Here is a 284,797-nt window from a genome sequence, read left to right on the forward strand (position 1 = left end):
GTTCTGCCCCAGGCTTTGCCTTGCACCCACTTCCCCGGGTCTGGCTCAGCCCAGCACGGGACACGAGTGCCCATCACCGTGGCGCCAGGCCTCCCGGCAGCACCCCAACGCAGCCCAGGGAGAGCAAGCGCAGCGCCGGGCAGCGGCACGAGCGGCTTCGGAGGGAGGAGGACGGTGCTGCCAGGGGCAGAGGTGCCTCCTCCCACCCCACCAGCCGCCAAGAAAGATCTGCCGAAAACCGCCAACGTATGTAGATTGTTTATTGATTCCAACATATTAATAGATTGGATAATAAACAGTACTTTTAAACATTCTCTTAACCAAAATATAACAAATATTTACAATCACTCAGTAAAAATACAAAAAGCATACAGAGGCACTGTCTTTCTAAAAGACATAAGTGTAAGAGGTATCAAAAAATAGGAGACAAACATTGCTTGTTACAGAATACTTTACAATCACTGACTTGTGCAGTACAATTGCTATTGGAATATCATTACATCTGTGCAGTTTCGCCAATATGCTCACACATTTAGAATTTAATTAATACCAAGCTAAACTGCATTCCAGGGATATCAAAAATAAAGATAAAACGATAAAAAGCACAACAAAAGCAAAAGCTGAACTGGGAACCCCAGGTAGATTACCCTCTGTACAAGCGCTCTAAAATATAATGTGTAAAGCTTTTCTGGAGAGAGAGTATCCCTTTTTTCTTCTGTTTTGGGGGAAGGCTGTGGTAAGTATATCTTTTAAAAAAAGACAACGTCTTTCGTCTCCTACTTCAGCGCTGCTGACCGCGACGGCACCGCTTATGCCAAGAAGGACAAAACTAATGAGCCAAAGGCAGCATCGCGTTGGCAGCCACGAGCAGGCATCCAGCCCTTCTCACACGTACACATCTCAAAGAAAGCAGAAGTTTCCTTTCCTTTATATTGTACATACGGGCAGCGAAACCAGTGCTCAGACTCCGTTTTCCCTTCTCTGCAACTGGAGAGGCCAATTAAGCTCAGAGGATGGCACTCCTTCTCTGCGAATTACTCGGAAGATTAAGATTTAAATAGCACGGTGAAATACTGTATGCTTAAATCACGAATAGCTTAAACAGCTCTTTCACCCACAACGAGGCATGAGCAAACGAACAGTAGAAAAACAAGCAAATTAAGGTACGGCAGTGGAAGAACATCCCATTAGGCATTTTAATTGTTCATCAGAAGTCAGATGAGGAAAGGGGAGGGAAATTAAAGAAACCCGGCGCAGATACTAATTAAGGAAACCGTGATCCAGAAGACATCACTTCAATAAAGCGGTGTATAACAAGTACTAACCACAGTCTCACTCCCCTTGTAATTACTGAAAAAAGGGATAATGTCTCTTCAAATCCATACCAGACACACTACATTTGGCTACGGGCCCCGATCAATGTGATCGGTTGATTTAAAAAATAAAACAAACAAAAAACCCCAGCGAGGACGAGCAGAGGCAAGCCACACCGCGCGGGTCCGGAGAAGCAGAAGTCGCAGCTCGGCTGTCACTAGTTGATGCATGATTTATTTACACTAGCTGTATTGGATATTAGGAAAATATGATTAGCAGGACTTTCACTCACTTTAAAAGACTTTTCAGTGTCCTGAAAAGCACTGCGGGACAGACCGATGCTGTTGACGTGCAAACACCAGGGCAGGAACGGCTCCCAGGCTCGCGGCAGGAGAGGCAGCCGCTCCAGCAAGAGCCCTGCATCCTTCTGCTTTTGTTCAAGAGGCTGAAATCAACTGCGATTCGATATCCAAGGGCACGGAAAGGTTATGGTTTAATTTACCTGGCACGAAACACATGATTTTCGGATGAAACGTGAAGCACGTTGTGCACCGCACTTCCAAGTTAAGCAGCAGCGTACCGTGGGATTGCTCGAGCTTCTGATTTACATCCCACAAAATATCAGTTTAACAGTTATAATATCAACATTACATGTGCTGAAAACAATTGCTCTGCCCTGCATTGTTTTGACACTTATATTAATCTTTATTCATTAAGGCCTGTGCAAGTTCATTATATTCATTAAGGCCTTAAGAAAGCAAAACACCTTTATTATGAAATACCTCAACTGCTTTTTAACATGATTTTTAACCATTTGCTCCTCAGATGCTTGTGCCAAAAATTAACACAGCCAACTCATTAATGATGAATTAGGCACCCCTCTCTCAGCGTTGCAGTTCACAGCCGATTCAGGACTTCAGAGCAACAATCTCTACAGGGCAAGTTCGGCTTCAAGGTAGTATCGAACCCGGCACAGTCACGAACGCAAACGCAGGCTTGGTCACACACAGTCACCTGTTAGTATCGGTCCCAAGTCGATATGGGGAAAGCACATCAAAGGCCTTGGGTTGTTTTTGGTACTTGTGGCATTTGCAGAAAACGCTGCATTCACCTTGCACCCCACGCACACATACAAAAAGAAATCTTAAAGCTCTTCACAACTTAGGATGTAGAAATAATTTTTGAGGCACTGTAAAAAGGACAAACATCTTCTTTCTAGCTTAGGCTGTAAACATCACAACAAAGATTTACAATTAAATGTTTAAATACATATTCACACATTCATGTCCAATTTTAACACCAGAATGGGGCATCATGTGCTAGAAGAAAGAAAGAAAACGCAGGTATTTCCAGTTCTACCCCTGTGCACTCTGGTTGGCTAGGGAAAATCAAAGAAGCAACTTACTTGACGCTATCAGACTACACTATCGCATGTTAATACTGACTCTAAGTCGAAACTTCCATTGACATCAGCAACACCAGGATTTTAACCTAAGATTTGAAACTAAAATGCCTTGAGGCCATCTGTGTTCTCCAGATGAGCACAACTGGTTTGGGGACTTGCTCATACACTGTATTATATACATGAATATTATGTCATTCAATGCTCAGTTTCATAAAGTCTCCTGTGCAAAGGAGGCGATGACTTTAAATTTTAGTTAAGCTTTGCACCTAAATCCTGGGTTAACTCTGGTGAAAGGCCAGATTGCGTGGGATGATCTTAAAACCCACAACGCGCAATTTAGTTTTGGTTTCTAGCAACATGCTTTGCACGCTGAACTCCGCGGAGAAAATTTGGTTGAAGCTCTTTGGAGGCAGCTTCAAACTGAGCCAGCAGCTCCTGCTGCACCCAGCTTCCCGGACCCGAGGCTCCCTCGGTGCGGGGGGCAAGGGCCAGCGTCGCCGGGAAGGGTCGTGCGGTCCGGTTTTGCTCTCTGGAGAGAGGACCGGCCGGTGGCAGTGCCTCCGCGCCCAATGCGGACGCGCTGTGCAAGACTTCTTCCTCTGTTCAGTATTTAACCCCCCAGAATGCCCTAAACTCCAAGCATTTCTGCACCCGATAACATCCCATTGCATGGGCCCCCAGCTCTCCGCGGTTATTTTGAGCACAATGGTTCACATGTAGCTAACTCTCACATGGATTAAATGCACATTAGCCAACCAGAGCACTCCCGACACAAATAAAGGAAATTCCCATCAAAAACATTTTTAAATTAATAAATTACTTTTAGATACTGCAGCAGTGTCCTTCAGTTTTGCTGACGTTTTGAATTATTTTTTTTTTGAGTTCATAAAATAACACTCTTAGATTTATAATGTAGAAAATAACGATGATGGAAAACTACCAAAGGATTATATGGTATCATACAGAAGAAAGCTTCCAAGCTTCAAGTGGTCTTGACGACTGGCCCTCCCAAAAGCATGAAGACTGGTCCATCTTGTGATACTGGTTTCAGTACCCACCTAGTCCGTCCGCTCCTTGAAAACGGCTGCCCATTTCACAGGCAAGGGACACTTTCCTTCGGCTGTGGCAGGCTGAAGCAAGGTAGAGCTGTATGATCCAACCAGTTGCATCCTGTCCATGGCAGAGGCAAACCCAACGTCTGAGGTTAGTAGCAGCAAGTTGTTAGCGTTAGCTAACAGAATCATGTGGTCCTTCTTCCCACGTCCCGTGGGTTTGGAAGTGGTTTACACGGAGAGCCCAACGGTTACACTGCTGATACTTGTTCATCTTCTGCAAAACAAGAAGAAACTGTAGATTAATTACTCCATTAGTCACCTGCCTTCAATACTGCTGGCACAGAAGAGCACCAAGCCCCACTACTTGGTCACAGCGCTCTTGTGAAGACTACTACTTCACGGGGATGTTTCAGTGTCTTAACAACTGACCACAACATATTACACATAACCATTCAAGAAGTCCTCAGGTCATCTGAGGTATTATATAATAAGGATACATTGCAAAACAGATAAAATCCTATATCCTCCAAATATTACTTAGCATGCAACTCCCAGCACCCCAAAACCTAGTGACTTGGGAGAAAAGCCAGTAAGTTACTTCCCGACATGCAGTGATCTTTTCAAAGGAACTCCAGATAAATTTAATCAGACACTTTAAAAATAGTAAGAGAGATATATCTAAAAGTATACGGTTAAGTTCAGTTTTGAAAAAATCTGGATTATAGTGTTTGAAGCAATTACTTCCTTATTTTACATCAGAACCATTTAATATCATAACTGAATTAATGCTGGGCAATTTTAAGTTTTACCACATAAGCTTGAATTGCAATACTAATACATACGTTAAATACTGTTTTAGTATTATAAAGGCCAAGATAGGATCACTTTGATTCAGAAATTGTTTTAATCAAAGTTCACGTTCATTTTAAGGCAGACAAATTCAAGCAGACAATCACAATATTCTATTAAAAAATTAGTTCACTGGCAAAGGGTACAAAGAGATCACATCAGTGCACAAGTATTAAAAGCAGATCAGCAGATAAATAATTAGGTGGCAATTCCCCTAGCTTGAAGTTAGTTTTGACACACAGTAAGAGAGGTCTTTTTCAGAAAAATCACTTGCATTTGGATCACATGATATATTCTGTGCTTGGCAGCATTGGCTGTTGCTTCAAACAAGGTCAAGAAGAACTTAACAGGAAGAGACACTGTCAGGTCAGTTTAGGCTGAGAAGTCACATTTTATTAAAGGCATTTTTCACAAGAACAGAAGTTTACTGCTTTATTTTGTTCAATGCTTTTTAAATCCATGCTCCCGAAGTGTCTGTTCAGGAATACTGCAGCGCAGTGCTAGTACGGGAGAACAGGAACATGAAACAAATCAAGAGTTGAACACAATCCCACCAAATCTGCATTCAAAAAAAATTGTTTTAGGTCATTATCCCAATGCCATCTTAAACAGTGGGACATAAATTAATCAAGCCAAAAAGACTTGGAGTTTTTTGGCATATAGTTCATAGCCTGAGAGTGTCCTTTAAGCTGTCATCACCACTCAAAGGGGACAGAATTTATGGAAAAATAGCATCTACATGCTCTTAAGTGTCTCAGGTATACTTTGGGAGGTCTACTATTTCACTTTAAGGTCTGGTTGGTGTCAGCATGCTTCTTCTAAATGGAAGGCATTCTTTCTAATATATGTGTGTATATACATATGTGTGTATGTGTGTGCGTATATACACACACATGCACACAGACACAAACACATACTTGTATATTTAAAGATTAAGCAAGTTGCAATCGCGCCGGATGACTAAGAGGAACTCAAGCACACCGTCGTGAAGGAAACACTGCACAGACCAGAGTTACACAGCAGTTCACTTAACATCTACCAAGTTAGATGTTGCACGTACCATCCTCTTCACTATCTGCGTCAGTCATATCTGCTAGCTTGGGGCCGGACGGCTGCCGACTATGCCACTGAGGCATCTTCGAGGAAATACAGGCCATCGAGTCACTACCGAGAGAAGCTGATGAAAGTCTAGAGAGGTCACTGTGCAGCATCTTTGACCTCTGCACTGCCACACTATAGTCTGGAGGTTTTAGGTGTGGGTGATGGGGCGATCCTTCCTTTATGTCCGCTAAAGAAATCCCCATATATCCCGGAGGGGTGGGCGGTGGCTCCCTATACCTATCGTCCTTCTTAGGTGAGGTGACACAGTACACTGGCACGAGAAATAAGCCATGGAAATGTTAAAAGAAGAAAACAAAGAAAACAAAACGTTAAAAAATCATGAAATGTTACAATGGCAAAACAGAAACTGATAACAAAATGCAAATGCAGAAACACTGGTTATCACGACAGCAGCAGATATTTACGCTTTCATTTATGCTTTGTGCTTATTTCGAGAAGTCAAGAGCAGCAACAGAACCAGTGAACTCGTTAGGCAAAGTGCCAATCAAGCAGAAACAGAGCTATAACTATAATCGGTGGGCGCTGGTGCCCATGCTGGTGCCACAGGGCATCATGGCCATGCTGGTGGCCGAGGACGCGCTGGTGGCCGAGGACACACCAGCTCCACTTCACAGCCTGGCAAATGGAAGCCAAGGAAATGGGGCAACTTGCCCACAGGCTGAGCGTTAGGATTGCTTGTTGACTTGCTTGTCAACAGCAGCCACTTCCATCAAAAGAGAGGTCTGTGGCTTAACACAGTCATTATAATAGAATATCGCCGTATCAGTTGATATGTAATATGACATTAAACCATCCACTCATCTGTGCTATAGCAAAAAAAATTACTATCATATGGAACTGCTCCGGTGAGGCAAACTGTCTCCAGAGCCTGCATTCACTATCTTGCATTTTCTCATATTAAACACTGGCTTACGGTATCTGTATTGCACACTTCAGGATGCTGGTTAAAAAAATTTAAGTTCTCTATTTACAAGTGAGGAATAAGCATGAATAGTCATGGCAACACAAGCCTTTGGAAAGGCTCCATTACACCTTTTACAGTCATAAAAAAAGATTACACACAATATTTATTTGCAATGTCCATCCACACAATTAATCTTCTACACTCCTCCCCATTCACTTGCAGGTCAGCTCACATAGGCTACCCAAACTTTTTTTTTTGTAAATCCCCTCTCCCTCCCACTCCCTCCCAATTTTAGGACTAATATGCATGTTAAATTGGGCTTTTCCCATATACATGTTGCAACAGGATAATTTCAAAGCTAGGATAATTTTTAAACTCTATTAGCTGAGTGAATTTACATTCATGTTGCAGATGCATTTAAAATACTTTATGTTCATTGCACTTTCATTAATTTCAACAATTGTGGTATTTTCTGGTCTTACAAGAATACAAAAATCAAAATAAAGCAGTATTTTCTTACTTTGTGTTCTGGACTTGTGGGATTCTGGGTGTTGGTTAAAGCAAGGAGAGTCGGTTTGTACTCAAACTCAGATATCTTGGGCTTATGGTAAAATAAAAAAAGCCTAAATTCATGCAGTCTGGGTTTTAACAGCTATATGTGTATACATGCAGAGATTTACACTACTGATTTAAAGATATCATTTTCATTTAAATAGCACTGGGCCTCTATGAGGTAAAAGGAAGCTTTGCTCTCCCTGACGAACCGGGGAATGCCTGGTCCTCCCTCATCTTCGGTCTTTATGGGTTTTGAAGCAATAGATACAAGGGTGGATGCAATTCTACGGAAAAATGTTACAGGCTTCCTAGAGCTAATAATTAGTCTTCTGTAGTCATGGAAGTACAAATAATTTGCACTTTTATGAAGTTCTAATTCATACTGTTTTATAAATGTTATCAAAATAAAGCATTTTAACAGTACTTAATATCCACAGCAGTCTGCCTCCGTAATTTGTGTCATCTACCCACAATCTCAGGAGGTTACAAAACCCTTCAGGAGGAACTGAGCACCGGTCCTGCTGAACCAGTCCCTTTCTGGGAGGCTCCTTTAGCCTCTCCTGTGCCCACCGAGGTGCTCTCCCCTTTTAAAAACCACATCCGACTCTTTCTTCTGAAAACAAAACCGATCCTCAGATATTCCCTTGCTCCCTTCCTACTGACGACCAGAAGTAAAACTGCTCTCTCCCTCTCTCCCTCCATGTCGTGGTGACCCCAGATGAAACGCTGGAGTGCAAAACGTCATCATCTGAGATTTAGATCATTACTTGGGAACTCTCTTACAACCACTGCTAACCTGTTAAAAATTTTTTATCTAATAATTAAAATTTGAACTTTATTCAGGAACAAAGAGGCTACTCAGTTATTTACATAGCACTAAAATTAGAACAATAATGTTACAACCCATGTTTCTTGCCTTTTAAATAGAACAACCTACTGCAGATGTAAAGGCAAGTATACCACAGCTCCTGCCTCCAAAGCTGCTGTTCATCTATTCAAATACAGTGAAATTCCTCGCCGTGGTTAAGGGAAACATAACTAGGTGGTAGCAATACAAATTTTGGCAATTAAAAAAAAAAAAAAAAAACAGAAGAGCTAAGATACAATAGACAGCTACAGAAGTCTATTGTAGGTAAAAGTTATAAAAAAGCTTTCTCATTTTGATGTCCCATAACAGCACGTCACCATCCCACACTGCTCCTGAAAAGCAGAGGCTGCAGTGAGAAACATTCGACGCTGCAGAATGTAGAAATGCCCAGGAAACCATGAAGTCACCACATTTACTGACTCTGCCAAGGCCACATTCTTCCATCAGTACGTGGGCAGTGGTTTTCCAGCTCTGTTCGAAAGGTTTCAGGCAGCACAGCTCGTGCCAGTTCTTTCGGGGGACTATTCAACAGCAGCACTCATTAAGCAAACGAGCTGAAGAGTCTCATTTTGTTTACAATATTATGAATTCATGCAGTCGTTACAGACTGTGGCAACAAGCTGTTCGTAGAGAATAAGCAAATGGTGAAATAAAGCTAAATTATCTTTGGTATACTGCACGATGCCTAACTAGCAGATTTGCAGTTGCAAACCAGAAGTCATATCCACCTATATTAGATCTGTATTTAAAGGGGATATATATGTGCTTTATTGGATTATGGTGATGAGTGTTTCTTACCAGTGTGCTATGACCACATAAGGAAGAAAAGCTATGTGGTGCAGTATGTAAACAGAACTAAAAAACAAGGGAAAAAGTTGCAAGAGAAGATAGAATATATTGAATAGCTAATGCCGTATCCTAAAGGCTCATAAGCCGTTTTGAAAGGATACAAGGGCAAAAACATGCACAAGAGTGAGCTGTGAGCAAGTTTTCTGCCAGGCTCCACTGTGCTCCCTTTCTTCTATAAAGCCGAGAAGGAGGAATGCAGTCTAGAGACCTCCACCCTGCGTGTGATGTTTATTCAGGCAATTACCTTTGATAACACAAACCCCTCTAGCAAACTGCTCAGTAATTAAACTGCATTTCAGCTGCACCCTTGCCTTAAAGTTTAGCGAGCTTTGCACTCCATGTTTTATCTTGTTCATAACCCAGTTCCTTTAGTTTTGGCAGTTTGGCAGCTGAACTCACTAGGACAGCGAGAGAGCGTGTTGCTCAGTAAAACAGTGTCTCTGAAGAGACATTTTACAAATTTCTCTCCTTTTACATGTAGCCAAGCTGCAGTTGTATAACTAAATGGCAGCGCAACATAGCAAAGATGGGAAGGGAACCTGCTTCATCCCTGAGCTTCTCGAGAGTGGGGCACTGTGGATGAAACGTGCCGCAGCACTGGAGAGGTGGGAATGCTTTGCACAACTCCGTAATCGTGCTCTTCCCTTTCTAGTTCATGCAACATCTGTACTACACGGATGCTTAAAGGAGCCATGCTCATTGCTCCCTGCCAGAGGAAAGCCTGCAGCGATAAGGGTTTCCAAATAATCCAAAAAAAAGTCGTACTAGAGAGAGGAACAGCCTGACATTTCCATGAACACATTCTCCTGCACACCCGCAAAGTGATTAGGAAGTGTACTGTTTTATTATTTCAATTTTCCTAATCCAGAAGGTGGTGGTTTAAAAACCACATTGTCTGAGGACTGTTCTGATTAAAGCCACATGATAAAGCTGAATTTAACATGCAATCCAGTCCCCCGATCTGCTGACGTCATTTCTTTACAACTTCATATCAAAATGCAAAGCAGATGTGGAAGCTTCCATAAACCGTTGGTTTGGCTTACCTATCAGGCCTTTTTCTGTACTCGAAGTAACAGTTTTGTAAGTTGTATCGGTGCCTGGTTTAGAGTCCAAAACCTCAGTCTGCTCCGCTGTAGAGTTCTCCAGCCCCCTCCGCTTAATCGTCCCATAGTTTGTCTCGTACGTGTCTGAGAGGGAGCTCGAGGAGGCCCAGCTCTGCCGAGACTGATCCACTTCCAGGCTGGCTTTCGACTGCCTGTTATTTTTGGAAAAGGGTTCAGAATATAAATAAGCCTCCTCAGAGCAACAATTTGTGGGATCAACTTCAGCTATAGGTCCGTCCAGCTGGGTGTGACGGTAAGAATTGAGGAGATCCCAGCTCTTCTGGTTTGGGATATTCTGGAAGTTATCGTGAGAACTACTTGAGCACGAAGTCCAGCTTCCCCGGCCGCTGTCTGCCGCCTCGACCATGATGTGTTCGTGGGAGATCTCCTCGCTGCTCATGGACGATGTGAAAGCCATCCCTCTGATGAGAGCAGGCCTACTGAGCGACCAGCTACGTTTGAAAACAACAGAAATCAGAAAAAACTCACTAGGTTTTAAAACAGCAGCGATGCACTCGGAGACAATCATTTGGCTTTAAAGGCCAATCTCTGGGTTTCAAACATGAATGCAGCAAGGTCAAACGTATAGGAGCACTGAAAAGAAACACCGTTATTCCCGACTGCAGCAGGGCCGTTACCCCAAAGGGATTAAGTCTGCAACTAGCATTTCGGGGCCTGATGGCAGATCCAGAAAAACCCAGTCCTTGGAGGCTTTCCTCTGCCAACTGCAGTTTACTGACACATTACAAAATCTAGGCGCATTTCTCAGATACGTGCAAGTAACTTTATTATTCCTTTGCTTTTCTATTTTATGAATTCTAGCACAGGAACTCTTTTGTACCCACCAAAACTCACTGAAATTAAGGCATAATAAGGCAGCCATAGACTTTGAACAATCTGCTTCTAATTTCTAAAAAAAATACTGAGTTCAGAATGCAGCAAGGTCCTTGGTGCAATTCAGTGTACTTCATTACTAAGGCTGGCTTTTTACAGCCAGTATTGAAGGTGCCACAATAACGCAGCACAAAGGGGTATTTAATTCATTACACTGCATCTTTGCTAACTAAAGTCTCAGTATCTGCATTCTGCCTTTTAGAAAAGGGAACTATTTTAGTTCATTAAGTACGCCTTTCAATTCCCATTTTAGCACAAAGAAATAAGATGAATTACTAATTACTTAAAAGCTGTATTACCTTAGCAAAGGATACGCTACTAATCCTTCTTACAGCGAAGGGAACACCAGAGAATGCTGGTGCATTAAAATCGAGTATACAGAAAAAAAGTATAGCTGTTTGTAGTGTTTGATCATGAAAAATAATTATGTTATTCTACAGATGATCTGTAGAGATTAGAAATGTAAGGAGAATCTCTCATTGACTAAAATCTACTACATTTGAAGGGAGAATATGCTATCCCAGAAAGATTCCCACGTCTCGGATTCGGTGGGTCAAGGCTGACAGTCTAGTGAAACCAAAACAAGAGCGGCATCTCGGGACAAGCTCTGATGGTGCGAAGATGACAGCAGTGTTTCCTCTACAGAAACTCGCAGCAAGAAAGCGGCAGCTAGCTTCCCGTCTACCTCAGTAACAATTAAAAAAAAGTCCTTTAGAAAAAAAAAAAAACAAAAAAAAAACCCCCCACACATTGAAGTATTTTAAGTGACTGGTACTGCTGACTCTCGGGGATAACTGATACCGTTCTGTTCTTCCTGTGCTGCCTCTCTCAGTACTGCACAGCAAGTCATTTGCTAAATACTGTACTAGCTATTAACACATTTGCAATCCCTTGCAAGAGTCGTCTATCTGAACCCTGCTGACGTGAACAAGCTGTTTTCCATCGAAAAGATACCATGAGTTTCTTGGGAAAATATGCTCTTCCCCTGTATTTTAGAGCAGCCAGCTCCCCAGCGTCTATCAATAGCTTAATAACCACTGTGCAGTTTATAACCGTCTTCCTTACGCCAAGTGCAACCCAAACGAGCCGCTGCTTACCCTGGGCAAGGCTGGGCGTAATCGGCTAATGGCTGCGGATGCTCCTTCCTCTCTGCCCCCAGCGAGTCCACGACGATGAGGGACTGGGGCAAGCTCCGCTCATCCTGCAGCGCCGCGGACATGGAGTCTGCCGAGCAGTTGCTCACTATGCTGGAGCGGGAGGAAATCTCGCTGTGACTCGAATCCGAGAAGTTGTCGGATTTAGTGGAAGGTATGAGGGCATAGCCTGAGGGAAAAAGAGAAGCTTTTAGTCAAAGAGCAATTTTAGTTTACTAGGTACAATGAATTACTAACGCACATATTTCAGCAACGATATTTAAAACAAAAAAGTAACAAAACCAAACCCCCATCGTTCTTAAACGGATCAGTCTGCTCAAGTTTTTAATGGTACTAACGCTTTTAGCATCAGTCAGCATCTAGCACTGATTTATTAAGGCAATCATGTGACACCGATAACCTAGATGGACCTCCACAACTATCCAAACCATAACGCTAAACCAACACGAACAGGATCAGCGGTGGGTGGATAAATTAGGTCCAGGCTTCCAAGCGCCGAGTCCCACAATATAAGCGCAATGCATTTCCCACAATTTCCTCTGCCCCGCTGGTGTGCGAGAGTCAATAAAAGCCCTTGGCAGTGGATGCGGAGATGCTGACTAAGGTAGAAGTGAGCTGTTAGCGCGCGGGGACAAGCCATATGGTCCAGTTCAGTTTTATGGTTTGTTCCAAAATTAACAGATCAGGAAGCAAAAGCGGGAGGAACTTTGGCAGGAGCTGGACCGCACTACGGCATCACTTCCACAGAAGGAGAACGGCTAAAGACCTCACCAAAATACATAAGCACTTTTTGTTTGGCTTACCCTTGCCCTCAAATAACTTCTTTCAGACTCAAGTAGCATATAAAGTCCCATACATCCGACACATAAAAGACTACTGTAGCAGAGATTTCCAGAGGCTCAGGCTAGGTGTGTCCTACCTCGACTTTTGCATCCTGAATCAAAGTAGCTGTGCCAGCAGAAGTACCTGTCCCTAGATGTGTCTTTAATATGGACAATATTATATCAATAACTAGCTTTAGCCCTTTATTTTGCTCACCTTAGAGAAGCAGGGAAAGAACTGAAGTGAATTAAGCTTGGCAAAGTGCCTCTTTGCTGCTACGAGGGTGCCCACCCTCTGAAGCCCTTGTGGGTTTACTTACTGGTCTCCTTCCAGTGGGGAGGAGGAGGAGGGACCTTTCTTGTCATGGCAATAAAGGTTGTCTGATGGGATGTTACAGGGTGAATAAACCTGAGCTCTCTCTTTGCTCTTTGTACAAAATAAGGCTTGAAAAATGGTTTTGAGCACAGAAATGATCCACTTTACTCTGGGAGAGCTCCTGCCACGCATCCCTCCCAGACTGGCTTGCAGGGGTCGTCTTCACCAGGACGTGGCATTAAGGACATCGGCTGCCAGCGTACAAGCGGAGCAAGGGCAGCCCGTTGGATGACCATGACGGTTGCTGTTGCCCTGCAATGTGCATCAGCCGTTCACGTCACAGCCCGAGACTCGCCAAGCCCCACTTGTGTCTGAGGTCAATGGACTTCTGCAAATTCCCATTAGGTCACTGGGAAACTCTTTCACAAGGGGATGCCAGGCACAGATGAGCACTATCAAGCACTATCCTTGAGCACAAAGCTGCCTGCTGCTGTTTCCTTTTACTTTAAGTAAAGATATGGTTGAACTAGCCCAAAGAGGTGCACTACAAAAGATCATGATCTAATTTTAAGTGCATTACACCATCTCTTGTTTTTTGTCCTATTTATTTTGTCCTAATTTATTTAAATGAAAGAGTATCATCAGACACCAATAGGTCTCTGTTAAATCTGCTTTTGTTAACATTTTGCCTAAAACAACTATCTGGCCTATTAATTGTGGGTTGTTCCTATTAAGCAGACTGAGGGCAATAAATCTGGGATTAATTTTTTTTTTCTTTGAATTTAATTTTTTTCTTTTTCCTTAAAGTTCCCACTGGGTTTCTCTATCACAAATGCACTGCGCCTCAGGAAAAATATATCCCTGCCTTCAGTGCGAGATAACAGACTGATATATCTTACATTATGTGCATAAACATACCAAATTAGAACTTTTATTTGAAAACACTGGATCAAGAGCTGCTTCACTTATAGTAGAACAAGAGTCTGGAATTAGTCAAAGCCTTGTCGTCTTCCTTTACAGGAGACCATATCAATATATAATGGATGCACAGTCCTCAGATAAGCATTTTTTCCTAAATTCCTGCCAATCACTCTACTTCTCACTTCATTTCTACCTATATGTGCCTTTGAGTTGGACTGTGATATATTTACTTCAACATTAGGTGAAAATGTGAAATGACTAGGCTTTATAAAAACAATTTTAGTGATACACACAAATCACTACAAAAACTGATGCCATTAAGTCCATGAAAAAATACAAAGACCATATAATATGGCATATGGAGCCATGGTATCCACGCCTCTGAGCATATACAACTCATAACTTGAGAGACTTCACTGTTTTTTAAGCCTGATTATGGCTATAAGATTTTTGGCACCAAAAAGTGTTAAAAATTATAAATTTTATCAAACTAAAGAACTGACAACCCTTAATTAAAAACTTTAATACCTCATATTCCTTATTTTGTCTAACAGACTCCTAAAAATTAAAACAATCATACTACAGTAAGAAATGTTCTCACAGTGCATCTTTTAAGATGCTCTTCATCAACAACCTCAAAGACATTCAGACCAAAAAACCTGATCTTTGTTAAAGAGATCAGCACTATCTGAAAACTGGACTTATTAAATCATGGCAAAGGTATATAAACAGACTAAATGTTAACCTTAGCTTGGCTGAAGGGCAGAATAGACGTGGCTAATAGAGGGGAAAGTGCAAACATGCACACAAAACCCACCAATGCTGGCAGTGAACATTTGATTTACATCACACTGCAAATTCTTTGGATGATGAAAAATAGCACCATCATTAAGGCATACGAAAGGATGCTTGAAGTTACTGCGGTACCATCCTAAGGCTGTTTCATTAGCATTTGCAAAGCACTACGTAACAGAACTTTCACTGTACCTATCCCTTTATTTTCTAATCTTGACATTGGAAGTATTTTCCTTACTGCGTTGTAAGGGTGATTTATTATGACCACCTGACACAAATATCTCCTACTTTTGAAAATGTGAATGGAAGGGAGGTATATCAAACAGCTTAAAACATGTTTTAATGAATCTGTATGCAAATGTATAATGCTAATATAACTTAGATTATACCAGTACAACCAATATAAAATGGATATCAGTCTTTCTTCTAAAAATATATCAAATAGTCTTCCTCCTTCTTCTAGGCCTCCTCTGTAGACAGTAAAATATCAGTAGACTGCTGTTGCCATAGAGACTTGCTGTACTCAGAGTATCACTGTCTATGTCCTGTTGTTCTTCACTCCTCTCTGAGGCTTGAATGTGCTCTGCTTCCCTTTTTGCTGAAAAAGCTGTTCTTTCCCTGGAGAAACTTCTCTCCCTAAGTCTTCCAAACAGGGATCCCTTCTTTCTCCTGTGCTCATGCTCAAGTTCTGCCTTTTCACTCAAATCCTTGCTTTCTCCCTTTTCACTTATGTCAGAACTGGCTCTTGTTTTGACAGTCATCTCCCGAATTTTCTTTTGCAAATAAGCCCCACCTATTCCATAGCTGCGTTGTCCACTGTTCTTGTTGCTGGCTTCACTGGCAAGTGATGAGGAAGACCCAGACAGATTCATCTGACTGCAGTTATCAGACCTCTGGATGTTACCAACTGCAACAAAGTATACACATGCAGATCTTGATAAATAACACAAGACAAACAGCAGTAAAAATAATGTGTTGATTTTAAAACTTTTTTCTTCAACCATATTTGCATACAGATTTAGTAAAATGTGTTCATGCCTAAAACTATATATTTCAGCTGTCTGTGAAGCACCTAACTTTAGTTCAATGAGTTGTTAGCACTACACAACAACAGGATACCGATTACCTTAATGACATTAGATCAGTGCTAAAATATGCTAAAAGCAAGTTGAATTCATGAAATAATCCACAAAGAAACAAAATATTATTTTCTTAGAACCAGATGAAAGTCAACAAAAATAACATGTTTGTAGAAAAACACAAAACACAGCAGCAGTGACTCTCAAAAATCTCAGTGGAACTAGTTCTGGCAATCCGAGTAATCAAATTCTCTATACACATACTGTGTCTAAGTAAAATAAGTGACATTCTCCTAAAGAAAAGAGCATCTTGTGACAGCAGAAGTGGATTCCCATGGAACCTGACAAGCTTGATCTCCCCCTGAAAAAGGTGAGAAATGCAGTAAGTGGCCATGCCATGCCATGCCAATCCAGTGGCTTTGGGTCCTCAGTGAGTCAGAAAGCAGCACAGAGGGAGGGAGAAATGCCTTACGCTGTTCACCACTGACCACACTGGCTGACTATATCGTGGTGTTAGGAGATTTCAAATGAACTCCCATCCAAGCTTGGCTAATGATGAAATGATGCTGGTCTTTCAAGATGAAGGTATCAAAAATAAAGGGATTCTCAGGGCATCATGATAGACAGGGATGTATACAAAGCCCTGTACGCAAGAACAGAAAATATGAATAGTGACTCCAGGATTTGGAAGGATGCATTACTTCTGTACCTATCAAAACTCTTCTGTAGAACTATGACAGTATTTTCTCTTCAGCTCCAATCACAGCAGATTCGCGCGTAGACTTCAAAAACCCAGTGTGATTAAAATTATTTTTGGTAAGTGAGGGAAAGGGGTTATTCAAAGCATCGTGCTAAGTCCATAGTAATGATAAAATATATTAAAGCATTAAAAACAGAAGTGTAACATAAAACTATAATAGGATTAGGAATGGAAGTAGCAGATTTCCAGAATGATGAATTTAATGACAGACTTCTGATTTGCTTTGACTTGTGTATGCTAAACATTTGCAAAACCAAGCGAGTGAAGGAGAGCACCTAAGCTGGACTGATGTTCAGTGAGAAAGAGGTAAGAGTGACAAGATTCACAAACAGACTTGCATCTGCAGCTAACACCTAAGTGAATCAAAAAGACTATCTAATCAGCTGATATTTCAGCAACCTTCGGCAAAAAGGTAAGTTGTCTTAACAGCCGCAATTTCTTCACAACACTGCTATCTTCAGGAAAGCTCCAGATTTGCAATTCCCACTTACCTAAGTGGCCACCTAAATCTGAACTGATATGCTGGTGGGCAGCAAAGCACTTAAGACCTATCAGGAATTCTGCCCGAAGCACTTACACAATTTTTATTTTTTTTCTTTTCTTTTTACTTTTTACAGAACAAGTAACTGTTAAGGCTGAAAAACAAATACATTGGAAAACAATGTCTACCAGCAATTCATAGAAAGTTATGATGCTTCTTGACATGAAGGTTCTAAAGTATTATTTCTCAGAGTACGTTCAATTACCAACAAATATTTCTGCCCCTGTACACCCTGTTTTTGGCTCAGCGAAGACAGACGGTCCGTCAGATGGATTCTTACACAGAGGTTTGTAACCATTCACCGCAGCACACATACCTTTGCGGGGAGAGCCCTGAGGAGAAGCAGGTGGGCTGGAGTGCAAAGAAGATGCCATAGACATAGTGTCATCTGTTTGTTTCTTAGTACTTACTTCCTCAGACAAACTTAATGACTTCTGTGGGGAGCCTGTACCTGTGAAAACAGCAGATCATTTAGTACGTATTATTCTTCTTCCAAGCTAGTGGCCACTGATACTGCTACTGTTGGTTGCTCAGTGATATCTGAAATGTGTTGAAACATCCAGGTCATAACTGGAACCATTACAACAGAAACACTAGCCAGTGTTTTGGCAAAGGGCTAAAAACTGTATGAAGTATGAAGCTTGGAAGAACTCCTTGCCCACGACACTGTTAGGGCAGTGTTAAAAAACTAGTTGCATCACAGCAAATAAAAGTTCAAGAGAAGAATATCTTCTGAATCAGCAGTGGTCAGGTCAGTACTTCAGAGCACTATATAGCACTCAGCAAATTTAGCAAAACCAGTACACCCCACCGTACTTGGCAAACCTGTTAATTCGGTATTTCTTGTTCACTGTTGACCATGTTGCATATGCATAGTAAAGAATTGACTTGAGTTCCTCATAGGTTGGTTAGATTAACACTTAACACATAGGAAAGAACAAATACCTCTCAGCAGTAGCATCACAAACAAAACTTCTGGAACGTATCAAGTTGTAGAGACTTTTGAGAGGAGACTTGAACTAAATTGTAAGACTTTTTCAACTTCAAACATTATGATAATGTATATGCTGCAATACAGTGTTTTCTCAAACTATTTTAGTGGATATTGATGCTCAATGTATCATAGAATCATTTCGTACCATTTATTAACTGCAACTAACCTTTTAACATTTAAAATTATTGTATATTTCAAATGATATAGCAGTTATGCAAAAAGGTCAAAATATTTTAATACTAAATACTGCTTTGCAACTGGTAAATGTGATTCATTTCAAGGATTTTGCCATAACATATTATACTTCATTTTGTCATGAAAATATATAAGCAATATTATTCTGCTCAGTTCATGCAAGATCCAATTAGAATGCAGAAATACACAGCAAAGGCTTAACACTGTACCTCTGACCTGTTCAAAACGCAGATAATAGGATCACTTAAATAGACTCATTCAGGATAAAGAGATATCTGTACACTTTCCAGGTATATACCAGAAAACAATCACTGTCACAGAAAGTGACAAGTTACAATTAATGGCCTATGAAACTAAAGCAAGAGAGCGTATTTACAGCACCTTGCAATTAGCTGTTTTCAGAAAATGTATTAAATACTTAGTTGTGCAAACAGCAGAGTAAATTACACACTCTCTTGAAACACAGAGTAGTGCAATTCAGCTATTTTTAAGTGAGAACGTAAATGAAGCCTTGAACTGTAAAGCTAACTTTGATGCCTGCATAACAATATCTCCAATAACCCATCGAGCTCCTCTCTAATCTACTGAGCTCTCCTTGGCTGAACTGCAGGTACTCACTGAATGTGACATGCTCCTTCGTCAGTCCCTTTTTCCTGCTGGGGTATAAATTTACAGACGGAACCTGAAGAACTTGACTCATTCTGTTTTGTTGATGCTGATGGGCTTTAGTGGCTTGGCCAATTGATCTCATAGGTACCGGAGACATTTCTGAGGATTTCGTCCCTCTTCTCTCACTTAAATTCTTTGTCACTGTTATGGAAAAACTGGATATAAATATCTTGTACTAAAACTTACAGTATTATCACAATCATTCGAAGCACAATCATCCAGACAAAAGCAGCCATGATATCAAGTAGATAAAACATTCAAAATGTCTTCTATTCCAAGCATTCCTATCTTGTTACATTGAAGAGGCAGTTACATGAAGTGACATAAAAACCCACACCTAAGTGCTTTTAAGTGTCATAGAAGTACTTTATCCAAAGACAGAAACCACATGATGCATTTCCACCACAATTCAATTCCATACTTTGCACCCTATGTACAAACATCTAAAGACGTAACAGCATCCTTTCAAAAATACGTAATGCCACATAAGGGACAAGAAATGCTTGCTTTGCAGCTGGCAAACCTTTCACTAGATGGCACAATTTACTTGCAACACAGGACACTGTCTGAACTTCTACTTTAATTACAGAGTAATTAATAAACTGTTTGTGGAGTTAAGGCCATCTGACTTCTCCTTAAATTACCGTGGAAATACCTGGATTGCAGAATACCTGCTGCTTGCTCTTTCTGCAAGCAAAGCTAGGAGAATCTTGGTACTGAGAGAAGAGATGAGGAAGCTGTACCTCCTACTTTTCTGAATATGAGCAAAAAAATTATCTACACATAAAGTCTACAAAACCATGTACCACCTTCCTGATTCAAAAGGTACTTGGTCAAAATTTAAATATCAGACTGTAGACAAACCCACCGAGTGCAAAGGAGCTGCCCCCAGGGTGGTTCTAGGCTCTACCTCCACCAGAGCGGATTTCTTTTTTCTTTTTCTTTTCTTTTTCTTTTTTTTTTTTTTTTTTTTTTTTTTTAAGTCTTTAAAACATTGGTATTTTAATCTTATACCACTCTACTATATTTATTTGTGTGTCCACTTAACCCTCAGTCTCCTTTTTTAATGTTAAAAAAAAGTACTTCATTTGCTTAAATACATGGAGTTAAAGTTGGTCTACATTCCTGATTTTTACACCCAAATATCTATGGCTAGCACTGTACAAACAATATTTATAATTTGGAGACATGATTCACTTAAAAGAATTGAGAAACTGCCTCAAAACATTTACGTTTCTCTCATGGGCATAGTACGACCATCTGTCATGTCTGCACATAAATCGTCTACCGGGAAGTCATCTTTACATGCTTTAATTTATTGTTTCTACAGGATAAAAAAAAAACCAACAAAAATAAAACACAATGGTGGTACCTTTAAGTGGAAGCATTTTCTGCTCTTACGTATCCAGCTGAGCACAGCACAAGCAGAGCACACGTAACAGCGTACGCTCTGCTCTGTCCCGTGCAGGGCTACCCGTGATTTCTCACCACCTCAGATGCACAGTCAATGTGAACACACAGACTGTAGTATTTTTAAAAAGGAAGTCAAAAGTATGGCTATTTCCAGGAGTCTTATATCACTATTTAAAAAGTTTTAAAAATTTTTGCATGAAAAGCCACCTTGGGAAATAATAGGAATTCAACAGTCTTAATAATGAATAATAGAAAAGACTTAAAAATGTATCTTCAATTGTCACCTCCTACTTGTACTTTTAACTCACCTCCTTAACAGACAAAATGGTCTTTGAGAACAGCAACAACAAAAAAATGCAGTATGCTGTGTCTGGACAACAGACAAACATGAAATGTTGTTTTGCTAGCAAGATTATCACTCTTCTCTTTTGAAATAGTCCTAACTACTTTTCAAACACTTGAAAATTTCTGATTATCAACATCACATGCAATTACAGTTTTTTATTTTTAAGTAAGAATTTACTGAACTGTGTGAGACAGAAGACACAGATCATATAATAGCGTGTTTAGTTAGGCAGTTTCACAGGAGCTCAATTTAAGAAAAACTGTCCTGTTGCAGCTCTCAGTTTTTGACTGTCAAGCCACATCAATCCCATTCGTCAGTACTGGCCTGACTTCTTCTCCTTCTCAACAATCTTCTTTTATTCCAAGCTGTACTGCATCACACTTTCTATATTGATTTTGTCTCTTTTCATTTTCTTGCTGTTCATATGGTAAACGTTACTTTTATCCTTCCTAATTCCGTACAAGGACAGCGGGGCAAGAAGAGATCTAATGTACTATTGAATTTCCTTCCAGACTGATGAAAAGACACACAGTTTAAGAACTAAAGGTCAAAATAAAATAAAACCTCACTCCAAAGTTTTGTGAGCTCAGCCAAGGTCAGAGGATAAATGCTGGCTTGCTGAAAGTGCATTAGTTAGTCTGTTAGTACATGAATCGACGAACAAGCTGCTTACTACAGTAATTTTTGTTGGAGAAGAGAAAGACCTTAAATACATGTTTCAAAGGAAGGAACAAGATTTTTAGGAACTGTGCAGATTATGCCACCCTAACAGATCACTGTACTCACAAGTGCTATATGCAGGCTCGCACTGAAGTGACAGTATTTGGATCTTTTCTTCATCTGTTTCCACATTCAGGTTGGACAAGTACTGCTTCACCTTCCTGGCCATCTGGGCATCCTCATACAGTTTCTTGGCATTCAGAAGCGAGCTGCGTCGGGCACGTTTCTTGTGGGCGCCTCCCTGTACATCGAGCATGTTTGAGTTCGTACTGCCCTGGCTCAGAGACCTATAAAAGAAAAGAGCAAATCAGTAAATTTTTGGTTCTCATCAGCAATGAGGAGCAAAAGTAGCATATGCTGAAGCAGATTAATACCAAAACTCTTCAGTTAGGGCTAGTACATGCTGATGCAAATGAGTTAAGAAGATGAACAGCATTAAAACAACACTGGTCTTAAAATATTCTGGTAAAATTGATAGCAGCATTTTGAGTCTAGGAAAGAATTGCTCATGAAAGTGTGGAACTAGCAAGAATGAGGCACAATGCTACGCAAACTGCCCCCCGTCTAGCTCTGCTAATGGATGTTAGTCTTGCTCTGCAAAACCCATACTATTCCCACTGCAGACTGCAACAGCAGACCAACTCGCTAACCTTGGGTCAGTCAGTTTAAGCAATTCCCTACCCGCTCTGTGTTTCAGGCTTACAGCAGAAACTTCTCGCAGTTCAACTGACCACGGAAGAGAGTGACTAGTGTAATCCTCTTAGGATACTGAGCTTCTCATAGTGCTTAAGTAAGAGAAAAACCTATGTTCAATATGCAAAGTACATTTTATTATGCGCTTAATTCCTTTCTCCAATTAAGTAAAAACATCTATGAAAGATTAATTACTTGTGAAGTATCCCAAACACAGGTCAGGGAGACAGTGATAACACACATATGCTCAGACTTGTACACACTTGCATCTATGAAAGAACATGACCAACACTTTCAAACGCTCCTATTTTAAGCTGTCAGTTCTATCAGCAACTGAACCAAAAATAGATAACTCAAATTGTTTATCTAATACTAATTACTATCCATGATGGTCATTGTTATTCTCACTGATTTTACTGCTCAATTAGTGACCAAAGGACTGATCTTGATGTAGTTCAAATGTACCCATCACCTCTGTTTCGACTGTCAATTTACTACAGACACACCGGTCCTAACCAATTTTTTTTTCTTTTGATCAATGAAGGTCATGGCATATATTACAAGCAAATTCTGATGGAAAATTTCAGGAAAATTGTTTTAAGTTTTTTGTAAACATTCAAAGGAATAAATTTTAAAAGGCTAAATTCTGCATAAAGATGTTTATCAAGATCTTGGATGTGTTTACAGAATTGCAAGTGGCACATAAACAATTTCCAACAGGAGAGTCATAATAGCTAGGAGTCGGAATTAAACTTATTGTTTGAGGAAGTTTATGGAATTGAGTACACCGAGCTTAAAAACTAAGGCGTGGAAATCAGCTACCTGCCATATTTATAAAGAAGTTTAATAAATTAAAACAAACTCAGAAATATACACTTAGAAAGTGTGGCAGAATTGCATAGCTTGCTTAAATAAAAAACTAACACTATTATAGGCAAAGAGCAGCACACGGCATGATGGACTGTTCACAGCCCCTCAAACAAGGGGGCCCCTGTATCTACCATGGATAAGAACAAAGCTAATATCTATTATGTAAGGAAATAGGATATTACGCTACATTTATTTTTACTGATATAAAAATTTTACTTTTTATGTACATGCCATTTCTTTTCAAGTCTTGACTTAAATCAAGTCAATTTATGTCAATTGTTTTTAAAGATAGTTTTTCCTCATTCGACTGTGCTCCCAGGAACCCAAAGGCTAGAAAGTGCTAGGCACAGCACTGCCTTCCACCGTGCTCAGAGGGCAGGAAGTGCGAGCCCCGGAGAAGGCGGCTCTGGCGGGGTCCTGTGCACGTCTCTAGGGAAGCTACAGCACGAGTGGCCCATAAAGGACCACGTCGTGCTGCTAATCAAGCTCTCAGCCACCAAAGGCACAGCCGTGTTGAGGAGTTCGCTCCAGGACCAGCATCCACACGTGTTCGCTCCAGGCTGTCTAGCACAAATACTAACATTTTTCTCCCTACATTTCTGTCCTCGCTGTTTGCGGGGATAAATGCGTTCTTTGGGCTGAGATGCCTGGAGAGTCTTTGCCGGTGAATCACTTTGCATCAAAGCACAAGTGCTCCTGCCTCCATCGCGCTGACGCTGCAGACACACTACGGCAGGGCTGGCTTGCGACCAGATGCCCGTAGCATCCAAACAAGCACAGTTTGGAAGCGCAAGGGCACACGGGCTCAGGTACACACGACAGAGCGTTTGGGCAAAAACACACATAAAAATGCATTAAATACAGCTACACTGTCATCTAATCACTGTCATTTGAAAGCATCAGTTAACAATTTCATTAGCCAATCTTATTTATTTGTGGTCATTCTGCTCTTCAGTCCTTGCACAATCACAGCTCCCAGGGAAGTCAATGAGGATTTTGGTGTATGCATACTGGCTTCAACTTTTCAGACACACATTAAAAAGCAAATTCTTTGTTTCCCAACATAGTCTGTCATCCAATATAACTGGACATCACTTTATTTTATTAAGCCAAAATGGAAATAACTTATCTAACAAACAAAAGCAACTCAAAATCTTTATAGCTGCAGTATGAAGCTGACTGTAAAACTCCCTATTCCTGTTTTCCAAAAAATATGTATTGCAGGGTTAATAAAATGCATGCTGTATTTCAGATGCATGCACTAACAAGGAGGATGCAGTATGTTAAGAGTTGCATAATCTTTATTTATCTTAGTTGCATTCATCTCTACACTTACCCCAAACTTCTCCACCTCTTCTTCCTGTAAGCAAGAGCCATATACATTGAAGCATGTATTTGAACAGAAAAGCACAGGAAAAAAAATAAAACAGTTGAGAGTCAGGAAGAAAGATGTAGACAGGAAAGAACAGAAAAGAAAAATTTTCTATACAGCAAAATTCTTCTCAAACAATAACACAATGTTTTAATGGAATGCAAGGGCAGGACTTGCTACAACACTCCAATATGGAAGAACATCTATCAGTTTTTTTATTTATTTCATTTTTAAGTTCAACCTACAAATTTAAAAACCAAACTTGTTTTGAATTTTCTTGTTAATTATTCTGCATAAGTCAAATTTAACTTTGATGGAGTGAGTGAAAGCCTTTTAACTTATTCATATTTCAAAAAAATGTAATTAAATTAATTTATTCTGTGCCTTAGGATCACAGTACATGTATGAGAAAACAACATCATAAACTTGAATACTGATGATGATTTCTCTTGATTGCTTGCTGGAAAACAAGCTGTTTGCTAAAAATACACTGAAAAACTAGATGCCCTATATTAATTGGTAATGAACTTGTTAGCAAGTCTCATGTTACCACTAAAACGTCTTTTCTTGTTCATTTTTAGTCTTCTTCAAAAAAGATTTTATTGGTAGTTCGTCGCACACAAACTGATAGATCAAACACCAGAGGCAACGAAAATGAATATAAATGATGTGAAAACACGGAATGATTTTCTTTTAATCTTTGGCACTATCTCTAATATTAGATGGCTAAGTATTTTATGTCAGCATGCACGCTTTAAACTGATGTGGTCATTAAAATGTGTTCTGTAATTCTGAAAAACATACTAAAGGCAAGCTATTTATATAGTATTAAATTCCTTTAACGATTAGAGCTCATTAGGTCTTAAAGTGCAGAGGTTATCAGGGAAATGTATTTACAGAAAGATTTCACCTGAAAACGCCACAATTTCTGAAAAGCAATTAGAACTTACCAAATAATTAGCTTTATAATTTTATATTAAACAGGGAATTTTGCTAGGTCAAATACAACAATATGAAGGCTGATCTCTGCTTTGAAAGCCGTTCTTCTATAGACAACGTTATTTCTGACTCGGAGGAGAGACTTTGTGGTGATTCGGTGCAGGACGTGGCCTCGGGCCTCCTGCCACCAGCTCGGGGCCAGCTCGCCCCGGCCAGCTACCAGGGCAGGGAAAGGGAGGCCAACGCAACCCGTGCCGGCAGGGACCTAGAGGCATCGGGACCCTCCACGGATACAACGGAGGAGCTGACGCTCTTACTTCAGCCACCGGGAAGCAAACAGATGTGGGAAATTATTTAGTTGCATTAAGCACAGTCTGGAGCACCAGATTTGGAGTAACGGCGCTTTTATTCTGCAGTCTGCAAACACAGAGCCTGATGATACTATACATGAGGGAAGACAAAAAAGCCACAGCCACAGCCCTCCAGCCTGAACATACCACACAGTATGTAGGTGGACTGAGCTGTGCTGGTCATCAATTAAAAAAAATGTATTTTTTGCAACTTTTTTTCATGTTACCAGAGGTTGCGTAAAAAGCAACATTTCAGATTTATACCAGGGTGATTAAGGTTTTTTATGTATGGATTATCCTCCAGCACTCACATGCTTCCTGAAACTCTACTGACACTAACATTTTATTTAGCAAAAATATGAAGCATTAAAGTTAGAGCCTATCTTTCTTGGATTTTTAAACCAACAAAGTGGTTTAGTAGTCATTAAAAGCAACTCCTAGAAGCATTGATGGTATTTCCATAATTTGATGGAGATTTCAGTTCCGATGGCAAACGTTAATGGTTAAGTTACACGATGAAATATCACATAAATACATTAGTATTTATGCACACACAAACCCAGGTCCCTACCCACTGTTGGGCACCTTCCGTCCTACCGGCTTTCTAAATTGCGCACCTTTGTCTGAACATCACAGCCGGATCCATGTTCGCCGAGGTCATCCTGATGACTTGCCGGATTTCCTTGGCAATCATTCGGAGTTTCTCAAAATTTACCAGGCCGTCCACTTTTGAATCATTCCCTGTAAAGTTTAAACGTACCAGAAAGAAATAAGAAATACTTTAACACTTAAGCCCCGCACAGTAGCTCCCCCACTACACACACAGACAGTCCGCCCTCCCGGGGCCGTTTTGATTAAAAACGGCAGGAAAACAGGAAAAGGCATCGTGACAAAATACAAGCGCCAGTCAGGCCCACTCAAACTATCTAGCTTTGCCCTTGCTAATCTAATTCTAAAGCAGCGAGTATTCGTAGGAAGAAAAAGAAATAAGTGAACTATGCCCAAATTCATTGTCACAGATGTTAAAATAAGATAAATATAGAACAGACATCAACAGCAGTCATATTCTGAAATTAGTTCAAGTAGTTCTGAAACATCGTAACCAAGAATTTGGCATATTTAGAAATCCATAACCAATTGTGAACAGAACTTTGTGTAACAGAAAAAAATGGAAATTTTTTTTAAAAAAAGAAAAGGCTGAAAGCAAGAGTAGGAGGTGTTGTATCATTGTAGCTCTCTGTAAGCCACAACAGAGAACTAAGCCTAGAAACACTGCAGCTACAAGTTTTTGTAATAGAAATAAATTTGAAGAAGTCTAATTTCTAGTTAGCACACTCACCAACTCTACCATCCTCACCTTCGGACAGCTGATGAAGATTAAACGCGGCTTGTAAAATATTTAAAACAGGCACTTAATTTTTTATTTTTGTCTAGGGTCAGTCTCTTCTATTATGCATTCAGAATTATATTTCAATTTACTCCTACAAAGGACATATCAAAAGCATCATACTGGTGGCAGCTTCCTTTTAGTCATTTGCTGGATCATGGAGTGCTAAGGCAAGGGCTTAAATATACTCGACGCTTAGTTTATTATTTCTCCATGACATTACCTTCATGTAGAAATGTAATATCCTTCTTGACAACAGGAAAGAGTGGAATAATTGGAGGCTGCATGCTCTGACTGCTAAGGATGTTGCGGTACTTTGCCATGTTTCTAGATGGATCAAAAAGATCTTGAAGGTCTCTGAGGTGTTTTTCATACTTGTTTGGTAGCTTTTCCCAAGTACCTCTGAGACGTGCTACTGGCGCTAGATTTAACCCACTGCAAAACAGATGCATTTCATTATTAGCTGTTAAAGGGATCACTACGTTTCATAAAGAAGTAAAGAACTGTTTTCTGTTTTAAGGAATAAAAATAGTTTTCACAAGGTTAACTGTAAAGCTGGGTGAATGCCCAGCTGCAAGCGAGCTCATCACAGTAAACCACTGCTCTTCACTCATGAGCAAGCAAAAATGAGAAACCTAAAGAGCATGACTGTTCCCTATTCACAACGCACAAATTAAGTCAGGCTGCCAACACTACCTACCTGTAACAAAGTACTAATGCCCATCTAACTTAAGTCCCATTTCATTCCTGTAAAAGCCTATACCATAGTAAGGACAAAAAGGGTGAAAAATCAATGAGCTGATTATACAATTATAGCAGCAAGTGAGAACAGTAAACAGAACTTATCACAAACAAAAGGGAAAAGACTTAAGAACAACATGTTTAGAGTATTTGTAAAGAAATACCAGTAGACTGAAAATTAAAAGTAATAGATGGGCTAAAACTTATTATTCTGCCATTATTCTCATTAAGTCACTGTAAAAATATATCCAGATTTAGCTGGATGTAAATTAGAAATTTAATTAAATATATCTCTACCATAATTTTTCACCAAGTTAGCTCCATGAGGTTTGCAAGGATTGCAAAGCTTTGGAGCTGCAGAATTGCAAAGTGCATTCTACCCTCCAGCATGCATTAACAAGCTGCGAGGTCAAACCTAATTCTCCAAAATCTTAATGGATTCACAACTGAGAACACTTTCAGCTTGATTTTGCATAGCTGTTTCTATTTGCCTTTCTTACAGTTAAGGAAATCTGATTTTGATTGACCATCTCTGGGAAGATAGATGAGTTATTTCACGTAAAGAGCAGAAAAACAAAACAATTGCCATGAAAACCAAAAAGGGTGTTCCTTATCTTTCTCTCCTTACTCACACATCCTTTCTTCTATGAGAAATTCTTTCCAGTAGATATTCAAATGAATTTTTAAGTTGAATGATTTTACTCTTGGTGGAAGTATACCTTGATAAGTGGTATCTAGAAAGTTCAACTTGACTTGCACATTTTCCTTTCAGGACAAGAACCGCACTGACGCCTCCAAATTCCAGAAAGGAATAGAAAGGTCCAGTATTAGCTTAAGTTTTATGAGGTATAAAAGACAAGGGCAAAAAGCTTGAGTAAAGTGCCTAGCACTAAAGCAATCTCAAAGATTTTCTTTAAAACAGTGAACTTAATAGCGAATACCAAGAGCAGCACTAAGGGCCTCTGCTGTGAATTCTTTAACATGTGGTTAAAGAGAAGCAAAAATCGTTTGCTAAATCAGCTAGACACACAAGAAGATATATAAAAATGGTGTTTTCAGAGACATTACTGATGTTGGGATACAGCATCAATCCAGATCTTTATCTGATGAATCATGGAGCTTTTTATTATTATTATTAATATTATTAAATAAAACCTGGGTATTACATAATTGTGAATAAAGGAAAACTGAACTCAGCCTGCTAAAGTCAAAGAAGCAGTATCTAGTATAAATCAAAAGAGAAAGAGTCTAAATGTGCAAACAAAGATAAAAAAAATAGAGAAGCACACAGATGACCAGCAAGAATAGAAAGGAAAATTAAACAAGAACAAGACCGGTTCTGGGAAGCCCATACAATGACAGAAAGAAAGAAGTATCATCACTTCAGATATGACTCAGTGCACACTCAAAAAGTAGCAATGACTGAAAAAGGGAGGGAAATTTGATACCAGGATCATAGAAAAAGGCAGCAACATTCAAGCAAGTTTCTGAAGTCCATCAGTCAAGCAGTGCTTTTGTGCAAATCACCTCTTTCCCTGCTAGGTAATAGTTGAAGATGAGGCAGTCACATGAACCACTGTAATAACACTGAGGGAGGAAAAGAAGCAATGAAAAATCATCTTTTGTGCAGTCTAGTATGTGAAAAGCCTGGTAACTCCCTTAAAACTATCCAGCACCATGAGTAACTTGTTTGGAAAACACCTTTTATTTTTCGTTCAGTTTAACAGAATTGCTTTTGACACCATAAATCAGATCTGACAAATGGAAAGGACTTTACCTTATAACCGCAAACATGGAATTGAAATTCTTGCATTCTCGACAGTGGAGGGCAATTTTAATGAAATGCTTAATAATCTTCATTCTTTTGAGTTGGTTGGGCTCTGCTAAAATTTCCATGGCAACCCAGAACGTCTCTTGATTTATGACATCCTCAAACTGTTTTAGGCGAGCGTTTCCTGTTTTGGAGTCCAGCTTATAAAGGTCGTCAATGTATTCTGTAGGCTCAATATTCCGAAATAATTCAAAGTCCCTCATGGAGAGCTGCGTGGCAACCTCAATGGTGCTCAGCTGCAGGAGGGAAATTTGGCTCTCTCTCAGTAACTCTTGAGCATCCTCATCTGAGCATAGCGTCTCCGTCTCCATATTGTTTTTCAGGTAATACCTAAAGAACAATTGAATTATAACAAAGCATTAGAGACTCTCTTCTGAGGGTCTGAGAGCACAGAGATGTTGAACTACTCCAGTCAACTTAGTTGCCCTTGGCACTGTAGAAGTGCATACACAAGGGTACTTCTGGGTGACTGGTGACAACCCGGAGCGAGAGGCAAAGACAGAGGTAAGAACAGACAGCATAACCTTGTACTTCAGCATAAAATGCCATCGATACCTAAGGAAAAACTAGTTCTCCAGCATTTCAAAGCCATTTTGATCTTTTCTACCTCTCTGCTAATAATATTTTCTATATAGTGCTCTGTAACATGCAGTAGCTTTCACCTTCAGAAAAAGGTCAGTTACTTTTCCATTTGTAAATTCAGCAGTGAAATAACATTTTAAGCACACATTAGTTCTGAGAAGTATTTGAAATCTGTCATTAATGTATTTCTCCATTTCTTACATAAATTCAGCATGGCATATTAATATATACATGAAGTACACAATATTCAGGAAATGAAAAGGTATCTGGAAAATTCATTTTCATGGTCTAAAGCAGATCACTTAAACACAGCAAAGTCTATTCCTCATAAATTCTCTTTGTTGTCTAGAAAAGAGGACTAAAGAATTTTTTACTTATTAAACCTTCTTCCAGTATGGATCAGGTCATCAGATAAAATGGAAGCACTTAAATTTTCAGAAAACATTCATAACAGCTCACATAAAAATAGAATAATTTATCTCAGGTTAGTATCAGTTCATTGCAGTATTGTATCATAGAGAAACAAATTACTTGTGTCCTTTAATCAGGAAGTACATATGGATACTGTCAATTCCCGCCCCCCCCAAGGGGGAGCTACTATATACACTATCCCGGTCTGCTAAATTTAGTTGTCATCAGGTGAGCTTGGGGTGGATTTGGAAAGGTTGGGGGTTTTTTGTTTGTTTTGGGGGGTTTTGGGGGGGGGGGTGTTTTTGAGTGGAAGGAGAACATGAAACAGCGGAAAGAAAAGAGAAGAAGCGGGAGAAATAAGTTACTGGCATGTATTTGCCTGTTCTTCTAACAGACAGCTGTCCTAGCACCTTCTCTCTGGAGCAACGTGTAATGCCATAATTCTTAGTAAATGCATCTTTAAGGAAATAAATGCAAACTGAAATTAAAATAAGGGTGCGTTTACCGTCCATTGAGTTGAATCCTGTCTGCGAGTTTTGAGAACTGATCGGGAAGCCTCCTCTGCTTTATGACCCCCTCGGGGCTGACGGACACTTCACAGAGCGAGTAGGTGTCCGGGGCTCCCGTCAGGTTGAACTCATGCACAGCGTGACTCACAACTTCCTTGGCTGTAGTGTCTTTGCTGATGATAATGTAACAACTCTGTTGATCTGCTTTGAAAACTCTGATTACTTGATCTGGAATATCTAGAACAACAGAAGAACAGCTTTAAAGTACAAAGCTACTTTTCAAGGGAAAAGACAAAAGGTCACTTACTGCATTATTTGATAGCCAGAAAACAAAAAAAACAGCAAGAAAAACACATGCTGGACTTGATAAACGCCTATAAATATTCATTAAAATACTCAGTCTTCTCCCTCAGCTGTGAATGAAAAAGAGGATTCTTTTCTTCTCTCTGCATTTCCACAACAGGATGAATCTGTGTTACACATCATGGCCATAATCAAAGCACAAGACATCCATACTACGGTCACGTTACTATGATACCATCGTATTACTATTTCGTACACGGTCCTTCGCAGCACATCTCAGGATTTTTGGAAGCATGACTCTCTTTTGGCCGTTTGTGAGATCCAGAGTGGGCATGGGTTGCTTTACCCAGGGCCGGGCGGCGCGGGAGCATCCGACGCTGCCTGCAAATACTGGCACTCGCTTTCTTAGCCCGGGGGAGCTGAGCTGCTGCCAGCACGCAACTCTTCTGCTGGTGTCCTCATTTATAACACATTGTGTGTTAAAAATATGTTTTAACTCAGAAAACAGCTTTATCTGAGGCAGATTAGAGCAGGTAATAAATTCTCACACATCAAAAACATCTAGTTTGCAGCTTGATGCTTGCTGATAATTCACTCCGTTACTATTACATAATGCTTGATTTTCAAAGTAAAGGTGACTGGAAAAAAAAAAAAAAAAGGCCCAAAGTGCCCTGTTAATTAAAATTCCAGCGAGCACAGGGGGGTTTTGTTTGTTTTTTTTCCCCCCTCCCCAAACTCTGTGGACCAAGCTTTAGCAGGTTTGGGAAGAATTCGCGGAGGAATAACGCTGGATGTCGGCGCTGGCAGAGCCTTCAGCCCTAACAGCTCCAGAGCCTGCAATTATTGAAAAGACTGCAGGTCGTTCATGATCCAACACCAAAAGTTTCACTCCATTGGAGAAAAAGCAGCCTTGACAGCAGGCATAAGGAAGAGTGAGGATGGGAGGAAACATGGTGTTAAGAAAACAGCAGTCAAAAAAAAGTTGACTGAAAACTAATTCTACCAACCATTTCATTACTGCGACTGCCACATTACCAGTAGGGTCATATTAACCAGTGGGGACCAGGCGAATTTGAAGTGCTCTACACATACACAAAAGAGGACAACATGAAGGAGCAATATATATTATGTACTCATTTCAGAGTGAAATGGTGAGAACAATGCATTGAATATGTTGGGAAAAGCCTGTACTGACGAAAATAGTTATAAATTGACACATGAGCCGAACAGCCACCACTCTGTCATGATCACATAACCCTACAACCTGTGTTGAAGATCTGATTGAAGAAATCAGATTCTAACACTATAATGATATTAACATACCTAAAAATAAGAACGCATTTGAGATCTAACACCAAAATTGAAATGTAATTTGAAATGTAATTTGAAATGTAAACAAAAAAATCACTTTGCAACCAAAACTTAGAGCAACTTGTGAGTGACAGATGATAGAAACTTGTATTACAAGCACATGTCTGCATTTACAGTCTTTTTCTTTTATGCAGGTAAACATTAATAAAAATTACTTCCTTACTCATTATCCTGTATGTGGCTACAACACAAAGGTGGACATTTCAAGTTAAGCATGCACAAAATTTTAGTTATGCAGAGTCCAACAGAACAAGCTGAATCTTAAACTATGCTATTGTCTAAAACTTCGGTTTCTATAAAAGTGATACAAGCAACTTCATTCCTTTACAGCAAGGTCACTGAGAAATAAAGTAACCTGCTGAAGGATATTCAGTATGTCAGTGGCAGAAGTGAGAATAAAACACAGGTCTTCTGAACCTCCGTGCAGCACTCTGCCATAAGATTACAACAGTCAAAGAAAGCCTACGGATTTGTTTTACTGAAGGGAAGTTTACAGGGCACTCACTTGCTAATGCCCTAACAGTAATAACTGTACCAATACAATGTGTGAAAACACGTTAAGTTTAACAGGCAAGCCATGCAATATTAAGGTCTTCAGGATGCTATACATTGAGATACTTACAGTAAAACCCAACAGCTGCAGGCAGGAAAAAAAGGAAAAAAAAAAAAGAAAAAAGAAAAAACACTGTGTCAACACCAAATCAAGATTCAGATGTTTAAAAAACTTAACAAGAGTATGTAACACGCTGTCATGTCGAAAAGATATTTTGTTGTTTTTCTGCCAAAAATGACTGCACATTTGTTACAGGGAACTTAACTGAGAGCAGAGGTAAGAAAGACTAATTGTCCACAGCTCGTAATTATGCAGTAACCTGCAGAAATATTCAGTGAAGATTCTTAGAGAACATGTGTGTAGCTCTCATGCAGACAACAAGAAAAAGTACCTGCAGCAAAAAGGGAACTCTTTTGCCATGAACGTTTATGCATAAAACAAGATATATTTGTGCACATCCCTTTTCAGGGGGAAATAGGCAAGTTTACCCAAAGATAAGTCTTAGCCACAAGGCAGTTTACAGAATATATAATTATGCCTAGAACTTGGGATAGAGAAACATGATTCTGACTTGACATGTTTACAGGCAGCTGCATATAACAACAAATACCTCCTGCAGCCACTCCATTAATGTTATTCCTACAGCAGCAGCAATGGAAGCACAGACCATATATCTCAAAACAGTTATTTTTTCAGAAATATAATTGAACAAGCTTTATGTTTGTAATACAGGAGGCATTAATATTGTTACCTGGGTAGCAACAGTAGTCCTATGCTACCCACAATGCTGCTTGAAATGTATATTCAAAGATGATGGGTGGACAAGTCAAGTCATCAGGAGTACTGACATCGGGAAGAGACGATACAATGAGAAAGGTGCAGACAAGGCCAACCCGCATCCACTGGAGCTCTGGTAAACTCCAGTAAATAGACAACAGTAAAAGACACTTTAGGTGGCAAGATACGTTTCTTTGTAAGAAGCAGCTAAGTCTCACATTACAGAAAAAGATGCCAAAATAGCAGGCAAAAGAGTTTGGGAAGTTTATGCTTTTGGTGAATCTCCAGTTTGGACCTGTTAAGGTCACAAGATAAACAGGTAACTGCATTCAGCATGTTTGCAGCTGGTAAAAGATGCAATTTCCCTCCTGAATCAGCTGCCTTGTAATTACAGTCATCGTATAAAATCAAGCTAATGCTGCTGTTTTACCTGAAGGATTAGAGAAATCCAGAATGCTAGTTGTAGGCTGCAACAGGTCAGGGCTACTGGATGAGAGCGTCCCAGGAATGGGCATGATAGCCAGGCTGTGCCTGCACTGCCGCGTCCCAACGATGCTGTCGTCCTGCGACTGGCTCACGCTACCGTCACTGCAAAACAGGTTTGTTGCTATTACGTGCATCAAGCTCCTTACATTCACCTCAGGATGAGTGAAACTGGGAAATGCAGTCGTACTCAGGTGTTTCAGAGCGCAGACAGAGAAAAGCACATTTGAAAGTGTTCACTGGTAGGGAAAAGATATTTTGGTCTTGTTCTACAGTTATGGTAGAATTTGCTGCATTTGTGTTTTTTTGGGGAAAAAAAAAAAAAAAGAAAAAAAACCCACAAGCAACGTGCACATAACGACCAAAGATACTAAGCAGCAATATAACAGTTTAAGAGGAAAAAAAATTACTGTTTTACCAGAAGAGTCTGACATACCTAAACAGTTTTGGAGGCAAGATGCTGAACCGTGTCTTGTCTAAAATTTTCCTGATTCTGTTTCTCCCACCAGATACAGTGTTTGCTTTGATTTTCCTGTTTCCCTTTTCACGTGGAAACATCTGCTCCACATCTCCAGGCATATCTGGGATGGAATAACGGTTGTTTTTCTTCTCTGCGATTTTGGGAATATGTGGAATTCCATTCTTTTCTTGTCCTATCCTGCAAAGCAGCTCTTTGAACACTGTAAGAGAAGATACACTGTGATTTCCCTCCACAGCCTCAAAACTTCACACTGTATTTTTCTCTCCCCGACAACTCTTCCGCTTCCCACATACCTCCAGAAAAAGTGAGCCAGAAAGTTGCAAACTAGGCAGTGCGTTATGTTGTAATTCTGAGTCTATGGGTGGGGGTCTTTTCCCATTTAAGGGTTTTGCTGTTAGGTTCAACAGCAGAAAGAGAAGTCCTACGTGTTTAACAAAAACACTCTGCATGGTTGGGCTCTCCCAGCTACTTTTGAAATTAATAAATTTTACAGCAAATTTAATAGAGCTATGCTACTGTTCACTAAAGACGGTCAGCATTACATTCACAATCAGCAAAATGTGTTCATTAACTTTTTTTCTTTTTTTTTTCTTTCTTTTTTTTTTGTTTTTAAATCTTTTAGGTAGTAGAATACAGAGGCTTCCTCAAGAATAACTGCAAGACAGATTGACATTTTCCACGACCACCTTTCTTTGCTTTTAGCAATACTATTAAGCATAAACGACATCAAATTTTCTGTTGCGTTTACCAATCTGCACTAGTCTACTACTGATATTTCCAGAAGATGTCATTCCATGGAAAAAGTAATATTTATGTTATTTGAGTTTCTTTCTACATATAAATGGTAAAAACATTGTTCAAATTGGTACATCAAGTCATGGAAATTTTCTTTTCTTTAAAAAAAATCTTTGAGGTCACTTAAATCAAAAATATGGTATTTTCTGTTGAAAACAAGTGGTGATGCTAGGAAAACAAAGAACTGTACAGAGCTGATTTTTTCAGACTGTCCCTATGAACAAGACAACCTGTGCTTTCTGTACAGAAATCTCCTGTCAAATCATGTATTTCTACTACGTTACAAAATTTAAGACTACAAGTCTTCACAGCATAAATTCAAATACAAGAACAGTGATTGTTCATTGTCAGCATCAGGTACTTAGCACTCAGTTAAAAAGACATAATAGTAAATACCGCTGTTGAAAAAAAAAACAGGACTGAATTCATTAAAATATATCAGAGAAATCACCTTGAAATTATAACAATGAGCAGGAAGAAGAGAGCTCACAATCCACTCATAAAAGTGCATTGCCTACATTTATTAAGCAAAATGAGCAAACCATCACTGCCTCTGTTACAATTATGATTTATGTCCTTTCACAACAGTCTAGATCACTGACTACCACTGTTGTTTTAAACTTATTTGAAATTATGGTATTAGGTTGTGATAATAAACAGCTGCTGAGATCTTGAAACATCTTGTATTTGCCTAGCAATAAGCAGAAAATTGTAATTAAACAAAGAAAATCAATAGCGAACAAGGGCAGGTAACTGAAAGAAGAAAATAAAAACACGAGACCATCAGAAGGTCTCAGACACAACTGTAAAGAAAGAATCTATCTTGTACGCACAGCCTTGTTCTTTCTGTAGCTATGGTTATCTTCTTGCCTGAACAGGATTATGGAAAAAGAGCAGATGGTTTGACTGAGATTTTAAAGAGGTATTTATGTGTTTATATTCACATTGACAATTAAAAGCCAACATTTATATATCATACCGCTTTTTATATCCCATTTTCTATTTTAGATGTAAAGGCAATTTATCCTATCATTCTCGCAGCCATTATAAAAAGTTTTACGAAAGCCAGATTTTACATTTTTGCTGTTTCTTGGCAAAAATATTTTGGCCCAGATCCCTTGGCTCCGTTTCAGCCATATCGCATGAAGGGACACTAAAGCTGCTTAAACAGTCATTTGAGGATTTCTCAGGGAGTAAAGAGCTGGTTATGCTGGCTTTGTGCCACCCAATGTGCAGTCCTTGGCACACAAGAATATATCCAAGCACACGGAGGCACAACTAGGGGACTTCCGTACAATCTTTCACTCCTACAGTAAGTTAAAAGAAAGATGGTATCCTAATGCAGTTCTAAGGTTAGAAAGACTGGGGTCTTTTACTTCACACATACAAAAAAAAAACCAAAAAAACCCCCCACAATCTATACACACATACACACACACAAATAATATAAAGTCTACTCACCAAAAATGTTTGTTTTTACAGTAATGGAGAGATGTGTATTGTTCCTTAAAATTTCCAGAGCTTTTACAAATGTAATGTTCTCAAAATTCTGTCCATTTACTTCCATTATCTTTTAGAAGAAATAAAAATTGAACTCTTAGGAGGACAGCTATTTATGATAGAGTTACAAATACAAATGTGATAACACAGGTACAGTAAGAACATTTCCAGAAGTTATATCATCTTTATAAGACCTGCAGCATGAAAACATTCCTTGCAAATGATCACTTCCATGAATTTATATCCTGTAAATAAGGGAAGAACTGCATTTCTACCTGTCAAATGTTTTAGCCAAATTTATCTTCTGCAATAGCATTACGTTGTTGTAATTAGAAATTACATCTTAATCAAAAATGGTGCATCAGGAGCTGTAGAACTGATGCTAGAATCAAAGGCCAGATCTTCAGCTGGCGTGAAGTGTCACCGCTCCACCAGCATCAGCAAACTGGGATGATTTACACTTGATGAGAATCACTGCCTCTACTAAGCAAAAATACAAAACAGTTCAATGGCTTCAACTTGCCATATCTCCTTTAAGAAAGTTTCCTAAATTAACCACAGTTTGGTTTCTTATCCCATTCTATTGTTTGAACTGTTGAAGTATTTTGAATATTTTGAAATATTTAAATATTCAATAGAAAAGAAGAGTTAATACTTATGTAAATTTAAAGCTGAACTATAGTATTCAAAATAAAATTAGTCAGATGTTTACTGCTACGTAAACAGTCTAATCTTCTTGTTAGAAACACTGCAGTTGGTGAGCCAGAATTTTTTATTAAAATAAGAGATCGATATTTTAATTTTTTTTCTTTTTACCTGATCACCACGCTTAAGTCCAGCTTCTGCTGCTTTACTGCCCATTTCTACAGTCTCTACAAAAATACCAAAACCTTTGTCACTTCCCCCAAGGAGGCTGAAAAAGAGCGGCGAGTCTCTAGAAGGTTTTTGCAGGGTAATTTGTCTCCATTTTGCCTTGGCAGCACAAGCAATATTCAGCAATCTGAGATGTCCTTTCATTTTCTGTAACCCAGAAGACAGGCAAAATGAATGTAATGTTTCTTCTACTAGAAATGGAAAAATAGTTGGGAAGAAAAAAAAAGAAAAGTGACAGAAAAAGAACTTATGATCCTAAGTATCCAAATCTTACTAAATAAACCTTGTCCTCTTCTGCAGTAATGCCAAGACACATAAATGAGTCCCATATGTGCCATTTTATGTGGGCTTTGTATCTAAATGTCTATTTAAGAAAAAATACATCCGTGTTAAAAGTCACCTGCAGACAGCTTTCTTATAGACTACAATGCTTTAGTAACTTGCTACACACAGCAAAACAAAAATGCTTAGCAGTAGAAAGCATGACAGTCATTCCTTCCTGGTCTTACCGTATTCTCTAAGTTTTTTTCAAATTCTTCCAGAAATCGAGTCATAGCAGGATCTCCTTCAAAGTCATTAAAATGGTTGTTCACCCACAGTAAGACTACTCTGGTAACCTGTGAAAAAGGATTTATGTAAAGGTAACTGTGTTTTTTCTTCTTTATGTTTTAATCTATAAGTAAATAAAAATACAAGAACATGACAAAATGCTGTTTGACATAGATTAATCTCTTTAACGAGGAATAACTGTCATTCTCTTCTTTTTCTGGATTAATGCCCCAGCCTTTCAAATTTAACAAACGGAAGAAGTCATTTATACTTGAAATTGTCTTTCGTTAAACTCCAATTAAAGTGAAAGGCAATCAAAAAAATACAACAGTAACAACAACAATGACAAATTGGTCACATCACCGGGTACCTACAGGTGCACAAATCTATCTTCAGTTATCTTTTCTTCATGTCATTCATTAAATACATCTTTTTAAAGCCTCTCAAAGATATAAAGAATATCTCCTTAAGGAAAACTCTAGGAAATATATTGCAATAATAAAAAATTATCTTGTAAGATTTTTCAGTTAAATTTTCTGGCTGCTTTTGTATGTGCTACAGAATTACTTTACCATTCATAATAAAGGCAGTCTGCCAACTCTTCTATCCATCCATATTCTACAAAAATGCTTATCTATAGCAGTTTCTCTCTTCTAAATATAACTTCCAGTTTTATTTGCTGAGACAGATTTATTTTATTTTCCTTCCCTTTTTCCCCCCTGCATGCAAAAGCGCCAAACTTCAACTTGTTAAAAATATTATCCAATAAACCACTAATTATCTGGGTGGAAATCAAGGTGTCTCATACCTAAGGTGCTAAAACCAATGCTAAGCAGCAGCCAATTTTACGCAAAGAAAGAAAAACAGCTCCAAAGCACTTTAGTTCTGAGATTTCCCTACTGGTAAATTATCCATTTAAATCATGTAGACATTAAGCAGAAATGCTTTACTGAGAACTACACCATCTAACTTAAGAATATGAGAAATTAAAATATTAAAAGAAAACAGCAGTTGCCAAAATGAACAGCATGGAAAAAAGGAATAAGAGAAACAGTAACCATAAGAAAAGACCCCAGACAAATTTTCAATGCAGTAACTGTTCCGATAGTCTGTTGAGTTTCCTTCAGCTCAAAGCTAGAACGTATAAAACTGCTGGCTAAGAGCTTTACTGCTGAAATTTTCAACAAATTGAATGTGGAGAAAAGTTCCAAACCATGAAAGCTTTCCATGTGTATGTGCACACACTTACATAGAGCTGAACCTAGTCCTATTTACAGGAGCATTTTTATCAACTGCACCTACCTTGACCATAATTTACTTCAAGTATATAGTTTGCAAAATGCTGCTCAAATAAAGTGTGCTCAATACACTGAAAAGCCCTACTGAAGAAAATTATGCAAGACGAGCACAATGCTGCTGTAAGAACAAAGTGATATGCCCAAGAAATCACAAATACTTAATTCCCCTGAATTTCTGGCAGGAAAGGATTTCAGAGACTAGCATTTACATTTTAAAATTAAATAGAAAAAAAACATTTTGGAGAGAAGGAGCAGTGACATACTGAATTTAGAACAATGCACTATATGCATACAACAACATGGAGGAGCATTTCTTGATACTACAGAAAAATATTTTGCTTTAAATTATTTTAAAACAGTTGCAGTATAATTCTAGTTTATTTTATATGTGTGTGTGTATACACACACACACACACACACACACGGAGACATTGTCACTACAAAGACTAATTTCTTAGTTCAAAACAAACCTTATCCCTGAGGCTGTCCACTTTGAACCACTCCAGGAGTTTATTCCCAACTTCTAAGGGGCTTGTTAGAAATGTTCTGTACGTTAAAAGGAAATCTTCTATGTACGTTGGATCCACAATAGAATGCTCTTCTATTAAATGCATGATGAGTCGCTCAGGTGTTGCCTTAAAAATTAAATACAAGAAGTGATTGATATTTCCTACTACACACTCGCTAGCACTAAACCATGAACAGCACACTCTTTGCATATTTCAGTCATGGTAAATTCAGAAAAAAAACACTAAGGTATTTAAACTACGCTTTCATACTTCTTCCATCCCATGTTGTGCATGGGTAATATCTGGCTACAAAAATCCGTAAAGTTCCATAACTTCATTTTAATTAACCGTTTAAGTTCCTATTCCAGATTAAAGAGGCACAAGAGGTGATCCCTAAACAAAACCTAAATACGTGTGCTGAACAGATCCTGCTTGATTAAAGGGGTGATAAAAGTATATTTGTATAGTAATATAAATTCCTTCTAATCAAATCTATTGTGCTAAGACAGACGAAGCCAAACATGTTCTAGATTCAAACCAAAAAAAAATTTTTTTTTTATTAATAAAGATTTAATAGCTTAACGGAAAAATAAGCAAAGAAAGAAAGTCACCTTGATGACTATGTGCCCTTTCCTGGTCCCACTGCGATCCAGCTCTCTGTGTTCCTTTACCATAACAATTTCTCCTTCTTCCTCCACTTTATGAGTGTTTTTTTCCACATGATTCAGAATCCTCCAGTAGTCTTGCTGGGCTATACACACAAACTGCCCCCCAACAACACAGGATCATTAATAAATATCCAAAACATGAACGCATCCCTCCACCCCATCTGTGGGCTGCTTCAACACCATCGCAGTAGCACAGCATTTGCTATCAACTGCTGTATCTGCCCAACTACAAAAGAGATAAGTTATAAACAGAAGACAAATAGAACTCACCACCACACTCAGCCTCCAAAAGTTTGCTCTAAATGAGCTAAACATATGGAGAACAAAGTCTGTAAAAAGTGGAAATGGATATTTTCTATTTAACTACTCTTGCTGCATGTCAAGCGCGTGTACATAGCATCACTAGGGTGGACTGTGAGCTTACACCACTGCACAAAACAGAAGTTCCTGTTTGTCAGGAACAGCGGTGTGAAATAAATCACAGCTACTAAGAGTAATTCAACAACTAATTCAGTGTCAACAGAACCTCCTGCCCACCAAATACCAACTTCCTTTTTTCTTCTCCTGGAATAAAGATCATGCCTTAAGATGACAGCATTCTGTTTGCTTTTATTAGAGGCCTAAAAATACGCGATAGTTGTATAAAACTGTAAACTTACCTGACAATCGTCTACTTTGGTTCTAACCACGCCATTCATGTACTGTTTGTCCAGAGAGGGAGTGATCCCAAAACTATTACCCATACAGAGACTCTCGCTTTTCCCGTCAGGATAGCTGATTTCCACTGTGCCATTTAAAATAACATACCAAGAATCAAGCTGGAGGGAATAAAAATAAATTTAAGAGTGAAGCTCATTCAACAACTTTTATATGATCTCTGCTTTTCAACACTCTTCTCTCAGAGAGGCTTATCCTTGCAGTCTTGGGTTTGTTGTCATCACAGCATGTAAATATTTTGCAATATCTAATTCATTAAAGGGTGCACTGTAAGGCAAGCAATAAAGATGACTAACAAGAATGCATTTCAACCTCAAAAGTTCCCAGTACTTATTTGTAGGGAGTAATGCTGATAAATGGATTTGTTTTGAAGTAGTTGGAATAATCACTACAAAATATTTACACCATTTAGTGAGAATGAAGATATAAAGCCATTAAAACAGGACAACAGAATAGTCAACATTAGAGAAAAGATTAAAATCCTACAATCAAAATGAAAGTTGTAGAAAAGATATTCACACCATCTGACCCTCCATACCAATCATACTGCTCATGAACAAGACTGAAAGAGTTAAAACCATGCCCCTGTCCTGTTCTTATACTCTTTCCCAGGCCATCCACCTGGTCACCATCAGAGACGAGAGGCTGGGCTACACAGCCCTCTTGCAGCAGAATGACTGGCCATTCCCCTGTTGGGTCGGTGTGGTTTTTTTTGTTTGTTTGTTTTCTAAATCAAAGGACATAGAGGGGTATCTTGAGATAGCAGTTCAAAGCACCTAATATAGGAGCCTGACCAACTGCAGCATAAACTACGAAACATTATTTTACGTCTATATTTGATCACATTGAAGTCTTGAAGAAAGTCAATAGGATAGGCAGAATCCTTCGAATGGATGGGCTCCAGTCTGCGGATTTTGGATATGGGTCAGCGTAAGAGAAGATTTCTCTGCTTTTCAGGTGTGGGAGAGGTTCAGAGATGGCAAGTAGCTTTATCCAGAGTCCCCTGCCCCCAGATGTCCTTGCTAACCTACTGCCTGTGGTGCTCAAATTATGTTGTGTGCAGTGACTTACTTCTTGCCCATCTTCCAGTATGGTGGCTCCTGCTTGTTCTACCACTTCAAATATCATCACAGAACAAAGTTCTCTTCTTACAGACATGGTCATGTTTGCAAAGGCAGGAAGTTGATGCATAAATTCCAGTAATTGCTCTATTAGACAAAAGGAACATTGATAAGAATACTGCAAGGCCCAGGGCCTCCTCATGCCCTTACCCTGACAAGTATATTAAATATACATGACATTCCAAACTACCTTATTCTCAACAGGTATATTAAACCTCACAGTTAAATTCACAGAAGGAATTGCTCGGTGGCAACACAATTGGTATTAGTGCCTGTGGCTAAATGAGCGCAGCAGGCAGGTTATCATCAACAAAGCGAACTTCGCTCTACTGTCTTGATCGTGCTGGGACTGACTATCACGGCAGCAATTTAGCTAAGTGTAAAAGCACTTCGGCTTCAAACATTTGGAAGAATTAAAAACATCCTTACTACCTGGCAATTATAAGCTTATTAATAGTATGAAATGATTTCATGATGTTTAGAGAAGTAATCAGAGGAAAAGGTACAGCATAACTCAAATTTTATTGTTAAACTAATACCAATTTCTGGTTAGACTTTGCAGTAAATTATTTTCATCTTAAATCTTTTGCAGTTTAAAATCAAGCATGCCTGAACTGCAGTATAAGTATGTTCTCTTTGATATTCCATGACAAATTCAACAGTTCTGGGCAGTCAAAATTACCTTGCTACTAATTCCAACCCTACCTCAACAAATAGGATCACTGCAATACGCAGTATCTCGAGAGTCTCAAAGGCTGTTTTTTTAAAATATTTAGTTTCTCCAAACAAAACTTCTCTCAGGTATTAGAAGAAAATCATTCAATTAACAACACTACCAGAGCGAAATGTTCTCTGGAAGCAATCATTGATAATTATGAGGATATATATTTAGTGCTATGCATTAAACAAATTTCAGATACACTTCTCTTATTGGTGTTACCATATACAGTTTCACACAAAGATTTTTTTTTTCCTCACCAATATCATCATCTGTTTTATCTGCAGGCTCTTTCTCAAGGCACTCTCGTACAACATCTCGCCCTAGAAGTGGATCTGAAGTTCTGTCAATATCCTCATCTTCTTCTTCTTCTTCATCTTCAGAGTCTACAGGTGCTTCTGGAAGACCTGTTAAATCAACATCTCCCATCTCACTTTCTGTAGCCTATAGAGAAGACATCCATCAGACAAAGAGTTCAATGCCTCCAGGTTCATGATTTCTGGTCTTATCTTAGGTAGCTAATACCACAAAAATTAAATTCTGTGACCAACAATTTAAACTAGAAATTATATTAGCTACATACGCTCCCTTAATGAATACTTTAAAAAAATGTTATACTAAAGTCCATAGTTAAAGGAAGGTTGGTATAAATATACACTATTGGCATCAAGTAATACCATGCTACATGAATTATGATCATGACTTCTGAAGACAGAATTAGCATATTGGACCGCTTGTTCTCTGTCTTTATTTATTTTTATATCTCACTCCCTTCCCCCCCCCTCAGCTCCACTGAACTAGAAGCAACATAATCCCATTAATATTAACTGTGCGACACTGAGGAAAAATAACCAGACTGAATAACTAAAATTAAAGGGACGTGATCTTGCTTTTAATTCTGGCTGTAACAGCACTGAAATTAAAATCCATGTTACAGGTATGTCAGGTTGAGTAGATACATCTGAAAAAAGGAGATGAGGACTATTTTTTCCTCTATTGGCCAACTCTCAGTTCATAGGATTTAGTCTTTCTTGTGAATTCATATGAACAAAACAGTTTTTCACAATTCAAGAGTCAATAATATTATTAATCAAAAGATAATATAGTTCAGTAACAACACTGGTTACCCAACGTTTGTAGAAATATTTCCACTGTCATCAATAGATGGCAATAGAGACATCGCACTGGGAGGACACATGAAGCAACAACGAAAGAGAAAGCAACGCTGGCAACAGAAAACACAATCACACGAGAATCACGTAAAGTTTAAATGGTTTAACTGCAAGAAAATGACTTTCCAAACAGATAGAAGGCAAGAAGAAAAAAGTACTTTCAATTTTTTAGTTTCTACAAAATATTTCCTTAATCATTTCTTTTTAATTCAAGCCAGCATGCAAACCATTTTTCTGTTTGGCTTACATTTTTTGGATTTGAACAGTATGTGCCAGGGTAGAGTATAAGGCAATTATGGAGACATGCAGAAAAATGCATGCTTTTTAAAAGGGGGGGGGGGGGGGGGGGAAAACTTACAATATTTGCTTTTGCTTTAAAAGAAAACAAGACAAATCCTCAGGATGCACTGAAGATAAACTAATGCATCACTCTACATGCCCACAAGACCTCACAAAAGAAGGACTGGGAAGGCACAATAACAGGGGCAATCATAAAATTTCCATTACTAGATCGCCAGATATTTCTCTAACTTGCTTGTCACTGTGGCAGTTCTGATGTGCTTCCAGCAACAAGGGCTAAACCTCTGTACTTTAATGGATAGTGAGAATAAATAATGAAATTTATTTAATTTTTATTCTGTTAAAAAGTAATTCCTTCAACTAAACATCCAAAATATCCGTTTTACTGAATAACAAAAACCCATACGAGGTCAGGCAAAGCAATACATGAACAGTAGCAAATACAATGACTTGAGCAGACGTGACAAAGTGTTAGATGTTAACACAGTAGTATTTCTAGCAACTGTATTTTTGCACTAAATTAATAGAAACCTATTCTAATTTTCTATACACGAATTCCCACTGGCATTGGCATAAATCGTGACGTTGTGCACAAATTCTTTTCTACACAGTAACTTACATAATTTTATTTTTAAAAAAAGCACCATTAGTACAGCCATGTATCCTGATACACAGTCAGGTTTGGTGTAAGTTTAGAGGCACAAATGTGAAATACGCCTAAATACTGCATTTTCAGACATCTGAGCAAGAGTCGCACTCCGTCTCCCATGGGGGTTCGAATGTTGGCCATTAACGCCGACTCCCTGACGGACCTGCAGCGTTTCACTTCCAAATGCTTCTCGAGCACAACCGGAGAGCGAACACGGGTGAGAAAGCGAGGATGCCGTGGAGCAGAGCTGCTCTAGTCCAGGCTCCATTAGGTACAAACAAATAGTCACTGCAAACCTACTTCAATGGTCGAACATTAAGTAGTAAATAAAATTCAGAAGCGCTATTTGACTCATTTTAAGCTACAAATGTTTCAAACTAGGTCATTAACTCAATGACATTTATTAAGCTTATATCCTGCCTGCCATTTTAAGTGATCTGATTGCAAGCTTGTAACTGTTCTGGAGGACAGAGTTACATCATAAAAAACACAGATTTCCAGTGATTTAATCACAACAGACTGTGCTGTCTCCATATTCCCACACACTTCGTGTTGATCTGTTAATGCGACTCTCAATACTTTGAGAGATTAAGCAGCGTTTTTCTTTCTTTCACCAGACAGAAAGATACTGGTTTTTAAATAAAACCTTGGCCCTCTCAGCTTGTCTTCATTTTAATAATTATCCATTAAATCTGAGAAAGAAGGCTTGAATGATTTAACAAGTATATTCTTCAAAGGAGGGTAACAACATATAGGGTTAAATCCTTTCCATATTACATCACTTCGCTGGCTTATGCAGCTCACATTAACAGCGCTGGAATTAAGCCCAAGTGCAAATTGTGCTCGGAGAGTCTCGGCAGCACATGATCAGCACAGCATTTTATTCAAGGACTTTTCTAGCATTTCTCCATCTAAATAGCCACGATTCATATTAGCTTTTCCAGGCAGAGCAAGCCCGAGTGCAGCATTAATTCCCCCTTTGATAACCTCAAGCAAAGATAACACAATTCAGGCGTAGAGGTTCCACAGAAAAGGGATTTTAAGGAATTTCCCTGTGTGTCTTACACAGGATGATAAACCAATCTTCTCTTTTCCTCCTTTTCAAGCTGCTTCAAGGACATAAGATCACAGGAAAGCAGCACTTTCCTGCCCGCTAGCAGGGCACGGCTAAAACAGCCGGTTCCACGCGGACGTGGCAGAGGGGCCGGGCAAGACACGGCGATGCCGTCCACGCCGGCGCGGCAAGAGGTCCCCATCACACTGATGTTCTCCCACGGAAAGCAAGAGCAGGTTCCCTCCTTTTTACCGTGCCCTATCGGTATCTATAAACACGCAAACCCGGCTGAACTCGCAGGCGGTCCCCGAACCGCGTCTCGGGGATGACGCACCGATGAGCCACAGCACAGCAGCAGGTCGCCAGCGCCGGGAGAGGCTCCTCCCGAGCACGATGCTCCAGCCGCTGCCATTACCAAACATCAACATTATTCTTAATGGAGAAACTCCTGAACCACTAGTCTGCAAAATGCAACCGAAGGCTCCGATCCTCAGGTCTCACAAAAATAGGGATTGGGTCTATAGGACAAAAATATCTATTAGCAAGTCAGCAGGAACAGACTTAAATGATATGCATCATATGATATGCAAATTAGCATGTTTACCAGACCAAAAAAACCACGTTTGCCGAGGTCTGATCATGCAGAGGTCCTGTAGACTGGCCTACGCTTTGGAACTCAAAGCCCTAAAAGTAAAGTAGACACGTTAAATTTTTCATTATAATGATACCTACTCCAGTATAAAACGTTTTCTTCTGCCAGTGTATGGTTCTGACACATCAGCTACATAAACTTCATGAGAAGTTGCTGTTTGGTATCTGGTAGGACCGCTTAACCAGCAAAGAGGTAGGTACACAGCTACAGGCTATGCCAGTCACAAGAAGGTCCTCGGCTGCCGCGGTGCTTCCTCTCCTGGAAGCGACTCAGCACCACCGGATCAATCATGAGAAATTAAAGCTAAGCATAAGTCAGTTGCAAAAGATATGGGTTTTTATTCAAAACTAGACAAATTCCAGAAAAGCCAAACTCAAAAGTAGTAACGAAATCACCTTAAAGCTCTGTATGAACTGTATGACAACATGCCTTAAAAAACCTAAAGAGATATAAATTTTAATTATTGCAGACCTAATAAGGAATTGCATAACTGAAACTTAGGCATCCTAATTCTGTTCTTCAATAACTCTGTGTGATAAATACACGATTTTGATCATGTATTTAGTGCTCATGATTCCTGATGAGCGCTGCTATTAAAAGCATTTTTCCTTCCCTCATGCCAATTCTATCAGGGGGAAAAATGCCTGAACTTTTTTTCAGAATTGACAGAAAAATCCTTAGTAAGGTCCACTCCCTGATGCGTGTTTTATAGATAATCCATTTTAGTATCAAAATCTTAACCGCAATTGGAATTATTGCTGGGCAATAATGTTGCTGCCCACAAATAGCATCTACTACCAAAGTGATAAATGAAAGACGATGAAAAAGAGAAAAACATCAAGCAGAGCACTGACAAAACTAAACTGGTAGGAAAAATAAATGAGAACTTGTCAATCCGTAAGAGAACGGCAGCACAGAAAGGCATTGCAACGTGTTGATACAGACAGCTAATTCACTAGACTATGAAGGAGCAGAGACAGGTGTTTTCTCTATGTAATGCTTGTTGAATTATTTTCCCCTGAAGATACCCACTACACATCATGGGGGCAGTCTGCAGAAGATATAATCCCCCATTTCAACCATTACATGTAACCACATAGCTTCCCCAATTTCTGTCTAAACACTATAGTTCTGAAACTAAGCATATTTTAAGAAATGGGTTGCTTGCAACCTACAGTGATCGAATCTAAAAAAAAATCCACCATATGCAAATTAAATTGTTTCTTTTAAATTAAAGCATACATATTATATTTATTTTTAAAAAGTCTTTTAACAAAAAAAACAAATAAATCACTGCTCTGCAGTTTTCCAAGCAAGTTGGAATTTGCAGTGAGTATGTTTGGAAATTTTATTGCAGACAGACTGAAAGCTCCACCAGGCAGCAGCAACGATGGGGGAGAAGGGAGAAGATACCTTCAGCCATTTGTTTTCCTTGGTTTGTTCAATTAAGTCAGGGTTTAATACAGTGTGTTCACAGCAGTGCTTAAGGCAGTCCTCAATTTCTGCTGATCTCACCTTGCACGTTATGGTCATTTCCCACTTAACATCTCAGACTGTGAAGCAGCTGGAACAACTGAAACCGCATTTCAACGCTATCAATGAATGCAGTGTATACGGACGAACAGAAACTCTTCAAATCTGAATCAAAAAAATTGTTTCATTTTTTATTCTACCATTCTAATCATATTTCCTAATTTCTGAAATCACATTTGCACTACTTACTGCATAAATTAATGTTAAGATACTATTAATTCAAAAAGTCATTTGAAGTGTACATTAATCATAAAATTATTCAAAAATACTTTTCCTTTGCTAACATTAATGATACATCTACAGAATTTGGCATGCAATAGATAGGAAGCTGACTGCAAAAGCAAAGCATCGTTTTCCAAATGCTTTATGAAAAGCTGTATTTTAAGGTACCAAAAACGTTTTCCCCTACTGAGCCAATGCACCATACTTAAAACATGCTCTTATTGACTACCAGAGAGTTTCTCTATCGTCTTAATATAATTACGAATTTTGGGGAAAACATCCCTTTTTATTCTTTGAGATTTCAAAATTTGTCTATAGTGATGAATCATTACACATAATGCTATCTGAAATACCATGCCATGACATTATTAAACCATACGTATCAACGTGCTTAAAATTGGATGGCTTCTCCCAAAGCTTTGTAACTGTTATAATTAAGGCAATAAACCCCATAAAGAACCCAGCATCTTTTCGTGAGTTAGTATTTGCACATTAAGCATACGAGGGCTAGACATGAAAAATACACTGAAAAATTAAAGGGGAAAAAAATCAGGGCTTATTTATTTATTTATTTGGTGGTATGCCTCTTAGACCTGTTTCTTCATCCACAGAGTTCAGCGAATGCTTGACTCTTCAAAACATCACATACTGCTGCACCAACACATCACCACCTTTGAAGGTCTCCCATGAGACCACCAGCACTTAACCGGCCTCGGGCACCACTCTGGCTGCCGCAGTGTCGGCACAGCTCCGGGGGCCGGGACCCCCCCAGGATGCCGAGCAGGGGGGGCTGGTGTCACCGCCAAGCAGGTTCCTACCTTAAAGTCCTCCCACCGCACGGTTAATAGAAGTCCGCACTCATTTTTACGCTAATAAATTATTAATTCCTCTAAGTATACAAAACACATTGCACCACTGTTTATAGGGCCACTCAGTTGTTTAATACGCTACTCCATTATTCCTCCTATTAACGTAATTCTTATTTAACAGCTATGCTTTTTTGGCATTTTCTGAAGAGTAGGCACATAACATTCCAAATATGCTAATTAACTACAGAGGATAGAGCATTCACTTATTACTGCAATGATATTTTCTTTATCCACACTAGATTTTAAGCACTTTGTCCACTTAGAACAACCTCTCCAAACCACAGCAAAAGACGGTCACAGAGAACCGTCCATCAGCTCCCATATAGGAGATGTGAAGGAACAGTACCCAGGCTAGTTCTGGTGGTTCTGATTCATTATTTTCTGAGTCAACAAAACTATTCAAAAAAAAAAAATCACGATACCGCAGAGTCTCCCAACACTGCCGCTCAGAAATCGGAGCGCTCAGGGAGCGTTTTAAAAGGACTCTCGCGGGGATGCAAGTTATTCCAGGCCTCTCCAGCAGCAAACAAATCTAAAGAATCAAGACCTACGCTGGCATAATACCATACATTAAACTGGACAAAAAAGCATACAGACGGTTAACATGCTAAAAGCTTTTTGTTTTTGATGCTTTATCTTTAAAACTGAATAGCAATACTTTGCTGTAAATAAGAAGCATCGCTAACCTCTGTTTCTGATACAGAAGTGGTACCCAGACAGTACACAAAGAAAGGGAACAGGTGTCTAAAATCCGGTCACACCTACATGATACTAAACAGTTGCTATATATTCAATATCAGAGCCAAATCCCAATTTAAAAGTGGAAAAGCAGCATAAATACTGATCAAACCAAGCCCAAGACGAGCACCTTTCTCAACCAGAAAGAGCACAACCACAGGACTCGCCCTGCACAGGCGGGTTTTGTTCCTTTACAGATGACCGAGGCTCAGAAAATCAGGAATCTGTATGCTTAGTAAGCTGACCCTGGATTTTACTCAACTTCTATTCACAAGAAGCAACACTAGAATCTCTATAGTCAGTCACTGCAGAAAGTGCACTTATTACCCTGCTTTTGTTTTCAGAACAGAGCATTTTATCAAGAATAAAAGCAAACAATCAAGCAATGTATTTGACTGAAAAGTGAGAATTTCATGGACTTTGTTCCATCTCAGAAGGAAAGCTCCCTTCCCTGCGCAGAGAGATGTGAAGAGCGAACATGCACATCTCCCTGAAAACAGCTTTACAAGTTTGTTTCACTTCTTTCTAGCTCCGGAGGTGTTAAATCAGCCAAGCAACACTGAGACATATGCAGAAGCGTCAAGGAGACAGTCTTGGTTAAACAGCCACCGTTTTTATTTAGAATGTTTAAAATCAATTTTCTTGCTTCCAGCCAAAATTTAATGGAAACAAGATATTCTCGATATTATCAGGACTAGGGAAAAAAAAACACAAGTTGCAAAGCAAAAATAAGTCTTCACTGTGCGCAGTATGGCAGTGAATAAACTAGAAATAAATTCTTTCCATATGCAAGTCTGACGCTGAACGGCATAGAGATTTGCTAGGCATACATTTATTTTACTGTATGCTGTATCGTATTCCACTCATTTGTCATGAGAATGTATTTTTCATCAATACAAATGACAATTTATCAGCACGTAGTAAGACTATAAGGAAGCGAAACACTAACACTAATCTTAACCTCCAATCCTTTCATCACTACATTCTGGTCACTCCCACCTAACCCACTACTAAAGAAATCTGTGGTAAAGAAGAAAAAAAAAAAAAGTACCAGTTGCCATCAGAAGAACACACAAGTACCATTACAGAAACAGCTTTAAGGGTTCTGAGCAAAAGCATACAAACTTCAACAGAACTCCGGCAGACAGCAGCAAAACACAGGCTTATGAAGGGGAGGTTTGACCTTGCTTTTCCCGATAAACGCCCGGCACTACAGCAACGCAGAATGTCACCCATAGCAATGAGGAACAGCAAAACGCGTTTTCCAACTGGGAGGGAAAAAAAAAAAAGAAAAAGAAAAAAAAAGGAAAGAAATAAACGCAGTTTTACCTGATAAATATCCGAGAGGCTGCTGCTCCCCGAATCACTGGCGATGCTGCACCCGGACTGGCTCGAAGGGACGTGAGTCACCTGAGGGTGAGGATTGTCTGTAAGATGCATCTTGGTAAGATCAGCTGGAAGCTGTAAATAAAACAGATTTGGGGAAAGGGAGGAAAAAGAAATGTTATGTATAAATCCAATTTGAAGACACAGTTTTATGAATAACTTCTGTTACACATTGGAATACCCACCTACAACTTGAGGTATATTTTGAGGAAACATCAATTTAGATGAAGCTTGCCCAAACACATTTCATAATATGACAGACAGAAAAGTATGCATCTTTAGTACGCATCTAAAACAGAGGTCGAGGCTCTTTACAGCCAAATGGCGCACACCACCACTATTAAGAGTGCATAAAATGGCAAATACACGATGGCAGCCAAATAGCTCCTGACCTGGAAAAATGTTAGTTCCAACAAGAAATAGGATTGATTTCTACAAATAAAAATTCATGCCTTGAATTGAAGAATAGTCTTAAGAAAACATCAACCCAAACCAAAATGTAGTGTAATTTAAACAAAAGCTTTTAATTGCCTTTAAGAAAGTGAGTACACAGGAGGAATGTTACATATTTCTGGTATGCACCATAGTACTTCTATTTTCTATAGCTATCCATAAGTGAGCACGTGTATACAAATTAATAAATAAGTTTTAGTGTATGACTGAAGCTCACAAACATGTCCCTTTTAACAAAAAAGTAAAAGTCAGTAGTATGCTTTTGAAGAATCAGCGCCGCAGGGAATACAAGAAAATAACTGGGCCTCTAATCCAGCTGTTCGTTTATTTTCTGCCATGCATTTTTCCAGTATTGTTTAAATTTACACTCAATTGCATGGAAAAGACATTTTATTATTTTACATAGTTTTCCTTTCAGAAGCGTTGTAACACAGGAGAAAAAAAATCCCAAGTCACTATGACAGCACCAAGTTATGATCAAAACGAGAAGAAGGTTTGTTCTTCTGCAAAACAAGCAAAACTCCATACAAAAGTGTCAACCACTAGATAAAGTATCCAATCCTTCGAATTAAAAGATAGCATTGTACAAATGTTATTACTCCAACATCAACTTTGTAAATATTGACTTAGGAGAAATGGAAAGCAGACCTTGGAATCGCCCTTTTGATGCCCATTTTTCAGAGAGCACACAAACACTAGATACTTGTTCACCTATTTTCTGAAGTCGTAAGTGGTGCTACTGGTGCCTCCCGCCCCCAAATAAGGTTGAGAGCAACCTCCAACACATTAAACATAATTTTGATTTCCAAAGTTGTTACGAAGAGCAGGGGTGATGCCGTGACACCCGTAGCACCCACTCGAACACGACCAGCCCACGGGCACTAAAGCAAAGACAACTACTTCCAAAGTAACTACGAGAAACAAAAGACTCCACACCTACGTCTTCATATGAGAATAGCGACATTATTCCAGTTTTATATATGCTTTACTTACAAAATAATAAAGTATAAAATACCTGACCTGTAAATGAATATCTTTCTATTCACATGTATTTGGAAAAGCAGATTGTTTTTAATTCGAAAAGAAAAATAAAAGATTGCAAAAGTTTTCTGAAACTCCCATAAGCCCCGCGCAAACAATAGATAAAAAACAGTGAACTTGCTCCAAATGGAAAGGAAACACTGCACTGAAGACTATGTTTAGACACCAAAAAGTTTTGCAGCCTGAAAGATCTATTTTCAGTCTTTGAGAACAGCAAGAAGGTCGAATCGCTCAGCTGACAAGATGCAGCACGCTGGCCAGAAGGTCCGCCGGTCGCCTGCCAGCACGTGAGACGGGAGCTGACGTACGCCGTGACACGACCTCTTACAGCAACCAAGAGTCGAGAAAGCGGAGCAGGAAAGGAGAGGTTGAGTTTTATTATAGAGCACTAGACAGTCACTTTTCATATCCAAATGAATACTACTTGCAGTGCATTTTTGTGCACCATATACAGAAAAATACCATCAAAATTCAATTTACTGCTTCTCACGGGCACACGGGATAAAGCCCTGCATGGACCGTGGGCAGCCACGTGCTCCCCAGGCAGGGTGAAATCCCGTAGTGACCTGGTAACTGTGAGCAAATATCAGACAAGGCTGCTGACGGCCACTGATACACCAGAGCTTAGCAAAACAGGAAAAAAAACTCAAAAACCACAGAAGCATTAGTAAATCATGGAACAAATCAGCCAGCTAAACAGGAGCGTGCTACTGCAGCAAGCTCCTCCAAGCGTCTCCATCTCCATAGTCCTCCTATTCCAACACCTTGCCCAGAATCCAGCTTCAGCCACGTCTCCCTCCATGCATGCAGAGGTCTCGCACGGACTGCGGCCATAGCTAGATGCTGGGAAGTCTCACCGAGATCCACAGTGGTTCAGAGGCTTCCAGAGAGGCTCCAACGGCTCCGGGTACAGAGCGGGCAGGACCAAGGGGAGCGCCGGTGCCCCGGGGCCTTTGCAGCCTCGGCCCCGCACTGCACCTGCCCCGGGACCCTTGCGGCCCCGCACTGTCCTGGGGGGACGCACACTTCCCCGGGGACCACCTTCCCAAAAGAGCCTTTCCAACAAAGCCGTTACCGCATTACAACAGGGGCACTCCTCCGGCCAGCATCCACATTAATCTCCACTGCTCACAAAGCACACGGGCATTCGCAATGTTCATGCTGCACTTCGCTGTATGTCATTGAAAAAGACATTTAATGCAGGTTATATGCAAGGAAAGAGTGCAATCTCGCTCTAAATTTGAGAGAGATATAAGCTTTATTTGAGACAAGTGACCTTTAAAGTGCTGCTTGCCACTCTACCCAATCTCCCCCAATAAATCACGGCTTCCGTCTCCTGCGTGTCATTTTTATTACCCAAACTGATTGCTCCTGCCTTCAGAGCTCACTAAGCAGCAACCCACGGACATGGGGTTTTGTAACAACACGAAAGGGGAAGCAGGAATGACTTGCTGGATGTGGTAATGAAGCTGCTGAAAGTGCTTTAAAATTGTCCAAGCTACTGGTGAAAAATATTAACTCATTATCCAGCCAGGATTTTTTGTGAAGAAACTTAGAAACACATCAGTATCTTGAAAAGTGATACATTAAGGAACCAAGTTCAAAATAGTAACGTTCACCTACATGTCCACACCGCAAGCTTTTAGAAGCAGATGTAAATAACTGCATCATGTCCCGATGAGCTGCGTGCCCCAGCAGCCAGATAGGAAAACCCTGAATATCCATGAAATTCTGATAAGGAGTCACAAAAAAATGGACTATTTATATGTCACTTTAAACAATGATACTGTTTTTCAGAACAAGTTACAATCTGGAATAAAAATACGAATGCATCTGACTTCCCAGAACACCCAGTCCTTAATTTGCCAGTACGCACGTTATTGTTCCTGACCTTTTCTAACGGATATTTAACACAACCCCCCCCTACAAAAATGCCATATTGTGGTTCAGAGTTGTATGCAAAAGGAAGAAAATACAAGTTACAGTCTACCCAGCCACCTACTTCTGCCCTCCCACAGGGCTGGGAAAACACAGTCAGCGATTGCTCTCTGCAAAAACCGCGTCGACGCTGCGACTTGCAATACCTTTTTAAAAATCCCTTCTGTGAGCTGGGGAGAGAAGGCAAGGAGGAACACCGCATCGCAGAAGCCTGTCCTAATGGTAATGTCACTGTGCTTTGCCACGCGAGCCCCGAAGTGACAGCAGCCTGGACTTCTCTCCGCTAAGCATATGCACGTGAGCTTCCCGGAGCCGGCGCACATGGTGCTCGGAGCCGCGGAGCCGCAGGGCAGCCCCTGCGCGGGGACCCTGGCCGAGGCCTGCTGCCGGGAGCACGGGCACGGGCGGCTGCAGGGGAAACCACTTCTGAGTAACAGGCAATAAAAACAACACACAAATACTAAACTCTACCCAGAGCCACCTGGAAAACGCCCACAAGCTGGAGACGCCCCATGGTCCCCCAGGAGCCCAGCTTCTGCTAGCAGCTTGACGGAGGCAGCGAGAGCAGCCCCTGCTCCCCAGCGACGGGCAGCGAAACCGGAGGCGCGTGAGAAACCCCGAGAAGCCCCAAACCTGGCCTGTCTCCCACTGCCAAACAGGGTCCCGCGGGCAGGAGGTGGCAGGACCAGCCCGCTCGCAGACACCAGCGGAGGCAGGATGGGCAGAGGGAGCAGGGGAAAGGAGCCCCGCAACCAGGACACATGCAGCAGTGGGACGGTGCAAGAGCAACAAGCCACGGGAGGGAAGCCGCCCTGCTCCCGTTTTCCCTGGACACCTCATGCGGCTTTCACTGCTATTGCCACCAGCAACCTTGATTTCCCCCATTAGAGCAGTGAATCAGCCTAACCCTAACAAAACAAACCACCACAGACCTCCTTCTGCCAGCGAGAGCTTTTATCATCAATAAAAGTGGTTAAAAAGGAAAGAATAACCAAAGAATAGGAGAAAGCGGAGTAATACAGCACAAGCGCTATAAACAGGGCTCTTTAAACACAAGCAATTTATAGTTAACAGCAAATAATTTTGTCAAATTCATACATCCAATATTCTGTTCCAAAATTACTGATTTCCTTATTAACCATTCAAAACATGTTGCATTTCAATTGATTACTTTATTTATTGTAAATAGTCTGAATGAAAAAAAAAAATCAAGGAATGTCATGGAGCAAGTGAGCAGCAGTAATGTGGGATTACTCGTGAAAGTGCAAGGTTTGGTGAGCTGAACTGCTCCCCTGAGCCTATCTACCTTTCACTTTTCGACAAGATACACTTGCCAAGGAGATTTGATTTTTCCCTCCCCCTCTAAACAGGCAATCAGGACATCTTGGTCTAATATAGAATTACAGCTTTCTAAAACTAGTTTGCTAACAAGGGCAGACCAATGACGGGAGGATTTCTCCCAGAGACTGCTGACAAGTTTTTGGGTTCCCAGCCAAAAAACTAATGCGCTAGTGCACCAGATGGGCCCAGAGATGTTCTTCGGGTGCAAACAGAGTCCCCCTGTACTTCACACAACATAGAAACATGCCTACACACCGTGTCCAGACACCAAAAGTTGTCTTTTCCATTCTGTGTAACAGGCATCCACCAACACAGTTTCACTGGCTATGCTTTTACCAAGAGGCATTTGCAATATTATGGGGGTAAAACAAAGCAAAGAGAAGGAGGAGGAAAAAGAAAAAGAGAAGAAAAGAAAATACACACACACACAACTCACTACTACTAAAACTCTTACAAAGTGTTGCTGCTCATCCCCAAATAAAAAAAAAAAACCTTGGATTTATCCTCAAAAATCTAACAGGCACTTACAAATATCTACATCGAGAGAGAGAGCAAGCCAGCGAGGCTGTCAGTCCACAGGAAGGACTAATCTATTCAATAGACTTGGTTTTCTTCAGCTTCGTGATGGCTTTTTGCATAATCAACAACATCGAACATGTTTTTCATGTCATAGCAAAGTGGGTGTTTCTGGTATTACCACTGAAAGAACTAATTTCCATCTCATCGCAAAGTGGAGACATTTCATGGCACTGTGGCATTTGCTGGGTATACAAAGGGAGCCCCTGGTCTAAATTATTCATTTAGCCATATGTGCTCCTCGGTTACAATGCTTAACATAAAGGCAAACATTTGTCATCACTGAAAGAAGAAAAGCCATTAGGAGTACATACATACATGTACATATTCTAAAAATTACTGTATCATTCTAAAAGTATACTTAAAAGGCAAAGACATTCATTAAAAATGTAATGGCAACTCAGGAACACCCTATCTTCACACTGTACCCTTTAATGTCTCTTCCCAGCACAAACTCCTTGACAGAAAGGCTGAATCACATGGAAATGTCCCCAAAAGATACAAGGTCTTCCTATCGTTCTCAGTCCCTTATTAATACCCCTTCACGTGGGTGTGTGTGCAAGACAAACACGCAAGAGCATACATATTTTCATCAAAAATGTTTTTTGGAAGTAATTCTGCTTACAGATTTTACTACAGCAACAAGGCAGCCAGCTACACTAACTATTTTTCATTAAAGATTAGGCACATTTTCACATTTAAAGCATTGCTCTGTGCATCTTTCTGAAAAGTTTATTAAACTTACTTTGGCAAAGTAAAACAATAAGGATAATTCCAACAATTCCAAAAAAATATAAAGAAACAGCAAGTAAAGCACATGTTTGCTTAGTATGTAGCAAAATGTTGCTTCTCTTCTTCTAGTTCAACTTTCGTGAATGGTGAAGAACTGCACTAAAATGAACTGTAACCTAGAAAAAAAAAATACGGTTAAACTGAAGTCCACATAACGATTTAATTTCAGATTTTCCAAAACTAGGGAGTCATCATAATCCTGCCTTGCAAAGAGACAGCAGTAATTAATTCTGACAGAAGTAATACTCCCAAAATTATACTAAGGATTTGATTTCTTCTAAGCGTACTTGGTAGGCAAGAAGTAGCACAGTGCTGCCTCTGCCGACCACCGGCTGCGGTACCTGACCCCACCACGCAGTTACCAGAAACTCTGGGGTTATTCAGGTTTGTGTGTGACTGATGAATATCAGAAGCGAACAAACTGTGTGTGAAAGCGTCCAGTTAGTTTCCTTTTTGGTAAGGAGAATGCAGCACTCATCTCCATCACCACCGCGCAGAGTCACCGCGGCGGCACTTGCCCTCCAGCCACAAGACGCTGTGCAACCTCTGGGACTACACTGACCTTGCAAAAGTAAGAATTGCCACCTCATTTCCAAGCTCTCCAGTTTGATAGATTGGACTGCATCTCTCTCTCATTTGAAAGCATCTAATTTTCTTCAAGACGCCTGGCTTAGTGGGGGGAGGTCTGATAATCAAAGATGCTGGCAAGATATCCAAAACTGTCATGCTATTAAGGACATACATGTCTGAATGGAGACTTCCCAACTAGCATTCATTTTCTAGAGTTAATTAATAATTAAAAGTTATCTAATAATTAATTTAGCTCTGCATTTATATTCATATCTATACCTACGGCTACACACGCTCTACAAGAAGTGATCTGCCGACTTTAAGCGCTATGCTTCGACTCCTGAAGTTAACTGGAGCAGCAATGCCTCCATGCTCAGGCTCCGCAAGCCGCCAGCCGCTCCGCGGGCAGGGCCCAGCGCCCGCAGCAGCGGTCACGGCTCCTGTTAGCCGGGAAGCCACGCACACCACTTGGGAATAAACTTAAAACCTAATTTTGTGCAATAGATTTAAGATCACACGTGCCCGTGTAACGGAGCAGATCATGGGAGCTTTGACAAGATGGCAACCAACCCATTCTTAAGCATGTTAAAAACAGAAAAAATGATTATTAGCCTAAGAAAGAGCTTTTCTTTATGTGCTCCCCAGGAAGATTTTGGATTTCACCCCCAGGAAAGATTACGGCTATATAAAAAAAGCTGTTGTGAAGTTTGTACATAGAGAAAGCAACCATCTAAATCATAAGCAAAGGGCAGAAGCTGTGATGTCCGAGGGCCCGTCCAAGAGCTCTGTCCTTCTGCTGCCTGTTCTGTACAGCAAGAGAAACCGTAAGGATTTCCTCCAGAGCAGAGCGCTCTGCCCTTCTCGTTGCCGTGCTACGTTTTCTTTGACTGACTTCAAATTTCACTGGCTTTTTTTTTTTAATTTATTATTTTCATTAATGGAAAAGCTTCACTTGTAACTTTGCTCCACAAGTTTTGAAAGGAGGGGAGGGAAGGGAATGTTTCCTACTGCAGTTTGGATAACCTTAAAATACCATTGGAAGATAGGAAAAGCATACACAGTATCAATTAGCAAAACAGCCTTGAAAAGAGGGAAGATGGATCTGTAAGTTATCTTTTGCGATGCGTGAGGGAGCCTCGCGCCCGTTGCGTTTCACCCGGGGTAGGTGTCGCGTTTATTAAACCTGGTCAGAAACGTATTGGACCAAAGCACTTATAATCAGAAATAAAGTTACTAAAGGAAACCGCGTGTACAATTTAGCCAGTGTGCAGCATCTTTTCAAAATTCAAGTTAACCGGAAAAAGAAGAACGGACAATAAGGGAGTAAAAGCCTCGCTCTTTGGCCAACATTCCTGGATAGCGAAAATTTGCATCACTTCTCCCTGTGCGAAGGGATGTGGCCAAGGGCTCGGCAGCGGGCACGCCGGCAGCACCGGCCTCGGACACGATTTATTACGTTAATTGTAATTATTAAAAATAATATATATAGTAATACAATAATATATTGTATTTATTATTTAATATTTAGATGTTTATTAGCTGAAGTTTTCCATTAAGAGGTTTTCACCATTTTAAGCCAGAATCCCATTAACATCCCATCTGGAACATCAACTGTGATCGTATCTGGTAACCTCCAAGATTTAGAAAATGCTATCACTCAGCCTCCATCACACTCAGATGTTTTACTGGTACCAGTTTGCCTTTCTCAGCTCACACAAAGTTTAGAGTGTTATGAACAGCCAGTTAAAGGATATTTGCCTTCATTTTTAAAACTGAAGTTAAATAAAGCTGCCAAGCTAAAAAGATCAAACAACTGACTTGAACCATGTGCTTTTAACGTTTGTGTCTCAGCTTCCATCTCTCCTTTCTGGTCATTATATCTGTCCTTCCATCCCTTTGTACCTCCCACCTCCCCAATTCCCTTGATTCAAAGTCTTTCACACATTTGCCATTAGAGTGGTGGTAGCTCCCCGCTGCTCTCCCGCAGCCTCTCGCTCTGGCTCCTGCCAGCTTTGCAACCAGCGCTGGTTCACTTTGCCTCCAACTTGAGCAAACTCTGAACGCCAGCATTTTATTGCCAGTTATTTTGATGGTCTTATTATATCCTTGATATTCCATCTTCAGTCTGTTTATTTTCACACCTAATGTCTGCAAGAGAGCTAACTAATTTCCTTAGCTAGTTCTATTTTTTTCTTTCTACAACCTACCAAAAAAAGAACAGTGGTGTTTACTCTCCTACATATGCACTCAGTCTCTTACCAAGCAAATTTTTCTGTTTTCCACTTTTTGTTCTCATCCCATTCGTTCCATATAAGACAAAAAACCCAAAGCTCTTTTCTTGGCATCAGTAAGTCAAGTATTCTACTCCTCTCATATATCCTGCCATGTGAAACCATAACTGAAGTTCTCCAAAGTTATTTTCCAGTATTTTCATTAGCATTTTCTTTTTTTTTTCCTTTTTCTTTTAAGAAAATTAAGGTTTTACATAAGTTAGCCCTGGTTAATGTTCACCTTTTACATACAAGCCACAATTCTGCCCCAGTTTAGAAATGTGCACATTTAAAATACACTTAAGAGTTGGGTTAATGGGAGAGGAGAAAGTTGCTCAGCTGAGATGCACAGACAGGGCACTTCTTTATCCACGCCGACGCACGAGGAGCCCAGCTGAGTAACACGTGCTGACATCAGTCACCAACCAACCGCATGCAAACAAAAACATTTCGTCCTTCAGGAACACAGATGTTCTTGGCACAAAAGAAAATTTCTTCCCCTTTTTAAACAGCAGCATTTTTTTTTGTTTTCTTTTTGTGTTTTTTTTTTTTTTTTTTTTTTTTTTTGACTCCGTGAAGATAAAAAGCCCCACATTAAATTCCCAGTGCATGTAGCCTTCTTACTAACTGAGAGCAGCCACGCAGGTGAATTCAGCTCAGGGAATAACATCAGTCAAGTGATGGATCAAATATTTGCCTAAGAGGTTCAGATACAATTCGGTAATCAGCAATAGCAAGACGCAAAGAAAAACAGTACCAGTCCAGCCACACAAGCTTCAGATAACTGCCCAGTTAACGTACCAAAGATGTGTTTGCTGATGGTGCCTTTCGATTTCAAAGCCTGTTTCAGCTCACTGGCTGCAGCACACGCTCATTCCAAGCACGGCGGGGCCGGGAGGCGTGCACCTCCGAGGAGCCGAGCCAGCGCCACCCACCCCGGCTCGCAGCACCCTCAAGGGTATCCTCGTAGCCTTCCGACAAGGCTTATATTTAAAAATATATATATATTGACTTTTTTTTTTCCAACACAGAAATCAAAAGACAGAAACAGCTAAAAAAAACAAAACAAAATTTAAAATCTGTAAAGGCTGTTCTATGCCCCCAGTAGTCAAGAGCTTTTTGGTCTTCATGGCTCATAAAATGTGTAGCATATAAAATCCTCAGAAGTATTATGTTTCCTTAGTTACAATAAGGTGACATAAGGACAGAATTTCAAACTAGCTTCTGGTGTTGGCTTAAACCACATACGTAATGCAATTTTAACTTGGTTTTCATATGTCTAAATTATAGATTACTGCTGTGCTTTAACTCACGATAGTGCTGAGCATCTGACACAAATATCTCAGCTTTGGAGAAGGCAAGACTTCAGCTGTGAAAATTCACCTTCAGTATGAAAAAAAGCTATCTGCATCAATGAAAACTCAATTACACCGAGAAACTCTGACATGAAAGCATAACTTCCATTTTTATATGGAGGCAACCATCAACTAATACACACAGCTTCTCTGGTCTATTCAGAATAAAACAAACAAAAAAGACAAAAGTTGTATTTTGTTATTATCAAAACATAACAGAAATGTTCAAAAAGACTTATTTTCAATGCCAGGTTTCAAATCTTTCTGGCTGCTCTCACCACTGAAAACCAGCACATTACAAGGCTAACACAACCCTTGTCTGAGCAGTTACAGCAGAAGACCTGTGGCCAAGGTGGTCAATGCTTGGAGCTTTACATGGAAACCCAGTTTTACAAATGATTAGAAATCCGACAGCCAAGGAGGAGACTGCAGTTGTGATGTTTGGGGAGCTCTCCTCCTGATCGCAAAACTTCAGGGCACATTAAACTCCAAATTCACGTTTTTTTAAAGTTTCATTTTCGCTGAATGATTTATAAACCCTTATACACACCGATTGGTAAAATACTGTGGTGATGATAGTCACTCTTCACACATCCTCAGGCTGCTACAACTTCACTCCTCTGTAATAACACGCAAGTGACAATCAGCTACAGGGATGCACGTCCCCAGCTACGAACTTTCACGTACTGTAATGCGAATATCTTGATTCTTCAAGGACAGATTGCCTTCAGCACATCACATCTCCATTAGGGACCTACTCCCCAGCATAATGAGGCTCTCAGACCATGCATATGCAAAAAACAAAGGAAGTACAAATCCTACATCTACCTTTTCTTTCTGTATTCATAAAAAAAAATGCATGCATGTAAGCAAGAGGAGGAAAACAGGATGGTCCTGAACTAGCACATAGCTCTAAGCAGAATTATAGGAAAGTAGGTTTAAAATAAAGTCTAGGAGGGAGGAAAAAAAAGAAAATATAGATGTTTATTTGCATATCAAGAGCTAGTTTCCGATAAAGAGTATTCAGGAAAAGGCTTTTTCCTATTGAAAAGTAGTGAGATTTGTAGTTGCATTTAACCTCAGCTTATTGTAAGCTGGAGCACAAGGATGATTCAAGCTTTCTAGAGTAAATGGGCACACAGCTGATATTAAGCTCTTTATATCTTAATAAACTATTGAGCAAAAAGTGCATGAAGAAAAGTTTTATAGTAAGTATCATACAAGTTGTTTTAAAAAACAAAGTTAAATGCTAATGAAGTGTAACAGAAATCAGCACACAGCAGTCCAAGCACTTGAAGGTCACTCTCAGACTGCTTAGAGATCAAAGAGTATTGAGCAGCTAAGAGGCTGTGCTTCTATAAATCAATTAAAATAGAGAAACAGGGCAATTCTCCTATTGCAGAGGATGGAGGGAGAAAAAGATCAGAAAATATAAAAGAAGGAAATCCCCTAAATGTTCTGAAGTGCTGGCTGAAACTCCAAAGACTCAGCAGAGTGCTAAGACATGCCAAAGGAAAGCTACAGGAGCGAAGAGAATCATTAGGAATTGTGGTAGAGGAGCCCGCAGGGCAAACGCTTGCTGTGTCTGCCCATCCACACAAGAACTCGTGTGCTCAGGTGATGGGCATCCACAGCTCCTATCAGCTTTTCCTTATGCCAGGGCTGCTCAGCACTTCTGGAAGTTGGACTGGAAGTTGTAGACCCACACAGACACCCCCCTCCCTGACGTTGGGGGCAAGAGGTGAGGCCAAGAGGAACAGAGACACACTCAAAAGAGACCGAAGTAAATAAATTGAAGGGTCAGCTACTCTATTTGCGCTGAAAACATTAAAAATTCATACCACCAGGGCTACCTTCCATGTAACTAACCAAGTGCATTAGCTGAGACAAGGATGACATCGAATCAAATCAAGGACTTGCTATCCGAGCTCTGTTTTCCTTTTGATGAGCTGAAAATAATCTGTAATTGCATGAAGGTTTCAACTCAAGATCTCAGAGATCGAATTTACAGCCTTTGGAATAGGTAGATGATGATGTACTTATTTTGCTGACGAATAACTAAGACACAGAAGTTAAGTGAACTTGCATCAGGTCCCTGTGAGACAACAGCAGAAATAGGAATGGGACCAAAAAGTGACTCCAAGTCTTCCACTCCAAACACAAGACAAATTTCTCTACACAGCAACTAGATCTTGTTGTTAACCTTAGTATTATTATATTTTTATTTAAATAACAAAGAGGGAAAAGAACACAGAAGGCTATAAAAAGGAGAAAAAGAAATTATCTAATTTACAAGTTTAGTATGCATCTGAATCTTAAATGAAACTTTTCCTTCATGACCAAACATTTTAGAAGTTTGGCTGTTAAGTCCAAAACCTTTACTTTCTATAAAAAGTGTATTATCTCAAGAAGCATCCCTTTTAAAATATCCTCTATAGATACATTACCCATTTAGTTGTGGAGGAGATCTCCCCAAGATCCATACAACAGTCTCCTAACTTCCTTCCTATTTCTCCTAGGAACTCTCCTGTGTCCTAATTCCTACAAAGTCACCGTGGTTTGGCAGCTGGTACTGCTTTGATCACTCATTACCAGACCCTCACTGCTTATCACATCCACCACGTTTGCTTAAGGATGCCTGCGTCTGTTTATTTTATCTTCTACAGCCCATCATTCTAGAAAGCATACAGTCCCCAGGGCAGCGACCATTTCAAATGTACTTCTGATGACGGGTTCTCATGCTTTATTGGTACTTCTAGACACAACAGATGCAAACAACAGGCACCATCATCCTGCACAGAAGCCAATGATCTCTGCTGGATACCCTTCCAAGTATCAGCACAGGCCTGAGAAATACTGGTGACATCTACAAGAACTTCCATGAAGAGCTGAACGGCTCATATCTTCAGGTGAATGGCAGATAGACGCACAATGCTCAAAGTTTTCTCTCTCATTTTATTCTCCTTTGAGCAGCTCTTTATGCAGTAAAATAGTTTGCACCAATTATTTTACAGATGTCTACTCCATCCCTTTTACTTTCAGAAATCAAAAGCAACGGACTCGCTGGGAGATGAGGCGTACGTGCAAATGCCAACCCAGGCAGACATCCCTCATACTCCCAGGGCCTCCTCCAGGAGGCAATTCAGAGCTCCTAAAGCTGCCTTCTCCTGTGGGTCACTAGAAAACCATAAAAATTAATCTCCTTAGGTTAAGGTTAACCTTTAGAAATGTTCTCCTTCATGTATCTTCATGAAAGCTTACCTTTCTGATTAGTCATACAAAATATGACTTCATTTTTCTCCAATTAAATAGATGTAACACTACACTGTCACATTCAGCACAACTATAATTACAATTGAGTCAGCAGTCCATTTACAGACGTACCTACACCTTACTTTAAAAACAACTAATAAAAAGAACTGTAGATATCTATATAAATCTAAGAAATTTTTAAATTTAATCACTGAGAAAGTTAATGAAAAATCAGATGTTCACTACTCAACGGCAAGAAATGGTTCTGGTTTCAAAACAGTATTATTAAATACTTGACTTTTTCAAGTTAAAAGGTAAAAATTTGTACATTTAAAATTTGGAAGTCAGCTAGCCTGCTATAATATGTATTGTTGTAACACCTGTAGTCTAACTGTGATGGGGGGTTGCAGGAAGGGGCTGTAGGCTAAAGGCAAACACCTTTTAGCTGTGGACTGGAATGCAAAAGCAGTTAGAAAGGTGGCATCATAAAAAAAAATGAAAACAAGAAAAACCTTTCCCCCTTCCTCCCCAGCCTTTTACACTATTTCTTTTTGGACCAGTAAATGAGTAAATAAAGGCTCAACCGCAACAGCCCTCTGGGCTCCATCCGCAGGGCTGATACAGGGCACCAGCAGCCCTTCTGTCTTCTTTCTGAACCCTTATTCAACCACAAGGGTTTTTTCCCCCCGCGGTTTCTCACCTCGGTCCAAATTCTACTGAAAGACTAATCTCAGTTGAAGTACAAAATGTGACTAAGCATTCCCATTTTTAAGCAGTATCGTGTGTTCAGACCTTCTTAATGTGGGTGATGCAGGTCAGCCAAGCTTAAGTAACTGGATCCTTCCATATCTAATGACTGCAAACTAGGAAGGGAGGAAAGCAAAGGAGGATACATGTACCCAGAGACAAGGATGGTGATACCAACAGGCCAAAATCTGCCAGTGTGAGCAGATTAGGTTAGGAACCCTAATTACCTACGCCAGCACATGAAGCTGATCCATCTCTCAAAGGTAACGGGTACCTGCAGCTCCTAAAGCTTGAACCCATGACAGGGGTGCTCAGCACCCCTGAAAGTGCCAAAGTTGGGCCACAAGTACACACGTATTTATGTGCTCACATCACAGGTGACATATGGAAACCCTAAACCCCAGCATTTCTCTCCCCTACCCCCCATTTTAAACACAAGGATCTTTCATTTTTACTTTGTCAGATGGAAAAACAAACGGAAAACCATGATGCACATTAGCACTGTCTACAACTCTCTGTTTCTCTCTCCTGCTCCTCCATGCTCCAATGTCACCGGGATTCTGAACCTTGGGGACACAAGTCAAGAGCAATTGCTTGCTCCAAAGTCACTGCCATATCTCAGGCTTTCAATGGCACACAGATTTCCCTGGCCGCCTTCAAACACTGGGTGCTTCACCAGGCAAGAAAGTTCATAACCCTTATCCTAGCCTGTATGAGCTTGTGCATTGCAAATACAAAATTGTAATAAATAATAATAAATATATATGCCTGGCCTCAGGTTTATAGGGCAATTCCTGTGTCTAGGATGATTACTTCCATCGTACAGGCAGTCACATTAATAAAACACCAGTAACTCAAGTAATTTTCTGAAAGAGCATGCCAAATTATAAGAGCCTGACAAATAGTATGTATATATATATATATAATTTTTTAACTTTAAAGGCTTTTATCTCAGTAGGTTAGTTTGCTCGAATGTTCTAGATTTCATTACCTCCTTTAAAAGGAGCACCCTTGCCTCCCCAGTTTCACACAAATACTGCATCCTCCAAACACAAAATAATTTACGCCATTTAAAGTTGCAATTGCAATTACATAGTTCAGCTAAATAATTAACCAGTTCCACAATTCTGCACAAAGGAAATAAGCAGCAGAGCTTAAGATACCTTGAAAATTAAGAACATCAGTAGGTTCGTACAACAGTATTTTCAAGTTAGCAATATGTACAAGCAGTCATAAAAATGTTAAATAATATTTGCTTTCTATATTTATAGGCTAAAAAGGAAGCTTTACAGATTTCATAAGCAAGTGAGCTTTTTTTTTTTTTAAATACTTCCTGTTAATTTGTAGGCTATCAGTATATAAAACAATTTCAAGATTTCAACATCTCCCTTTCCTGTTCAGAAATTATTCCACAAGAATAGTCTATGCACTGTCAGGAGTCCAGCATTTCATCCAAACAGCATTTAGGGCTTTTGAGAAGCAAACATCTAAATAGCAGCACGGTTGTCAATACATTTCAGAGAAATGCATTACAGACAAAATCTTACTTACTTTGGAGGCCCACGGTTGCAGACAGTTGGCATAACATCGAACAAGAAAAGCCATTTCTTAGGCTGGGAAGAAAAGTTTCCTTTCTCAATTAAAAGCCACAGAAGAAAAATATTCAGTAAAATCCTTTCTGAATTCTCTTTAAAAATCATAAATCAAAGCAGCAAACGTACATGTATGCAACTTCTCTGGCTTGATTTTCACACTGAATTCGATTATAGCTTCTACTATATCTGATTAGTTTTCAGTGTTGCAGTGAGTTAGCAGCAGCAGCAATTCCTATAGAAATGTTCCAGTTTTAACAAGCACATGAATTCAAAGCCGAATGTCTCCTAGCTTTTCAAATACAAATATCCATAGGTTCCCCCAGGCAAGAGGCATGTACCTGAAAAGTGCTGCTAAAATCAAATCAATTCTGAAACATATCAGAATTACAGGTTAAAGCAACAGTACATTAAAAAGGTGAGATATGAATTCTTCCAATTCCTTTTTTCTCTTCACTAAAATGCAGTTAAGAGTGGCTTATCTTCAGGTCCACTTTTCAGAAACTTCACATTCATATTGTAGATCAAATTCTGCAAAGGTTCTTCAGCATATTAAGCAATTCAGGAATCCCACACCCAGGATATTAAAGTTTCTTCTTTATACTCTTGTCCATCATAACTGCAAAAATTGAATTACTGTCCAGATTGTAGCTCCAGGATATATGCTCTAACAGGTTTGCACTATGGAATGTATTAAAATCCTCTGCAATACAAACCCTTTTCTCTTTTGCCCTCCTCCTCTTTTTATGCAGTTTACAACTCTGCAGTGTTGCTTAGTATTCTAATGCATCAGTCAGATACCACGGTTAATCCACGCCTAGCTTTCCCAATTAAAACATTTCTGTAATGCACAACAAAACAGCACGTCCATGGCTACAGCAAGACTGACTGCTGGAGTCCTAATTCCTACTATCTTTGCTTGCTTCTCAGCAGCTCCCTCAGGAGAAGCTCCCATCGATTGGATGCTCCGCAGCAAGATGAAATATCTAATAAGGAGGAAAGAGAGTGGGAGGGGAACTGAGCTAAAAGGATGACATCACCTGTATAGAAAGCCTTTAGAAACTGCATTAGATCAATTGGCTACTGTATCTGCAGATGCAGCCAACAGAGCATCTTTATTGACCTAATATAAACACACATATCAGTACAGCAACTGCTCAGCAAAACACCCCTCTTCTGCATTATATTTTGTATCATTTTATGATCTACTAATGCATATACTGTAGCTCTGAATGTTTCTCTTTTCTGAATCATTTTTTAAAAAATGAAGCTCATATATATCTATTAACACTTTTAACAGTATTTAGGCGAGTCATTTCTCATCTTTCTATTCAAATTTAGAAGTAAGGAAAGGCAAAATATACATCTGCAAACACTCACACGCTTGTACATAAATACATCAATAATCAATTCACGATAAAATAATTTCTGCATTTATATATGTATGTGATACAAGAATCATCCTCTGCACTCATTAGGAGATTTTTGCCTAGAATAAAATAAATTTCTTACTGAAAAGTGATGTTTCAGAACCACTAAAAATAATAAGAATGATAAGCATGTTGAAAGTTGTTTTATTTTCTTCCCCAATCAAGACTGATTCTGTTTATAACCAAAATTGCCTTAATTCTGCAGTAGTCATCTCAGTACACTAATTTCTTTCTGCAACTAAAAACTGAAATATTTGTCAGCAGCTCGGTATCTTGGATGGCAGCCCAGGCTGCTGGAGAGCTGCTCCGAGGAAGCACCTACGAGAACCCACACCTTTGCGCTGGGACTGCTGGGACGCTTCCCGTTCCTAGAAGGCAGATGACTCCTGCTAAGGTGCAAGGGAGAAAGCAGGGAGGAGAAAGGGAGAAGAACGGGAGAGGGAGCAGAAGGGTCCTCCCTCTGCTAAAGCCATTATTTAGCACTCCGGGTTATTTGACTTCATCGGCAAGAAGGGGCACTCATCGTTTCCGTTTTGCTCTCTTTGGAAAGAATTTTCCTTTCCACGTCTCGTTATTCCCAGTTTTCATCAGACTTGAGGTTAGTCCTCCTACGCTGGACTACGACTTGAAGGCCATACCTTCCGCAGAGGAGAAGCGCTTCAGAGAGGAGCCTGGTGGCAGCGAGGGCCCAAATCCCTCCCTTGCTCTCGCTGTCCTCGAACTCTGAAGCGGGCTCTTGGAGGCATCCAAGGAAAGCTCTTCTCCATCCACTGTGCCAGCGGGCCCATGGAAGAAGACTCTTGCATCTTAGAAGCCAAGTTAATCTAATCTCCATCACCAGGATACGTCCCCCCAACTCAAACCAAACGCTTCTTTTTGTAGACATCTAGAAGTAGTCTTCTTCCACGTAGCATAACCCATGGTCTGACTGGAGTCTGACCTTAAGTAAGGGGAAAAAAAATTCCCGCACCACCTTCCAAAACTGTCTTAGCGGTCGGCATAGATACCTGAGTTTACTTAACTGCTGCATGACAGGGGAAATAACAATTTTATGAAGCTTGGTTGCATCTGTTATTAATTCATGTTTAAAGATAAGAGGAAAAATTAAATTTCATTCCTGCGCTTACAGCACTTACGCAGACCTAAAGTCTATTTGATTTTTAAATGCTGAATTTTAAATAATTACTTCAGTTTTTAAAAATGTATTATACTTAGACTACATAAATACCACTTTCGTTTACTGTTCTTTCAATATGATCCAATAGGCTGAACGTCAGCTTCACCTTCCATGCAACTGCATTACAGCGTTCCAGGTGAAATGCTTCTGAGGAAAATTTTGTGCATTAAATGTCAAATATAAAGCCAAACACAGAATTCAGTAGTAACTAGTGTCCAGCTACTTTTAGGGGGTGTTACCTGTTTTATTATAGTTATCACCATCACAATTTAAATCAAAAAAAAAAAAAAAAAAAGAAAAAAAAGAAAAAAAGAAGAAAGCAACCCCCCACACAGCTAAAGGAAGCCTCTCCCCGCCTGCACGCACGCCGATAGCACACCGGGCAGATCGGCATCGCCCGGCTGCATTTCAGAACCGCTGCATTGTGCATGAAACCCGACCCACTCCGGCTTTTGGCGTGGATGCCGTATTTTCCAACTCCTGTAAACACCGGCTCAATAATGGGAACAAAATTCTATTTCCTCCGAGTTTTGCCTTTAAGTGAGGATGACATCATCCCTTCCGCCGCCCGCCAATGGGGCCGCGGCTGCCGCGCTTCCCGGGGGCCGGGGGCACACCGGCCCTGCACAGCCCCGCACACCGCCCGACCGGGGAAACCTGACCCAATTCCCCCCCCCCCCCCCCCAAAATCCCCGGGCTTCAGGCACACGTTCAGCTGCAGCTCCCCACAGTGCAGTGCTGCACGCTTCCATAAATAATTGGTGGTAGCTCAACATCAGACCCCAAAACTAAAGCAATCTAGAGACGAAAAAAATCTGATATCGAGACAGCTCCGCAGGGCTCACGGTCCAAATAAGCATGGTACCAGGCAGGAACAGCGAACTGCTATTCTCTTTTTAAGCTGGATTTTAAGTTTTCACGGAATCTTGGGGAAAAAACCTTTGATCTACAATCTGAAGAAAAAATTACCTTTGTTTCTTAATACCGCTTTCTTTCTACGCCTGAAGGACCACTCCTAACGTTGCTATGCATCATCTTCTCTTTATCCTCCCATAATACTATCCAAAGCCTCCTGACTGTTAAATAAATCCGCATGTCCTAATTGCCTAACAAGGCTAAGACACTGAAAAATGGATTTTTTATTTTTTTAATTTTTTTTTTAGGACAGTAAGGCCTTTCATAATTTAAATGCGTGTTCGGTTAAACAGGGTTAGAGACTTCTCTTAAAGAGCCACAAACTGAAGTTCTGCAAAATCCCAGAGCATCCGTAACTGACAGCAGACACCTGATCGGACAGCACTACTTTTTCCCTGATCGATCAAAAAAAGCCCTTTGTGCAAATACTGCAGCGAAGACAAGCGATCGATCCGCAAAGCGGCCACGCACCGACCACGAGGGCACAAAGTTGCCGACACGCCAGCGAAGCGAGGGCCGGGCTGCGGGGCACGAGGGGGCTGCAACAGAGCCCAGCCCCAAACGGGTACCTGCTCTGTGCCCCCCCCCCTTTTATTTATTTCTTTTTTTGAGGGCAGCAGCTAATGCAGCGCTGTGACTCCGAGCCCAGGGTGGGGGCTGGGGAGGAGCGCAGCTGCCTGGGAAGCAATCTGTCATTTCACACACACTGAAGCAGAGATGCTGCAGGTTAAAATAACACATTTTGATCCAAGTTTGCAAGTGGGAATTTCCCAGTGCAGCACCCTAACACCGAAATACTCCAGCACTAACAGGAGCTGCACTGAGAGGTCACTTGAACACGTTTGAGTACTTCCAGCCTTTTTGGGAAGGGGGGCAATGCCAGCCGGAGCGCTGCACGCGGTGCCAGCTGCAAGGCGAGCCGCAGGCATCCCCACGCCACCCCGGCAGAGCCTGCTGATTTAGCACCGCTGGCATGCTCCTCCGATTTCTCCTCGCCATTTAGCTCAAGCATCTTAAATGAATCGCTGTACTTCTGCGGCAAGGTTACCCCTCATTAGGGCTTCTCAGGAATTCCTGTTTTTTTAAAAAAGAGGAAAAAACCAAAAAACACCTCTCCACCCTGTTCCTGACCGCTTTAAACAAACGGAGGGAGTGGAAGCAGTGCTGCGAGCTCCCCTCGGTTCCTCCTTCAGGGTGCCGTTAGGTGCTACAGCTGCTTACTGAGGCACGCCGCTTTCCACAGCAGCACGAACACGCTGTAGCAAAATCCTGCTGAAAGATCTGCAGGATTCGTAAGTCGTATGAAAATATGATCCATCCTGGGGGAAGGAGCGAGGGAGACGGGGAGGGAGCGGGCGAGGGAGGGAGGGAGGGAGACTGTCATCATAACTAAAGTGATGTAAGCTTCTAAATTTAGAACCAGCAATACAGAAGGAACAATAAAAAGGCACCATGGATTCAATTTCTCCATTGCTCTGGTACTACCCTAACCATCCTTTTTCAGCTGTTGTGCTGAGCACGGAAAGGTCATCTCCTATTTGCAGCATTTTGGATTTATGTATTTTATAATACTTACATATGCTGGTGAGTCATGGCTCTCCTGCAGCCCCACGGCGTGGCACACACATGCTCTGCCCGCGCGGCCCAGCGCGGCATGATCAGCACAACAAACGCCAACAACGCCGGCCCCCACCCGGGAAGCCCCCTCTGCTATGGGGTCCAATAAAAAGTTCACTTACACAGTTTGAACAGGGATGATTCATCTCGCTCCTCCCTTCCTTCCTGACATCTCGTTTCAGTGGGGTGGGGAAGTTCGGGAAGGTACACAACCAAAAAAATCCCTTCTGGTGAGAAGGGTATAGGCATGAGCGGATACCAGGCCAAACCCAGAAAGCAGAAGGGCTGGTCTGTGCAACTGAATCCCCTCCGGAGACACTGAAAATATGAAAACTCAGATATCCCACATGAAAATCCCAAACACATTTACGGTCTTGCTCATCTAAAGCATTACCTTAATGTAGTCTCAAAGCTGAAGCCACAGCCCAAACCTAATACGGAGCCGAACATAACTTCCTCAGCTCCCATCTAACTGGTAGGGCAGCTACAGCCTCAGAACTGGAAACAGCAGAAACCACTGCTGTACATATTCATTTGTTTTTAAAGTTGATAGCAAATACAAAATACCACTTCTTCTGCCTCGTTTATCAAAACTACGTCTCAAGATAAAATGAGCAGATTCAGAATATTTAGAACATAAGGTACCAGCACATCCCTTGGAAGAAAAAGCCTCCCGACTAAATGACCTTGAGAGCAATACATTAACTCCACAGATGAGGTTAAAATCATTAAAATGCCACTTCAAATATTTTCTCTATCATTTTTCTTAAGGCTTAACACCAAACTGAAAGCCTGAAAGTAGAAGAGGGAGGGAGAGATTTGATTGCTTCTACCACTATCAGCAACGTTTCAAAATTTCTAAGCATGGGTGATTATTTTAAACAGTCAACTTTCATTTTTAATGGACAGGTTATCCACGTTGAAGATTATATGCGACTATGTTAAGATTATACATGCGAGTATTATATATGTGAGTACTACCTCAAGCATGACATCTTATGGACATGTTTTTTCCAGGAACAGATCCATGTCTGGAAGCAACACACCCTTTTTTTAAAACAGGGTCTAAATCAGACTTGTTTGGGCTCAAGCTTGCTCCATGTACGAGAATCTCAACCCAGCTTCAGGTTGGGATCAGCCAGGCCTACAACCTTGAGTGGTAAAAACAGTAGAAAAAAGGGTGGATGAGAAAAAGAGTGGGAGAAAAAGCACTGACAAGAGTGTCCTCAAGACCAGGAGGGGAGCAGAAAGCTCCACCATACCCACTGACCTTCTCCAACAGCTGCGCTAGCTGGGTGACCACAGCACGAAGCATGGATCAGGCTGGAGTCCAGCCCTCCCTCCCCAAATCCATAAGGTAGCACAGCACAGACCTGAGATAGGGCTTGCTGCCTCAGGTCACCCGTTTCAGCACAGCAGCTCCCAAGCTTGTCCATTAGCTGCTATCACCCAGCCCCTGTTGCCTTCAAAAACAGAAAGATGACTACACTCAGAAATGCTCCAGCATGGTTCAGTTTCCCTCCCTCCACCGAAAACAAACAACAGTTATTCATATCAAATTTAAAAAACTGATCATAACAGATAAAGCAAAAGACTGGCGAGACAATTTAGCTACCCTTCAATTTGGTAAACCATTGCAGATATTTCATCACAACTGTTTACAAAACACTAAAAGAAATAAAGTGAAAATTGTAACAGCAATACAAGTTTCTAGTTTGTTGAGGCTACAGTATCTCAAACAAAGCCTAAATCAAACATACAAAACCAAAAGCTTTAATACAAATAATTGGCAATAAGCAACTCTGACTTGCGAAAAAAACAAGTATCAACAAGGAATTAAGCTACGCTGATTGTCCCATTTACTGTCAAAGAGTTCCTTTAATCAAATACTTCAAGTATTTCATCTGTCAAATATTTCCCCATTAACAGAGTTTCTACATATCAAATATAAAATTAGGTTTGCTATTAAACTTCACTGGAAACACCGGTCAGTTCTATGCAAAAACGAAGACATTCTTCTAGCTGTTCACCATTACACGTAGTGGTTTTCACGCCAAGTTTTTCAAGCAAAACAGGGCATCCAAATGCTTGCATATAGACTGACTTACTTTCTGAATGGTGATTTTAAGTGAAAATTGCACAGGATAACCTCAGTCCCAAGTTTGGTCCAGAAGGTCTCAGAAGGGCATTACTGGGATAAATTTTAATATAACATTTTCAAATTCTAAGTTAGAAAAAAATTCTGATTTAAAGATAAAATTGAAGACGACAACATCAGTCCTTTAACGAAGCCCTTCAATGTCAGGTAACGCTCAACCCAACAACCCAAATTTACAATTCCTTAGGCTAAAATACAAAATCACTTCTCACAAGATTACTTCCCTCTAAGGTATGCTAAGCCTATACGTAAGTGAAAGGCTGAGCTGGCTATAAATGAGAATATAGTTGGGCTGGTGTACTTCAGTGCAGTATATTGAACAGAAACAGCCCAGGCAGAAGATAAGAAACAAAAACCAGATACATGCTCCCTCTCTGCATACAGGCTACCAGCTTGACGGCTGCTACCCCATCACAGCCTTCTACAAAAAGCCACTCAGATGCCATAAAAAAAAAAAAAAAAAAAAAAAGAAGGAGGAGGATCTGACAAAAATAGCAACAAATACATGAAAGGTTTTAAAGTCCCATAAAAGACTGACAACACATTTATCAGGTGTACAGCACTGCTTTTCACCATTAACAACCTGAATGACATAATACCATTACGCTCAGTGGGGACAACACTTAAAAAAAACAGTCTCAATATATTCTGCATAAGAGGCTGCTTATAAAGAATTAATGATTTTGGAACTGCCACCCAACCCCTCAGGGTCCATCAAAACAGAGATTAACTTTCTGGACCTGCTACATAAAATATCTTCTCAGGGATTTTCCAAGGAAGTAAGTTAATTCCTATGACGGTGTAAATTTATCTGTTTGGTGAAAGGAGGAGGAAGAAACCAATAACTAATTATTGTGTGGACAGTGCATTAGTAATGACATGAATTTATTTCTTGGGCACTTTAATTTACAAGGATAGCTAGCATTTTTGCAAGGTAGCTCGGCCACAAGCTGCCACAGAAGATGAGGCACGAGAGTCAATCCTGCCGCAGCAATGCGAGCCCTAGTTTAGGTCAAGGTCTGAGCAGTTCTCTAGTCCAGCCCCAAACACCCGAGTGCAAGGTCTCCCTGCGAAGGACCAGGTGCTCACAACCGATTTCCAAACAATTCCAGACCTCCTGGTGAAAGTGCGCAGCTGTGAAAACGCTACCGCGTTTGGGGTGCAGGGAGGAAATCCGTGCAGAAACATCCACCACTTCTGCTTGCGTTACCACACAGGCAACCCCAGTTCTGCCGGCTGCTGCTCCCCGCGCAGCCGAGGGAAACGCTGCTCCCGACCGCCTGCAAGGGGCACGCCGGCACCCCGGGCCCTCCCGCTCCCACCAGCGCCTGGGCAGGGAGCAGCTGCACCAGTAGTTAGGGGCTTGACTTATCCAAGGAGATGGCTTAAATAAATAAATAAATAAGATAAATTACGGTATAAACACTGTAAAAAGAAAAAGCTGCTGTTCCTTAATGCAGTTGGCAGAATACAAGTCCATGTGGCAAAAATTAGCTTTTTCTCCAGCTACATAAAAGGTTATTTTCCACACACACTGCAGACGAAGCCCCAAGGTAAGAGTGGTGAAGCTGGCCCTGTTAGCAGTTTCAGAACGTAGCTCCTTTTCCTAACAGCAACCCGATATATTTCTCAAGAACTGAAGCTGGTAATCTGGCAAACCATAAAGACCGTCAGTCTGCCCCGCCGGGGAACGATGCCTCCACCATGACACGTGGCAAACTGTGCCATCCCTCCCCGCCACGTGCTTTCGCACAGGCAAAAAAGAGAGAGAGATGCTGCACAAAACCATCAGCAGCCTGACCAAACCTGAGTAGATACAGGTGCCTACCTAAAATAAATCCTCCACAGTTTCAGGTAATAAGTTTCACTTATGCACCATTCTTAAATGCTGCTGAACAGCTGCACACTTCACCTCAAAATTGAGGCGATTTCTGTAATTCACCATTTATATATAGTCTGCCTGTCAAGTCTGCAAAGTCTTGAGGGGAAACTCCTGAACAGAAGTTTTTAATAACTACAGCCACTTTCATTATGGATAAATCAGAGCTACAAATTGCATATATAGTTGGGTTTTTTTTAAGAAATTTTAATCTGAGATCACAGATTTTTAGCAGAATGGTAACACACATTTTTAGTACATGTTTTCTGATTTCATACATAACATATCGAAGTTACTACCCTTTGGAAACTGCAGACGCTCACTCATTGGTTTGGGAAGCACCAGTGGGCTGCAGGAATTCCCAGGAAGAATGGTAATGCACCGTTCACGGTGAACATCGGAGTTTTAGTTGATGATCATCACAAGGAGTGACAGACCACCTCATGAAGAAGTCCCTGGCAGTAACGTGGCCGACAGAGCTAGCATACAGAACCAGCACAAACAGCGAAATGGGAGCAGAGACGCTTTTGGTGGTTTTCCCCTTGCTTACAAAAGCAAACAAAAGCGCATCGAAGACGCCACCTCAGCAAATTCGCCGTGAACGCCAGACGCCGAGCCCGGTTTCTCGCGCTGGGTGCCATTTTAGATCCGAGTTCACCTCCCCGCTTAACCCGCGGGCTGGCGGGGAGCCAGAGGAGCAGTCTCCTCCAGCACCTGACACCAGTAGTTAGGAGAACTGCTTAAGTGATACGAGGATCACCCATCCTCTCCCCCGTCCCTGCGGACAAGCAGGTCAGGTGACAATAATTTCAGTTCTGAGACAGCGCAGAGGCTCCAGCTGCCCGCGCTCCCTTCCTTTCCTCGGCATTTCTGGCGGTGTGGATGCAGGGCGCTTGGCAGAGCAGCCGCTCTCCTCCAAGCACTAACCCCGCGTGCAGTGCTATAGGCTGTGCTTAGATGTCGGGCTCAACCACCGGAAGCAGTCTGTTCCTTCCAGGCTGCTCCGGAGACGAACGCGCTGCAGACATTGCTGCTTTGGGATCACAAAGAGAGGAGAAACCTGTAAAATGGCCAGAGCAGGGCACGACGCCCAACAAGCACGGGCACGCGCGAGCCTTGCCGCGGGTCCTCCCGGATAACCGGCGAGGGAGGCACGCGTGCGCTGCTGCTCGCCGGCGTGTTCAGCCTGTGAATTGGGGTCTGAGCCGTGTCACACACAGCCGAAGGCAGAACTGAGACACAGCCTAGACTGTTTTTACAACAGGGGAATTTTAAAGGCAGAATCAGAAAAAAGGAACTTGCAGTAATTTCTTTGCATCACACAGTGCCTCTAAGGAAGCTAACAACAAAGTCTTGGTATCGCCAAGCAAACAGCAAGGCTCAGGCTTCAACGGGACCCAAATTTCATTCAGACTCTTCACATTAATTTAAGATTCTGTCAAACTCGATAAGTATCAAAAAGAGGAACTGAGAGCATAAAAACACATGGAAGAGATGTAAGAAGAGTCGTGCAGCTCTAGAAGAGCTCAAGAACAAGTGATCTAGCCACTCAGATTAGCCACAGCCTCATTAAAACTAACTGATATTCCAAATAAACAGATGCCAGCAGATGCTGCATCAAAGTTTAAGAAAATTTGTCTAGAGGCATGCTGTAAATCAGTTTTAGTTGTTTTAGATCAATAAGAGGTACCATTTCTGCAAATTTACCTGGTAGTTAAAAGTAGATTATAAAACACCCATAGTGTTTTATAGCATTTAAAAGGGAAAGAATTAGTGATGGGAAGGAACTTAATGGGTTTGATCCAGTATATTAAAACATGCCTTAGCTCCTTTCAATTGCGAGATACCCTATACCAGCTCCAGCCTCTGACAGGATTACATTAAGTAATGATCAAAGAACAAGAAACTTGCCACTCAAGCAGTCTTCAGTGACAGACTCCTCTGAAGATAAATGTTTCTACAAGGCTCCAGGAAGATTTTTACATGATGCAAGTACTAAGATACTGTCCTCAAAACTTAATTTTATTATAAATCTCTTAAACTTCATCATCCTCTTCTAAGAGTTGAAAAAAATAGGTAACTTTGCATCTCAGAGGAAGAGAATTACTATTAAAAGGTCGGGGGGGGGTTCTGTTCTATAATTTTAAAAAATTCAGAGAAGAGAAACTGTCAAAAATGTATGTAGGTGACAAACTGGAAAAATATCTTACTAAAAAAGTAACAAGAGATTTGAGCTTACAAGCTTAACTGTCATATCAGAACTTACATCATACTTAAACCCCAGTTGTTTTTGTTTGTTGCAAGAAAAGATGTGTGAAACTTGCTAGCTCACGTTTTTATTTTTTTAATTGTGAAGATAAATATCTGAACTGCCAACTTGCTTAATACTTGATCCAAGAATGACATAGCAATTTAACTTCTATAATGCACCAAAGTTACCATTGAACATTTTTTCCTTAAAAGTGTTGGTATAACAAATAGCTACCTGTTTCCAGACTGGCTTTGGCATTGTAAATACCTGTTACATGTTTATAACAGTTATTGTTATGAGGCTGTAAATCAAAAAAACTACACAGTTTGGAGCATAGCTGAATAAAGATGATCACACCAGACTCACTCTCTTCTTCTGTAATTAAAAAAAAAACAGTTGCATTATTTATTGGCTTGAGCACAAGACTAAGAAATGGAAATGACTAAAGATTCATCCAAGTTCTGATAACAACCTGCTGCCTGGCCCTAGCTCCTGTCTGGATTCTTACCTACGTGAGAAAGAGCTATACTGCCAATCCTGCCCCAAAGCCAAACACTAGCAAGCAGGCTCTTGAAAGCAAGGGCAAGAGCAACGAATACCAGCGGCACAGGCCCTTCCGAGGCAGTAAGCCTGAGCAAGAGCTTCCACCAAGTGCTGGAGCCTCATGCTTCCCGCAGCCAGGGCCCTCTGCAGTGTGCACGAGGATGCAGATACTATTGAGTGACAAAACAGAAGACCGAAAACGCACAGGGGATACAGAGATACCATGCAGATACTATTGAGTGACAAAACAGAAGACCGAAAACGCACAGGGGATACAGAGATACCATGTAATTATGGCAGATGCTCTAAACTGCAACCATGACCTTCCCCGGCACGTGACCCAGCATGTCAGAGGCATCCCCCATCTCTTACTTATCTCTTACTTGATGGGCAGCAGTGCAGAGTTCAGATTTTTTTTTTTCTTAATACTAAACACACATCTACTCCCAGGATTTTGCTGGGCTTGCTATGCTGCAGAAGGAGAAAACCCACCACCAGCAGAAGCCTGAGGGAGGGACGGGGAAGTCCCGGGAACCCTTTCAAGGGCCAGCCAGGCCTCAGACTATTCACTTGCCTAATGAGAGCAAGTCTGACATACTTTGCATATGTATTGCGAGAACAAATGCATGTCATTAAGCACTTTGAAGACATAAGCAGTAACATAAACCTGTTCAGTCTGAGTGAGGGGAAAGAAAGAAAAACATTGTCAGCATATGTTCACTGTATTTTTCTGCAAAAAAAAAAAAAAAATTAATACTTATACTGCAGGAAGCCAATGTTCTTATGGATCCACAAAAGACAGCACAGGAATTTAAACAATAACTCCTTCACCAATCAAGGAAACCAACCAGATGGTGTGCTTTCGCTTTTAACATTACTGAATTAGCCTTCATTTGGGGCGGGGAATACCAACAATAATTTGAATGTCAGTTATTCTAAAGATAAACTAACTATTAAGGCTCTTTTCCTAAGTAGAGAAAGGAAGAGCTTCAAATATTGTAATAACTATTTAAAAATATTATTTGAAGCATCAGCACACAACTCTATTTCATGGCCAAGCAAAGGGATTATTACAGAATCTGTTCCAACAAGAACAAGCATGGAGCTCCATGCAAGAAGTAGATGCAAGCTGACATCACAACTTAATTAGTAACATTTTATAAAAATAAAGATTAAGGTTAATCAAACATGAATCTCACTGTATTTAATGTGCAGACACTTAAGGAGTTAATGGAGATTGCACAGATAATTCCCTCTAAAAGCAAACACAGGAAAGCCTCCATTTAACCATGTAAGGAAGAATTCTAAGCTGGGATAAAGGGACATTGTATCTCAATACCCCCATGACTTCAGTTTTCTTCAGAAAGCAAAAAACTACCTGTGTCAGAGAGACCGTGTATTAAAAGCTCAGATAATGTTTGCTGTGAACTCTATAGCATCATATCGCTGGCACCCGCAGGACTCATTACAGACCAGCCATACTGCAGCAACCCACGCGGAGCAAAGGGGCCGCACAAAAGGTCTATCAAGCCACATTCAGCATCTGTCAGCAGCGTTTAGCAACAGGCCGGAGAGCGAAATACAACACTGCATTTATTCATTAGCATTATACCAAGGAGGAAATCTGCTGGCGAGTTTGTAAACAGTTTTCCCACTCTGCCAGAAACGTTATTTCGAGATCTCGTCAAATAGAAGTTTCATTGAGTCCCTCCTCCTCCTCCCCGTGCTCTCGTGGGCTGAAATGAAGGGCTACAGTATAAAGCCTGAGTTCTTCAAAACCGCTGGGAACCAACGATCACGTATCAGCAGCCCAACATAGCTAAGAGTTAAACCCAGACACAGCAAACAAACCATGCCTCTGACAAATTGATTATTTTACCAGATTACGATGGAATATGGAAAAATACATGCACCCATTTTTGTTTACTTGTCAAATAGGCAGCTGGTTATCTTGTTTTGATTTCTTAGTCATCTGTTGAGTTACAAATTACTTTTCACTACACAAAGTGCTGCGAGTATGACGCTTTCCAATTAGGAGCTTACACAGTCTGCAAAGAAAGGACTGGTATTGCAATTCAGACAGCTGAGAGCCAAACAGCTTGCAGATTTGTCATCAGAAATGGGGTTGTTTACTCCTCGCCACTTAGCATTCGCTCGCCTAGGAAAATGCCTAGCATTGTTAATAGGATGCTTTTTATATATCCCTGATATAAAAACAGATTTAGGAACACACTGTTGATTTACAAAGTTTATATCACTTCCCATCAAATGCTGATCAAATTATATATACTCATAAACCTGAGCAGAGTGTCCTATTCGTAACAAGAAACTATACACGCAGAAACAGGCACACGCTCCCGGTGGTGGTTAACACGTAGAAATAAATTAACATGAAGAAAAATCCTAACAAGGACATAATCTGTTGACTAATCACAATCGGCAAGTGTACCCCACTGACACCTTGCGTCGATAACTGACAATCTCCGAAATCAGTAAAAAGCCACGCGACGTGCTAGTTCTCAGAGCGAAGCTTCCAAAGACGAGAGGCGCAGCTAACATCAGCCTCAGCCGCTCCCGAGACTCTCCTCCCCTATCAATTGCTCCAAAGACCTGAAGGCTACGAATTACTCTGAGTGTTTATTCAATGCTACAGAAATACCAAGGCTGGGGTGGAGGGGTGGAGAAGAGATAAGAGATTTTGTCATACAGAGGTTGGAATTTAATTCCCAATGAAGTCTGATGCATGACTGCCCAAAGCTTGAGGATATAGTATCTCATTTCTTCAGTAACTAATTCAGATTACACACTAATGATAAAACACCAACACATGTGACAGCTCTTGAAATGAGATGGCAGAGGATGTTAAACTTCAAGAAGCATATTCATGTCCTGTTACAGCACTGAGAGCCTTTCTGCTTAGGACGACAAATGCCTATAACCTTTACTGCCAGAAATGCTAATGTTGTGGGAGGTCTAAAATCGCCTCCTGCATTCCATCAATTAACAACATGCAAAAAAATAACAGTTTATTCTGAAACAGAGGAAAATTTTAAGCCTTGAACTAACTGCACGCTTCAGATATTTTGAAGTATAGCAACTAGGAGAGGTTTTGTAGCTCTTGGGGAGATGAAGGGGACAGAGGGGAAATAAAGGGGGGAAATTAAGTTTTGGGGGGGTAGGGGTTGCTCTTCTGGGTATGAAGGCTACTCAAGGTTTATATATTTCAAAGTTAATATCATGTTTTAGCCTTTGATTTTCAAGGCAAATACCTGTAACAATTATTTTCATTGAAATAATTTGTCTAAAGCACATATGTATCCTGCTACTAACAGGAAGTTTATGTGCAAAAAATAATTAACGGCAAAAAGAAACCTTCATAAAAGCACTGTGGCCTGAAAACCACAGCTATACGTGCCTTTGCGCAGTACAGACTGTGGAGCTTGTGATGTTATTTAAGAGCAGCAAATGAGTTGCCATTACTCCTTTGAATGCTTGAATTAACATTCTGCTATTTTTAAGTAAACATGAGGTAAAGTATCAAGATAGTGTTAATACTGCACTGAACCAAATCTGTGATTGACTCAATTTCAACACAGCCTAACCTTACTAAGGGGGGAAAAAGAAAAAAAACGCTACATCTTAAGAGAATTTCAGATAAAACTGTAACAAAAACACTAACCAAGAATGAAAGTTTCTGACCAGCAAACATGGAAGTTTCATCACTGCAATGCTCAACTGAAAAACCATAAGCCAAACACCTCTTTTTCAGCATAGTGCTTGGTTCTTCACTACCTCCAAAGGTGTTCAAAGCCATAGCACTCTCTTGCTCCCCAAGAAGAAGAAAATATTTACCAATACAGCAAACCAACTGGTTCAGCCCATCAGCTTTTCTTTTATACTCAAAGCAGCCAGCAGCACAGACCTGAGACGCTGAAGACGCCCACCAGCGCCCGCACTCACCGAGAGGTAACTGCTGGCATCGACGTTGTCGGTGATGGTCTGCCGTTCCCCCCGCTGGTTGATCTTCCTGAACCTTCGGCGCGACTGCCGCAGGGGCACCTCTCTCTGCAGGATGCTTTCCTCATTGTCTTTGGAGTTCTCAACCTGAAACACATGTTCAGGCTCCTGGTTAAACATCCAGTTCTTCCATATCACCGAAAGCCGATGGAGTCTTATTAAGCTCATGAGGAAGGAGCTAACATAAGTTCACAACAGTTGAGTTTTTCTTGAGAAACAGACTACAAAAGCTTCAGAAAACCAGTGCTACATGTCTCAGAACTATGCTATTACAATGAGCTAGAGGCCACAGTTTCCTTCCAGGAAACGGGTTTTTTTTTTTTTTGTTTTTTTTTTTTTTTTAAATAAAAAAGCGCACACGTATCCTCTGAACAATGTCACTTACCAGCAGAAACCCTTTTGCACCCACACCGACTCTACAGCAAGAGATGCATATGCTGCTCATTTCAAGGATATCTTCAACTCAAAAATTACATTTTTTTGAATACTTACAATCTGGTAAAGCCTCTGAATTACATTGTACTTTTTGTGTAATATATTTTTTTTAAACATAAGATGTTCCTAGTACCAGTCACAGCCAAACAACTTTAAATGTCCTAGCTATTTATAGATAACTCTCAGTCCTACTTCATCTATGCCATACTTATTTCCAATCACTTCCAACAGATTATAAAGAAATGACTGGAATTTGTCATGTTGATGTTCAGTTTTATTCATGACTAAACATTAAAAGTGAGGTAAGTTTATCTTGTTAGTAAAAGTCAACATGAAACACTTATCTGGCTAGTTCCAATTCCTTTTTTCTATAAAAAGCAGTCCCATCCTTCCACATTTCCTTCTGATGTGTTGGAAAAATATATCCTAGCAGGAAACAGAGCAGACGTGCATACAAACAGGCTGCAGCCAGGCAAGAAGCTTCTCTGCAATATGTTTACTGTACAGGGGTTTCTACCATCCTAAGAGATTTTTTTTTTTCATCTCAGTTAAAAACCATAAACATAAGATATTTGTACTGAAATAGGAAAAGAACCTCTGTTCTGTATTGTCTCATGTAGCCCTAATCTAAGATACTTGGATAAGCTGGCTCAAAACTCAAATTCAAAAGGTATAAAAGCACAAAAACCAGAAAGAATTAACAGAGAGTAACAAGCATAATGACAAATACCTAAACCATTCACAGAAGCAGCAATCACACTACTTTCTATATTGCCTTCTCCAAACAGATAGGTCTATCTGAGGTCAGAGGAAGATGCAGAGCTTTCTTGGTTATTTTCAATTCCATAGAGAAGAACATAGGGTGACAACACAGCTTAAAAATACACTAGTTAAGAAAGAAAAGCTAACCTCCCATCACTGCTTCATCAAAAGGAAAGCAGCAAAGCCGAGTCCCACTAGCAAGCAAGAACCACGCTTCACTACAATTTTACGATATATTTGCAAAGGCCCAGGACAACGAGCAGCAGACACTATCTAGCAGCAGTATTGCAGCACGCATGATGGTGTAAAGATGTGGAAAATGCAAGGCACGTGGGTGGACAAAATAAAATAGTATACATTTAGTATCATCATAAAAAGTAATCAGACTTTGGGCACTGAAGCCCTTCTTCGCCTACCATAAAATATGGATTAGTTAGCAGTAATGTTGCTCTTGAATTATACAGAACATTTCCTTCAAGTAGTTAAGTCTGGTTTCTTAGAGCTACTCAAATAACAGAAATCATGGCGATTTCCTTTTTACTTTTCTGTATGTGTGCGCTACAGTAAGGAGAACTACTTAAAAAAAATGCATTACTTCCTTTTTCTTTGGGACAAGTGCTGAGCTCCTCCAACAGAACAAACTAACCTGGAAACCGGAGGCTCTCTGGAAAGGCAAGACGTTTACTATTTCAATGCTGAAGACCCTCATATTTTTAAGACAATGGTGAAACAAACATTTACTATAAGATGAAGCTATTTTTCTTCCACAATTCTAACTGAAAACTAAGAAGTGAACATAAATATATTATTTGTTAGCACAAAGGCAAAACAACCAACTGCTAGTGGAAACTAAGAAACTGAGACCACCTGCTTCCTTCAGTTAATACCACTACTGTATAACTGACAAAAAAAGAAAAACACACACACACAGAAAAAGACCTTTATGCTACACAATTTGAAGCGTACTATTAAAACATGTAAGTGGTGTTATTTCCTACTGAATCCATTCCAATATCAGCAAAAGCTGCAGAGGTCTCAAAATCCGTACTTGTCCCCTGTTATATGAGCTTTCATTTGTGGTCTGCTAACTAATTTTTTGAAAGCATTTAATCAGCATTTTGAGTCCAGCTGACCATCAGATCATTTAAACTCATGACTTACACCAGCAGTACAGGCAGCGACATCGACAGTCCAGGGCTCCGTGGCATCTCTCGTTATTCAGCCACGTTTTTGGTTGGTTTTAACCAACAAACAGTGCTACCATTCTCCATAAAGGTGTCAGCTCTGGCTGCATTTACTCTTGAACTTTTCACAAAAACATATCTTCAGCCTCTGAAAAAGCAGAAAAGAGAAACACCAGCGTCCCGTGCTGCCGAGCGTGCTGGCTGTACTGGACGGGCAGAGCAGCCGTGGGCGTCAGGAGCGTGCCTGCTGTCAACGTAGATGCTCCTGTAACACACCAGCTCGTACACACTTGCCAGAGACTGCTGACTATCTACAAGCTCACTCTCTTGAAAATCCTGTTGGTAGAGATCATACTCGGTCTCCTCAACACCCTGGGCAGGACAGACGCTGCCACAGTGAAGTTAAGCCTCTCCGTGGATGCCGACTGGAGGCCCCAGGCTTTGGAGCCAGGGGAGACCTCTTCTAGGGCCCCAGGCATGGGGAGCATCTGGCTGGAGAGGAAAAAACATGCTGCCAGGTCAGATGGAAGAGGCAAGTGGAGAAGATTACGGGCAGATGAAAAAGGAGGAAAAAAGAAGAAAAAAGCAGGAGTAGAGGAGAAAGGAGAAAAAGGGTAGGAGCATGGTAAGTAGACGACAAATACAGACGAGCACCAAGATAACGTACACAAGCATGGACAAGGGAGGTAAGGAGAGAAAAAGAGAACAAGTAGGCCTGGGAAATCAGGCAAGCTAAAGAAAGAGAGGAAGAGAGAAGTGGAAGGAAGACTAGGAGGCCCCAACTTTTACTGCAAAACAACACTGACCTTTTGTAATTAAAGATTTGTTAATTCGGTACACTCAGACAGGTCAACCCTGAGTAAGATAACTTGAACTCTGGAAATGAAATTTCATTCAGGTATTGGAAATGCAATAGTCTATATATGATCTACAACTCAACTGTGCAATATTCTTAATGTTTTGGGGGTTTATGAGGTAAAGTTTTAACGCTATGGGTCAGTAACTGCTTAAAAATTAGAGACTGGAGAATGTCTAATACTTTCAAAACACAAGAAAAAATGTTTTGACCTCCCAAGCTCTACAGCTGAATTGCTACCACAGGATTAGAACATGGATACTGCAGACTAACAAACAATGCTTGTGAGTAGCAAGAGATCCATCACGTAGAAAAACTAAATTTAGTATCTGGTAAAGCAGAAATGCAATCCGGCTTTTCATACTTAGACAAGATCTGAGAAGGCATGGAAAGCAAAAAGATGCCTTAGTTCTTATTCAGTAATGTGCAATCCTGCCTTCACCATGATAGAGTGATCATAAACATATGCAAAAATGAGTAAGAGTCACCACAAGCATATATCAAAATAGCACAGTTAACAGACAGCAAGCAATGCTGAAAGGCCTCACTTTTAAACTGGCCTGTTTTGCTTTGTGCATCCTGCTCTGGCAGGGCCCTAAGTTAAAGTGGAGGGGATGCCAAAACGCAGGTGCAACAGCGAGGAACTGCGCTGGACCTCCTAGGCCACCCACAGCCTTGCATCCCTACAGGACACACCTTTTCCCCATCCTGGTGAACTGCTGCCCCAACAGGCTTCTCAGTACTTCAGTATGTAACAAAAAGCCTGGAATGACATATTAACTGGCTAGTTCCTTATCAAGGGTGTTTTATTAATCGTGAATATTGGCATCTGCAGAATCCTTCTGTACGAACAGCTTCAGCCACAACACACGCTGCCATGTAAAAGCGAGGAGGATCATACGATTCTCCTCAATTTCACTCTATGCTCAACATTGGCAATGAAATATTTTCATCTCCAAACATTATGCTGCTCTTCGGAAATCTTCTGCTTGAATCTACAGAAGAAAATAAAAGCAGCAAGGAAAAACAGAAGAGAGACTTCAATACATTGAAATATGCTGCAATTTTGGGCTATGGACTTAAATGATAAACAGGCCTACTAATTCAATATATTGTTCAGCCTCCAAAATATGAGCTACAAGGCCTGTTCACATACTGTCATCCTCATTAACTTAAGCTGACCACATTTTATGGCTTTCAAAATGGGTCAGTTCCCAGGGGATTCCCATTATGAAACTGATTTACATTCTAAAAGCAAAGGGAGAAAGAGAATGAAAAAAAATCCTATTTTCCATATATATATGCAGTGAAATCAGTAAACTATTGTGCATTATGTTAAAGTGGCTAATTCTTTTGCTTGAAGATAAATATTCATCATATATTACACCTCAATCAGTATGCTGCAAATTAAAAAACTTATCTCCTGGTGGGGGGGGCACAGAAATTAAAGAAATTAAAAGAAATTAATAAGAATTAACCAGGGAAATGAAACTTATACACTTGGTGTCAGAGCAAGCCATTGGCAATATGCATGCCACCAGACTAATGCCCTTTTCTCTCCCCATTTGAAGCCCTACAAAGAAAAATGACAGTAAGTAGTTGCTTTAGCCACATTTACCTGTAAAATATGAATTTCAAAATAATGAAGAAACAACTCTCCAACTTCTGGTTTTGACTTTCCTGGAGAAAAATACACTGAAGGTCCAGAAAAGAACTGAAAATATTTTCAAGTGTCTCTATACTCTTAAGTGGAATTTAGTTACAGAAAACTCAAGAAAGAGGTTTGAAGCACAGAAGACAGTTCGTCAAGCTGCATGTTTGTTTCCAGCAACAACTACTAGGTTTAAAAGTGTTTCATTCAAATGACACACAAGTCAATGGAAAGTTTTTTTGGTTTTTTTTAATCTCATTGTGTTAAGGCTTAACTCATGACTTCTGAGATCTTGACACTGAAAACACTGGCTTCTCCTTCTGACTCTGACAGTGCATTGCTCTCCAAAAATCCTCAGTGTTTTAGCTGCTCAAGTTGCACACACACACCCCTCTAGGTTCTTCATAAAATATTTTGATAAGGTCATAGCACATTCTGCAGAGAAGCTACTCCTACATGTATCTTTATGTATTTTTTACAATAGTGGCAATAAAATCTAACAAGAACTTTGGTATTTCCCAAGAATTTTTACAATTTTACATAGCTTTTGCCCATGGAATATATTTCATATAAACTTGCAAAACAACTTGTAGCGAGTGAGTCACCAGCTCGCACTGTAAGGAAGTTCACATACTTTCCACGTGCACTTCAGGCTGGTCCCACTTCAAACAGCAGCATCACAGCTCTATCACATTTTCGTAGAAAACAACATACCAGGTCCATTAGTGATTATAATACTAATTGTATAAATATTATTTAAGAGTCGTATAGCTGGTTTCTAAGTGAAGTTAGTCTATAGCTGTTACTTGTTTAGAAACAGGCCAAATTTTCCTTTTGGTTACTTGAACTTTAAAGGATTACAGAGACACAAAAGCTCTAAGTGATCAGGTAAATTAACGTTTGTCATTATGTGACATGAGGTCCCCGGAGCATCGGAAGCGCGAGGCTCAGCTCACCTGCGGCAGTGGACATTCCCGCACGCAGCACACCAAGTCCTAGGTAGCGGCCGTCATCAGGCAAGAGTGTGAAGAAGCAGTGACAGCCAGGAGTGCCCGGGGCATTCGCATGCTTGTGGCATGTGCATGGGGCATAGCTGCACCTATCGCTGCCAGAGCAGTCCTGTGGCATCCCTCAAGGCAGAAGATGGGGATAGGCTTCTCGCACTCTTACTAACGGCCTGCCAGGCTCTTCTTTTCTTTTCGCCCATACTAATGCAGTAGCAGGCAATGACATGAGCTGCTATCCTGAAAGTCGCTCATGTATCTAAAGACCTTTTCATCTATTTTTGTCTGCAGCATTTAATACTGACAAAAGTAAAAAGATAACTTGATCTAGAAGCTGGTACTGGATGCTGCCTGAAAATATAATGGTCCTCATGATGAAATCACCATCACAGCCCAAATTAAATCTCGCTTTTATCTTATAAAATCTGTCTTTTCATAATTGCATCCATTCCGTGATGTAATACCTGAATTGGACTGTGAGCTCTCTATGCAAAGCTTACTTCCACTAGCATTGTGCAACACCTAATATACATCTGATTGCTGTAGACTAAGCACCCATTCAACAACATTCAGACAGATATGTCATACTTCCACATTTTGTAAACTGAGAAGAGGGGAAGTATTTATAAAGTAATTCTATATAAAGTAATTCTATAAAATTTAATTTAAATTTAACAATCACCCCAGTGTATGGGATAGTGTTCTCGTAATCTGGTGCTCGCAGGAGGGAAAGCTTAGCGACCTGCACATAGGAGCTGTGCCCTCAGCAGACTCCCTCCTCCAGGCACGCTTGGTTCAACGGCAGCTGGGGATTTTAGTGCACGTGACCCCGAAGGGACTTTGACCAGAAGGCTTGCAGTACTGTTTCATATCTCTGGACAGAAGCTTTCACTAGGTTTTGAGGTCTTTAAAGCCTATTTCTCTATTTGACTAGCTTCATGACAGCCACTTCAGAATATTAGTTTCTTCCACATCACTATAAATAACTGAAGTCAGGAGAGATCCTAACATTTGAGGTGAAATATAATGGAAAGACCTAGAAAACTCCTTACTTCAGCTCTCGGGGAAAAAGATTATACCTGAAATATCTGGACTAATGCAGAGCAAGGAAAAGAAAATATCAAGTCAAGTGAAACATGACTGTGAGGCTGGTTTTTGTTTCTGTCTAAAATCCAGGCCTTCCAGACAAAGCCCTTCCAATAAAGCTGCTAGGTGGTCACCATCCTTATTGTCACGTTTGATGAAAATTACAGCTCCGACCAAATCACTCTTCAGCCCATAACTGTATTGCAAAATGCTCGAATAAGAGTTGCACACAAAATTGACAGCCAAAAAGCTGCTTACCATAGCTAGGCAGGAAGCCCAAGGAAAGCTTCATGCCATGAAAGAATAATGGTGGGCAGGAAAAACAGAAGTGTTCCAGGAGCCTGCAAACAGGAAAGCCTCCAAGCACTCTGCAAGAGCTTAAACACAAGTCTATTGCACTGAAATCAATAGTTGCACCATTCTCAGTGAAACCAAACTGTTTCAAAATGCGGTCAATTGTTTGAAAAGAAATCCTAGGTAACTCATGAACATTTCAGCTGTTTATTAATCTGTTCATCACCTCTGACTGCATCTATATTAGCAGTTTAGTTTGGAGTGTGCATTTGAAGCAAAACTCTTGATTTTCTCAGCTTGCAATGCTATGATTCACACTGCAAAGCAGTATCTGAGAGCACAAACTGGATTCCCCTTTGGATAAAATTAAGCTGGAAGATACACCCCAGAAGCACATTTACCTTGCTCCCAGCCATTAACAGGCATTCAATACATGGGGCTAGATTAGACTAGTCCGAGGCAAAACGTCCTGAAACAAAAGGGACATGGACACTGGATCCTCAGCACCAACGGTTTCACTCTATGAATCCGCCCCGTTATGCAGCACTGCTTGTTAAAGGCCATGTCTGCATCAGCAGAGAGCACTGAAGTCCCATAGCTGTCTGCTTCACAGGAGCCAGCATCAACTGCAACGTAGTCTCAAAGCTCTCAAGCTGGTGCTGCAGGAGGCAGACAGATCTATTTGTACCTAAACACATAACTGTCAAAAACCAGCTCATGACAACACAGGTAAGAGACCTCCCCGATAGTCCCGCAAGTGGTTCCTCACGGTATGGTAACTATTGCAGCATGCTGCCCAAACCCATTTTCTACGCCTAGTTTAAAATGGGGCGAATAGTTGAGGTGGACTAACAAAACGCTACATGATATGGTATGCTTAAGGTACATTTTTGATTTTATGGTATTAGCTTCACAACATGGCAGACTGTAGCTTAAAACTATCTGCTGCAGCGAAGAATATTACTGATGCTATCAAAGCCAGTGAGCAGAATCAGACTGGCACTGCACAAAAAGGCAGGCACACAGGACTGCAAATGTACTAAATACTGGACATCTGTGATGGCCGCTGCTGTTACTATACCGTGAGAACCAAATTAACTTCTCATAGAAGCGGAATATTCACATACTCAGTAAGAGACACCATCAAATACTAGTTTTAATAGTACCATATCCAGATATAAGGAAGCTAAATCAATAGCAGTTTGGAGAGCTGAGCCAACTTAGTAGGCATGCTGCTTCTCACTACAATGAACATTTTTGTCCCAGCTTTGTCAGCAGCAGCATATAAGGTCCAAGCTGATAGAGACCTTCCTGAGTCACAAGTACGACCAGTCGCACTCTGCTAGAATACAACGTAGGCATGCACTATGGAAAAAGCAATCCTAATATTCCAGCTGCTCATAGTATATGTACATCAAGCTAGGGAGAACTGAATTATAATCTGTAAGCACATAGGAACTTGGCAATATTAGCATGTATTCTAAAGAATTTCCATAGAAATTTCCCACAGAATTTCCTTTAAAGTAGAAGGAACCTTCTCTCACCTAAAAGTCTTCACGCTAGGTGGAACTGCAAAAGCTAAGAGTGCCTTTCCCACCAGCCCCAGCACTGCTGGCATGTCTAGCAAAAAACAATGCAATGGAGTGTGTGGACGTGTGTGTGCATGTAAATATTGAAGACAGCACACTACTGTTGCCTGACTCAGGAATACTTAAGTCAGCTGTAGCTGATATGTCTCTGAAACTCGAGAAGTAAACATTATTTTAGAAAGAATGACAATCGTCCTCATCATCATTACCCATCTAGATTAAATTTACATAACTATTGTTGTTACAAAAGTAGCCCTAAGTATAATTGAAGTCAAGGCAATTTTGCTGCAGTTTTTATAAAATACTTTACAATAAGCTTTCTGCTACAAGACACCGAAAGAATCTGCTGAAACTTGCAATAGATTTAAATACATTCGAAAAAAAATCTGTCTTACCACAATCATTTCTGAAGGCTCCAGTATGATACATTCGCATCCCCGTTTTCCTCCAGACTGCTTGCCAAAACTAGAGTGGCATAGAAGAAAAAACACACAAAAAGAATGAGACAAACAGTCCCTTTTATCTTTTCAGTAATAAAAATAATTCACAGTGGTGCATATTACAATATCTACCCCTCCCCTCCAAAAAGAGGGAGAAACTAATGAAAGCTATTGTGTTAAAAACTCTAACACTATAGTAGCGTCGTGATTTTTAATTTACTCTGCACCTCTTATCACAGCCTATTATAGAAAGCTTAAACATAAAGCATACTCTTCTGTAAGATTATTATTATTTGCAGATATTCAAAAACATTCACAATGGATTTCACTGTTGACAAGAACACATTAGTAAGTGTTAATTAGGCACAATACATGCTTTGTAAAAACAAATAGACAGAAATTTCAAGAACTCTGAACTATTTCTTTGTGCACAGCATTTTTATCAGAATTCCCTTAACTCCACATCCACCCTTCATTCTCCCAGCAAGCTCTTCTCTAAAATTTAGCCTTAAACTTGACTTCTGTCTATGTTGGTTCTTGTACTGTCATTGTGAGCATACCATGAGTTGTTTAAAAATATGAAAAAAAATCCTCTAAAGAATATATTACAAAAAGCAATAAAATGAGAGGAAGAAAGGCTAAAGTCAAGCAGATGTGCTTCAGCTGATTCACTTCAAAAAGCTACTACCTTCAGGACACCTAAAAACACCTAAAGGCACTTACACTAAACAACTGATTGCTAAAACTTTCAGGTCTTCTTTCCTGCTTTCTCCATACAGCATGTGATCCAGGCATCACAGTTTTCACTATTCACAATAGATTTAAAAACAGGAAACTTTGATTGTTGCAGATATTTATTCAAAATTATTTTTACAGGGTCTTAGATTTGACATAGTTATTCTACAGTTTCTCACTCTCTGAAGCCCAGAAGAGTCAGTACCGTAAACCTGACTGCATTTTTAATTTTATAATTTTATCATGTGTGCCTGTCACTTAATATCCATCTATTACATCTGCATCATTAATTTGCAGACACTTAGTCACTGGCTTGCAACACTGTCACAGGAAAAATGCCTTCCATATATTAAAGAAGGCTTTGTTTTTCCTTGATTTATGTATGCCTCATTTGTAAGAAACCTTGTTTTCCTCCAGATTCACTGCTATTTGCAATTAAAAATGCTTAAGCAAACATTTCATATGAGAAAGGAATGCAAGTTAAACCAGCATTATAACATACATCAACCACTAATGGGCGTCCAGCCCACGGGATCAGACTAGAGCTACTGAAAAGTAAAACCCCAGAACTACACGTAACGTGGTTATTAGTATCAACTGTTTCGCTTTGTACATATGCTCCTTTTCCACTGCATGATTTGCTAATACAGATACAACCATTCACGACTAGAACCAGAACCCTAAAATCTCAAAGCTGCAAGCAGTTACACAGAGGCTTGACTTAACTGAGAACTTCACTGACCAAAATTACTCTGGATAGAGCCTTTGATATTTGAGAATACTTCAGTTTCAAACTCCTGCCCACTCCCCAAAGTGCTGGCATTTTAACATAACCTTAGGTTTCACGAGAAAAAGCTTTACAACTTCCATAACGTAAGGCACAGACTGTTACAGCAAACCTTGCTTTTACAAAGTAAGCTGCCTTCAAAGTCCTCCAAAAAAAATACTTTGAACATAATAATTTATTTCTTTAAAACAGAGCGTACACAAACATTTAGTTTTCTATACACAGATGTTCACAAATGCTTAATACTGAGCTGTTAAATTACTTAGGTATTTGGTCCTAAAATACATCAGGAATTTCAAGAATTATGAGTTTAAGGAATGGCAGCCATATTACCACTGACATCTGTCAATACCAGGGTGTTGAAGTTCTTCATCACTAACTATTTTTCATATGCAATTCTCAAAACATAGTAGATACTTCAAAGATTAAAAAAAGAAAGAAAGAAAAACCATACAGAGCTTGTCCTGAGGAACTTTGAGCCTATAAACACAGATGGAGATTTAGACTGAAGACCATGTTAACTGCTTGAACACTCTGTAGCTGGCAAAGTTTACAATATCCTGTTACATCCTGAAAGAGTATTTTCAGATATTTGGTGCATCAAATCCTTCAACGAAGAGATGCCAGGCACTTTAAAAATTTCTTCTCTATTGTCCAGGAACTACAAAATCGTAAAATTATACTGGCTGTGTAAGTGGGCATCAATATTGCCAATAGCTTATCAACAATCACTGAAAACTATCCGCAGTGCTACTCTGCATTGCATTCGACACAGGACTGGGGTAGGACACTGATATACCAGTACATCAGTCTAACAAACAGGGCTTATAATTTTCTGCAACTGTTTTGTTTTTATGAATATACTTTTGCCTCTCAAACTGCCTGTTTGCCTGTCAAACAGCTTTCAAAAAGAAAAAAAACACACAAAAATGAGGACGAACTGTACTTTTTGCTGTTGCAAAGGGAACGCAGTGACCCCATACGTTCAATCATCTCAGCCCGTAACCCGAATGGATTTCTCAAATGCAAAAGCATTTCTCACACAAGTGCACGCTTTGCCCTGGAAGATACAAGCTGCATATGAGATGGAAGTGTTCTTTGCTGTTAGGTTCTTAAATAAAAGTAGTTTTTCTCCACAAGTCAGAGCTCAACCTTCATTTGAAAAGCATTTCATTTTTATTCTCCTCAAAAGCGTGCCTCTTGCACAAAACAGCCGTTCCCGTACCCACCCAGGACATTACTGCAATGCAGCCACTCTCAGATCCAAGACAAAACCCTCCATCACCTTCTCAAGTTAGCACCAGATATCCTATACATTATGAATGTCTTGGAACAGCCACTTGTATTATTAAACACCAACTTAAATAGTCTAAAACAAAGTAACTTTAAGCTTAATTTCCTTGCCACTAGCCAGGGAATAAAGTGGGGCGGGGGGACCCTGTCTCTGGGCATCTGCATGGAGGTCTTAATTTTTCCAGATTTTTCTCAGCTCTACAATCGCCTGAGAAACTGAGTTGCTGTGAAATCTCTAACTCGACTTTGAAAGCACACAGAACGAGAGGCTGTGCTCTGCTACGTCAGAAACCCTCGCAGAGATAGCAGGCAATGAAAGATTAGCGTTTCCCACTGCATTTCCAGCTACCGCAGAGCCCCGTCAGCACTCTGCCTGCAAAACAGCACAACTAGACGGAGGAAAGCTGCAGGACTCCAGAGCAAAAGTTTCAAAGAATCCAACTTGCTCTCTTGTATCCCTTCCAAAGGAAAAAATGGAGTGACAAATAAGGATCTAAATACTTCATTTTTAATGGATAATCCAACAGATGAGCAAGGGTTAATAAAGGCCAAAGTGGTTTTTCTTCATGTGTGTGTTATTTTCAAAAGTTGGCAAATGAAGGTGGCAGGTTTTTCTAGATACTATACACTAAGTCCTGAGCATTTCAGAGTAATTTAATTATAAAATATTAGAATGCTTAACTCCCTCAGAAAAGTGTTTAAGGGAATCCTGAAACTGCACGATTTAAGGCTGAATGTAAAATACCAATTTCATTTAATGCTCAGTCATCAAAACAATTTTTGCATTAGCTCTCAAAAACAGTAAAATTTAGCAAGTTTCTCTCAAGCTTGCTGAAAGTTTTAATTGGGGCTGAAGTTGGAGGCTGCATACACGACACATTATTTGCAGACTGCAGACTCAAGATACCTATAGTAATTACTTTTTCCTCGAAAAAGATGCCACTTTGAGGCAGTCTGTATCTTACCTACTATTTTCTGTGAAGCTATGCAACTTTATTCTAGCCCATGTGACTTTGCCTTAATAAAATTACACTTTAGATGTAGACAAACTGCACATTACCTTTGGCTTCCAATTTCACCTCTCTCACATTTGTTTTGTTTAGCTCATAAAAAGCTACTTCTGTGTCCCAAACTGTACCCCTGCACTCTATAAAAGCACTAAAGGACAGCTGTTATACGAAACGACGAACAGAGCAAAAGGAAATTGCTAAGGGAGGAACTGTGGACAGGACTATTTGATCACGTAGTTGTGACAGGTCTATCTAAACATAGTCTTCTTTCCTCACTACTAACTCCTTTGGCTTTCTTACAGCATTATTCCATGTCCAAAAAGATGCACCACATGCTGCTCTTAGTTTTTAACACCTTCCTAGTCTTTAAAATCAACAGCAGTACTTCTAATAAGAAGTCCTGCGCTTCGGCAAACCAGGCCATACACTCTGCCACTGGTACGTTGCCTTTTTTCGGCCACGTTCGTTTCTCAGTGGATATTTCCTTTATAGTATAAGCACTGCCTGAAGAATATAAGCAAACACATATGAATGAATTAATTTTACAAAATACATTCATTAGTAGCATTTTCAGCTTGTATTTTAGTTTTAATTTACTCATTGGATACCAGGCAATGCTAAATTTACAGCAACCACTTACAGAAGTTTTCAGAGAAACAGCATCTCATCTAGAACCACAGATGCATTGAATTATCTCTTTTTCCCTAATGGTGAGCAGAAAATCTATCTAGTCTTGATAAGCACTGGGACATAAGCCTTAAGCTGTCTTTCTGAAAGCAGAAAAATAATTCTAGGACAGTTAGTTGCAAAGAGCTTTCAAGTGAGAAGTGAACACATATTGATGTAGTTTCTTTCCCAAAACCTTTGCAACAGTCACAAAAGCTTAAGAGATTTAAATTACAACTGTTTCAATGAGCGTCACAATTCTGAAACTTAGCAGCAACTGCAGATCTGTCAAAAATTAAGTTCAGCGTATGCCAGCAGTGCACAAAGCATGCATATTTATCTAAACCTTGGGGCCTGATGGAGAAAGAGAATATATTCCGCACTATGGCTATCAGGGGACTCTCACGCAGCAGAGACTGCGACTGGAATGTGAAAGAAAAGAAAGCACAAACTAAGCAACTCTAGGACAAAGCAGGTACAATCTAACAGAAAGCAGTATTTAAGAAAGTTAAATTGGAAGAGAAGATCAGTGGCAGGAAACGTCTGTACAGATTTCACTCTCAGAGGCTGGGAATGGAACAGGTCTGAGGTTCTGACTTACTTTTTCACTGAACTGCACAAATTCAGGAGAGTTTTCAGAAAAAAAGTAATACAGAAGTAGAACTGAATATATCATGTAAAACCAGACCAAGGTATATTTGGAAACAAAATTAAATACATGAAAATTTTAAGATTTCTAAAAATATAGGAAATTTAAATAGTGTAAATTGCGAGTCTCTAATCCTGTATTTTTATTTACCAACACTGATAGTCCTGTGAACGCACAGGACTTCCTGCACTTCCCATATTGTCACGCAGAATAGACTGAAACACTATCCACAATCACAGCGAATTACACAACATCTTTGTGGACAATCTTTTAATATTAATATAAATTAAGCTAAAATAATTTCATCCCAAGCCACTGTTTAAAATGCAAAAATGGAGTTGTTCTTATAATGACAATTTTCTTGAACCAAGAATTTCGGTCTAATTTTACCCAAGACGACAGAAAGACACGGCCAGTCGAGCCACCAACATGTTTTTAGCTCTCGTGAAAGACACCACAACACAAACCAGACCGTTGGGCCAGCCGTGCACACTACCTGACTCTGCAGCAATGCTAAATGCTCCACCGGGCAGTTCTGAGTTTCTCCGATGCCACCAGTGTCACCCCAGCACAGTAAGTCAGACACATCCAGAGCCATCTACTCACTGTTTGTGGCCTGATTAGCTGCCAATCCTACCCACTTCTCCATGCCATTAAAAGTCACTGTCTGCTTTATCTTCCTTTTCTTCCTGCCAGACGTCCTTGAACAATCATATTTCCAAAACAATCCCGTTTTCAGTTACAGGTTTCTGGCCCAAAAAATGTTTTTAGCCAACAAATGCACTATGTGGGTAGGAGAGTGATTCCCGTTTTCTCCACTTGGGAGATTTTGGAAGGGCTGCTCGTGAATTTCTTGGAGGGGATAGGAAAAGGGAAGTATTTGTTTTCAATGAAACGACATCTTGAATGTTTCAAGACTTCGTATTTTTCCCATCAAGGTTCAATTCTCACATCTGTAGGAGGCTATCATCCACATAATTGGCTTCAAAAGTTTCTCCAGGCCCTTGATATATTTCCTAGGGCTAATCTTGCTGTGAGTAATCTCCTCCAAATATCCTGTTCACATGAATTATCTTGATTAACAAGCAAGGTTAATACAAAAAACCCTCTAACTTCCTGAAATGGTTTTCTTTACACAAAACCCTCCATTCCTGTTCTTTTGTTATGGTCATCACTTTCACATTAGAGGTATATTCTTTTCCTACTACACCAACTCTGTTGATAAATCCAGACAATAGGGTAATTAAGGTTGTATCATCTTTTCACCAGCTGTTACTTACTCATCTGCTGCTTACCTTAAAAAATAATATCTTACAGGGCTTTCCTCACCAGTGTCAAAATATTGACTAGGTAAGACTCAACATTATCCTACCTGAATGCAAGTCTTGCTCCTTCAATTTTAAGCCAATTTCTGAATTACAGCTTGCTTACTTCCATTTAAGTTCAACAGAAAACCCTTCTAAAGCACAAGCAGCCATAACTCATGCCCCAACTCATTCAAATATCTATAAGGAAATCAATGAAGCAACGACCACCCACGTTCTTGTGTGTCAGTGGGGCTACACCTCTGTCAGGTTGGAATCTACAGAATGTTTTACTTTATTATTAAAAAAAAAAAAAGCCCACAGTACAGCATGAAAGGAAGCTTTTCCTGAGCTCTGATGCTGAAACTGCTGTATGTTGGGTAATGGATGAAACAAGGAATGCAAGAGAAGAAGAGCTTAAGCAGTATCTTAACAAGGTTAAGTTTACAGTTGTCTAAAGTCTCATATCTGTCAAGGTAGCTGCTAGGGCAGATGAGAAAAGGACAGGTATTGTGAGGAGGTACCAGGAAACAGTCAATAACCCCCACCTTCTAGTCTTACTTATAGAGACTGAAAGCATCTCACTAATAACCAACTGTAACAGCAGTGTCGCATATAATTATTAAACAATAGTTGCTAGGCAGTTAGTTGACAATACAATCCTGAACTGTGAAGGAATCTTTAGAATGAATGCCAAATAAAACAGACAAAAACAACAATTTCACAAGAAAAGGGGACTTAAATTCCCTATTGCGCAGGAAAACAGCTTCCACTTTAACTGAAAAATGCTAATACCTTGTTTCTTCCAGCATGCACAAACACATACATACATATAAAATATATATAACAGTTTAATGAAGTATATGCAAGGATGGAGTTTCAAGCTAGAATCCACTTGCTAACTACTATCAGTCTTAGAAAATGTCTCCATCTACCCAGTTCTTCCAGAAGGACTTACTCCAAATTTGGCTCTTGACCATTCCAAAGCACTAGGCTATCTCCTGATTAAAACCCAAATTCTCACCCTTAGTACTTATAATCTTCCTCCCATTAAGGATTCTAGTTTGGTTCTCATCCACTTTCTTCCTGGGATGTCTCAAAACCATCATCAGTCTCCTACATCACTTTTGCGCAGATGACACCTATCTCTAACCTCTCCCACCTCTGCGTGTGTTGACGCACTTACACCACACATTTGACAAATCAAATAACTAGCTTTATCTGATGCCAGCGTCCGGACAGAAAGCAAACGAGTAAGCCTGCCACAAATGCAGCTGGCTGAAAGAACATCCCCATTCCCCTCAGCAATCCTGGAATATTTTCAAGTATGACTTTAATTCCCTACATCTAACCTCCCCGTTCCTCTATGGAAATAAAAAAGCACAGATAAATCGGTACTCTGAACACAGTAGTCTTTCATACAGTTTATTACACTAATAATGAACAAGTAAAACATCACATGTTCATCAGGCATACAGAGCATGGCATCAAGCTCTTTATCAAAGATGAATTCTTTGAGTGGACAAGTGTCCTTCATATCCTACTTTAAACTCTTACCATTTTTTTCCGTTACAGTAACTCATACTGCTTAAAGTGATCAAGTGTTATTTCCTAAATCATGAAAGCACAGAGAAATACCAAAATGCAATAAGAGGTTTTGTAATAAATAAATAAATAATGATAATGACTTTTTAAAAGCAATCATTGCAGGCAACTATTTTCATTATGTTATCAACTTTGAATAGAAACTTTTCAAGAAAGGATATAAAAAGTTGCATTTCAAAGATGATTTACACCTAATGTTACACTATAGGTCATTTCCACTGTTACTACTTAAACAAAAGAAAAAACAAAACCATGTTCTTGTGCAAAATTCTGTCAAAAGAAGACTAGTTCTGTAGTATCTGAGGCAACAAGAATGAAGGCAGATGCTGATTTAAACCTCCTCTGAGGATGACTCATACCACCAAACTTGGTTGGGGATAAGGAATAATGCAGAACATTAAGTATTACTTCAAATGTAATTAAAATGCTGCTAATTACAATTATGAAAGAATACTACTTTATCCTTTTATACATAGGCACCACCTCATACAAAAATACCCTGTAAAGGACTGATGACTGTGCAGCTTCATGTCATGCTTTTTCAGCTGAGGGAGGATTCAGACCAGCAAAAGTAACCTAGGTGCATCACATGACTGTAGGACACTAAAATCACAAATAGCATTTCATTTTGATTATAAAATGAGGTTCAACAACACAAGTACATAATCAGAACAAAGGGGGAAGCTGGCTGTGTTCTTCCACCCCGTATTCGCTTGTCCAAGCAGCACCTCTCTCCCTCCGTACACGGGTACGACGTGAGAGTCCCGGGGGGGAAGTGAGCGCGAGGGGAGTAGTGCAGGTGGCCCAGGTCAGAAGTAAGGGTGAAAAACAGAGAGGTTCAAAGAATTCCAACATCCTTATGCACACCTTAACTCTTCACTAATTACCAATAAATTTAGTTTATCTAATTGTAGGTGCGTGCATTTCTCCTCCAAATATTCAGCACATCAAAACTCCTCTCACATTGGAGTTTTTCCTCCCCCCCGCCAATAATGAAAACGCAGTCAGAGAAGAATTTGGTTATCCAAAAGTGAAGCGTGCTTACTTCCTTTCCACGTGATCTCACTACGGAAGTGAATGATAAACCCCAGGAACCACACCGGTTTTCATTTAACTGAACTTTGGGATCCTTATCATCATCTTACAGCTATTTTTGCTCATTATCCACTATACAGCCAGGTGCAATCTTGTAAACTAGCAACAACAGGTTTACCTCCCCACGCACTTTCTTTTTTTAAAAAATTAAGCTTAATGATGCATTTAAATCCTATGCTTCTCAAGTTTAGGTAAACAAAGATTTTAACTAGGCTTTATGCAAAAATCGACTTGCCACATCCTCACTTCTGGCACTGCTGAGCTTCAGTCTCTCTATGAGGGTTAAGAGTATAACATCTGGCCTACAGCTAATCAAGAATCGTGCTAAAAAATTCAGTCCTGTTTTCTTATTGGTATTCAAGTATATGGATATATATTTGAACCACAGTAACCTTTTTTTAAGCCTATCAAATCACGGTCAATTCATGCTCAGTAAAGTGCTGCTGATAACTTAATCCAAGTTTCGTAAGTACCCGGCTACACTTGCATTTGCGAAGAAAGGAAAGACACGTACATTGGATCGGTATCCATGGTTTATTCGTCTCAGTGTACTGTTGTACAGTTACAAGTGAAGCACTCATTCCAGACCGAGCACCAGCACAGCACGGCAGGGAGCAAGAAATGAGACAAAACCGGAGAGCAGGAAAGGCAGCAATCGCTGCCGATCAGGTTAGCCAACGCCCAACTGACCATAGGAGATGAGGAGCCCATCACGGAGCGAGCACACCGTAAAGAAAGTCTTTCTTCCGTTTGCACTCTTTATGAGAGGCAGCAGCAGCACTTCCCTTATTAATCTTACCAAAAACCACCCAAATTGGGTACCCAGACAAGTCTACATCTGTCAGGGTTTGACATGCTAGCATTTCTCTCGTGGGGAAAAAAGTAGAGAAAACTAACTAAATCACAAGTTTAAACAGTAATTGTTATAATTAGTAAACTTTTTCCACCAAAAGAAATACTAGCATCGTAACTACCAGAGCAATTCACTAGAACCTGTAATAACAAAATACGTCATTTTTGAGATAACCATAACCATTTTTAATAAACACATTCTATTGTGATCAACTCAGCAGCTCAAAGTTGACAAACCAACTATAACACTCAAATGTTTTTTTAGCGTTGCATATTTTTACTTTTTATAGTCTCAAAAGGTCAGTGGGACGATACATACCTTTAACATATGCTTTCTTCAAGTGAACCATCAGTAACAGAGCTTGGCCAAAATCAGAAATTCTTTTATATTGAAGCGCATACTTATGGTTTGCTAGAGTAGGGCCCAGTATCTTTACTGCCGATGGATATTAGCGGTCACAAAATAGATCATGCCAACACTGAACAACTTTTTAAAATGAGTAAAACCTCAAGATATTTTCCATTTGTTTCAGTAAACATGCCTTCTTAAAAATAAAGAAACAAACAAGCAATAAAAGTTAAGAAGGTCTAAGAGACCTTGCACTGATATAATTTTTATCCTTTACCAGCATGGCCTTCCGGGACTTATTCTGACATTTTGCCACAGCAGCAATAATATCTACAGCTTGTCCCATTTCCTGCTGGCAGTATGTCATTTCTGAATGAACTCCGAGATCTTTGATCTACAAAAGCATCTTATCAGTAGAACAAGTATTTACTCTTTCCAAAAACCTAGATTCCAAATACACGCAGAAATGAATGACTGTGTACAAAGCATCTCGCACAGAGGAATCGCTGGGGGGGTGGGGGGGGATTTGTTTGTTTGTTTTGTGGGTTGGGTTTTTTTGTTTTGTTTTAAACAGAAGTGATTACTCTAAGTCTACCTCCTCCTTCAAATAGAATTTTTTTTTGGTTAAACTACAAAGCCTAGAAGTGCAACTTGAATACAAATACACAACATGTAGCTTCAAAATACAGTAAAGTAAAAATTCTGAGTGACATACAGGGTCAAGCAGAGTGCTACAGTGCAGCAAGGTCCATCTCAAGTCAAATACTGTGCCTCAATTAAAGCATGTCACAATATTCACTGTTTTTCAACTATGAAATGCAAAATCTTGTCATACAGTCTCTGTAACCGATACCACTGGCATCTATCCTCTTGCTTTGTATAAAAATCACATATGCTATTAAATATAGACTCAAACCAAATGGTATAAAGCTATATGATCTAAAGTCATTTGTAGAGACAAGGAACTCTATATTGAATGGTTCCACAACAAGGATTACCCATAACATCCTTAAATTAACAAGCCAAATACAAATTTTCTCAAACTTAATCTAGACTTTTTTTTTTTTTTTTTTTTTTTTTTTTAAATCAAAATGCATGCAATGCAGTATTTCAGATGGGAATTCCAACATGCAAGGAAAACAAAAAGGAATTTAAATGAAGTTAACAGTATTTCCCCCACACACTATCCAAACTCAGAAAAATAAAATAATGCAAAACTGATCTTAAAATTGTGGAAAAGTTACAGTAATGCATAAGAAAACATTTATTTTAAATATGAAATATGATCATGATGCACAAAAAAGCCACACACACACACAACAGAAGTCCTTTACATACCTGCAAGGTGGTAAAAACATGGAATCCTTCATCAGCACAGATCCTGAAAGCAGTATATACCAGCATCTTGCAATAGTTTCTGAGCTGTAAGAAAGGGTGCCAAAACTCTTAGAAATAGACTCTTTTTACAGCAACTCAAAAACACATTAGCCAAACATTAGTGTAGTAAAATACTGATCTACCAGGCTGCCAACTCGACTTGTGGCCTGCAAACCTGAGACTTTTAATGGAACACTACCAAAAATTTTTCAACATCTACATCCAAGAATGTTTCTTATACTTCACAATGATATTTAAGTCAAATTTAAGACATTTAACAAAATAAAATTATCAGTTTTCAGTGAAAAGTTTTCATTCCAATGAAAACACATCAAACTAAAAAATATAGGAATGCTTTTATCAAGTGCTCAAGTTGATTATCATTTCAACACACACGGTAATACTACACAGACCTGTCAAGTCTTATGGATAAAATACAAGACTCGTACATTTGGCTGCTGCATTGCACTCCTCCACTGCTGCACTTTATCTCGTGCAGATGCGGTATTGTCTCCCACGTGAGAGGCAATCCTAGATGGCCCGGGAGGTGACCTGACAGCCATCTGGATCTACAGCCTGGAGCTGCAGACCAGGACGACGCTACCATGTTTTACTGCGGTTGATCGTCTGCCGCTCCACAGAGCGCTGTATTCACGCGTCCCAGCTACAGCCTAACATCACCTCCGTTTCCCAGCACGCAACCCCACACACGGACATGGGGCTGTTAGTGGAACAGGTTCACGTCAGACCACCTGTCACATGAACTAACATGTGCATCTCCAATTTAAACATAACTGTATTGGAAGACATGCCGTATACAGAAGGCTAGGATTTGCTGAGGGGAAAAACACACTATAAGCAATGCTAAAATATGAGGGAAAAGGTGCATTTGTCACCCAACAGGAACCTAAACAGTCCTCAAAACTAAAATACTAGTTCTGGCAATTTGAGACAAATTTGAGCTCCATCCCTCTTCCAAGGAGGGACACTCCTACAAGTAATTAAATCCCGGGCAATACAGTCAGCAGCAACTCCAGGGGAAGAGTGCCACTACTGAGTCATCAGGACCCGCTCCATGAACATCCCGGGCGCTTCGAGGTGTCACTGCACGCCTCGGTTATCTTGCACACGCACTGGGAGCTCTGTGGTTAATTCTGCAGCCACCTCGAAACCTCAGCACCATGCTACTGTTACAGCCACCACTCGTCAAAGCTTTTAGTCAGTCTGGTCAACTCTAAGGGTTCTAAAGTCTTATATGTACGAGCACTGAAAGACTAAAAGATACATTACTGGCATGCAGAATAGGGGGGTTTGTTTACAGTTCTGCTGGAGAATTCTAATAAGCTACATGTACTTACCAAAAGAGAACTTGGTTGCCCTTGTACCTCTCATAGCGGGCACTTGATGACATTATTCTGAGGGAGAAGGAGGAGAAGTTTAATTTCAACGTGAATCCCCAAAGATCATAAGCCATTAATCACCACATTTCAGCAGAATCACTTTAAGGCCTCAAATTCAACTATTTTTTGATTTAAACAAAGGACATGCTTAACTATCAAATTCAAATTATTACAGCGTTCTTCATTATCCAGATAGAGAACATGCTGTATATTATCTAAGTCTTTAAATCACTCCTACGCATTGGAATTACCCATAGCAACAGAACTGAAGGAACTAAAATACTTCCAATGCTCTTTTCGCGCTTTGCTGGCCTTCCATTTTATGTATTCTGAGATCATCTGAATGTCTTAATTATTAAAAAGCATTTGCAGTGCCCTTGCACTAACCTGGCTCAGCAACTGGACTTGGTTAACACTTTGCCACCTCAAAGTGTGGGCAAAGAAAAGCTCTGCTCATCTTCACAAGAAGACATTCACAGGCACCAGTTGTACTATGCAACACTAGCTAGCTTCATCCTACTTTACCTTAGTTGATGTTCCCTGAAATGCGAGAGTATGTCCAGTCCATGAAGGAAAGAATAGATAGTATTTAAGTCCTTTAAAAAAAAAGGGGGGGGGGGGAGAGAAAAAAAGACATGAGCAACTTCATCACTTTGCAGTACTTCCTCAAATTCTGCAATGCAGTTCTACACACTTAAAAGATACAACTCAAGACAAACAAGTTATGGCTTAGTAACCAGGTCAGGACAGACACAGACTTGAAGAACCCTGTCCACAGTTAACTCAAGTGATAACAGTGAATTCCAGCTGATGCATAAGCACTTACCTGGGCAAGATTTTGAAGTAGGTTATTAAAAGTACCTGTGAATAGTTTATTTACACGGACAGGCTGCACCAAATGTCATGTGAAATACACCAGATAAGACAGTTCTATTTATCCAACATCAAAAATTACTGAAACCTCGTAATATCTCTTTAAAAAGAAAAAGGTTAGGGGATTTTGCAAAATCAGTTTGCTAGCAGCAGGGAACCCATGAGAAAACCTAAGCCACATAGTCTAGCCACTATATATAGCGCAGAGGACTACAGTCCCTTTTTAGAGTAAGTGTTACGTGTGGGGAGAAAAAAAAACTACTGCAGGTCTGAGACGCAGCTGGCAGCGCCGTAAGGAACTGCTCCGTGCTGCTTCCCCTCCGCCTCGGCCCGGCCCTCGCCGGAGAGGAGCACCAGAAGCCACCGAAACGGTCTCCAGCGAAGGCCAAGCGACGCAGCGTCAGCGTCTCCTCCCGCTACAACCCAGCATCACACCAGCCCCAGTCCTGAGCAACTGCTGAAGCAAACAACCTTCTCCCGGATCGAGCTTGGGCCAAATACAGTTCAAAATAACACTCTTGCTTTTAAATTCAGTTCTCCTGGAAAATTACTACTTTCTCAGTGCTCTTCACTGAGGACTCTCATATCTTTAATTAAAAAAAACCCCTATGTCTGAAGCAGATTTCTTTTTTTGAAGCAACAGTATTAAAACATGTAGATTGTTTCACTTTAAAGGCTGGATTTTATACAGAAACGGTAGTTAGGAGATGAAACTGTTTAAACTTCTCACTATACAGAATCCTCTTTAGTCACACAGATATCTGTGCTGATCGTGGAGACCACATGCTAAGAGAAGAGCTCACTAGAGCTATTCATCATTTAATTTACTGTCCCGAACAGGTGGGCTGTTAGCATTAAACCCAGGCACAACAAAGCCATTACACATCACACAGCAGTCTCTCCAGCCCGGCACTGGAAAATATGCTCTGGACTTTCCAGTCCTGCACTTATGTAACGTTTACGAGAGAGAAAGCAATACGAGTGCTAGCCTCCGAATTTACAATAGAAAAGTTCTTTGGCTCAATAGTCAATATTCAGAAATATAATGAATATACACTGTTATTCCAAATGAAAGGTCATACATAATTGCAGGACATCAAAACCAATAAAACTCAGATTTTTTTTTTTTGTTTAAATGTCATTACCAAGACCCACAGAAATTAAACAGAAGGTCTGATGGCTTAACACTTATACACTTAAAGATAAAATATCCATTTCAATCTTAATCCTCCAGCTGTGAATTACTTGATTTTCTTACTGTAATGCCCAAGAATCCTAGTTATGAATCAGAATCCAAAACACAACACCAACTTGTGGTGATCAAACATGAATGCCAAAGCCTGTGAGGGACAGGACTTGGTGGCCACAGGGTCATTCAAGGCCTTTGCAAGTTAAGGAACTCCAGAGAGGTTATTTAGGTCTCCCACATTGTGGGCAGAGAACTGTCTGGGCTTAACCATCATAAAACGCTGGGCACAGGAATGAACCGGGGGCTGGGAAGGAGGAGGAGAAGTGTTAGTTCCCACGCCTCTTTGGAGTTTCACCAACCAGCACCGACATACCCCTTAAGGAATTGCAATCAACATGTGCATTTCCTAGAAGCATGTCGATTCACGAAGACTAGTTGAGTAGTTTCAATGTTTCTTAAAACACAAGGTGGGTAAGTGGCAACAATATCCACCTGCTGCTCTATATAACTTGCTAGTTAAAGATTTCATGCAACTGAAAAACCTGCGTTCAGTTCTCTCTTCACCATCTCAAGGTCTGCATCTCCCAGGCCAGAAGAGTGCTCAGACAAGATGACTAAAGGAAAGAAGAAGTGTGGATGCTCTCAACTCCTGTTGAGGCTGGGCTACTAGGCAACCAGGGTGGTATTAGCGTTAGGTGTTACAATTAAATAAGTAAAGCTAAATCTTTTTCACTCTTCATTGCTCATTGCATGTATACACCATTTCCCAAGTTTGATTTTTTTCTAAATTTTGCTGACACTAAGATATAACAGAATATGTCTTTAAAATATGTTTTACACTAACAGTCTTACTGGCATCAGTTATGGAAAATCTTAACCTGATTAAAAGCTTATATTCATGACAAAGTTTAAGTGATACATATGAGAGAGCTCTCTGGAATGCTACAGAGCTGCAGCCTCCTGGCAGCTTAATTTAGCCTCTTCCAAGGCACAAAGAGTATCTGAACTCTGTAGAATCTCTGTCCTCGCTGCCCCTTCCTCCTGCTACCTTCACTGCTTCCCTCTGTCCCACGTGCTGAAAGTCGGGCTGGTTCCCTCATTCCACGTCCACCCAGTCGACTTCGGCCCCCAAACACACGCTGCCGCTGCTCAGCCTCAGCCAGATGCTCAGAGACCAACGGGGCGCCAAGACAGAGCTACCGAGCCTCTGTGAAAGCCATCCTACCTTGCTAATTTAGGAGCTTGATAAATAAACAGCTGGCAAATTAATGAGAAACAACTGCTTGAAAGGCCAGAAGCCTGGAAAACATCCCTCACCTCAGATGCGTCCCAGTCCAAGTTTAAGAGCTCGGATGTTGAGCTGCACGGCTGCAGAGAGGCGGACAGCTGTGCCGGAGCGCAGCAGCAAGCAAAGCTGCTGCCTCTCTCAGCATCATTGCAGCAGAAGGAATCTAAATTAAGCTGGCCAGAATTACTACTTAAACGAAGAAACATACTGTTTACTACAAAGCTAAGTAACATTTCAGCAGGCTATACATATGAGCTCATAAATTTCTATAAGCTGATTTTTAAATCAGCATCTATCACACTCTCCCTTAAAATTAACTTATTTTTAAAAGAATCATCTCTCCTAATTGCACATAACCGGCAATTTCGTGGGATGCCACAGAGCACGACAGCTAACCTACAGAGCTCATCGCCCGTGGAATTAGGTGATTTGCTTCTCTTTTGCTAAGGTAGGAGCATGCTGGGTCGGTACGTGCAGCCAAGTGTTGTCTTAGTGAAATACTGCTTTAAATAATAATAATAATAATAATATTCTTTATCGATATTCAGGGGAAAGTTTCTCCTTCCCCTTGCACATCCACATTAAAGTCTTATAAGTGAGGTTTACATGCATCTTGCCAGCCTAATTTTTCCTGATAAAACAAAATATTACTTCAGCCAGGTTTTGCAAACTTTCTTCTGTTACTGCCATCTCATTTAAGAATAGGCACTTACAATAGCACTCAAACTGTGTTTGAGACCACACTTAAAGGTTCATTTTATATTCCTGTAAGTGAAGAACACAGTTTTAATTACACTTTGATTCGAGGAACTAAACTGCAGATTAATTACAGGTTATGTGGCCACCTAGTGGAGATGAGCTGCCCGGCTGCGTGCCGAGTTTCTTAACAGCACACCCAAAAAACGCACAAAAGAAAAATTTATTCAGATATGAAAATACTTGCTTCATCTTGTCAATCCTTATAAAACTGAAAACAAGATTAGAAGCTGTTATTTAATAAAAAGTGACTTTTGCACATTGGAACATCAGTTATGGAAGCCAGGTGATCATATAACCATAGTACAAAGGGTAGAGATTATATTAACGAGACACCCATCCCGAAACGGGATTGCTATAAACATGAGTATACCAAAGGGCAGCAATAAGTGTCACAAAGGTGGGACTCAAAGTACTCACTCAAAAGTCAAGTCTCTCCATAGCCTTCTCTATAATCCTCTTACATATGGAACAACTGAATCTCTTTACATTCAGAGCAACTGAAACAATTATTGATGAAAAACCTCCTCCACATACACAAAACCATGGGAGAAGGTTAAAGTTCTTGTATTTTTCAGTCTATTTCCTGAGCTCTTAGTCACTCAAACTAGAGCACAATGTCTGCTATCTACCTTTAAAGACTGTGCCCACACATAATCCCAACCTGCAGCAGAAAGCTACCTGTCCAGGTTACTAATGGATAAATTAGCGCACGTTTTCTATCCAGCTAGATCAAGAAACAGCAGAATTACAGTTCCAGGGAGCTAACAAAATGAAGGGAATTGGTCAAGGAGCAGAGGGAAGTAGCACCGTTAGGCTCGTCAGGGAGGTTTTCCAGACTTGAGAGCCGAACTTTGAGTGCTGCAACGGCAGCGGATCTGCTCCAAGCCGCTCGGCACGGCTCACTCGCCGCCTTCGCTCCTCGCGCACTGAGCTCGCTAGCTGAGGTGCTCACCCCAGCCGAGACAGGCCACGGGCTGCCGACCCGGGCGGCAGGGAGCAAACGCAACCAGGAGTCGCGAAGCTGCAGAGCACCTGCTACGTTCCAGCAGTGCAGGACACCCGCTGCCTCGTGCTGCTCCCGGGAAGCTAGTCTTTCAGCTTCATTCAACAGCAGCTTTACCTTAAACACACACACACACACACACACACACACACACACACACACACACACACACACACACACACACCCCTTGCAGAAAAGCGTAATCAGCTGCTAAAGCAGGGATGGTGAAAAACATGAGATTATAGTAACAATATAACGTTAGATAAATCGGATCTCTCTTATGAGAACTTCCTCATCCCAAGAGGCTATGAAGCAGGCAACTCAACAAGACCACTTCCCATTTGGTCTATTTTTCCTGCCAGACATGAGCTCACATAACTACTACAAGATACCACAACTGAAGAGTTAAGAAAAATAAAAGCATCACCAGTGGCATTAACTGAAAACCCATCACAGGAAACCAGATAACTACTACAGTCACCTAGAGTGGAAAGTTTTGTCTATTTACCCCAAAACACTTCATCTGAAAATAATTTGCTACTTTTAATTTTTTTACAAGGATGGTGAAACAGGTTAATTTCTTAGTTGCCAAGCTGTAACTTTAGAAAACAGCCAAAAGTCATCAAGAGAATAAAATCAAACCTCAAAACTGCTGGGAAAGTGGTGATCTAAGAGCCATCCTTGTTTAAATATCGGCGTCTTGTTTAAACTGTGCGACCAGGATTCACCAGAGCAGGTACAGCAACGCATAAGCGGCAAGCGCTGCTGAGAGCGATGCTTTCACAGTACGGTCACCTCGGCTTCAGCGGCACGCCAAGCCGTACAAAACAGCATGCGCACATTTTTATTAATCCAGGAAACTTGTTGAAGCATAGATTACTAGTGTCCTAAGGCTAAAGTGATTTAGGCAGCCTTCTTTGAAGTTTAGTCAAGTTAGAAGTTAACACTTTAATGTCTCCCCCTCAATAGCAAGGAGCGTATCCATCCCTGCCTCGCTGTCACCTAACCCAGTGAGCATGCCCAACATTTGTGACCTTATATCATTTCCTTCCACTTCGCCCTTTTCTCTCCCCATCTTTCACTTTCAATCTAGTGAGTAACTACAAAGTTTGGAATTAAGAATCTATATAAGACCTACCCCCCTTTCCACTAGATCTGAACACAAAATTTTCCAAGCCGGGGGGGGGGGGGAAACAGCCAGCACAACTGTAAATCACATGAGTCATATTCACATGCTATAAGTTAGCAATAATGTTTCCAAAACAAATACACATGCAGTGTTAAAAGCGGGCAAGAGAAGTATGATACTTTGGAATGAGGATGAAGTTAATGCATTAAGAATACCTTGGCAGTCTATCGAAGCTAAACATAAAACGCAGTCCTGCTGCTTTATACAAAGTGTCCCTGTCCAGGTGTTCCAGGAACTCAGGATTATTTTGCTTAGAAATATAACAGACTTCCTGCTCAGTATTTTTAAACAGAGCAAATTGTTCCAAAATGACCTCATAGTTGCAAGCTCTGATAAATCTCAAAAAGAGTTTTCCTGAGCAATTGCAAAGAGGTATGGAGAAAGCTGAGGAAACTATAAATCCCTTGACAGTCCTCTCAGCATCAGCAGTATGTTATGTGCTTCATGTCACATGCAAGCGGGGAGGCAGCACAGTCCCCGACGCAGCTGCCTCCAGCCGTAACTACAAACACCGACTGCGCAGCACTTGCTTGCAACAGTGTGGGGCTGGACTCGGCGATCCAGTAGATCCCTTCCAACTAGCTAGGTCCCTGTGGGTTTGGGCTTCAGGCATTGCTCAGATCCACACTAAGCAATAAATGAGGGGTCTCAAAAATGAACACGAGAATACTGGCATGTATTATTAAGACTGGCATGTATTATTAAGTCGGTTGAGTTTTGCACAGGGAATGAGAAAGCAGCAGAAACTTGCCGGGCAGTAAGAGCACTTCAAAGCCCCACTCGAGAAACAGCTGGGTCAGCAAGTTCCAGGCAGATTGCTCCCGCATGCAAACCTGTCCCAGGCAGCTATGCAAAACCTGTCTCTCGATTCCACCCCAAACACAGTAAATTCCTGTTGCAAGAACATATGCTTGGCTCATTTAGGGCTCCCCACACCCAACGCAAGTGAGGCTGCCAAGCCACCCAGGATTCCCTAGTTCATATATAACCTGCTTTTTAAAGCAGCACAAGGAATGTCTGACAGGATTTTGCACCCGCACTTTTTCCAAGGTAAGAAAAGACTGCTGCCAAGATGCATGATTTTATATGCTTAAAGAGCAAAGAGAAATACTTGCTTTTTCTAAAATCTGTTACAGCTGCAGCTGTATTACAGCTTACATACTTCAAAGAACAAAACAAAACAAGCCATGCATTTCTGCCTTTAAAAACAAGGGTTGAGCCATACAGTAACAACTTCACCAAGTCCACTGGCGTTCGAGACAGAGCGGTAGGAAGGTAGGAAACCCCCCTGGGAAGGAAGCTACACGGCTGAAAGCGGCTGCAGCCTCCCTATCTCGCTAGTTACAAAGAGCTGGTTCTTTCCCTTCCATGCTTTCATCAGAAAGCGCCGAGCAGGAAACAAGGCTGGAAACAAGCTTCAGCAGAATCAAACACTCACTTGATATCAAGATAAGAATTTTAACATGTTCTTAGACAGTGGCTGAATTTCTCTGTATTAAATTCTTTATTTTAATGCTAAGATTTCGGTAAAGCAAACAAAAATAGCTCTTGCAACACAGACAGTAGGTTGTATAAATTGTAAATAGCAAACTTTCCTCCAGTCTGGTCACATTACTTGCTTTACAGTGATTCAGCAGGCTCGTATAGCTTGAATGCAGCTTTCATCGGGAATCCTGTCGGCCTCAATAAAGACTTTGTCACCCTTCGGGGGGTGCAGCAGCGGAGAGGAAACGTTACTCAGCGTGGTTTATGGCTCTCATCGCTTCCCTTCCTGTTACTTCACCGAAGGGTGGAATCTGCCCCGTTTCCTTTACTCCCCTTATAAGGCCAATTGTAAAAATAGTCCTCCCAAATTCTTTCCCGATAACGTAATACCAGAAATAAAAATATAGGAACATGCTCATTTAAATTCTCTGATCCACACTTTAGATATTCAGGTATCTGTACAGCAAGCTAACGAGCCTCAGCGACGCTAGCTCAAGCCACCTAACCTACGCGCCTCGAGCCCGATAGCACACGCCGTCCTCGGCTCCTTAGGTTTAGCAGAGGAGCAGTCAGCTGTGTTTAACACATGCAGCAGATAACACTATCTCTCGACCAAAAGGAAGATGATGAGATGAACCAGAAACTAACTCCTTCACCCTACATCTTAGTCATTTGCTCTCCCTGTTCAGTGGCATCAACAGAAAAAGCGTGAGAGGTGCCATGGCGTTAGTATTTGACATTAATAAAAGCGTAAGAAGCGCAGAAGAACAGCTCAGGACTCTTCTCTCAGAGCTGGACAGCAGACAGAGTAACAATTTCCTTAAAGATATCCTCCTATTTACCTGGAAGCCTTTTTTTTTTTCCTAAAGCATATTTAAATACAAACATTGAGGCTCTGTTAGGAAGAGGAATAGATGGATTAACAGATCAGATGAACAAAAATACTCTCAAGAGTATCTTGCAGAGAATGACACAGCTTAAATAGCGCTAAAAAGGAATGAAGTGCCATTGTGCCATACAACTCAAAAATAAGAAATAATTTGGCTTTTTGAAATTGTGGTATTAAAGTAGCTCTCATAAAACATACTAGCAGTAAACTCCAGCATGGTCTTAAATCACTGCCTGAGACTCCACCCAGTACCATTTGTGTAAAATAAATTGGTTCAGCCACTTCAAAGACATATTCCATTACTGAGGAAAAAAACCAGGAACATTAACCTCTATAGCAGATATCTTAAAAGAAATATATCCCATGATTATAAGTTATCAGCACAAAGAACAAGATTCCAGAAAGCAGTATTGCATCCCTTACATTTTTCTCCCCCAATTAAATGCCTGCCTCTGTTCATTTCTATGAGTCAAAAGTAAACTACATCACAAAAATAATGCAGTCTCTATCTAGACTATCAAGCCTCTGAAAGGCAGGGGAGGAAAAAGCCACACACACACTTATTTATGAACCGTACAACTGCTGGCGATCCATGAAATGCAAGTGTGGCATTGCACAAGCTCTCCCTGCTTCCACCCCTTTCTATCGGGCAGAGGGGAGAGAGCAGTGGAAGACAGGAGCTAGGGATCCACACCGCTGCTGCTGCCCACCTATGGCACTAAAATGAATATTACTCAGGAATATTTTCATCACATACTTCCACTTTCCTTCACATGTGACTGTGATATTCACATGTTATTTGGAGAACATTCGAGTTCTCACATCATATGAAGATAGCTGCTTTCTGCGCTATACTTTTGGACGATCTAGTGATTTGGGCACACAAAGTGTAAGCATAGACATGGTGTAAGTCCTGTAGATGACTTTTAAAAAGCTCTGAAAGCAGAAATTAAGAAAACAAGATGGCAATGTGAAGGTTAGCTAGTGTGAATTTGCTAGTAAAGCAAAGTAAGCAAGCTAGTAAGCTAGTAAAGCCAGTAAGTACTAACAACAACCTGTTATAGGGGCAAACCGTTCTAGCCTGAATATGCAGGCATTATTTGTTGTTCTCAACTTTGCATTTATCCATATAGATGACAGATGTTTTTTCAAATGAGGAAACATCAGCCTAGATAAGACAGTATCTTAATACAGGAGAAAAACAAACAAGAAGGGATTTCATTTTACTCTATCATAAATTGAGGAAGCAATTACAATTGACAACATCAATTAATAACTGTATAGCCACAGATAGGAAGCCTAAATCTGGCTTTTGTTTCTCAGACTGCTGAAAATTACATTTACAGGCTTGGAAATTTTTTTTTTCCCCTGCAGAAGTACCACACCTCTAAATGGGGCTAATACGCTGTCCCTGTGTCTTCAGTGTAGCTCCTTACAACATGCACACATGGTTACAGGCACAGACCTACGAATTCCATTTCACCCCAAGGAATACAAGTCTCTATAATAAAAGTAGGAGAAACAAAAAAACCCACAGATCTGGTTTAAGAACAGAGGCCCTAGACCCACTATTACAGTTTATTTATAGACTAAAAGTACCACCATTCAGCAAAGTACTTCTGAAAATAAAAAAGCAAAATACTTTTATACATGAAAATAAAACAAAAGTTTTCTCTACTCACCAATAGCTCCCCACACCCAATACAGATAAACACCTTCCACCCAAGGACCCTGGACTATGTTGATATAAGACTTTGGTAGAAAGAAAAACGTTCGGAGGAATGAGGGAGGGAAACTTTTAAATTATTTTTACTGCTGTTTCATCACACTGAGTCAGCATTTCTGGAACCCTGTCTCGGTCAGAGAAAGAACTTCCTTCGGAAAAGCTGATTTTGCAAACCGAATACCAAGGGCCCTGAACTGGAGAGCCAAGAACATTAAATCTCAAGTCTTCAAAATGAGCAGCTTATAGGGAGTGCTGAATATCTGAAGCACAGTTCAGCCTTTATCCTGGTTCAGCACAGAAGTTCAGTTATGGAAAAGCACCTTTAGGTAAATCATTACCATAAAGTTCCACACACTCATTACTTAATGTTTAAGGCTGGAATATATCTTAAAACTTAACACTAGAAAATTAAAAACAAGCAGTCTTGAAAACAGTGAGATCCTAGACTTCAACAGGATGGGAAGCTCAGAATATCCAGAAGTGATCACACAGATAACATCTGTCAAAGAGCAGACTTTATATGAAAGGTCTTTCACTCTGAGATCAGAGACCATAACAGCAGCACACTTAATTGAAGCTCTTGAAAAGCCACCGACACCAACAAGCAAAGCTTGCAGTTTCATGCTTTGAGTTCAATATATGCTCTGCTAGTTGAGGAACTGACCACTTGCCAACAGTTTCTCTTGTAGAGGACCAGCATCCCCCAAATAGCAATATTTGGGTTAAACTCTTTCAGATGCATCTCCAAAGACAGCAGCTTACATGATTCGCAAAGAAAGAAACTGCCTGCTCTTCTAAAAGCAGTAGGAAAGAAAGTACCAACATCTGAATTTGTTTTTTTCCTCTCCTTTAAAAGGAAAAAGCAAGTTACCATAGGGAGGTCAGAACACCGAAACACTAAGAAAAGTCAGTTCTTATTTTAACACATACTTGGGCCAGAAGCATGGGGATGGGTTAAAAAGGAGATGGAGGATGAAACCTAAAAGGTCAAATGTATGCTTGAGGGCTTGGGAGTGTATCTATGTGCAACTTGATGTTAAATATTTGAGTTTGTTACAGAAAAATGAGCTAGACTGATGAGCACAGGATTCCCGTGTGGATCTGTGCTCTCTTGTGCACCTTGTAAAATTTCTGTATGTGTGCGCAAGTGAGATGTGCTGTACCTATCACAGACTCCTCTGAAGCTAAACGCTTATCTTTGGTGGTATTGGCAAGAAGATGCTGAAGAACAAGGCTAGAAGTTGAAGACACCTGGAACAGCACACTACCAGCAGAGACAGAGACCAAACGTACAGTTAGGTCACGTGCATAGAGACCAAAGGTTATAGGTAGTACCTTAACACTCCTTTCTATAAAGCAGGGAGGACTCCTCCTTTCGTAGCAGCGTGGCAAGTGTGGTATTGACCAGATGAGGTACAAAAATCACTAGGAAGCCTTGTAATGCACACAAAGGCAGGAAGACATGCTATTCTAACAGCCACCACTATTTGCTTTATTTCACAAATAAAACACTAACCAACTGTTACGTCATGTTTAATACACACAAATACACTCTGTTGCACGCATTTTAGTCAATGTACATGTGCTTTATCCAATATACATTTGCAGGCAGTGAACGCTACTACCAAGGTTCCAGAACAGCAACAGCTACGGTTCGACAGACACCTCCGATGCAGAGAAAGACTAAGGGGGAGAAGAAGAATACTTGACTGTTCCTTTAGGCAAAACGTTACAAAAGAAATAACCCTGCTAAAGCAAATTAGCAGCTTCAACTTCAGAAAAAGCAAGAGACCTGTACTTTTAGAAACTGACTCAACAAGCTCGTATCGGCACTCAGGAATTTCTAGCTCCAAACCCTGCAGCCTGCCCACTACACAACCTGCTCCCCGATAAGAGACATACCTGAGGCATAGCGTGCACAGCACTACAAACGAGATGCAAAGCCACTGCCCACCCCACCTACAGTACTGCGTTACAAGCACACGCTAACTGATTACATGCGAGACACCGGCTATCAGCTGAGTTATAGCATACTAGATAACACGGAAACCTTCTCCAATCAACCATTCCATCCTCACCAAGGAGACCAGAAACCTCCGAGGCTGTAATTACTTACAAACACAAGCCCAAAACAAGCCATGTTCAACTCTGTCATTCCTCTGAAACCATAATCAACACTAATCTGTACTGCGATACCCCAGAGATTTCTCCAACACCTCACTCTTTCAGTGTTACTCAACCATATTCTACATGGAGTTAAAATAAGTCAAAAAAAAAAAAAAAAAAAAAAGCGTTTGAACACAGTGTTAAAAACATGATTTCTGCTTTTAGATAACAAAACTGTCATTATCACTGAAGATGGGGGGAAAAAAAGCCTAAAACTAACTTAATGCGAGTACCAAGTTTCTAAGAAACAATGCAATGTATTAATTTAAGAAACAGACTTTTGACTCATCAGCTCACATGAAAGGAAAAGATACATACATGGTGATGAAAGCAAAGCCTGGAACCAGAGCAGAATGCTGCAATAAAGAGATTACAACATAACGATCTCTGGACAGTAACGCGTGCGCCTACAGAAATGGAGAACATACACATACTAGACCCTTCTCCTTTTTTTTTTCCCCCAGAAGGAGCAGGAAGATTCAATATTGCAATTCAAATACTTTACATAACAACACTGAAGATTACGTGGCTCTGCTGTCTGTTTTCCTGAAAAGCTGTACATTTATAGTGTACGAGTGTCTCATTCAAATACTTAAGTGGTCTTCAGGTGACCAGGCATCTTCTAGGTGCATTCTGAACAAATGCAAGAATGACTGGAAGACCTATTATCTAAAGTTCTTCTGTTTTGCCCAAGCATTCATTACTGTTAAAGCTATATAATTATTTCAGATAAAAATACATAAAGACTTGTTTGACTAGAGCTTAGGAAACGAAGTAGTATTACCACTGGCAGTATTAAGAGCTGAACTCTGACCTCCGAATTCTACATAGGCAGATTTGCAAGATGAGACCTAAGCTAGGTACAAAGGAATTTCTCAGCTTTTCTTAAAAATATGGTTGGTGACTGGCTCTGTGACTGGCTATGCAGTATCACACTGCCCAGACTGTTACCTATGGGTCTACTCTACCACGTAATCCCCTTTTAGCTAATGCATGCAGAAAAAACACAGCTCCTCTCTTGAGCTGGGAGCTCCACCCAGAAGGGTAACCCACAGTACTCGAGGCAGTCCAACCGAGTAGACAAGCGCAGACATGCAAGCTAACACGTTTTTCCCAATGATCACACTAGCTGGATTATGCCTCTTAATTCCTGTACTAAGACTGCCCATTAGTTAGGAAGGGTCATTGTGTCTTTAATTCAGATATATACGTACCTGAAACAAAAACTAACTGAAATTTCTAAAAAGTCTCAGCACTAAGATTCAGAAATTGAGCACAGCCTCATTTTTGTCAGGTAATACTCACTGACACAGCGGTGCATGGTTTTATAAAGGGAGGGGGGTGAGAGGCACAACTAGAGTTTACTGGATACATGGTGCCATCTAATTATACTGCTGTTCTCACTGTTTCAGAGGCCCTAATTTTATAGGGAGAGCAGTGATATGAAAATATACCTTTTCCTAAAACAAAGCTTTAAGTTTTATGCTTACCGAGGCTTTCTTGCAGCTAGGCTCTAATTTTTTTTAAGACTAGAAAAAATATACTGCTAAAAATGCTATTTTAGGGAAATGGAGTATGATGCCATAAATTCACATACTGCTATAAGGCAGGGAAAAAAAAAAAATCTCACACTGAAAAAGGTTCAGGTAGCAGACAGACAAAAGAGTGCATTCTTTCAAAATCCTGATATAGCTGCATGAGGATATAGATATCTAAGAAAAATAGTAACAACCGACCTCTGGCTGGCAGACAAAATTGGTATTAGCCAAGTACTTGATACTACAGCAACACATAGGAATATGATGCCCGAGTATGAAGATTCAAGAGTCTGAATAAGCCTCTGAATTGTCCCATCATGAGAATGTGTTTCCAAGTAGCTCTTATTCTTTGCTAACAAACCAAATTACGATAGATAGATATGAAGACTTCATCTCTTCAGGGAAGCTGCTATCAAAGAGACATCAGGGAAATCTACTACTTAGAGCAACTAGAAGATTGGACTCTTGAATTAATACCAAAATTTTGACCATGGAAGAGATCTCTCTCATGTGACAAATCAATTCATTGCCACAAAGAAATAAGGCCAAGATTTCACAGCATAGTTGAAATGGTCTGACAACTCACTGCCATGCTAGAGGGCCAGCCCACTACATCCTATCCTCAATGTCATGTTTTGTTGCCTCCTCCACAACACCAGCACTGTTGATGACCTGGTTAGCTGGGTAAACAGGCAGAAAACCCACTCAGCAAAAAAAGTGACTAGTTCTCAACTGTGTTGAGCAATAGACTGAGGCTACCAAAGAGCCAGCAGACAGAAGGACTCTTTGAGGCAACAGACCATCGGATCTGGTCAGCACATTTTGAAGCCTCCGCCAGCCATCTTGTAAGTCACATATAATGGTGTCCACAGAAGAGTTTTCTGAAGGAAGCACTACCACCTGACATAAATGGAAGCAACAGATTTGTTTGACAGAAGGTCAGAAGTCTAACACAGGACAGCCAATTTCCTTCCCAATTCAAATGCGAAACAGGAACAGAAACCTCCTTCTACAAGAGTCTGGAAAGGCCACTTCTACTTTATCCAGCCTACAGTAGGAGTAGTGGCTTGCTCAGTTTGGCAATGTTACATGGAGCCCTGAAAACACAGGCTAGATGAAATCAGACTTAAGAATATCCTCATTACATAAGCCACAATATCTAGTGGTCACTGGCAAGTACAACTCTGACAAAATGGTGAAAAACCTCCCAGCATCAGCGTTCAGCAACAGAAGCAAATCCATGACCTTCTAATGCTAAGTTCACAACACAGTTTAAAAAGGCGGTCATCATTCTCCAGCTCTTTCAAACACAAATTGTCACGGTGAAAAATATTAAGACAGTCCTGGAACTATGTGTGAATCAAACTTTATCTCTGTAGGAATTCTATTCGGCCAGAAGACCCTCATTGGCTGTTGTACCTTCAATACAACGCAGCAATTCTTTTTGTCCAGACCAGAACCACCAACACTGGAGGCTCATTATTAATCAGTCTTTGGAAAACTGTACTGCTTAAATGTCAATGCTTTAAACAGGCACAGAAAAATTAAAAAGAGAGAATCCATTAAGGCAGTTTATCTTTTTAGCATGTTAAGAGACTCTAGCAAGTTCTTCCAGAATGGAAGAAAAATTACCAATAATTAGCAGAGCTAAGGAACCTAGAGAAGCCAGATGCAGAATGCTAAATAATTTGAGCATGCTTCCCTGAACTAAGGGTATTTCCAAAATACTGTCTTGAAATCATCAAAAGGGGAAGAAGGGTGTATCATAGTTTCAAACAAAGGAAAACCCTCTATATTTTTAAGCCTGAGGACATTGGAACAAGAAGACCTCCTAGTTTTAGGAATAGCTTGTCTGGCAATCTTCTAGTAGCAAAACTGATTTTTATGGCAACAGCACCCCTCTTACAAGAAAGAGCAGAGTTCCTGACACCTCTTACAGATCTGTCTTCAATTTACTTCTCAATGAAAGCACAAATTTTTGCATGTGCTTTGGGGGGGGGGGGGGGAAGTCTGCAAACTAGAATTCACCCAGGAAGCACATTCCTCAGAGATGATCAGTTTCCTCGCCATTTACAAGACCACTGCAAGACCAAGAGCCTGGTTTCCACCTTAACATTCCCAGCCCTTTACACCTGGGATGGGAGTGTAAGTACACTTGCATACAAAGTCTTACCAGACAGTGCCATCCAATGGGACAATACCAGCAGTATGTCACGTATGGACAACTGCTTGAAGATACAGGGCTTCCTTCCTTCCCATCCTCAGAAACAGTGCCTAGAGGCGTAAGTGGGCAATAGCTGGGCATTTGCTCCCCAGCTTTCTCCAACAGCGGACATGGAAGCTCATTAAGATTGAGCATTATTTTCATAGTCTTTATTTGTGCTACAAACAGACAGCCAGTTGTCCTTATTCAAAGTGATAACAGAATTAGTTTTGTCAGAATAAATGTTATGGAAAGACTGCTCTGTAAAGCTCACACAGAGTTTTCATACATTACTTGAAAAGTTCTCCTTTTAAGAGTATTTACAACTTTACTATGACTTTTATTCAGTGAATTATTTTAGGGCTTTAATACTATTCCTATGAGGAATTAAACACCTACACATCTTGACTGCTTGCCCTCCACCTTCAAATCCCTTTGCAGTTTTGGAGAACTAAAGCACAACAGAACTGTTTTTGCTTCTATTTAGCAACTTTGCTGAATGCCAACAGTACTTGAAGTTCTCCCCCACCTCCTTCCACACCCTTTTCTCGCCCTTCTTTACTATTCTAGTATCTCCAAGGAGTTCTTATTCTAAGGTTATTAATGAGGCACTGGACTCGTCTTTTAGCTCAAATGAACAGTTCTGTAAAACACACCCTTACACAGTAAAAAGTCCCTGAAATTCATTGTTTAAATTTGGATAATACAACAGGAAATAAGTGGGGGGGTTTTTAATGTTACATTACACAGTTGATTTTTATTCATCACAGAAAACTTTTAGTTAAATTATTACTCCACAGATGTAACTAAGTGCACGACCCTACGGCATGGAGAAAGACGTATATTAAGGGAAATAAGTTCCAATAAAGAATTCCAGGGCTCACTGATAATTTCTGGTTTGACTCTCAGAGCTGTCATTTACAGCTGCCATTAAAATGAAAAACCATTTTTTCCAGGAACAGTTATGTGGAAACATGGATAGGAAAAGTAATCTTAGAGTAACAATACTTTATGTGCTCCCTGGAAGATCTTCAAGAAACAGAGCCATCTTGAGTCTCTCCTAACTCAATTTGCTCCTTTAACAATGTTTAAGGTTCACAAGTAGAAACTGTGGTATCTTCTAGGAAGAATCAAACAGAGCTGCATACTTGAAAGTTCCAGGTACTGGATCATCTGGTCACCAGTTTGACTTTAGACTGGAATACAAGTAGGAGTGACACTGCAGTCACTAGCCTCCTGCTGAAGATTTTGGTATTACCACACTCAGTGCGCAGGATGCCCATAATTGTTCTGTAGCATCAAAGGTCTTCAGAAAACACAATCCACTTTCCAACCTTCTACAGACTAAACTTACAGACACCCTGTCATTATATAGTTTGTGGAACTGGGCCTTGAAATATTTGATGAACGATAACTTAGGATCTAGGCCCTTTCCAGATGCACTGAGTATGCAAAATCATGACTGTTGAGCCCTAAATCCCACATTTACTCCGAAGATCATCATCATCCAAGATGTTGTGATCTCTGTTCTTTACAGTTTTAGGGGATCAAATTGCAACTTTAGCCACTATCATGGAATAAAAAAAGAAAAGTTAATACAATTTGTGTGAGAGTCTAGTAGACTGCAACACAGTCCCATAGTGAAAATGACAAGTTGCTGTCAAGGCCCAGTCTGATCTGAACTAGCTATGCAGTTAGGCCAAGAAACTCCAGAACCACCGAGTGGATCTTTTAAAGCCAGCTCTTGGAACAACAACAAAAGTGGGAAGACTGTGCCTCACTAAGAGCATCCTGACAGCCTCCTAGAAGCTTGTTACTACAGAGAAAGTGGCTTCACATGGAGACATCTGAAGGCAGGAGCACAATAATGTTGTCACAGCCTCCAAGTCAAAGGACACAGCCAAAGCAGAGACCACTGGGAAGACCAAGCAAAGAGAGCAGGATACCACATGGATCACCAGAAGTTCCCCTGCCCAGCCACAGCGCGGGTGCTGCTGCTGAGCACTGCTACGGGAACAGACCAAACGCACAAAGCGGTGGAAGTTCTCTGCGCGTTGTGCCATCCCGGCAGCAACACCTCACCAGCCTGCCTTTCGGACAGCGACGGACAGGCGAGAAAGTTCTCGCAATGAAGAACTTCCTTTGTCAGAAGTCGGGTTGCAACATTAAACCTTACAGTGATACTTTCTGAAGCAAAGTGACTAATACATGGTAAACTTAGGGAAAATTTAGTATTTTGACATATGAGAGTAATTTCATTGAAGGACTAAGAACTTCTAATTAAATATTCTCACCCACACCCATGCCTATTCCTCAGATTCCTCTAACAACCAACCAACACCAAATAAATAGCCACAACACAAGTAAAACTGGAGCTAGTGTATCTCCCTGCATTCAGAGTGTAAGTGTGGGTGAAGTTTAGGGAGGAAAAATAAAGTGCACTTGATAAGAGTTTCAAAACAGACCATAGTCTTTCCACATGCATCAGTTTCCAAACACAGTAAAGCATGATACAACAACTCAGCAGTATTTCTTTTAGAGTGTGGGCAGGCATCCTCCAGAATGAGAGGACCTGAATGAAGATACTGCTGCCTGTTGCCTTTGCCTAGCTTGAAGTTACTGCCCCACGGATCTGGGAGAAGAGATGCCGCGAGCACTCCCCGCTCCAGGTCCCCAGGCAGACCCATGAGTTCCAGCAGCACAAGTGGCAACGCAGGGAGACCAGGACCATCTCCTGCCAGCACTGCCAGTGCCAGTGCATGCCTGTCCTCAGACAGCCCAAAATTGAACATATTTTTACTACACACACTATCCAGTCTGGAACTATTTTATGGAAATACTGAAGTTCACTCTACGCATGCAAGCAAAGGGAACATTATTCTCAATGTATACTATGATTTTTTTTTTTGTAAAATTCATATATATATATATATATTTACATTAGAAAATAGTCTCATTCATTTTCAGGAAATACAGTATGTGTCTAAACTCTAGATAAAATCCACCTAGGGTCCATCATTGCTCAGATACTTCAAAAGCAGAGATGAAATACAACATTTGTTTTGAGAATACTTTTATAAGCTAATCACAACTTAAATGCAAGAAAATACAAGCTTATTTCTAACAACTGTTAGCAGGAAGCAATTTACAAATTCAACTTTTTGTATGCTTATGTACAACATTTTCCACCAAATACAACATAACACATCTTAAGAAACAAGATAATCACACCAGCATTTTTTTCTTCCATATAAGATTCTTCCACAGAAAAATGTCTTAGAGTAGAATTCCCTTTAAAATCCATGTTTCATATATACCTTTCAGGAAAGGTACTTGAAAAGTTATGCATATAAGGCACCTAACAGATACCTGTATGTACACACAGCAATCAAAGAAAGCAAATGATATTGCCACACAAATTATAAAGCCAAAGTGATTTTGCTACTGCATTTGTTATAGCCATATTTCCTTCAAGTGAATCTCAATAAGCAGGAGTAGAGAAAGAACAGGCAATAGCCTCCGATATTTCTGTGCAAGTATACACACAAGAGAAATACCGTATTTTCATTATACTTGATTAGGATGTTCAGATTCCAGAATTTCATCATATTTTAAATGCAAGAAGTGCCTGAAGCCATGAGATCGGCCAGCATGCAGCAGTATGCATTAATAGTTTTTATTAGCATCATTCCTCAAGCTCGCTGACACTCAGAACTGTAATTCTATCTAAGCTAGATTTAACACAACATTCTTCTCTTCAGGTAAGACAGACTAGCATTTTGAGATAGAAGCAATGCAAGTTTCAAAAGATGTAAGAAAATGCTTGAAGATACTCATTCACTTGCATCCCATAACAGAACCATATTCTCACTCACCACTTCATTTCAGTGAATCACAATTGGAAATTGCATCAAGGAGACAAACAAGCATGGTCAAAAGGCTTTTCACCTTGTCACGTGTGACTTAGTGACTCACTAATTATAAAGCCTGAACTTTCTGCAAAGAATGCCATTGTCCAGAGAGCTATTAGTGCACTGTAATTTGATCTCCTCCTAAAATACATATATTCTCTATAGCAGACTTCACATTACTTGAAGGAATTGGCATTAGTCACAACAGAAGAGCAGCAGCTGCGAATTGAACACTAGGAAGCAAAACTTAGCAACTGATTCGGGCTGCCTAAGTGCAGAGACTGAAACAGTTTGGAGGGCAGGGGTGGGGGGAACTAGAGAGAAATTTAAAGTAAAAGAAAAAAGGGGGGGGGGGGAAGAAAACCTACAACTCCCTGTAAGCCAGGGAGAGCAGCAGCAAAGCAATTCCAATGACGCCTAACAGAACTGTACTTAAAGGAAGTTATTTTAGAGATCAGTGTCAGTCATACAGTCATAGGTAGTTCTAACACATCATACCAGAGCAATCACTGTGACAGTTCAGCTTCATGTAATCAACAACACGCCTGGAAGCGAGCGCTGAATCTCTCTCTAGCCAATGAAAAAGTCTGGATAGGACCCCAGCTGCCAGGAGCATCAGAAACCGTAACAGCCACAGCTATTGCACAGAAGAACTCCAAGCGTGTTCCCAAATCCCTAGTACTTCTTTAGGTGATGAATAAAGAATTTTCACTCTAATCTACTTTTCTGAGTTTATATTGCAAGTTTACTTTCTTTGGCATTTCACTCAAACTGAAAGGTGAAAATAAAATGGGCAGTTTTATTCTGGTTTTTACAACTTTGATTTGTAACACTGTTTATAAAAATATATATAAATAAAAATGAGAACTCACACCCCTACTTCAGGGAACTTTAAGAGCCACAATGTCTCTGAGTTTGTTTTTTCCTTCTTTGTGATTGCCCATAATACAAGTTAATATGGAATCTCATACTAAAAACAAAACTCGGTCACCTAGCAACATGCACATTATTTACTTGTTTAATAGCAAATTCCTTGCATAAGGAAACTTTGTTAGACAAATTGTAAATTTAAGAAATATCTATTTATCCAAGACACTTCAGTAAAGCCAGGATATGTACTCACAGCTAAAACAGTACCCTGAAATCCAACTTGTTTGGATAGAACCTTGAATCTATATTTGACTGAGCTCAACAGGCCTTAACTGTTAAGAAAACTGGAAAATATTTATTTCTGTGAACCACTAGCAAAGTTTCCTAGCAGGTATCCCAGACAGACAACAGCTGCAGAACAGCCATGAGGCTTCCTCTATGAACACTGTACCTTGTCCGAGACTCAACATAACATTATTTGTGTCTCTGAGACATAAATAATCAGAAGACTAATATGAGGAACACTTTCAGTCTCGCTACTGAAAAAACAACGAAAACAAGCTCAAAAAAAACTGGTCAAAGAAAAGTCAAAGCAAGACACTCAAACCCTTACAGCTGAACATTTACATATATTAATATTGGGTTAAAAACTGGTAGGTATTCAAATACTGTATTTTGGTTCATTTGAAACAACAGGCAGGATTTTTTTTTTTAAACTAATTAATGATTTATTTCAGCTTCAGAACATGTATTATACTTAAGGTTGCAAACAGTTATAATCTGAACTATTTGGGTATTGAAACATATGCTAGATTGCTAAGAGTACTTCCGACCAAGAAATAGGCAAATACGTTGTAGGACACAAGTAAGAAGGCAAGTCTAGGTATGAATGAGAGGCTGAAGAAAAATAGCAGAATTACACTGACTTTGCACTCTATCCTTGTGAATTCAAAGTTGGAAGTATATCAACCACAACAGACTAATAAAGCAAAAGAAGGTTAATTTTAATTATCCAGAATAGAAATTTGTCCCTACCCAATCTTGCAGGGGTGGTGGTGGGCATTATGCAACACCTTCACCGGTTTCCAAGGGATGCTAAGCAAGACTCATTAGCAGCAACCATGCACTGATTAGTCTCCGTTTAAATATTTGGAATAAAAGATTGAGAAGTATTATCAAAGAATATCATTTTTGATCATCTCAGGAAAACAAGATGAAAAATAGCTTATCAAAACTGAATTACCAAGAAGGAGTTAATGAGGCAGTACAAGAGTTTGCATACTTAGCTTTTCTTATTACAGGAAAACCACAGATCTAATTGAGATGAAGACTCACAAAACTAAGCAGTATTTAAAAAAAAAAAAAAAAAAAAAAAAAAAAAAAGGAGGAGGGGAAACAGTAAGAGACACCTACTTACCTAACAAAAGATACAAGAAAATGTGGACATAAAAAAACCTTCCTAATAAATCAAGCTGCCAAAGAGACACAGGTTTCCCAAAGCTCCAATCCAGTGTTTTATTGAACTGTGCTCAGTCTCCAAGACTGTTAATGCAGTATTTATCATAAGCTTAACTACATTAATGAACCGCAGGATAAGTGTGGAAGGGAAAGAGAAGATTTATTAATATTTCATTAAAGTTATGAAGAATTTCAAGACCATTCACTGGGAAACTACATTATTCTTGTGAATAGCTCATGAAATCTTAATAGCTGTCAGCCACCAATATGGTATGTATCTAGAGCGTCCCTTTGCACATATTTCCATTCTGAACTTCAAATTTACAAGAATGTTGTAAAAAGAAAAAATAAAATGTGTTTTAAAGCTTAAGGGACTAATCTGATATTAAAAAACCACACAAACCTAGATGTTCGCTTATGCCTTGGAAAGATACTGAGAGACTACAGCATCTATTGTACGGAGCATCCTACTACGGAGGACAAGATTGGAGCACATGCACTGTCTTTCACTAAAATTGCAGCTACCCAACAGTTTTGCTAATAAAACAAACTTATTTTTCTGTGTTTGGTCTTCTAATCATACAGAATAAAATTCAAGTTGTATCTGTCACCTTCACAAGACTGCTTGTAAAGTATTCATTATTATAGTACAAGGTTTTATGTTCTTGTAACTGTAAGTAATAATTGTTGTCATACAAATAAAGGCAATACGCATATGGTACAGAGCAACCCTGCCAGGAATTTATTAGTAGTAAGTTGCAGGCATATCAGTATGCGTTAGCAATCACTTTCTTAACCCACTGATGACCAACACAATCTGAAAGGTTTCTTCCAAGTCCCAAGTACTTAAATGTTGCCAAATACATTTGAACGAACACAATCAAAGTAACCCCCGGACTTCAAGCCATATTGGTTACAAAACGCTTCGCACCATAGTGACCAACTGGCTCACAGATTAATATCAAACATAGGATGTTTTGAAATCATACACTCCCCAGTTATAGACTGCATGGGGAGGGGAACGGGGCATTCCACAAAATTCTCACACCTTAAAAAAGCCTCCTTTAAGCCAAACAGATTGAGCACACACACGTACAGGAGCAAGCCAAGCACTACACACACCCTTTTCACAGATTTGGAGCTTACCTGCAACAAAACATTGACCAAAGGACTCAGAATAGAGTTACTTCCATGGGCAGGTTCTCCATTTGACTTGACGTCATTCCAAAATATAACACAGTAGTACATTCCCAGCGAGAAACTCATACCTTCAGCTACACGTACACACAGACAAGGCTGCTCCGGCACATGCAAAGATAAACGCTGACCTAAGTCTTTGCAAGGTAAGGATTAAAGGTTAAGCAGCACTGGTCAGTTCTTTGCAATTGGGGCTCCCCCACCTACACAGCAAAGATCCATAAACACACAGCTACAGAAAAAAATTGCTAGTGTTTTACACTAGATAACCGCCTCTCCTCTTCAGTTTGAGCTCCAAAGTTGTAGCTTGCATGACAAAGTTTTAGAAAGAGTCAGCTATAAAAGAACGTATCACTAACCAAAAAATGGGAAGGAAACCATAAGACAGAGAGTAGGCAGCAGAAAATTATGGCAGGAGTCAGGTTTCCATCATTACTCTTTCCCTGTTTTGGAGGCCCACATACTAACAGTAAGGAATTTTTATTAAATACGAACCAGCATCTGCTATTTCATTTAAAACCAAACTGAAATTTGTATTAAGATAATTGCAAGCATCTAGTTTTTGTAAGGATTCTACAATTATGATTATGTTACGTGGCTATTCAACAACAACATGTTACATTAACACCGCTAAGAGCTCAGTGTGAACTGCAGAAACATTTTAACAAAGGCTAATCCCGTTTCACCTACTGAGTCTACAGAAAATTATTAAAAGGATGAAAAAAACCACTTCAAAATACCAGTTATTTCTGGAAACAAGAAGCAGATGTTCTCTTCTGTTTGGCTCAGCTGTGCTACAGTACAAGAGTGCCTTTGTTATACTGTCAGCAATAATTTATTTTATTTATTACAGACATTTTATAATGCCCATCACTGCAGTATCTGTGCACGATTTAGATTAATGCAGATATATTCCTCTATACATAAGCCATCAAGAAGCATCACAGACACACTCCAAACAGCAGACTCTGTTATGACACAGTTGTGCAAATTAGGTTTTTTCCATTTCCACTGTCATAGAAAAAAGGGAACAGGAAGAGTAGGAGGGGTTATTATTGCCAAAATAAGTTGAATTAACATTAATTGAGAATTACTGAAACAAGACATACTACAAAGTTAGGAAAATACAAGAGCTTCCAGTATAAAAATAAACTCTAAGTCTTTGAAGTCCAATATAGGCAAAGTTCCCCTCCCCGCCTTCACCATGGAAGGAAATGCTGTCTAGAACAAAGTCATGAAGAACTGAGAAGAAACTACAGTGGGAAAAGGATCCATTAAAAATGGAAGAGTTCACGCTCACAGAAAGAATTGAATACATGAAGTAGCATAATCATTTGCTATTTTGCCCCATCAGGCACTAAGACATTATCTGTTGTAGCCATTAAACCACTCCCCACCAGACTAACATCACAGGCTTTGTGTGGATCAGATAAGGAACCTTCGGCCTCAAAAATCAAACCTTCAATGAGTGCGCACACATGGTGCCATAAACATTTGTCCTCCCTTCCTACTACTTTGAACAAGTGATTTCCTTCTATTAAAATATTCTCAAATTACTAATTTAATAGCCCCACTTCTGACATGAGAAATATGCATGATACTGTATAAGACCAGAAGCTAAAAACACTACATGGAAGTACAAAAATGCCATATTCTCAACTTGCAAGAATTAGAGTATCCACATGTATAAATACTCCCATATTCCAAACCAGACAGATATCAGTGTAACCCTGCAGTACGCATTCAGATATTTAAGATTTCATATACTGGTTTAATATTTTAGTTTGAATATAGATATGATTTATAAGCAAATAAGCATCCAGATTTGATGAGACAGCACATGGTTTCAACAACAGATTATTCCAACAAATGATCTCTTTAACATCTGACAGAACACTAACAAACTCTGCACCTTAAGTGCAGCCTTAAGGCTGAACCTTAAGTAAACATACACCCCTACATAGACACACACACATCAGTATATATACTATATGTAATCTGATACTATATACACATGCACACTATATATATATATATATAAAAATATACACACACAGAGTATGGGGAGGTATATATGTGTGCATGTATACGTGGGGCGATGTATATTTACTTAATGTTCAGCCTGAGAGTGAATTTATTAGAGTTGACAGATGTTAAAAGAGATCATTTGTTGGGATAATCAAAACACACACATGCGCAGACATACACAACACCTAAATCCCCCCATGCACAAACAGATTTTTTGTGTATATATGTATTTAATATATGCACACGTAATACTTCTATAGCATACTGATACTATACAGTATCAGACATAGTACAGTTTAGTAGCTGTGTAGTATAGCAGATATTAGATATAATATAGTTTGTGACACAAACATGCACACAGTCAATCCTTTGTAATCTTGGGATCGTAAATTCTACTGAAGTGGGAGACGCATGCTAGAGTGGTAATCTTCCACATATACTGGTATCAGTCTATGATTAAACATTTAAAGAGACCTTCCACAAGACAGGCTGGCTTGCATCACGTATCTATATAATTTTACGATGCACTAGGGGAAGGGAGAGCAACCCAAAGGTTTTCCAGATTTGGGTAGTACCGAAAGAGTTTCTAAACAGAGTAGCAGAACAGCCATTACATAAAAATGTGTATCATCAAGTGTTAGCATTAATCTCCAGGAGTTCATCAAAATAATCCCCCCCCCCCCCGCAACGAAATGAAAGATTATCATACATGAAGTAGCTGAGCTACAACAACAACAAAAATCAAGTGTCTACATGTCTAATATGCATAACTTATACACTTCAGCAATTAACAAACATTGGAATGTTACCACAGCACTGAAAACTTGCTCTAGCAGATTCTTCCAAAGATATTTGTAGCATCAATAATTAACATTTTTATTTGAACAAGCCATTGAGAAAATTAAAACATTTCATCAAGAAAGAGTCAAAAAAAAGCAAATAATCATACCACTCATAAGCTAAAACTGACATGGGGATTATTTATGCAGATTATTATTTGTCTGCGAGTTTTTTCCAGAGACTGCTGTACAGATGATGGTTAAAGCACAAGACCATGCTACTAACCAGTGTGGTCCCAACCTTGTAATTTGTAATACCTAGGTAAACTGCTCATGTAAACTGCAGGGACAAAAACGGAGGGGGAAGGGCAGAAAGGGACTAAAAGTGATTGAAACGAATCAGTACAGAGATCTTAGGGTCATCATAATATCACAATCATGGTTTCTAGACTTTTGGGGAATGGGAGAGGGAAAAGAAGTTTGTTTAAAAAGTTCTTATAAAAAGCATAGTCAAAAGACATGACCAGCCACATGCAGCTGACTTCATCCGGGAGGAGCTGATGATACCTTTCTACAGGAGCAGAAGGGAAGAAAGAAGTCACGTTTTTTGCCTGTGCAGAACCTGATACTTCAAGAGAGGAGTCACCAGCTCATATACCCTGTGCAGAGACACCTGAAACTGGGATCTGACAATCATGGCTACAATAAGCAAGTTTTTACTTCTCTGGCCTAGGTCTCGATTCCTACAGAAAAAAAAGAAAGTTGACACGTCAGGATATATTGTATATTTGGGGGGGGGGGGGGGGGGGGAAGAAAAAAAATCACTTTTGCAATTGTTTCCTCCGGTTCCCTCATGAGCGTGTATCCATCTGTCATCTCATTTTAGAGCATATGCTTGGGAAATCTGGCAGAGTGGGGCAGGCGGTGGGTACAGGTTTTTTGCTTTGTGCATGAACAGGTAGTATAGATCCATAAAGGGGACTACTGGTTGCACTGTACTATTAAAAAAGGGAAGCACTTTCTGGGAAATTAGGTCAGTTTCTAAAAAAACTGATGCACCCTAAGAAAACAAAACCAATTTGGCTGTAATTATCCACGCTGCAACAAGCAATAAGATCAGAGGCCCCAATCCTGCCAAGTTGCAAGTACCTGTTTAACTTTAACCACGAACAGTCTCACTGTTAAGTGCCCCAAGCACTTGCCAAAAAAGGGCCAGAGTAAGAAGAAAATTAAGATTTTTAAAATCATTTTTAAAGTTGCTATTAGTCTGATCAGCAAAGGGTTGGGGTTTTTCCACTATTTAGACACCATGGCAAATTCAAATTTGCACACAACCCTGATGTCAGATCAATGGACATCTACACAACACCACGTGAACCCACGAGCACAGTGTAATCTAGCTGTAGACTATGATTCCTGACAGTTTACTTTAATGTTAAAATACAGATTTTTTTTCTAACCTTGAAAGACAGCATTGGCCAAAATGATGTGACAACACTAAAAAAATCCGTAAAAATTGTCAGGGGGAAAAAAATCAGGGATAGGGCAGGGAGGAACACAGACATTAGACTTCAATTTTGGAAGAAATAAAAACAAGTCTTTAGATGTTGCAGCCCATGGCAAGCTACCTATTCCCAAAGGTAAAACACATGACGCAGGGCACGCCGGCTCATGAATGACACTTCTGTGATCAGCTAAGTTGCCCAACACTGCAAACCATACCAGCAAAGTAATGCTGGAAGTGTAGACTAGCACTGAACAGAAAAAAGTCCGAAGCAAGAGAGGAGTGAAAAAAAAATAAGATAAAAAGAACAGAGTTTTCTTAGAGGCTGCCTCATCATTTATTTAAGGAAGCAGAGGCAGAAACACGAATATATCAGATATCCCAATACAGGCAAACACTGGAGCCAAAGCTGTGTGCATCAGTCACTTAAAACAGTGCCTTGGAGGGGCAACGGGGTCTTTGCCCCACTACAAAATATTCCCAGTCAATCTCACTTCTTGAGTAGCCTTTTGATAATTAGCTTACGGGGAAGACCAGGCAGGACATTTTGCTCTCCATTAAGTATCAAGGGAGAACAGATGTTTTCCTGTCTCAAAGGGACAGACTCAAGAGCCTATCATTTCTTGCCACTAATTCCTGAGCACGTAAAAAAAAAAAAAATCACAGTAAGGAAAACAAACAACAAAAAAAGCAAATGCAAACAATCTCACTCCTTTCCAGACTTTCAGTGACGTCCAAAGGCTATCAAACATAGCTTGCTATTAAGTTAACGCATTAGCTCCATGACACTGCCATTTCCAAAATACACGGTTGATTATGGGACTAGTTTGCAGGGAGGGGACAGAGGAAGGAGTTAATTGGAAAATGTGTTTTATTGTAGCTACCCAGCCTTGCGCATTTCTACACTCCCACTCACTGGGGAAACAGCCCTTTATGCAGTCTGTAAAACATAATCAGTTTGGTTTTGTATAAATTTGCATCACGGTACAGGTAAGCAAAGTTTTTCAGCTAACTTTTCCCAGAAGTTTTGCATCTCTGGAATATGGATGTTTTTACTTCTCAGTGATACACATCTACTTCTTCCTACACTTGCCTGAACTATTCCACACAGCGTTTTATGTCTACTGCACGTTTAAAATGGAAGGTCCAACTTTGCAAAAATGTAAATAATCACTGGAAAAGAAAGTGGTCGGGGGGAGCGTTCCCTGCTTAAAAGAAAGCGCCTGCGAGCGCCAGCACCGTCCTATGCAGCACCGAGCAGCAAGTCTGCACACAGATTCGTGCGGGGGGGGAGAAGTTGCGTTACCTCTTGGGTCCTCTCCGCAGGCTTCTTCCGCAACGCCTGTTTAATCCTGGGGTCCACAGGAGAGGTCATCCTACTCCTCGGCTCCTCCGGCTCTGTAACTCCTCGGAAACGGCCGCGGCGTGCGATCCCTCCGGGCGCGAAGCGGGAGGCAAAGCTTCAGGTCGCGGCCGGCGGCGGGTGCGGAGCCGCCGCGCCCGACAACCCCCCCCACCCCCACCCCGCCCGCGCTCCGCGGCCGCCCCCCCCACCCCCCCCCACCCCCCGCCGTGCCCCGGCCCGGAGGAGCGGGAGGCCGCGCACGCCGCCGCGGGGGGGAGGTGGGGGGGAAGGGGGCCCGGCGCGGCGCCCCCCGCCCCGCGCTGGCTCCTCACCAGGCGGGCGGCTCCTGCGGGCGGCTCCGGCTCCCGGCTCGGCTCAGCAGCGGCACGCGGGGCAGGTGGCGCCGGCGCCCGCCGCCGCATTCCCGCCGGCGCCGCCGCTCCCCATCCCGCGGGCCCTGGCGGCGCCGCGGCCCTGCCGCCGAGGAGAGTCCCGCGCGGGCTGCGCCAAGTTACCGGCCGGAGCGGGACTCCAGGGCGGTCGGCCCCTCCGCCGAGCGGCTCCTCCCACCCCGCCCGCTCAAAGCCACGCGGGCGGGCGAAGAGTTTCGCGCAGCGGCCGCGGCGGCTCTCCCGCCCCGCTCCGCGCCCCGAACCTGACGCAGTCGCCGCCCTAGGGCGCCAGCTAGCCGCCGCCGCGGCTCCAGCCCCGCGCCCGCGCTCGCCCCCCGCAAAGCCCACCCGAGCAGAAAAGGCCGAGAGCGGGCTCTTTAACCCAGAGTATCAGCCAGAAGGGTGGGGGAGCGGGGAGGGGGCGTGGCAAGCCACGCCCCGCGGCTCGGCAGGGCGGGGAGGGGGCTGGCTCGCGCAGCCGCGCGGAGGGAAGGCTCGCGAGGGTTGGGGAGAGGCTCTGCGCATGCGCGGGGGAGGGAGGGGGCGCGGCGGTGCTGCGGGGAGACCCGCCTCTCGCGGGGCTGGGGGGCGGCAGCAGCCGTTAACGGGTCGCGCGCGGCGCCGCCCGTCAGCGCGCGCCTTCTCCTCAGGCGGCGGTTCGGCGGGCGGGACCCCCGGACACGCTCTGTGTGTCCCGGCTCCGGGGGGACGTGCTCCTCCCTGTACCTCGGCTTGCTGGGGCAGGGAATCTGTTTCTCATGACACCATACATGGGCACATAGTTCCTTAGCAGTCACACCTATATTTTGAGTGAGTTCCCATCTCTTTTCCTCACAGTTTATAAAATACTTGTCGTCTTCGAGATTTTTAAGAGCCCACGACTTCCAGATCGGAGGCGTCGAGGTGTTCCCATTTCAGCATGTCACTGCATTACCCGCTGAGGACTCATAGGCACAAGTATCTACTATCAGCCATATCAAGATAAGTTCAGGCCCTTGCAGAAATACGCCTGCCTCTTCGGAGGAACAGGCTGTGCAGCAGTGCGCTGCTCAGCTCGAGTGTGCAGAACATTCTTCAGGGTGAAAATTTGGAGTTTAACCTTATATAAAAAGCAGCTATGTCGCTCCAAAGTTTTGCGAGGTTTCTGCAAAGCAGACTTGGATTATGCTTTAAGTTCTGAAGACCTGCATCTCCGGTGACTGCTGCTCCCTAGGGACAGCAGGAAACAGCAGTATATCAAACACTCCTGAGAAAATTTCCTTCCTTGCACTAAGTCCAATTTTGTAAATTTATGAGATCAAAGCTGTGCAGGCATACAACTTGTGTTTGTCCTTTGCCATCTTTTTTTTTTTTCTCTTTCCTTCCTAATAAACAAGAGTGTTTTTGTTTCTTCCCTTTCTCCTGCTATTCCTTCCAGTTCTTTTTATCACTTGCCCTTTATGGCACAATTGTCTTTGTTATACTGAAGGACTTTACTGGTCATCCCAAGTTATAATATTTCTAGTGTTTCCTCTAAGAAAAATCTGAGGAAATTTGACATTTCCTTAACTGTAGCCTTCTTTGGTATTGTGCCTCGTATCACTGCAAGCACAGCAACGGTTGAATTGATAGCCCTGATCTTAAAAGCAACTATTCATAACATCACAAAGTCATTACACTGTTCCTACTAGAGAAAGGCAGTATGAGACACTCTCAAAATGACAATCAGGTAAGGACACAGTTTCCCTGCTGTAAAGCCTAAGACTATTTTTTACTTATTTTTGTACTGCAGTGGCGAAATTAACATTTCCAGCTACCATGTCTATTATTGTTCCAAAGGTCAGAAGTTTGTACAAGTTACTTGGCAGAACATACTATCCTTTTTCAAGTTTAATACATAAAACATTATTTCCAGTACTGTGGGATTCATCTAAGATTCCATGCCAGAAGCTCAAATCTAAAAGCTGTAGATAAAAAAAAATTCTCCGAAGTAATTGAGGAGAAGCAAGTAGAAAAGAGCTGAAGCATGACTCCTCCTTCATGAAGTGATCAGTTCTTTCCTGTTTTTCCCCCTCATGCTTTCTCTTTTTTTTTAACCAGAGATGTAATAATGAATCAAGTAATTCTTCTTCATCAGTTTAATTTATAGTTAAAGTATCATATAAAAAAGTAGCTAACATTCCCCAAGTGCAAGTGACCAGAAAAATCTTAATGGAAGACTAGAATAAGGGATAATTGAAATCTATGCTCTGGAAGTTCCCATGAATCTATAATAATTTAAATCCTAATCCTGAGTTTTAGAACTTAATTCTTTTTACCACCTATTCTAGCTGTTTGGCATTCCTGCAATCAAAATATCATGGAAATGGGCACTCAACATCATGGGAATAAAATGAATAGCCTAAGAATTCCTTTTCTCTTTTGCACACAAATTATGTTACTTCGTGTACATCAGCCAGCAGATGCATCGTGGAGTGGGTATATAAAAGTACTCAATAGGAGGAAAAGCTTCTGTTTCAATTTATTTCCTTGCTTCAACTGACCTGTGAAACAAGACTTTCATCACTGCAAAAATACCTGAATTTGGATAGGTAATGGCTCTAATAGCTGCAATTATCCCAGGGGCTATTTTAACTGTCAAGGTTATTTTTCCAAATATCTTGAGAACAATGGAAATGAGTGTCATGGTCTTTCATTGCTTACTGGTATACGGCGTATGTGTCCACATAGTAAAGCCTAGATATTTAAATACAATTAAGATGCTTTCACAAGTGAGTAATTTCAGGGCTGGAATTAAAGGATGTGGCCAAGCAGGATGCCTGTTGTTTGTGTAGAAGGGAAAATTACTTCCCTTTTTCTGGATCGTATCAATCTACCCTAATAACACATCATTACTTATCATTTTAATCTTTATTTATTGAAAAATAAAGAATAATATCTGTAGTCTTCTTACATACAAGGATCAGAGATGTCTTGCCATGTATACATGGATGGGTTGCAATCTCAAGAGATTAAATTTTTCTGCTTCAAAAGTCTGCGAGTTCAAAAAGATCAGCTAAATTGTGAAGTACATGTCCTTGTCCTGGTAGACATCTGACAGAAAAGGATTTGTGTTCCTTCAATTGTTCGGTTTCACCGACACTCCCAGTGATGTCTTTTAAATCTCATGCCTTTCAGCGTCAAGCACACATCCCAGGTTCTTCAGGGTAAGACACAACTTCCTCACCTCTCCCAGTGGGAAAAATACACATTCATCATACCAAAATATTTTTACATGTATTTTTAGGTATTCCATGTATTTCTTGCTCCCATGAGTTTTGTTATAGTCTGGCAATTTCCTTCCTTTCTCCAATTAGGCTGTTATGCTATTCTTCTTGATTTCTTAGCTTTGAACAAAAATTCTCCTTCAAAGATGCGTTCAGTTACAACTAGTTAAGCATAAAATGTGTTTAACACACTGCAAGGAAGATGTACAAGCTAATTCTCTGCCTGACTAGAAGAAAACAAATTGTTCTGCGATCTCCAAATGGGAAAAGTCTCTTTAGCCACTGTTTTATCATATATGCTTATTCTGATTATTACCTTCCTGAGTAAAATACAGTTGTTACTGTTTGGTAAAAGTGTATGAAATCAGGGATGCAAAGGGATAATTAGTAATTTTGTGCAAGTGCACTCTTTGCAGGAAAGTTAGATTTTGCAAATATCACAACACAGTTTGATAACATTCCTAGATAAGAAAATTGATCTCTTGTCCAAAATAGTATTTTGCATAAATTCTGAAATTACAGGACAAATTCTGAAATTACATCCCAGAAAATGTAAAAGACGACATTTTTGCAAAACAAAAAGCAAATGTGAAATGCTCACTTCATATTCTGCCACTAGTTTTACACCTTCTGAGGCAAAGTTTGCCACTCCAGTAGTAGTACTCACAACTTCAGTTCACAATGATAATTTTGCCAGATATATGCAGCTCCTGCAGTGACTTTTGTGCCAGCAGACGCCCACACCCGGATTCAGACCCATCATAAGCAATTAGACTTTAGCTCAATTTCCAAAAGAAACAGGTTCATACCATCACACGGTCTGCCAGGCAGTCTTCTTCCTGCAGCTTTTGATCCTGTTGTCCATTTTCGACTAGACTGGGTAGAGGAGGAAAGATTGTTAAGATATGTTTGTGCATTTTTAATTTAAATTGGCAGCTGGATAGAGGAGAGATGCAAAATTACTGTCTCGCTTCGGGAAGGGCTCTTGCCTGTGCTCCCTAGCTATCTGCCCAGTTTTGCCCAGCTGCTGCCCCACTGGCGCGAGCGTAACTCTGAGCCAGGCAGTGAGCGTGTTCCCTCCCGCCTGTCACTAGTTAGGGATGTGGGAAGGGCACAGGACACTTGGGCATGCGGTGGCCTCACAAGGACGAGAGGACAGGGGAGCTGCAGTCGTATGGTCATGGAGGAGAAGGGGTGTGCAGATGGAGGGCAAAAATCTTTAAGGAAGGAGTCTTCATGAGTTCTGCTCACATCCCTTTTTTTTCTTTATTTTTCTTTTATTCATGGACATATGAGCTCACATACGTGATGGTCAGTGTAGGCATCACACTCAAGAGGCAAGACTCTTAAAAATGAAACACACAGCAGTCAGTGCAGAAACCAAAATCAGGCAAGTAACTGCATACAAGCATTCTTCCACACCCCATTTAGGTATGATTTGATCTCACATAAAAAAGTAATTCTCCTGCATGTGTTCCTTGAGCTTCAGTGCAAAGGATAACAATAAAATGTAGAAAAGAAGCATTAGAATTATGAGACCTTTAACATCATCTTTCAGCCATATCATAGCATTAGAATTATGAGACCTTTAACATCATCTTTCAGCCATATCATAGTAAACAAAAACTAAAAATCCCTCTCTTTTCTTCTGTTTACCTGAACAGCACAGGGTTTTCCTTTCAGGTGCAGATTTTTCCTGAAGAGTAGAACTAGAAAGCCACTTACATCTAAGCAATTACAGAAGTCATCATTACAGTCAAACCCTTATTCTTTAGCCTTAATCAGTAAGTCTGAAACAAATGAGAGGCCTAACAACTTTTAAATATGGGGCATACAATGCTTTCTGTACTTACGCTTTACCTTCCGTGGTGATTTTGCTTGCTTTTCATGTTCCCTTTCACACATCCTTAAGGCTCTCTCAAGTGCTGACTGCTGGTGTGAATGTACTGCGAGTGCTCTAAGCCTGAAGATTGAAAGGTCTCAAGACCATATTAACGTGCAAAGAGACAGGGATGACAAGCTGCAGCTGCTCACTGAAAGGAGAATGAGCCACGTCTCCGGCACGGAGTGATTAACCATTTCACATGTCGTAGTTCCTGACAGAAGGAAACGTATCCTCTGGGCTGAGGGCCGTGTGTGGCATGTCCGTGGCTTCCTGAGGACAGGTGGAAATTAGGAAATAACAAATGGTTGTGCTTGAGAATGCGTAGCAGATCAGCACTATAACACTCTGGTCATTGTTTAAGGAAATAGTTATTCAATCATGTAGCGAACTGCTTTTTGAATCATAGTTTTGAAGTCAGGAGCAATCTGTTAAAGCAAACAGTGAATTAGGTTATATGTTACTCACTTACTAATGTTTCCATGAAATCAAAGATGCCCAATGGCACAGACTCGCTGAAAACTGCCAGTGAGGACAGCAAAAACTATTCGTATTGAAACAGTACTGACTATGTCATGACCGATACTGCTTGCTTACATGTGTATTCCCATCTACTTCTACTGTTTTCCTTCCATGTCCAAATGTGAAAAGACAAGTATCCAGGAGTGTATTAATCTCTCCTGTCCTCTGGTGAGTCGTTCAAAAGGTACAATTGCAACTGTAACTGGAAAATGGCCATCTGCCCATTACGTGCTTCCCACCACCTTGCCGCTGAATTACCAATCTGTGTCATATTTAAATGAGTGCGATAACTAGTGAAAGGACTACTGCCAATTCTCCAAATCATCCAATCTGCCCCAGGCATGTTATAGTATACAGCATCATCTAAAGTGTCTGATAAAACAGAATAAGAACTGACAAAAACATTTAAAGATGTTGTAAAGTACTGTCTAAAATAAAACTAGCTGATTTGCTCAAATCCAGAAGTTCTTGCCCTAACAGCGATATACACACCATAATGGAACAGCTCTGTTTCTTTGGTCTGAAACAGGCTTTTTTATCAAATGGTTTGTCCTTCTTCTGCCATTTACTACACGAAACCTACAAATATTTGATTCCAGCCTCAGCACTTTGTTGGCAAAACCTGAAAGAGCATATGGACCTGTCTAGATATTTGAGGTATCCAGCAACAGTATACAGATGTCCAATCTCGAGCCTGAAAAAATTAAAGATGGGGAGGAGGGGGGGGGGAAACCTGCACTGACAGGAAGCAATCTGGAGTCTAGTGACTGTATCATTTGCATTTTCTTTACTGTTAAAATCAAGTTTAACCTTAACCTTTTCAATTGCCCATAGGCAATTTCATGCCAAAAACATTAGAAAAGGAAGGCTGGGTAAAAGAATGGGCTTGGCATAGCTAAATATGCATAATAAAAAAACAAAGGAAAGGACATTTTTTCCATGGATAACTCTCCACCAGTAATCTGGCATCCAGTAGCCAATTTAACACATCTTACTGCAGAAATGTAATGTCTCTTTCATGAATTTCTGGCGTCCCCTTAAAATAGTATGATTATAAATTGCAAGATAATTTCCCAGACACATTGGTTTTTGTGACTGTGACCTGCTATAACCCGGAGAGAACATGCAGTGTTACTTGTATCCTTCTACCAAGTGGTTGTTTACAGATGCAGAAAGCCAAACACTTGCATAACACAATGTTATCATTCTGTGTCTCTCTGGCGATTTTAAGTGGACGACACTTTAGCTGGCGATGTCGAACTAGCAAAAGAACAGGGTATGCCTGCAGAGAGGAGCCAGTTTAAATATGACCGAGATTAGAGTAAACAGAATTTCAGTCCTCCTCCTTTTTTTTTAAGTAAATGGAATAATTCTTTGAGCATGTGGAAAAATAATAAACAACCTCTCTATCACCAAGTAATAGGCCAGCAGTCTAGACTTCTTCTTAACTTGCAATCAACTGCCTTAAGAAATTGCTAATAAATGCCTGACATACTATTTTTCTGCTTTATGCAATAGACTACCTGCTACTTCCTTGTGAAATCCTGTGAAGAGCCATTACAACATTTGAGTAAAGACCAGGGCGAGGGAATACTTCTAGCGCTGGCCTTGCTGCTGCCGTCAGCGTCACAGGGTGCTTCGTGACAGTGGTCGCTGCTGTCACGTTGGACACCAGTGCAGCAATTCAGCCAGCATCACATCAGCTTTCCGCTGTACGTATGTATTTTGTGTGTTTCCAGGAAGATACGTGCATGTGTGTTTGTGTTTCTGTGTGTGTTTGTGTGTATGAACCATAACGTGGTTGCAAAGAAATGTTTCATAGTTTAGTAGACTCAGGACGGGCCTGGGAGCCAGGAATGCACTGTGAACTCATTGCAAAGTTATGTAGGCCAGAACTCCCTGTATCATCCTCCGCTTTCAGTCACATTCAGATGCGGTGGGCCTGACTTTTCTGAGGAGCGGGGCATAAACAGCTCCCACTGCCATTAGAGAGGCAGCAAGTGCTCAGTTCCTCCAAGCGGCAGCTCCACGCTTTCAGATCGGGTACCCAGCGCTGACACATGCACTGGGAGAGACACTTGCTTGTATCATCTCTCTTTACGGGATGACATACATCCCTGTTATTCTTTATGATCTGTTCTCCAGCTTTTAATGACCTTACAGAGCTGACAAGCTGTTTAGTTCCCCCACCCAGGCACAACCATATGGATAAGATAATATCAGGCAGCTCAGTGAAACCATTAAATCTCAGGCATGCAGAATATCCAGAAAGTTCCTGTTTTCAGTGTGTTCCTTTAGTCTCCAAATGCAGAAGCATACTGTGCGCTCACATGATGTCAGCAGCGTGAAGGAACAAACTGTCCGCATGCAAAATTCTGTTTATTTTTAACTCTAAAAAGATCTGCAAGGCTCTTTTTCCTCTCTGTGTGGTTTTTCTCCCTTCCTGCACTCCCTGCAGATGCCCTGGCTTTGTTGAAGTCGCACAGTAATTCTATATCGCAGTAGATGTAATAGTAGTGGAAAATAATCCCTGCGATTCACAGCAGTATCCCAGAGTCCGTGGTGGCCTCTTCCCACAGTCCAGAGCCTCTCCTGTGGCAGAGAGCTGAAATTGTCCTGCTGAGAGACTAACAGACTCTCTTTTACCTTCCATAAATCCATCAAAAAGCCGAGACAGCCAGGCACTCCTGCCGCCTTTTCCCAGTTCCAGGGGAGGGACACGACTGGGACCCCCAGGATCGGATCAAGGGAGCTGAAGGTACCGCAGCAGCCAGCGTGTAGCGTTACAGCCGCCTCCTGGTAGACCGTCTCGCTTCCTTCAGCACGCAGCGTTTGGCATGATCCTCGTTGCAAACCCGGTCATCCCACCCCGAGAGTCCGTAGCGGGAACAGCATCTCCCTCGGGAATTTCACCCCGGAGGAGACGCGCTGACTAACACAGAGCAGCTCCCGGGGCTCGTATGGTGCGTGGGCAGAGGAGGATGCGAGGCGGAGGGAAGTGCTACTCCATACCCTGCTTTTCAAGCAGACGATTGTGTCGCTTGGGTTTTTAAATACTGGAAGTGCAGCCGTTTGTGCTCTTCCTCGAGTGAAAGGCAGCATTGTGTGCGAAACGCAGGAAGGATTTCCATTCCCGTAACTCGTGAGGAACAAGGGAAACGAAGCAGAAGAGAAGCTAGATGGAGGTCAGATGACTATGAATCACGCGCTGATGCAAGTTACCCAACGTGCGGCTCGGTGCACCGCCCAGTAAAACCAGATGCCACCTAAGCACACGGATATGCTCCCACTGCCGCTTGCCTTAGATGCCAGTAATGTCTCTTGCTCAGAAGGGAATGGGCTGCTTTTGCTTTTTGTTTCTTACTGTGACACCGGGAATTTAAAAAATCAGAAACGATCTACCGGGTGGGATGGCAGCAATGGTACTGAGCCAGAAGGCATTTCTTTAGGCTTTTTAGGCACTTTATTCCACCTAGGTGAAAGCTGAGATTCAAGCGTTCCCAAATTTGAGATATTCAAGAGGTGATGGAGGCTGGTACTCGGCTCTCGGTGGAACTGTGTCTGGGAAGGGGTTTACTCGTTCCCTTAGAGGGGGGAACCCGATGCGAGTCACACAGAGATCCTGTCTGGCCTGAAGGAATTACGCTGAATTCCAGAAACACGGTGACACCAGGAACAATATGGTGAAGGAGAGAGAATTTTTAGTAACTGCTTGTGAAGTGATTGTGCACCTTGAACCAGCAAACTATGGCGTTTTCTGGAAGGCTGAATCAGACTCACTGTATCGACACATCACAAGTAAGTTGGCTTCCAGGTGCTCCACTGAAAGCCATTACGAACGCTCTGAGTGGCAAACCAACATGCTAAAGGCCATGGATGTTCCAGCACATCTTCCAGCACATCTGAATTTTTCAAACAACTGTTTTAGTGACTAACGTTTCTTAGAGCTTTGGCTAGCGAGCAGATTCTTTCCATGGAAATCTGCATCGTGTTTAAACAATGCTTCCTCCAAGGCAAAATTGCCTTTGCAATAAGTGTTTTTTTTATATAAACAGTTGCTGTAGTAGTTGCTATTTTATGACCTACTAATTGAGTCTGTCTCCAGGAGGATATTATAAATGTATTGCGCTTTTTAAGAAGGTACCGAGATAAATGGAAACAATTTCTGGGCTTGTAGTTAAGGAGACCTTGAGGTAGCAGGAGCCAGGCAGCGATTTTTCCAGTTGCGGTTGAAAAGTAAGAGGGGCACACAAATGGGTGAAGAATCCTGCCGCCAAAAATGGCAGTAAGTCTGTTACAGTACGAGAACGGGGAAAATAGAGTTGCCCAGAAGCCTGCGCCCAGGGGTGCAGGGCAGAGAAGGTGGGAATCACCGGCAAAGGCATCTGCTGGGAGCTGGCACCCAGTTGTGACCGGAGATGAGCACCGGTGACAACGCAGCAGTGAAGGTGTGGTGGCTCCTGCCCAGGCTGCCAGTGAAGGTGGTACAGGAGATGAAACCATCAGCAATATCACAAACGTTTCTAGCAAGGAGGGGCTGCAGCTCTGCTTGGAGAGAGTATTTTCATCAGTCAGATACCAAGACCACCACATACGAGACCACCTCAAGTAATGACGCTCGGCTGCCTGTTGTTGACAGTCTGCACAGGAAATAGCCAGAGCACAAATTAATTGCAAACACTTAATGAGCTCTCATGCTTTGCCCGCTTGCTCTCCTGTGGCGTGTTGTTGGAGCGAGTGATCCTGCCCCAGACGAAGGGGGAACCTGCCCCGGGAAGCTGTGGCCTGCCGGTCAGCAGGTCCCCGGCAGCAAGCCTGGGAAAAAACGGACGAGGAGATGGCAATCAAATACAGCATGTTTCAAAAGTTGTATTTAGGTTAAGGACTATTTCCCCCCTGCACCTGGGGGTCTGAATTCGTAGCTGTACAGAGATGTCATTACCAGAAGCAACATGGGCTCGCAGCGCTGAGTACAGGGCCCTTGATTTTAATACGAAATTAGTTCGCGCCTACAGTTCTTTAAAAAGATACAAAAATATCTGTTACCATGGGAAGAGCCTGTTTTTCACTAACCTATAATTTAAGCAATGCTTAACAGATTTAAACTGTATTTTGAGAAATTTATTTGCCTCCAGGCTGGTGGCTTTTACAGCCTAACCAGCTTCAGCACTGTGGCATTTGAAATGACAGAGATCAAGACCTTTCATTTAAACCATTGGAGCTGTTAAAGAAAAACAAGCCTTTAGAATAAATTGCATGATCATTAATTACTGCAGCACAAGCAACACAGCTGTAATTATCTTGTTCTTGTCTCCCTCAAATTTTATCAGTCACATTGCTAATACATGCAAACGGAGCCCTTCTGCTTTCTCGGCTCTTTTGGTAGCGATCAAAATTATCCAAGATTTCCAGTTACAGCCTCTACTAATAAATCTGCTCCTTGCAAATGCGGCAGTTAATTTCTTCGCATTCGGCGCACTTAGTAAGCTGGTGAAAAATATATTTGCCCATGGCTGTAATTTTGAAGCAATTAGAGAAGAATCGCTGAATGTATTATTTTCAGATGAATCTAAATTCTCCAAGGTGAGAAGTATCTCTGCTAAGAAAATCAAGTGCATGAACTGATTTGTGCCCTCTTCCCCAAAGTCAGTGTCTATAAATGCCTTAATTAGCTGATGACGTTTCTGAACCCCCACACCTGGATACTGTTTTAAACGAGGATCCCGTTCAGTAAGAAGCGGTCCCATGCATCCGAAGTTCGGCTGCAAATCGCAGTGGTTCGGCACGAGCGTCGCGAGCCGACCGGGTGGCTTTGCTGTGGGCGCCTCGCTCAGGCTTTTCCTCCGGGGATCCCGCCGCTGCTTCTTGTGCTCCCTCGGGGCAGTTTCTAAAACCGCTTTCTGGCATCGCTGGCAACACAGCACGCGACCACTGCGAACCTTCGGTAGATTCGGTCTATTTGTCAAGAAAACGCGAATAACTTTCCTTTAGCAAATAAGACGCTCGTTTTAAAATAACTATTCTCACTCCACCTTTCTCAGCCTGACCACGTGCACCTCCGTAAGAAACACCACTTCCATTTTCCGCGGTGTTTAAGGAAAATCTTTGTTTTCTATTCGTGGCCTTGAACAACCTCCCTTGCCCGGTGCTGGGAGAAGGCGTGGGTGATGCTCCTCTTTGCTCAGGTGCCGGGGTCACGTCGCAGCAGGAGCAGTGCTAGCAGCGACGGGCGGCTCCTCCGCTCCCTCTTCCCCTTCGCAGCCGAGACCGGAGCGACGGAGCCCAGACCGCGGCGCGGGAGGGCGACGGCTCACGCCAGGCTTCCTCCAGCGGCAGCGGTGCAGAGGCCACGACTGGAGGAATTACACACACTTAAACTAAGGCTTTTCTGCTACACGTAGCATGAAGTAGGGCCTGTGAAATGCCCCTAGCATCACCAGGCAGGAGATCCAAACTCTGTTCGTGTTCCTACTCTTTTTTCCTCCAAAGCACTAGATGGGGTTTGCTAACCCTACCGGGATTTCGACTTGGGGTCTTTGACTGTCGAAGCCGAGGAGCGCCAGTTCCACCAAGCCACCGGCTCTGAGGAGCTCTAGCAACACTTTCCAAAAATGCAGCAAGAGCAGCGATGACTTTATTCTACACAGGCACAACAGGAAAAGCACAGTTGGTCTGAAGAGCCCGTAACTTACTGCAGAATATGAAAAAAACAGGAGATGACTGAGGTACGAGAAAAACCAGGAACAGAGGCATCGCTTGCAACACAAACCAACCGGAGAAGACGTGCGATCGCCAGGGCACACGCTCGTTTTTAACTCTAGGTACAAAGCCACTGGTTTTCAGTGGCAAGTCGTTAAGTTTGCACACGACGTTTGCAGAGGGGCAGGACGGAGCAGCGGGGCAGCGACCAGCCCCTCCGCGGGGCTTTGCGTTCGGGGAGAACAGGCTCCTGCGACAAGCCGCTCCGCAGGCCCCGAATTAACAGGCCCCAAATTAACGGTTGCAGCATCCCTGGCGTGACGAGGCGTCCCCGGAAAGGCGCCCGCATCTCGCCCGCAGGACCGTCACGGTTTGTGCATCCACCAACGTCCCCTAGTGCAAGTGGAAAAACGGGACACGAGCGAAATGCAGCAGAAGTAAACTGACATACTGTATTTATTGCACAAATTTCCCCTAAAATTGGGAATGGTTATTATAATACAAGTGCACATCTTGGGAAATATATACAAAAACAGAAGAGATAACAAGTATGTACATTTTACCCAGCATTTTACAAGTACCACCATCTAAATAATTTAGAGAAAGCAAAAAATTGTCATAAAATATCTATAACTAATAGGGAAAACATATGCAAGGTGTAAAATCCTTTCTTTTAAATATATTTTTTTGTTCTTAGCAGCCCAGTGTTTGCCAATTGCAACAAAATTTTTTTTTTCTAATTTGTGTGACTAGTACGCTTAGTTTTCAGCCAGAAAATTAAGACATATTAATGGAGATCGGGAATAGTGGAAAACAGAAATCAAACCCATTAACTTCCTATTCACATAAAACGATCGTGATATACTTTTTAAAAGTCAATGCTACAGTCCTGTAAAAGATTCCTTTTCGTATTATTTAACGCACAGACCTACGTACCACGTTGTTCGTGTACCCTGGAAATTGACTTAGGGAAAACCTTCCCGTCGCGCTCCGCTTCTGCTCGCGATCCCACCACGACGGCCACCCTGAGCCCGCGGGAACCCCTCGCCGGGTCCATCCCCGCGCAACACCCGCAGTTCACTTAAGGATGGTTAAATGGAGGAGACCAGAGCGTCTCCCCGTAGCCCCGCAGTACGAGCACAGCGCTGCGAGGGGCCAGGACCGCGGTGCAGAGCTCCCGAACCCTTTGGTTTTTGGCCCGACGCCACCGCGCCTGGGAGCCCTGGTGCAATCAGGCTGCAGCTGCAAATATACGTACAGCGTTCAGAGCGGTAACCACTGGCTGGATAACGTGTTATAGCAAAGAGTTAAACCTTCCTATTCGGAGCTCAATCCCCTATTTCATATAATACGCGTTTGCAGAACTGGCCCCTACGTTTCGTGCTCACTCCCAAGTCGGACGTAGCACAATCGCGCTGTAAAGGGGGGACAGGCGAAGGACAGGGCACAAACGTACCTTCAATCACGTTATCAAACACAAGTTTCTTCCCCGCAGCAGTCAGCAATAGTTTTATATACAAAAGAGTTTCGAATGGCACTGCCTGTATTATAGTTTGGTTTACTTGCCAACATAGACTCGGTCCTACACGGCAAATGGTGCGGGTTTGCCCATGCCGATCTTTCCTGGGACAGAGCCTTAAGTCCTGGCTTTTAGATATCACCGAAAAAGACACCGGGTGAAACCCTGGCCAAGCGAAGGAAGGGAGGAGTTTTGTCACCGACAGCAGTGGCACAGGGATCTCTCCTATTGTTTTCAAGTTTATCAAAGGACTAAAATAGGCTTGTATTTAAAATAACTCTGCAAACAAGAATAGAAGGCGGGCTATAGTACTGAAAAGATGATTACAGAATGAGATATCTATAGAACTGTTTATATAGGATAGTGACCAAGTATCTCCTACCTTTACTGTGGATAATCCATGAATTTCAATATATTGAATGCGATCGATGAAAACAGAACCTAAAATTAGCAACATTAATTGGCTGCTAGGACAAGTAAGCAAAGAAAAGCCTATAATGAAGTGTCCAGTTAAACTGAGGTAGTAGAGCCTTTGAAAACATAATCCACCTACCACTGTATATTTACATTACGTACACCAGACTGGGTCCATCAGCTATTCTTACAGCTATTGTATATACAATGACAAAACAGCGATGGCTGAGTAAAGGAGAAATGCTGAGAATAAAATAAACAACATTTCCTGCTGGTAATTACACAAGTGAGTAGAAAAGGGATTAGAGTCTTCTGCATCAAGGGTATATTTTGTCAAAAAATAATTTTGATATTACTATCCTATGGTGTAATCAGTGTTCATTTTTCGTAGAATGGTTTTAAAAAATATATCAATTAGTTACCTGAGCAATTAAGGGTCATATTCAATGTGTTTTTTCCCCAATGCTTTGGTACAATTACTTCTAGCTCATTATTTCAATAGCTGACTGACTGCTGTAAAAAGAGTATGATGTTGCAAGAACACTAGAGGCCATACAAAAGTCAGAGGTAATAGTCATGCCATCGGGGAGCCCTTGGGGAAACGGCAGCCAACGGTCTCGCTTTGGGGTTTTTTTTTTTTTTTTTTTACATTTTGATTAAGTTGTGAAAGAAAAGCCTCACTTAGTATAAAGCAACATTTAAACATTATAAACATTTAATACTGGTTACAACATCAGGCCAAGAAAGGGAAAGAGAATCTCATTTGCTAGTTTGTCCGCTGGCCTCTTCCTCCACCCTCCCCGTCCCCCACCCCTCCGCTATCCCCTCTCCCCGGGAGAAAGATTATAAATAAACTTCGGAGCTGAGTGTCATTAAGAAGCTTTTTACAAAACAAAACAAAAAAATCCCCAAACCCCTGTTCTTCCTCTGGGAAGCGTCCAGAATTTGACTATTACATGAAAAAGTAGAAGTTGTTTACAAATCATTGCAGCTCGAGAACTGAAGATCTTAACAGGATCCTAATCAGGACAAGCCAGTCTGAAGACAGCTGCTGCCTTCTCCTGCTAAGTTTATAATTGGCGATAGCATGATATATTTCCCAAAGTAGTTTTTCCTTGCGTTCCCAAATATAAATTACAGTTAGCCATTGTGGCAGAAACCAATAAAAAACACAGGTCTTCAGCTTTTGCTAAAATCTTGGATTTTCTGTGCTTGGAATCTCAGGCTTATCCATTTTCCTTTTTTCCTTTCTTTACCATTTTTTATAAACGGCCACGTGGGAGAGGAAAAGTCTCCAAACGTTTGCATGATGTGCAGTCATACATGGAGATGCTGCAGCTCAGCGAGCCGTTTGCTTCAGTTGCTTCCAAGAGAAAGGAGCCAGACCAAGTTGCCTTCCGTTTCGTTTCCAGGGAAAAAAAGTTGACGCCCGTGCCCTCCGGCATCTCAGAGCAGTATCTGGGCGACATACGGGGAGTGAGTGCTTGCCACAGCTGCCAGCAAAGGGAGGTCACTGGATTCAATCCTAAAAGGAAGCAGAAGAGTCACACTTAATCGATCCCAAAATGTGGCAGGGCCGAACACGTGCGCTAGTGGCTGTGGACGGGGACCGTGGGCAGCCTGGAGCGGCAGCACGTTCTCCAGGGAAAACTGAAGCCAACTGTATTTCTCTGCTCACGCAGTGCTGCCAGCTGGGCTGCACGCTCCAGCCATCACTGTTTTTAACATTTGCTCCAGGCACGCCTGCTCGGACGGGCGCGGGACGGGTCTGCACGGTCAACACCGCGCTCCGCTCCTACCTGCCTGCCTTTTTTTTCCTTTTTCCTCTCCACAGGGCCAACAAACTGCTGAGACAACAGCGGGAGGGAGAAAAGGCAGCAGATTCCCTCCTCTCCCCCCCGCAACGGGAGCGCTCGCTGGGGAACAGGGCGCAGGAGCGCAGAGGACGAGGCCACACCGCTTTGCAGCCACCAAGGAGGCACCGGGGTGGCACAGCCTCCAGCTCCGCACGGCCTCCGGGTGCCTCCCGGCCCATCCGCGCACGGCACGGTATCCAGAGCCTTCCCGAAAACACCCCGGGAGAGCTGCCCCGCTTGTGCCCCGCAGCCGGAGAGGTGTTAGGTGCCTTACACGACCCAGAGGGTGTTTTGTGCCACGCGGGGAAAAGCCAGCCTGGAGGAACCAGGAGTCCCCTCCTGGCAGGAGGGGAGGGAGAACGGCCGGGGCATCCTCAGGATCAAGTAATGGCCACGGAGCAGCCCGCGGCCACGGGCGATTTAGGCCCCCGAGGCTCCAGCCCCGCTCAGGAACCGGCTTTGCCGGGCTCGGGGCTGCCCCAGGGCCCGGGTCGTGAGCGTACGTACCCCAGCACCACGCCCAGCTCTTTGACGTGAACTCTCATCTGGCCCTTGAGATATTCAGACAGCATCTTGCTTTTGAAGTACAGCTCCTGCAGCCGATCTTCCAGGTGCATAACGCACTAGAAAGCAGAGAAAGACATCGCGTCAGGGACGAGACACAGCGCTGGACCCGAAGCGCAGCCGGTGTCAAAGCGAAGCAGAACAGACCCACACACCTAGCGCCTTTTCCTCGGCTGGCTCTAGGGGAACAGTTATTTAGCTATTAGCAATTTGTTCTTCGCTGGCAAGATTCCCACTTTTAAGCAGTTTTTGATTGCATGTGAAATCAGAATTAATGAGAAAGCTGTCTTGATTACAGAGCAGCGCTTGAAAGGGCCGCTCCAACAGCTATGGCAGGGCTGCACCGGCTACCGACGCCGTGCCTAAGGGTGAATAAACTAGGCCAAAGCTCGCAAAATTTTCACCTACAAAGTGAAAGGATGCTTTAAGGACATAGCTCTTTCCATTTTCATTCATACTCACAAAGTTTGGAGATAAGTTATGCTTGTAAAGCTGAAGAGTGGAATGAAGGAGGTTGGAGATGAGACTGGAGACGAGCACTTCTTTTCCCAGCTTGTTATCGATCATTCGTCTCTGGCTACTGGCCACTTGCACCGTCCATTTATCCGTGTCTGCAATAATGCAGACAGCTTCTGCAATGGGCTCATCCAGAACAGGATGCTGGAAACAAAAAATTAATAGCATAAGCCTGAGAATGACAGATGACAACGGTCTGTTTACAAAACGCTGCCAGCCTGGATGGCCAGGACAGCGTCCCAGACGCTGCCTCATTTCAGCTATGGGGACATTTGCTAGGAATTGCGTTCAATCTCTTAAAAGCTGAGCTTCGCTTTAAACGAGGCAGAGTCTTACAAGGATAGTCGCTATTTCACATTTTCTTCCAAGCTTGAAAGTGTGTCACTGCCTGATGATTTTATCTTTTGATACTTGATATAAAGAGTTCTGACTGAATATGCATAAGATAAAAATGAACATGTATTAAAAGTCTATTTTAAACCCCTAAAACTAAAAGCACCAAAAATCTCATTAGCTTTCCAGCATGGCTGGGTTAGTGAGGTCGGGCTTATTCCCATTTGTCACTGTTCTTCCTTTACAGGAGGACCAGCAGAGGGAGTAAACAACTAACTAAAACACGCAGCTCTTCCACTCCCTCCAAGCAGTGTTTCAAGTCCTCTCTAAAGCCTTTTTTTTTTAAAAAAAAAAGGGAGTATTTGGAATGCACTGTCCTTTCCTGATGCACCCTTTGGGCTGAGCTCTTAGCAAGCATCGCTTTCCGGAGAGTCGCACTTCACTCAGGGTCAGGATGCTGCAGTGCTTTGCTTGCAAGTCGGCGCACTGCCGCCTCCGTCGCGTGAACTTCAGTTGTGCTTCACGAACGGCTCAGGGTGAAACACCCCCAAAACAGGCCTGCAGGGCTGCTCTGCGGGGGAGACCCCGCCGCACAGGGCTGCGTGCGAGGAGAGGGGACAGACAGGAACTTGGGGAACGGCCACGGAGATCCTGACTGCTCACTCGGGAGTTGCGGAAGAAGGGGAGGTCGCAGGGGTCCCTGGGGAGCTCTCGGAGAAACCGCTCAGCGGCCTGGGCTTGTGTCGCTCCTTGCTCCCTCGGGAACAGACCAAGGGGAGCAGGAACGTGCTTTCCAGGGACAGCTGGTACCCTGTGCCTCTCCTGGTGTTTTCCACTCATTTCCTGAGAGCTAGGAAAGGGGTAGCAAATAATGCATTTCCCAACCATACCCCAGTTCATCCCCGGAAAAGGTTCAGTGGGGAGGAGCTGAACTCCTGCAGACACAAAAAGTGCACTTATCTCCACACCAGCCTCTCCTTTCCCCCCCGAAGTCGATGCCACTGGGCACTTTGCTTACGCTCCTGAGAAAGAAGTCACGTCGCTGCAGCACGGAGCGCTGCTGAGGGCTCCTCCCCAGACCACGCTGCGCCCCACCAGCAGCAGCGCGGACTGGACACCCGCGGAAAGGGGAAACGAACGGAGGGAGCAAAGGGCACCTCGGCGCAGCCAAGCACCGAGACGACGCGCCCGGGAAGGGAGGCAGCAATCGCAGTGTTTAGTCTCAACATCGTCCCACGCCTGGGGCATGCCACCAGCAGCAGGCTGCAAGGCCTGCAAGGCACCGTGATCTCTCTAAGGCTTAGCTCCGGGATCTGTCTTCCCACGGGCACGAGCCCCTCACAAGTGGCTTCACTTTTCAGATACATTAATGGAGAGAGGAGAAAAGAACTTGTGACCTGCGACTGCAGAAACCTGTGGAGAGCTGCGACAGTAAATATTTTCACTTCCTGCACGTTTGTTGATTCAAAAACATTTGCCTTTCCCTACTGTGACAAATACATTTACCAAATATAGCTTAATTACCTGCACAGCATGCGACAAATCTGACACCAAGCAGTGCCTCAGCTTTTCATCACTTCCTATTCCTTGCAAAACAAAGTCAGGGACGTATGATGAACAGTAGCCACCTAGTAAGGATCTTCCAAAATTGGCAATACTGGGCTGGACAGAGTTCACTTCAACTAACTTTGACCTGCAAGAAAGGTGTATCATGGAGATATACAACAGAAAACACCACATTCAGCTTACAAAGAGGTTGCACTTTCACATTTATTGCATCTCCTCTATCTTCCATTCAAGCAGTTTTTAAAAAGAAAGATTTTCGAGTCAGCTTTCACAGTCAGCCCACTGTGGAAGAAAAGGATCTGAGCCAAGATGGCAATGCACAAATAATATTTTTTTCCAGACGACTGATCTCTTTATATTCTTTTACAACCAACAAGCTCAAGACACACTTTTCCAACCACTGATGCCAAGTTAGGCTACATTCCTCCAAACATGTGACATGAGAAGAGGTTGTATCTTTTGGGATCTAACCACGGAATAGCACTTACCCAGGAAAAGGAATCTCATACTCTTCTGCCCAGTCTTCCTGCTCTCCTCCATAATAGTTACTGCTTGGTCTAGTTAGATCGTGACCTGTATCCTCACTTTCGCTGTCACCCAGGGCGCTATCTGAGCTCTCATTTCTCGGAATGTCCCAATCGATTCCTGGGGCGACTTTTTTCTCTACGTTTTCTCTGTCCCCATGGGGGACACGAATAGAGATTTTCTCTCTTTGGTCCTGCTCAGCAAAGCAGTTTTTGTAGGTCTCCTGTCGAACAGAGTCCATAAACTTACAAAATTCACTGGGCGGTTTGCTAGTCTTTGTACACAGCTTTTTAGAAAAGTCTAAGCTACTGCTGTGAGCAAGAAGGTCTGCAGCTGCTTGCCCTGGAATATCATCAATAGTCCGGGTTTCAATTGAACTGTCATCCGTAAAATACTCATCAAACAGACTCATGCTCTCAGCATTGTACGGATTTGGATTCCAGCTCTGATGCTCACTAGCAACTTGAGGGAAGGGTTCAGCCGTCCCACAGTCTCTATTTTGGTCCTCAACAGTTTGTTTAGCTTCACAGTTCTGATCAGCAGACACTCCTTCCTCCGTTGCCGGCTGGCTGTGATGCCTCGCAATTTGTTCCGCTACTGCTTGACTTCTGAGTTCGATGTCTGAATCGGGTGACATCGAATCTCCAATGAGGAAAGTTACCTTTGTCTGGGCTTCGGCAGCATCGCAAGGAAAGGCGTCGCAGAAGAGCTTATCTGGAGGCTTCTTTTCCACAGCTATACCGGGTGACCTTGCTACAGCAACGGCCTGGCTGCTGGATTCCAGCGACTCTTCATTCCTCCACGCATTCGCTGTTGGCTCTAAACCAGATTCTGTCAATACGCACTTTTCTGTGGAAGCCGACCCGGTGCAGACTACAGTCTCTAGTTTAGGCTCCAGGCAGGCTCTCGACTGCTGAACATCAAGTGCATCTTCCTGGCAGTCATTAGAAACAACAGTTCTGTTCTCATCTGAAGATGTTTCCAGCTCCACCTTAGGAGTGCTTGGTGCATCTTCTCTCTCTTGCTGTGAAACACCTTCCGTGCTTTGTGCAAGGGCAATTGGACATTTGCAATATTTACAGCTACAGTTAGGAGTTCTCATTTCTTCAGACTCCCTTGGCAGCAAGTTGCCCCTGTTCTTGTGCATTGTGACAAGCACATACTCAGATTCTTCCACTTCTCCTTTCTCCAGCGTGGTCGTTATAACAGTTCCAGGCATGACAATGGCTTCATCTTCCCCATTTTCTAGAAGGTGCGTCTCTTGAAGTTCAGAGCATCTGATGAAGTAAGTGAGGAAATAAAGCAATCTCTGTACTAGGTCATGCCTTTTGCCAACCACAACTGTTTTTGCTAATCTCACAGGTGATCCAATAGCCCCGTACAAGTCACCTAGAATAAGATATAAAAGGGAGAAGTGTTTTTCATCTTTAGAACAAATCATGCTTCAAACAGACAATGTTGTGAACAAAACTTCAACGAGCTTTCAAAGGCCAGGTCTGCAACAGGGAAACACTGAAGCAGAAGAGCGAGGACAGCTGTGCTGGTATTTTGTTTTTAACACAGGGAATCCTAATGATGCTGTTGGTATCACATGTAAGATGACCCACTGGTCAGCGGGACATCTGATCTCACATATTTGGGAGTATTCACACCACCTAACTTCAGTCCCTAGCTTTAGAGGCTAGACTCCTAGATTCCTTATATAGTCACAGGAGAGAGGAGGCATCTGCTCTGGATTACCTTGGACAGTCTGGAACCTGGCCTGAACTTTTAACGACCAAGGAAAGCTGTAAGGAGAAGCAAACCTATGCCAAGACCAAAGGCAAAAAGGAGCAGTGGGGATGCGGAGGTGAAGCCAACTTTTCTCTTCCCTCCTCTTGAGCTCTACTATGGGTTGGATAGGTGGTTTTGGACAGCTTGGAAGACCACATTGCAGATCTGCGTATGGAGGAGCCAGTGCTTGTGTTTTATTTTGGAGGTATCAGGGCACTGTGTGAATGCAGGAATGGGGGACAAGGGATGCAAGAGGCACTGAAAGCCTACTTGGAAACAGTGGATCTCGAGTACCATGAGTTTTGGAAAAGTGTCTCCTTGCCAAATCATTGGCCATCCCTGCCTGTATCAGGACAGGCCAACCTCATAAAACTTTCTGCTCTCCTCCCCAACCAAATTCCACGAGAGCGTGCGTGTAGAGCAGGACAATCTGACCAAGAGGAGGAAGCTCCTCTCCTCTCCTCTCCTCAGCAGCCAGCAGAAGGCAGTGTGACCAAGCCACTAGTTTCAAAGGGCTTTGAAGCCTCACCCAGGGGCTCTGCTCTGCCTACTCATGTTTTCCTGCGCTGTGCCACTCCTTGTCTGTTGTACTGACAGTATGTCCATCTCCCGTCAAAAGATGATTTCCTTGATTTGCTCTTCCTAGAATCAGGCTTGTTGATGGCAGCATCCCAAAAAGTAAAAAATGGAGTTTCCTTACTGGGAGAGGACCACGAAAGGACCATCACCACCAGGGCAGGTGATCGTAAGAGACCTGCTGTAGATGACTAAAAAGAGGGCTTTATTTTTTGGCTGCCACTTCATAATTGGCACTGCCTTAAGAAATTACAGCACGTATAATAAATACTGTACCTGCCTTAAGCTTGAAATGCTGAGTTTTGCCTTGTTTGAGTAAAAAAGGAGTTTTAGCTTGGGAAAAGGGAGTAACAGAAATCAGTAAAAATCACCACATTCATGCCCATTTAAGTAAAGCTATAACACCTTTTAGAGACGTTCGCCACATACCTAGCTGTGCCCACAGTGGGTTGTATGGGTGAGTTTTGGCCAACATGTCCACGCTCTGGGAAGAATGCTTTTCCAGGAAGATCCTGATGGGCGGCTGCCCGTTCGGCATGACGGTAGGGACCCAGGCCAGGTGGTTAGTCAGGACCGCAGTCAGCAAAGCCGGTAAAAACCTGACAACGAAATGCTCGATGTCATCTTTTGCAGGTGCACACTCAACACGTTGAAGTGACAGCAATTCTACAACGCGCATGGATCAGAAATACCAGAAACAACCTAAGGAGCACAGCCAAGATCGTTCCTTCTGTCTTTATTGTTTTTTTTCCCGGGGGGGGGCTGTATTCCCCACCTCCAGCCCCTGCACGGAACACACGTTTAAAGTAAAATGCAATATTTTAAACCTGTGACCATTTCAGTTCCTCAGTTTGGCAAACATCATGAGACTTCCTATTTTGCAAGCTTTGTATTGTAAAACATCTAAAAAAAAAAAAGTTATTTTGTTTACTGCAAGAAGAAGGTGGCGCTCTGCGGCCTTGGTTACGTGCCAGGTCCAAGCAGCAGATCTGTCCTTAAAATCTGAGTATTACTGACAAGGGAGGCTAAGCTATTTGCTACCAAACCTGTAAAGCAGCTAGGTGCAGTGATCTTAACTCTTGGGCGCTTTAGGCACATGCAGTTGCTCCTTTTCGAAAACAAATACCGCCTTCCCAAGTTTTGAAATAGCAGCAGTAAGAGAAAGGCGGCGATTGCAGTCAGCCCGAATGGCCGCATCCTTCCACGGGCAGACGGTCTTCGCCAGCCAGGCGAACAAGCCGAGGGAGCTCCTGAAAGACGTGAGCTTTGCAATTCGCTGCAGCAACAGAGCGCGGAGGCTGTGGCCGGGGGCGGGCGGCTCCCCTCCTCACCCCATCCGCCGAGGCCGCCGCGCCGGGACGCGAGGCCGCCCCGCAGGGCCCGGGCAGCGCTCCGAGGGGCACATGGCCCCGCTTCCCCACCGGAGACCGCCCAGGGAAAGGGGAGCAAACGTTAGCCTGAAACGCAGCCCGGGCTTGATTTTCCTCCTGTTTCCACCAGCGCAAATCTTGCTCTACTTAAAACGAAAGAAGCAAGCGTGCAACCCTTGAGATGCACCCAAAGGCAGGGCCGAGAGCAGCGGGGACCATGCACTCTGACCGGGACGTCCCGCGAGCTGCAGCCGTGCCCCGGCCCCTTCCCGGCTGCTCTGCAGCGCCTTTCCTCCCCTTAGCAGCTGGCTTTGCATTCCCATTCCCACTCCGGCTTCATGTGCTCCTGCTTGTTTTTGGATTTCAGTACAGCCAAACGCTCTAAAAACTTCCCCTATGCGTGCCTTGGGCTGACGGGAGTGCATTCATCAGGTGCTACGGAGTTTATCGAGAACAGCTTCCTTCTCCATCTCGAACAGCTCTGCCCCGGGCTACGCCCTGCGGCACGACGGCGAGTGCTAACGAAGCGCATCGTCTCTTTAGCAGCGTTGCACAGCAGCCGGGTTTACCAGCAACTTGTGGTCGGGCAGCGTTGCACACGCGGCTGGTCCTGCCTGCCTAGCCGTGCTCATCGCATGATAAGCGATGCCGAAAGGTAGACTGCTGCACTTCACCCGGGCTGCTCGCCCCTTCCCAGACACGCACGCCCGTCACGCGCTTCCTCGGGACGCGTTTCAAATGCTCAGCCTTTACCGGGATCGCGAGGAAGCAGGTGCTCCGTGAGACGCTTTCTGATTTCCTTCTTGTCTTAAAACTAACACATTTGTGGGGCTTTTGGCTCTTTCTCACTTACTTTATCAGGATTTAAAAAAAAAGATTTAAAACCTGACTTTAAATAAAAAGGCATGAATAGATATGCATTTAGAAACTAAAATCCACCATACTGGTTTTTAGCAGCGTTTTCCATCAAGAAAGTGAACTCCTTCATGAAGCGATGGCAAAGCTGGTTCTTTTCTGGCGTCCCGGACATCATAGTAAGCCAGACGGGCTCCCCGATCCGCGGCATGGTATAGAGATTGCAGATGGTTGTTCTGAAAAACAAGCAAACAAAAGCCAGAAAATTAAACAAAATAACGGAAGGCAGAAACTCCTGTTCACAGACTTTATTGCAACATTTAGTTCCAACTGCTGCTTCTGCCAGAAGGAAACTTTCTCTCATCAACCATTATCCAAATCACATTGTTCATTAAATTGCCTGAATTCAACTTTCCATCTGGGAAAAGGTGGAAAAACATGTAAATCCTCCCTTATTCTTGCTTAGGTTGTGACTAGGACAATTTTCACGTGCATCTGATTTACCAAAATGCCTTAACTTTCTGCTTGCTTTAAAAATCGGTGACTTTCAGTGCCGAATCCCTGGACATGTGGACTGGTAGAAAAAGGGGACCGGGTTATTTCTTTAACTTTAAATACACCGTACGAGAGTCAAAGTGCCACCACGGTGTCGAGGACGACGCACCCACCACATCCTCTCTGATCTTGCAGAGGACAGTAAACGTCGCACTGAAACCTTGGCTCCATGGTAAGACGCCGATTAAAATCCCACAGATTACTGTTAAGCTCTGCGCCTATCCCAGATGGGTTTTGTTTTAAACACAACGCCCACGTTACGACACTGTGGGAACCTACGTTCTCATCACACTAAAAATGTAAGTCGTGAAAAAACAAAGGAAATGAGTGATCAATTCAGGTTTCCCCCAGCTGCTGCACTGCTGCTTCTGCAGCAAAGGTTTCTGCTTCACCCGAGGAGCAGCCCCAGCAAGCCTTGCCCAGCGCCGCCTCTCCTGCACGTCGGCCTCAGAGCGGTGCGATTCGTCTTGGCCATTCTTGCAGTTTTCATTACAAATGAAATCCAGGCCGTAACGCTCACGACGGTCGAGACGAGCCCTGCCTTCGATTTTCGCGCTCCGGGGGCGACGGGGCCGCGGGGGAAACGGGGGAGCGGCGGAGGCGAGGTGCCCACGTAGAGCAGCCCTGGGGCCGCTCCGGGTGCCGCGGGGGGAGGCTGCCTGCCCTGGCAGGGCTCTGCGTGCAGCTGCCCGTGGATGCCGCGGCGCGACGGCGGCGGGTGCGGGCTGGATTAGCGGGAGGCAGCGTGTGGCACCCAGTACGTGACGAGGGGCCCGAAGGCAGGGAGAAATCCCACGCCGAGGGGCTTCAAAGCCACTATGACCATTTCCCCGCTCCAGCCACAGCTGACCCGAGAAGCTGACCATAAAACTAAGAACTCAACGCGGAATAAAGCCTATTCCCACTTCTCATGCAAACGAAGCCCCGCGGAGGCGCCTGCAGCTCGCGGCGCAACTGTTTTGAAAGAAGAAACCACTTCTATACTGAAACCAGCACATTAAAATATTTGTTTTCGTTGAAAAGATAGACCGGGTCTTGTGATTCGTTATTTACTATTCTGGTAACCCTGGCTGCATCTGCAACTGATAGTGTTTCCTCCACGAGCGATCGGATTCGGCTGGCGGGCGGCCAGCAGGCATGTGACTGCGGCAAAGGGAACCCTCCACGCCGGGCGCGGGCCCAGCCTGCAAGGGCGAGGATTAACCGCTTCCCGGCTCGGCACACGCGCTGCAACGCTCTCTTTTCCTTTATTAAAAGAAAAAAAAAATTGCGGGGAAGGTAACCAGGTCTAAAAAACTAGCGATGATTAAAATCGGATCGACCGCCTGCAGCCAGAGCCCCTTCGCCCCCACGGGCTCCGGCCGCCCCGTCCTCCGCGCGTGTGGCTGGGGAAGGTGCAGTTAGCAGGAGGCTCTGCTCCCGCGGAGGTCCAGTGCCTTCGGAAGGGTTTAAGCTGGGAAACGTCTCCGGGAGGCCGAGCTGCTGCCTGGAGCGCGTGGCACCGGGGGGACCGGCGGGCCCCCGGGGGAAGCGCTGCAGAAAATAGCTCGACCTCTAACGCAGGTTTTGTGGCTTGAAACAAAGCAAAACAAAGCTCGGGCAGTCGAAAACGAAGGCACGACCCAAACCGCTCCGGCAAGCTCTCCGGGGGCGCAGGGGCCCCGCGGGCGAGCGAGGAAGAGGAGGGCGTCCGGGTGCCTCCGCTGCCCGCAGCGCCGACCCTGCGTCGGGCGCTTGGCTCTCCACTTCCTGACGTGCTCGCGTCAAACCTCCTCCTGCGTTGGCTCGGTCTGTTTTTCGGTCCCGCTCTGAGACGTCTTTCCCCTCGGGCTGTAAAAGCAGGGGAGACAGACAGACAGCTCCCTGCCTGCAGCCGCCCCCCCGGCACAACGCTGCCCACCCCAGCTGGGTGCTGTGCAACTTGCTGTGCTATCCGGGAGCTACAGTGCAATGTGGCAAATCCTGGTATTATTTTATCTGGAAAAAGAAAACATCAGCAGTTTGTAAAACTCAACACGACTTTGCTCCCTATCCTCATTCCCGCCTCCTATAGACTTTTTTCCTATAAAGGACGAAGCGAGCGGCTGCAGGAGCGAGGCTGCCCGCGCAGGGGTTGCCCTGCAGCCCGGAGCAAACCTCACCGCTCGGTTCACAGCGGCCTGAACTGCTTAAAAATCACTGGCAGAAAACAGGATGAAATCTGGCTGCCCGAAGGCGGAGCGAGGTGTTTCCCGTGCTTGATGCTCCCTTGCCCGCCTGCACACTGGCCACGCAGGTATTGCTCCGCTGCGTAATCGGGATCATCAGCGCACGCCGCTGGCCTCGGGGACCGAGGCAGCCAAAACCTTTCTGCAAGTACAGTAGCTTATTTTGTAAGTCATGTGTCTGCACATCTGACAGCTGGGCAGAGCCTTAAGCCTCTAAGTCAAGTGTCACTAGCTAAATTCATCAGTGCTTCAGAAAATTAAAAATCGTTTCCAAGGGACTAACGGGGCAGACTTGGAGCCAGGCGCCAAAGCGGATTTATCAATGGCATCGACCTGCCGAAGCGGCCCAGGCCTCTGCGGAGGACGCTTCGCTCTCCCGGGGCGAGACGACAGCGCTGACGCCTTGCAGGAGCCGGGAGGAAAGCGGGGTCGCTCCCCGGTGATTTAAGGCTATCCTGACTACCTGGCACGGCCGGCAACGGGTGCACCAGCTCCACGCGGGACCTCTGCAAGCCTGCTCCGTTCTGCATAGATACAAGGCAAAATGAGCTTTACTATTCAAAAGGGAGTTTAAATTTTCTCCTTCAAGAAAAGCCCACAATGAATTAAAACAGCACGGGGTTATGTTTTAGAAACCCCAGCCTGCTGCAGTCAGCACCCTTCTTCCCTGCAGCAGAATTTGCTAAGAGGGTGGAAAGGGAGGCAGGTCTCAGGTTCGCCGAAGGCTCAGCCTCCTGACTTCCCCGTGACTCCAGCGGGAAAGCAGACGCCTCAGGAGATAACAGTGGCCTAAATGGGTTTGCTGAATTGCTGCCAAAACATCTTTGCATCCAGCCTTCAGTATTTAAATATGCTTTTTTTCCCCGTATCGCTCTGCTTTCCAAAGCGGGCGGCTCCCGCACGCTGCAGGAGCGCTCTCCTTGCTGGGAGACACCCGCCCGGCTACGCATCCCTTAATGCACTTAGTTATAAAACAGAATCACCAAAGTCTGCTGCCCCAGGAAATTAATTTATATTAAATTACACTGGATTTAATTCACCTCATTACATTATTAAAGAGCAATATTTGTATCGCCATGGAAACCTCTGCATAAAACCGGTAGTTGCACAGAGGCTCCCGGGGCGGTTACACAACCGGGCGTCATGTGAGCGAGCGCATCGCGCAAGGCCCCGCCGAGGAGGCTGCCAGCCCCGCGCCGACACCGTGTTTCCCTTCCCGGCCTCGCCGCCAGCAGCCTCCCTCCCCGCGGCCCGGCTCGAGCCCTCCCCAGGGCCACGGACAGAGCCGTCGAGGGGTATTTGGCCCACGCCAGCAGCTCGCAGGCTTATTTTTCCAATGCTCGACTGGGAGCAGGCTCCCCTCCCACTGCTCCGAGACTGTTTAACTTGGAAGGACAAAGGAGAACGGGCAAAGTCCGCCGAGCACGTCCGGAGGGGGAACGGGCTTGGGGGGGCTTGGGGATGGCAGCTGGGAAGATGGTGTTATCAGGGGATGGGAATGCACGGAGCTCGCTCCGGGTGAGCAAGGGGGGAGGAGGAGGAGGAGCAGGAGGAGGAGAGAAGCCCGTGGCTGCGCTGAGTTGCCGAACTCGTCCCAGGCCCCCTGGGCAGACTCCGCGGCTCTCGCCAGTCACGCGCTCCCTCCGCTCCCGTCCTTGGCACTGCTTCTCCCAGCCAGTGCACGCTGCAGGCCCGTCGCTGCCGTTCCCTCGCCTCCTGCTCCCTCCCGAACCTCTCTGCCCTCCTTCCCCGTTTCCCCGAGGTGCAATCGTCACCCCCCGCTTCGGGAGCTCCTGGCTTTCACCGCGCTTGGAGGAGCGAAGGGAGACTCCACGTTTTTCAAAAGGGGCTCTTCCCCGTTCTGAAAGGAAGCTCCCTGCCACTCCCATCCAAGAGATGAATCACTTGAAACAGATGGATTTCATTTCAACTCCCTCCCCATTACTTAAAGTACGGAAAGAAAACAGAATTAAATGCCAGGGATGTGCTTATCTGCACTACTCTGTATGTTAACTGTTGAATAGAGGCGTCTCTGCAGGTACCGATAGCAGGAGATTACGGTATTGCGTTTCTCTGTGTGAATAAGATAGTCCTGCTTTTTAGTAGCTGGTTATCTGAAATTCCTTTAGAGCAGAATTTAGTGCAGAGTAAAGGTCCTGCTTTAGTCACACATCAGGAGAACACACACTAGAGCAGGATTTCTCAACCAGGGGTTTGCAGTTCCTCTTTTCCCATCTTAGTGGGGCATAAAAGACAATTTAAGAGGTTGCTGGAAACTTCATTACTACCTACAGGAGAAAAAACCTTGATCATCTATGCCCTGCCTACCCCAAGCTTGCATGGATGCACACACTTGCCAAAATTTGAAGATACAAACAGATGAAATAACTTGTTACCAGCCAATACCTTTATTATACTTACTTTTTCAGAAGCCATTAGACATTATATGCTACTTTTATAGAAAGAGTCAAAACCATTTTCCATTTCAGATGAGACCTCCAAGGGCTAAGAAAGCCTACGCTAAGGAGAAGATCCTTCTAGAGCAGGCTCAAGTGCTTTTGAAGAAACAGACATAAAAAATGAGACAAACTACTCACCTGAATTCATTAAGGGCATCAACAATTCTGTTATATGCCAAACTCCGCTGACTGGCATCAGCTGATCTACGACTCATTTTCATAGCCTTGAAAACAATCATTAAACAGATAAGTAACACCAGGCATAGCTAGAGAAGCACAGAAAATGGAAAACAAAGTCATGTGTTTGACTTTATCTTTCATGCAACTAGTCATGCAAATAGTTTTTTTTAAGTGATAAACGATGGTACAAGTGCCAGCTTTCATATCTGAGGAAAGATAGGTGAGGCACATGCATTTGCAGACTGTCTCTTCCGTGCTTTTCAATCACTCCAGGCATAAAAGAGGTCAAAGTTTTCACTGCAATGGCAAATTAACTGCTAAGTATTTCCTAGAAGAGGGACTTGAAGCAAATCTAACTACACATTCGAAACCATTCATTCAATCTTTGAAAATTTCCTGCGCAGCAGAATTGGGGGGTGGAGGGGGAATGAGAAAAGCACAGTATTTATTTACAGCTTGGAACAGCCTACAAACAGGTTCTGATCCTGCACTCCACTCAACTCAGATAGAGCTGAAATAAGGAGGTAAAGGTGGCCTTGAAAGCACCCTTCCACCTTGGCTGATCCCGGGCTGCCGGGAGCCAACACAGCCTAGTGACTGCGCAAGCTTGCAGCAGTTCACGCAGCGTAACGCAGCACGATCTACCCCCACCCTGCTAAGCCTTTGCTAGCCGTAAGCAGCAGCATCAGGGGTGTTGAGCAAAGCCCTTCTCTGGTGCAATTCCAGTACCAGAGACTGAGTCGAGTTCACTTTTATAGACGAGTTGCAAGAGTTAGAAATTAAACCTGAAAGGGCTGAGCAGGAACATACAGCAATACAAGTGCAAATTACAATTACTAGTGCAAAAATCCAAAAAAACTGTGTTTACCTGTTCTATTGCACTCTTCAGTTTGTTCATGTGACTCTCAAAAAGAGGAAAGTGCGAGAAGAAGAATTCATTAAATTTGTTATTTTCATCTTCATCTCTTGAGAGTGAAAAAATGACTCCAATTGCTATCTTTTTTTTCCTAACAATTCCTGGGCTAGGACCAGAGCTGTCATCTGACAAATTAAAGCTTTCATCCATGGACCTTGAAGCACGGAAAAAACAGAAAGTTAATGTAATCCACTGCTTAAAATGGTACCTTGGTTTCTTGTGTAATTAAGCTCTAGGACATTTAATGTCAATGAACACCTTTTGTTTGCAGCTGTTGTCAAATCATCACCTTTGATAACATCCATTTTGCAACTCTTAAAGCAACCATTAATTGATCCTGCAATCACAAAATCTGGAACCAGATTCAAAGCACTGGTGGGATTAGAATATGGTATCCTAGTTCTCTCATGTTTCTGCCAAGGATTTCTGTTTCGAGCCGGATTTTAGGGCTTCTTATCCTCAAAAATTTTGCTGCAGGTTTTCTAGTTAGTGAAAAACAATGAATGCCGTGAAGAAACAGATACTAAAAAAGATCAGGCATTGAACTGCAGTCTGACTTACACCTTTGTAAATACCGCACAGAAAGCAACGGCAAGAACAGATGCATGTACACAAGAGCAGAATCAAGCTGATGGAGGTGGAAAACCATGGGAAGCAACCGGCATTATCGTTCCCAGCTCACCATCGAGGGAAGACCCCATTCTCCAAGCTGGTAGTCTGACTGCGACGCCAACGGCGCTGGTAACTGCTGGCACAGCTTTTGTTAAACGAAGAGCCAGGAGATGGAAACGGAGTGATGAGCAGACTGCTAAGAGATGCTGCAATAGTAAGAGGAATAAATAAAAATCTCTCCAGAAAAAATGAGTATCTGAAAAATAATATCAGCAATTAAATGAAGCCCATTGAGATAACTGGATGTTGCAAATCAGGTATCTTCTATTTTGCTTATCTACATTTCTTATCTAAAAACAATCAGTTTGTGGTAATATTAACAAGATCTACAAGCACTACAAGGGTGGGACAGTCCTGCAGCTATACCTAACAGGCAACATAGACACAGTGCAAGCTACACCTTGCTCTGTTCCATCAACCATGTGTATCAGGAAATAAATTCTTTGTGGAAAGCAGTAACATTAATCATATCCTTTAAAAGCCTTTACAATTTTAAGTGACCAATGTCCTGAATTTTTTGTGGTGGGGAATTCACAATTTAACATTATTTTCCACCTCAGTTTGAAACGATGACAGGGAGTATCGTTTGGAAGACTGCAAATCGATTTTGGTATTTAATTTGACTTGTTCCTTTGCAGCACACTTCGACAAATGGCCCTGCTGTTCGGATTAGCTCTGCGAGGTTCCTCGTGGAAAACCCTGACGCCTCAGACGCTCGTACACACCCGTACAGGTACACGTTACTGCATATATGCAACAAAAATAACGCTCACATTGCAGCACAGAACAATTATTGGATTTGCTCTTAGAGGTCTCGCTGACAAGATGGATGAACATCTAGTGAACGTTACTGAGTATTTTCCAAGTCTACTGGGTGAACACATGAACCTGACATTACCAGATCTTGCTATACCGCTGTCCCTGTCCTCGCTCTGCTCCCTCCCGGGCATGTCCATAGGGTTGCTGTGAACTGTAAAACAAGGAATACCAATTAGCAGGGGAATATATAGTTCCTTTCTTGTTTGCAGATCTCCATGTAATTAATGAAACAAAAACATGCTCATTAATTCAGATCAACAGCACTGCACAAGGCCATCACCAAGAAAGGCTGCTAAGCTGAACAAGCCAAAACACTTATTTGAAAAGCTTTACGTATTCTTCCGAAGTCTACACATCTATTTGAGCAGCCTGAATCAGGCTCACATCCATTATTTCTTTACACAGATTTTTCAGTAAAATTTTAATGTGCTGAAAGGGTTTATGCCACATAGGTAGTACTTGGTGTATAGACCAAAAAATGTCACCAAAAACTATATAAACAGGGCTGCATTTATAGGTCGGCTTTAGCAGTTATTATATATACAATTTAAAGAAGGATTTAACACTGTCTTGAAGGAAAAATATGTTTAAATTGCAAGCAGTGTATTGGTTGTTCAGCGAAGCTGTAAGCTACCTGGATTCACAGGCTGCACACAGAGTAGATCAAAAGTGTCTCAGGCTTAAACGTGATACATTTTACAAATATGTCCGTGAAATAAAAGCTACTCAGCCATGGAAATAAGAGACAGCCATTAAAAGCAAGAAACGTCCACTTTATATACAAACCTAGACTATGTCTAGTTTTTAGCTTGGTTGAGGCAAGTCCAGGTTAAAATAGCTTGACGCTACTGTGAATTATTATTGCCAGAAATGTGAAATCCACCATCAAACATGGGAGTTTCCCAAAGAAAATAAAGCAAAAAAACCCTGAACCCCAAACAGGACTGTGAAAGCATTTGCTGTCCTCCGGGGATTTACAACAGGTATCTGGGCATAAAAAGGCATGAAAGCAGACATTGCTGTCCGTTTCGTATTCCAGAAAAAAATAAAATAAAATAAAACAATCTTATTTCCAGGGCTAATCTACAGTCCGCGCCGTGGCGTCGCGCCCGCTAGCCTAGGCACACAGCACAGCACACAGCACACTGCAAACCTGCAAAGAAAGAGGCGCTCCGGATGAGGCGGAGCGGACCTTGCTCAGAGAACGCCCGCCTGGGGCTGCAAAGCTGCGAAAGACCTACACGGCGAAAGGGAAAATACACAGGAGAGAAGGCGGTTAGTGAAGCGGGTCGGGCCGCGGAGGGGGCCGGGGCAGGCGCTCGCGGGCGGGAGAGCGGCCCCCGCGCTCGGCAAGGACGGCGATCCAAGGAGCACCACTTTCACGTGAAACGCACAGTATTTACAGAATTAAAACCATAAAAGACCCAACTTGACGTTGTCTCCCGTACAAGGATGGGGTTTCTGTCCCAGGGCTTTTTTTTTTTTCTTTTTTCTTTTTTTTTTTTTAAAGAGAAAGCTGAGAATGATGAATTTATGCAGGCTCCCAGCCTAAGTTGATCACAAGCAGGAGATTCACGGTGGAAGACAACATCCATTTTAGTGTCCATGCTGGCAGGACGGCCGGGCAGCGCGGCCACCGAGGAAGACTGGGGAGGATGGGAGGCACAAACCCCCCTTAGCAGTACCAAGAGCAAACGAGAGGCCGAAGCGGCTGCTCCAAGAGCAGAGCGGACACATCAGCTTGGCAAAACGATCACCCAGAAAACCCACACTAGCCTCAGGAGTCCCCATCACAAATAATTTCAGACTGCAGATATACAAGGGAAATTGCGTGTATTTACTCAACACCGAGCCAGAACGAATGCATGGGGGTTTAAGGAGCTACTTGCCAGTCCCTCTCCCAGATGCGGAGCTGCTGCTCGCTCCAGGCTCCCTGATTACAGAAGGGACGAAGGCAGCGCTTGCACCAAGCTCCCGTCCGCTCCCCGAGGCCTTAACGCCTCATTAAGGGAAAGGACAGGGACTGGTGCGGGCAGTTTCTTTGCTTCTTTTTTTTTTTTTTTTTTTTTTTTTAAACAGCACATCTAATAAAAGCAGCTTGTAAATAGTTCCCAGGCAGAGCGCAGGGCCCTGCTGGCACGGCAGGCGGGCGGGCGGCATTCCTCCGCCGCAGTTACCCATTAACCTCACCTGCTCTGCCCAGGTGCCCTCTGCTCTGCAAGGGGACCATAAACACGAGCGGCTGCGACGGCGCGCGGCCGGGTCCCGCGGCGGCCTCGGGGCCGGCTCCGGGGGTCCGCGCCTGCCCAGCACCGCATCTTTTTAACGTCCTTGGCTTAGTAAAGGCAGCAAGTATTCAACAGATACTATTATCTTCCAACATTATTTGGCTTCCCTTATAACTTAACTATTGGGAATGACTTTAAGAAGGTATACAGCTTTGGAGCCTGGAAAGCATTTAAGCCCGTGCTTAGCTTGAAAACACAGCATTGTCTTATCAAAGCCGCTGGGAAGGAGAGAAGTAAACACTTAGACCCAACAAGAATTAGGACCATATCAAAGCCAGAAATCCACTTAGAATAACAAAGTAATCAAATTCACTTGATACTTCCTCAAACCCTAGTGAAAAAAAGCATACTTTACATACAGCAATATTCTGGAAAGCAAATATAAAAAGAAGTCTCTTATTCCAGCTATTGTTAAAGACATTTATTTGGAAAGTACATGACCTAAACCCAGGGAAAGGAAGGATGTGCTGAAGACTTCCTCAGGCTGCTGCCCCAGACAGCAGAGCCCCAAGGGCAGCATCCTTTCCATCAGCTCCACTGTCCCCATGGGGAAAACCTGACACCTTCCACCCTCCTGTGATCTAATGCTCCCTGAGGCTTCATCCGCAGCCCTGCAACAAAGGCTGAGAACCTACAATTCTAGATGTTTTTCCAAGTCTTCTTAACTTCCAAGATCAGACGGAAAAAAAAAAAAAGGTATTCTGTCTAACCTGATCAAAAACTAAAGCGCAACTGTGCAAGGTTAAGTAGCGTGGAACATGTGGCCACATGTGCTCAGGTGGCCACCAGAGAGTACAGGACACAACACAAATTATTAACAAGAATAAAATTCTGTTTCCTTTAAAAAAAAAAAAAAGAAAAAAAAAACAAGAATCTCAGTAAAAACTGGGAAACAGAGCTAGGCAGAATCAATCCTGCCTGATCTGAGATGTGCTGCTTAAAGAGAGTGCAACAGACTGCTATTTTCCAATATTTTCTGTATTTGAACTTAAATATATCTATCTGTATTTTTATATACATGTGTATATACAGCTGTATATAAAAAGAGGGTGTATCCTGAGCCACTGCTAATTCCCTGAACTGTCTGATTTACGGTCCCCCAAGCCCTGCCAACATTAATTTTCTGTAGAGTCTTTAGCTCTCTTATCTTTCCATTTGATTCTTTTTAGAAGACTTTCATATTCTAGAATCTGTGATTACCAAGTTGAAGATACCAGGAAATAAAATCTGTTTGTAATTACCTATATTTCCAAGAAGTCCATTCATAATTGTACTGTGGTCAGGCTTTAACGTATTGCTGTCTTGATTAATGAACTCAAGACTGTCCTGCAGCCTAAAAAAACAGAAAATAAAACACATAACAAAACCAGTAATTTGCATTTCAGCATAATACAGCATTACTTCTTTTTCTGCCCCAATGGAACGTACAAGATAAGGACTCAGACCACAACTAGAAAAAGCTTTCATAGCCTAGGCCATTGGCTGAGCTGGGCTGATTAACACATAGAAAACTGAACATTAAAGAGTCTGAAGATGGACATTTTTGTAATGTCTTTCTCATCACCACGGGCTGAAGCCCTCAGCTGCAGTGGTCTGTCCCCATCCGTCCCTTGGGCAGGTGCAGGTACTTTGCACCTTACAACATCGGGCTCTACCCTATCAGCTCTAAAGGAATGGTTATTCTTCCACTTAAAGCAAACTGATATGAAGACAACTACAAGGAAAAAGTGAGGACACTAGTGACAGCGTATAACAGTAGAGGAAACAAGAAGTTATTTTTCTAGAAAAAGAATCTGGAGGCTCGTAAAATAATGCTCTTCTGAGCTCTTACATTCACTTGCCCACATTCAGCAGGTATCACTTCCAGGGTACTCACGTATTTAGACTGCCATAGATGCTACTTCCTGTGCGAGCTGTGAAAACCTTGCTGAGCATGAGCTGAGGAGGTGAGCTAGGGGCCAAAAAGGAAGACATCAGTCAGAAACACAGTGCCAAGACAGACTTTCATTTCCACTTCACATACCTCCAGATTTTACAGACCTAAGCATGACATAAATACATTTTGTGTCAAAAGTGACATCAGAATAACTTTAAAGCAGATGCAGAAATTCCTTTTACTCTACACTTGTCACATTCAATTCATTACATATTAGCACTAAAGAGCTAATCTTCTTAAAAGATTAGCAGTAAAAATGAATCTTACCGAATCTGGTGAATTTTCAGCGTGGAGCCCTTGTAACTCATGGCCACAGAGCCAAACATCATCTCTCCAAGCATATTAGCATCAGAGGAGCACCGAGAACCCTGCAAAAAAACCCATCTGTTGTTGAGCATTTTAGAAGCACACTTCTATTTGAGACAATATATGATTAAGGAAAATATTTCTTTAAAAAAAGATAAACATGCAAAATGCCTGTCTCTCTCTGTTTGTACTACTAAGTTAAGTGGTTCAATAAAAATAATGCTAGTGTAGAAAGTGATCTTCAGATTGGCTGTGAACTAAATACTAAAACCATGCAACAAATCTCAGCCACCTCCTGGGGAGCTGCAGATGTAAACTGCATTGAGTCAGCAGGACAAAAAAGTTTAACGTTAGAGGATGATTGCACGCTTTCCTGAATAAGAACCACTGAGTCGAAACCCTGCATCTGCTTGAGCAGAGATACAAAAACAAGAAGAACTGCAAATTCCCTAGCGATCTGCTAATGCAGAGCGTGGCCTGCAGCCGCGTCGGACCAGGGCCTCCTTGATGCAGACCGATTCACAACCCGCAGCGGCTCGGCTGGCGAGGGCTCGCCCAACGCGATGCTGGCCAAGCATGGAGGAGGAACGTCACTACGCCGCGTCGGGGGCCAGATCAAGTACTGCAAACAAGGACCGTCAGGCTAAAATTAAAAAGTTACTCAGAGGGACCAACTGGACATGGCTGCCCGGCTGACGGAGGTCAGCTTCTTATTTGTATGCTTTCCATCTCCCTTTGCCCAGGGCCGTATCTCCTCCATCTTCTCAGATACTTCATAGGTGAGGTACTTCAGCGCTGTGCAAGGCAGCAGTACATCGCCTTTGAGGTGTGTAATAACCCTTCCAAAAAGAAGTCCTGAAATCAGTGACAAAAATAACCTCGTATTCGGAAAGTGCTAAGTGCCGTATCTCCGCGTCCCTTATCCAAGCTCCAAACAACCAGAATCCTCACCCAGATTCCTAACTGCGCTTGGAATATATCTAAATATTTCACCTAGAGTCATACGGTGAGCTCATAGCTCGGTCAGGGACAGCGTGTCCGTATCACGGATTCCTCCCGGGAGTAAGGACCGGTACGAAACGGCCCCTCGCTGTCCCGCAGAGCAAGGCAAGAACACACCAAGGCTAATCCTCTAGAAGGCAACATGCCTGAAGCACCTCTCCGTCTTTAGCTCTTTACGAGCACGCTCGGCTAAGATGACAGTACTTTAACAGACGTACTATCAACCTCTGAAATCTGCTACTCATGCCAAAAAGATAGGGGATGAAGAAAAGTAGCAGCCGCAGTCATAAAAGGGAGGATATAATTGCAAGTTTTGCTGGCGTTCCCATGACAAGGCAAAAGCTGATCACTAGCTGGGTCACAGAGTAATTCCCATCCTTACCTCCCAGGAAATCATACTGCCTAGCTGTCCAGGGACACTGCAGTGTTTAAAACACGACCCAGAAGCTCCAAGGAAACGTAAGTACGGATGCTAATGGCTCTAGGAAATGATAGGTCTGGGAGCATCTTGAATTAAGATCACTGCAAATTACTACAGCCAAATATTATGATCAGTATTTTCAAATCTGTTGCAGATCTCAAATTGAAGAAGTTGTTCTGAATAAATGTCAAGCCCTTGATGGTTGGTTTTGGTTTCAACTTTCTGCTAGTATGAACACCTAATTCTAAAGCTGGGGAAAAATACTTAAAAATAAATTATTGATTATCCTTGTCAAGAAACTGAATTAAAAAAAAAAACAAGTGAAAATCAGCTGCTTTCAAATTTAATTATAGGGGTTTTCCTTTCCTCTGAAAGGCAGAGACAAGCAATGCTGAAGACAAAGAGGGTGATGAGATGCAGCCATGGTCTGTGTCAGTCTGGCAGTTCATCTACGCCTAATGACAACGATTTTACCACGCATAACAACAGATGCATACATGTAACACGGAAACACTGCTACAGCTCAACTCTTCGAGCCTTTAATTCTCCAAAATAAAGGTCACTCAAGACCAAAGTAGAGTGCAATCAACTGGGGAAAGGGGTTAAAAATTAAAAGCTCAAATGAAAAATAGCCAAAGAGCATCTGGCAAAAAGAGCACAACCCCAGGCACTGACAGCTTGGACACAAACCAACTCCCTAGGTCATATTTACGAGCTCACATAAAAACTGATCATAAAATACCCACGAGTGTTTGTTATTGCACATTAGCATATTAGAGGTAGTAAAATTTACATGATTTGGAAATTTACGTTTCTGAATATAAAATTCATAGCATTTAATCTTTCACTTACTGTACATGTTGTCCTACCAATAAGTAAGTACGTATATAAATTTAAAATGCAATACAGAAATAAATCTCAAATGTCATGATCAACCAGTCAGCCTGGAAAAGAAGATTTACAGTCCTGAAAACATCGACGAGCAGATCCAGAGGTAATACTGGCGTAATGACATGCAAATAACTGTGGGCAAGTTCGGAACCAGATTCAGCTTCTTCTTAATGGAGTCTAATCACATTTGTGAGAGATCTGGATAGAACATAATTAAAAATACCACACAGAAGCCTGGAAGAAAACACGGTATTTCGTCTTCCAAAGAACAATTAGAATAACCCATATAGTCATGTGTATTTAAAAATGGAAGCACGCAAAGAGCTATTTAAAAAGTTCTGTTAGCACTGTATCATTAGGATTTCCATTTTGTAGCTTAACCCCCCCCCCCCACACACACACACAGAAAAATACCTTATACATACTGTAAACACATTAAAATACAAGTAATTTTCTGGGGTCTCAAAATTCAGCAGTTAAGCAGTTAAGGGAGGAAATGCCAGGCTGACTGATACCTGGACAAACTCACTATGGCTCTTTTGTATGCATGATGCATTATGATATAAATTTTATCACGCAGTAAAGAAGTCTCGTATTCAGGGATCTCTGCCCAGCTGCCGGAGGGCCCGGAAGGAGCGCGGGGAACGCAGCAGGGCTCCGGCGGCGGATGCGCCGTGTAAGCCCAGCGTAGGCTGGGGGTCTCTCCCTCGCGCTAGCACGGTCGCAGTCGCACAACAGCCCGGCTCAGCTCAGTGAGACTCGGACTAGGTGACATGCATGAGGAAACAGGGACTTGCACGGGAGAAGTTCAGGCAACTTTGAAAGAAGTTGTCATGCCAACCAAGAACATTAATTTCCTTTAATGATGTTGAGCATTGTTTGCACGGAGCCTGCCCAGTAGGAAGGGTAATTTCTGGCTGGTGGGAGGGCATCGTTTTTCTTGGTCGCACAATGCGCGAAGGAGGTTATTTTGTGCTGGAAGGAAGCTGCTGACAGAAATGACATGTCTCTTCCTTTCATAACCACAGCTAAACACCCTTCCAGGAAGGGAGGAATAGAAAACAGAGCTTCAGCCACCCTACTAAAGCTGTGGAAAAGAGCGTGATGAGAAAGAGAAAACAAGAAGAATATGCAGCTCGCCAAATATAGCAACAGCTAACGTGACAGTGGGAAAGCCAGCCCTGAAAGGTTCTTCATTTATATCTACGGTAGATTAAGACATCAGTAGTACTGTACTTCAGAATATGCTGTGCAGATAGCAGCTTCCCTCAAACACCCAACTACTTCATTACAAAGAGTGGAAGGGCTTAGTTCTATTTTAGGCTGGCTTAATATAAAACACTTGTGATCCATGGAAGGAGAGATGACAGAAATATATCTGTGTCAGATGACTCTAGCTACTCTCATGGCCAAAATCTCTTATGTAAAACATAACCCAAGTTCACTGAATCCCTCGCTATAAAGCTGTTACCCAGCCTGTCCCTATAGGTAGTGCATTTCTGTACGACCTCCCTGTACTTGGCAATAAATTACCTCATCTATAGCATGTATAGATATGTCAGTTGTAACTACACCTCAAATCTCTGAAGTTAGTTCCTAAGAAAGGGAGTTACTGAAGATTTAGGGCCAGCTGCTTCCATGAAAGAACAACATCCTTCAGACTGCCCAACGCTGTGCCCAAGAGTGACCATGCTGAAGGAGCACCATCCCTGCGGTCACAAGGCATGACGATGGCCCTAGAGAAACTCCTGCCGTTCAAGACGCCTCTGAGAGAACCAGCTAGTTGGTTTTAGAGTTGTTCAAACCCCAAACCATAGAATTAAACCACGATTCAGTTGGAACCAAAGTCTGACTCTAAACTCTCCACAGCCCACCTCTAATTTCAAGCGTTTTAAAACATTCAGTGCCTCACCTGCTCTAAGAGTTTGACATGGTTAAGCAAAAAAAAGAAAAAAGAAAGGTGACTCACCTGATACTTCGGACATTGCTCTTTTGTATCGGAGAACGAGGAGGATGAATTGATTGAACTATCCAGGGAAGAAGAGCTATCTCCTCCAGGCTTCAGCTGGCAGCATTTCCCAAAAACTCTCACCTGAGCATCGCTGCAGAGTTTCTGAAATACAGACAACATGTGTGTTGACACGAAGACCCGCAACCACAAAAATCACTGCTTAGCAGCGCTGTACTTTCCCCTTTAGGTAAGACATTTAACAGCAGAAAAGCGTATGCCTCAGGAGAAGAGTTAACAGCATTTATTAGTGTCTCTTGCAGCCCAGCTGCAGAAAACAGAGCTGGGCTGTTTTACTTTCGGTCAGCAAGGAGCTAACAGGTCACTCCAGCTCCATTCTCCTAAGCAGCTATCCACCTCTGAAGCTTTACAAACCTCAAGTTTAGGCCGGGGATTAGAAGAAAGGATGGCAGGAAAGAAAGCGTGTGGCGGAGGGTGGCAACGATGGGTGCCACCCGCGCTCACCGTGCCGGGTGCCCAGTGGGGCAGAGTTTGCATAGCTCCGCACCGCACACGGCCCCGGGGTGTCAGCCAGACCACGGCCGGGCACTCCACCATGTGCGGGAAAACTTAGCCCAGATAAGGAATAATCAGGCAAGAACAACAGACAATTCAGAACAGACTTATGTTACAGTGAGAAGTGGAGGGAAAAGTCATTATTTTTACAGCTCTCCTCCTAGCTGTGTCTAAACCCCCATGTCCTTCAGAAGAGTGGCACGGAGGTGACATTTTCCATTTCGTTTTCAGTATGAGTGCATCATGAGACTGCAAACAGACAATGCTGAAAGCCACAGTCAGGGGCAGGAAGAAGCGAGAAAAGTTCCACAAAAGGGCAGTGGAAAATAGGTCCACATGGGAAAGGTCCATTCCTGATATGAGATGCAGGGAAAGAATTGCAAAAAGGGAGTTAGGAGAAAACAAGGCTCAGATGGGGAACTGGAATGGAAATGCAGGACCATCCGGATCTTTGCAGGGATACCACCGTGCACACGACATTCCCGATTACTGGCACTGGAGATGCTTCACCACTGTTTTGTTCAGTGTTTAAAAGCATTTGTGGTTTCACCTGTGAATCCCAGCACCCCAAGGAGAACCAGCACACGTTTCTTAATGCCAGTAACATTATTAACATCATGCTCTCCACCTAAAAACCTCAACGCACTCTTTGCATACTCACTAAACTTCCGAACACCTACATAAGGTCGACATTATTCACATTTGCTAGTGGGCAGCATTAAGAGACAGAAACATGTCCACACTGCTCCAAGTTACGTATGCCCTAAGACTTTCTCAGTTAACGTTTCCTACACAGTCACCGAACCAGGAAGAGCAAACTGGAAGCAAGGTTCAGGGGATGCCCGGGAATACAAAGGTGCGACGTGTCCTGGCTTCACCTCTGAACTCGCAGGTTTACATCACAAGCTCCCACTTCATTCAAAAATGTAAGTGTGGCTCAATCTTTGATAGCTCTGAAAAAAAGGGAAAGATAGAACAGGAAAAGTGTGAAAGCCCCCATGCATCTCACCAGGGCGTTAACTTCGTGACTGCTCAGGCCTTGGCTGTGCCCGTCACATTTTTTGGGTGGAATACCTTGGATACCAGGTGGCTTTTATTTGGCCCTAACTGTGGCTGAGACCTAGGCAAAACAGCAGAAAACGTCAGGGATTATCCAGCTCTACACGGCAGTTTGCGCTGCTGCTCCAATTACAGCGCTGCTGCCACGGAAAGCCTTCGGGAGAAATGTGCAGACGAGTCAGTAACTCCGCGGCAGCGGGGAAGGGAAACGCGCACCAGCCGCGGCGTCCCACGTCTGCACCCTTCCACGGCGGGATCCTCCCAGCGCGACGTGCCGGCGAGGACGCTCCGCTCCGGCAGCGCGCGCATGTGTTAACGGCCAATATCCGTGGCTGGAGCACAGTACACAATGGCTGGAACATGTGAATGATAATCATATGACTTCAGTAGGAACTCGTGAACTAGAATTGCATTTTATCTCTGACACAAACAACAATGTCCTAGGCTAGGCAAGCATCATGTGATAAAACCACATAAAATCCACAGGGTTACAGAAGCTTTTGCAGGCTGAACCGCATTTCAGCTTGCATTTTCCATCGGATGTTGAAAGTTCCCTTAAAAGATACTACTTTAATTGAGCTTTCTTGAGACTGTGAGGCCAGTAAACACATTTCTACAAGTGAAAAAAAATTTCCATGCATGAAAAAAAAGAGGGTAAGTTTGCAAATTATTGACTTTTTGGTAAAAGACCAAGTTATTAGCGCTGCATTTTTCTTCATAGCAGCTTACCCTGGATCCACTGGGGAGCAAGACAGCTTGAAGTTACAGTTGCCTAATTTAAAAACTAGAGGGAAACGGCTGTTAGGTCTTTGCAGAGGAATTTAATGAAGCGTGACTCCTGCCAGGAGCCTGTAAAGGAGGTCGGATGTTCAGGATGCCCCCGATACCACCTGCCAGAACCTTGCAAACACTAAGTCAGTCCTAAAACGCAGGACACTGACACATTTTGGTGTTTGCTCTTTCAGAAACTTCACGTGTACTTCAGAATAAGTTGTTGGACTATTAGATGGAGTATCTGCAACGCCCCTTTCCTCCGTAATTACTGCGTCCCAACGTCAATGCAATTTTAAATGCAGCAAATCTCAAGGCACAGTACAACAAAGGAGCGGGATGACTTGTATTCCAACGTAATATTCCAAACATATCCAAGTCAAGCTTCCAAAAACAAAAAGCTAACCAAATTATTTATGAACTGTGCAAGGAACAGATCCAGAACTGTGGATTTTCCTTCCAGATGCACCTAGCTGCAGTAAATCGGGTCTCTGGGCGAAGCGCTGCTGGTGAACCCCGAGAGGCACGATTTTGCGATCCGGGGGAACGCGGGCTGGCAGGAGGTGGTGGGCACCCCCCCCGGCCGTGGCTGCCACGCTGGTGTCCCCACCGGGGTTGGGGTCTCTGCGCTTTCCCTGCCAGCTCTGCACACACTGCTGTAGCTCCAGGGACCTTCTGACAGCCACAGTTCTTACCTCAGAGGTCACCATTTGTTGCAAACCTTGGTGACCTATGGGATGGCACTGAAGATAATTTATAGTAAAGTGTCTTTAAAGAAAGACCGGCTGCAAAGTAGTCTTCCTCTGCAGCTCTGCTGCTGGAATCTTTTTTCTCCCCCTCTTTCCACCAGCAAAGACCTCCCAGCTCTGCGCCACACTAAGCCTTTGCCGCAAGGGCTGTGAACTGCTCCTCGGGGAAGGCACACGCACCGCACTGAGCACGGGAGCTTGAGGAAGAGGAGGAATCTACTGGGCAAGTTGTGCTTTGGGGACAGCAAGAGTCTCTCAGACAGCTGAGAGGAGCCTGGTGCGTTGAACTAAATCCAGACCGTGTGCATATGTGTTAGGGGCTGCGGTGACAGCAGGAGAGACAACTGTCATCATACGCCTTACTCTTCTTCACCTCTCTGCAACAGCAGGTGCTCAAATACCACCGTGGTGGTAACGATAGAGAAGCCTCCATATCCAAACGGTTGCTGTTCTCCAAGAGCTCTGTATCTCATTTCTGAAACAGGCTAGGCAGCAAGGGGGAATTCATAAAGCTGAAAAATTGTTCCAGCACAGATAAATTAACTGCTGTGCTTTATAAACATGATGTTGGCCTGAACGTGTAATTAAATATGCACCTGCCTAGGACATGAGAACGACCTGACCTGGCATTCCTCCCTCCCCCTCGAGCATCACAGAAAAATGCAGGTATCTTTTTTAAAAGATAGCTGTCACAAGCGTTACACTGTCACTTTATTTCCGGAGTTGTCAAGTTCCTCTATTATTCATAGGTCAGCGAAAGAAGTAAAGACTCTGCTGCCCCACTGGTAATCTCCCACTGCTGTCCAGGGAGAATGAGCAGAGCCAGGAAGGTGGGACTCCGTCTCCGTGCTACTCACCACTGGCATCTGCATCTGTCTCCTCAGCCTGGCTCTCTGGAAACCTGTCCACTGAGCACTAGATAGAGGCCACAGTCTCCATTTCACATGAGTCACCCAAAGGCAAAAGGCTCACTATCCCGTTACTAATCCCTCCAGCAATTTACTGCTCGACATTTCTCCAGGGCTGCAGTACATTAGAACACGTGGCTAATCCTGGCTCGTTTAAACCAGCATGCCAATTTACTGCTTTGGGATAAATGAGACACTGGGAGTAAAAGAAATTGCCAAAATTGGAGATCAAATGTCATATGACCTTTTAGTTAAATTATCCCAAATTAAAGATGACAAGGTGACATGGCAAAAATGAACTTCCTGCTCCCCAAAATCTAAGTCCAGTCTCTTTTTCAAAGTTGCACCCCTAGATCTCAAATCCTTTGGTTGGGCTATTGAAACTCTTTCTTATCTCCTCACCTCACAAATCCCTCTCTTTCTCTTTCGTTTCTTCAAAAAAAACTGCTTCTGAAAATCCTTCTCTGCCTCATGGAAACAGGCCACTTCCCTTTCTCGATCCCTTGGCTTTTCCCGCTCACAGCAGGCACCACCCAGGCTCCTGCTCCCGGCTCGGCACCGTGCACCGGTGGGCTCCTGCTTCCCCTCCTCCCTGCTCCGTCTCGGTTTCCTGGTCCCTCCGCACCCCTCCTTCCCCGCCGGACTCCACACCTTCCTCCAAGCCGACCTTTAGACTCGGTAAATCTTTCAGCTTCTTAGATGTCAGCCAGCACCTCTCGCCAGTCAAACCTCTAAGGGCCAACGCTCCCTTGGCGTAAATCACCAGTGGACAACAGAAAAAGAAAACAAGTAGCTGAACTAGACAGCTAAAAAGCAAACAAACAACCCCGAACTCATTCAGCCTGCTCGGAGGAGAGCACTGATGCAAGGTCCCCTCGCAGCTGCTGCTTCGCTTTACCCCCACTTCTCTCCTGCGGCACCGCTTCTGCGGCATCCTCACCCCATCCGATTGCCGGCCCCTGGAGGTAAATGCCTCCATTTCAGCTGGTCTCTGCACGCTGACATTTGTGGCCACACAGCTCACGTGCCTCACGGCAGCACGACACGGCACCGTGCCGGCTCTGCACCAGGCTGGCGCGAGCGCGGCGTCAAGGTTGACAAGCCAAGCACTCAGCCTAAGCGCCAGGAAACGCAGGCCGAAAGCCCAGCGCTGGCCAGGCCACCTGGCGTCTGCCCCTCGGAAAGGGAAAGGAGCTGCTTGTCATGCTTGATGGGAAACTCAAAGCAGGCCCAGCAGCGCGGGTCTCGAAGGAGCGCCTGGGTTCACGCACGTCTCCCGGCTTGGGCAGCTCGGCGAGGAGGCGCCTGCCCAGGTAGGTCTGCTCCGGGCCCCGCGCAGTCACAGGAACCGAGCCGCGGGGGCCTGACGGGACCGGTGGGTACGTGGGAGCAGAAGCAGGTGGGGAGATGTTGTGGGAAGAGCAGCAGACAGATACAGAAATGAGTCTACCCGCACGAATCAGTCATAGGTCATAACACCATCACCTGCAAGTCCGGTGACACGGTGCCACCAGAAACTCGGCACTCATCTGCACGAGGTACAGACCGAAGCAATTCCCTAGAGGAGACCGTGGCTCAGCCCCACCAGCCTGCCGGCAGAAGTACTTCACGATCCAAGAAACTGAGAAAATCCAGGGGAGGAAGGTGTTTGGGTGTGGACCAAGGCTGCTTGGTGAAGGCATGAGCAACGCTCACTTCTCCTATCACATGCTGCCCTCGCACACGCACTATGCAAATGCCGGTCTGATGCATCTGCTCATGATCTCGAGTCACAGGGCTGAGCAGAGATGCCCTGCCAGCCTCCGACAGCAGAGCCAGCCCACGTCCCGGGTTCGCGGGGCGGCAGCCTGGAGAGCCCGTGGCAGGTACCTGCTCGCAGGGCCTGGCTAAGCAGCGGCCGCCCGGCAAACCGGGGGAAGGACCGCTTGTGCTCAGCACCAAAAAAGGTATGGGACTCGCCAAAGGGAGCCTCGGGCCGCGTGCCGAGCGCCCGGGCTGCCCGGCAAGGTGGAAATGCCCGGTGCGGCGGTTGGCCGACCTTCTCGCTGCCTGCAGCCTCCAGGTCACCAGGCTGCTTCTCAGCTTCCCTCGCGACTTTAACTCTGTCTGCGCAGGGAAAGCATCGCTCCTCCCGTGAAACAGAGTGCGGAGCACAGGCACCTACCGTAGCAGGACCCCCAAAATTAGGAAACATGCATAACGAGCCAACGGCGAAGCAGGTTTATTTACTGTTCCTATCTCCCTCCAGTCCTGAAATCCTGGAAAGCCAAGAAATTTAATATTGCTGTGTAAATTTCAGAATTATAGTTCCAGCAGAGTTACAATCTCTGTAATGAAAGTTATTTATTTAAATGCAGATTTAATGCAAAATACTTACATATTTCCTTTCCACTTTTGTCACAATTAAAACATTTTAATGGAGATATTGGAAACCTCTCAACTGCCTTCCGTCTGTCTGTGCAATATGCCCTCCCAAAACTCTTTTTAACCTAATACTTAGCTTTATTCAAGACAAGAAGAAAAGAGGCTGATTTAATATGCAATGCAATCCTCATTTCTGTTGTATTCACACGCCCTTGAAAAATAATGTGCACCCAGCAATGAGCCTAGCTTAGTGGACACTACGAATCTCAGGACAAGCTCTGCATTTTTCCTCCATTGAAAAGTGAAAATCTGTTATTTTACATCCTGAAACATGTCTCTGGAAAAGTTTCCTCTGATGCTCCTTAAATTTGGTAAGTTACAGAATTTGAACGGCTGAGTCATACATACTTAGCCTTGGTCCACTGCACAGAGCTCTTGACATATACCGAGATTACGGATATATAGAATAGAGAGAAGTGTATCTCACACTGCTTCAGGCATACGACTCTTAAATTATAATTGCTCTCAATGAAACTATTTCATTCCCCTTCTCGGAAACAACAGAAAATAGGAAATGAAGAGCTCTTGCACAGCTACCAATATCAAAAAAAAGGCACCTTACATACAGATTCCCTGCATTAAACCGATTAGACTGCAATCAGATCAGTCTGGCCGCTGCTTGGCGTGTTTTGCAGATATCCCCCTTAGACGATTCGTAAATCCAGAGGTATAAATCACACTAGGAAACTGGGGGGGTGAGATGCAGAAAGCATTGGCTTTTGTGAGGCTGTTAACAGATACCCTTTCACGAGGGAGGGCACCCAGCCCACACACGTCTTGCTGCAAAAGGGCAAGAGTGCCTTGGAATGTGCTTAGAGCCAAGATCGGGCTTTGTATAGGCAGGGTGTGTCCTGGTTAATGAAAATCACGATAAAGAGCGAGAAAAATAAACAATGCAATTCCTTGAAAATGGCCAGTATGTACTGCTAACTGTACAAGTCTGTACTAAGCTTACAGCAAGCTCAGCCGAGGACTCTTGTGCACGTTTTTACCTGCATAATGTTCCTGCTATTGCAAAGTTTTGTTTTATGAGGAAAGTTTTGCCCGAGATGACGTTATCTGAGTGCTGCAGAAGGTAGATATCATGGCAAGAAAATATTTCAATATATTCCTTTTCAAAGTCTGATAATATGACAAAAAATGAAGTATATCAAGTTACCAGAGACTCGTACTAAGCATTCCAACTAGTCTGGGACCAGTCTTCCTCCACCAGCCTCACATACTCATCGCACAGGGACCGTGAATGCAGCTGATTATTCCTCCCCACCCCTTTTCCCCTTTAATGAAGAAAAAAAAAAAGAAGGGATGAATATGGAATCATGTTAGATTCATTATCAGCCATCTATTCTGCTGCTAGTAAGCTGTCACAGTCAACTACCTTTCTGAAATAAACCCAAGCAGTCAAGGCTGCAAATTCACCATGCAAGAACAGATCTATCTTAGAGAGGTTTTAGGCCCTCGAGAAATCAAAAGAAATACAGCAAGAGGATTCATACTGTACAAAGTCTTTTCTATTAATAAAGTAATAGTAATAAGCAAGGCCAATAATTCGTATCAATAAACCTTTTCAAAGATATCTTGTCTTTAAAAACCTCTGTTTTCCTGGCAAGAACACCTAGAAGAATAGGAACTTACAAATTAATAAAGCCATGCTAACAAGTGCAATTTAAAAAGAAAGATGCATTTTGTTCAACATTTGTTACACTCGTTTTACCTCCCAAATTCTCAAAAAGAACAAGGAAAATGGGATCTTGATTTGTGTCTATGGATGTGCTCATGTCAGCTATGGAAAATCCTGGAAGTCAGTGCCCGTGACACACAGACTGACTCCCAGAGGATAACATATGTGGAAGAAGAAAGGGCCGAGGATCGGGATGAGAAGCACCAGGCTGGCAGCATTCAGCAACAGGCTGGAGAGTTTTCAATGAGGGATGAAGACTCTCTTCTAGCTGTACTCCAATATCCAACAGTAAAATCAGGGCTTGGGGATAAAATGTTATTTTGTGTACTCTTGCTTACAGAACTTCATGAGGTCCTATGGGAAAAAGCAACTGTGACCCCAAGTTTCAATTCACACAGTGCTTTCTGCTTGTCTAGCTTAAAACACTTTGCAAACGTTTTTAGAGATGGTGAAAAGGAAGTTCAAAACAGTTAAATAAAGTGTCCAAGCTCACAGAACCACTTAGCATAGCACTGTGGCTAGAAATGAGATCTTCTGGCCAGAGCTCCTACACGGAAATATCCTCATCTGGCTGCATCCATTATAATTTCAATTAATAGATTACCAAACAGACCATGCCAAACAGAAAGCCCCAAAGAAAAGTTTTCAAGTAACTTTGTGTCAGCAAAGCATAGAAACAACAGCTGGTAAAAGCTGACCAAGCAGGACGAGGTAGGAGACAGGACTAGGAGGACTTTCCAATTCAGAGGGCAGACCCCGCTGCAGAAAGCAGCCATGCCACACAAACCTTTCGATAAACACCAAATTCTGCACTGCCTCAGCCTCCCAGCGTTGCCTCCTGCAGCCACGGAAGAACCCCTCTCTTTGAAAGGGCAGAAAGTAGGAGAGCCCAGGAATAAACAGATCACTGCAATATTTAAAGCTGCTAGGGTGAAGTTACTGAAGCTTGAATAATTTGCAATTTAATATGCATTTACATTTACCCCTGAATATAATCAAAGTTTAAATGTTAATATGAATAAAACAGAGTATTTGTGACTTACCCAATCATCAATTTAAAAAACATATAGAACGTAACCATGTAAATTATTAAAATACTCACCGACACTGAAACATCCTCTATTTTTCTCTTAGCGCTGGAGTCAAATAAGACATTCCGCCCTCTTCTTTCACAGTCCTGATACACAATGAGTCGGATCTGACTTGGGTCAAACTCCGGCAAAGGCCAGCTTTAATGAAAAATAAGAGATCAGAAGTATTAATTACAACAATTCTTTATTACACTGCTCTTTCTACATTATCTACACATCCAACTTTATTAAAACATAAAATCCAGCAAACACAATGTCATTTCATCAGACCCTTTGATTTTTTGCATTTGGAGTTTCCGTTTTTAGACCTCTGGGTTGACAACGCACCATCAGCACTGAACCCCACATATGAAAAAAACGCAGAATACCTCTCCTACCCGTCTTCAGGTACCCAAAACACTGCAGTAACTTACATTTATAGAAATAACTGCAGTATTATGCACTTCAGCATTTATTCTAATATATATGCCACAATACTGTGGGAACAGAGAGCCAGATGTAGCTTGGTCCTGACTACAGATGATGCGATTGCTGTATCCAGACACAGGAATAATCCCCACTTTGGCTACCGTGATGCAAGGCCATGTTGCTGCATGGGGTGGCAGAAAGCACATAAGAACACGTGTGGTGGTCCTCTTCTAACACATCTACTCCCAAACAGCTCTTGCGGCCAGTAACGTGGAAAGGAGCTTTCACGAGCCTCTGCCTTCCCTCGTGCCCACTGACTTCTCTGCAAAGCGAGAACTTGCAGGGCTCAGACTTGAATATAAATGCATGTGATCTTGATTTTATGGTTGCATCATAGACCTTAAATTTTTAATGTCCAGAACAAAATTCTTTGCATCCTAAGCAGAATGGAAAGGACATGTACTGTGACACCATAGGACACATTAAAACAAACGAGACCAATCCCACATCAGGCAACCCCCAAATATTACCAACCAGCCCAGCAAAGACTGTTACCCCATGGCTCAGGAAGCCAGGTTTACTCATACCTTTTCTGTTCCTGGAAGCTAAGAAATGAGATGTCTGCGCTATCCATGAAATCAACAGGAATCACCTTTCAGCGAGTCACAAGCCATTTCCTAGATCAAGTGAAACTCTATCTACTTATCCTTGGCCACCAGGAAAGCAGCGCTGGCATGCAACGAACACCAAGAAGAGCAGAACGAGGACCTGGAACTTTCCAGCCTTCGATGAAGGATACAAAGCCACCAACACCCACTGAAAATTTTTAAGAACGTCCAACCCAAATTCACGGGCTTTACAACTTGTGTAGTACCAGCTGGGTAAAACTAAATGTCAGCACATACAGTTACTCGGTCTCTTGGAAGAGGAAATCCATTTCCTCATCTCAGCCCCACCATTTAGCAACAGAAGAGAAAAACAGAAGCTGCACAGAAGATACTGTGCAACAAACGTCAAAAGCAACTTATTACAAGAAAAAAGCTTGAGCAATTTGAAACTGAAATAACTCAATGTCTGGATCGGGGAGCAAAGAGCCTTGCAACTTGGCTGGGAGGGCCCCTAAAGCCAAGCGTCGTCCCCCAGGGGCCGGGTCACATGAAGAGCAGACTGGCAAGCAAACAAGTTCTGCACCAAAAAGAAGCATTTGGCAAGATGAAGAACTCAGAGAAGAGTTTACATTTAGCAGGGGCCTCTGCTAACCAGCCCATTCCCACACTTCAGAAGAGATAGGAAAACAAAATCCATATTGCTTGATGCATATTTGGAGAGAGTTATTAAGTGAGAGGCTCGAAGGGACTAGAGAAGGGCCTGACCTCAGCTGGAGATAAGAGACTGCTGGATAAACTGGCTTCCAGGAGGAACCACCTCCTTATGTTTAAGTGAAATCGGTGGAAGTCCGGAAACTCGTTCCGTGAGTTGGGCCGCTGCCGCTCTTATAAACAAACAGCATGTGATAATAACAACGGCCTGCTTGCCAGAAAGGTACTATGGCTCGCTCCACCCTTGCGCTACATTTAAATCTCCTCCGCACTCAGACAAAAGCACGTCTTCCATTATCTAGTACTTCTGATATTTGACTTTGAAATTACTGGCAAAGAAGAGCAGTAACTGTTCCAGATCTTAGGGAAGTCTGCTTATAGAGAGCTCCAAGAGCAGATTACACACTAAGGGGAGAGAAAGCTAAATATAAAACTCCTGCTGTATTCAGCAACATATGTGATCAAGGTAACAAGAGCCTGTTTACTTCTCAGTTTCTTCATGTGACATTTTAACTTTCTCTAGACAAGTATTCAGCAGATACCACAAATCATAATTTGTGACCGTTCCAAGTGAGTGTTATCTGTGTTACATAATACAGTCCTCAAGCACATTTTAGCCTTGCAAAAATATTCCCTGGCAAGAGCGGGCCACTTCCCAAACCAGGAGACACTCTGGGAGAGCTGGGGGAAAGTTCGCTCAGGCAGACAGTAAACAGAGGCAGCCCCAGCACCTCCTCGCCGCGCGGCACGGGCTCCTGCCGGAAACGCCGCGGAGGAGCTCTGCTTTCGTTCCTAGCTTTAAAGTACCATTAAGTCTGGTATCTAGATAGATTACCCCCAGAAACACATAAATTCCAGTGCGCAATACGCAGGGCACGTTCTCAAAACAAATAAAACAGGGCAACACTCCAGCGCTGCTCTTCAGCTGGATGAAGAGTGACCTAGATCTTCTGAATATAATTAGTTCTGTTTATAAATGGAAACTAACTTTGACATTTAACTGATGCTTTCTTGAGATTTTTACAGGAAAACTAGGAGATGTAGAACCACGTGTTCTGGTAACGCTAATGAAAGGTGACTCGCCGTCTCCCACACTGCTCTGGAAATGACAGTGCTCTTAGCAAGGAGCTCTTCCTCCATGACCTATCTACTGCTCTTTGATCTTTCCTTGGAACTGATGGTATATATATAAAAAAAACACCACAATCTTTTCACTTGTGCAAGTGACTGTGACTTTGTCTCAAAGTTAGGACTCTGAGCTCGTGCATGGAGCAAGAGAAGAAGTCGTGAAAAGTAAGTTACTTTTGAGCAGGACACCAGTCCTGTGGAGATCTCCACTGTGCAAGTGACAATCCATACAGAAAGGTGTTAAGAAATGGGGTGCTCCCAAATCATGATGTGTAAATGCTGGCTGCAATTCTTCAGAAGCCAATCATGTAAAACCCAATCTCTTTAAATCTGAAAAATGCAGCAGAAAATAAGTTTTTAGTTTTTACCTAGGACAGGTTGGACCCTGGAGCCTAGCAAGGGAGAATGGTGAGGTTCTCCTCGTGGGCTGCAAGCTAGCAGAGGGAATTTCACTGGACATTGCTGTAATCAAATCAAACACATTGCTAAAATGGACTGTAACAAATATTTGGAAAAGAATAGCCAAACATCAGTCCTATTGGCCACCGACTAAATATGGGAGCAGCCGGGGTACAAGCAATTTGCAGAATCCAGTCTGGATGGATCACTAGTCAAATGCATTCTCAGTACGTTACAAATATTTGCAAATCTTATTAGGCTGTGGCTTTACGGTCACTTTAATCCGCCATAAATCCGTCCCGAGCTTAAAGGGACCTGCCCACCCTCCTCCGGCCCACCAGCACCGCAGGGCGAGCACGATGCCCACGCGGCCACGGGGCGAGCGGCACCCGGGAAGGGGCCACGAGGGGCTGGAAGCCCCCCTGGGTGGTGGGGTGGGCTCTCAGCCAGGCCAGGTGCCCCCTCTCACGGCTCCCTTGCACTGACGCTGCTGCAAAAGCCCTGCGGCCTCGCTGGTGTTCAGCTCTTACCTCTCTCACCTGTTTGGTTTTCCTGCCTTTGCACCTTCGGTGTTATTGGTGGTTCCAGCTCACAGAGTCATTGAACGCCTCCTGACAGCACTACGAGGAGCTGCACGGCAATCCAGAACTCCAGATTTTCTCCAAGGACAGATTTTGTCATGTATCTAATTCCTGGGATTTATTCCTGCCACAGACACTTCTCAGCAAGGGGCAATCAAATGCTCTTAAACTGTTATTACTAAACTCCTCCTAACCTGCAAGCTCTAGCAGGTGAAACAGCAGACACCCAAATCCTCGTTACCACTCCACCGATTAAAATGCAAGACTTGCCTCCATAATCGAAAACAAGTACATTCCTTCCTTCTTCTTTCCACTACAAAATGAACAGAACTTTTCTCATAACAGTAGGGGTTTACTTTAATACTTTTTTTTCCCCTCTTAGCTAAGATTTTACTTCTAAAACAATTTCATATTAACATAACCTAGGTAGTATCCAACTATTTTTTAATTATTAACGCAGATACTTTGGAAGTCTAAAAGAAGAGCAACTGAAGCAACTAATCAAAATATTAAACAGATAGCAATTGTCAAAGATTTTGCTAAAAGGTATAAATGCTCAAAACAAGAATATGACTAACCATTGAAAAAGTGACTTGAAACTATCAGTCAAACTATTGTTTTCCTACATCATGTTTCATAGTTATAAGAACTGCCTGGTGATGAATCACTTGGAACTATTTTTAAAAGCATCTACGCAAATGATATTTATAGTTTATGCTAGCTTATCTGTTCTGCATGTTTTTCATATTAGCACCTTTTTAGAAGGCTGACAGGAACAGGCATCCCCGCGCGGACGGCAGGTCTACCTCGCCCGGCACCACCCTGCTGATTCAAAAGGGGCTGACAAACACCCTTCGGCCTGAAAAGAAACGCTTCCTTGACTCCCCCTCGGTCAGCACTGGACACACAGGGACCCACCAGTGCTGCTGGAAAGCCTGCGGATGCTCTTCTTCCTCTTTTACTGTTACTGGTATTATGGGAGTGCTTAGAACCACCCAACTTCTGCCAAATGTAAACGTCTGGCAGAAATACTGTCTGGAAGAGTGAACATCATAAATCCGAGACCACTCTAATATGTTTATTGCGATCTTTTATATGCAGATTATTCCCAAGTTCCATGGAGATGCATGCAGATACAGATGTATACTCACTTGCACATTTGTGGCCAAGCAGTGTTTAGGATCCCGCAGTTGTTTTATTACAGGGAAGAGTAAACAGAAGCAGAAGGCAAACGGTCCTGCTCCAGTCCAACCATCATCTCACACAACTCCCACCTCTGACTGAGAGCCCTTTTCCAAATCCCCCTGCACATTTCTATTACCTGTTACTGGATCTTTTCATTTCCTTTTGGCTTTGAGAAGACATGACAAAAGCTGAGTATATAGGACTCAGCGAGGGTATTCTATATACTTTAATATCTTCTTACTGCACTTCAGCAATTCACTTATTATTTGACCATTCTCGTGCAAACACAGCTGTGCAGGTATTTCTGAAAGAGCACAACCGATTGGAACCGAAGCGTGAATGTACGGCATGTTAACGATGCCATACAGGGCCTCCAGTTCTGGAAGGCGATCAATTAGCAGAGCAATTTTAACAGAGGTTTGGAGGGGTTATTTATTTTTCTGCTAATAATACCTGAAACGCAGAAGAACGTTATCAGGATTCAACTGATAAGGATGATCCAAACTGCAGCACTGATCTGCAAAGTTGGCATTTTCAGCGAGAGACTCCACGTAAACGCTAGTGACATAACACGACCATCAGGCTGCAAGGAGGAAGGAGATCCCTGAACTAGAGAAACCACGGGCCCTATACTTAGAAAAAATTTTGCAAGACAATTTTCTTTATAAGAGTTGAGGTCACTGCAGGGTTGTGTGACACTTGTGGTGAACGCGTGCTGATTCTGCAGAGAAAACGGGAGTTGGTGACTTGACCAAGGCCGCGGAGGGAGCCTGGGACAGCCGACTGCGGAGCAGCTTACCCGCACCCTTCGCGTGACGCTGCCCTCTGCCACCGCCACCTCGGCTGGGGCTTTCCACGAGTCACAGGAGCTGCTTGAAAGAACTGCTGGATAACTTGGGGACACCACCCACATAGCCATTGCCTTCAGAGGCTGCGCTTTTAAGGTGTATCACAAGGAACAAAGTTTCTTTGAAAAACCCCCAAGCCTTCCCCTTTCCATTTCCCGACCCCGCGGGAGGGCAGGCGCTGCAGCAGGGCTCGGCTATAGGTTACACCTATAAATCTGTCCCACTCGTTTACCAGCTCAGCAATCCGCACCTTGAATAGCTGCGCGACTGGAGCCCCAGGAAACTTGTGCTGCTCACACTAAGCACATACCATGCCCGAGCCACATAGCCCGTCAGTCAGATGTTTCGCACTCGGTGCAGCAAACTTGGACCTGCACTTCAGCTGGCTTCCACCGTCCTTGGCTCTGCTCGATTCTTTAACTGTATATGAAGCTGACTTTAGTTTGTTTTCATTTTTTCCTCCCCTCCAAGTCGCTTGGCTCTCATTAAGACTCATAATTTATACACTGAAGTCCAACGCATGAGCCAGATGCCTCTCCGCAAGCAGAAAGACACAACGCACACAGGTTAGGTGCAGTCTAGTCACCACGCTAATCACAGTCTGGATTGTGATATTGAAAATACGGAGGTTGAAAGGTTTTGTTAAAGACACAACACGTTGAGTAAGTCTGCAATTCACACTGCCTCAGAGTTTACAGTCAACACCAGTAATTTCATAAAATATTTTCAGGACTGTTTTGTGCATGTTATTTCAAAAAAACCCACCTGCTCAGTTTCTAGATGATTTAAGCACACATACACACGCAAACCTATGTACATACACACACACGCAAACTTTATGTGCTCTTCTGAACTACCTACTTGAATAAAAAAAAAAAACCTACACAAATGGAAAACAGCTCCTTTCAGTTACATTAAGAGCAGTGCTTCATGTTACTCAAGTAGACCGCAACTCCCCTTTGCAAAATTACAACAGACAGAATTAATTTAGGAAGAAAAAAAATACATTGGTGCCAATTAGTATACGATTATAGGAAGAATCATTTTAAAAAAACTCTCTAAAAGCACCAGATTTCTGGAAAAGAAATATTCTCATCACACTGAAAATATTAAGCCTCCAAAAACTAACGCAATCTCGAGAACTGTGCATTTATCGTACCTGGGAAGCATCTTCGTCCCCCGAGCAGTTCCACTTTCCAAAATCCCCGTGAGCCCCGGCGTGCCCGGCTGCCAGAGCAGGTTAATAATAGCAATGAGCCATATTCATCCCGAACCACAAGACTGTCAGGTGACACATCAAGAGGTCTGAATTTAACTCAAACAAAAGGCTCTCCATGCTGCAATGCAAAAGGCTTAATCCTAGCAACCGGATCGCAAAAACCACCTTAAAGAAAGCAGTTCGCTGCAGCCCCACAGAGGCGTTTATTTGCACGAGGATCCATTTACACCGCCCGGGAGTTTTGCGACCCAAATCCTGCCCTTCCATCCGCTTGCATAGCCCGGGATTTCTGCTCAAGGGGAGATCGCCGTTTTCCCAGCTCCTTTGTCTGTTCGAGCGCCTTGCTGCGGAGGAGACGGATCTAATTCCCGGGGAGGCTAAGCGCTGCCTCGGCCACCGTGCGCGTCCCTCCAGCCCACCCTCCTCCTCCGGCGAGCCGGCAGGAGCCGAGTCCCATGACCCGCGTCCCTGGCAGCCGCCGCGCTCCTGCTCCTGCGCCGCCACCGTCCGCGGCCGTCAGGAATTCGGCTCCACGGGACCGGGAAGGGGGGGCGAGAGCCGGCGGCCTGCTCCGCGCCCGGCCCCCGGGAGCGGCGGGATGCCACCGGAGCCGCCGGCCATCATGTGACGCCGGGCTGTCAGGCCGTGCCACTGGGACCGGCGCGTGCCAGCCCATCCCCGCGCCGCCGCGCACGGCCTCCGCCGCGAAAACCAGGGCCTCGAGGCGGCTCGTGGCAGCCCCCGGCCACGCCACGGCGTCCCCGTGCATCGCCGAAGCAAAGGGCTCGCCACCTACACAGCTTGAAAGCCTCCAAGTACTATCACAGCCAAACGTGGGGCTAACTGCTCACATTATTAATTCGGTATCATCTTTGGACAAAGACCATGAAATATATAAAGGCGGGAGACCGTAGCGTCACAGCCCCACTTCGATTTTCTTCCGTGTCTAAAAACGCGAGGATTTTCCCCAACGTTTCTAACGCAAAGGCGGCTCAGAAGCCACCTCTCTGCCATGGGGATCCGCTGCCCCACGGCAGTCCCGGCACCACGCTCAGGGCGACGGACCGCTCCTCCATGGCCCCAAACCCACCTCGCAGCCGCCGGGACGAGGTCTCGCCCGCTGGGACAGATCCCACGGGGCAGCACGGCGCTCCCTCGCCAGTGACTCAAATTATGGTCATGTTTTTACCTTAGGCTGCTAACCAGGATGGTTTCGGTGCTGTGCAACAGTGTTTTGATGCAAAAGCTGTAAAACTAAGATGTAGATACTTCCTTGGTCACAAACCCAGGAAAAGAACCTTTTGTGACCATAAGTGTTTTTTAAGGAAATCTCTCATTTAGAAACAAGGAGTCAAGGCCCTGCTCCCACGACATAAAGACCTGCCTTTTCATGTGTTACTAGTGCCAGGGGTTTCAGTGGAATTATTTACGTGAGTAAAATTCAGCGTGTTCAAGATCACAGGACCCACGCCTTGGGGCCACATCTCGCCTTTAAAGCTTAAAAAGCGAAGCAATGCCTTTAAAGCTTAAAACGCTAAGCACGGGGGAGCGCCTGGCAGCAACATTTGAGCTCGGTCACCTTCTCGATCTAGCTGGAGGACTGTGCCGGGCACCGTGACTTCTTCTACCTGTGTAGCAAATGCACCATTCTCTAAAGGTTACTGATGTCGAAAGTGACCTTTTTTTCTTAGGGATGCCATGGTGAGAAGTTCAGTGCAATGTATTATGTAAACATTTATTTACAGGAGTAACATCTAAAGTTTCCATTTTGCCTCAGGGTAACCCGATGCACGTTAAAGACAAGCGCTTTGAAAGAGGACCCGGTCTCCGTCTAACAACTGACCAGGAAAAGTATTGGAAGGAATTTCTCTTCAAATAAAGACAGACTCAAATTATAGGGAGCGTAATTAGTGTTTCAGCCAGAACACTGAATATTTCATGTTTGAGGAAGGACTTCAGATACTCAGTGTTGGTTCACACACACTATTACTTCTCCCATATCCAAGAAACTACTCTTAAAAAAAGAGCAAAAGGTTAAAGATGCACCATCCTCTTCCCTAGGTGTACATCCAGGCAAATAGGTTTCTTTTCACTCGTGTGGACCAGAACAGGTAGGTTTTCAAAAATGATGCCTGGTTCCAGACTCCCGAGAACACGGCTTTTCTGGCCACCCGAGCGTGCACACGCAGCATTGCAAACGCGGGTGCAAGCATGCACACAGGCCCACAGCAGCTGCCCTTGAAAGGTGCCTCCAGAAAGGCAGCTCCTTTCTTTTGTGTCCCAAAGAAATGCCACATTTACCAGCTGGGCAAATATTTGGCTTCATCAGGGAATACAGACACTCTCCATCTCTTTTAAAAAGGACACAAGTTTTTTCTTTTTAAAGGGAAAGCTTAAGCTTGAGTAACGAAGCTGATAAATGTTTTCTGAAACTAGATAATATTGACAAATTCAGAAAATAAAAAGATCAAAATCTCCTTTCTTAGCCCATCACCTCCTAGTGAGGTCCAGGGAGGACATTTCAATACCTACATGCATCCACACGGTTTCTGCTGGGGACCACGTGGGTGACAGCATCAGGCTGAACATGGGGTCCAGCGCAGACCTCCGTGCTAGGCTGGGGCTGGGGCTGGTTATTAAACACACATAAGCCATAGAAATCCTCAAAGCAAACAAAGGCACCAAAGAAAAAAACCTGTCATTTCCTTCATTTTATCCAAAGGCCTTTCTGAAAACATTCAAAACTGCAGCCAAGGTACATATGCAATTTTTCGGTACAAACCATCTGATTTTAAAATGAGCAGGCAACAGTTTGTTCCAAACACGGGCTAAAATATAAATGAAACGGATTCATTTTTATTCTGCACTGCCTTAACAAGCTGCCTTTATCCTCCTCTTGAAAAGAAGGTTCCTTCACACATGTTGTAAATGCACACAACAAAAAACGAGTCACTAAGCCAAGAAATGTTTATGGCTCAATAATGCACAAAGATAGGAGCTGGAAGCCACACCAGACAAAAAGAAAACCAATTAGGATTTTATTTGAAATCTGACTAGAAATACTTGGATACCGTTTCTCTACAAAATATTCGCCTCAGTGCAATTACCACTGAGCTAGACTTTAAAAAATGTGCTTTCTGTGCATTTTTGTATCCCTGCAAAAAATTCCACTGAATTCCTCGCTGCTCGAGGAGAAGAGTGGACAGTGTGAAGCACAAGCCATCGCTGTGCAGCCGGAGCACACACACACACCTGCACATACCACGGACGCACACACGCAAACACAGGCATAGCCAAAGGACGGCAAGAGCCAAAACGATGAGAGAGAGCCCTGCAGGCAGTCTGCAGATTTTCCAAAATCCAGGCCCCGATTTATCTTCTTTAAAGGAAACCAGATTCTTAAGTACCAAAGAAAAGTGCTTTTTATGTGCAAAAAAAACCCCAGAATAAAACAAACAAACCAGAAACCCCACACAGAACCAAATTTTATAAAGTCTCCATACGTGCAATTCTCACTAACATCAACAGGTCTCACAACTGGAATAAATGGCCGAGATGGGCAGGGTTAAGTAGCATTAGCAAAAAGAATCCATCTCGGAGCATTCCCGAAGGAAGCTATGTGGAATATATTAAGAGTGTGGATGTTCAGACCTCAGGAGATTGACTGTCCCTTTGCTGTCTCAATTTTTAAGTCATGTTAAAAGATGCCTAAAATAAAAATAACTATCAAAGGAAAAATCCGATGCATGGTTAAGCTACTAGAACATTGGTGTTTGTTTTGTATCGCATTTCCAATTGCAATCTACTATAAATAAGACACCAAACAAACCTCCATAATACCAACTGGTACTGCAAGACAACAGGGCATTTTCCCCCAGCCAAACAGCTATTTTATTGTGCACTCTCGGGCATTCAGAGCAGAATAATCTTCCCCTGTAGCTATTAAAAATAAAGTATAAGTAGCTCAGCACTGTGTGTGTTTAATGCAAAGTTCGGGAGAAGGAAGTTCCAATGCACATTGCTTTTTATATACACAGATAGAGGTTGTAAATATATATTTTTTTAATTGCACAAAATTATCTAGTTTAGCACAGGAGGGCTGTTGGGGGGGGAGATACCCCCCCCCCCCCCGCTCCCATTAATGTTGTGTAATTCTGGTGATGTTCAGCTAGGTTCTTCAGTCCTTAAATCTATGCACAAGACTAACTGCTTCTTGCCATCCCCTCTTAAAAATCGGGATGACAATGACAGTGGCTGACACACGGCCGCCCTGCTTGCCCGATTCACGAGGGTTTCCAGGAGGCAATAAAGCGTACCTCCCCCAGTAAAGCCAGCAGCTCCCTCTCATCTGAGCTACCACTATTGTGATTAATATGGAGGAAAAAAAAAAAAAACAAAAAAAAACCCTGTGGCTGTTTCATGGTGCTGGACAGGACAAAAACAAGCTCACGAGCTGAGGTGCAGCAGCTGCAAAGCTTATTGCTTAGATAAGGGTGAACTGATGCTTTAGACTCTGGAAATCACCCCTATGTGTGACTTGACACATTTAATGAAGAGACAAGAAGATACACTAGAGCCGAGGTTAACTGCAAGAACTCCACTGCCACGAAATTGAGACGTCCTAGGGGGATCAACAGAGCTCCAATAGTGCTGTCAACCCCAGCAATCGTCATCATCAAAAAAACCTTGAACCACGCCTCATGCAACAAGAATGCTTCGGTTGAGGAAGCCTTATGTTTTCCATTTTTAATAAATGAATACTGGATTCCCTGTGTTTATCTTCAGCCTGAAGAGTCTTTCAGGTTCATATTTTCATGCACTTCCCAGTAATTATAAGGACTATGGCAGTTTTCTTCTGTTCAAACAAAAGCAAACTGTAATTCTCAAGGCAGTACTTCACAACACAAGGTTTAAGAAGTGCATTAAAAAATTGCTCATGTACTCTAGCTATGCCTGGTGCTTTCTGCACCAGCACTGAGTAAACACATTTAAATACGCACATTTTTAATTAGGTAGATAACTCTGCAAACAAGGAACTGCGTGAAGGCTGAGCAAGGCAGCACGGGAGCAGCGGGGTGTTTCACTGGGTGCCCTGGAAGGCCGGGGCTGCCCGTTGGGGACGACCCAGGGTGGGCGCCCGCCGCCTGCAAACTCCGCGCTGCAGAAACACCCCAAACCGCCGCGAGCACCGGGGTCAATGGCAGCGCCGCGGACTGGGACATCACTGCACACCGCGCCGTCTGCCTAGAGGTGCCCATCTGCTCACGCCTGCGATATTTGTTCCGTGAGCTTTTTATACGGAAAAGCTATTGCTGGAGTGGTGGAAGTGCTGCGGCTCGGATGGGCAGCTCGGCTGCCGCCCTCCTCCGTGGCACTGATGAAGGTGGCTGCACGTGCGACGGGGCGATAACTGAGAGCCCAACAAACCTGCAAATATTTGCCGCTCGGACGTGGAAAGCAATTGTTATGGACCCTTCATGACATGCTGCCACCAAAACAATTGCAACTAGACCCCACAAAGCCACCCAGACCCCTCGGAACAGCCTAGCCTATCTCCTCGCCCAGCACCCAAATTCCCGGCGAAGTCCCCAGCGGCGTCCCCCGCGCGAGGAGCACAGCGCCAGGCTTTACACTAAGTCATCGCCAGCACAAACTCCAACCATCTGGATTGCTCAGCAATTTCGCCTGGCATTTCCAATTCTTTTCCTTCTGCCACCCCAGGTCTCATTTATCTGCATAGACAGCACAGATTTATCAGAGGTTTCTGTGATCTTTGCTTTTTTTCTTGAAAATAAAAGCTGCAGCTCCTCAGGGTTCCTCAGAGAAGAGGGCAGACAGATGCAAGTAGTTATTCTCCAAAGATTCACAAGGATCAGTGCATGAGCAGCATTTTACTCCGTCCCTCATGTGACTGCTTAATTAGGTGTTGATTCACTCAGTCATGAGACACAAGCAAACAGGGCTGCAAGCCCTAACGTCAAAGAAAAAGTAATGCCTGTTCTGCCAGTTTCTATATTAGCAGAGCGCAAAGAGGACATCCAGTTCTGCAAAGCAAAACTCCTGCTTCCTTGCTCAGACGCCAACCATCAGATCACTTCAGCCTTTCCGTAAGGGGAGGGAGAATCTGAAGCATCTCGGAGCCAGACACTTGTGAGCTTCCCATCTACTTGCCCCCGTAAGAGCCGAGACCAGGCGCCATACCCGTGCGGCAAGGCGGCAGGCTGAGCCCTGCAAGCCCTCGGCCCCCTTTTTTTTCTTAAGACTGCTGAGTTATTTTGCTACAGCTTTATTCCTGGGTGTAGCACAATTTCTTAGCCTTCTTATTACCAAAGAGCTTTTCTGTTATGGGGTCCAGTTGCTATAGCAACAGGCTTTTAAAAATATCAAAGAAATTTTCAGCACATGGTAAACCAATTTTACAAACTGTGTATATTTGTAACAGGAAACGCTGGAGGACAATTATTTATATGTATGCAGCTCCGCTGAAGCTTGAAGGACTGATAATCCCAAAATACTGCTTTCAGTCTAAAACCTTTTGTTGTACAAGGCTACACACTGAACTTTAAGTTATGTTACATTTATAAAAATAGCCACTTAAAATTAACAGATGACCATCTTTCGAACAAAGGCTATGTTTAAGCCCAGTATGTCATTAAATACATTAAATGCTGAAAGCTTTTCTCCTGAAGAATACTACCATTTGTAACGTTTTAAACATTTGTGTGTTTCTAGTCTTATCCTCATTTGTGTAGATTTTACTCAGGGGGAAAAAAAAAAGAAAAGAAAAAGGACAAGACCCTGGATCAGCAACTTATTTAAAACACATGCTTACTGCTAAGAATGTTTCACTGGGGGCAACGAAACTACTTACATACTTACAGTAAAGCACGTGGCTCTGGTGTGCTGACTTAGTCTTATTCACCCCTGAGATTTCACCAAAATCAGTCTCAGTTACACAAGAACAACTGCAATCTGAAGACAGTGGGTACTTGCATACAAACAAGGGTAACATTAATACCCAAGGAATGAAATCCCAGCCCAGCCTATCGACACGATGGTTGTTTACACCGCTACGCCACAGGTACTGACGGTGCACGTAGTCCACGTGAAACAAGGACTGTCCGCTACCACCGAAAGCGAAACCCGGGCAGCACTGCTGTCACGGGCAGCCTGAGCACCCAGCACCGCCAGGAAGCCCCAGGGGAGGCTGGCCCGGCTCCGCGGTCCCTCCGCGCACCCAGTGCTCGCTGACTCCAGGGACAGCTCTGTGCCGCGAGGCTCTTCCCTAACCTTCGTAGTTAACGTTCAAAACTACTAACCAGGAAGTTCACGAAATTTCAAGACTACCGCCAGGCTCTGAACCAGAAACAAACAATTATAAATACTTTCATAGATCTACACAGAATAACATTAATGAACCTCTAAGGCAGCAAATAATGGAATAGATCCATCCTACAACTGCTTTCCAGTAGGGAACACTTTTCTAGCTTGGCTCAAGCTCCTGGACTACACATCCCTCCCTCACTGGCTCTAAACGTTGAATGTGCCCCTCTTTGATTTGCAGAAGGGATGAGATCTGGATTTGCATAGATATTGCAATAGTCCTCAGACTACTGCGAGGAGCCCAGACTGCTCAGTTCTCCAAGGCAAGAGTCATGCTGCTCAGCTGTTTTCCAAATTAAGAATGCAAAGGTGACCTGAAACTATTTCAGGTGGATCTATATAGAGCGGACACCAAAAGGCATTGCTTGACTTCACTTTTATGCAACTTGTAAGGACATGAGGACAAATAAAAAGCAGATGCTTGAACAAGCCACACAGCTGTACAACTTCATTCAATGTTTGCAGAATATACATAGACTGCTAGGAAAATGGGATAGCCTGGCACCTAACAAAAAAAAGACTGCACTAAAGTTGCAAGGTCCTGAATACTTCAGCTCCTCAAAGCAGAGAACTTAGGCATGGTTTTAGCTAGCACCCAGCTTGCGGTCCACTGATTTTGATGTTGTTGTTCAATCGTCAAACCTGGCTTAACTCAAATTATTCCACTGGTCTGGGACGGAGTGTTCACTGCCATATGATCCCAAAATTTTCTGGTGTCTCCTTAGGTTTCCTAGTGCTCACTGTATGCTAGCAGCCTGGGGTTTCCATGAACGGTAGGCATGGAAAATACACTATAGGACTGGCCAGTGCCAGTCATTAAAATGATGCCAATGATTAGAAAAGAGAATTACAGTCTCTAGCACACCAATAGGTGGGTAGCTCAGGGTTCCTTAGACATACCTTCCTTTTTGTTAATTATGCTTGGTTCGGGAGGTACACAGAGGAACTACGTAAGTACTTATCCACACAGAATCATCTATTCTGGAAATAACCCATTAGAAAGCCAAAGACGAGCCCTTCAAATTAAGAGACTGAAGTACTTAGAGAAGCAGTTTGCACCCCCATTTTAATTGTTTTGTAGATAATGTTTATCCAAAATAGAAAGGGGCCTTGTTTTCAAGATCAAAAAGAGCTGAAGTTAAAGCTAAAGCTTTTAACTCAGGAAGTTCTTTTAGGACAAAATCTTAAAAGAAAAATTCACATGAAATTTCAACACCATCTATCCCAAACCCTAATCGAAATCTAATCCAGACACAGTCTCTTCAGATCAGTGCTATATAAAAATAGACTTGAATGTCAAACATGCTGAGCAAGAGCGGAGCATGGCCAGAACGGGCTTTACGCAACATGTTTTAAGGAATCACAGTGTTGTTCCAATCTACTTTTGAAAGGCACTCAACGTATCTTTTGTCCCTCTCATATGATCCTTTCATTGAGCTCAGCCAACTGCGAACTCCAACATGAAGAAAAGGAGAGCACTGTACACTGTCGCACAGCCTGGAAAACGTGGCAGCGTAAGATTGGTGGTTTCACCCTTGAACTTCTAAATTATGCCATGCACAACAGTGCAGTAACAGGAAGACTATCTGAAAAAGCATATACACTTTAAAAGAGGATTTAAGATTAAAACCAACAAAAAATGGACTTGAAAAATGACACCGTATAAAAACAAGACTTTTAAAAGCTAAGTAAATTTGAGACACTTGAGTAAAGCCTGATAACAAGAGAATGCAGAATATCCAATCTCTGAAAAACCAGCCTCTTTAAAGGTGGCTTGAATTGAATACACATTATGATTTTAAAAAACTAGGCTGTGTGTAGATATTGTTTAGCAATTCACCATGTGTTAAAAGTACTTTCATGAGTTAGAAGCCCATTCCACAGATTTTCCATCAGAACGGGCCTCCAAAGTGACTTCTGAAAGTCAGTGAGAGATTCCTATGGACAAGAATTCCTAAGACATGTAAAAAGCCTTTTGATATACAACTGCCCACCTAGAGGGATTCTCCACTGGAAAAATAACTGGCCAAATCTTACTGAAAATTCTGGTAGACATAAATATGCACATTTTGAGCATCTTTTGAAAGGAGCCCCTGTGTGTCTGCAGAGCTTTTCTTGCTGTTAAAGTCTTGGTGTGTGATGAAGACCTTTCGGGTTAGGACTGGCATGCCCTCCCTGGGTATCAGCAACAACACTCCTTCCAAGCGCACACCTCCTTTATCGCAGGGTCCTCCTGGAATACACACACCAGCCACCGCTGCCTTCCCGGCGCAGAGTCAACGGAAAAACCTGATAAACGCTACATTGTTCCACTGGGAGAGGTTGTGCTTAATCAAGATACACTAAAAATATATGTTCAAGAAAACCCTTTCCTCTTTGCCAGCGTTAATGGCTTTGACGAGAGCGCGGCTCAGCACACTCCCAGCCCACGTAGCCGGCCAACACACGTGGCTACAGCAACTCCCGACTGTCTCCTAGAGGGACTCTCCGGGGGTTGCAGCAGAACAAGCTGTTTCCAGCCTAGCTCCCACCAGCTCAGCAGCAGCACTTGCGTCTCTGGGAGTCCACATACCAGCCTGCCCTGAACAAAAAAACAGTTATTGTCTTCTCCCATCCCTATGGAGCGGCCGATTGAGCTCTCAAAAGCATTTCCTTGCCTCATCTTGTTCCTTCCTATTCAGTCTGTCCACACGAGCATCTGTTAGACACGGGAACTCGAAGACACGTGGTGCTGTGGGTATCCTGCCGTGAACGGCACCACATGAAGCTATTTATTCTGCTGCATCAACAGGAAAGAAAGAAAGGCTCACGTGCTGGAGAGCAGGAGCTGTCAGAGCCACCAGGACATTTCAAACCCTGTTTTGAAAGGAGCTGTTGGCACTGATCGCCCCCTTGGCTCTTCTTTTCCCTTCCCCTCCCCACGCCATTTAAAATCAGAGGCAGCAGTGACCGCGAGCAGGATGCGCCCCGCTGCCCGAGCGGGAGGCGGCAGTGGTACGGCACCGGGCACTGCACAGGAGGGGCTGGAGCTGGAGCTCACCGAGGCAGGATTCAACCTAGAAAGGGCAGAAGGATGGATGGCAAAGTGACCTGGGCTTTAACCCATTTGTGCCTCCGTGTGCGTGTGAATATTACTTTGCAAAGCACAGGACCAACCATGGCAGCACCCCTCCACTGCCTCCAGCTACGCCTGCCCACCTACGTTCACGAACACAGGGCAGGGGCCCAAACGCTACCACTCGATACTCCTCACACCCACTTCACACTCAGCACATCCAGTCCGACTGTTATTCTTTGTGCCGCGTGTGCAGCTGTCTTTGTCCGCGTTGTACCCTCCAAACAAGCGCCCACGGCACCGCGCTCCTCTCCGCTCTCCTGCCGACACGCCGAAGGTGGGGCCCGACCAGGCGCCGGCCGCGGCCCCCCTCTCCCTCCGCAGCACTTGCACGAGCTGCTCCCAGCAGCCAGCACCGCGCTGAGAAACACAGGGAATGGACAAGAAAAACTGAAAGAGAACAAAGATTACAGTTTGCAAAAGTCTTTCCATCTTTTTCTTGTCGATATGTTAATATCATACCTTTTATTTATACAGCACCTGTTATCCCCAAAAATCATAACACAAAAACGTTACAATTATGGTCCTGATCTAAGAAGAAAACAAGTCTGCCTAGCACTATATTAGAACAAATCAGGCTTGTCTACACACACGTATCTACTTGGTGAAATACAGAAGACCTTACATTAAAAACAACAGTTAAGTAAATTAACAGTTAAGTTAAGCCCTCTGCTGAACAAGGTACATGTATTTTTCCTTCGTGATCTTCTGATTAGTGATAGATTTATACAAATTTATACACATCCATAAGCAGGCCTGCCACAGCAAAGGAAAGATACTGGGTTTATTTCTGGAAAACCAGAAGGGAGGGGAGGGGGCCTGGGGGACAGACCCTGGGGGTAGGGTCCCTCCTGCACTGTAGGACCCCTTTCCTTCTGGCATAAATACCTTTTTGCAGCGCTCAAGGCTGTGGCACTGAAAGCTTTCAAACCCCACCAAGTTATGCCAAAGTTGAGGACGTTCAGCGCTTTACAGGACTGGGCCTTTTTGTGTTTGCCTTCATTTCTATTTGTTTCTCAATTTTTGTGTTTTGTATAGAAACAATCTCCTGTCAAACAAACTCCCTGTTCCCTGTGTATCTCCTTTTCTCTATTCTGGCTGTCCATCCAGATGAGAATAACTGCCAGTCTTGAATTTCACTTTATCTTTCATGGCTTCTTCTCCAGTTTGGGTGTGGATTAATGTTGTCTCCTAAGTGTAATTTAGCTGATCTGTCCTGCTGGCTACTAACAGAAAAGACTAGTCTTTAAATTAATATATACAAAATAATTGTGAAACATCACCTAATACCTGTTGTTAAGGGGGGACTGGCATTTTACACATTGATGCTTACATCTGATATCTTACGCTCTGACCCCAATGTGAAAAGTCCTACACAACACACAAATACAAGGTTTTTAGAAGCTCTGTGGAATACTGGCTATTGTTTAATCTAAAAAGATAATCTGATGACACATCTTAAAATAGATACTTTTACATTAGACTAACCTGGATAATTATTTGAAAATAACTACAATAAGGTACTACGGAACCCCCCCCCCCCCCCCCGAAAACTAAGATATATGCAAGTATATTAAAGTCAGTCTGATACCAAACTGGTATTTTTGCTTATCTGGAAAAGAAAGCTTAAGAAACATTTTTGTTTATATAAAACACCCTTTAAATTCTGTCACAACCTCATAAGCATTTATTTTAACTTGTTTTGATGATTTGCCATTTTAATTCTACACTTTCTAATCTCATTTGTTTTGGAAAAAAAGAGGTCATCTGTTCACAATCAGTGTCTCATGTACGACTAGAAGATACACGTAGCTAAGAAACCAACACGTTAGCTTTCTCAGCCTCTTCTTAACCATTCATGCTGTCACTAGAACAATTTCCTTTTCTACTAAGAAAGTAGAGTAATTTCCAGTAACTCATAGCAACTGAAATATGTTTAAGCAATGAAAAAAAAAAAAAAACCCACCTTTTTCTATTTCAGTTATATGCTGAAGTTCAGGCTGCCCTTAAATAGAAGCACAGTCAGCACTGTAAGCCAATTCACTCGCTTAACATTTCAGGCATTTCTTTAACTCTGTCTTATGGGGGTAATACTGTTATTTTTCCTGTAATAACAAGACAATTCTGGCAGACATAGTCCTTTAACAGCTTCTCAGATGTTTGGAGGACGTCACGGCTAGTCCAAGGCGCTGAGGAGGAGAAAGCTCTCGCTCCGCATTTTGCAGCCTGTGTTCCCTGCACACACATTTTATCATCTGTACTAATATTTGTCATCTGGCTTTCATTAACATCTAAACTGTTGTTTTTTCCTACCAATTACTGGTATCAAGCTTCATGAAAAGAAATAAAGAAACCCTTTGGCAGAACTCTCCGCACAGCAAGAACAACGTTTTCTAGGTAGGGCTTCAGTGGGGCATCACAGCAAAGAAAGGATGAGAAACTCACTCCTATTTGATGTGCGTTTGTTAGCTAACTGCCCCAACGCACTTCCTTCCAATTTACCTTCCTCTCTCACGGCGTCCCCCAAATACAGCAGATTAAGTGCCGAGTCCACAAACTTCAGAGACCTGTTCTTCCCTCGGGATAAAGTTATGCAAGGACTGTGCATCAGGCAAGGGAAATACAGGTACGTAGTAGATGGGGTATATTCCAGTGCCAGCGAAAAAGCAGGATAATGCAGCAAATGGGGATTTTGCTATGCCAGCATTCATTCCCAGCAAGGACTGGCCTTTCCAGCCGTCATGCTATAGGTGCTCCCTGAGCAAGCGAGCTATGCGGCCATACATCTACTGTCCTTCTCCAGCGTGCCCATGCTCCAGCTGCCCCTGTGCCCCTTCTGACACGTCCCCCGGAGAGCAGGTAGCTATCGACACCGCGGGCCACCGCAGAGCCGCGGGGTACGAGCGGGCAGCCCAGCGGGCACCAGAGAGGAGACCCAGCAGCCCGCACAGCAATTTCCACTGAACTTAGAGCCTTGGCTCACTCAGGACTTCTCTGCTCTCACGTTCCCTATCGTACGTGACCGAAATCAGCCAAAAGGTTCAGAAGTTACTAAGAGGGAAGTGAGAGACGGAGCACCACTGTGCAAGACATCATTTCCATAGGCACCAAGGTTTATACATCTATACATACACACATATAGCTAAAGAACTGCTCCAGGTGATGTGTCATCAGACAACGCACTTTCTTTCTTAAGGAGAAAATGACAGGAATTGGGGGGAAGATGTTGCTGTGGCTTGAACAGGCACGATGCCAGGATCTTAAGTCAGGGCTGAACTGAGCTCAAAGTTCTTTCATTTATCAACTAAAACAGATGGCAGAAAACTAATTTGGCTTCTATTTCTTTCCGGTTATGTATCACACAAACCGAAAGGGCAGTGCATTTGTGATACTATTAGAGTTGTATGTTTTGTTGACACTTTGGCTGGAGCAGGGGAACGACATTTGAAGACGCTGCTAACGAAGCACACGCAGATCTGGAGGAGTCTCAAACACCGTGAAAGAGCAGGGCTCGAAGGGAACCGGTATTAAGGGAAATATGATCGTTTCCATGACACATTCTACTCGTTTCAGGACAAAACCACTGCTGAAGACGTTGTGGATGCATCGTGGAGGAATGGAGCAGGACCAGTGGCGTGTGCTGGGTAACTTCCACACTTCGAGCCATCTGTTCCCAGTGAAAGCCACCACAATGCTACCGACCAGCGGGTACCGCCGGTTTATCCACCTGCTCCCATGGAAGCGGACAGAGGGTGTCCAGCGCAGGTCGTGCTGCTACTAACTGACATCGGCATCACCATAAAGTCCTCTCACCCGTATAAAATGAGGGTTTCTTTCACAGCCATAGTTTCAAAGACAGATAATGCACAAAAGCTATGAGTGAGGATAACTAGATTATAGCCCCAAAGTCATCAGGCAAGACTGCTTAAAATAAAGAGCTTTTACATGTAGTCAAACTAATTAAGTCCAAAAGTTCATCGCTTCACAAGGGCTACAAAATTATGTTTTCAAAAAAAGAGAGAAATTTTGAATTAAAAAGTTATCCTTGTGGATGCATGCTGTATGCATGCACTTGAAAAATTCTGTCTGCAGTCTGAGTATCATTTTGTGCTGCAATTCACATGTTTGAACAAGTTTCTCTGTAGTATATTGTATTCTGAATAATAATATCTACAGAAGCTATCAGTTTCAGGAAAGAAAAAGGTCGGATTTCTTACGCAAATGTGCAGAATTACCTCAACTAAAAGCCTCAGTTGAGCACCAAGCAACAGCACAATGCATTGTTGCAAAAATAAATAAATCCTCTTTGATACAAAGACTACATAATAACTGTTCACACTTCTATGGAAGGAACACATTTGGGCAAATATTTTTAGAAAGAAGTGATTAATCCTGCAGAAGGAACTGCCCCTTTTGAATGGGATCTTTACAGTTGAATCCCTTCAGCAGAGCAAAATCTCAAATTCATTTTGTGCAAACGAGGTTTTTCAAAGGAGTATTTCCCATACACGAATTCTGTTACTACTCTGTATAAGGTGGAGTAACTGATGCATTTGCATGTCATTTATGAGTGACTAAAATTGCTTCCTGTTTTTAATGGGCATAATTTTTTTTTCCTCCTCCAGCAGATACTTTATAGACCAATGTTCCCTATCTATGCCACAAGCATGTGTGTAAATATATATTTTTTTTCTTTCCTGAGAGACAAATTCTGCTCTCAGCTGACTCTACTAGAGGTTCAGCACAACTACTGTGTGGCTTTAGTAGTGCAACTGAGCTCTGCATTTTTCCTAACCTTACTCATGAACATGTGATCTTGCAGACACTGCTCCAGATGTAGCAACAGGAGGGAACACAGCCTCTGCGCATGAAACCACCATGTGCGTTATTTTCCGCTTGTAAAACACACTTCTGAAGTAGCCACCTCTAGAATTTAGCCAAAATTACAACAGAAGATTCAGGCTCCACGTCACCTTGGACCAGTTTATTCCAGAACGGAAGCCTGAATTCACCCAATCTGTCCCTGCGAGAATAGGCTAACGCAGAAGCACGCACGCACGCAGCAAAGGGTAAATCCCTTTGAAAACCCATGAAGGACAACCCACAGGTCCACCAGAGGAGCTGATCACTCCAAGAGAGTTGAGATCATGACCTGAATCAGGTAAATACCCCTTCTGCCACCAACCAACAACTGGTGGGATTGCTTCCAGAACAGACGAGGAAGGGACAAACAGTGGACAAACAGGTACTCACACTCCAGCTCCTTTTCATGTCCCCAAAGACCTCAGACAGAGGAGGAAGAGAAAAAGGAGCACCCTCAAGTTTGCAGAAACACCTTCTTTAAGAACTTGCCAAATCCACCCCAATGCAAATGAAAAGAGGCATTTTTATTCTAGTATACCTATGCATACACTTTCAGACGCACAGAAATAGTGACAAGAAGTCAACACACCCTTTCTCCCACGGTGGAGATAATGTGCCAGCACAACTTATCTCCACAGAGTAAGTATGAAAACAGGGTCTACCCCACTCTCGCTAGGGTAAAACCAATGGGGAAGAGGACAGCAGACATCCATGCCTTCTACAGGGGAAAAGGAGAAGGATCTCATCTGCCCAGCCAGTACAATCAGAAATCTAAAAAAACCTGACATAAAATGATTCACCCGATCAGCTGGCAAGATCTTAACCTGTATTGAAGTGCTTCTTGAGCGTGGCACTACACTACCTTTTCAAATGCGAGTTAACTGCGAGGAACCTTCTTCTTGCCCTGCTTTTACAGCGGGGCCCCTTTCAGATCACGCAGGCCGAAGGCCTAAGCAGCGGAGATCCCACTGGTGAAAAAGGAACTACATGATTCACTCACTAGAGCCTCTCCTCAAACAAAGTTTTAATTTAGAGGAAGGAGTTGAAATGCTGGAAGGGGAACAAAGAAAGTGACTGTTCCGAGGGCAGCTTAGTGAGGAACAGAGACCGCAGGCCATCCGCAGAAAACTCGTGCCATCCCTGGGCGAGGAAGTGACTCTGCAGAGCGGGAGGAAGCTGAGGAACACGCTGGCTGCAGTGGCCTCGTGAGCTCCGCCAAGGGCAACGCAACCTTGTCCTGCCAAGTGTTCAGTCAGTGCAAGACCCCAACCAACACGGGAGACACCAGCATGAAAGGCACTAAGGGTGACCCTCGTCCTGCACACACAGCCCATTTCATACCTTTACGTCCTTCTAAAAAATAGAGAAAGCAAGTGAAGGGCTTTCCTGCTCCACTGTTGATGTTCCTCATTCCACATGTGAGGGGAAGAGGCTGAGGAGAAGCCCTAACCCGAGGGCTGGGCAGGTTACATTCCTGCAAGGGCAGGGGAACTTTCCAAGGCACAAAGGCAAGCACGAGCACCCCAACAACCGTCAAAGCGAGTGAAAGGTAGGGTCATTGCTGGTTCTCTGTGTTTGCGTGCCCATGTGCATTGTAGCGGTACCGATCCAAATTAATTCTCCAGGACCACACGATGATACAAGTAAGTAAAAATCACCAGCTGGACAACTGAAAACCTCCCTCTGATTTTCTGCGCTACGCTTTGCTCTTTCAGGCACTGTAACATCATCCTACAGATCCAGCTTGCAGCATTGCCTAAATTCAGACCTAACAAATTAAGCAAGGGACGTGCAAAACTGACTATACACAAACTGCCAACAAGTGCTCATAACAAACTAGAGGTAAATGAAATAAACTTCCTCCATCTCTTTCAGTTTTAGTAACTGTAGCTCTCAATTTGTTATTTTATGGGGTTTTGTATTACAAGGTTTAGGGACTGACATACAATTTTCAACTATCGCTTTTAGTAGCAACACTTATTCCTAGCTGGAGAAGCATTCAAACTCTTGGAGACCTACAGAGAGGTGTAAAAGAGGTCTTGGAGGAGGGCCCCGTTAGCAGAAAGTGTCAAGACCTTCTCCATGTTTGCCGAGTTGCTTACTGCAACCTATTAGACTATGTTTCTGCTTCCAAGACGAAACTTGACTTAAAGCATTGGAAGGTATGTAAAAGCTCAGATGACAGGAAATGCAAAATAGAGTTTGGCAAAAAGAAGTACGTTAGAAAAATAGCAATATATTTCAAAATACAGGCCAAAGTCATCGTAGCAAGTGAAAAAAAATCTGAGCATAATTTGAAGGGAAACGTCTTTTAAAACTTGCTAAACTCAAGCTAATTAATAAAACTAAAAAGCTAAAAACTCTTCCAGTGGTATTACAGGAAATACAGACTTAAAAAAACTTAAGGGACATCAAAGGGGAGAAGCAGACTTAATAAAAAAGCAAGAACATTTCTGATGTTTAAGAATTTGCATATGAAGTCTTAAAATAATTATGGGACAAAGACTTTTTAAATTCAGTAGTTAACTGGAACTGATGAAAACTTGGAGCTATTATAAAATTAAGTCTAGTTAAAGCTCTTTTTGAAGATAGATTTTGAGGTGGTATTCCAAAAATTTTACAACCATTGGTGAAAGACTTGCAGAATGTCAGAAGTGAACAAATATCAAAACAAGGTATTTCATTAATACTAGTTTTTGGTCAGACTGGCTTGACTCATTAACAGCCCTGCTGAGGAACAGCTTTGAAAAGCTTTGTGAGGTGCTGCCAGGCTAATAAATTTGCTAGCTATATTGTTCACAAAGGCTAACATGGCTCGATAGGAGATTGGATTCTCTGGACTCGGGCAGGCTGTGCACAGAGTTACCTCCTGCTGATACAGGCAGAAAAGCCTTCGACTGGGTGGAGTGGGATATCTTGTTTGCTGTAAAAGGCAACTTCAGTAAGAATTTTGGCAATAGTTTTATCAGGTTTTTTTGTGTGATTTTTTTTTTTTTTTTAATTCTCTCTCAAACTCCAGGGCTGATGATACTACAATATCCAGACACCACAAGCTCTAAACTCCTTAAGCATCTAATAAAGCCATACCTTAAAAAATTGGCAGCAACATGGCATTCATTGCTGGTCACCCTGCTCCAAGCACAAGAGGAACAACCACAAAACAGTCCCTGTAACAATACCACGCTATTTTCGTCATCCATGCCAGCACTTTTACAAATACTGTGAAAACTTCCTAAGAAGTTTGTGGGTAAAACTTTGACTGGAGAATGAACGTAAAGACGACTTTCATGTTCTTCCTTTACCTTACTTCAGCCTCCTCCTTAAAAAGTACCCAACAACATCTCGTTAGATGTCTCCAAGTCTCTCTGCAGCTTCTTTCAAACTAAAATAAATTAGCTCCTGATTCAAGAAACAATTATGCCTTTGTAAGAAAGCATATAGTATTTTTACTGTGCAAAAATGATAGGTCTGCAGAGGAACTAGGCTTGTAAGCATCTCTGTATCATGCTGCCATTTCCAACTGTAGTTTTATTGCAATTCCCTTGATGAATCTAGCTGACAAAATTTATGCGAAAGGAAACAACTCTCAGGATACTATTTAAAGTCATTGCCACAGAGAACAGAAAGAGTCTGGGTTGATGGGGGACGCTTGCCCAGACAGATTTCAGGAAATGCTACTTTTCAGCCAGGCTTAGGCCCTTCATACCTCGGGAACCTGGCAAACTGTTCTCAATAAAAGGACAGCACGTATTACAGAAAGACTCCAAGAAAACACATTTCCAGAATAACTGAAAATGACCTTCTCCATGTACAAAGAACAGAACATTTAAAGTTATTTAGTCTGCATCTTCCCACTTGGAAAACTGTGTTCTCCCTCAGAAACGCTTAGATAATGAAAGCAAACCCCTAAAGGAAGGACGTGCACAGAGATACTCCATGCTGTTGGTAGGACCAGAAACTGGAAGGGGTTCTTCCAAGCTTGAACAACCACCACACAGCTGTACCTCTACACCAGGTGCTTTAACCAGAGCAAAACACAGTCTGCAAACATATGTGGAATGTCCCTCAGGGCGAGATGATTCTTTAGAGCTCCCTAGATAAAACAAGACACTGAAACTTTTATAGACCTTCAGTGTAACAAGAACGCCTGATCAATACTCCATCTATCCTCCAGCTAGCTGGCAAGGATGTCTAGATATACAAGAAAAACAGTATTCAAAACTTGCCTATCAGATGGAGAGGAATAGTGACTTTCCCTCCTACGCAGGACCCCAGAAGGTATCAGTCCCGTCATTCAGCATTACAGGGCGATCTCTCCTCCTCTCTCCCTCTCAAACACACACACTCCATAGGTTAACAGTGCTGCAACCCTCATTAGGGACTCAATGAACTCATTGTCCGGCAAACACTCTGCTGCAGCTCCTTACAGTTCAGTTTGTCATTGAAAACACTGTCCATATATTTAACAATTTAAGGAGCAACATATCTTAACAACAACAACAACAAGATATAAAACCCAAGACCTCTCAGTAATCAGTTTAATTTACTGAGCTTTGGGCTCATTCTGTTGAGTGCATTTTGAAGAAAGAAAAGCTAATTGAGTTGTGTGTGTTTTATCAGCTCCCTCTTCTCCAAAGCACTGTAGTGTACCACTAGAAATCCACACAAGAAATACCTAGCCTGTAATTGGTATTTTTGGCAGCCAATAGTATAAACACACAAGGGAACATGTCACGTGTACATGATATTTAGCAGAAATGTGCAGCTTATTCTGCTCAGATAAAGGAAGTTTTGCTAAGATTGCTTCCATTTTGCTGGGGAAATCGATGAGAAAATTCTGTAACAGGGTTCACATGATGGCTATTTAGAAATTCGTATACATTTTAGACACATGTACAACACACAATTCATATGAACAGCTGTAAGTGCATTTTTACTACATGAATACTTTGATTCCAAAATTCTGGAAAGCAAAACAACAGAATGCTAGTAATCCTAATAACAATAACGGCCCAAGCTTGAGTTCAGCTAGTCCTATATCCTGTCACCAACAGTGCCCAATGCCAAATGTTTCAATATGGCCAAGAGAGCCTATTTATAGAAGAAGTTACCCTCAGGGAAAATGCACTCACATGGGTATTATTTGCAGCAGCCAGAGGCTACTCTATGCCTTAGAACACAAGGATTTGTTTGCTGCTTCTCTAGAATTTTTGCAGGTGTTTCTTTAAGCACATTTTTACTATTAAAACTGTGGATATCCTTGCTAGCCATACCAGTACCTATTCCTTCTTGCAATACTGCTACCTTTTTTGGCCTAGGCAGCCTCCTAGTAAGCTCTCAAAACTAGTTGTGCATTGTGTTAAAATAAATTTCTCTTTTCTTCTAGGACCTTTCAAATTTCCGACCCTCTAGCTCCAACAGCGGGAAAAGGAGCAAATGGGAGCTCCTGGTTCAAGGATTCTTCACGCCGTTCCCCGTTTTCTCTGTCCTCTCATCACATTGTTTACAATTTCAAAGAAGTCTAAGGGAACCGGGTGTCAAAATCTCACTGCAGGCCAGTGTTCACTGGCTACACAAATCTTACTGCTCTTCTGAAAATCCTAGCTCACCTCTCAAAGATAAAAAGAATACAGCTCAGAGCTGAAGCACCTTACATTACTGCATGAATTTTGAAACGAACAGCATTTTTATATGAAATTTTGTATTATTTTTGTGTTTTATGCAAAGTATAAGAACAAGTTTGAATTTGGTACAACAGCTTAATTCCTCAATACAATTTAGCTTATTTTAATGACATTTAAATACACTGCATTCTTTTATATCTTTCTATAGTGAAGATAACGAAGAACTTATTAGGGTCTCCATAATTTCTGCAAAAAATTTGACTCCTTTTTCTAAGATGTACAGAGTGATTTCATTCTAAGGGCAAGTCTGCCAATTGTCCTCAGTTAAGTAAAAGAGCTAAAATATTAACATGCAGTGCACCTACTGTGATTTCCCAAGACTGCTTTGGAAAAATAAACTGCTCATATATAGAAAAATTTGACAAACTGGGACATTACCAAATACTTTACAGGCTAACTTATCGGTCACATCACTGGAACTCTTAACCTTGCTAGCACCTAGTTCTGAAAGATTTTCCATAGTTTGGCTTGACTAAGCCTCACAAAATTTCACACCCCCACAACATGGAAAAGATTCTAGGCAGGAAAAAAAGGCAAAAGTAATGTTTTACTGAAACAGTGCAAGTGCAGATAAGTAGAATTTACACCCTGGTAAATTTTCACGGTAAGCCTGACCAAAATGCAAAATATGTTCAGTCAAAAAAAAAAAGAAAAAGAAAGAAAAAAAAGAGAGAACAAATAACAAGATCATCTTTAAGTGTTCTGTTGTACTGATACAATTTCCAGAGTAGTTGAGCTTTTGTCTCTAAATACTTTAATCCTCTAACACATTAAGTGAATTCATGGATTTTTACTGGTTGTTCCACCTAGTCTCCTTAATAAGAGGAGTTTTTCAAAGTGAAGACAATCAGAAATACCAGTGCTCAGAACACTTGGAAGATGTTCTGCTTTTTAGAATACAAATAACAGCCTGCCAATTGTCCTCAGTTAAGAGCTACAGTACTAACATGCAGTATATCTTGTATGATTGTATGATCTAAAACTGCTTCTGTAAAGTAAACTGCTCCTATATAGAAAAACTTGGCAAACTGGGACATTACCAAATAGCATACAGGCAATTGGCAGATAATAACAACAATAACACAAACACATCCTTGTATCACTGAAACTGATGAGACCGTCGCCCTCAGTTTTACCTAAAACACAAGAGACTAAAAGTCCAGACTGCTTGTTTCCCATTTCTAAGAACCCAGCTGCAATAAATAAGGGTCTTTATTTTGCACATTATCCAGAAGTTTCACCAGTAACTGATAAGACCATACATAGTGAGATTAACTAAAGACCTATCCCCATTTGGAAAATGAAATAAGTCAAGCAACATGCCTAAAGGACATCTGTAATGGTCTTAAAAATAATATTTGAGTCTTGAAAATAAGAACTGTCAGCATCCTCTTTGGATTTTACACAACTGAAACAGGACGACGCTATAGAGGAAGGTGAGAGCAGACAGAGGATCATATCATTTGGAAAGATCACTTCCAGTCTGGCACGGTGATCTGCGTGAAGAGGAAGAAGAGGCACTGGAGAGTGCTCACTTTCACTTCTTTTGACACAGATGCGATCCCCACACTTCTGCCCCCGGCTCTGCGCTGCAGCTGTTAAACCAACCACCAGTCTCCATGCGAGTTCATCACTTCTCATTCATCACCGAGAAGTGTCTTAGCAGAGTGGGACACGCACAGCAACGACACACCACAGCCCCAGTGCCCTCTCCCAGTCAAGAGGTCAGAGCCCAGCATTAAGCTAATTCAGAAAACAGGACGACCTAGCCACAACTTAAGAAGTTTTGCCTCTTGAAACGTATCATTCAAAAAAAGAAACAAACCCCTTCGGGGTAAATGACAGAGGTGTGTGAGCAGCTACAAGCAGTTTCTGGCCCACTGAAGCCCGGTTAGAGCAGTGGACTTCAGGCTGTGTCCAACAGCTTTTTTTGACTGTATAAGGACACAAAAGATCCATCAGTATTCTGCGAAATAGCGGCATTAAAACTGCTGTACTATTAACCACATAACATGTTTTCTGAAATTGTATCTCTGCAGTTAAAGAAATACACAACCACACAAAATTATGATATCCCCCTTTCACAGAGCAACCCGAGGGCTGATCATCTGGCAACAAGTTTCAAGACACTGGAGGGGGTAAGACATCACCTTAGAAGTGTTCCAAGAAGTGTGTTTCTCACTAATGAGGCACGGGGGTTTTTGTGCATTTAAGGCGCAACCGCTGCGTGATTTTTCACGTTACCTTTCCACCACTCCCGCCAAGACCGGGAGGACAGAAGCGCTGCTCAGCACCTAGATAACGACTGTTTCACAGCCGCAGAAAACTACCTGTTCCCCGGCTGACGTTTCCGTGCCGCCCGTAGCCACCCTCTAGGCCCCGGCAGCCCGGGGGTGCCCGACCCCCCCGCAGCAAGCAGCCCCCCTTTCCCGGCCTGGCGCCCGGCACCTCTCGGGGGCTCGGCGGCTCGCGGCGGTGAGATCACCGCCAGCCTCACCGTAACCCTACGCCCCTCTCGGCCAGCGGCGAAAATTTCGCATTTCTCCCCCCCCTCGACACACACACTCGCGTTTTCACGGCTGCTCCCGCCGAGCGGAATGGCGTCTCCCCCCCCCCCCCCGCGCCGCACCGGGGAGCGGCGGGCAGCCCCGGGGGCCGCTCGGTGCCGGCTAGAACCGGCAGGGGGGCGGCGGCGAGCCGGCCTGGGAGCGCGGCGCGGGGGAGCCCTGCTGCGCGGCGGCGGAGGCCGCGCCGTGAGGAGGAGGAGGAGGCGGCGGCGGAGGAGGAGGAGGAGGCCGCCGCCGCGGGGGGGGGGGGGGAGCCGTGAGGTGGCGGCGCGGGAAGGGGGGGCGCCGTGAGGGGGCAGCGCGGGAAGGGGGGAGGCAGCGCCGTGAGGGGGCAGCGCGCGGGAAGGAGGGGGGGCGCCGTGGGGGGGAGGCGGCGCCGTGAGGGGGCAGCGCGGCGCCCGTTGAGGGGGGGGGGGCTCCCGCCTCAGCGGCCCGGGCCGAGGCTCCCGGCCGCCCCCCGCCTTGGCGGAGCGGGGAAGCGTCCGGCAGAAGTTGGGGGCCGCGGCCCCGCCGCTCACCTGAAGACGCAGTCGTCGCGGGAGTCGCGGGCGGGGGAGATGAGCCCGTGCTTCTTGTTGAAGAGCTTCTGGAAGAGGGTGGGCGGCATGGTGGGGCGCCGCGCTGCCGCCGCCGCTGGCCCCCGCCGCCGAGGCGCTGGGCTCCGCGCAGCGCCGTCCCCTCGCAGCGGCTAGTTCCGCCAGCCCGACTCCATTCGGTGTCACAGTCATATGACAGAAATTAGTCACTCGGCGCTGCCAGGAGGGGCGGGGCGGGGAGGGCCGGGCCGGCGGGGCGGGGCGGGGCGGGGCGGCGCTGCGCTGGCCGCCGCCGCCGCCCCGGAGGAACGCGGAGCCGGCGGCATGGCGAGGCAGACCTGGCCTCGGCCCCCCCCCCCCCCCCCCCCCGGGCCCGGGCGCTCGGCGAGGAGCCGCGGTGCTGTAACTAGCGCTTCGGTAACGGCCACCTGCTCCCAACCGCAGCCCTGCAGGCAGCTGCTGCTGCCCCACGCCGAGGAGATCCCGTCCCCGTCCCCGTCCTCTGCCCCAGCCCCTGCCCACGGCGAGCTAAGCGGATCCGCCTCGCCCCCTCCCCGGCCGGCAGAGGGGGAGGAAGGGGCACCGCGTGCAGAGGAAGCCGTCGCTGCAAATAAAACATCCCTCTGCCAGGTGCTCGGGATGCGATAGCCACCAGCTGAATCCGCAAGAAACACAAGCAAAACATCCCCCCCCCCCCCCAAACCAACCAAAGACAAAACAAAACGCAAAAAACTTTGCTAGATTTTATATATATATAAAAAGACAGGATCTACAGGGTTTGCAAAACTGTTTATTACCAAATACTTCAATGAAACACAAGTTAGAGTTACCATTCTCCTCCAGGGTCTGTGGGACAAGGCACTATGCAGATACAACACTGCTAGAAAGTTGAATGAATTTAAAACTGACTAAACAGAAGTGAAGTCATTCATCTGCTTTCCCTAGAAAACGGGATTAAACTAAAAGAGCATGTGATATAAGATCAGTTTAAGTAGATTCTTTTAAAGCAGATAATTTAGCATGGGTAACATGCATTTTATATATTTTATATTATATATTATATATAAAATAAATGACACCTCACAGTAAGCCAGCTGTAAGAACTTTTTTTTTTTCCCAGCCACTAGAAATTGAACATCATTATAATAGAAAATAGGAATGAAAGTTTAGATGCATCTTTTCCCCCGGTTCTGTACAGAGGATAGGCCTGCCTGCTATGGATAGACCTTTCGGGATGAATCCTTTCACCACATAAAAGCCAGCTAGCTTCAAGGTGGGCTTAAAAGTACAGTTTCAAATTTTAAAAATCCTCACTAATAGGGAATCCTACCAAATAGTAGAATTTTGGCCAGAAGTTATAGATCAGTTTAATAGTCACACAATTTATAGTACTGAAGAAAATTTAGCTGTCTCAAGTACATTAAAATTCAAGTTGATAGAGTCCATTTAAAACTGAATATTAATCTGTTCCAAAGCACCTAAATTAACAGCAAGTGTTTCTTATAGGCTTGATTAAGATAACCTAATCAGGGAATGAAGGGGAGGATAGAGAAAAAGGGATAAATACAAGTTTAATAGTTCATTTTCCTGTAAAAATTTCCCTGTAGGCAAATCCTCATACCTAGGCAAAGAACATTAATTTCAACTTATCTGTCTATTCACTGTGCATTGCCTTGGGCCCCAAACCTGTACTTTCAACCTTTAGAGATTGCGACCCAACAGATAAAGCCATTTGCACATAAGGTCTTTACACTCCAGCAGCTGGTACACGTACCCCAGAGTACTCCAGTGCACGAAGCAAAACATCTCTCAGGCCCTCGGAGCGCTTTAAGATCTAAAAGTATGCTTCAGATAACAAAAATAACCGAAAACGTTAATAAACTCTTAATAGGTTTATGTGCAATACATACTCTAAATATGCAACTACAATACATGTTTCCTAGTGATAAAGCATGCACACAGTTCTTGCATAGACTGGTTCATTTTAAGTGATTCCATTCAGAGCAGTAAGACTCCATCGTGTCTCGATTTGTGACACAGCAGCCCCATTGACACTGAGCAGACTTCTCTCCCGAATCGTTGCACAAATAGGCTCTTCTGTACTACCCGTTAAATGGCTGTGACCCATAACCTTTGTCCACTAATATGGAAAAGCCTGTTTCCACTTTGAGTGAAATTTTATATGTAGTCATTCTTCAGTCTAAAACCAAGACATGGGAAAATGCCTACCCTTTGAAAAAAGCAGAACAAGAGCAGATATTGTTGTGGCCTCAAAAGGAATAAAATTTCCTTCCCTGGGGCAGAGAGCTAGCCTAGTAATTAATTATACTTTCTCTAAGAGTCAGACAAAAGCTGAAAATAAGAAGCACTGAGAAAAACCAAAAGCAAAAGCAATTTTGGGGCTGCTACAGCCAAGGCCACATTTACAGACCACGCCTTCTTGTCATGTACTCCCCAATTAGTTTGTCAGTATTAGCCTGTTTCTTATAGAGAGACTATAAAATGCTTTGGGGCAAAGTAAGTGTTTTTTCTAGGACTCCTAGAATACCCTTAGAGTAGATAACTCTTTTATTCTGGATCATTCTTTAAGTGTGAAATGTTACTTGAATAGTCATTGTAATCACAACTGATTAGGTACACAGCTTTAAGCAAAATAAACAGTTAAGTCAAGGTGCTAACCTCTATCACCTAGGGGCTCTAGATTCTTACATACTTAATTACTAGTGGCTCGGTATTTGCAGGAACAAGGATATTGGTAATTAGAAGCATTCCCAAGAGGACTCCAAGTTACTGGCAGAACTCACTCTGCTAATGCTTAAAGGAAAAATAATTTAGCAGCACATTTTTAACCTTGAGCCATACAATATGTTTATACAATACTTGTTTATAGACTAAATCTAACAGTATATATTTGCATCTGCTTCTACCCCAGAGCAATGGGAATAGGTTCAGGGTCTGAACTTTCACAGGTACTTCCAAACGTAGTCAAACTAATTAAAGTTTTGACTTTTATGTCTTCTTGACATGCTCGTTTTGGAAATTTGGAAATACTTTCCAAGGTATGAAAATTCTGGCTCATAACATTGAGAAACAAATGCACACTAAGAGGTCTGGAAAGCCACACTATCATTTTAAAACACAGAGAAACTTCCTTTATTTCTACAAATGAGAGTCTGAGTAAGTGCTGCTGTTAGTGAGAACATTCTAGGTACCCAAACTACTTTAGTCTGTGATAAATGCAAATGGAGAAGACTCTACTCTTGTCTGTGCTTTTTGTTGAGGCATTCAGCACCCTTTTGAAGAATGACATTTATAGATTAACAATCCACAAACTGAACTCAAAGCACTGGGAATCTAACCCATATGCCAAGTAGCATGAGCAGCAACTTGAAAATCCAGAATGCCAACATCCAGCTCTCGAGATAGTTCAGATATGTCGGGGGGTTCTTCCCCGTGTATTCAGGTAAGGCACCTACTTGCTTTGCACAAGCGTTGAAGGCACAATGACTGCTCATCTTTCATGACCACATAGGCTTTCCGAGCCCCCTCTCTCCTTACCCACACAGCATCAAGCCAGCCTCTCTACCAAGAAGTTATATTGTATCACAGCACAAGTAAGTGACAAGTAAGGAACACTTTGCCTGCAACACAAATAAGGCTCAATAGACAGTCGCTGTTTCGTTGTGGAGGTCCATTGGGATGTAAGCCTCAAGTCTGTACTAGAAAATAAAGAGTTTATTAGGACCATTGATATGTGACATACCTAAAGTGCAGTTGCAGATTGTAAATTTAACAGAAACTTAAGCCAAAAGCATTAAGAGTTGCATCAGATTACTTTAGTGAGACATGCATTCTCTGCTTGATGAAGGTGGGGGTTTTTTTTGTTTTTGAAAAGGAAGTTAAAGGTAGCAGGAGGCTAGAAATGACAAGAATTTACAGATGACTGAAACAAGTATCCCAATACTAGGGATTCTGGGGGTGACTGAACACACTTGGGCTGAAGGGCAGCTGTGTGGAGATGGAATTGCAGAATAACTGAAATGAAATGCGAAGACAGTGACTGGGCACTGTATATGATCCTAGCGCTGATCATAACTAGATAGCTGTACTGGGATGATGGTAGGGCAAAGACGACCTATCTTCATGATTATAAATCAATTTACAGTAGAATACACAAAGTCTTGTATCCCCAAATTCTGCAGATCTAAGCATGCAAGTAGTTTAATGGTAGCTTAATATCCTGTATTGTCTTCTGAGTCACTGAGAGTACATAAATGTTTTACATTTACATTTTCAGGACATACAGTTAGTTACCTTTATGAGCTAAGTATTAACATTGTTCAAGTAGAGGTCACATCTTTAAATGCTTATACTACTAAAGAAATGTAGAAGCCTTGGCATAGCAAGTGCCAAAAATAATTCCATCAACACAATCTGGTCTGCTGCCCTTAAGCCACAGTTTCTAAAATAAATAAATAAATAAATAAACTAAAGAATCATCTTTATGGAGTATGTATAGAACAATGCCTCAAAAAAGATCTAGTTGCCTGTACAAAAATTTTAATATTAAAGTGCTCAGGAAAAGCATTTACAGGCTCACTACAAAGCATTATACTAAGTTTCAGGCACCGTGTAAGCCAAAAATTCTGCCAGTAATTTTGCTTATTGTCCTCATTTCACCTCCCTGCCACAGAAGCAAGACCTTTTTTCTTCTGTTGACTCTTGCTGAAAACCAGAAATCTCATCTATGTTTATTGTAGACCCAATTTTTTGTACTTGTAATAGTATCTGTGGGAAAAAAAGTGATAAATTAAGTATTATCAATAAAATTGCACATTCTCAAGTGTGAGAGAAAGCTCATTATTCTGACAAGCTGTTTAGATGCTTAGGAGAAATCTGTGTTATCATTTGTTTGGAAGAATTTGGTCTTGTAAGGTCAGTTGCTAGTGAGAAAAAAAACAATAGTTTTGAGTGCATTTACATTCCTAATGAAAAAGATTATCATCTGTAAGATTCCTTGAGCAGAGATAGACACATCCAGGATACAAAGAACCTCCCCTTTAGGGAGTCTTAGTTAATTCCAGATTCCCAGTTTCCTCCGGAGATCTAGTAACAAAAATACAAATTTTTGTTCTGACAACAATACTTGCTGATTTCTGAACTTCACTTGCCTATCAAATGTGACCTGTGTTCTGTATTATCCCAATTCTCTTGGGCACAAAACTTAACATCCTTCTCAAACTGAGTTCTTCTATACAGAAATATCAAATGTTTGTCACTAGTTAACACATACACACACTTAAGAGCATTTCCCTGCGCTCTAGATACTGTATGTACTCAATCTGTGAAAATACATGAGAATATCTGGACCTAGGAGCCTACAATTCCATTGAAAATTTTTTGTATATTCAGTATTTTCAAAACCTGTTATGCTTATATACTATCTCTGCATAAAATAGCATTAATAATTAAAATTAAAATAGCATAAGTGACCAATGAATATAACTTGCAGAGTATTTGCAGACATTGTCTGCAAAAAACTATTTTAGGCAGAGATGCGCCCTCCAGTGGCACACTGAGAAATTTCAGGAGAGCTTGAAGGGGATTCTACCTCCTCTCTTTATGGCAGTGATCAGACAGTTTTGTACATTGTTGTCATTTTTATGTTTAACAGAGATCTAGGAAGTGAAGACAGGAGCTCCCCCTACGTTACTTAAGAGTCGCAGAAGAAGAAAAGAACAGAAACCTTTAGAGAGATGCTGACAATCTTTAAAGAAAAAGATAACCTATCACATGAACTACTTTCAGAGAAAAAAATCTGGATAATAGAGAGTTCAGTTTAACTGAGAAAGATGTAAGAACCACCAGTGGCTGAAAGCTGAAGTCTGACATATTCGCCCTAGAAATAAGGCGCAGGATAATAATTTACTGAACAAGCTAATCTCTTTTCTAGGGAGTCTTCATACCAGCTCTGAGCCTAAGGGTTGTATTAAGGAATAACTAGAAGAGGTGTAGCTATTCACAGAATTACCTAGTAACAACTTCTGGCCTTAATCGTTTAGCCTATGAAATGGAAACATTGCTAACACAGGTCTGAATAAACTGAAGCTTAATCAAAGATGTCTTTAAAAAAATGTAAAAAGTAACCTGAAGATGTGCAGCACAAACTCTGTGGTTCTAGAAGCTTAATCGTAGCTTTGCAGACAGACCAAACTTTTTTTTTTTTCCCCTTGAACAGCCTAGGGACGGAGTCTTTCTACAGGAATCTCTCTGGTCTCTCCAGAGGTTTATATCTTAGCTCAAATTAAGCAGTGGTTTACAAACACTGAAGTACAAAGCTTGAATTTTCTTCAGCATGATTCATGTTTAATTCAATTTGCACTGTACCTTAAACAGTAACATAACCCTCAGTGCCTCTTCAGTGACCTAGAGTCCCACTCTGCTGAATCTGTATAGGATGCCATCTGCTACAAGGAAACACTCCACAGAGGTTTTGCAGTATCTTGTGTAACAACATGGAGACTGAAGCTAACACTAGGGACAGGAAAGAGGGTTGTTTGAATAGAAATAGTTCAGCAGACAGCTAAACACGTCAACCAGCTGTTACCTTAACAGTGCCAACCTAAAGTGACTTCTGTGATAGTGAAACAGAAACATAAAGGCTTTATAAAGAAGTTCAGGTGTCAGCTAAGTATTTAACAAAACAGGTTACGTTCCTATTGACTGGGCAGCAAGAGATGAAGCTTCAGGTACTTAAAGACAAGATAAACAGATAACCAAGATGAGTAGGAAGTTATTGGCTTGCAAAGGCAAAAGATCTTATTTTAATAGCATCTTCCCCTCCATATTGGGACACTTACAGGCCAGTCAGGGAAACAGAGATTCGTCTAACTACAGACAGATCCAGGCACATGGACAGTTTGGTGAATTCTTCCTCTATTATTCCACTGACACACACATAGCCTTTACACTCCTAAGACTGTATGACTGCAAAGGTTAAAGATCCTTAGAAGAGAAAATGTTAGTGTCGTTTATTAGTGAAGTGCTGTTGCTCAGTAGCAGCAGAATACCGTTGTCAGAAATTAAAAGTTTTCAGGGTGTTTTACTCTTTCACCTAATGATTTTTGCAAATATTCAGACTTTAAAAAAAATGTATATCCTTACACACTCAAATAGCCAGTTACCATCTGCACAGTGGGCCAGTTCTATATTCCGTTACCTTCAGGCACTCCTTTGGGAAGGCAGAATGCATTTCTGTTAACTGGAATTCTCTGAAGCCTGGAAGACCTATGACCTGGTGAAGTTCTAACAATGGAGCAGATTTTCTCTCTGTTACATGGAGGCTGAAAAGATTAATGACATTTAATTCACACAACTATTTACACTGAAGAAACAGTCTTCTAGTTTTTTTCTAGGGAAATTCAAAAAATGTGGAAAAAAGATGACATGCAGATTTCAAGAGGGGTCATCAGAAAATATTTAAGATTACTCATGTACACCTAATATGCTATAAGAAAGGGTCATTGAAAGCTTCAAAGCTTATATGTTCTCTTCAGCTGTGTGTAATACTGTAAGGCTTGAATACATTGTACTCTACAAACTAGCATGCCAAAACTAGATTTAAAGAGTGCAATAAAATTCGAACCTGAAAAATATTCTTTTCTTCTGGTCTTTGAGGAATAATTTCTGAGCTCAGAGATGCAGGAACAATTTCTTCTGAATTTACATATGGACCTGTTGTATTCAGGAATAAGTCTTCCCCAGATGAGGCTTTCCACACTGGTGACAAGCTAAGCTACAGTTCCGTCAAAATACAAAACATACAGCAATAACTGCCCAATTAAATAACAGGCAATAATTCAAACTGGCTAGTATTTGTTGGCTCATGCAACAGATGTTCTATTGCTTCAAAAATATGACTTAAGACTTCAGTCTCCTAATCCCAAGTGATTATCATCTTTGGCCTCCAGCAAGACTGATGTTTTTCATTTGTTAATCTAGCAATCATAAATTAAAGTTTGTTTGCAGTAATATATTGAGTTTTACAACACTAGGAAAGCCCATATGTTTTCCCTACAAATAAACTGGTGCTAAATTAAGCAATCTATGTATTGAAGCAGTTTCCCTTTTCTCCAAAACCATACAATTTGCTGACCCTGTTAAGAGCCATGGTATGAAAGTGACGTCACTTCTATTCCAGCATGGAGAGTGGTAGTACTGATAAATAAATCCCAGTTTGGATTCTTTATCAAGTTTATCTGGGATGATGACATAATGGAAGTAAGGCTAGTAGGTGCTTTTTTTTTCCTGATCACAAGTAGTTTTAAAAACACAAAACAGATACCTTTTTATTTTTTTTAAACTGTCCAACTGATTGAATTTAACACATGGTTTGTTTTGCAATTGTATTATAACATAGGTATAGCCAGAATTGAGCTGTACCGTGATGACTAGTTTGTCTTGTTTTAATCATTAAAAAAGGATCAGGATAGACACTCACATCTAGCTCTGCAGGCTGAGCATAACCAGGGTTTTTCAGCAGGGCTTTGTTATTCTCCACGATCAGCATGGTGGAACTCATTTGCTAAACAGAAACAGAGAATTTAATATCAGTTTCAAAATCTGTGCTGTTTATTACTAATTCCTACAGTATTCCCATAGTACAGAATATTGCTTATAAAAGCTCCATTACAAATTATTATTAGTTCTTAGGGTTTAAGTACTGAATTCCAGTGTGTTTACTTTGTCTCACGCTCTTCAGAATTAAGACAAAGAAACCATCTTTTATAGCACAGAAAAGACATATTTCAGGTCACCATTATGACAAGGAGATATAACACTTTCTAATATTTCTCATATTAAATTGCAGCTTCTGCTACCAGTCAAAATTCTCACTTCAATTCTATGCCTTTGTTCATCAGTGGAGCACAGTGGAAATTCTTACCATAGCATCTGGCTGTTTGGATGGCAGTACTTGTGCTGTCAACTCCACTGATTTGGCTGACGTGTTTTCTGGAGCAGATTCAAGCTGACTGAATGATGATACGTCTTCTTCTAAAGGACTAGAGAATTTAGCTTTTTTCTTGCACTTCAGCTTTTGAGGTTTAGCGGTTTGATTCTCAGGCTAAAGTGAGAAACAATTACACTTCATGTTATAAAGTGAGCCTTTACAGTCTGTTAAGCAGTAACAAAGAGACATCGTCAGACTAAGATCTACACAGTTGGTTTGGTACCACTAAAACAATTAGTCTGAAAAACACTGAGCTCATGGGGTACACATGACTATTACTGCTATCCAGAGCCACGGGCAAGCTATGTCTTCACTCTCTGTACCACTGTTTGCAGGCACCTCTTTCAAGCAAAGAGCCAGCACCTACACTTTCAGTGCCGTCTTTCACCTGTATGAGGATGCGTCAAGTCATTTCTGTTTCAACCTAGCTGTTATATTATTTATTAAAAATATTTCACCTTTCTTTCTGGTCCTGTTGGTGAAGGACAGCGCATGCCAGTTTTTAGGTCTGGAGTTCTCTCTCTCACAGCTGTAATTTTACAGACTTGTTTCCCTGTGAAAAATTTCCAATAAATTAATTAACTTTAAGACAAAGACCACTGTTAGTCTCCAACCCTTGTCTTGCAGGACTGTACAGGTTTTCAAAACTATCATTCCAAAGCCACCCATATAAACACTGCCTCCTTTCAACATATGTAGCATTCCTCATCTCCCTCCTTCCCACCAGGGCAGCTTTAGTCCTCTCCCTTTCCTTGAGGAAACATGGCTGCTTATTAATCTTATGCTCACCTGGTCATTTACTGCTAGATACACACACACTGTGGGAGCAGAGGAATTACATAATCACAGCAGTCTTTGCCAGTGGCAACTTCTGCTGCTATTATAGTCCAAATTAAGCAGGGGAAAAGTATGTGGTACCTGGGCCACAGCCAGAACTGCCTCAGTCACAGTTCAGAACTGCAGTTGCATGAGGGACTCCTGATAGTACTTGTGTAGGCTGATAGGAACTACGCAAAAGCAAGCAGCATGACTCAAACAGTTCCATCTCTAGATAGGTTAAACAAGAAAAGCTAATTGTGTTTTCACTGAGCATCCCTTGTGATTACATGGAATAATGCAGTTTGTGGTTTGTGTCTTCTCCTAACAAGTTAGTGGCTGCTACAGCTAAACCAGGCCTTATTTAGAGGACAGATCTTAGATTCATGCTTCCCTTCTAGCCACTGTTGAACTTAGCCTATGCCAGGGGGACAAATGGCCAAGTGGAAGTCTGGTTCTGTTATTTTTCTACCATTTAAATTTGGTTAGAAAAATCTGTTGTCTTACAGCTAATACAACTGTTTTAGGTCATGTTTTACCTGCTAGAGTAGTTGAAACATTTAATTCTGAAGAACTGTAATTGCATTTTGATGGTTTATTTCTAGGAAAGGAGAAAAAAACAACTACTTTCAGTGAAGATTGTTAAAATTCATAAAAACAATATAAAACAAAATCATGTAAGAATTACACACTGAAAAGGGATAAAGTTTATCCTTAAAAAATGTTATTTAGCTTAGTCAATCATACTTCACAGTTTTTTGACAGCTTATCATCAAGTCACATCACTTATTCTGAAGATATTCGGAACTTAAAAGCTCAGAGGAGAGTTACTAAAGTAAAGTACTCTGCACTGAAATGTACGAGGACACAACAGATTTAGGGAGGATGCAGGGGAAACAATTTAGGATCACAGACAAACTCAGATTGAATTCTGTAGAGATTTGTGACATAGTAAGACTGGTATGAATGAAGTATTAATGGAAATGTCTAAGACTGGAAGAAGCAGCAGAACAAGGGCTAAGAGAGAGGACACTGTTCCTAGGAACGGAGCTGGGAAATGGTTGTGTTTACGTCAGGACCAAAAGGCTTGCATTGTCACAGACCAGAGTATAGAAGACTCATCAATGGAAGACCAAGCATTCTGATAAAACCACAGCATGGATGATTTGCCGACAGAAAACCGTGCACCCGAACACAGGAGGATGGCAACAAGGTTGCCACATATCATGTATACCATTTATCTTCCTGTTAGCCCATCCAGAAAATGGACATGCCTTCCAAACAAGAAAAAGACAGACAGCGGGCAGAACCTGACCTAAGATTTATGAAGGCTGAAATCCGCATGCTTCTGAGGCAAAGGATCGCCCCATAATAGCTGATGACTCCTAAAGGATATAAAAGATCTGTCCAAAAACTGCTTTTGTCATGGCCAAACCCAGAACCCTAGAGACACGATGGAGACTTGGCAACAGGCACTTCTCATCCCCTGTACTACACAAGCAATCCTGGACAGACCACTCGGGCACACACACCCTGGTGCTTGTGAGTTAATGAAATCAGAGCAGGAACGAGTGCAAGTAAAGTCAACTTCTTTAGAAATTTTGTAAACAAATATCACAATATCACCTCCCCCTTCCATAAGATCTTCCACTGAATTTTGTCACAATGATTTTCCTACAGCTGCAAGACTGGGACAAAAGTCTGTGCGACAAACTCCTCCCTGCTTGTCTCAATGCACTATTTTCAGCGAAGTCAGTAGGGACACAGGTAGTGGAAACTCACCAGAAGGGTTTGCAGGGTTTGCACCAGAGGTTTATTCATACCAGCCAAAATACTGCTTAGAAGAGGAAAAACCTGAACATTTAGGTATGTCAAAGATTACCTTCTAGTGTATTGGTCTTGAAAATCTTCCAGCACAGGTTCTAAAAAACATAAAAGCTAAGCTTTAAAAGAAAAAGCTAAGCAGGCCTGACAATGTTTTGTTGCACACTAAATTATAAAGCAAATATTACAAGTAAACAGAATACTAACAGGGAACTGTTTCTCATTATACAGAAATGCCTTAAATAAAATGTTCATCAGAAACTTTGCAGAGTTTCTTTGCACTACAGTGAAATATGTTTATGTTTTGAAGTATTGTAGAAGAGAATTACCTAATATTGCTGACAGATTTGAGATCTGTGGCATTTTATCTATGGTCATTGCTTTGCTGGAGTCCAGGAGAGTTGAGTTCTTATATTTGACACAGTCCTCAAGGCAAGGGTTACTTCTGTCTGGACACAGAAGAGTTATTCAAGCTTTGACCAAACTGACAGCAATTACATTTGCAAGACAGAAACTTTAGAAGAGAGGGAAAGCATTGCCCTGTCCAAGGAGTTGCAGAAGTCTGGGAAGAACAGATGGCTGAAAGCAGACTGGTTGGTCATCCCCAATAAACAGTTTATGTCAACTGGAAGTGCTTTAACTTTACAGTATGATTCAAATTACACCAGTAACCGATTCACTCTGAATTGGAGAACCAGATAAACAGATTCCATGTTAAGCACAGCTTGACTGAAGGCAAAGGTCTGACCTGGTGAGCCAAGCCAACAGAAGCCATCAATCTTCCTATTGTACATAGTCCCCCTATCATTTCTAATTCAAATAGATCTTAAAAAAAAAAACAAAAAAACAAAAAAAAAAACCACACACCCCTCACCTGAACCATCTTCATCTCTGAATGTTTCAGGGGATGAACAATTGTTCATGCTGTCATTACAGCCTGTGTTATAGTCTGCAGTAGAATCTACATCTAAACACTCTAGTAGAAAGGTTGAAACACCTGTGGGAAGAGTCAATCCTGTACCTACAAAAAGAAGAAAAAACATAGTACACCATCTTGTACAAACCGCAATGATTTCTCTGCCAGCAAGTCTGAGTTCTATTCCTGTGCTGAGCTAAATATTGTGAATTCAGCATCTTATCCTAATTCACAATACACTTAAAAAACCCAAAGGGGCATCCTGAAGTCTGATTTACACCACGATAAGCTAACAGGAGATATCTTCCTTGTCCAAGGTGCACTAAAATGCCTGACAGGTTTAGCCTATGATAAGGTAAATCTCAGCTAGGTTTGTTTTAAAAGTGCGGGTTTTAGTAAACACAAAAACCCGTCTTAACAAATAGTTCTGTGAACAATAAAACCAAGATTACATGGTTTCCAACAGACTGGACTCAAGGCTCTCAGGTCTGTTATGGGATCTATTCACCTTGCAGCTTTCTCTTCCGTATGGAGCATTAATAGTCTCTCTTTCTTCTAATGAAGAAGTTAGACAGTTCTCTCAACAGATTTTCAAATACTCAAACATTGCCACAGAAGTTTGAGCACAGTAACTTCTTTTAATTACTAGAAGTATTCTAGGCAAACAAAATTTTCCTCCCTTAAATGTAGGGTAATAACCACCTGCTTGGAATTATTTCCTATGCTGTTTGAGCTGCCTAGTGTCAATCCACTAAGTTTACTGAACAGTATTTTCCATTTCAAACGTTGTAATTCATAATTTTGAAAGTATCTCCAAAAATAACTGCTGTGCCAAACCGCCAAAAATAAGGCACTGTTATACCAGAACTAAAAATAGAGTTTTCCCTGGAAAAGTCAGTAACAAAAAATAAAGACTACGTAGTACTCCACACTCTCTACCAATAAATAACGCCATAAGATTACATTCTTACACAAATTAATCTGGAAAATAAATACAAAGAAGTTGTAAAGAGCTAAGTAAAAGCAAGATGAGTTACTTTTTCTCAAAGGCACTTTCTAAAAGCAGAGTATGGACCATGCACGTGCTTGAATAACAGGCAGAAATCCAACCACAGCCTTTACTTTTTGATAACCTGGCAGTCCAAACCAGTACAAGAACAGCACACAAGTTAGAGTTTCATTGTAAGACCAGCACTTTTATAGAACTGTCATTAAAATTCATTACAAGTTATACTCACTTGAAGTCACTTCAGCATTTTTCAAACTTTTACTTTCAAAGTTGATTACTGAAGATTCCTATAATTAAATGTCAGATACAAACAGCTTAAGGAAATTGGATCTAGATAAAGAAATCCAGTTAGATATCATCCTACATTACTCTGCTAGACACTCAGAATGAAAGTACACTCACATGTGTACTTCATCACTTAAATTTGCTATTCACAGCATAATTTACACCACTGGCTTTCATGCGTCATTAACAAATCTGCAATCTGACTTAAGAGTTCTAAAATCCATAATGAATGCTCATTGATTTGATCCTAGTCTTTGCTGGGTGAGACTTCCAGTGAAGGCATACTGATATCAAGAGAAGTTACATGTAAGACAGCAGTCCAGCAATGCCTCCCTCCATCTTCTGTTTGATTTTCAGTTAGAAGCACAATTCATACTGCTCCCTTTCAGAAGCCCAGAGCATTCCTATAAATACAAACAACTTTATGTGGTTTAGGTATTATATACTATGAAACTAAGTGTTTCCGGAAAATGTGAATAATTGGTGGAGTCTAAATAAGAACTAATATTTTAAAGAAAAACAGTTCCACATCAATTTCACTTGTCAGTTACTGTATCAGATTTTAGCTCTAACATATCCAATGAACTATTTTCTTGCAATTGCAGCACTGTCACATAACTCTTCTGCTCAGTCATCTCAAAATACTTTGTTACAGTTGTACAAATATGAGGACCAGCACAACAGTAACTTGCCAAAGATTAAACAGTAGGTCTGTGTCTTAACTAGAATTAAGCAATTCTCTGGAACCACAGTCTAATGAGCTATATACCACACAACACAACTGCTAAGGCCTTTCCTCATCAAGGAAAATTAGTATTGATGTACACTACCATGCTTCCAATAGCTCCAATACCTTTTATTTTGGCCAAAAACATGGGGAAAAAAAAGCACCAAGCTACAGGATCCAGTTCAGCCTGAAAAAAATACAGGTACGTGTGCATGTGTAGCTTACAGGAAATCCCACTTGAGTAGAAAAAGAATCGACGCCAACATCTAGTCACTGACATCCAGGTTTTGATTTATCCCCATAAATTACTAGCAGATAAAGAACCAAATAACATTATAACCTTCAGCAGTACAGTGCTTTCTCCTATTTTCTCTTCAGTTTCTTCCATGTTGGTCATCTCTTCGACATTGACTGGAATGCTGCAGTCGAAAGAACAGAACAGAGCTAAGCTCAATATATAAAGCTACATTATTCTATAGGAAACCAACAAAAGTTACAGAAGTTATGTTTATGAGATGTCAACAAATAGTCTGACAAACATCAGTTTACCAGGAATTCAGACTGCACATCTCCAAGAGATAGCTCATGCAGGCAAAACGATGTTAAGCACTAGCTAGTGTTAATAACGGTGTATTTGAACGTGTTCTAGCAGACCTTTGATCGGATGCATGGCTCACTTGGGTCACTTCAAGCTTCTCTTTAATTTCTGGTAAGGTTTTCAGGCTGGATTTTCCCTTTAGGCCTACAGAAGAGCAAGTATTTAGTTAAGTAACTTTAGTTTCAACACCAACATTGAGATGATTATTTCTAATAGGGCACCTTTAACTGCCCTCTCTCTTTCATGCCCGTAACAAACTTTGACCCTAATACCACAAACACCCTGAAGTCTGAATCTGGCTTATTATTTCTACCAAGCTTCATTTATCAGAATATCAACAAGGACAAAAAATAGTGGACTTTGAGAATACTTCAGGTGTTTTAGAAATCTCTCGATTAAAAGGAAGATGACCACCTTGGAAGTGACCTTTACTATATATACACACCAAGGCTCAAAGATTTTAAATGGAGTTCATCTGTAGTATCACAAGCATTTCTATATAGATCAGTCATCACTGCACATCATCTCAAACACGAGATTACCAAACACTGCACGAGCAGGAATCGTCCTCTTTCCCTCTTTCTTCCAAGATGTATCTAAGTGTTAAGAGCAAACAAACCTCAGTGGCTACTGGTTGTCCTGGCAGTCAGGATGTACTAAACACTACAAGTAAGAGCAGGAGCCAGGAGAGCAGGATCGAGACAGAAACCAGTGTTATTGTACACTGTTATAGCATTTTAAAGTCTCACCTTTAGGGGACAGAGACCTCCCACACTGACTGTCCCCATTTACTAAAGCAAGTTACACCACTGATGTCAGCCTTTACTTTAGTGCCACACCTTCTCCTTGGACCCCTTTTTTCCAAAGCCTCCAATTCCTAACTTGAGAGCTGCTAAATTGTGTTCAGCTATAAGAAAGACTGGTCCTTTTGTGGAGTAACTTTATACAAAGACTCAAAGCATGCTCCCAGAGGCAGGCTAGGGTTTTGCCATGTCTTTTCCAAAGGGATTGATTAGCCAGCAAAATAATAATAAAAAAAGGACACAAAGGGGAAAACCCTATTTATTACTAATGGCTGAAAGAAATGACCCAGATGCCAGCTCAGCTGCCTCCTTTTCCCACATCATAGGGGACCTGGATAATAACAAGCTGCTTTACAACCTCACACAGGTTCAGCTGAGCTTGGGCACCAGAGGTAAATAAAAGCCCAGAGGATGCACGACCGTGGAGCAGTCATTCAAGCTGCACAAAGTTTAGACTTCAATTTTTTTTAGGCTCTTTCTCCTGAGGATAAGGCTCTGGAGCAGCACCCTTACTGTCACTTCTCAAATTGTCATGAAAACAAAAAATAAAATACATAGCACACAAAACACAGCACGAGGCCTTGCCTCGCCCCTGCGGGGCCTGACCCAGGCGCCCCGGGCTACCAGGCGGCAGGGCGCCGGCGGGGAAGGAGAGGCGCTTACTGCTCTGCTCCAGCCCCGCGGGGCCAGCGCCGCCGAAGAGGCGCCGGCGGCAGGGCCGGGGGGCGCCGGCCGCGCTGCCCGCCCTGCCCCGGGCGGCGGCGGCGGCCCCCGGCAGCGGGGAGCAGCGGCGCTTCTTCCGCGGCGCCTTCCTGCCGCGGGCGCCGGGCGGCCATTTGGGCCGCTCCATGGGGAGCGGGCGCGACGGCAGCGCTCAGCGGGCAGCCGCAGCGCCCCACACGCCCGGCCCGGCCCACGCCCTCCCGCCGGCCCCAACCGCCACGCCGGGCCGTTGAGGCCGGCGAAAAGGGCGGGAAGGCGCCGCCCGCCACGGAAGCCCCGCCCCGCGCGGCCGCCCGCCCGCGGCAGGGGGCGCTGCCCGCCCGCGAGGCGCCCTGAGGCGACGGGGACAGCGGCGGGGCGGCTCCTCCCGCTGCCGGCCGTGCCCGGCCCGGCCCCGCCGCTGTGTGAGGGGAAAAGGTGTGTCCGCAGGCGGCCAACGCCGGGCCCGGCCCGGGGAGGGCGGCGGGTCCTTCGGAGAGGCGGCGCGGCGCCCACCAATGGGAAGGGATCCCCCCCCTTAAGTGTGATATCAATAAACATGTCTGTCTGGAGGGGCGCGATACGACACAGGGCCGGCCTGCATCAACCCTGGGCAGCTCACGGGCAGGCCAAGGGGGGAAAAAAAAAAGATTTAAAAAACGATGCGGACCACTTCAGCAGTGACCGTTTTCCTTAAGCTAAGACCAGCGCCAGACAGAGGTTTCTGAGGAAAAACGAGTCATCTGGAAGCGTATCATTTCCCGTGGATCACCCTGCGCCGTCCTGCTCTCCCGGCGGGCTGCGCGGGGGCTCTGCGGGATGGTGCTGCTCGGTCTCGCTCTTTTTGACTAATAAACGTGTATAGATTTGGGTTTATAATACAAGTTCTTGCAATCAGGACAGCATACGCTATATTTCTCTTAGTGGTCAGACCTTGTTAGTCCTTCGGCTTATGTTCATAGAGATAAGTCTCATTACTTCACGAAAAACCTAGGTCTTTGGATCTCCTGGGTTACCAGCGAAGGGAGGGACGCGAGTGCACACAATAACAGGAGCAGAGACTGAACGCTTTTAGGTTTTATTGTTTTAGGTACATAGTCTGAAAAAATACTATGCATTCCCAGTTGTCAAATCATATTAAACAAGCATATGTGTTTGGTTATATTATTACTGCTTTAAAATGAGAACTGAAACCATTTCAGAAAGACTGCTGCGCGGCGATCTCCGGCGAACTGTGAAACGATTTATTTGCAGAAGACTGCTAAAATGGATCTCCGCTTCCAATAGTCCTTTGGTCGTTATTTTATTTAACTTGGTTTTCTACAGCGTGTTGCATATAGGCACGCGTTCTGGGCGACTTCATCCTGACGGGGTGGACAGATGCTGGAGTAACAACGGACTTTATAAAAGAGATTTTATTGTCTGTCAGTCGACAAGAATATTTTTAGGAGCAGTTTTGAGAAATGTGACAATTTAAGTCTTTACAAAAGTCCCCATAGATGACTTTTTGATATACACACTAATATACCAAAACTGAAAAAATCTTTAATTACAATTAAGTTTTTTTTTTACACAAATATTATATTTTAACCCCTTCACCTTCTGTTGAAAATAGAATAGGCAATCTGTAGGAAAGTGCCTCATTAGTTTGCTGCATGTACTTGCTAAAATACATAACAAAAAGCTGTAGTAAAGTGAAGGGCTTAAAGGGGCTCTGGATGCCTCAGAAAAAATTTAACAATTCCAGGGATCTAAAACTGTTTCCTCCCAATTACTACGAGTTTCCAGATTTCTCATCCAAACTGCTGAATAGCCGCAGCTTCATCATTTAACTGGAGTAAATATAGCACAGAAACCTATAAATGTGAAAAGTACTGAATAATAAGTTAATTCCAAGGAGAAACAAAGCTCTAATTCTGATATCTTTGTTTTTCATAGACAAAACCAAAGTGAGCTAGAGAAACAAAAGATACGCAGACAGAATTGCCTTTAAATAAAATGCTTTTCCAAATCTTCTGTAAGGCATCAAGAGGTCTTTAAGTAATCTGTTACCATGCAAAAATAGTATATTCTTTCCCCATTTACATTCATCTTGTAGCAATTTATTTACATATACATCACTGGTTTGTGCTTTTAACACATGGCAAATAAAAATCCTATAGTTAACTTGTTTCATTCCAGATTAAGTCAAATTTTTTTCTGCTATATGCAACAAAATTATATCTATGGCAAAAATGACACTGGACATTACTGGTGCTGATACATACTTATTAACAGTGATGATAGATTGTGAAATAGTACTTTATCAATAAAGAACTCACCATCTCTCATCTGATGTATATCAACTATTTTAACCTGCACATGTACTTTTCAGTACAGAAAAATCCCATATATTTCCTGCCAACAGGGGGTTAAGACCCAATACTGGTTTTGTGTATGATTTGTGTTCACCCTTTTGTGTGTCTTTGACCATTTCTGTGGCAGAGTGGTATTTTGTCTGTGCAACATATATTGAGTGAAGAACAAACAAAGTATATAACTGAGCAATTAGTCTCTTCCTGGAGGATGCATTTTATCTGGTTTTCATATACGAGCACTGGAGACCGTCTTCCAGTGAGTTCAAAGGCACAGCACCAGGCCCAGGAAGAATCTCCCATTTCGAATAGGTAAGAGATATAATAAATCACTGACTGCGGCATACTCAATACATTGCCTTCTGCGGCAGCGGTACAGGACTGCTCCGAACCCTGACCACGCGCAGAGTCCACCCACAGCAGGACTGAGAGCTTCTGATTTCTGTGGGCTTGCTGTGTTTCCTCATTTTCTTGATAGCAGAACGAACCCCTGCCTGGTAGTGGTTAGTTAGAAACAGTCATTTTTAAGCCATCAAGAATAGGTCTGTTTACAGAGAAGGGAAACTTGCGTTGCCATTAATGCAATGGCACTCGAGTCGTGAATCTTTCAAAGACAAATACATATATTAAAAAATCTTGTAACTAGTTACCTTGAGAAAAAACAAACTTGTTATTGGACAACGCTGGGGATTTTCTGTGGTGGTCACAATAAGTATATAAGTTTAAGAAAAGTCAAAGCAAGACAATATTCCTGGACTTTGAGGAGAGGCATGTTTGTGCCTAGCTCATTAAATAATTCCCTACCCATATACTCATGTCAAGTTTTAATCTCTTACAACATTGTTATGGTTTTGGAGACAGAGACTGATCTTCAGTGGAAAATCTGATCGCACAAGAAAGTATCAGAGACAGCTTTCATTTATTCATACAGCTTCCCACAAGATCTGGAAATACTCACACTTTTGGCGTGACAATTGAAACAATTTCTCCCAAATTTGGTAGCATCCTAGTGTGATCAATTCCTTTTTTTTTTCTCCTGTTCTTTTGGTGTTCACATCATTAGCTCTAGTACATCTGATATTTTGCGTCGAATACAAAAGAGGCCTACAGATATGTTATTCATTAACAAAACAGCATTATATACTTAAAAAATAAAGAGCCAACCCATCCATAAGTAAACTCATATTAGGATCTTCTATACTTACACAAAGTTACAGTTCTGTTATGTAGAAAGGTCTGGTAAACTGAAATCACCTTAGGAGAAAAGTAAATTAAATTCATGTGGTCATGAAAAGGGTCCGTGGAAAATAGCTTTTTATATTTATTTAAATAGTTACTTTTTTTTTTTTAAGTAAGTTCCATTAAAACAGGCAAGAAAGTGCACTGCATCTAATTCCTCATTGCTTTGACGCGTTCGTATGCAATGACCGTCTTTTGGCTGACACAAAAACGAGATGAATGAGACTCCTCAAAGATGAAAATCCTTTACGACTTGACCTAAAGAGCCAGATTCTGGAGCTGGCAACAGTAATTCGTATCCTCTGTAGATGTGACACTCAAATTCCCCCAGTGAACCTGTCGCTGTCTGCATCAGTGAAAAATGGGTGTGAGATACCATCAGATCACAGTAATGGTATTTCTTACTTGCTTTGGACTGATAAGAATGATTACACAGGAAGAAAAATGAAAAATCAGGCGTAAAAGGGATTCAGACCAACACTTTCACATTTGATTAATCAATCACCACATCCTTTATGTGAGTGATGATATTAACAAGTTTCCTTTGTATCATTTTGTTCTGAAATTACTGCAATAAATCAGCCTCTGTGTAAAACTAACACATTAGTTCAATTTATTTCATTTTTTAAAGCATGCAATGCCATTTCAGAGGGAAAATAAGGGATAATTTAGATTAATAATTTAATCTTTTAGCTTCAAAGGTCTACAGTGGATTCCAGTCTAAGAAGGTAAGTGTGCTTTCTCTGCCCTAGCAAAGAAGATCTAGCAGGCACAGCTCCATGCTAGTATGCACCGGTGCAACAAACAGCAGCTATTAAAATATACATATACATTTAGGACCCTGTTGAGCAGGAGGAGGCCACCGACAGTCCAGATATTCAAGCTACCTGACTTCTCCAGTTTTCTCACTTTGTTGCACCACGCTTCACGTCAGGACAGGCTGCTGGAGCCTGCTCCGTCCCACCGGGGACTTGGCCCTTCCCAGTGGCTTCGCTGGCTCTGAAATCTGCGGTTTCATCTGGCCTCATTGCTCTTTATCCAAAGAGGCCAGTGGAAGCGGCGGCAGCGGGAGCTGAGGCTGCCGATGTCCAAACGCAGAGACGTGGTCTTTGGAGGCCTTTCTGCAGTCACGTCCAAGCTCTCGCCGCCCCGTGACACCTTGCAATGGAAATGGGTGACGAAGCCTTCCTCCCACCCCGGGCCTTGTGCAGGAACCGTCCGTGCTCTTCGCAGCTACCCGACGGATGCCCTCCACGGCTGCATTTCAGCAGGCTGCAGGCCAGCCTTTCTCCAAAATAAACTCGGTTTGCTAAGCCCCATTCAAAATTGCGTTGTGCTTCTTTTCTTTACCGCCGTCTCTGGAAGGGAGCGAGTCCGACTGGGCTACCCAGTCCTAGCAGCACGTTGAGTGACAACGGAGGGACGGGGAGCAGACGGGTTAGTGTGGACACGTTTGCACGCTCGCTCTCTGGTGCGTTTTTTTTGTTTTTTTGAACTCCCCCAGGAAGCTGCTACAGGGCCGGCAATGCTTTAGCAACCTTCCCAGGCTGAGCGGTGCTGGTGCCCGTGCGTGGCCCTAACGAAAACCCAGCGAGCCACGTATCAACCGAGTCCGCCTGGAAAGCAAATAGAGGGAATTCTAGCCTAGGGCTTCCTAACACGCTTTTGTCATTTCCAGGGAATACTAATCTGACCTTTCCCTTTAAGTATAACATACCAAGAGGCCTATTAAGTACAAATACCAGGAGATCTGTTCCTATTTCTATTCTGGTTGTTGGTTAGGTCATTAATGATTAAATCAAATCAATGTAATTTATATTCTGCAGCATATAAAAACTAACACTTAATATATAAACCAATATCCAGCTTGAAGTTCCAGATCAGGGAAAATAGACTTTCACCATCAATCGCTGATTGTTTGAGGTAGACCACATTATTGAATTATCACAATTTTAGTCCCTAATCTATTAAGTTATATACAATCAAATACCAACAGACATACCCAAAATTCTTTTCTCTGTTTAATCAGAAACATTTGTAGTTAATAAGTTTCCATAATTTACTCGGTCATGGACTGAAATTTCTGTGTGTTTTTGTGGGTATTGAACATAATTTTTAGTAGTCTCCTAGTGTGTACATAGAGTAAAAAGAGCCTGTATCCAACACCTGATGAAAAAAGGAGGAAAACGAAAATTATGGTTAGTGGTGAAATCCCGGAACAACGAAAGGCTCGAATGTGAGATTCAGGTGCTTCTCCATTTCGGCTGTGCCGGTCTGGCTCTGTACTTCGAGTGTTACTGTGGGGTTGCTAGCAAGCCCGCCCGTCCGAGGGGTCCTCCCGCGGCTTCAGATGGAGATGCTTGAATACAGCTCTTCGATTTGTCTTTTGAAGTAATCCCTCAGTTCTGGCCTCTTAGCCTTTAACGTAGGCGTCAACAAACCGTTCTGCACCGAGAACATATCGGAGTGAATGTAAATGGCTTTGACCTATAATGAAAAAGGGAAACAGAGAATCACGGGCAGCCCACGCAGCCTCGCTCGGCTCGGTCCCCTCCGCCCGCCGGCCCCGGCGCAAACCACCGCCCCGTCTTTGCTGAACCAAACTCTCGGGGCTGCGAAAAGCCGGTGCTGCAGGCTGGAAACCGAAATCTGAATGGGCAGGTTACCTGGATCAGCACTGTCACCCTTTGCCCATCCGACCCGCTGCGACACTGCAGATTAACGATGGCTCTACAGAAAAGCACCTCCCTGGCATTACGCTTTTTCTCTGGTGGTGGCACACGTAATGGGGCATATCCTCCAAAAACGAGTCCTTCCAACCGCAGCAGCCGTACCGCAGCTGTCAGTGCTACGGATCTGGGGCCACATTCCCTCTGCCACCGTGAACCGCAAAGAAAGCGGCGCTAATTCAGCCCTGCAAAATCATCGTGAAGGTTTGCAGGGCTGCTCACTGCCCGCGGCGTCTGGGCAAACCCCCCAGGCATCTGCTGCTCTCCCGATCCCCAGAGCAGCCCGTCTGCCCTTCGGCAGCCTGGGAGCTGCAGGATGATGCTCTGCCGTGTACAGGGGCTCCCAAGCCATACAAATATTGGCCACAATGTCTGGCACAACGCTAGGATTTAAGATTACCTATTGCCACCGAGATCCCGTTTTAAAGCCCTTTGCTTTTGAAGTGAAGAACGTTTCTCCTTGACTTTTAGGAAGACAGCAAAGCTTTCCTCCCTACTTCATTAATTGCAAAATGCTAGCAGAAGCAATTAGCTGAGAATATCTCATATGCAAAGACTATGGCAGGAGCAAACCAGACTAACACAGACAATTATGTGCACTACAAACCATGCTTTGTATCGAATTTCCTTTTAAAATTCATTTCTATTGAATATCATCTCATTTTCATACATCACAGGGAAATGAAGAATAACAGGTTTAAGTTTAATGGTGCTTCTGCATCACTCAAACATGGTGAACTACTCATCAGAATTACTGTAACAGAAACACCCCAAATAAAACCAAAATATCCCCTTGATGATTATTTTTAAATAATTAATTCTTAAGGTAGTAATTTTTAATACAAGTGCAATAAGTATTGTAAATTTTAGAATGTGATCTTTTAACTTTGTTTTTAATGCTATGAAGTACAATCTTGATTTCAGATCTCTCCCTCTGCAGCATCTGTAGCTCTGTTGCAGAAATATTTCCAAACCATAGAAAAGGATCAGTGCACAGACTGAAAATAAATGAAACACCGGCATTTCCTATGCCACTTGTAAGAAGGGTAATTAAAGACCCAGTTTCTTACAGTGCTTTTGATAGGAGAAGGATCAGAGTCCTCGCGATTTATCTTGCCCATTGGTCACCAAACCAGAGAGATTACCCATGTCCCTGGAGTGGATTTTTACCTCTGCACCCAAAACTTCCACCAAAGTTAATTCAAATATCTAGGACGAGTGGAAGGCAAATCCCAGTGAATATTCATCAAAGGAACGAATGCAACTTGCCAGCATTAAAGCTCCCTTTTCGAAAACATGGTATATAACTACAATAAGAATAACAAACGCTAACACATCTCCATTCCTGTAAACGGACAACGTGCATGTCTGACCACGGTAGGTAATGTGTTAGCTGTTTCATTTTACCTGCTCGAAGGAGTGCAGTCCGCTCTCCTTACCTAACCGGACCATATCTTCCATTATTGCTTGCTGCACTTCCTGGGTTGAAACACACAAATTCTCCATGAAATACCAAGAAACGACTTTACATAGCAAAAAATAGCCAAGAAAACACTTTTCCAAGTAAAGTTCAAGTGCATTATTGACAACTTATATATAATTAAAAAAATTAAATTAAATATATTAAAAATGTTCAAGTAAGTGCGATGCTGTTAACTCTTTCCTCTGAAATGTAAGGCCAATATTTTCAAGTTTAGATGGCAAAGGCTAAATGTTTAAACTTGCAATTCTCCAACCATTTGCCACACTTTTAGACGCAGAACTGCTTCCCGCTGATGCAGCGGGCCGATTCCACGGCATCAGCGTTCAACGATGCGACTGAAGGTGGTTTAAGCTCTGTAACTTGCCATTTTTGTAGTAATTCCTATTATATCATTAACTGAAGTCAACAAAACCCAGAAGGCACTATTTTTCATGAGATTTTTTAAAAGCATGGATTTTATGCTAGGAAAAGGTCCAATCATTTGATAGGGAAATAAAGATGAACCTTTTCTTGGCCAATGACTACTGAATCGATGTAAATAGGAACAAGTTAGGGAGTTTAGACATGCCTTGCTCATTTTCTTTTTTTCTGAGCCTGTGACTGTTTCATAGCCATCATTTCTTGGTATTGCAGGCAACTGGTGATTAAACATGCAAATGAGGATCTGTTGCCTAACTTCACCGTAACGGGCTTTTTCTGGGGCCTGGGTGAGCGTTGCACGTCCCCGTGGCCCCGCGGGAACTCGGCTCCCCGCCGGCACCAGCAGCGACAACCCCGCCGCGGCCAGCCCAGAGCTCTGCCACGGTATCCAGGTTAATCCTGCTTAAGAGCTTGCTCTAACGGGGTTAATTTTCCATGAAGAAATAGCTCTCGTCACTGGGATCAGTAATAACAAAAGCTGGCTTTAGCTAGGTTATGCTGCGGTGGAAAAAATGCCCGGACCGCGCACAGAGACGAAGGCAAACCTTATTTCTGCAGAGCTCTGCATACGCCCCATCAAACCCCCTCTTCTTGGCCCAGCCTGGCATCACTTCCGAGTCGGGCACCACGATTCCTACCAGAAAGGCCTGCGGGTGGAGGGAAATGAGCTTCAGCTGAACTCTGAACCCCGTTTAGGCACTTCGCTGATGTAATTAACCCTGCCGAATTTGCTCGCGCGCAGTCCTGGGCACCCTGCGCTTCCCAGGCTGGCCACCTCCCCGCTACGAGACCACGGTGCTGCCCGGAGCAAGTGGCCCCGGTGGCCTGGGCAGCCTCTGTCAACCAAGGGCTTCGAGTCACCCTCTGCTTGGGGTGACGACCACCACTGGAAGCTACCCTGCAGCTCTGGTGCTTCCCCTTGGAGCTCTTCTGCTTCTAAAAATTCATGGTTTTATAGTCTGGGGTCTCAATAAGGGCTTAAACCTCCCCTTTGCACAGCACAGCACGTAGATGCCACCGGCACAGGACCTCCTGCCTGCAAAGAGACCCAACACGTGGCCACAACCTCGTGAGGGAGTGCCGGGGAAAAACGGGGCGAGATTGGGCAATATGGGGAGGCAGCGGTCACTGGGCAGCGGCAGCTCAGCCTTCGCTGCTTTGCTGCAGGCGGCATGGCAAAGGGGAGCTGCAGGGACCCGAGGGGTGGCCGTGGCAAAGGAGAGCGGTAGAGACCTGAAAGGTGACACTGAGACAAATTTAAAGGCTTGCTCTTTGGCCACAAGATCCTCCAAGGTGCTTTGGGTCAGGTCCTAGGCGGCTGGCAGCCAGCTCAAGAGCAGAGAAGAGACATCAGGGCAAAACCCGTGGCACGCTCCACTCGCCTGTTCCCCTCGTTCCTGCCCAGCTCTTTGCTTCACGTTAACAATCTGACTGGTTTTAAAGCAAAGTATAAGCAGCGGAGATTTTCCGAGAGGTTAATTTTTACCTGCAAGCTGTCTCCGTGGACATATATCTGGGCAACAGGGTCACTGCGGATATAGATATTCTCGATCTTCTCCGGTGCAATATATTCTCCCTGAGCGAGCTTAAATATATGCTTTTTCCGATCGATAATTTTAAGAGTCCCATTCTGTTAGGAGAAAGAAATGCGAGTTCCCAGAAGTTATTTAACCGCAGAGGCTCAGGACCCAGCCTGCTTCCTCGACCTGCCATTTCAGCAGAGAGGCAGCGACGGAGCCCAGAAACCCCCCCTGCCCGCACGGGCCGAGGATCCAAGCAAGAACAAGCGCGAACACGAGTTTTTAGGCATTTGAAAACAAGAAACGAGGTGTGTTAGCGGCAAGTTGTTCAACAACGTGTAACCGCCTCTCATTTGGAAACTGAGGTCAGCAGAAGCATTCCCTATAAAATACTTTCTCAAAATAAATGGCATTTCCCATTGCAAAATACTCTCGTAAGTAGGTTGAAATTTCTCTTTTATACTCAGTAATATCTGGACAAAGGAATGAAATTCTGGTAGTCAGAGGAGCTGTTTCAATTGCCAGGAAATGCTCCACTGACATATGGAGCTTATTCTGTGAAAAATAAACCCGTTTGCAAAAATGAATTGGCCACTGACGTGCTGAGCTTATTCCACCAAAACTCAACCCATTTGCAAAGATGCATTCGCTTGGAAATTTAAGTTCAACACTTGAAAATGTACAGGAGATGGTACAAGTTACGCGAGAAGTAAGCATGCGATCAGTACACACGGGCAACCATTTCCCAATGTCTCCCGTGTGAAGCCAGCCTTCCTCGTCCAACGCTTCGGTTGTCTTCTCCTCGTCTTTCAGATAACCTTTGAAAACGTTTGGTCCTTTCACACATATCTGCAAAATAGGCAGAGATGCTAACAAATTATTTTATTATTCTGCCATAAATAATAACAAGTTAAACAGTAATTCATTAAAATTTAAACGTTTTAGTTATTGATTTCATAATGACTGGGCTCTACGAAACTTAAAATACAGAAAGCATAAAACTATCTACAGATTTTTTTCACACTAATGGACGTATGAAGCAGGGAATGCAAAAGCGATTTGTTTGTAGTTGATTTTCGTCCAGCTTGCAGGACGAACAAAGCAAGTTATTGCAGGAGGTTTAATTTCTGTGCAATGCAGAAATAACAGCAACATAGAAATAGCAGCAATTCAGCTGTGCTTAGCTGAGCGCTTTTACAGTAATCAGGTGTAGCAATAGGTGGAAGCACGGTTATACCCCCGGGTTAATTATTGCATTGCTGCTCTATTGCTCCTTAAAAAGCTGAAGTGCTTCCACCACTGCAGCCTGGGACAGCGTCGACTGCCGAGAGCTTTACACAGAAACGGGAGTTGCTACCTCTCCTTCGCCTTTGGAAGCAAAGTAATTCAGCTCTTCCACATCCTTCAGTCTGATCAAGTTACAGGGCAAAGGGGCTCCGACGTGACCTGGAAATCAAAGGTAGTAAATCATTTGTCATCTCTCCTGTAAACAACGATGCGTTTATTATTACTTGCTTGCTTTATCACTCGTTGCTTGCACACGGTGGATGCGCTTTGTGAAGTCTGATGTTCCTGCAGCAATCGTGCAGAAGCAATCGCCTCCTCTAAGGCTGTGAACCGTATCGGTCCAATATTGAATATAACCAAGATTCTCCTAAATCCAACGAGACCGGTAACCCAGACACGGCTAACGGCCCAGGGAACACAGAGGTGAGCGTATTGCAAACGGTGTCGTTCAAGGGGCAACTCCAAAGCTTCCCAGGCAAACCTGCATCACATCTGATCCATGCGGATTTATTCTGCACTAGCGGTATGTTCGGGAGCGTTACATTTGCTTGGAATCATCCACACAATGGTAAACACAGCACAACACCCTGTGACACGGCAACGCAGAGTTTTCTAAGGAAATGAGCATTTCTTTTCTTTCTGGAAACGGCCGGAGGAAGGAGGTACCTGACGTCCAGTCGCCGGGGGTGGTGAAGGTGCAGCCGGCGGTGCACTCCGTCTGCCCGTAACCCTCATAGACCTGACAAGGAAACAGGGATCTCGACAACCGCCCGATGTTTCACCACTGCAGAATAACCCTCCCGTGCCCGCCCCGGCGGCACAGACCCCCAGCGGCTCCCGCCAGCCGCGGGGCACGGGCACGCAGTTAAGGGCACAGGGATGTCTTCTCGGGGCCTCGCTGCACATAAACCCCCGTTTACCCGGCTGTGCATTACCGCTGGGGCGGGCACAGGCTATAGGGATGCTGCATCCATCCCGCGGGGATGCGGGAGCGCGGGAGCGCGGGAGCGGAGCGCTTCCCGGCGGCACGCACCTGGCAGCCGAGCGCGGCGCGGAGGAAGCCCAGCACGGCCGGCGAGGCGGGCGCAGCGCCCGTCACGATCATGCGGACGCAGCCGCCGAGGCTCGCCTGCGTCGGGACGAGAGAGCACAAGGGACATGGCACGCCGTCGCCGGCTGCGGGAACCGCAGCGCCCGGGAGCGCCCGGGATCGGCTGCTCCCGCATCAGCCGAAATCCGGCACGGCTGCAGCAGCGCTGCGCAAAAATGACCCAACCCCAAAGCTCCTCAGCCAAAAAGGCAGCCAGCTGTTATTAAGGGTATCTCTGCGATATATCTCTGCCCAGACAAACTGCTCTTCCCCCGACGGGAGCATCCACAGTGCTCGGCCGCGGCAATCCCCGTCCTCTCGCTCTCAGACTCGTCCCCTCTCCCTTTTCTTCGCTTTTTTTGCACCTCGTTGTTTTTAAGGACTTTGTCTCCCAAGCCGCCTAAATAATGACGACCCCTTTTTAAGGCAGATGACCTTCAAGTATTTGCAGATGTTATTACATCAATTCCTCTGTCGTCTTTTGCTTCTTTTTTCCCCCCTTTATTTCCTTTTTCTAATTCTAAAAGTAAAAAAAAAAAGAAAAGAAAAAACCGCCTCGCAGCCGGCTCCCGGCTCCCTGCACTAAGCCAGGCCTGAAAGCTGCGGTTCAGCTCTGCAGTTAGAAATACAGCGGCACGTCTCTGGATGACTCATCCAATTAAAAAAACGGAGTAATGGGAACCTCCTGGAGCAGCACGGCGCCCGGAAAACCTGGCTTAAAGCCAGTTTAATCTCTTTTTACCAAGGAGATGTGTGGCGCACGGCAGGATGCTCTCATTTCTTTGCCCTCGTGTTAAAACATCACTTACACGTGCATTTTTCTCTACGCCGCTATGTGGGTTTTCCCAGGGAAAAAAAGGCTTCACGGAGGGAGGGAGGCGGCATCCGCTGCCGGCGCCATCCTGCATCCCTGGCCATTGTCCTGCATCCCCGGCCCCCATCCTGCATCCCCGGCCCTTGTCCTGCATCCCCGGCCCCCATCCTGCATCCCCGGCCCTTGTCCTGCATCCCTGGCCCCCATCCCGCATCCCCGGCCCTTGTCCTGCATCCCCAGCCCTTGTCCTGCATCCCCGGCCCTTGTCCTGCATCCCCGGCCCTTGTCCTGCATCCCCGGCCCTTGTCCTGCATCCCCGGCCCCCGTCCCGCATCCCCGGCCCTTGTCCTGCATCCCCGGCCCTTGTCCTGCATCCCCGGCCCTTGTCCTGCATCCCTGGCCCCCATCCCGCATCCCCGGCCCTTGTCCTGCATCCCCGGCCCTTGTCCTGCATCCCCGGCCCTTGTCCTGCATCCCTGGCCCCCATCCCGCATCCCCGGCCCTTGTCCTGCATCCCCGGCCCTTGTCCTGCATCCCCGGCCCCCGTCCCGCATCCCCGGCCCCCGTCCCGCATCCCTGGCCCCCGTCCCGCATCCCCGGCCGGGCGCTCCCGCGGGGAGGGGAGGCGGCAGCTGCCATGCCGGCAGCACCGGGTCTCGCCTCCTCACCTGTATTTTATTGAAGAAGAGTTTGTCCCACAAGCTGTCGTTGCGAATGATCCCGCTGCGCACTTCGGCCTTTTTCCGCCTCGCGGCAAACTCCAGCATCCAGCGTTTGAGCGAGGTGTCCGCCTGGCTGAAGATCTAGGGGAGGCCGGGGACGGGACGGGACGGGACGGGACGGGACGGGACGCGGGAGAGAGAGGAAAGAGCAAGGACTGTTCCCGCAGTGAGAGCTGCCGGCGCTACCCACGCCAGCTAAGGCACAGTTATATTAGCAATATGGCTAAAGAAGACGACACTACGGCTTAATTAGTGCTAGTTCTGCTTTGTTTCGCTCCGTTGGCCATTATACTTACTGTCGCTTTTGGGGAAAAATAAATAAATAAATAAGCGAGAGGATGAGGCTTTAGCTAGACTAGCTGCCACGTATCCGAGCTGCTCGCTCCTCGCTAGCCCAAGCATCCCGGCGAGCGGACGCGGCGCGAAGGGCTGCAGGCACCAAGGTTTCATCAGACACCGGCACAAATTGGATCTCCGCGAAGGAGAAAGCGCCGGGGCCCCGGGAGCCCCCGTCCAAACGGGCCTCAGCTTGGGGGAAAAATCAGCAGCTTGTGCCCGGGCCCGTCGCTAAACGGTAAATCTGAGGAATAAACCTTCCCCGCTGGTCAAACAGACTCGACGCAGCGACCAGGCACGTGACTGCCTTAAATACCTCCCAAGACCATCGCTGGGTTTTAAAGATTTGCAGATGCAAAAGCCAGCGCTGCGTTTACGCTGCCTCAATCCCCGCGGGCTGCTTTGCAGCTCCAGGTTTTGACCAGAGAGAGAGATCCAAGCTCCAAAACCGGCTGAAGAGCACAAAAAGTCTTAGTATGTCCAGGCTGGACTGATGCTTTTTTGAGGTGGAAACCCCTCTTCTCTGGCAACGTCGCTAGTAACCTCAGTAAGAAGAGGACCAGAGTCTCTTACGGGGCATTTCATAGCAACAGGCAACAGCCAGGTCTGCAGCCCAGGTCAATCACAGACCTACAGCCCGGAGCAGCTCGGATGGTTACGCAGGACGTGTCTGCAGTCAGGCAGCACCACTGGCAAACACCCCGAGCACAGGAACGCTGTCAGGGAACTGCCAGCGAGCGACAAACTTCATCACTGCTACAAAAGCGCGATGCGACCCTCACCTTGTCGTACATCCTGTTCAACAGCCGCGGCACGACGGGGAAGATGGTCGGGCGCAGCGCCTTCATGTCGTCCGACAGCAGACGGATGTCCCCTTGGAAGAAGCCGATTCGCCCGCCGTGGCAGTACACGACGGACTGGGGGGGAGAAAAACGCGACGCCTGGAACGTCTTGGCTTCTCGTTCCCCCGCAGAGCATCCCCCCGCGCCGGAACGCCTGTCCCGAGCGCCTGCCACCCACCCGGGCCGCAACGGGGCTTTCAAACTAGATATAAAGGTAACGGTGAATCTTGCACCGAAGAGAAACACAGGGCAAGCGAAGGGGGAATTATCGGCACTGGGAATTCAGCATCCACCAAATTTGCTGCTGTTCCCGGAGGAACAAGGACGCGGAGGCGTCGGGGCGGGGGGATCTTCGCCCCCGCAGCCCAGACCCCCCCGAGCAGCTCGCGGCGCGAGGACCGAGTGCGGACGGAGAGACGCGCGTTAAGACACGTTGTACGACGCGCGGCGGCAGCCGCCAGGTTTTAGATGTTAATACTTTAGTTGTGTTTAAACATAACAACGTAACTACGTTAGCAATACAGTGCCCGATTCTGCACCCCCGAAACGGGAGCCCGCTTTTAGAGGCAGAAGTGGCATTTTTGGAAAGAAAAAAAGGCCACTTTTGAACCAAACCAGAACAGAGGGGGATGCACGAGTGCGTGCGGCCCACGGGGGTGGATGAGCCACCCGGCAGCCCAGGCTGCGGGGCTGGTGGCAGGCAACACCGCGCAGAACTGGCGACTAAGTTGTAAAAATGGGAATTTTTGGTCGTGCCGCGGTGCTTCGGGGGATCAGCATCCCCGGCCCGCTTCCACCGAGCGCCAAGCCCGGCCACAGCACTCGCGTTTCTGAGCTTTGCAAGGTGCAAATGGAGAACATCAGCTCCTTCTGGCACAGTTTTCTCCCCAAATAGCTAGGGCAATTCAAAACACCTTAAGAAACACCTAGCTCTCTCTACCCCTAAAAGCCTGCATTAACCTGACTGCTCCCACTGCTTTATCACCGCCTGGAAAACGCTTCTCCATGGATGGAAACCACGGGAATTTCACCCGTGCTGTGGGTTTAACCAACATCGCTCTGCCAAATCTGTATCCTGTGCTGCACGTGCACGTGAATGAAAAATGGAAAAGATAACTGCTTTGTGGTCATCGGGGATTAGAAATAACTACTAGAAATTTTCAGTGCTGAAGAAGGTACCTGCGTAATTTCATCCGCCAGCTCCAGGGACCGGCGACATGGCTAAAGCGAGGGAAGCTGACTCAGGGTTTGCTGTTCAAAATAATTTTGAAAATGACTTTTTAGCCCTTTGGAAAAATCCTTATATTATTTTCAGCAGCGAGGATAAACCTCACCATGCTTCACCGCTGAGGGCTTTGGAGGCCTGTCCCCCTCAATATGGCAACACCCCGCGAAATGAGGTCGCTCCAGACATCTGCAGAGCTTTTTTCCCCATCAGATGGCTTTTTAATAATTATATTCTTGAGTGCTGGCAAAGCGGTTTGCCTGAGCAGCGGTGGGATCCTGACCAACTTGCCTGTTAAAGTTAGACTTCAAGTGAAAATCTGCTAGGCTGCAGCTCGCCAAATCTGTCACGGACTTTCACTTCCAATTTGCAAGCGTTTCACGCGGCAGAGTGAATTACTGCTGGCACGGCGTCGCTAAGTGGGAGGCTCAGATTCAGAGGCTTGTCTGACTCAAAAAGCATGCGTTCAGCCCCAAACTGTCCTGCCCGAGAAAGCGCAGAGCTGCGACCGAAGCCGGATCCAGGCTTCACGCACTGACTCAGTGCTCAGCCCGCAGCTTCCCAGGCCAGGAGAATGATGCGATCAGCTAATCTGACTTGCAGAACGCACCGTTTCCGCACAAATTATCACCTGTCTTAGCCAAAAAAGATGGAAAAAGCCAGTTCTGCGGGCTGGCAGGAGCTCTCGATGCTCCCTGCCACCACGTCCGAGGGCGGACGGCTTCCCGCTGCGCCCAGCGCAGGCTGCTCTGCCGGGAGGAGCACGCGTGCCACACCACCGCTTCGGTTCCCAGTTTCTGCGAGGTTTTGCAGAGCTGTTTTTTTATGCAATAAAAGGATTTTAGCTGCTATAGAAAAGGATGCAAAACTGCTTTTTTACTCCCATGATCAGTGATCCTATAGTGATTGAAGAGTTGCCCCCAATCGCGCAGCAGCGATTGCTGCCCGCTCCCGGCGGTCCGGTTTCTAATCCCAGCGGCACCGGTGCGAGCCCCAGCGCTCCGGACGCTCGAGCATCCCGGGATCGCGCCGGGGCGCTGAGAGGAGAGCCCGGCCCCGGCGTTGCGCACGTGGCACTTGTGCAGTACAAGCTTTTTTAGTTCTATAAGATATTGCCGGTTATTTAGTATTTTACTTATTTTTCGGGGTGGAAAGAGGCGATTTCCACCGGCGCTCGGACCTTACCTGCACCATTCGCTCAAACATGTGTGCTAAAGGCAAATAGGATATGTGCACATCCGCACAAGTCGGAGCCCAGTGACTCTGGAAGAGAGCACAAGGGGCCCCGCGAGGCCCCGTCAGTCGGGACCGCGTCTCACCTGTATCACTCTCTCAAACATGTGAGCCAGAGGCAGGAAGGAGATGAGCACATCGTCCTGTCTCGGAAAGATCACCTTCTGCAGGTGGAGGGCATGGAGACAGAAAGGAAAGAAACACTGACAGCAAGACAACAGAGAGTCGTAAAACGATCAGAAGAGGAGAGGAAGGGCGGAGATGGCCAGGAGAGGAAGGCGGCAGCGGCGAGGGAGCGTTAGGGCACGGCGTCGATGGGGCTGCGTTAGCAGAGCGAGAGGATGAGCACGGAGGGCCGTCCCGCACCGAGGGTACCCTGACAACATCGGGCATCGCGGACCCCGGGGTGCTTCCAGCATCTCGTGCCGCACTATTTTATACAACAATCTGCATTAAGGTATTAGGACCCACAGCTGTATTTACACATTGCTTCAAACTGGCCTCATCATCTGCAAGCACAGCAGCATAAAGCCATTACCACGGCTACGCTTCTTTCTTGCACCCTTTTAAGTGCCCTCACAACAAAACGAGTGGGTTTTAACTGAACCAAAATGATGGCGTTTAGTAGCATTTCACGGCTGGCAAGTATGGTCTGGTTGTCCTGTTAAACACACAAAAAGTAAAAACAGCTTCTTGGCGTTTGAAAATAGCATTATAATAAAGCCCCTAAGTTCATTTAAAAAAATGTTCCCCTTATAAAATCACTGAACTATGCAAAATCTGCAGCATTTTTCTGCTTTGGGTATTTTTATTTTATTTAAGGATAGTACTTCCAAGGCTTTTGCACTTTGCTCACTTTTACCACTGAGGTTGGACATCGCTTGCTGCTGCGGACGTTGCGCACCGTCACCAGCACCACTCAGTTTGCCACCACTTAGACCAGACTTAAGGCTCAGTCTGGCGTCCTCAAGACCAGCCGCAGACCTGCGCTGCCTGCGGCGAAGGCCAGATCCTTTTCCTGGGAAAATCCTCGCCCTGGAAGGTGCCGAGTGCCCCCAGCTCCCCCCGCGCCTGCCCCGCTGCATCGCCCCACGGCCGCCGGAGCCGCGGGCCGGCAGAGCCCCGCACGCCCCAGCCCGGCGGGGTTTGTCACACCACCCCTCCAGGCTTGCTAAAACGGAGGCCTGGGAGTCTCGGAAAAACCACAGATTAAGACTGTGATGTTTTCAGCATCGATTGTAAGAGGAAAACAGTGCGTAATTAACTGTGCATCCCGCCCGGACATCACTGCTTCGTGCAACCGCCTGTTCCCTGTGCCAGAACAGATTCCCGACGTGGGCTGGGTGCAGCCGTACATAACCCTCCCCGCGCTGTCCCACAGCAGCTCTGCCTCCCGCGCTGCCCCTGAACAGCAGCTTACACGTTGCACGAAACTCGTTATACCTCTGCTTGGCCAGCGCTGCGTTTTTTAAAGTGCATATAACTCAAACTGCGACGTACTTTAGTAGCAATAACATCAACCGTTCTTGTAAATACCTGTATGTTCTCATATATATATTATAGATATATATATATATACATACTTCACGTGCATAAAGCTTTCAAATAAGTGATGGAGGCGTGGGCGTCCCTAAAGCGGGTCCCGTGCTCTTCCCAAAGCACCCGCTCCAGCCGCGCAAGGCTGCTTTGCTCGTTCAGCTCCTCCAGACATGTTACCTGATGTTCGGGAGCCAGCGGCACCGCTCAAAAGCGCCCGCAGCACCTTCCCGACGGGAATGTGGGTGGCAGGAGGGGATCCGGCGCTGCTCCGAGCAGGCGAGCCCTGTCCCGCTGCCCGCAGCACGCACCGCCGGCTCCCGCGCACACCGCGCACCGCCCCGCTTGCTGCCTCGGGGTATTCACCTCTGTCACTTTGAGAAAGCCCGAGAAGTCAGCAACCACGTTGCCGTGGGTCAGCATGGCGCCTTTGGGGTTGCCTGCAAGGAAACAGAGAGCACGTTGCAAAAGCCGGCCCAGCAACCCAACTCCCAAAAGCTTTAAAAAAAAAAAACGTAGAAAATACTTTCAAGTTCTGAGTTTTAAAACTTCTGCAATTTTCCCAACATTGCTGAGCAGTAACATCTAGTAAAGGCATTGCTTGCAATACTCAAAATTCAGTGAGACGCTGCTGTAAGCGCAGTGTAACCGGCATATCTCTGTCGACGACACCAGCAGTAGCCCTATTGAATCTACGAGCCCGTGACGAGCAGCTCACCAGAGCTGCTACAAGTTTCCAGCCACGTTAGGCAGCATTATGTCACATAGCTTTTGACTAAGAATGACCCTGAATACCCACAAACTTAACTTTAAAGTTGCTTTAGCTCTTAATTATCTGGATAACCCAAAGAAGGTAGAAAACTGGTAACACGTGGTATAAATCAGGCTAAGGGAGGGCCCTTTGGGTCTGTAAGTAGGGAAAGTCATCGATACCATCAACAGCAGAGCAAAGGGATCCTTGGGGTCACGCTGGCCCGTACGAGCCACCAAAGTGAAGGACCACGTCCCCACCAGCTCTCGGTGCTTGCTCGCGTATCGTCTGCCACCCGGACCGGCTACCTCCCAACCATTTGCCTCTTCATCTTCTCTGACCCTCCTGCCCGCCACAGGTCCATCTCACTAATTTCCTATATCTGTCCAGCACCAAGAACGGGGTTTCTTGGCCAGCGCTCCCCGGCACAGCACGGCCGCTTCCCGTCACCCGCCGAGGGTTCATCTCGGAAAAGAAGGTGCAGCTCAGATTGAATAAAGATTACAGAACCGGTCTCTCTCTCCAGCGTATTTTTAAAGCAGATTGTTTTAATTAGATCGCGCCTCCGTGACGGAGTCCCTGTGCGGCACCGCGTCGGAGCAGCGGGACTGGGAAGCGGAGGAGCAGGGCTGGGTGGTGGCCGTGGGAGCCCTACCAGGAGCTCTGCCGCGTCCCTAACGCTAACGATGCACCAACAGCCCCGCAAAACTGTACCCTGCGGCCATGGGCGCTGGGACCTACGCGCCCACCAGCCCCTCCAGTTTCGCAGACATGGTCCCTGGCCAATCCCTCAAGCACTTAAAAAAAGGCCCAAACAAAAATATTAACTGCTGCACCCATTTATTGCACTAAAGCAGGACATTTTGAGCACAGAATGAATTGCACTGGAAAGCCGCGTTTGGCGTTGCAAGTGCCGCTGAATAATTCACTCCCAGCACTTGCAGACGAGCGCAGCGCCCGGAGAGCTATTTCGGTCTAACTTATACTTGTCCTCTTCCAAGACTCGCAAGCAAAGCCTGACTTCCCCAAATTGCCCGAGTTTCTCTTCGTCACCAGCCTGCTGGGCCCGGTCTCGCCCCGGCGGAGGGGACGCGCTCGAGCCTTGCTGGAAACCCCCCGAAACGGCGTGCTTGTGTCCGAACCGGCGTCCCAAGCCGCATCCTCCAGCGACGGCACGGCAGAGCTGGCGTCCTGGGCCTCGGCGCAGACCTCCGGGCTTCCTGGAGGCACGAAGACTTCTCGGGGTGGCCGAGAGCTCAGGCTCGTTCATTTACTCCACCTCTGACTTTTTTTTTTAGTGCAAATCGAGACGATCCAGTACCTCTGCTCAAACGACCATCGCTTGCCTGCGGGCAGAGCCCTCTCCTGCCTCCGTCCCCTGCCCGCAGCCAGGGTCGGCAGCCCCGGAGGTCTGTCGTGTTGGGAGTTCCGAAGCAGAGCTCCAGTTCTCAGAGCCAGGATGACCCTCCTTCGGGACAAATCCAGAACAAACCGTGCTGGGAAGGGGAACTGCAGCTTTGTGGGCTGCGCTGGGGAATTCCAGCAAGTCTGGACCTTCTTTAGCTCTTCGGACTCTTGGGAGAGGCAAGTCGACTGAATCGCTGCTCCCTGCTATAGCCCTTTCCCAGAACTTACCACCTCTAGAGAGAAAGGGTGTTAGCAAAAGTGCTTCTTCTTTAAAGAAAAAAAAAAAAATCAATGCCAGATCTGTGACACTATTCTGAAGTTAGATTTTCTTCGTGAAGACACACCTTGTAAGGGTCCCGTTACTGAGGCAGGTGCACAGCGGTCCCCGTAGCTAACGAGGAGAGCATGGCAGCTCTGCCTCATCATCTCCAGGCAAACCTTGTTCAACAATTCTCGTAAGCGACAGAAGACTCTTCTCCCTGTCACTAAATGTGTATTTTAAATATTCACTGCAGCAGTGACGCAGTGGTGTGCTCCACCGACGCTTCTGCCGCGTGCAGTCTCCCACCAGCCTGGCCTTCACGAGGTCCACGCTGCTGGGCAAGGAGAAACGCCAGCCCACGGCACAGCGAGGCAGTTTTCCCCCGGGAGTGGCAGGCGAGTCCTCGAGGAGATGCAGGCTTGGTTCCCGGGAGCAGCCAGCATGCACACGTGCAGCTTGCTGTTTTGGGGGCACCTGCATGCCTCTGGCTCCTTTCTGAGCCCGGATGATACTCAAAAGCCAGTGCGAGTTGGGTGCGTGATTTGAGTGCAGCAATCTCAGCCTCTCCTTTCGCTCTTTGAAGGCATCTGGACGTCCGATCCTATCAATCACAGAGAAAAACACATTAAAATGCACTTCCGAGTTTATTGCTAACCAGCTAAAATTGTTTCCAACTGTACATTTTCAGGTTATTGACCCTATAGTGAATACAGAACAACACTTGGAACACTTTAGATGTGAAGAAGCCCTTGAGAACGTCTCCACCCAGGCCGAGCAGCCGCAGCACGCTGCCGGGCGCCCTCGGAAGCACAAAACCCCACCAAGTAAAGCAAGAACGATGCCTGAAGGGGCAAAACCCAAGGCCTTTTCATACATTTTGAGCTTGTACGTGAAGCGGACACAGCATGCGCTCACCTGTTGTGCAGTACAGGTCTTCTCCAGGAGCTGGGAGATGAAGATCAACCCTCTGCCTCCGGCCGGCCGTGCGGATCAGAAGGATCGATCCCCTTCCCGGGCAGCCCGGGGGGCCAAGGGCACCTCCCGCCTACAGCGGGCAGCGTGGGGAGGAGGTGGGTGGGCTGCAAGAGCAGCTCCGGAGGGCCCAGCAGCACGGTCCTTCACCGCGCCCAAGTAAAAAGCGGTTTCGGAAGCAATCCGTCTTCTGCGCTTGTGCTCTCTGCCCATCCGCTGTCTGCTTTCACCATTTTCTGTACATCTTGGGGGAGTCACGTTCTTGGGAGCATGAAATTCCTGCAAGCAGGTGGAGCCCCAGGTGCTAGGGACATGCTGGAGCTCAGGACTTTGGGGTGGTCAGGAAACAGAGAATGCAACGCTGTGCACCAGCTTTTTTGTTTGGTTTTTTGTTGTTGTTGTTGTTTTTGGGTTTTTTTAAAGATTTGCAGGAGATAAAAGACGATCAATCAAGTGTTCCCTATCTGCACCGCAAGATGGGAAAGAGAGAGCCCAGAGAAACACGGGCAGATTTCCAGACAACTGCAAAACCATCCTGCCAAGATGTATGCCACAGATTTCTAGCTAAATATAAAAATATCGCTGTTTTTGATTTGCATATCTACAGAAACACATGTACATACACATACACACTTAAATATTAAAAAATGCATACAAATAGCATTGCCATGTCAGTGCAACAGTCTATTTGTGCATAACGAGGTGGTGCTAATAATTAATCTGATAATCTATTCTAACACTTCACGATTAAAATGCTTGTTCTTTTACCTGTAGTGCCACTAGTAAAACAGACGATTGACAGATCTTCGGGTCGAGGAGGCTAGAAATGCACAAGAAAGATGGGAAAATCGCATCAATCCAACACGATACAGTCAACGGTAGAACGTTGTCATTGTATTAACTTAAAAATCAAACAATTATATTTCGAATCTGCCAAAAAAACCCATTTATTCCCCTTGGCAGATATAAAAGACCATCATAAAACCCTTTTTATCAGGTTTCTTCAATTGATACAGACTCCATCTCCCTGTTATGTTTTGCTCCGTCTGCATTAAGGGCATGCTTTGGCGTAGCAAGACGGGCAAAATATTTGCATCTCAGACACTCCAAAAAACCCCCAAACTACTGTATTCGCTAGTAATGTATTCGATACTATTGATTGCCAATGTGACCCTTTCAGAGCTGGAAGATCACTCACCCAGGCTGCAGTAACAAACTGTGTTTGCTCAACACAGATATTTGATAACACCAATAAATGATATTTAGGCTACTGGTCGCTTGGAAATTCTTGTTCTTAAATAGATCGTTTGCTGTTCGTGGCATGCACCGGAGCTCACCAGGCACAAAACACTGGTTTCTCACGGAGGAAAACAAAAGAGCTTTACTCGTATTGCACAAATACCTAACAAATAATAAATACAAATTACAAATACTCCAATATTAAATACAAATACTAAATATATGCAAATACTTGTATTGCACTCATTCCTGTGTGGATGTTTATCTATCCTAACATGCATTTGAGAAGCATCAGACCATAACATGACCACAGAAAAATGAATTAGGCACTTCTACCTCTTTGAAAATGTGCGAATACTATCATCTAGCCAAAATCTGCACATTGCCATTAACATTTTCAAAGACATCCTCCCTCTCTGCCTGTAGGTGTCTGGAAAAATTTGGGACAACTTAATAATTTCCATGTAAATTCTGGAAAAAGGGAGTTAAGCCACAAGCCGGGATGACTTTCAGAAGCTGCGGATCGCTCCCATCTCCCGCAGCTCCTCTGCGCCCTCAGCACCGCCACGCCTGGGTGTCCCTTTGGGTCACCAACGCATAAATAAACGGTCTGAAAATGAGAGGTCGCTTTTGAACGTCTTGGAGGAGCACGAGCAAAACACCACGGCAGTTTTTGGCAGCCGTCCCGGAGGAGGAGCGCTGCCTCTCTGCTAGCAAGAGCCTGGGGGGGGGGGGGACACAGACTCGCTGCCCCCCGCGTCCTCGCTTGAGCAGCCCGGACTCGGCTACGAAGCAAACACCGGGCGTCTCGGCAGAGGGGCTCTGCTGCTGGGGCCGCGGGCGAGGACGGCGGAGGGTCCCGGGGGCAGCACGGGGCAGCGCGCTGCAGCACGGCGCCCGCTCCGGCCTCAGAAATAGGGATAAAACGATCCTCTGCCACGATAACCGGGAAACCCAGCGCCACCGCACTCACCACGGGAACGTGTCGACTCCCTCGGCCACACTCCTGGAAGAGAGTAAAGCAACGGAAATTACCTCCATTGCAATCCAGGCGGTTTGCAACACCCCCGCCAGCCATCTGCAAACGACGAGGGACGACCGGAGAGCAGGAGAAGGGGCGGCGAGCGCCACGGCCACCCTCCCTGCCCCAAGCTCCTTGCACGGGCTGAGGTCTCCAGCCGGCAAAGCTGCAGCCAGGCCGGCTCCTCGGAGGTGCACGGCTGCAGGCTGCCGAGGGCAGGACCCGGGACGGGACCCCGGGACGGGACCCCCACCACCAGCGGGAGCCGGGGTCTCCTCGGAGCAGGGCATCAGGCGAAGCACATTGAGATGCTGGTGCTCACCAGCCCCGAGGAGCAACCACGAGGGGCAGCGGCACCGTGCCGCGTGGCCACACGGATGGGGACAAGCTTCTCCACCACCCGTTTTGGATGCTGAAGGTCCCCCTGCCCCATCCGCAAGTCCCGGGATATTTGGACAGCCTGGACAGGAGCTGCGAAGCAGGGGCAAAGGAGGGCAGGAGCCACTCGCCTCCACGTCGCGCATGGCCTGGATGCGGACCCCGCAGCGGGCCCCCCTCTCCCGCAGGTCCTTCTCGAAGGGGTCCATCAGGATGATGGAGCTGAGCCCCGGCGTCTCCCTCCTCTCCACGTGGTCGAGGAGGACCCGGGCCTTCTCCGGCTTGTCACAGATGACCGTGGAAATGTCCGCTGGAAGAAAGCACCCAGACACATTGGTTTTAGTAAATCTTTGCTTAATGCAACACCAGCTGCTGGTTCACAGCTATCGCATCAGCTTTAATGCTCGTTTCAGACTTGCAGCAGAGACCCTGGATTGCAGTAAGCGTTTCTCCTAGAAAAACCACCGCGATTTCAGCAAATATAAACCAACTCTGAAGCTGCAGCTGACGTCTACAAATACTCTAGGACTTGGTCTGCAATTTCAGTGTTGGGCTAAGTGAGCTGCGACAGCATGCAAAACTTAACAAGTCTCGGGACAAAATATCGCAAGGGAGAGCAGGGCGGCACCGGCATAACGCTGGCGGCAGTGACGAGCCGTCAGCACAAGCGGGAGCCGCAGGAACCCAACCGCCACGCACAGGCTCCCCAAAAACCAGCAAAAACGCCCTCCCCAGCCCAAACAGCAGCAAGACGCAGAGTTACTAGGCAATCAGCTAACGACTCCCAGCCAAAGCCAGCGATGAGCAGCACCAGGTCCTGCGGGGAGCAGGAGATGGTGAATCATCCCAAGGAACCACCCTGGCTTCGGAGGACATCACATTTCTGCTCTTCCTACCTGTGTTGACAATGTAACGGATGGCTCCAGGACCCAAGGTGTCGTACAGGGGAACCACCACCATGGAGTAAGTGTAGCAGGCCAGCTCGGAAATGATCCACTGCATCGAAAACCAGAAGTAAGAAGGGGGCAGTGGCAACAGATTTAGCACATTTGAGAACAAGCTTAAAACATAAAGCAAGCTCACAAGTCAGGAACGCCGTTAACAAAGCGTGCGGTTAAACCGAAAACCTCACCTCGGGGCGGTTTTGAGCAAAGACCCCGATGAACTGCTCCGTGGAGGGTTTACATCCCTGCTGAAGCAAGCCCGAACCCAAAGCTTCTGCTCTTTCAGAAACCTGGAAGTTGAAGAGAAAATAAAAGCATAAAGGAGAGCAATAGCAATCTAAGCAAAGACGTGCTGACCCAGGGAGGCTCTCCGGTTATTGCACCGGCTACCCCAAAGCCCCCTTTTTGCATTTTCGCTAGCGGTGAGAGACCCTGTGACGCTTCTTCCCCCCCCCGCGCCCGGAGCACCCGCGCTCTGCTCTCCCAGGCGGCCCCAGCGCTCCCGCGTCCAACCCCCCCGCTCAGCAGACAGCTCCTGCCCACGCGTGGAGCATCCAGGACTTGGGGCCGCGCCGGCTCCAGCCTCGAGGCGACGGCACTTCGGGGGCGGGCGATGCCGAGGAGCGATGCCCGCTGCTCCCGACGGGGCCGGACCCGGGACGTCTGAGAGCCCATTCCCGGCTCGGGAAGGATGAGGCTATGGGGGAAGCCTGCGGGGAGGATTCATTCCAAGCTCACCTCCTTATAGGACAGCCACTGGTAGGGCTGCTTGGGTTTCCTGAATCCCAGACAGGGGCCGTTTTCTAGGAGAGACAAGCAGAAATTACCAGGTTACGGGGTCGGTGCCAGGCACGAACGCACCGCGCTGCTGAGACGCGGCAGGACAAACCCACCGCTAGCAATTTCGGCTCTCGCTTCGGAGGCAAAGCACCGTCGAGCACCATCAAATGAAGGCGAGACAGTCCGGCGGGACGGGGGACCGGCTCCCGGGGATCGCCAGCACGGCTGCGCCAAGCCCCTCTCTCATTGCACGGAGTACAGTAACAGTTTGCACAGAAACAGCCTTATTTAAACCTATTTCCCCTAAGACAGCGCGAACGCTGCTGCCTGGTGAACACCTTCATCCCAAGCACGAGCTCCTGCTGCTGCAGCTGCCCTTTGATTTAACAATTCAAAGCAAAAACTACTATTAATATCAATGCCCACTCCAGAGGAGGGTAAGACAATACGCAGCACTACATGCCAGGAGGAATAGTTGAGAAGTTTAATTAATTGGCTAGCTGTACTTCCCCGCCCAGCATCCATTCCTCTGGGCATCTACAGAGTTATTTATACACCTCCGCTAACGTGGTGGCACCGTGCAGAATAACGCAGAGCCACCGAGGAGGCTTCTGCTGGCACGGAAAATAATAATCCAGCAACGAAACCGGTGCGTTCGGGAAGTCGGGACATCCAAATAACGGGCAGGGGCTTCAGGATCCCATAGCAGGCTTATCCAAAATGCTGTCCCAGCGCCGAGGCACAGGGGCTGTAGGACACAACCAAACTCCTTCTCTATTTTGCAGGGCTGATATGAGAGTGCCCTGGATCGTCTAACGAACAAGGTGAGTGCCACAAGCAGCAGATGCACGAATAGGTACGGATGTAACAGGGAAGAGCCATCACAGCCAGTGTATTAGGACTCCCCGAAGGTATCATCAGTCACGTCGGCAAGTGTGGTCAGACACGGCCTGCTTCGCTTCCCAAGGAGCTCCTGCCAGAGCCTCTCACCCGGATTTCTTAAAAACACTGTGCTATTGCGGCGTAAAAAGTGAGGCAGATTGAGAACTCATAGCAAGACAGGACACAGAGGCAGGAATGAAGATGCGGCTTTGCAGGGGAGGAGAGCGCGGCTGAGCGCCACGGAGACCTGTGCTCGGATCGGTCTCGCTGAACCCGTCCGTAAGCGGCCTGCGGATGAATAATGCACGACGAGGCTTGCTGGCGTTACAAAATCCAGGGCAGCGAAAGCTAAAGCTGTCTGCCAAAGGCAGCAAAAAGGTCTCATGACACCAAGAGACCGCATAGTAACATTTAATGCCGTTAAATGCAAGATAATGCACATCGGGAGTAATAATCCTAATTATAAACTCACAATGATTACTTATCAATCAATCATTTAGTTATCAGTAAAAGAGACCTTGGAACCATTTTGGATAGTTCTGAATGTGTCAGCTAATACTTCTGTTGCTAATATTTTTATGGAGGGATGAGAGAACAAATCGGAAAACTTCATAACGCCTCTGAATAAATCCACGGCACCTCCGTCCTGGTTTAGCGGTGCAGGTCTCGCAGCTTCGTCTCTGCAGGATAAAACAGTGCTATAAAGGGTACAGAGACGTATGGCAAGGAGGAGTGCAAGAGGAGCAAGACCGCTTCTGTACCTGAGGACACTTAACAGGGCGTCAGAGTCACCGATGGCTGGATGGCGTGGAGAAGACGAATGACAAACGCGCGCGGTAGGACGGGACCCCCTCGGCTCTCAGGCTTGGCAGGGATCTCTGCATCCTGCGTGTCCGCGCTCAGCACTCACCGGATATGTTAAACCCTCTCCTGAAGACCTCATACATGGTTCTCGCATCGTCGTAGTAGTGAGTGAGCAGCTGGGCGCTGTCGCCTATCACGGACCTCCGCGCGCCGTCCAAGCCCTGCGGGGACCAGAACAGCACAGAGTCACCGGGACTTCTGCAACAGGAAAGGAGAGCAGAGAAAAGCATCCCAGCAGCTCGAAACCTGCCCTCAGGAGCTGAGCCGCAGCTGCGGTTACCTGGGACAAGCTCGGGCTGTCACCGGCACGGACCTAAAGCTCACGAGACTGCCTCATCCTTCCGTCGTAAACATGTTTTGCAGCTAGCGCTGCTGTTGCGCACAACAAAAGCTTACGCTCCACAGGCAAAACAAAGACAAACAGCGCTTGGTTTTGCACCTGCTTTCACCCAAAGGCACTTTTAAGTCCCGTCACAGGTCTTTCACCCCCCTCCACCCCCAAAGGTGCCGCCTGCTCTTCAGCAATCTTCACGCACTCACCACAACTCCCACACTTTTAGACAAGTACATGTTTTTCTGAACAAACTAAAAATAAGTACACTTTCTATTCTAAACTATCGTCCAAATACGTCTTCTATTAATGGAAGGATTTGGGGGCAATTGAAAGTAATTACATTTAAAAAATGGCAAAATCCAGAAAATAAACAAGCCAATGCAAGTTGTATTGAACCCACCACCCCCAGCTAAGAGAAAAAACACCAGCTTATTTACCCCCTGGCCGAGTTTATTCCCAAATCTAAGGAAACCACGTTTCCGGCCTGAGGAGAGCAAAGCACGCTTGGCGGAGATAAAGAAAAGCTTGTGAAATGAACCTTAGGAGCCCAAATAACACCAGAAAACCGCCTTCCCATAGACCAGAAGAGGACTCGACCCTGCTTGTTGCCAGAGGGGACAACTTATAGTTCCCACAGAGACTTGAAGAGGAATAAAAAAATTTGCAAATGACACAGAAGACGACTTTTGCTGGGCTCAAACTACTGCTAGCCGGGGGCTTGGTGAGGCAGCGACTGTAATGGAAATGTTCAGACTGGTCTGAACGAGGGGGAGGGAAGGGGCTCAGCAGGGACCGGCGACCTGCCACGTGCTGATGGCTCCTGCTTAGCAGGTCATCAAGATCCCAACACCTCCGGGCACCTTCTCAAGCTACACCCCGACTAAAAGGTGTAGGACAGACCAAACCAAAGGACAGATTAAAACAGAGGGCAGACTCCAGGCTCAAGCCATTAAGAGGTAACAGCAGGAAGATAAGAACCAGGATAGCAGCCATAGATAAGGACAGACAACTCACAGAGGTGGGCCAGGACTGAGAAACAAAGATCAGGAGATGTTGCCAGCTCCTCAGGGGCACAGAAAGCACATGCAGAAACCAGGACCTGGCTGCAGCCGAAGGCAGGAGAGGGGATGAGGACGGGATGGGTGCACATCCCCACGAGTGATCCCGGAGGGACCGCTCAGACACAGGTGTCTCGGAGTTAAGGATGGGGAAGAAAACGTCAGTGTGAGTGACGGGTATGAGTTATGTTCAAAAATAAAATCACTTTCCCCTTCCAAGTCTCACACTGAGCTTTGCTCCGCTGCAGCGTTGCTCTGCTGGGCCGTAGCCATGGGTAGGGCACCTCTTCACAGAGGTCCACTTCAGCTATGAGAAAAGGGAGGGGAGAAGCCACCACCGCGCTGGAGGCTCCTGATCAGGACTGACACAACTGTGTCTCTGGAAACGCAACTCTGCACCCGCTAAGACGACAGTACGTTGCACCACGGGCCAACTGCTCATGGACACGGGGTCACCGAGTGCAGCGGGGTTTAGCAGGCCCCAGGTGCAGGCAACGTTCACCCACTCGTGGACAACAGGTTCGCAGCGGGTCCGGTGCACCCTTGCCAAGGAACAGAGCGTGAGCGGAGCAATAGAGTGCAACGATGGCCGTGCCATGGCAAGGACCCAGCATCCTCCGTGGCCTTTCCAGGCGCGCAAACCCCGCGGGAGCCGGCGGCGCTGCCCTTACCTCCACTTCTGCCGACTGCCTGGAGAGGTCGCAGGGCGGCTTCACCGCCTTGGGCCGGCTGGCGAACCAGTAGGCCACCACGGCGGCGAAGGCGCCCAGGCCCACCAGCGCGGTGGCCGGCACGCTGCGGAAGAGCTGGCCCAGGTCGTCGAGCTCGGGGAGCCGCAGGCCCCGCAGCACGTCCTGCGCTTGCATCTTCCCGGCGACGGAAAGGGCGAACTCTGCAAGAGCCAAAGGGACGCGGTCAGCTGGGGCCCGGGGAGGACCGAGGCGAGCGGGGGGCACGTGCAAAACGGGGACGGGACGGGAGGCAGGAGACGCTGCATAAACAGGACCTGCAACGCGTGCCTGCAGGCACCACGCCGCGCAGACCTGCCCTGCAACACAGCTTTCTGCATTTATTCCAGCTTTGCATTCCTGACATCGAGGTCCTCATGACCGATGTCACTGTACACTATAAGGTGACTCGCGTCAAGAAGCGCTCCACTTCACAACGTGCACGTTTCCCGGAAAACGGAGCTGCCGCGGGGGATAAGGGCCGCGGGATATCAGGGCGGGCGCACGCCGGCGGGGCCCACCCCGCGGTGCACCAGCCTCCGCCGTGCCCGGCTCCCGCCCCTGCTCCCCGCCGGGGCACGGAGAGGGGCTTCGGGGGGCTCGCGGTGCAGCAACGCCTCTGCGCCCCAATTTACGGTGCCCCCCCGTTGCCTTTCGCCAGCAGACGCCCCGGACACATGCAAGCGAGGGGCAGAGGGTCCCACCGCCCCCGTGCCACCCGCTGCCGGGAGCCGCCTGGGGAAAACCACAGCGCTTATCACGAGCCAGCGCTCGTGGTGCCTTTATCACCTCCGACCACCTGGGACGGCTTCTGCGGTGCTCTGCGCGGTCCCCCCCGGCAGCTATCTGCTGCCCCGGGCGGTCTCGGCACGCGGCAGGTTGTACCCGGGGACGGGCACCTCCATGCCCCACCCGGCCGCACGCCGGCTGGGCGAATAAACACCACGGGAAGGCAGAAGCTCATTTTTCACTTCCAAACGGGAGCTGTTGGCCAAGGACATCAGCCCAGCGCAGCGGCAAACTTGAGGGATCCCTGAGAGCTCAAAGTCCGCAGGGATTTTAGATCCATGCAAGTGCTTCTTGTCCGAGACTCGCTCTCAGAGCGCCGCGAGGCACCTCCGAGGATGCCGCGGTGATGCCGGCCACAGCAGCAACACCAGGGAACGTGCTTGAGGGCAGGAGTCCACCCGGCCTCGCGCAGCGATGCCGGAGCAGCGCCGGGGTCCCCGGGAGAGCGAACGGAAACGCTCGGCGCGGCGAGGACAAGCGTCTCCAACTGCTGGTTGCACCTTCCTACCGCCGCTTAACCATAACTTCCACAGAGACTAAATGTGGGTATAAACTGCAAACGAGTCCCTGCTCTCACCATAACTCCGCAGGTCAAGCAAAGCCCTCCGCGCTTTCGAGGTGCGGGTTGCGGCTGCAGCAGCGCCCGGCCGGCCCTTCCTCCGCGGAGGAAGACCTCCCAGCACCCTGCACGGCTGCGAGGGGAAGGCGCAAACCATCTCCCGGCCACGCCGCTGCCCGGGAGCTCTGGTTTACCGAGGCGGAGGGATAACAACACCCGCGGGCAGAAGCGGACGCTCAGGACGGGCCGTTGTCACCCAGCTGCGCAACTGCGAGCCGCTCGGCAATGGAAATGAAAGCCAGCGCGACCATCAACGGGCTTCTGAACACAAAACCCTGCCAACGGTAACAGCACAAAATTTTCCCCTGGCACAAGCACTAGGAACGAAACGTGCAATAACCACTCTGCTCCGAGGCAGCCGAGCCCCAGCACCAGCCCCCGCGTCCCGCCGGACGCGGCACAGCCCCTCGCACCTCTGCTCCGGGGAGCGGAGGGCTGAAGATCTGCGTTTCCCCAGGAGAAAGCTTTCAGAGGTGGATCGGAGCAAACACCAGGCAGCCACCGTTTCTGTCCCTCGAGAACACACCACGCTGAGCACCTCCCGCCAACGCCCGGCTATGCAAAACCAGCAGTTTCACGCGGTCACGCTGGACGAGCAGTCATTTCGGACGCTGCTCCTCCCCCTCGTTTCCCCTCCGAGCTGCAACGCTGCAGCGCGTCGCATCCCCGGGGCCGGGCTGCAAACCCGCTGCTGCCCGGCGAGGTCTCGGGCCGAGGCGGCACAGGGGCAGCGGCGTGACGGCACGGACGGGGACATCCCCGGATTTTGTCTGGCCAGCAGAGTCTGGTTTTATCAAGCACCCAGCGGGACAACAACCCTGGCAGGACCCGGTGTCGCTGACCGCTGCTTTGGCACCGCTGACCACGAACTCCCACGACCACCACAACTGCAACGATGCTGGTGAGCTTCTGCCATGAACCTCAGCAAATTTTGGTTGCACGTGCACAGAAGACGAGGGGTTGAGCGTGGACCTTCAGACCATACCCTGCTGCTGGTCTGGGTCACGTCCAGGCTCAGGCTGGAGGGCACCACGCTTAGCTCGCACGGTAGCTCACAGCCGCATAGAGATGCCCGAAATTTTATGAGAGCAAATGCTCTCGTGAGAAACCCACCACAAAATCGCAGCTTGGGTCTTGGCGTCGTTTCAGCCACAAACGCGATACCTGGTTCGTTCAGAGCCTGCAAGTTATTTCTCATTTGCCCTAATTACAGACGAGACGAACGCAGGGGAGCCCGGGGCACTCGCACAGCAGCCCCCTCCCTGTTTTCGGCTGGCTGGAAACCCACGCGGCTGCGGTCGCTGCCGGCACGCGTTGCACCTGCGGGGCTCACGGCAGGGGCAGGGGCAGCGGCGCAGCTCCGCGCGGACACAGAGCCAGCGCAGCAGCGCTCACCGCGAGGAGGAAGCACCGGGTCGTAGGCACGTCGGCTGCAACTGAGAACGGCTGAAAAACGAGAATTAAACAACTTGCAAGTCTCATCCATTGCTTGAGAAATCGTAAAGGGGGTGAAAAGCATCAAGGGGAAGAGATGAGCACGAGAAGCGCCCGGAACCACGGCAGAACCAACGCAAGAAACGCAGCAGAGCCCCAAAGCGAGAGGGCGGACGGGCTTTACTTGGCTCGCGCGGCTTTGAAGGAGCCCTCGGTGCTTCCTGCCCTACATAAGCAGCTGGGTACAAACACGCGTCGCTGCAACGGGCCCCGGGCCGTCACCTGCACCGCGCTCCTCAGCAAGCCCCGAGACACCGCCCCGGTACCGCCACCACCCTGGCACCGACCCGGACGCGTCCGCGGGCACCGCGGTACTCAGCAGAGAGTAATCAGACGCAACTGCCGGGGATTCAGCAATTATTGGGATTATCGGCCAATCTCGGGCTAATGCTACTTAAAAATTTCCTAAACTTTACGTGCTTTTGCGCCTATAAAGCGGCACGCTGTGGTAACAACCCCTTCTCCCAGTTAAGGTCCCCTCCGGACAGGTCGCTGTGCATCACCGCTTTGCTTTCTGCAGCACGATACCGTCATCAGACTGTTTACCATCAGAAAACACCCCCTCGCCCTCAAAACAAACTCTTGCACATGCTCAGCTTTACCCACTGCGAGTGGAATAACGTGCTCCGAGTGTCGCAATATATCAAACAGCTACTGTATATTACTTAGATTACACTTAATTCTTTGCAGGGTCAAAGCGTAGCTGTATTTATGCTAAAAGTCCAAGCAAAAGCAGTAGTGCTGATTGCACTGTAACTCGGGGAGCTGTAATTTAAAAGCAATTACCCGGTCTCGTTAAGCACGCCGTTGCCCGTTTCGATGACTGTGCAAGGATGCGGAGAGCGCGGGAAGGTGCCCGGCGGGAGCAGGGACGCGACCCGTCGGCATCGGCCCAGCGCAGAGGGACGCGGTCCTGGCGGCAGCATCCCTCCGAGGAGCAAAGCCCGGAGAGGAGCCCAGCGAGCAGGAAATTAAAGGGATGGCGGTTATAATTTCCGTATTTTATTTTTACTAATGAGAAAAGGGCCTTCTCCCCTCCCGGAGGAATGAGAGCAGTGCAATCTGCTCAGCTGGCCGCTCGCCAGCGGGACCGTTACAGAAGGGGGTTTCAGTGGTGCCTAAGCCTCTTTAGGCTGAATCGCTTCTGCGCCGGCGGAGGCGGCGCCGCGGGGGATCGAGCGCCCCGGAGACGAGCGCGGCAGCGGGGAAGGGCAGCCGGGGACATCCCCGTGCCACCCCCATCCCCGTGCATCCCGCGCGGGGCGCCCCGGGGCTCGGACGAGGCGCGCGGAGCCGCGGCGGGGTCAGGCAGCGATGCAGGGACCGGCGTGAGCGGGGGGCGCGGGGGGAGGCCGTCCCAGCGCCTGGGCAGGGCTGCGGCGTCAGCACCATCTTCCAGGAGAGGCGGGTGCAGAAAAACGGGCTTAGGGAGAAGAACATCAATGCACTAACCAGGAACATTTTTATATATACATATATATATAAAATATGCATATTATATATATATGCGTATATATACACACACATGCATATATATATTAAAAAATGCATGTGTGCATGTATATATATATGCATATATGTATATACTTATATAGAAAGATGCATTCTGCTCTGCCCAGGGTGACTGAGGATTAAGGCTGCTGCTGCCCGCGTTATTCCCGAGACGCCTCGTTCTCCGGAGCCGAATCTTCCCGGCAGAAGACACGCACCGAGCCCTTGCCGGGGCGGAGGAGCTGCGGGGCCGCTCACGCCAAAGCCGCTGCTAAGAGGCTTCCTCCCCCCGCCCCCACCTCCTCGCCGCGATCAGTAATAGCGCGCGGATGTGAACTATTTTTAGGTGAAACCTAAAAATACCTCCCTCAGCACCGGGTAGCTCCGCCGTGAGCAACGCCCCGAAGGCTCGGCGGCGGCCGGAGGAGCGGGATGGCCGCCCGGAGCGCCACGGAGGGAAGTCCTGCCTGCTTCCTACCTGAGGGAGAAACTCAGTGGCTCAGAGCTCTGTTTACTCTGAAGCCTATCAATCACCTAGGACACTGACCAAAAACCTCATGTCATCACGCTTGTTACCCATGTGATAAACAGTCACAAGCTCTTATTGACCAGGGTCTTAAAAACCTCAGCCCGCGGCCTCGGCTGCCGGTTTCGGCTCGGGACGATGCTTTCAGAGCACTTGCAGGTCTCCGTCATCTCCCCGAGCGACCCGCGATTACCTGCGAACCTCCTCCGCTCCTGCAAAGGGGGGTTTTCTGAGCGGCGTCGGGGGGCTCGGATTGTCCCACATACCGTGCCGTTCCCGGAGGCCTTGTGACAGGCAGTGAACAAACAGCCTAAATAACTGCATAAAAATAGTTATCTGGGGCAGAGAACAAAGAGCAGCCCCGAGCAGAGGAGGAAAAGACGCTTTTTTATGAAAAGCACCTGTAATGGCTCAGCCGAGGCTGCAGCCTGCAACAGGGGTCTGTCCACTGCCCCGAAAACGGCATGGAAAGCGACAGCTCAATACGTCACGCCGTGCCCCCGCTGTGATAAATACAGTTGCATCCTTCACTTAAGCTTTCTATAATTAGAGCAGGTTAATTAGCGGCGAAGCGCCCTCCGCGCTCTGGCAGCTCCCGGGAGCCCGTCCCCGCCGCGAAACGGCCCCGTCCGGACCGGGGCGCAGAGCGGGGCCGTGCTCCGAGGCTCCCGGCTGGGGAGGCACAACAAGGGCCGGCCGCTAACACCCGCCCAGGCAGGAGCAGCGTCGCGGTGACTGCGGGCGGTCGCCGCTTTCGGGGCCGCGGTGCGAAGCAGCGGGACAGCCGGACGCGACGGCGCTCGGTTAGGAACCCGCTCACGTCCCGCACCTCCGGCAACGGCGACTTTCCGTCGTCAGCACTTCGACCGCCGTCCCCAGCGCGAGAGGCTACCCAGGCCGCCGGGGAGGACGGACACACGGACAGCAACGTCCGTCACGGGGCTGCTGTGAAGTTGGGGTCACTCAAACTTCACGTGCAGAAACCCTGGTCACCTGCGCGGCACAGCTGCAGTCCCAATGCGCTTGCCCGGCTCCGCAGAGCTCCCGCGCCCTCGCGCCCGCTCAGCCCTCCCGGCGGAGAGCTCCCCTTGCGGATCCCAGGAGATCCCCTGGGATCCCTTTGCAGACCATGGGACCGGCGCTCAGCTGCCACGGCCCAGGCACACGGCACTGACGGCACGAGCGTCACCAGGTCTGCAGCGAGCAGTTGGGGGGCAGGTGGGAAAACCCCCTTCCAGCACCTCCGCCTGCCAAACCGCTGCTGGAGCAGCCGGCCCCAGCCATGACGTCCCCAGGCCTCACTGCAACACGTGGCCAGACCCACCGGTGTGTGGCCAGGACCTCACCATGGTGGGACCTCACCACAGTGCAGGGCCAGACCCACCACAGTGTGTGGCCAGGACCTCGCCATGGTGCAACCTTGCTGCAGTGTGTGGCCAAACCCACCACAGCACATGACCAGAACCTCACCATGGTGGGACATCGCCGCAAGACAGGGCCAGGTCCTCCACAGCATGTGGCCAGGACCTCGCCACAGTGTGACCTTGCTGCAGTGTGTGGCCAAACCCACCCCAGCACATGACCAGAACCTCACCGCCGTAGGACCTCACCACAGTGCAGGACCTCACCACGGTGGGACCTTACTGCAAGGCAGGGCCAGACCCACCACAGTACATAGCCAGGACCTCACCACAGCGAAACCTCATCGCAGCTCATGGCCAGACCCACCACAGTGCATGGCCAGGACCTCACCATGGTGGGATCTCAGTAGTTGGATCTGGCTGCAGTGCATGGCAAGACTGGCTACGGCGCGTGGCCGGGACTTCACCGTGGTGGGACCTCACCGTGGTGGGACCTCACCGCGGCGCGTGGCCAGGACCTCACCGTGGTGGGACCTCACCGTGGTGGGACCTCACCGCAGCACGTGGCCAGGACCTCACCGTGGTGGGACCTCACCGCGGCGCGTGGCCAGGACCTCACCGTGGTGGGACCTCACCGTGGTGGGACCTCACCGCGGCGCGTGGCCAGGACCTCACCGTGGTGGGACCTCACCGCGGCGCGTGGCCGGGACCTGGCCGCAGCGCTCTCGCCCAGCCCGGAGCCGGGCAGTGCCAGCTGCCACCTCCCCCGGCAGCACCGCAGACGCCACAAACCCACCCAAACTGCAGGGCTGAGGCCTGAAGCGGAGCGGAAACACCCGGCCGCCCCTGCAGCCGATCTCCCCCCCCGCGCCGCCGCCCCCGGCTCCCGCTCCGCGGCCACGGCCGAGGCCGGAGCGCTCTGCCCGCCGGGCGCAGCCGGCGAACGGGAACCTGCAGAGGCCGCGAGCTCCCACCGCTCTTATCGCCTCGCGCCGGCACGGCACGGCCCGGCCCGGCGGCGCCCATCCCCGCGGCGGCGGGGCGCGCTCCGGAGGGGGACGGGGGGACGCCCATCTCCGCGGCGGCGAGGCGCCCCGCGCCCGCCCCGGCCTCCGCCCCGCGCTCCGCTCCGCACCGCGGGGGCGGCCGGGGCCGGTGTCCGACAGCCGCCGCTGGCGAAACGCACGCGAGAAACGCGGCAGCACTTACAGCTCCGCCGCCTCCGCGCAGCCTCCGCGCAGCCCCCGCGCCCCGCCCGGCGCCGCCGCCCCGCGCACCGCCCCCGCGCACCGCCCCCGCGCCCCGCCCGGCCCGGCCGTAACCCCCGCGGCGCCGCAGGCAGCGGGGGGGCCGCAGGCAGCGGGGGGGCCGTCGCTGCCGCGTCTCCGGGCCGGGAAGCGACCCCCCGGCGCTCGAGGCAGAAACAGGGTTTGGTGGTTTGCGCCCATCGCTGGTAACAACGCGACGGATGAGTTGCTGCTGCTTCTCCGGAGGATGCTGCGGTAGCGTTAGTGCCGGCTGGAGACGGGCAGATACCCAGCGAGGTTTCGGGCACGCTTGTCAGAATTCATGCATTTCGCTCAAATCTGGGTATTCTGCAAGCAGGTTGAATTCGTAAAATTGCCCAGGGCTGCGGGTGGGTCCAAGGGTGCCTCACTGGCCGATTCCCACCGGCACCGACATGGGGCCCCACTCCCCGGTGGCCACACGCTGCAGGACGGGGGGCTCGGGCACCCCGGGAGCGGGAGCAACACCCCTGCACACGCACCAGTGCATTTATCTATAGGTGCCCCCCTTCCCAGCTCCCGTGGGCGAGGGATGCTCTTGCCACCGCCCCAAGGAAACACCACTTGAAAGGAGATTTCTGCCGGAGGAAGCAGCCCTGCTCCGAACCTCTCCCCGCTATTACGCCCTGCCAAAGACCGATGGGAAACACGGGTTCGCTTTGGTTTCTAAAGTAGGGAGGCTCGTGGCAAGCAGGCTGCAGAGCTGTCGGGGCGGCTGGACCAGGACGGTGCCAGCAGCCAAACAGTGGTGTGAAGAAGGGGGAGAAGTGGCTACACTGTTTGGATGTTTTAAAACCCTTGGTTTGCATTTCAGGATCTTTGCTGTTGAGTTAGGGCTTTTCTTGAGTAACTTGAGCAGAAATGAGGCTGAGCCGTGCTTGTGTTTCCAGTCAGGTTTGCTGGCTGTTTCCCAGGCTGCAGCACGCCGACGCTGCTGAAACTCGGTTCTCATCCAAGCGCTCCTGTTTCCAGAGGGACTTCCCAGCCCCCGGAAAGCACGTCTGTCCGTGCCGTTTCGCACGCTCCTCCCCGAGCGCCGCTCTTCACTCCACCATCCCCTTCCCCGCTGCAAAAGCGGCTGCAAAATCCCGCTTTTGGGGCACTTCATACCCTCGCTAAGCCGTTCCTTTCTCCTCGGCCCTTCCCCACCCGGCGCCCGAGGTTGCAAAGGGTTAATTTGGGGAGCGAAGCCCTCGGACAGCCGGGAGCTTTGCTTTGGCCTCCCCGAACGTGCCCGAGCACATCAAGCGAGCGCGCGAGCGGCGAGGGTGCCGGGCCGAGGCTCTGCCCCGCGCGCCCGGCCGTTGGCGGCCCCGGCATCGTGCCACCCGCCGCAGCCTCTCAGCGGAGGGGAGTCGCTGGCACCGCCGCCGCGGAGCCGGTCCAGGGCGAAAACGCCAGCAGTAGCAACCGATACGCCAACCCGAAATGCCGACGCTGATCGTGAAAACACCGGACCAAGGGGAAACCAGTGCAAACGTCTTACGGCAGCGCTGTGTAGAGCATCCTGGGGACAACTCACTAAACGCTATAAAGTCGAATAAAGCACCATGCAAAAGGCTTTTCAACGTTTTAGAGCGCTTCGGGTTGCTGGCGTAGCTCGCGTAACCCTTTGCAGCCAAGCAGTAGGCTGCGGGGGCGGGGGGGGGTCATCTGAGCCTTCTGCAGAAAATAATTGCATTTCTGCAGAAAGTAATAGTTCTGGTTTAGCTCATCTAGACTTGCTGCGTGACGGTGTTCATCCAAACCTGGCCTGTGCTGGACACACTAAGCAAAACACATTCCAGATTTGAAGAGGGACTAGAGCATCTTTGTCCTTTTTCTCCCCCCTAGTGAAACAATCTCTAAATACCGTCAGAACGATTCCCACCTTCTCTGCCTGAAACTGGTCCCTGCAGAAATCTGCAAAAGAGACATTTAAATGAATCCGCGCCTTTTGTTATTTCAGCCTTTTGTTATTTATTCACAGCTTCTGTTATTTCAAATGCAAATTGGGCTTCCGGATTCATTTAAAACAACAAAAGAATGGTTTACACCCCCTCTGGATACTTTTCCAAAGCAAAAAAGAAAAAAAAGTAAAATAGTTTAGTAATTTCAGTCCTGGCTCCTGTGTAGACCAGCTCCCACTCACCTCAGAGGAAAAAATAAGCACAGTTTAGCAAAAACTTCACGTGACCTCGCTGCCGCCTGGCAGGCTCCGGGGAAGCCGGGCCGGCTCCGCACAGTGCCGTCTAGCAGCCTCCGGCGCGGGGTTCCCACGCTTCCGCACTGGGTTCCCGCACTCCGGCACCGAGCTGGAAATACCTGCCTGCAGGCGACTGCCTCTGCTTCACTCCTCCAAGTGATATCACAGCCTGGAAGTATTCGCATGGTTTGGTGACCTCGTTCAGAGCGACCGTCACCGGCCAGGCGAGATGGGCTCGGCCCCTCGAGGGCCTCCCCGGGAGAGGAGGCCGGGCCGGCTCCGTTCGGAAGGAGATGCCGAGAGGAAAGCTTGGTGAAACACCACGCCGGTGCAACAGCAAAGGGGGTGCAAGTCCATCGTAAATAACTCTGGGCTGAAAGTCAGATGCTTTCAGGACAAAGGGCTCTAGAATGACTTTCCAAAATAAAAGCACGTGTAGGGAAGCCCAGTTTACCAGTGGGAGGTCCGGACATTTACCCAAGCACTAGATGCGGTGGGAGCACGCCATGGGGTCCCACCAGCATTGGCTCACACCACACGGCCCCACCTGGGCCTGCCGGTCCGACAGAAGCGAAGAGCGTGTGGCAAACGCCGTTGGGCTGACACCTTTGAAGACGGCCGTCCATCTGTCTCCAAAGCCCAGCCTGGAGAGCAGGGCATCCAGACGGAGCAGCACGTCGTCCATCTGTGTGGAGCTGGGCTCAGAGCCCGTCTGCCCTCCCAGTGCCACCACTGCCCTCAGCAGGAGGATGGTGGAGGGTGTCTTTGACTTTTGCCAATAGCAGATGGCCTTACAAGTGCGACCATCTCTGGCTGCTCTCTACTACGGATGATGGAGAGACCCTTCTCTGGGATTATCATTTTCAAAGTCACCCAGCCTTCGCACGTGGTCCCCGTCCAACAGTGGCCTGCACCAACTCACTCCGCCGACCTCAGCGAGGGAAGCCACGGAGCAAAACACGGGCCCCTCCGGAGCCCGCTGCCCTCGCCGCGGCCAGCCCATCGCGCACTGATTCAGCAGCGTTACTCTGCACTGATGAGATGGAAACTGTTCACTGCCATTCACACGTGGCATCGCCGAGATGGTATCTACACCACAGCAGCCACACGGTTGAGCAAATGGAAATGTGAGCTGTGTTCTTGCAGTGCACGGATCAAGACAAGAAAACTTTTCCTCCCTTAATTGGGGGTTTCCTAACTGCATGGTGATTTCCACTGAATAGCACATTTTTTGACAAGTGACACTTCCTTCCTGTCGTGCAAAGGAAAATAATGTGGACAAGATAAGTCCAGTTATCGCCTCCTCACATTTCTGAAAATGGTGCAACACCCAGTGTGAAAGCCTGAAAAACGCCTTGCTGGCTAGCAGGGAAGGCCGTTACCTCGGGACTTTCAGGAAGAGCAAGGGCAATTTTGGGGTTTTGTGGGAGAATCACGGATGGGTCTTAGCAGGAGGCTGCATTTTAGAGGCCTTTTTCCAGCCTCCCACCTCACACTGTAACTACGCCGCTGTTCACAAAAGCCAAGGCGGTAAGTAAAGACCGTGCGAAACCTGGCAGAAGCCAGGGGACTTTGGCAATCGACTTTGAAACTCCCTTTCCTGGCTAAAAATCCCCATTTCATCTCCCTCGCTTACCTTTCTCACCAGCAGCCACCAAGTTTCCCCTAGCGCACTCTCCAGTTCAAAGCTAAAGTATTTATAATTTTGCTTATATGGCAAACATAAAGAAGCCAAAACACACCAGCAAAAGCCTTCCTTCGGCTTTCCCACCCTCCCTTGTGCTCTCCTGCTTCCCCGCGCAGCCGGGCACCTTGGAGGCTCCCGGGCAGCATCTACGGCGAGAGCGGGGTTGGACACAGCGAGCGACTTGCCGTCGATAAGCGCTGATAGCACACCGAGGCAATCGACCCGAGCCCAGCAAAGCATTCACCCGTATCGCGCCGTACGGTAACAACGCTAAGTTCCTCCTGGTCTCCAAAACGGGATTTGCTAAGCCTCTGAATCAGCAGGTCTGGAAATAAAATCCCCTGGAGAGACAGCCTTGGCTCGTGGCGGCCTACAGAGAAGCTGAGGGGCGCGAGAGGGCTCCCGCTTTGAACGTGGGGTTTTATGGATTTTGCAGATACGTTTTTAGCATTTTAACTCATATCTTAAAGCCACATGCTCTGTAGTATGTCTTACTACAGCATGCCCGAGTAGGCTCCAGCATGGGAGGGTGGCAGGGTCCATGAGCAAACCTGCAGCCCCCGGCTCTGCGGAGCAGCGCGTTTCCAACCCAACGCCGTTGCGGAGATGCCACCAGAGATGCCCAGCGCGGGGCTGCCTCGCGTTTGCCCCCGGCCCCCCGCCTGGCCACCTTGCAGCCGCGGGAGCAGAACGGAGCCAAGGCACGGCCAAAGCCCTGGAGCGCTTGGACTTCTCGCCCAAGACACAAATGGCAGTGATGGAATAATCTAATTACTTGTATTGATCCCTCAAAGGAACACATATGGAGCACTTAAAAATACAAATTATATTAATAGATGCTCCTCTTTCTTGTTCCTTTCTAATAAGAAAGGGCGTGATGAAGTTGATGGTTTTGTTTGGGTCTGTAGGAAGAAATCATCCATCAAAGTCAGGAAGAAAGCCATGGGGAAAGAGCTGCCCTCGAGGCCTGGGCAGCCTCTCAAGAGGTAAACGCTCCCACCTTGCATTTTACCTACCAGCGCTTCGTAAGTCTTGCCCAGACTCGGCTCTACTTAGCTAAAAGTTTTTTGGGTGCTGGTTGAAACCGTGCAGCAATAAAGAGGAGATGCAGGTCTCTCTCTCAAAGAGCTCCCAGAAACGTAACCGGGAGGAAAGGTCTAAGCCCTGCGGTGCTCTGCAGGGTTTGGTGGCGTCAGAAAAACGACAATTACACTGCTACTGATGTAACGCTGTATGTCCGTGTTCCTGGCTCGCACCCAAGGCAGCTTTTCTATTTCAGTGGGTAATCAGTTAATTCAGTTTACCATCTGTCCTCAAAGCTCTTCTCCTCTTTTCATTACTTGAATATATTTGTAGTATCGATAGTAGAGTGGAGAGTATCAAATCTATGTCTCCATTAGCCTAGAGCACCAGAGAAAGATTGGTATGTGTTGTCTTTCCTCCCTCCAAGCAAGCGGGGAAAACCAGACACATTTGCTCTTTCCTTTCGATGGTATCTAGCAGCCATTTAAATGGAAAGTAATAGTGGGATGGAGAGCAAAAACAACTAAATATCCCTCTTTGAATGTCAGGTTTCCCCTCCTGTGCAGCAGCCAGCACTTTGCGGTTTGACCTGAGCAACCTTGGGAGTCTGCTCGGGTCCACACAAAGTTCACCAGGAGATATTTCTTATCCAGGGACCCAAACTTCAGGGCTTCATCAAGTCTCCTGTGTCACAGCTTGAGAACCAGATTTAGATGTGGGAGCATAGAAACCTGTTGCAATATCAGATTAACCTTTGCAGATATGCACTGAAAAACATTTTGAGCTGCTCTGAGGCTGGCGGGGAGAAGGACACGACCCTGCGACAGCTAAACGCGAGGCGTCTCCATCCTCCTCCTCCGGGTTGCAAAAGGCAGCAACAAGCGTCTCGTTCAGTAAACGAGGGCAGCCGGGACCGACTCCTCCACGGAGCAGAGGGATGTGCAGCAGGATGGAGCCACGCGGGAAGACCAAGGCCGCGCGTGCAACCGCCAGCAAGAGCGCGTCGGAAAAAGCACCAGGCTGCCGGGTCAGACGGAGGGTCTCATCTCCAGCGAGACACGTCTCCAACAGATGATGGGTGTTGACGTCTCCCGCAGCTGCTAAGCGCGGTGCAATATGGCAAGGACAGCGCATCTGTCTCAGGGCATCTACTCTGCCGATCAAAACGTCAGGCTAAAGTCACCATCCACGCTGAAATAAAGCAGGCAAGGAACCGGGGGAGGTCACAGGTCAGCTTCACCCAAGCAGACGCACTTCAGGACAGCGGGACTCGCTGAGATGGGAGGCCCAAGGCTTGCGCTCGGGCCAGCACCGTGGGATGGACGTGGAGATGCTCGCAGGGCCCATGTGCTCACCGCGGGCCAAATCCTCCTCTCACTGCCATAAACGAAGCCCATAATGTAGCTCGGAGCAGTCCCTGGGCCTCTGGGCACAAAACACCACAATACACCCTTGCCTGCAGCCTCTGAGCCGAATTTGGCTCTTTCATTCACCCATGCAGCTCCCTTTGGGAGCAATTTTGCACTGTGAGAGTTTTGCTGCTGCTCAGAAGCAGCTGATTCGAGCTGCTGACATAAGCGGCTGTCAGCCCACCGGCTCGAACGGGAGCTGCCAGTGCATCTCCAAAGACAAAATTTAGGCCAGTGATATCAGGGTCCCATTTTTTTCACTGTTGACACTTCCCTTTCCATAATCAAAAATACCAAGTTAAATAAGAATGTAAATAACAGCTATACATTTTGCATCCTTGGTGCTTTCTGGAGTATTTATCTAATGATGCAAAGATACTGTCTTTTAAAATCATTTTCCCCTTTGCACTTCTTCCCCTGGGAAGTCTGTTTGTCTAGAGGAAAGCTGGTAAATAAAAGAGGAAACAGCACAGATATTGAATGTTACTTTTCCTTAGGAAAGACGCTTTACACATATTCAAAGCGCTCGATTTTGAATCAGTGCAGATCACTTAAAGCTGAACCTTCAAATACCTTACAGAAAATCACCTATTTCAGACATGCAATAATTTTCCAGTTCTGTCAGACCCACTTTACATCACGGTCGCATACCAACAAAGCAACGGGATCCATTTTCACCCTTTGTTCAGTATATACACTGCACACACGCACACGTAGCTAAGTGCACATCCCTATTTCACATATTCACTACAAATAAAGAGAAAGAGCCCCAGCAAATTTGCCACAGATGGACCAGTGGAATAAATCGCAAGATCATTTTGGAGAAATTATGCAACACACGCAGCCGAGCGCACGGCTGGGCTCGCGCTGGCCGGCTGCAATAACATCGCCCTGTGCCTGTGTTCAAAACAGACGCATGCAGCAGAATAATAAATATTCATCTCTGAAACCATCTTAGCTGTTAAGTGTGCGCTCCTGCCTGCCTTCTCCCTTTAAAATATTTGGAATAGCCGTGCAATGCAGCTGGGGGAGGAGAGGGCCCGGGAGCGGGGGGAGCGCGGGGAGCAGAGCAAGGACCCAGGCGCAGAGGTCGTTTCGGAGAGGTCCCAGCTCTCATTCCCCCGCGGCGGGAGCAGCGCAGAGCCCCCGCGCTCGCACAGCCCTTGGGCAGCCTCCTCCCGCATCGTACGGAAAACGAGATGAAAAACCCAGAGCAGAGCGGGCAAAGCAAAGCAGGAAGGCGGAGGAAGGGGAAGCAGGGAGGCCGGAGCGGCACTTACCCACGAGCAGCCAGCCGGAGCCCCCGGACGCCAGCAGGGCCCCGAGCATCCCTGCGCCCGGCACTGCGGCACGCTCACCGCCCCGGCGCTCCCCCCAGCCGCCCGCCCCCTCTCCCCATCCTGCAGAGCCCTCCGGCTCCCGCTCGGAAGGGGCGATGCTGGCGGCTGGCGCGGAGGACGGACAGACAGACACCCGTGCAGGGAGTCCCTTCCCCCCGAACATCCGCAGCAGCCGCCACGGAGAGCAGGGGGAGGGGAAAGAGGGATGGGAAGGGGAGAGACTTTCTTCCATAACTCCTCTGGTTTATTCCATCGCTCCTGTTATTTTTGCCTCTGGCTGATGAAACCGTCCATGGTGACCCACGCAGGAGCGATCCTAAGACCCCCAACTAGCTGCAGTGCTGGAACACCTACGGCCTCCTTAACAGTGGCTGGGACAGACATCAGTACCTCTAGATACTCACTGTATTTTAAGATAGTAACATGACTACCTAAGAGAGAACAGAGCCCAACTGCATGGCATGGCAAACACACAGGGGGAAAGAAAAGGCAGATTTGTGTTTTTAGTGATTCCATCTTTCCTGGACAAGCTCTTAGACAATTAATGTCTGAGCTCCATGGTACAAAATGGGCTTTGCAAAAAAAGGCTTTGCAAGGGCTGCACCAGCGGTGAGCTCACGTGTTATGTCCCTTTGATGGTCACAGCGCCAGTGGGATAAAATGGGACAGCAGTGGCAAGAAGGAGAATATGGGCTATATCAGGTTTTTTTCGGCCTTTTGAGTGACTGTGACAGGGCAGATCTGTGAAGCAGATAAAGCTGCTTTGTGGTGTGAAATGCAGCAGTTTAATTCTTTGTGAACATGGAGCAAGATACACCAAAAAAATCTCCTGCCCGTGCCAGGAATTAGCACTAGTTCAGCTATGGGTTTGGCTGTCCAGGGCATGCATTTTCCTTTGAAGATAAAGGCCTTTTATGTTCTTAAAGATGAGACTGGAGTTGATATAAGTAAAGAATTTCCATTTCACAGGTAACTTTCATGGGGGTTTTTTGTGGTTTCCTTTTGACTCACTATGAAAAGGACTTTCAAAAACTTCCTGCACACAGAGGATAAGAATCTAAAACTGATGCCACATGTGTTAGTGTTGCCACTGCCCACTCCCGAAAGCTGCTAGGGAATAGTCACAGATGACATCCATTTCACTCAAAGGCTGCTGGGCTTTTAAGAGCCTTGGTCTCAAAGCAAACCCCGTCAAGTGGGCTAACAAGTGGTCTGGGAAGGAAGAAGTCTGGATCTGGCTCATACTGATTCTCATGGTAGATGTCACTACAGACTGCAGGGACTGTGACTTCAGCTAATCCTGGCCTGGCCAGAAAGGTGCCAGTCCATCCATCTCTTTACTGCTAAAGATCTGCTCAAGAACTTCTGTAACCTGTTCCTACAACCCTTCAGCAGTATGTCCAAGCTACAACTCCACTGCTGCTACGCAAGCCCAATCCTTTCCCTACAGTTATTGGGCAAGAAGTTTCTGCCCTGCTTTGTACCTTCTTCTCTTCAGCAAGTTTTAAGTGTTTAAAGACTGCTAGCATGTCTTGTTTCCTCAAGGCCACCCAAATCCTGCAATCCCTGTCTAAGCAAGTCCAGAAGTACTTGAGAACTGCCAGTGTCCTTTACTGAGCCCTGCTTCCAGAGCTCCTGAAAATCTCCATTAGCTAGAAATGACAATATTGGACCTGATGGATAGGACAGACTAAATTATCCTAATGATATGAATCTCTTAGCCTTTTAGGAGATGAACCTTTCTAATAATGTCATCTTCTGGAAGCTTAGGGACCAACTGGAAATGCTTGAAGTCCATCAGCTCCCAGAACTCCACTGAACAGGTTTACGGACCTGCATGTACAGTTGCACACAGTTCTGAAAATACCTTTCCTCCATCTAGCAGAAGATGAAGAGGAGCAAAGATCACTAACAGAACAAGTAGTACGTGGATGTGCAAGCCCTGGTTGCTCTTCTCTGGAAAGCCCTGGGGTCTGTGCTCTGCAAGGAAGAGCTTTCCTGGCCTTATCAGCTCCTGCAGCAGCTCCTCTAATCTCTATGCAGATTTAAAAAAGACTTGTGGTGGAAGACAGGAAGGCACTAACTTCCTGCCTCTGAAGTTTTCTCATGAACCTCTTTAATTCTTGACTGCTGTTTCAGATCTTTGGCAGCTTTCTGCTTAACAGTACTCCAGAGCCCAAGACAAACCTGGCCAGACTGGTTAGCCCAAGTCCCAGGTGGTCCCTTTTCTGAAGCTGTTCACGCCACAACAGGGGCCAGTTTAAGTGCTGCCATCCAGGAAGATGGTAACAGAGATTGTCTTCAGAGGTGTCATAATGACAGAGACCTGTCATGAGGCTGACATTTTCCACAGCAAGAAACTACCCAGAATCTCACTCAAAATTCAGGAATCACATATTAGTGTCCCAAATTGCTACAGCTGTACAGAGCTGTCTCCTGCAGAGGTTGCACCTCCAGCCATCAAGAGATTTAAGCCACAGCCACAGGCATACAATGATCTTCCTAACATCCAGAGGAGAGGACATCATCAGAAGAGACTGGGCAAGCAATTTGAGCCTATATTCCTCTATAATACACTAAGTTTTCCAATTCACCCCAAAGCCTGTTACTGCCAGAACCCTTCATGTTCCTTCACAGCCTGGGCTGGGCTATAGGGGAGGCACACAGCACCACATCTCCGTGAGCAAACAAATTCAGAATGGCTCCTGCTTGATCTCACAATTATGTGCAAGAACCTTAGCCTATCAGAGAATAAACAGTGGTTTCTTATTCAGCTTATTCAACTCTACTTGCTCAAGTGTTAAACATGTCCATTTAACACTCATTTGATCTAATCTGGTTATCCTGAATAATGGTATTATAAAAAATAGTAGAATGTAACACTAAGTTTAAGTCTTTTAAAAGATACATAATATATGCCAAGCTGTAACTTGTCTGATTTCTATTTCAGCTTTTTCAGTCACTCTCCTCATTTCCAGCCAGCTGGTAAATAGTTACTATGGGAGCACTTAATGCAGAATGACTCAGCACTCCCCCACATTTCAGTGTCAGCTCTGCCCTTCTGATTTCTTATAATCATAACCTTGCTCTTCCTCTTCTGTTTCGCTGCAGAATTATGATTCTTTAAAAAGTCATTCTTCCATGTGTAATTTGGCATTCATTTTGGGAGCCAAAGCAAGAACCTGTCTGTCCAGTAAAGATCATACCTATTCAGGATGCTATTTCAGCTTTCCTTTTGTGTTGATCACCAAGATATTCAAACTGTTTCCATCATCTCTCACCATTTCAGTGTAGAATCCTCTGTAGATTTAAATCACCCATTGGCAAGTGAGCAAGTCTAATATCAAACCACAACCCACTCTGCTCCAGAACTTCCAACTCTGTTTCATTGGCTGTGAGCAGAAAAAAGTACCTCCTCCTTTGGTTATTGTTGAAAGCCCCTTGCTTTCTGCTCCCGGACAGGAATTCCAGTTTTTGCACTTACATTGGATTGTGGGTTGTGTTTAAACCTTGAGTTTTCTCTCCTTGATCCTCTGTTCTTTAGAGGTGAACAGGTCAGCCAATTCTCATTATGACCACCAGCACTACTGTTCTGGTGCTGGGAGAAGCCACACATCTCTACCTGTATCTTAAGGGAACTTGCCAAGAACAGGAATCCATAAGAGTCATCTGATTTGCCATGTCTAAAAGCAGGAGATGGTTTTGGTTAGTCATCGGTTTAGACGCAAGTACTTGTTTCTAGTGGAACCTACAAAGTGTGTGGCTTTCCTGTGGCTTTGTCTCATGGTTGGATTGTCCCAGGGCAAGAAGGGCATGAACTTTTGCACCAGAACTTTTCCTGTAGTTGAGATGTTTATTAAACCTTCTTCTGGCATCTAGTACCGGTGAGTCTGAATTGGCTGGCTTGGGATCTCATCTCAGCCAATTTCTTGACTCCCACCTGCTAAAATGGTAGCTGACAGGTTTATGAGAAGTGACATGACAATTATCTGTGGAAAGGTTTAAGGTTTAGACAATTCCACTTGATGAAAGTTAGCATAGTCTTTAACCTTTCAATGCAGAAGTGTACTTGAGAAAGAATCCTTTATTTTTTATAGAGCTCCTCAAGTGCCTTCCATGTTTCTATCAAAAAGTTCTAAGCATTTACAATCTTGACCTTATACAGAAAGTGCCGAGTACCTTACACTGCACTAGCACCTTCTGCCTAGTGATTTCAAAGCATGAATAAGTAAAATGGTCACCTGGATCAATAATATGACCTGTAGGTGCTGCAGAGAAGAAATAGGAGGAAGAGACGAGTGACATACCCAAGTCCTTACAGAAGAGGAGTGTGAGCTCTGCCCGTGATCCCCGCAGAAAGACACCGTCCCAAGAGGCAGACGAGGCACTCC

At 44.3% G+C, this 284,797-nt stretch overlaps 4 protein-coding genes across 19 annotated transcripts; all 4 read right to left on the bottom strand.

Annotated features, from left to right (window-relative positions):
• Positions 1 to 242: 242 nt before the first annotated feature.
• On the bottom strand, positions 243 to 137,176 carry RAPGEF6 (Rap guanine nucleotide exchange factor 6). 9 transcript variants are annotated; one of them, XM_064521142.1, is made up of 32 exons: positions 136,688 to 137,176; positions 136,317 to 136,444; positions 107,481 to 107,551; positions 106,914 to 106,970; positions 105,517 to 105,600; positions 93,789 to 93,858; positions 84,476 to 84,619; positions 52,562 to 52,693; positions 44,304 to 44,487; positions 43,276 to 43,412; positions 42,147 to 42,305; positions 41,431 to 41,583; positions 40,781 to 40,945; positions 38,973 to 39,080; positions 38,407 to 38,610; positions 37,552 to 37,660; positions 35,251 to 35,494; positions 34,762 to 34,919; positions 33,624 to 33,638; positions 31,324 to 31,564; positions 29,772 to 30,155; positions 27,477 to 27,688; positions 26,484 to 26,607; positions 24,542 to 24,565; positions 21,709 to 21,929; positions 19,113 to 19,304; positions 17,622 to 17,756; positions 15,719 to 15,832; positions 12,016 to 12,241; positions 9,965 to 10,476; positions 5,684 to 5,995; positions 243 to 4,048 (listed from the first exon to the last, which is right to left on the bottom strand). In XM_064521142.1, the coding sequence occupies exons 2-32, from the start codon at positions 136,383 to 136,385 to the stop codon at positions 4,023 to 4,025; spliced, it is 4,986 nt and encodes a 1,661-aa protein (XP_064377212.1). In that variant the 5' UTR covers positions 136,386 to 136,444; positions 136,688 to 137,176; the 3' UTR covers positions 243 to 4,022. The 9 variants fall into 9 exon arrangements, with proteins under 9 accessions (XP_064377212.1, XP_064377213.1, XP_064377214.1 ...); XM_064521143.1 differs by lacking the exon at positions 33,624 to 33,638; XM_064521144.1 differs by lacking the exon at positions 24,542 to 24,565.
• Positions 137,177 to 149,533: 12,357 nt separating this feature from the next.
• On the bottom strand, positions 149,534 to 218,283 carry FNIP1 (folliculin interacting protein 1). Of its 3 annotated transcripts, none has more exons than XM_064521151.1 (18): positions 218,039 to 218,283; positions 186,833 to 186,959; positions 177,584 to 177,727; positions 173,262 to 173,362; positions 172,935 to 173,009; positions 172,300 to 172,391; positions 169,924 to 170,007; positions 168,850 to 168,921; positions 167,962 to 168,097; positions 167,232 to 167,433; positions 166,322 to 166,407; positions 161,052 to 161,198; positions 159,167 to 159,336; positions 156,352 to 157,777; positions 155,822 to 155,990; positions 153,911 to 154,108; positions 153,392 to 153,507; positions 149,534 to 152,553 (listed from the first exon to the last, which is right to left on the bottom strand). In XM_064521151.1, exons 1-18 carry the CDS (start codon positions 218,125 to 218,127, stop codon positions 152,475 to 152,477), a joined length of 3,513 nt encoding a protein of 1,170 aa, XP_064377221.1. In that variant the 5' UTR covers positions 218,128 to 218,283; the 3' UTR covers positions 149,534 to 152,474. The 3 variants fall into 3 exon arrangements, with proteins under 3 accessions (XP_064377221.1, XP_025974006.2, XP_064377222.1); XM_026118221.2 differs by lacking the exon at positions 218,039 to 218,283 and adding an exon at positions 193,849 to 194,296; XM_064521152.1 differs by lacking the exon at positions 169,924 to 170,007.
• Positions 218,284 to 225,261: 6,978 nt separating this feature from the next.
• MEIKIN (meiotic kinetochore factor) lies at positions 225,262 to 233,407 on the bottom strand (the record flags this gene model as incomplete). Its single annotated transcript, XM_026118322.2, has 12 exons — positions 225,262 to 225,399; positions 225,702 to 225,851; positions 226,557 to 226,640; positions 227,001 to 227,180; positions 227,525 to 227,619; positions 228,422 to 228,483; positions 229,765 to 229,804; positions 230,036 to 230,155; positions 230,581 to 230,727; positions 231,861 to 231,918; positions 232,984 to 233,062; positions 233,298 to 233,407. Coding segments are annotated over 12 exons (1,263 nt in total), but the record flags the coding sequence as incomplete, so codon positions are not given.
• A 2,401-nt stretch (positions 233,408 to 235,808) lies between these two features.
• ACSL6 (acyl-CoA synthetase long chain family member 6) lies at positions 235,809 to 280,415 on the bottom strand. Of its 6 annotated transcripts, none has more exons than XM_026118224.2 (21): positions 280,347 to 280,415; positions 265,140 to 265,360; positions 263,123 to 263,237; positions 261,289 to 261,353; positions 260,739 to 260,840; positions 260,503 to 260,602; positions 259,738 to 259,916; positions 259,181 to 259,213; positions 257,737 to 257,788; positions 253,943 to 254,016; positions 251,993 to 252,070; positions 249,523 to 249,657; positions 248,351 to 248,485; positions 246,812 to 246,907; positions 246,445 to 246,517; positions 245,849 to 245,937; positions 245,224 to 245,340; positions 244,458 to 244,601; positions 243,517 to 243,618; positions 242,476 to 242,547; positions 235,809 to 240,826 (listed from the first exon to the last, which is right to left on the bottom strand). In XM_026118224.2, exons 1-21 carry the CDS (start codon positions 280,393 to 280,395, stop codon positions 240,686 to 240,688), a joined length of 2,172 nt encoding a protein of 723 aa, XP_025974009.2. In that variant the 5' UTR covers positions 280,396 to 280,415; the 3' UTR covers positions 235,809 to 240,685. The 6 variants fall into 6 exon arrangements, with proteins under 6 accessions (XP_025974009.2, XP_025974010.2, XP_064377223.1 ...); XM_026118225.2 differs by lacking the exon at positions 251,993 to 252,070 and adding an exon at positions 252,127 to 252,204; XM_064521153.1 differs by lacking the exon at positions 280,347 to 280,415 and adding an exon at positions 272,686 to 272,745.
• Between the last annotated feature and the right edge of the window lie 4,382 nt (positions 280,416 to 284,797).

Source organism: Dromaius novaehollandiae, chromosome 15 (genome assembly GCF_036370855.1).
Source record: "Dromaius novaehollandiae isolate bDroNov1 chromosome 15, bDroNov1.hap1, whole genome shotgun sequence".
In the NCBI taxonomy this organism is placed as follows: domain Eukaryota; kingdom Metazoa; phylum Chordata; class Aves; order Casuariiformes; family Dromaiidae; genus Dromaius; species Dromaius novaehollandiae.

Coding starts and splice junctions, on each gene's coding strand:
- FNIP1 (XM_064521151.1), bottom strand. CDS start 218,127: ATGCCGCCCACCCTCTTCCAGAAGCTCTTCAACAAGAAGCACGGGCTC. Junction 157,778..159,166: donor CCCACTGTGGGCACAGCTAG/GTATGTGGCGAA, acceptor ATCTTATTCTAG/GTGACTTGTACGGGGCTATT. Junction 152,554..153,391: donor GAGCTGGGCGTGGTGCTGGG/GTACGTACGCTC, acceptor GCTTCCTTTTAG/GATTGAATCCAGTGACCTCC.
- ACSL6 (XM_026118224.2), bottom strand. CDS start 280,395: ATGCTCGGGGCCCTGCTGGCGTCCGGGGGCTCCGGCTGGCTGCTCGTG. Junction 246,908..248,350: donor TCTTCTTCAATAAAATACAG/GTGAGGAGGCGA, acceptor GTCCCGACGCAG/GCGAGCCTCGGCGGCTGCGT. Junction 245,938..246,444: donor CCCCGGCGACTGGACGTCAG/GTACCTCCTTCC, acceptor TTTGATTTCCAG/GTCACGTCGGAGCCCCTTTG.
- RAPGEF6 (XM_064521142.1), bottom strand. CDS start 136,385: ATGACCTCTCCTGTGGACCCCAGGATTAAACAGGCGTTGCGGAAGAAG. Junction 39,081..40,780: donor TGGACAGCCTCAGGGATAAG/GTTTGTTTTGAA, acceptor CCTTTTTCACAG/GTTACCAGAGTAGTCTTACT. Junction 26,608..27,476: donor TATTACATTTCTACATGAAG/GTAATGTCATGG, acceptor TAAACTTTACAG/GGAATGATTCAAAAGTGGAC.